This window comes from Bactrocera dorsalis, chromosome 1 (assembly GCF_023373825.1).
Source record: "Bactrocera dorsalis isolate Fly_Bdor chromosome 1, ASM2337382v1, whole genome shotgun sequence".
NCBI lineage: Eukaryota > Metazoa > Arthropoda > Insecta > Diptera > Tephritidae > Bactrocera > Bactrocera dorsalis.
Genome location: NC_064303.1, coordinates 75097438 through 75382815, shown reverse-complemented (window position 1 = coordinate 75382815; position 285378 = coordinate 75097438). Strand labels below are relative to the sequence as shown.

At 37.2% G+C, this 285378-nt stretch overlaps 1 protein-coding gene and 2 long non-coding RNA genes across 5 annotated transcripts; 1 reads left to right on the top strand and 2 right to left on the bottom strand.

Moving 5' to 3' along the window:
• Window positions 1-70977: 70977 nt before the first annotated feature.
• Window positions 70978-92887, bottom strand: LOC125777097 (uncharacterized). Its single transcript, XR_007422102.1, has 2 exons — window positions 91687-92887; window positions 70978-71419 (listed from the first exon to the last, which is right to left on the bottom strand). It is a non-coding gene; the product is annotated as an uncharacterized LOC125777097 (long non-coding RNA).
• Window positions 92888-146201: 53314 nt separating this feature from the next.
• LOC125777089 (uncharacterized) lies at window positions 146202-147760 on the bottom strand. The gene is made up of 2 exons (XR_007422097.1): window positions 146961-147760; window positions 146202-146900 (listed from the first exon to the last, which is right to left on the bottom strand). It is a non-coding gene; the product is annotated as an uncharacterized LOC125777089 (long non-coding RNA).
• Window positions 147761-147879: 119 nt separating this feature from the next.
• On the top strand, window positions 147880-248954 carry LOC105225291 (MTOR-associated protein MEAK7). Of its 3 annotated transcripts, none has more exons than XM_049450500.1 (7): window positions 147880-147900; window positions 231926-232135; window positions 232191-232506; window positions 232557-232811; window positions 232868-232986; window positions 247241-247432; window positions 248694-248954. In XM_049450500.1, the coding sequence occupies exons 1-7, from the start codon at window positions 147895-147897 to the stop codon at window positions 248805-248807; spliced, it is 1212 nt and encodes a 403-aa protein (XP_049306457.1). In that variant the 5' UTR covers window positions 147880-147894; the 3' UTR covers window positions 248808-248954. The 3 variants fall into 3 exon arrangements, with proteins under 3 accessions (XP_049306457.1, XP_049306456.1, XP_049306446.1); XM_049450489.1 differs by lacking the exon at window positions 147880-147900 and adding an exon at window positions 148014-148313; XM_049450499.1 differs by lacking the exons at window positions 147880-147900; window positions 247241-247432 and adding an exon at window positions 148010-148313.
• Window positions 248955-285378: the final 36424 nt, after the last annotated feature.

Here is a 285378-nt window from a genome sequence, read left to right as displayed (position 1 = left end):
GAGACACAAGAAGAGGCTACAGATGTTCATTTTTTAGCTTAATAAGCTCTTCGCTACCATACTTTGAAGTAAAAGCGAAGAGCGGAGAAACACTTAAGTTGTTAATAGATACGGGGTCAAGTAAAAATTACTTGCAACCCAGATTAGCAAAAAAGAGAATACCAATAGCATCTGTAGCAGGAGATATTAAAATCGACGAACACACATATGTAAACCTATTTAACTCTGATACAAATTTTATATTTTATTTATTACCTTCTTTAAAGACATTTGAAGGAATTTTAGGTAATGATGCGCTTCGGAAAATGGGAGCTATAATATATTCGAAGGAAAACTATATTTTATTAGAAAATGGGAGAAAAATAGAACTAAAACAATTACTTTCTCCAACAGTTAATAATATTATCATCCGAGCTGAGCACATGTCTCTTAACCAGAAAAATAATATGAATAAATTAATAAAAACTTTCCCAGGACTTTTTTCGGAGCCTGACAAAAAATTGACATATACAGCTAGAGTCGTAGGAGAAATTAGAACAAACACGGATTCCCTAGTATATACTAAGTTTTACCCATATCCCGTTTTACTTAAGTCTGAGATCGAAACCCAGATAGAAAAATTATTAGAAGATGTTATAATCCGACCATCAAGGTCTCCATATAACTCTCCGGTATGAATAGTCCCGAAAAAGGCGGACTCTGCTGGAAATAAACAATATAGGGTAGTCATAGACTATCGAAAGCTCAATAAGCTAACAATTGCGGATAGATATCCTATTCCCGAAATTAATGATGTCCTATCACAATTAGGGCAGAAAAAATATTTCTCTTTAATCGATTTAAAAAACGGATTTCATCAGATCCCGTTAAAAGAATCTGACATAGAAAAAACGGCGTTTTCCATAAAAAATGGGAAGTATGAATTCACAATATTGCCTTTTGGTCTCAAAAATGCGCCGTCCATTTTTCAAAGGGCCCTTTACGACATATTACGCGATCATATCGGTAAGATATGCTATGTATACATAGATGATATAATCATTTTAGCCAAAGCGAGAGTGAACACATTCACCATATTGAACAAATTTTTGAAACACTTGAAACTGCAAATATGAAAGTACAGCTAGATAAATGTAATTTTTTCCAGGAATCAGTGGAATTCCAAGGTTTTATAATTTCCACAGAGGGAATAAAAACAAATCCGTCGAAAATTGAAGCAATTCAGAAAATGCCATATCCAAAGAATATAAAAGAGTTACGATCTTTTCTGGGTCTAGCAGGATATTACCGCCGATTTGTGCGAGATTATGCATAAATTGCAAAACCCCTGACCACTCTATTAAGAGGGGAGGAAGGCCGAATAAGCAAAAACCAATCTTCAAAAATTAAAATAAATTTAAGTACTGACGCAATGGAGTCTTTTAATAAAATAAAAGCAAGCCTTATCTCAAAAGACTTAATGCTTACGTATCCAAATTTTGAAAAGGAGTTCTCACTCACAACAGACGCTTCTAATTTCGCGATAGGCGCAGTCCTCAGTCAAAATGATAAACCAAATACTTATATATCCAGGACTCTTAACAAGACAGAAGAGAACTATGCAGCAAACGAAAGGGAAATGCTAGCTATTATATGGGCATTAAATTCCCGTAGAAATTATCTACATATATGGCACGGCCAAGGTTAATATATACACGGATCATCTACCCTTACCTTATGCTTTAAGCAACAAAAATTTCAATAGCAAAATGAAACGTTGGAAGGCTATCTTAGAGGAATACAATTATGAATTGAACTACAAGCCCGGAAAATCCAACGTCGTCGCGGATGCTTTATCGCGACCTTCCCAAATTAATTCTCTTAGTGTAACCCAGCACAGCGATGAAAGCTCCTCACACAATTTAATATATAGCGTTGATTGTCCAATAAATACATTTAAAAATCAAATTTTCTTAAGGATAGGTGAAATATCCACCTACCAATTTAAAATTGTATTTCCAACTTATCACCGACATTTGATTACTGAACCAAATTATGATCACGACAATTTAAATCCAACAGTTATAAACTGCGTAAAGGCTAATGAAAATACACAAGGTTTGATACAAGATCTGTATCATCTTCATTTTAGTAACTATAAGATAAGATTTTCTCAAATTCAAGTAGATGACATTACTAGCGTAGAAGAACAGGAAGATATAATAATTAGGACGCATACTAGAGCTCATAGGAACAGCATTGAAAATAAAAATCAGATACTTGAACGTTACTATTTTCCGTCAATGACAAAGAAAATTAAAAAAATAGTTGGAAAATGTGAAATTTGTAAAACAAGCAAATACGACAGACATCCAGCAACGCCACCAGTACAGCCCACACCAATTCCCAAATTTCCAGGACAGATTGTACATGTAGACATATATATAGCAAGAAAGCAATTAGTACTTACTGCTTTAGACAAATTTTCTAAATTTGCTATTGCAAAACCAATTAAATCCAGGTCAACAGAAGACATTAGACAGCCATTACGAGACATTCTTTTTTCTTTTGTCCCAGAAAAAATAATAATAGACAACGAAAAATTTTTTAATTCAGACTCTATAAACTTTATGATAGAAAACGAGTTCGGAATAGAAATTTATAGAACTCCGCCCTACACAAGCTGCTCAAACGGACAAGTAGAGCGCTTTCATTCAACTTTACAAGAAATCATGCGTTGCCTTCAAACCAATAAAACTAATAATTCATTTCAGGAACTTTTGGAAAACTCTGTCAAGGAGTATAATTTTCCAATTCATACCACTACAGGTAGAAAACCAGTAGAAATTTTTTTCGGTAGACGAGTGAGTACCGATCCTAATTTAATTTAGAAGGAAAGAGAAGACATAACGAAAAAAATATTAGACAAACAAAACGCCGACCTGGCTTACCATAATAAAAATAGAACAGATATGAAAACATATTCCGATGGAGGCAATGGAGAAATTAAATAGGAGACTTGGCAATAAGTTGTCCCCAAGGCATAAAAAAGAAACAGTAGCGACTAACTATAACACGACAGTCAAAACTAAAACAGGACGAATAGTGCATAAGAAAAACATTCGACAATAAATTTTTTTTTTATTTTTTAGGATTATCCTTTGGACTACACTTCATCGCATATTATTACTATAAAAGGCAAACAATCAAAGATACAAGACGGTACATTTAAGATAATTCATTTAATAGACATCCGCCAATACGACACCTTTCTATACGACATACGAACATACGTGGACAGAAATATACCGAAAACGAACATTTTTTATCCAATTTTAACCCATGAATTAATTGAAGCTATGGATATCCTTCAAGATATTAAACCATTACAAAATTTCCGGAGTAAAAGGGCTATAAACTTAATCGGGACGGCATGGAAATATATTGCCGGCAATCCGGATCATGAAGATTTTGGAATTATAAGTAAAAATATAAATGAATTAAACAGTAATAACAATAAGTAAATGTTCATAAACGAAGAATTTAATAAACAACTTAATAGTTTAATAAATATTATAAATGAAATATCTAATTATATTAAAAAGGATGATTATATTGAAAACAAGTTAGCATTAAGTGTCGGAAATAGAATAAGAATTGTAAAAGAAAAATTAATCAACATTAAATATGCTATTCAATGGTCTAAAACTAAAATAGTAAACTCTATGTTATAAATAAGTATGAAATAATAATCGCTATGGAGAAGCTCAAGAAGAAAATATGCCATTTGTAACCATAGAAGAGGCATTAGAATATGCTGATATAAATATTTTAAGCAATACAACAACATTATTGTATATAATTAAAATTCCTTTAACTGAAAAAGAAATTTACAGCAATATTATTGTAAGGCCCGTGAAACGGCTCAATCAAGCTGTACATTTAAAATATAACCAAATTTTGATAAAGGAAACAAAAATATATGGCATTAAAAATAAATGCAAAGAATATAATTTTATCAAAATATGTAAAAAAAATCAATTAGTAGATATAAGTAAAGATAATTGTATACTGTTGGAGGACTTACTTTATCGCAGGGAGCCGGAATAAATAAAAGGCTTTCTTTATAGTTCATACGACCGTTGACATCTGTGGTTTATTAAGAACTAACAAAATGGATTACAAGAATCTTAAACGTAACCGAAAAGCGTTGTTGTTGTAAGGGGAAAACTATGACCATTCGTGGTTGCCAGATTTTCAACACACCTCCTCAACAACAATGATTTTCTCTTCAATATCAAAAATTATTGTTTCATACCAAGTAATTTAATTAATTTTACATGTTTTGATTTACAAAGATTTTTAGTCAAAATATCTGCTGGCATATTATCTGTACTTAAATATCTTAAATCAATTACATTATTCTTTACAACTTCTCGTATATAATGAAATCTTATATCAATATGTTTACTTCGATTATGGTAAACTGGATTCTGCGCTAAATGTTGTGAACTCAAATTATCACCATATATTGTGAGCGCCCTCTTGCTATTGTAGCAATCAATTTCACGTAACAAATTTTTCAAATAAACTGCCTCTTTGGCTGCCGCCGATAACGCCATGTATTCAGCTTCGGTACTGCTTAACGCAACTGTCACTTGTTTCTTACTCTCCCAAGAGAATACACAACCTGCCAGAGTGAATGCATAGCCGGTATAGGATCTTCTGTCATCTACGCTGCTACCCCAATCTGCATCTACGAAGCCCTCTGCTTGCTTACTCGTCTTTCTGAAATGAAGCTTTAAATTTTTCGTTGCAGAAAGATACCTTGGTACACGTTTTGCCGCTGTCTCATGTTCAATATGGGGATCGCAATTTCTTTGCGCCAACTTGCTGACTGAATGTAAGATGTCGGGCCTTGTCGTTACTGCTAAATACATCAACGCGCCAATAAGAGATTGGTATTCTGTAGCATTTGCAGTTTCGCATTCAATTGTAGAACATTGAATCTTGAAACCAGGATCAAGTGGAGTAGATGCCCCGCGAATCTGCTCCATACCATACTGCTTCAATAAATTTTGCACGTATTGAGAGTGACCAACAGATATATCGCCTACGCTGCCTACACGTTCAATCTCCATTCCAAGAAAACGTTGAATTCTGCCTTTGTCAACAATATCGAAACTCTCAGCGATTTGTCTCTTTATCGCCAATAGGTCTGTCTCACTCGAACTTGCCACGATAATGTCGTCAACGTAAACAGCAATGAAGTTATAGCTTTTATCAATATTTTTCGTATAAAGGCGTGGCTCATTCTGACACTGCTTAAAACCAATGGATTTTAAAGTGTTATCCAACTTACGGTTCCATTCTCTGCCAGATTGCTTTAAACCATATATTGCTCTCTTTAATTTTAGCACTCGATCGGGATATTTGGAATTGATAAACCCTTCTGGTTGTTCCATATATACCTCATCGTCTATCTCGCTGTTAAGATACGCCGTTGATACATCTAGTTGATGCATATTTAGTTCCTTTTCAGCTGCCAATGCAAACAGCATTCGTATTGTTGCATAACTTACAACAGGGGAAAAAGTTTCGTTGTAGTCAACGCCATACCGCTGGCTACACCCCTTTGCAACTAACCTCGCTTTGTATCGCTCAATGTTCCCATGTTTGTCTCTTTTTTCATTAAAAACCCATTTACAAGGAATTTTTCGTTTTCCAATTGGCAAATTAGTTAATGCCCATGTCTGATTTCTAATAAGCGATTCGTATTCTCTATTCATAGCCTCTTGCCAGCGTTTACAATTTTTGCTTGACATTGCTTCTTTTACAGTATTCGGTATCTTGCTACTGCTGTTAGCTAGATTTACCGTGTAAAACTGTTTGCTCGGACGACCAGGTTTGCCAGTACGAAGAATTTTCGGTCTACCTCTTCTTCGTTTTTCGTTTGCATTGCTCTCACTTGTGCTATCATATATGATCTCGTTATCGTCCTGTACATCAAGTTCTTCACCTGTTTCATTCTCTGCTTCTGAAGCTGTTTCATATTGCTCCTCCTCGAGATGAACACTCGCTTCTCTTTCAACGTTTAAACTTTCTTCACAATGCGACTTTGGTTCTGTTTCTATTTCGACTATAACTCGTTCTGCTTCTTTTTCTCGTACGCTTCCTATCGTAGATTCATCAAAGATGACATCTCGTTTTTCAACTATTCGTCTCTCTCTGCAATCGTACAAACGATATGCTTTTGCTGTCAAAGAGTAACCAACAAATGTGTACTCTTTACCCTTTTCGCGAAACTTATGTTGTTGATTTTTAATTAGACCAACTGCATTTGGCTTATGACCGTCCAAACATCCTATGGTGTTTTATCACCAAGTGGTCTAGTAACCGAACGATTTCGAATATAGACTGCAGTTGCCACAGCTTCAGCCCATAACGATTCACAAAGACCGGCCTGCACAAGCATACTGCGAGCCATCTCTACGATTGTACGATTCGCGCGTTCCGCTACTCCGTTCTGTTGAGGCGTATAGGGAACTGTCAACTGTTTTTGTATTCCACTTGCGTTAAGGAAATTATCGAACTCACGATTGACATACTCAGTGCCATTGTCACTTCTTAACACCTTAATTTGTTTCTCTGTTTGACATTCTACTAGACTTTTAAACAATTTGAATTACTCTAGTACCTCATTTTAATGTTTCAAAAAATAAACAAACATACGTTTTGATTTGTCGTCTATAAAAGTTGTGAAATAGCGCGCACCACCTAGAGACACTTTTGGCATAGGCCCACATACATCAGAATGAATTATGTCTAACAAATTCACCGAACTATGCCCACTGTTTTGTGGAAACGGTTTTGAGCTTTTTTTTGTTTTCATACACACGTCACAGTTTATGGTTTTTGGTACATTTTTTAAATCTAACCCAATCACCATTTTCTTATTAGACAGCTCTTTTAGGCTTGAAAAATTCAAGTATCCATAGCGTTTATGCCAAGTCATAAAATTCTCTTCTGCTACACTGAAACAAGAATGCTCACTCTTACAGTCAAATATATATAAATTATTCCTCTTTGGAGCTTTTAACACAACCTTGGATTTTTGATTTCTATTATCGTACAGTCACTTTCAAAACAAATAGTTACACCATTGGCAATTGCTTTTCCAACCGATATGAAATTCCCCGCCATAGTCGGCACATATAACACGTCTTTTAAATATATTTTGCAGTTTGCCTGTATTTCGACTGTTCCTACACCTACCGCGTTTACGTAATTGTCTCTCTTTACTTTGTCTGAGAGAAACAAACATGCTTCGCTCACTGCATATGTGAGTGGACGCACCACTATCAATGCACCACGATGATCTTTGAAAACCCGACACATCTGTCGCCGCTAGCACTGCAGATGAACACTTCTCATTATAACCGGTATTTTTGTCCTTTTTCGGCACTTTACATTTTAAGGCCATATGCCCACGCTTGCCACAATTGAAACACTTTCCGCTGAACTGTTTCTTCGATGTATTATTTACCCCTTTGGAATTTGCGAGAAAAGCTTGCTGACTGACAACTTCGATGCTTTCCTTCTCCTTTTGACATTGTCTGTCGTACTCTTCCAATAGCTTCACTTTTATTACTTCAAACGTTGGGAATGAATCACGCGTCTCCATCGCAATGACGAAATTCTCCAAATTTCTAGACAAACTGGATAATAGAATGATCACCAGCAGCTCATCGCTTAACTTTATGTCTAGCTCAGCTAACTTGTCTGACACACTGACAAACTCTTGTATGTGTTGAACCATAGACACACCTTCAGATATACCGTTTATATAAGCATACTTTTCGAATTGGACCACTGGGCTTATACACATTTTTTAACTTATTCCACGCTTCTAACGCACAGGTACAGTTCTTTATGTACCCTAATTGTGATGGTATTACACTTAACATAATTGTTGCCAAAGCCTTCTCGTTCTCGACTTTCCACTTGACCAACAATAGCGCATCTTCTGGTTTAGCAAAATCACCACTAACCACAGCCCAAATATCCGCGTGCACCAAAACACATTGCATTTGAATACACCACGTGTCATAGTTGGTATCATCCAACTTCTCTATTTGGTATAACGATTTCATATTGTACTTTTTAAAAAGACGAACACTTTACGCGACACACGCAAAACCAAATTACTTTTATATGGTTTTTATTTAATTCCGACGTAGGTTCTGGGCCCATAACCTGTTGGAGGACTTACTTTATCGCAGGGAGCCGGAATAAATAAAAGACTTTCTTCATAGTTCATACGACCGTTCACATCTGTGGTTTATTAAGAACTAACAAAATGGATTACAAGAATCTTAAACGTAACCGAAAAACGTTGTTGTTGTAAGGGGAAAACTATGACCATTCGTGGTTGCCAGATTTTCAACATATACCTAAATTAATTAGTAGTTTAAACTCATCATGCGTTATAAGCAATGGTCACCACATCCCAATGATTGAAGAGATGCAACCAGGCTTATTACTTTTAAACGATTTTAATGGTACAATTAGTAACGAAAAGGAAAACCACAGAATAGTTGGTACCTTCCTTATTAAGTTTCACAATACATCACTAAAAATAGGTAACCAATATTTTCGGAATATTGAAGCGCCTACATTAGAAGTAGTTCCATCAATAATGCAGCCAGCGCTATCAGAAAGTGAACGTTTAAATATACTCTCTTTGGAGTCTTTAAACGATCTTCATATCAACAATACCAAAACTATCAATTATTTAAAAACAGATGCAATAATAAATAAATTGTCTTTACTTGGGCTCAGCATAATCTTGATACCAATCATCATTTTCTTGGTTTGGAAGAAAAGCACAAAAAATGTTGTTGTACACGAAATACCACATACAACAGAAGCACCCGTCAATATAAAATATTTGATGACAAACATATTGGAAGCAGAAAATTCACCAGTTTCATCCATCAGTCTCAACAACTTACCTTATTTTTAATTGATCGAGGACGATCGAACTTAAGAGGGGAGGAGTTAACACCCTAAACTCTAAAATTTAATATAATTAATTCCGTTCCCAAGCTGACTAAACAAAAACATAACTTTTATTACGAAATCGCCAACTCCACTAAAATTATTTTATCTTGCTTATCAGCAAGAAGTGACAACGCAGCCCAGGTGACAAAACTACAACAACATGTAATATAGAACTAAGTTATAAAATATTGTATAAATAGAAGTAACATATTATTATAAGAAGCTTTTTGTGTATTTCGTTGCATCGAATAAAGAACGGAGCTCGTCTCCAATAAAAACAAAAATTGTTTTTTTTTTTTAAATCCTCCCAGTGCGTAGGGAGAAAACTTATATAAATGAGTATATGTTCGTCTGCTTGGTGTAAGTTAGCACGAACCAAGCATAAAGTGCAACTATGTCAACAACCCCGAAATTACAGCGCAAGCGACAACTGGTAAATTCTGCTGATGCAACCTCAGCACATCCGGCACATGCCAATCGAACATGCAATCGAATTGCTTATACTAATTGCTTATACTAATTCTAGGAAATAGATCACGCCACTTAATAATTCCGTGGCTTAGAATAAGTATAAATTAACCAAATTGTTAAATTTAAGTTTGTGTCGTTTTTGGTCAATAAAGCGGACACGCTGTCCGATTAAAAAATAATTTTTTTGGTATTCCCAATGCGGGAATACATAATTGGCGCCCGAGCAAATTCAGTCGGTCCGGTAGGAAAACTGGCGCCCGGTTGAAAAAGTATTTTCGATAGCGGTCCCTGAGTAACAAAAGTAAAAAGGAGGCATCGACGTGCCAGCCTTATCGAAAGACATAGCAGCAAGTGAAGTGAAAAAGTATTTTCGATAGCGGTCCCTGAGTAACAAAAGTAAAAAGGAGTCATCGACGTGCCAGCCTTATCGAAAGGCATAGCAGCAAGTGAAGTGAAAAAGTTTAGGCCAGCGAAATAATTGCTGTGAAAAACATAAAAGCTTTAGCAGTGATAAAATACAACAAGCAACAATAACAAAGCAATTTATATAGCGTTTATTGGCGACTACTAAATTGTAATTGTAACTAAAAGCGTAGATATGTACGAAAGTAATTATTATAATTAACAAAACTGTAACAGAACAATATTCTAATATTGTGATTTTATATAAAACAGAAAACAAACACAAGCCTCATTATAAAATCCTAGTGTTAAAGATTAATTACGGGCCCGATCACACATGATAGTTAAAATCAAGCGAGTGAATGGCTAAAAATGTTTAGCCGAGCAGCACAAGCAACAACAACTATTGCTCACATAATCAACGCGGCTACTAAAATTTAAAGTTTACCGAGAAATTGAAAACAAAAGCAAAGCAACAACAAACAAAGTTTGATAGTGGGGCTGTACGATTTGTCAACGTTAACAACGAAGTAAACCAGCAGCAGCAGCATCCAGAAACATCAGGATTAGAGTAAGAAAAATTTTTTTAAATTATAAGAATTATTTAAATTAATTTAAATTATATTGTAATTATATTAAATTGTAAAATGGCTAATCCCAACAACTTGGTCAGACCTCCCATTCTTCCTTCTAACCAATCCACTCCTCAAGCGACAAATAACACTCAATTAAGTATAGACGACTTGACATCATTAATAGCGAATATAGCGACAAATATACTACAGCAGCAAGGACCAAAGGTAGTACAGGCCACCCTAAATCCGGATGCCAACTTGGCAACTACAACTGATCAAACTATAGAGGACAGACATAGAGGAAATTTAGACGGTTTAGATAGGATCCCTGATGTAGTGAAGTGTCTAAAAGAATTTTCTGGCCGCCCAGGAGAATTCATATCGTGGAAAAAAAGTGTAGACCGTATATTAAATATATACGAACCATTAAAAGGAACCCCGAAATACTACGGAATCCTTAGTGTAGTTAGAAATAAGATTGTAGGCAATACAGATATGGCATTAGAATCTTATAACACGCCACTTGATTGGTCAGCAATAACAAAATGTCTGGCAATGCATTATGCCGACAAGCGTGATTTATCCACCTTAGAGTATCAAATGACAACTCTAGTACAAGGTAATAAAACGGTTGCTGAATTCTATCAGCAAGTATACAAACACCTCTCATTAATTTTAAATAAATTAGGATGTACCGAAATGAGCAACGAATCTCTACGAATGATAACGCAATCATACAGGGATAAAGCTTTGGACACCTTCATAAGAGGATTAAATGGCGACCTCCCACGATTACTGGGAATAAGAGAACCGGTCGACTTACCTCAGGCCCTTCATTTATGCCTGAAACTAGAAAATCAGAATTTTCGCATGAATCATGCTCACAATGTGAAAACGGCATACCAAACTCCTCAACTCTATCCTAAGCGACGTTCTTCACAGGAACAACTGCAATCCTTTTACCCTAAATTGGCGTACTTGCCACAACCAAATCAAGCAAATTGGCAATCTAGACCACAATTTCCTAACCAAATTCAGCATACAAGTACTCCACCCAGGCCACCTAAACCTCAACCCCGGTCAGAACCCATGGAAGTTGACGAGAGTATGCAATAACGTCGAATTAACTATATGAACAGAACTCCTCAAAATCAATTTCAAGTGAAAAGACCATCAGTTAATAATCAGCAACAAAGGAAAACCCAAAGAACTTTCCACATTGCCACAATGTCGAAAGATGTGGAGAATGATTATTCGGAAGATGAACCATCTGAAGTTCATTTTTTAGCTTGATGAGCTCTTCGCTTCCATATTTTGAAGCAAGAGCTGATAACGGGAAAATTCTTAAGTTTTTGGTAGATACAGGATCTAGTAAAAACTACATTCAACCACACTTGGTTAAAAAACGTATTAAAAATAAAAACCCCTTTTTTGCAAAAACAGTAACAGGTGATGTTAAAATTAATGAACACACAATGCTAAAACTATTTGGTCTAGATAACGAAATCAAGTTTTTCTTAATGCCATCCTTAAAGACATTCGATGGAATTTTGGGAAACGATACATTAAGAGAGCTTCAAGCAATTATCTACACAAATGAAAATTATTTAATAATAAAAAATCGAATAAAAATGAAACTAAAGCAGCTTCCATCAAAGGCAGTAAATGCAATACATATAAAGGACGAGCACTTATCGTCACAGCAGAAGACTAGCATTAAGCAAGCAGTAGACGCATTCCCAAATCTTTTCGCGGAGCCGAACGATTAATTAACATATACAACAAAAGTTGTTGGAGAAATAAGAACCGTAACGGACTCTCCTGTTTACTCGAAATTTACCCATACCCAGCATCTCTCAAATCAGAGGTAGAAAAGCAGGTAAAGAAACTTTTAGATGATAAGATTATAAGACCCTCTAGGTCTCCCTACAATTCACTCTTGTGGATCGTCCCGAAAAAGGCGGACTCAGCGGGGAATAAACAGTACCGAATGGTCATCGATTACCGAAAATTAAACTCAGTCACAACAGCAGACAGATATCCAATTCCTGAAATAACAGAAGTAATTTCGCAGCTCGGCGAAAGCAAATTTTTCTCAGTGTTAGATCTGAAAAGCGGATTTCATCAAATTCATCTAAGAGAATCTGACATCGAAAAAACGGCATTTTCCATCAACAATGGTAAATACGAATTTACACGTTTACCATTTGGTTTGAAAAATGCTCCTTCTATTTTTCAACGCGCTCTTGATGATATCCTGGGCGATCACACAGGAAAATACTGTTATGTCTACATCGATGACATAATTGTATTTACCAAAACGGAAAAAGAGCACTTTTTTCACATTAATACAATTTTCAATACCTTGGACGAAGTCAACATGAAAGTTCAGTTGGATAAGTGTCACTTCTTCCAAAAGGAAGTACAATTTTTAGGGTATGTCATATCTCCAAATGGCATAAAAACGAATCCTGCAAAAGTTGAAGCAATTGCCAACTTTCCAGAACCTATAAATTTAAAAGAGCTTCGCAGTTTTCTTGGTTTGTCAGGATACTACAGAAGATTCATAAAAGACTATGCGAAATTAGCAAAACCACTGACTTCTCTTCTGAGAGGGGAAGAAGGTAGAATATCGAAAAACAAATCCGCAAAAGTAAAAATACTTTTGAATGAAGAAGCAATAGAAGCTGTCAATAATATAAAACGTTCACTCACTTCCAGAGATGTGATACTTGCATATCCTGATTATAAGAAAAATTTCGAACTGGTAACAGACGCCTCCAATTTTGCAATCGGAGCCGTACTATCGCAAGACTCAAAGCCTTTGGCATTTATCTCAAGAACATTGAGCAAGGCGGAGGAACATTACGCCGCCAATGAAAAAGAGATGCTAGCCATAATTTGGGCTCTGAATTCATTTAGGAATTACTTATATGGCTCAGCTAAAGTACAAATCTTTACTGATCACCAGCCGCTCACTTACGCTTTGAGCAATAAGAATAACAATAGCAAGATGAAAAGGTGGAAAGCAGCCTTAGAAGAATATTCATACGACTTACATTATAAACCTGGGAAACAAAACGTCGTAGCAGATGCACTATCCAGGATACCCCCGAAGGAATCACAGGTTAACAGTCTATCAATAGCAACCAATTCGAATGATAGCTCGTCCCATAATTTAATTTATAGCATAGAAACCCCTCTAAACGCTTTCAAAAACCAAATAATTTTAAAACAGATAGCACATCTACGTATCAATTTAAAATCGTGTTTCCTACATATCATAGACACATAATTACGGAACCTGATTATTCCGAACAAACCCTTAAATCAATTCTAAAAAGATATTTGAACCCATCAGTTATAAACTGTATAAAAGCAGAAGAATATGTTATGGGCAAAATACAAGAGGTCTACCCATTACATTTTAGCAAATACCGAGTTAGGTTCACACAGATACAAGTGGAAGATATACCTAATGGAAAAGAACAGGAAGAGATCATTATAAAAACGCACAATAGAGCGCACAGAAATACTAGGGAAAATAAAATGCAAATTCTGGAAAAGTACTATTTTCCTGCAATGGCAAGTAAAATAAAGAAAATTATAAGAAACTGTGCAACATGCAAGGAAAGCAAATATGACCGACGTCCAATAAAACCTCAAATTCAGGCCACACCCATTCCACAGTTCGCAGGCCAAATAGTGCACATTGATGTATTTATAGTTGGCAAGGAATTAGTTCTAACCGCGATGGACAAATTCTCCAAATACGCAATAGCAAAACCCGTTCGATCGAGAGCATCGGAGCACATCAGACAGCCTTTACGCGATATCCTTTTCTCCTTTGTTCCAGAAACAATAGTGATGGATAACAAGAAATCTTTTAATTCTGAAGCAATAAACTTCATGATAGAGAATGAATTCGGAATTAATATTTTTAGAACCGCTCCGTATACAAGTTGTTCAAACGGACAGGTAGAACGTTTCCATTCTACATTACAAGAAATAATGCGATGTCTTCAAAAGGAGAGCACGTACCGTTCATTCCACGAATTGTTGGATAAAACAAGTTTCAAATATAACTCCACTATTCATACGACAACAGGAAGAAAACCTGTAGAAATATCCTTTGGCAGACGTGTTTATAGCGACCCTAAAATAATGGAGAAAGACAGACAAGAAACTATAAACAGACTCCTAGCGAAACAAAACGCAGACCTTACATACCATAACAAGAACAGATCACCTCCAAGCACATACGCGGAAGGAAATATCATATTTGTCACAATAAATAGAAGATTAGGAAATAAGTTATCGGCTAGATTTAGAAAAGAAATTGTTGCGAAAAATTTTAATACAACAATAGTAACTAAATCAGGTAGAGTAGTTCATAAAAGTAACATTAAATAGAAATGCATGAGTAAATATGAATTTAAGCACATAAAATTTCTTCTTTAATAGGAAAAATGAATACGGGGGAAATCATGACAATCATGCTGGTATTAGCATTGACGGTAGACGCACAACAAATCGACATCCAGGATTTAACGAATAATAACGGATATTTACCCATCAAAACTAACGAACTGAAAATAATTAATCATTATGACAAAACACTTCATTTTATCAACTTAACAGCCTACGAGGAAAGAGTAGCCTTAATATCAAATAACATTAACATGCTAAAAACCACAACTTTTGAAGATAAACAAATTTTGGACACAGTTAATAGGAACTTTGCATTACTCCAATTAAAAATAAGCAGCTTACACCCTCATTTTAAATCAAAACGAGGACTTGTAAATATTCTAGGGAAAGGATTAAAATATATAGCAGGATCCATGGACAGTGATGACGAGACGGATATCCATAACGCACTCACAGAAATACACGAAAATGAATTATCCACAACAGCTAGTATGACGAATATAGTACGCGTTAATAACTTCATATCCGAGGAAATAAACAATATAACAAAACATATTAACCAACAGCAAATCTCAATAAGTCATTACATTAATACATTTAAGGACACCATACAAAATAAAATAAAGTCATTAGAGGACAAGGTTCAATTACCAAAATATCAAGACAGCAGTAATATTTCAAAACAACAACATAATCATAATCCTCCTAATACCCCAATATTCACCAAATACCCTTTCACAAATCAGATTTGAACCACTTCCTAATATAGCTAACAAATCAATAGCCTTAGATACTTACGAAGTATTAATAGATTCAGAAAACAATATGTATGAAACATATGTAAAAAACAAGTTGGAGAAAAATTTAATAAAAATTCACAATAAATGTTTAGAAAATATATTGAAATTCGAAGAAGCAAATTGTAATTTAGAAACTATAGATAAAATAAATGTCACTGAAATAGTCCCTGGTATTCTAGTATTTAAGCATTTTGATGTAGAAATAGAACACAATTGCAATAAGCAAAAATAAAACAGAAAGGCAACTTTCTTATCAAATTTGAAAATTGTTATATTAGTACGCTTAATAAGACGTATTTGAACATTAACATTAAAATATATGAAACATTTATTTTGCCAAATCGAATCACAAAAATTAAAGAGAAAAAGAATGTAACTGAACTTGTTCTTAAATTAGAAAATCTTTATGTAAAACATATAAATCACGAAAATAGTATCTAATTACTAATGAATAAAAATAAAAAGAGGAATTTAATCAGCATAGGCACTGATGTTATAATTATAACTATAATTTTAATAACAATTGTATACATCATTATAAAAAGTAAGCAAAAGCTAAATATTTCAATTGAGCCACCGCAAGCAACTTCAGCAAATTTCAACACCACAAATGCATTAATCCCGATTGAGGACAATCGACTTAAGAGGGCACGAACCAAGCATAAAGTGCAACTATGTCAACAACCCCGAAATTACAGCGCAAGCGACAACTGGTAAATTCTGCCGATGCAACCTCAGCACATCCGGCACATGCCAATCTAACATGCAATCGAATTGCTTATACTAATTGCTTATACTAATTTTAGGAAATAGATCACGCCACTTAATAATTCCGTGGCTTAGAATAAGTATAAATTAACCAAATTGTTAAATTTAAGTTTGAGTCGTTTTTGGTCAATAAAGTGGACACGCTGTCCGATTAAAAAATAATTTTTTTGGTATTCCCAACGGGGGAATACATAATTTGTATATATATGTATGTATGCATATTGCAATATGTTTTTGTACAGGCATGTGCACTTTCATAAGTATATGATCTGTTGGCTTTTTTCCGTTTACGCATGCCACGTTGTATATGAATAAGGGTTGATTTCGCACTTGTCAATATGCGATGTCTGTATGTATCTACATATGTATGTAAGTTTAAACAAATCAAAGTCATGGTTTTAGTTTTCTGAATATACTTACATATATGCAAATTTTATTGGTTTATTATTATTTAAAATTAACAATTTAAATTTTTTTTTATAAAATGTATAAGCAAGTTTAAAATGTTAAAAAAATTATAATGCAGAATTACGAAATTGTCCAATTGAAATGGATATTTCTCACACGACTTAATAGATAAAAAAGTCATTGAATTTCACTTGCTTTTTTAAAAACAAATGTTGCACTTAAACAAGATGGAAACAACATTTGTGTTTAAAAAAGCTAAGCCCAGTTGCAAAGCTAAAAAAGGAGAAAAATAAGAAGAAGAAAAAAGTACCTGAAAATACAACAAGATAAACCTGAAAATAGAAGAAAAAGTTGAAAATAAAAAAACCTGTAAATAGAATAAAATACTAAATATTAAAAAAGTAAATATGTATTTTCAATGACTTCATTACTCACCCAAAATAAAGATCTTCTTGAATCAAACGGTCTTGACTTGCAACTTACTTTATAGCGGGATTCTGTAACCAGTCTCTAGTCTCTATTTGAGACATTTTGAGACAAAGTCTCAATTTGAGACTAGTTACTATTCACTAAACAGTCTCTAGCGTTAGTCTCAAAATGTTGAGACCTGGTAGTTAGCAGGTCACAAAACTAAAAAGAGCTCTTGTCTGCCATTTTGAATATACTGAATAGAGATCATCGTAGATATTAATCGATTGTCGTTTCTTTATATTTTGTAAGCAACTCAAACACGAAAATATGAAAAATAAATCAATTTTACATAAATTTCGTAAATATTATGAAACAAAGTCAACATATATTTTTATTTTTATTGATAATTATGTTTTTTTGACTATGCTATAGGAAATTTAATATTTGTTATCGACATATTTATTTTCATTCAAGTGTAAAAACATCTCTGAATAATGAAATGTAATAGATTTTGAGACTGTCACTTACAGAATAGCAAAATCATCTCAAGTCTCAAAAATTGTCTCTAACTCAAAATCTCAAATTTAGAGACTTGAGACTGTCTCACGTTACAGAATCGCACGGTTAGTTTATTTAGTTTAGCATCGCGCTTCCGATGTCGTTCATTGTTAATTTCTTCTTTCGCTAACCATTTCGAGTTTTTGAATAAAAGTACCGTTACCAAGTATTCTAACAACTTTATTTTATGAGTAAAACACTCATCGGTTTGGTCAAACCACTCAGGAAAAACATTTTCCGTTTTTTCTTTAATTGCGGACAACATCAGACTACAAACATTTGAACAGTGAGCATATTTGTTCAAAAGGTTGACGTACCACATCATCTGCAGTCGACACACTTCGAAGACCCTATCACTTACCAGTATTAAATACGCGTCATCCTTATAATTTTTCGCTTTGATTAGGACCTCCGAATAAAGCGATAAATCACTTTGTGTCTTCGTCATTGCTTTAGCGCATTTTTTGCAATGGATTTTACACAAAATTTTTTGCTAAATACCAAAGCCAGTGTAATACCGCTTGATCTGGACGTCAGCTGTGTCGTCCTCTTCAACAAATGGAATACTAAACGCCGCAACCGAATTGCTCAGAACTTGGGTTGCACGTTTTACGGACATTTTTTCAAAAACGCTAGGATATACGTGCGCCTCTGTGAGTTTTGGACATATCTTGAAACCTGTATTGTCCTGATCTATGGAGTAAAGTTTTTTATAACTTTAAAGCTAGTTATTTCATCTGGAGTTGAAATATCATATTGCACAAATGTGTTTCGGACGGACTTAAAAAGATGGCAAGAGTCATTTAAACAATATATAATATCTTAGAACCTTCTTGCAAATAAAAGGGTTTTTCTTCAGAAATATTTAAATAATTCATAACTGAAGTATTAGCGGGCCCTTGATCACAGACTAAAGCTTTTACGTTTAGACCAATTGAATTTAGTGCTGTGATATTCTTATTCAAAATTTCTTCTAATTTGAATGTAGTAAGTCCATTTTTGGAAATATAATATGAAAACACATATTTCCAATTGGAACTCAACCCTTTTATCATGAAAAAACAACACTTACTACCTAATTTCATTTCACGATGGTCTTCCCCATAATCCACAAACCCGTCAATAACATTCCTAACTCTATTGTATGTTAGGTCGGTCTTAATTGATATTTCGTCAAATAATAGAACGCAATTTCGTTCAAAAACGGACATTTTTTTGTAATTTTTTCTAAATTTCCTAAGACATTGGCATCGAACCCAGGGACAACATACTTTATGGGGCGTCATCGCAAAAGAGAGCTTTTGCTTGGTAAAGCGAAACCTAAATCGTCACGCATAAAATTATAGAATTTATTGGACATGTAATTAATGTTTTGTGCCAATGCCCTTTCATCGTAACTGAAAATAGTGCACTTCGTGACGATCATCCTAGCGAATGTCACAGCATCTTTGCTTGAATTTACATCCGCAACTATTGCACATTTACTAAGGTCTCGATACCTTTTTTCCAAATCTTTAATAATACCCTCCAACTCTTTGATCTTCTTATTCAAATTAAGCGCATTACTTTGATAGTAACGTGCCGATCGAGCAAATCTTTCACGACTATCTAATGCATAGCCTACGTCGTTATTTTGGGGTTCTAATTCTAATCTTCTTTTTTCTAAGATTGAATATGTTTCGAATTCCCTCAAAGATATGTCGTCCTTCTCTTCTTCATTTCCTACAGCTACCTCAGGACGAGCATAAGTATTAGAAACGGGCGGGCACACCCAAATTGAGTCAGCACTAGATGAGCTACGACTTAGTGCTGAACCTAATCTGAAACAAGCCTTTGCCCAACTTTCTCGAACATCTTTCTCTTTAGAAATTTGTAGAGAGTTTTCTGCCTGTTAACGCAATTCGAAATGCAGCATCTTCGAACCGGCAATTGAGTCGTCCACAAATGCTTAGGGGGCTCGTCGTATCCTATTTATGTACATTAAAAAATTTTAAGGAAATTCCAATATGTACGTATATATATAAAATTAATTAAAATTTAAATATAATTTTAAATCAATTATTATTATTATTATTGTCAGTTTATTAGAAAGTAAGGTGCTAGCACAGAAAGCGCCATCGACCGGTGGTATGTTAGATGTATGATTTAATTACGTATATTTCAAACATCGTACAGAATGTTACTAAGTCTTAAGATATTCATTAAACTATATACATTTTGTTTAGTAAATATTTTAAGTAGTTCTGGGATTGGGGTAAGTTCAGCTGTTCTTGTATTTGTTTTATTTTGTGGCATTCTTCGGTTATATGTTGTATGGATATTGTTTCCAGATTACACAGCTTGCATAGGGGCGCACTAGTTTTCTGCATTAAGTGTTCGTGTGTAAGCAGAATGTGTTCGAGTCTCAGGCGAGTGAATTTCTGTACGTACATATATCCTTTTGCAGGCGTTGGGGAATAAGGTTGGTTTTCCTATGGTGTTAAATTGTTTGTAATGGTGTGTGTAGTTTTCCCATGCTTCTAAACGTTTGTTCTGTAAATGGTGCTTAAAGAAGCGATTTATATCGGATTTTGTTGTGGTTTGTTGCTCTTGAATTGGTGCACGTATTGCGAAACTCGTTGCTTTGTCGGCTTCTTCGTTGCCTTTGATTCCTATATGTCCAGGAACCCACATTATTTTTATTTTGTTTTGGAATTGGATCAGCAAGTCGCGGATTTCTGCTATTGTATTGTTGCGGTATAGGGTGTTGCATAGTGCTTGAATGGTGGACAGCGAGTCTGTGTAGATGATGTGTTTGCCCTTTTGGGTTTTAAATATTTTTATGGCTGATAATATGGCTTCCGATTCCGCTGTGAATATGGAGCAATATTCCTCGAGTCTTGAGAGTCGTAGCGTTTGGTGGTTATTGTCTATTATTGCATAACTGACTCTTGTTTTTGCTCCGTCGGTGTAGTGAAATTCCCAGTTTTTATATTCATTTTGTATTTCCAGGAATAACTGGATGTAAACTGTTGCACTTATATTGTCTATTTTTTGTTGGTTAGATTTTTAATTATATTTGCTTTACTGAAACTCCACGGGGGGTTTTTGGGTGCGTATAATAGTTTTTGTTGTAGTGTAATTCCTTTGTTTGTCGCGAAGTTTATGATTTTGTGGATGGCAGTTGGAGACTTGTTATTAGTTTGTTTTTGTGATTTTGTAGAAGTGAGGTCGTTCCATCACGTTGATTATTTTGTAGTATAGCTTCGCTGTGACTTCTTCAATTCGTTGCTCTAGGCCGGGTATCCCAGCTTCTGTAAGTATGTTACGGATAGGCGTGGACGTAAATGCAATAGCGAGCTGCCGCATGGTATGTTCCTTTTAGTTTGTTTAGATTTGCTTTAGCAGTACGTCCGTATATAGCTAGGCCGTAATCTAACTTTGGCAAAAAAATGGCTTTAAAGATGTTTATGATTGTATTTATGTGGCAGTTGCTGTAAAAGCTTGCCCGACGTTTTATTAGGTTTAACCTGCTTGTTAGATCTTTTTTCAGGTTTTCAACGTGGTTTGACCAGCTTAACTATTTGTCGAAGGTTAGCCCTAGCATTTTTAATTTTTCGACGTAGCCGAGTGTTGTTTTGTTGAGTGTTATGGTTACGGGGTTGCATGTTGTTTTTCTGCAAATGTGCAAAGCTTTGCACTTCGTGGTTGAAATTTTCGCTCCACTTGTTAGGCACCAATCATTGATATCCCTGTTTAGTTCGTTGAAATTGTTGCGCAAATTTTGGTCTGATTTGTATTTCGCTGTTATGTATAGATCGTCCTCATAAATGCAGTGCTTGAAGTCTTTGTGTTGAAGTTGAAGTTTGTTAAGTTATTCGAAAGCGATTTGAAATAAAACAACTGACAGTGGGGATCCTTGTGGTATCCCGTTTTGCAGCGTGTAAGTTTCGGAAAAATGTCCATTGAGCAGTACTCTAAACTTTCTCTTTGTTAAAAAGGCTGTTATGTATTCTACTATCTTTTTACTCATCTTCCATTCGTGAAGTTGCATTCTAATTGTGTGTATGACTACTCTTTCGAATGCTTTCTCGAAGTCAATGGATATCACTGAAATATGGTTACTAGTTGATAGTGCTTTGTTTGTTACATAGTCTATAAAAAGGAGTGCATCCGTGGTGCTTTTGCCATTTTTATATGCTAATTGATTTTGTGACAATAGTTTCCTTTTATTCATTACCCAGGTGAGCCAGTTTGCTATTATTTTTTCCATCAGTTTACTGACACAAGAAATTAGTGAGATTGGTCAGTAGCCCTCTAGAGAATTTTTTTCTTTTTCCGGTTTTGTGAGTGGAATAATCGTTGCCAATTTCCATTTCTGTGGGGGAGTGTATCATTCAGAAGTGACATTGTGTGACAAGGGTCAAAAGCTTTGTGACATCACATTTCGAAATTTGTGATGTGCAAACGTGAAATTTATAGGTAAACAAAAAATATTAAGCATTTATAAACACAATCTTTGTTTTTAATACTTAAGTTGTAACCAAGCTTTTTACTGCTCCTGCTTCTTACAAGTATAACTTGCTGAGGTATACTCGCCGTGTCCAGGGTTCGTTACATTACATAAATTTGTAAACATTGGGGTTCTTCTGCGAATCGTACTTTATTTTATTTTATATTATAATTTTAATCAAAGTTACAAAATTGTCTCCCGCGTTATAGTTTCAGCTTTGCAACATTTTAAATATTTTCATTTAGATGCAATTTATATAGCTACAAATGCCCTAGGAAGGAGTGCATTTAACAGAGTTGAACAACGCATGACACCTTTCAGTCGCGAACTTACTGGTGTACTATTAAATCATGATGATTTTGGGTCACATCTTGATTCAAGTAATCGAACTACTGACTTAGATCTAGAAAAACGAAACTTCGAAAGTGCGGGCAATGTGTTGGCTGACATTTGGAGCAAGTTAGTCATTGATAATTTTCCAGTCGTTGCTGAATGTGTTGCACCAGCTGTTACTGGACTGGATATTGGACAGGCTATGATGTTGAAAAATAATGCTACTTGGTAAGCTAATCATGTACGTGAGTCACAATATTTTTTACAAATAGTTAAATGTGAAACTTTTGCATGTTGCGGTGTAAGGCGTTGTAGTCTTTGGAAATTATTAAAAGAAGGATATTTACCACCACCTGTGTTAATTAAACAGACATCAGAAGGTTATGGAGTCATAGGGAGTGATGGCAACGACGCTAAGTTTGCTCCAATATTATTACAGATATTATTAAATCTCCAAGCATCATCCCATCTGAAACAAGTTCCATATGATAATTATTGCCCTAGTGTCGAGTCATACTTGTTTAAAAGATCGTGTAGCATATGTGGCCTATATTTTTCTTCATATTAAGCCACCAATCAACACAAACAATCACATAAAAAACACCTGTTACCTATCGCGAAAATTCGTCCTCAAAGAATTGCGGCTGGACGTGTCCGAGAGATTCTCTGTTTAATGGACGATGACGATGCTTTATGGATGGTAGAAGACGATTTTGATACGAAAGATGTTCCTGACATCCAAATTCAGAACGAAAATGAAGTGCCTGATTTACCAGTAGTAAATGATATAAAGGAGTGGGTCAAAAGTCCGTGGACACAAGATGATTAAGTTTTGTATTTTTAATTAGCATATTTAAGTATCTATTATTTCTTGACTAGTCATTCGTGGTGTCTGTACTTTAATATTTAACTAAATGTTGATTTTATTAAAGATTATTCAATAAATATAGATAGGCTGCTATATATATTTCTGGACTAGGCAACACTAAGTGTTGCCATGTGCAATCTGACATTTCCATTGGAAAGTTTGACATTTTTTAGCATAACATCACTCAGAACGTTTTGTCATTTAATCGTGAATTGTTTTATTTACAGGGAATTAAAAAATTCATCTCGGCCAAAAAATGGAATTAACTCGTGAACATTTTCGTGCGATCATTTTTCACAACTTTCGACGTGGATTATCAGGACAAGAGTGCATCGGTGAACTAAAATCTTTGTATGGCTATGAAGCACCATCCTACAGCACTGTGAAAAACTGGTACAACGAATTCAATCGTGGACGCCGCTCGCTCAAAGACGAATTCCGTGAAGGTCGTCCAAAAACAGCCGTTGTGCCAGAAAACATCGATGCCGTCCGTGGACTGATAATGCAAGACCGGCATGTAACATACCTTCAGATAGAGGCATGCCTATGCATTTCTCCCACCAGCATACATTCGATATTGCATGAACACCTGGCCGTAAAAAAGGTTTGTTCTCGTTGGATCCCGCACAATTTGACAATCGCTCAAAAAAATCCAAAATTCCCCAAAATTATACTCTGGATTCGCCCCTGCACACATGCACATAAATTTAGGTATTTAGGATATTATGAAAATACTATTTTTTAAAGCTTTGAAATTTTAAAATAAAATTAGAATGAAATATTTCTCAGCTTAGAAACGGACCAGTGGTTAGAATCTAAAGAATCTGATTTAAGTTTAAAGTTTGATCATACAAATCAAATTTGATATTACAATTCAAACAGATTTTTTTCCATTTGACATTTTATGAATTTTTTTTCTTGATTTGTTCCTTTTTTTGAATTTTGAAAACAATATCATATTCTTTATATATCTAGAAAAATATTTATTCTTGTTTATAAATTGTAGTTGTATCATACCTAATGAATTTAAAACACTTCTATTATTATGTACACTTATCTATGTATGTACATTAGGGTGATTCAAAAAAAAAATTTTTTGTTTTTTTTGATTGGTACTCGGAAAAATGGGTTCCTAGAGACCTCTGAGAAAGCCTCTCCAAATATGAGTTTTTAATTGTACCGGGAAGGTCCTCCGCCTAACGGGTTTCTATTTTTTCTTATTATCAGATAGAAAAATTTATATCTCGCTTCCAACTACTTGAAAAAATATATTGTTAATTAGGTTTTGTAGGAAATTGAATGCTCTAAAATATGGTCTCTCATGATTTTTTCGTAAACCCAACCGTTTAAAAGATATTAACAGTTAAAGTTTGATTATTTTTGGTACAATTTTTTATTTCTTATTAATTTTATAACTCAATGAAAAAAAATTGTTATGAATAGGTTTTTGGAGAGACTTTCTTAGAGGTGTCTAGGAACCTATTTTTAAGAGTACCAACCGAAAAACCGAAACCGAAAAATTTTTTTTTTTTTGATCCACCCTAATATGCATTGATGTTTGACGATGAATATCTCGTAAACGCTTAACTTAATCGAAAAATCATGGTAGACCATTTTTATAGAGCAGTAAATTTCCTACAAAACCATGTGTTTCATCATTCATAATAATTTTTTTTCATTGAGTTATAAAATTAATAAGAAATAAAGAATTTTTCCAAAAATAGTCAAATTTCAACCGTTAATATCTTTTAAACGGTTAGGTTTACGAAAAAATCATAAGAGACCATATTTTAGAGCATTCAATTTCCTTTAAAACCTAATTAACAATATATTTTTTCAAGTAGTTGGAAGCGAGATATAAATTTTTCTATCTGATAATAAGAAAAAATTGAAAACCGTTAGGCGGAGGGCCTTCCCGTTACAATTAAAAACTCATATTTGGAGAGGCTTTCTTAGAGGTGTCTAGGAACCCATTTTTCCGAGTACCAATTAAAAAAAACAAAAAAAATTTTTTTTGAATCACCCTAATGTACATACACATATATACATACATATATCGCTCATTTACATGAACACAGGATTTTTATATCTAACACGAGATACTCGTATTTTACGATAAAAATTACTTTATATATTTCACAAACAACGTTTATGCCAAAGAAAATATTTCACTACACTTCACTACTTTATTCAATAAACTTATGATGGTTTCCATATTCTAAAAATAAGTTATGACACTTTTCATGTAAATGAGCGATATGTATTTATATGCATATACAAAATAAATGTGCATTAGACACAACACGACTCGACAAAAACATCAGTAGCTGAGATAAACTTCGGGTACACACCGGCTACACCGAAACAAATCCGTAAAGAAGGGAATGTGCCAGACGAAGAAGCCACCACCGTGCTGACAATCACCGAGCTTTGACAAGAAATTTCTCGCAACTTGTCTACTGCAGCAAAACGCCAGAAGAAATACTACGATTTGCGCAGACGACCATGGAAGCAACTTATCGGCGAGAAAGTACTCAAAAGAGATCATCCGCTCTCTTCCGCAGAAAACAGCTTTGCACAGAAGCTTGCTCCGAAATATTCTGGCCCATATATCGTCAGAAAATTCAAGTCGACTAACACACTCGAACTCGTGAATCCTAACGCACCAAGCGGGCGTACCATCCATGTGCATCTGCAAGATCTAAAGCAGTTGCCAACCGAATACTAAACTCGAGTAACTGCTCCAGCTCCGAGCCACTTATTACTAATGTAACGCAACAATAGAAGTTGCCAACACTAATCGAAGCGTCCGTTTGCTCATCTGTTTCCAGATAAACGAAATGAAACACGTAGTCAGCGGAATGCCGCACGCATTGGGCCGCCATATCAAGCGCCAACCACAGCCACCAGATGAGCCTACAAAGCCACAGCCTTTCGTCCACCACCGGAAGCACGACCTCGTGTGCACACGCATGCAACCGAAGTGCATCAATTGCACGAAATCAACGTAGACGCCACCGGGTCAGCTGCCCGAACTCGACCGAGGGCATCCAAGCAGCCCAAGGAGCACAGCGTCAGCAACCAGCAACCGCGGCCGGTCATAAAACCAACAAAACTGGAAGCATTGCCCCAACAAACGCCGCTCAGCACGAACGCGCCTAAAATTCCAACCACCAGACGAGTCCCAGATGCTACGACAGGGCTGCGCGCCGCCCAAACCTCGATACACCCCGTAGTCAAAACAAATGCTCAGGTGACGCTCTCAGCAGATTGAAGCGAAATGACGGCTGCAGCTTCAATCCGACTCGTCCAGCGAGGCACTGCAACGAGTACCGTCACGACCGAAGCCAGCATTAATAAGCAACTCGTAAGGAATGCGCACGAGACACTAGCAACAGCAGCGACTGCCGGGGTAAACGCATGCACGAATGACGATGGGGCGTCTGCCCAAACAACTGCCACGGCCCACGTCGAGATGACACCGCCTCACTCAAAGGCGCAAACAACCACGACGACGACACAACCTCCCATTGCCGAGACCAACGCACGACCAGTCCCGCCTATCACATCGCATGAAGAGGTAACACCAGCGAGCGAAATTCCAGGGTTCCTGGAAGGGCTGATAATGGCACGACAGCACTTCATCAGGCGCTCAAGGAGAACACTATTCTTCCGAGGCCGGCGCTTAGCCCTGCAAAACTTGAAAGGCGATCGCGTATTGGTGCGATACGGCAAGGAGAGATTTTGTACGACTAAATACACAAAGCCAGAACTTAAAATTTGTGTTACTAGTTTTAAGTACTCATAATCATAAGACACTTTGTACCATAGGTTAAGAAATTGCTGTTAAATAAAGATCTCCACACCTGCTTCACGTCCACGGCATATGCCAACCAAGACAGCCAGCCAGCCTCCAGCCAAACCATCGTGGGAGGTCGAAACCACTCCTTTCACCTGTACCCAGCGAAGTATCGCTGTCCGAAGTAAGGGGGGGACTGTAACGTGGCTTTTACCACCTTTGTACAGAAAAAACAGTCTTTGCTTAAGTCTGTACTGTGAGAGTTCACTTTTGACTCTGATTTTCTTTATTAAAATTTCTTCCCTCAATACATTTCTTAATTCTAATTTCTTAACTATGTATATATGTATATGTGTGTATGCTTAGTGTGCATACACATGTGTAAATATGTATTATATTTTTATTGCATTTTTCAGATACCAACACATTGATATTTTATAGTTTTTTAGATTAGTGCATCTAACACACTTATACACATACGTACACACGCTTGATACTTTCTTATCTGTTGCTTGTGTGCATTAATATTTGGAGTATGTATATTTTGTATTTTAATATTAGTATTATGTATACTCTAATTTATGAGTTTTCTTTTATGCGCAATGATTTTCACATTTTTATGAGCAAGTCTCATATTATAATTTTGTTGCTTACCATTGCACTTGACATTTAGTGGACTGTATATACTTTTTATTTAATTTATTGTTTACATGTATATTTTTATGTATTAATGTAGTTGTGTCAAAAATATAATTTTGTATATATAATTATATCTTACAAAACTTCATGTTCATATCTTTATGAACATTCTGCCAGGGGCCAAAGTTGTATCTTAACTTTACTTGTATATTATGTTTTATTATTAATATTTTTTAATTATGTCTAACTGGAAGTTCAAATGGAAGTCACAGTTCTTGTTACACATTTGGATCTTATATATAAAATAGTAATGATTAATGCTATTATCAAAACTAATGTTAGCGAAACGTGACCACTTACGTGGTGAAAATTTATACTTTTTAATTTTATATTTTCTGTTTTGAGGAGTTCTATTTGTTGTTTAAGATGTACGATATCTTTGGTATTGTTTATTAATGTTGAATCAAAAGGTTTTATTTGTTGTTCTGGAATATCTTCAATATCTTTAACCCAAGAAGAGGATAGCAATTCTTTTTTAATTTCAGATTGTACGTGATGAGATGCTGTTACAGTTACTCCTTCATGCCGGACTGTGCATCCTTCTCTTATTGTCATAATGCCTTGACTAGGGATTTCCATTTGCATTTGTTGATTATTATCACATTCTAGATATATCATTGCTTTGCTAAATAATTTGTAAAGCCACCGATTTTGAGAAGATAATTTTATCCAAACGTTTTCATTTGTAGAAGGTTTGAAATCACATGTTTCATTTTCTAATTGTTTTAAAGCTGCTACTTCACATGAATTATCCGTCGCTGATTTCCAAGCTAAATTTCCAGGACATTGGTAATGATTCTCTGAGTTAGTAGAACATTTATCTAGATCTACTTGGTTTATAAGTGAATATTGATTCAAATCAAACTTGTATATTAAATATTCTGCCTTTATTTCTGGAATAATCATATTCCCTTTGTAATTTATTGGAAGTGGATTTAATTTATATACGTTTGACGGTTCATACGATATTAAGGGAATTTCTAGGTTTATGACTAGCCGTGAATCAACAATTAAACCTTTAGCAGTCATCGATTCATAAAAATCTTTTAATTCGTTACCCGATTGTCTTCCAGGTAGTATTAATTTGTGTGGTAGTTTGTTTCTAATAAATTCAATTTCTTTATTAAGTTGCGAAGGCTTTAATAGTTTTGGATTTATGCGACCATGATTTATGTCAATTAGAAGACTAATTATTGAAGTTTGGATTTCTTCACATTCGTCCATAACTATTCCTATTGAAATGGTTAATATTTGAAACATCAAGGTCATTCGTTCAGCATTTTGATCTTTTATTAGTTCGTTATAAAAATTTATTAAGTTGTTGATTCATTTTCTCAAAATTACGGTTAACTTCATCTGTTGTCTTTTTTAATATATTTATGGTAGAATCAACTACCGATGTCTGCCTTTTAAACAATTTTGCTATATCTTTTTGTTTGTCGAAAATATTTCTAATATTTGATTCCATATTTTCTCGGTCATCAGCATCCATAATTCCGAATAATATATGGTAAATTGAACCAACGAATTCGAATGGTGCTCGCTTTTTTCTATTTTGTTTTTTTCATAAACAATTCATTATTTGCTTTAAGACTATTATATTTGTCATTTAAAGTTGCAGTAATCATTATGCAGGCATCTTCGTAATAGGTCAATATTTTGCATTGATTTTTTCAAGTCTGTTAATAAATTCTTGTATTTTATGCATCCGATCATAATAAGTACCTAATTCGTAATAGACTATTAAATTCCATTTTGAATTTATTATGTCCATTTAACTAATCGGTTCCAAATATATTGCTGTATTATTTTTTAGTTTAGTCACTGAAGCTCCTGATTTAGATGTATCATTAATGTATAATGACTTAGTTTGTGTTGCTAGCATGAGTATCGTTAAGAACCACATCATCAATTTGCTTGATTTACTCGGTCGTTCTGAGGTTGCAGTATTTTTTGTTATTCTCGAAGTCAGCAAACTTGTCACATGATTTGCTTCCTCTGCTCTACTGCTGTTTGTTACCTCCAGTGGGCATAATTTGTGAACGGGCCGTTTAAGTATGCCATTTTGTAATTTTAGAGTTACAACTCTTATATTTCCATCCTTTCCCGGATGAGTTTCAATAATTTTTCCTAATGGCCATTTTGCTGGATGAGTTTCTTCATCTTTAATAATAACTATTTGTCCTTGTACGAGATTAGCGTGTTTGGGTTTCCACTTCATGCGTTGTTGCAACATTACAACATATCCGCTTTCCCATCGTTTCCAAAAGTCTTTTTTAAGTTTTTGTATTAATTTCCATCTATCTAATGAACCTATTTGGTTATCATTAATTGCTTCAGGACAATCTATTATTGGACATCCTATTAAAAAATGGCCAGGCGTTAAAACGTCTATATCGCTTTCACTATCTATCGCACATAAAGGTCGTGAATTCAGTACTGCTTCAATCTGTGATAGCAAAGTAATCATTTCTTCAAATGTCAATTTAGTTTCGCCTATCACTCTTTTTAAATGATATTTCACCGACTTCACTCCTGCCTCCCAAATTCCTCCGAAGTGAGGGGCCCGAAATGCCATTGAATTTTATCTGCTTCTAATATGGGAGCTACGGCTGAATTATTTTTGATTGCCATTTTAAAATCTCGGTCTAATCTTCTACAAGCTCCGACAAAATTTGTTCCATTGTCCGAATATATATCTTGACTTTTACCTCTTCTAGCAAAAAATCTTTTCAAAGCAGCTAGGAACGCTTCGGTTGTTAAATCACTTACTGCTTCTAAATGAATAGCTTTTGTTGCCATACAAACAAATACTGCTATATATCCTTTAAATGTTTTTTGTCCTCGTCCTTTTGAACATTTCATATGAATCGGTCCTGCATAGTCTATACCAACGTGTGTAAATGGAATTGACATAGATACTCGGAATTCTGGAAGATTTCCCATTAATTGTTTTGCTACTTCTTTGCGGTAACGTACGCATCTACTACAAGTTCAAATTGTCTTTTTTATAGAATTCTTCAATCCAGCAATCCAGTAATTCCTTCTAATCATTGATTCCATTAACTTGTTTCCTCCATGTAAAGTTATTTTATGAATATTTTCAATTATCAATGATGACAAATGTGACTTATTTAATATTATTGAGTGCTTTTGATTAAATTGAAGATTTTAATTACCCAATCTACCTCCTACACGAAGGATTCCCTTATTATCCAAAATTGGATTTAAGCTTGCAATGCTACTTTTATGATTAATTTCTTTTTTTTATTTCTAAACTCTGAATTTCCTCTCTAAATTGTAATTTTTGCTGATATCTTATTAACATTTCTTCAGCTTCCTTCATTTCAGATTTAACTTAATATTCAGGGCATTTTTTCCCTCTTATTCTTTTTACAAATCGCAAAATATAAGCTACTACCCTTATTAATTTGCTTAAACTAGAATATTTAAGTATTACCTTATCCAAGAAATGTAATTCCTCTGAGGTTGTCACATACGTTGCATCGATTTGAATAATCTTCTTTATTGGCCAATGATGTTCCTCTTCTCGCAACCATTTTGGTCCCTTCCACCATAGATCGTGTTCTATTGTCCTTTGTTCCAACGTGTTGCCATTTCGCATTGGAAACAAGTAATTTGATTTCTTCTATTCGTGTTCTAATAAATCTGTCTTTACTTTGGCAATTATTTATCCATGCTAACGTTATAGTTGAATCGCTCCAAGCAAATATTTTCATTTCTCTGTTGATGACTGTTTTTATCCTTTGCAGCAATTTAGCAAGTAGGTGAGTCGCGCATAGTTCCAGTTTTGGTAACGTTTTCTTATTTTTAATTGGATTCACTTTAGTTTTACCAGCAACAATTGTTATAACTGATCCAACTTTAGCATATACAACTGCTGCATAAGCTTTCTCTGAAGCATCTGCGAATCCATGTAGTTCAAATTTAAAGTTGTTTTTAGTTTCAAACCATCTAGGAATTTTTATTCGTTTTATCTCTGGCATAAACTCTTGCCATTCTTATGTTAAATTCTCGTCAAGTAACTCGTCCCAGTTGAGTTTCATCAACCAAAGTTTCTGTATAAATAACTTTGCTATAACGGTTGTTGGTGAAAGCCATCCCATTGGGTCGAAAATTCGCGCTAAATCAGACAAAGCTTGTCTTTTTGTAACCAGCTTTTGCGTTGAAAGATTCGTATTAAATCCAAACATGTCTTTGGTAGGATCCCATTGAATACCCAATGTCTTTATTGTTTCGTCTTCTGCTATTTTTATTACTTCATTCGCATTATTTACCGGAATTGTTGCTATGATTTCACTGTTGTTTGACATCCACTTCCTTAAGTGAAATCCATATTTTTGTAGTTGTTTCGATATTTCATACTGAATGGCCTTGCATTCATCTATTGAATCTGCTCCTGTCATTAAATCGTCCATGTAGAAGTCGTTTTTAATGATGTTTGAAAGCAAATAGTTGTGGGGCTCGCATAGTTTGGCAATTTCTTGTAAAGTTCTCGTTGCCAAAAAAGGAGCTGATGCTGTCCCATATGTAACTGTTTGTAGTTTGTATTCTTCTATCGGCTCTGTATTTGTTTCTCTCCACAATATACGTTGGTAATCTTGATCACTATCTGTTATTTTAATTTGTCGAAACATCTTTTCAATATCACTAGTTAATACATATTGTCAAAGTCTCCATTTGATTATAATGTCAAATATATCTCTTTGAAGTCTCGGTCCTATGAAGAGGATGTCATTTAAACTACTTCCATTTGTAGTTTTTGCAGACGCATCGAAAACTACTCGTAGTTTAGTCGTTCTACTGTCTTCTCGAATCACTGCTTGATGTGGCAAATAGTATTTTTCGCATTTATTTTCACTTGCTTTTTCCATGTGGCCCATTTCTGAATATTCTTTCATAAATTGCACATATTGTTGTTTTAACTCGTTATTTGTAGCGAACCTTTTCTCAAGATGAAGAAACCTCGCCATAGCTTGTTTGCGAGAATCGCCCAATTCTATTTCTTGTTTAAAAGGTAGATTGACGACAAATCGATTATTTCCATCTCTTACTGTTGTTTTTTCAAAAATTCTTAGGCATTCATCATCATCTGCTGTATCTGCTGGAGTTGTAGTGTCTTCTATTTCCCAAAACTTCTCCAATGTTGTAGTAACCGCTGCTAAAATTGTATTGTTTTTTCTCGGTTGTTGTAAAACTCCCGACAATATCCAGCCCAATTTCGTAGCTTGACCTAGTATTCGATCCTTTTTAAATATACCTTCTTCTAGTATGTCGGCATATATGTCACTTCCAATGACAATATCGATTCGATCTGATTTATTGAAAGTGTAGTTTTTCAATTGTTCTACATCCCATTTAAACGTTTTGTCTGGTTGAGCACTCGCTAATTTCGGCAAAATTAGTGCTTCGACATTGTACGCCTCGTTGCTTAGGAATCTCGGCTTGATTTTAATGTTGATTTTAAATTTGGACACTCCCACTGTGGTATTTCCTAAACCTTGTAGTTCAGTTACTTCTCTTCTTCTTGGTAAATGAAGTATTTGAGATGCTTCTTCGGAAATAGTAGTTTTTTGGGATCCTTGATCGATTAGAGCTCGCAATGTCACATACTCTCCATTTGCTGCCTTCACCCTTATCTGTGCTGTTGCTAGGAGTATCGCCATTTCCGAATGTTTCGTCATCATTGTGGAAGATGTTTTTTTGACATTTTCTTCACTTCCTCCTTTTCCTTTTTGGAATTCATTGAAGTGCAATAAATTATGATGATTTCTTTCACACTTATTGCACTTCTTTTTATTATTACATTTTCCTTCATATACGTGATCAAGGCAAATGTAGCATAACTTGTTGTTTGTTATGAATCTTCTTCGATTCATCGTAGTCAATGTCTGAAACTTTCTGCATTCACCAATTTGATGCCCAGGAACCTTGCAGTATACACAATTATTTTGTGCCGCTGTATAAAATGTAGGTGTTCGCTGTGGCTCCTTTGGATTGTTCCATTTAGTTGGTTTTCTGTCGCGTATTGCTTCTAGAGCTTGATATTGCTGTTCCAGAAAACTGAAGACGTCATCTAGGCTTTGTATATCCCTACTTTTTTTACGTTTTGCTTGTATAAACGTAGACTTTCTTTGTCTAGTTTTCGAACCACTATCCGAGCTATGATGGCTTGTTCGTCATTTAAATTTAGATTTAGCCCTTTTAAAGCATAAATGCATTCTATGGTGGTATCTAACAGCTGCTTCATGCTTTGTGCACTTTCTCCATTTGCTGTCGGTTGATCAAGTAGTCTGTCTACTTGTGCTGTAAATTGTAGCCTTCTATTCTCATACCTTTCCTTGAGAATTTGCCAAGCAGCTTCATAATTTGTTGCTGTTACTGGTAGATGTTGAATTAATCTACCAGCTTCTCCACCTAATGATGTCTTCAATCGGAACATCTTTTCCATTTCTGTAAAGTGCTTCGAATCATGCACCAAACTTTTAAAAAGATCGTGGAATGACGACCATTGTTTCATTTCACCGTAAAACATCGGAATTTTAATTTCCTGCAGTTTTATATTGGAATACATTGTTTGTGGTGAATTATAATTATTTAATTTCTCCGTTATCCTTTCGATGATGATTTTGTATTCTTGACGAAATACATCTATTTGTTCCTCAATAGATTCTTCAGTTGTTTCAACTAATTTGATATTTTGAGTTTCAAAATATGATTCTTCAACATTTTCAAATTGTATTTGAAGCTTGGTTTTGAATTCTCTCATTTGCTCGAGAGAATCCTATGCATTTCTTCGTATTTCATCCATCGTGCTTTTGAGCATTTTTGCTCGACGTTGATATTTTCTTTCAACGCCAGACGCGGCTTCAGGTGGTGCGACCTGAATAGTTTGTGGCGTAGATTCTATTTGCCACATGCTGCTCACTGCTGAAACACCTTCGGCAGTACTTTGAATTCTTAAATTCTGAATAGAATTCTCCATTGTTTGCATTACATGCTCGAAGTAGTTCTTCGCAATGTATTCCTCAGCTTCTTGACTCTTCTTAGCCATTATTTTATTATGATTTGCAGTAAACTCTTTCATAACAGTCTGAATATGATCCATATATTCCAGACATGAAGCCTTTCTTATTTTTCCGCTCAGGATTTTCTGCTCCTCCAACGCAGCTAGATCTCCCAACTCCTTCTGTCGTGTTAGCAAATTCTTCATATTTGCTTCTTTATAGATGGTTTTGTATATATATATATTTTTTTTTTGCACTGTTCTTGTTGTTATAGCCACAAGGACGCTTTTAAAAATTTTTTTAACTTTTACTAAAAGTAATTTTTATAAATGCGGGTAGTCTTTGCTATTCCGGCTTACATTTATTTTTACTTGGCTAAGTAATGCTCTTTTTCTTTTAAGAGGCTTCTAGTACTTGCACTTGCTCGATTCTTTTTCAAAAAGAGGATCGAAGGACCAAATGTACAGAAAAAACAGTCTTTGCTTAAGTCTGTACTGTGAGAGTTCACTTTTGACTCTGATTTTCTTTATTAAAATTTCTTCCCTCAATACATTTCTTAATTCTAATTTCTTAACTATGTATATATGTATATGTGTGTATGCTTAGTGTGCATACACATGTGTAAATATGTATTATATTTTTACTGCATTTTTCAGATACCAACGCATTGATATTTTATAGTTTTTTAGATTAGTGCATCTAACGCACTTATACACATACGTACACACGCTTGATACTTTCTTATCTGTTGCTTGTGTGCATTAATATTTCGAGTATGTATATTTTGTATTTTAATATTAGTATTATGTATACTCTAATTTATGAGTTTTCTTTTATGTGCAATGATTTTCACATTTTTATGAGCAAGTCTCATATTACAATTTTGTTGCTTGCTTGACATTTAGTGGACTGTATATACTTTTTATTTAATTTATTGTTTACATGTATATTTTTATGTATTAATGTAGTTGTGTCAAAAATATAATTTTGTATATATAATTCTATCTTAAGGTTACAAAACTTTGATGTTCATATCTTTATGAACAACCTTACAATAATTTACTCCAACACTGTACATCATTTATCCTTACCATATCTCAACATAGTGCTTTCCACCATACTAGAAATATCCTACACTTACTAAACTTCACCCCACTGCATTGACCAAAGCTACGCACACAATTTACCTCACTACGCTGACCAAAGCTGCGCTATGCTTCTATATAAGCAAGCACTTCACACCGAATGCGATCATTTCTTCCAGCTCGCCAGCCAGGACGGCCACACAGCAGCAAGCAGCAATAGGTAGTGGTAAGTGAAGTCGTTAGTTTTTGTAGACATTGTGTTGAAAAGGTAGTACACCAATCGGTGTGTTACCAGTGCACGCAATTAGAGTTGGGTATTTTGTTAGGCTCCGCAGGCATTCCGTTGAAAAGGTATTACACCTCGGTGTGATACCAGTGCTCGCAATGGCTCTGCCTTATATACAGTAGAATTGGGTATTTTGTTAGGTTCCGCAGGCATTGCGTTGAAAAGGTATTACACCTCGGTGTGATACCAGTGCTCGCAATGGCTCTGCCTTATAACCTAGTTGATGTTGTTAGTCTTCGCAGGCATTGCGTTGAAAAGGTATTACACCTCGGTGTGTTATCAGTGCATACAATGGCTCTGCTCCAGACGGGGAAACAATCGAAGTAGTTAGTATTCGCAGGCGCTGCGTCGAAACGATATCACACCAACTCGGTGTGATATCAGTGCGCGCAATGGCTCGACCGTAGTCTCAGTTGCGTTGCGATACAGCGATATCACAGCTGCGCTGCCTCGAACAGCGTCACTACCGCAGCCTGCACACTAGTGCACCGTTATTATATCAGCCACAGCTGCGATGCCTCGAACAGCGTCAGTACCACTGCTTGCACACAATAGTGCACCGTTACCAAACTAACGCGATTAACACTCCAGTAGTCGCGCGTATTACAATAGTAGACCACTTGTGTATATACTTTTACGTTTTACGAATAACTATTCGCAAGAAGTCTGATTTTAAGTTCCTAATATGTTTAATATATTTTTTTTGGTTGATTTGGTTTTATAATAAACTGTTACTTATTATTATTAAAACAAATTTTTTTATTTACAAATATTTCATTTCAAACCCTTATGTCTAAAATGTTCTACACATGTAGTACGCGCGACTACTAACGGCACAAAAAGGGGCGCGACCACTGGAGTGTTAACAGGCGACTCGCATGTAAGTACAGACTAGAGATAGTGCTCGAGAGTTGCTAACCGTAGGGTGTATGTAAATGTGCATGAGATTTTAGATTTTAAAAAAACATCACTTACCAAGGTTTAGAGTGGGCACTGCACGTGCCCTCATACCCACAGCACTTTGTTCGAAGTGCTTAATGCAAACAAATGCATTATGGGTCCTGCGTTGGTGGGATCCGTAAATTTTTCACCCACTTCAGGAACTCCTCCTCTCATTTAGGGAATGAGAAGAATCTTCCGGTCTCACACTCTAGCCATTTTTTAATGAAAATTATTTAAAAATTACTTAAAACACTAAGAAAACGAATTGGCGACCGAGCTAAACTTCTCGAGGAAATTCTATCAGAATTAAAATTCCGTTGACGATTTCTTTTTCAACTTTCATTTTTGGCGCAATTTTTCCACCTAAATATATTAGAATTAGAAGGAATCCAACTACTTGCATATGCATACATACATACATAGAATACAAGAACTTTTCCAACAACCAGAAAACACCTGCATATAATACATATATATGTTTATATTAGCTTTAACGTACATTGGCTCTCTTTTATATATATTAACATATTTTTTCCCATTGGCTCTAACAACTACTCAGTTCTGTTATTGTCGTGCCCCTGATGTTAAGTGGTGAAATGCACTCATCCAAAACAGTAAATATCCCAAAATTGAAATATCCCTAAATTTTTGACATCGTGAACCTTCTCTATAAATATACGTTCTCTGACATTAGTATACTTGCTCGATACTTGGAAATGAAAAAGCACTAATAATAACGAAAACACGCTGTATAAACCTTTTATTGAATTAATACAAAATCACTTTATTTTTGTTGCGGGACACTGCTGTTGAATTTTAGGATTATGTCATCACTCCGTTACTTGAACCTCCTGGTTTATGAAAAGTAAATATAATATAAAAACGGCATTTTGCGATTTTATAAATGGTAAGCGGTAGGTATTCGGTCAAACGTCTTAGTTCACGGATGAAACGATAAGAAGGAGGATCCCGTTCGGATCTATCTCTTTAAATAGTTTTGAGGTGAATATTAGAGACTCGTTGATGATCATGTAGTTGTTGTGTTGTATGATGAGCGGTGTTAGGTGCTGTGTTTGATGCGAGTGTGTATAGTTTTTTTTATTTAGTTTGATTTTGGAGGGGGAATCTTCGAAAGATACCGTAAGTTTTCCAGACGGTATCTACAATTCGTATTGGCCGCTGAAGCGGAGACCAATACGCCTACGTACCATATCCTTAAACCCCACGGAACTGCCGTTAAGCATTACATCGTGAGGCCAAGTTTAGCTATTCGGCTAGTCAGTCACGTCATTCTGGCCTACTCCGCATTCATCCTTCTGATTGCTCTGGGTTGCCACTCTCTTTCCTTCTTAGCTCTTTCAGAACTATAGCACACCACTCTTTCACATTATCTCACACTTGTTTCGATTCAGTCATGAATCGCACTATGTTATCCGGTGTCACTCGTTTCGTTGTCAGTTTCTGTAGATCATCTCTCTCTTTTTTATACCGTCGGCAGAAAAGGAAGATATGCAGCGCGTTTTCTCCGCTGCTGTCGCAGAAAGAACAATTTGTCCCGTCGTCATACTTATTGAGATACTCCCTAAAACACGCGTGCCCGTCAGAAACTGCGTTAGGTTTCTTCATGTTTCCTATCTTTCCATGCTTGAAGCTTCTAATTAGTCTGTGGGTTCATCTCCCCATCGTAATGGCATCTTATCGTTTCTGCCACTCATCGAAGCTTGTTTGCCTCTCATCCTTCCGTTCTTCAGCTGTTAATCGCCTGCCCAGACTTGTAGACCTCTCGTGTACTCTTTTGAGTTCCGTGGCCATTATATCTGGTGGAATGAAACCTTCTAAAATCCCAACCGCTTCGTGGGATACCGTACGAAATGCACATGTGCTCTAATGACACTGAGCGACATTGCAGACTTCGCTTTCCTAGCACACGTCTTTTGCTGTAGTGCTGGTCCCCATATTGGCTTACCTTGGCCAATAGCGTACGCATATTTTGGCTTGATCCACCAATGTTGGCCATTATTCTTGCAAGGGCGGCCGTGGCACGTGCTGTTTTCTCACATGCTTTTTCGATGTGCCTCTTGTAGCTGAATCTATAGTCTATCAGTATTCCTAAATACTTCAGCGACTTCTGTGTCATGAAGGTATGACCGTCGATATTTACTTTGATGTCTTCGGGTTCAGCGCAGCTTCTGTTTTTGGTCGGAGGTTGGTTGGAGGTTTGTTGCCCTGAGCCAGTCTTTGATCGGCATCACTGCATGATTGCAGAAGTTTTCAAGTCGGCCAAGTTCTTTTGCCACAGCGGTTATGACAATATCATCCGCGTACCCGATGATCTGCACCTGCATCGGGAGTGGGAGACGCAGTACCCCGTCATAAAACACATTTTACAACAATGGGCCAAGCACAGAGCCTTGCGGAACTCCATCCGTTACCGGATACCTTTTTTGTCCGTCGTCCGTATCGTACAGTAACAGCCGGTCAGACAGGCAGCTGGATATGATCTTAACCGGGGGGTTTCTTTACGTTCTAGTGCACTTATAATATGGGACCAATATGCCGAGTTAAACGCGTTTTTAACGTCAAACTTTGTACTTATTGATCGCATCAGTGGTTGATCTCTGCTTGCGGAATCCATACTGGTGTCGGACAGACCTTTCTTATCTTATTTTTCTAAATGCAGCTCTAATCGTGCACAGATTATCCGCTCTGGTATCTTGCCCATCGTATCCAGAATACAGAGTGGTCGATATGAGCTGGGCTCTCCGACTGGTTTATTTGGTTTCTGCAACAAGACCAGTCTCTACTTTTTCCAGGTTTTTGGGAATACACCTTTTTGTAAGCACTGCGTACCCAATTCTGTGAATGGGTTTTATCGATTTTTCCGCAAAGTTCTTTACTTTTTTAATTGCTTTTTTAAAATCGCTTCGTTTTCTCTTAAAGCATTCGCGTAATTGCGTTTGCTCTGTGAGTCCCTGACTCTTTTGGCACCTCCTCCTCGCTTTATGGCATTCCTTTCTTATTGTGTCGATCTCCTCACTCCACCAGTAAACAGGCTTTCTATGGGTGCCATTTTTTTCCTACTCCTAGAAGCGTCGCATGCTTTATTAACGTGCCTCACTAAAATCTCCGTCTGTCAATCTATATCTTCCTGACATGTTAGATTATCATCTAACGTGAGCTTGAATAGTTCGATGTCAAGGGTTTCTATTTTCCATCCTTTCCTTTGCCCTGTTTTAAGGTTGGTATCCAGCTCTCAAGTAATTGCTCAAAAAAAAAAATACATTATTTCTTCAAGTAGTTTTGACAGCTGGTTACGCAGTGTGAATGATCCACATTAGAAGAGCAAGATAGAATAAACAAAGAAAATAAACTTTGTGCGTAATATGTATGTATATCTGTGTGTAGTAACATAAATATTTTCCTTGCGATTTCAGGAATGTTGTTGATTATTGGTAAGTTTTATACAACATTTCTAAATGAAATATACTTCATAATAATGATTTTAACTAATTTAAGACGATTTTAACAATTACTTTGAATTTTCTTCAAGAAACCAATCATTAAAATCGCCCGCGACCACGTTCCTCGTAGTTGGTAAAACTTCTGTGACCAGTTCGTCAAGAATTTTATCAAAGCCACTCTGCGATATGCTTGGTGGTATGTAGCAACTGTAGAAGTTGATCACAGAGATTTTCGCACGAGTGTAGAAAGTTGTTGAATCACTTTTCCCTCTACATGCCCATATGGCAGCTTTTTTCGTGTATTCAGAGATCCATGTTGAGTCGCTTATATTTTTATACTGTTCACTGAGTATAGCTACATCGACATTTTTCTCATAAGAAGTTCTTGTGCATCCTCACAGTGATTGAGGTTGAGTTGCATGACTCTCTTTTTTTGCTATTTCTACGTGCTTCTTGGTAGAGCGGATACTTTTTACTACCAATTTGGTGATCAGTCTTTTCTTTGCCCTATTTCTTGCATGCACTACACGACGGGTTCTTATCGCACGACTTCGCAAAGTGTCCAGTTTCTCCACACTTGGCACAGCATTGGCTCCTATCATCTGGATTGTTGTAAGTTTTCGCCAGATGACCGTACTCAAGACATCTGAAACATCTCCTGAGATTTTGCTTCGCCCTTATTCTGCACACTACCCAACCTATTTTGATTTTGTGTGCGTCTTCAAGTGTTCTTTACCCCAACGCGGGTAGGCTTAACACTGCAGTTTGGGTTCCTAAGAACGCTGATTTGATGCTCTTGATCCAGTTTTCATCAAAACTACTCAACCCCTTTTTATTTGTCGTCGTATAGCCTCGGCAATGTCCACTTTAGACGTGATTTCGCCAAGGCCACATATTTCTAGCATGACCTCGTGAGTTACTTTGCTTATTTCGGTCTTGAAGATGCCTGTGTTCTTCATCTGTGCCTCTTTCAGCTCTAGCAGGATTTGTCCTTTGGCCGTCTTTCCGATTTTTGCTACATTTTCCTCTAGTTTCTGCAGGGTATTATTTTTCCTAACAGTCCTTAGGATGTTGCTATATGACATGTAACCTTTTTTTCAATGACTATTGCTTATGTGGTGCCTTCTTTTGTTGCTTACGTTTGACTGTGATCCAACCATCTTGTTTTCCCATTTCTTTATCACTGTCTTTGGAGTTATCACTCTTTGCTTCTATGTTCAAGGGAACTTCAGGTTTGCTTGGCCGTTTCCTATGGGTGATTTTATTCTTCTTCGGCGGTGTTCTTCGCTTTGGTTGAACTTCGTCGCGAGGCTTCTTCGGTGTATTCTCTCCGGTTGTTGGCATGACGAGAAAACTTCGTTGTGCTTCCTTATTTGCAGTGTGCTCTTCCTGAGCGCTTGCATGTAATTTTGCTATCACACCGAGAAGATCTCTCATGGTGTTGTTGATAGACTGCTGGGGTGGGCGCATTGTTTCAATCAGCTTATTGATCGCATTCCCTAGTTCAGCTATACAGTCTCCACGAGGTTATATCGCCTTTGCCAAGGGAGTGGTGTCGCCCAAGGCTGGTGGTGATGACCTCGCTCTCAAAGGTTTTTCTACACCAAGGTTTTTAATCGAAGACCTATCCAGCTTTGGTGCCCTCATTATCGTCGTATTCTGGAACAGTTTTTGTTGTAAATTTAGTTTTATCTGGAAGCCGAACTAAAACACGTCATCTTCAAGTGAACTTAAAACGGAAGTAAAGTATATTTTATTAAAGAATAATATGTCCGCTTATATGAGCAGAGTTGCATTTAATAAGTATAAATGATCGTTCTATTTAATTTTCAACACTTCTCCTGAACGATACTTCATTAAATACGAGATAAAAATTCAAAACATTTCAATATTTAGTAGAAATAAACAGAAATATTAATTCATTCAAAACATTTCAATGTTTAGGAAATATAAACAAAATTATTAATTAATTCAAAGTATTTCAGTACTTAAGTAAAATAAACAATGTTATTAATTCATATCTGATAAACAATATCAACTTATATTTGACAGACCTATCGCTTTAGCTATGTTCAAATGCTTGACTTTAGGTACGCCTTTTGTTAGGATGTCTGCTAACATGTTGTTTGTTGGTGTGTAGCACAATCTTATTTTACCGCTCTCTATCTTCTGCTTAATAAATTTACCCTTTATATCAACGTGTTTTGTTCGAGGCGAGTACGTATTGTTTAAAGCGACATGAATAGCACTTTTGTTGTCACAATGTAAGTCCATTACGGTTGATGCTTCTGGTGTCAATTCATCTTGCAGTCGCTGGAGCCACGTTGCCTCTTGGATGGCTGCTGTCATGGCCATAAATTCGGCTTCAGTTGATGATAACGCTACTGTTCGCTGGCGACGAGTGGACCAAGAAATAGGAGCACCTTGTAGCTTGAAGATATAGCCGGTGGTTGATCGTCTTGCGACTAAGTCGCTACCCCAATCTGCATCGCAGAATCCAACAATGTCGCTTGTAACTGCATTGAATACAAGCCCACTGTTTATTGTACCTTTTAAGTACCTCATGACGCGTTTAACAGCAGTCCAATGGCCTTTACCTGGGTTTGAGGAGAATCGGCTTAATAAATTTACTGCGAAGCTTATGTCAGGACGGGTGATCTGCGAAGCGAATAACAAACAGCCAATAGCCTGCATGTAGGGTACTTTCGCCATTTCCTCTTTTTCAACGTCAGTAGTTGGCGACATTTCGCTGCTCATTTTTTGGTTTATGTCAATAGGTGTTGCCATAGAGTTGCAGTCGAACATTTCAAAGCGCCTTAACATGTCTGCTATATATTGATGCTGGTCAACCACAATTGTACCCCGTACCTTGTTTCTTTGGACCCGCATACCAAGAACTGATGCAGCTTCACCAAGGTCCTTCATTTTAAATCGTGATGACAACTCCTCCTTCAATTTGTTCAAACAATCTGCTCTATTTGAAAACAGAAGCACGTCGTCAACGTATAACGCCAGATAAAGTTTTTCGTCGCCTCTTATGCGATAGTACACGCACTGATCAACCTCACTTCGTGTCAAACCAATGCTTAATAAAGCGTCATTGAACTTGTCGTTCCACAACCGGCTTGACTGTTTCAGACCATAGAGTGATTTTTGTAATTTGCATACACGCCCTGACCCATCGTTGAATCCATCTGGCTGAGTCATATAGATGTCGTCATATAATTCAGTATTTAGAAATGCGGTAATCGCATCCATTTGATGGATAATTAGATTGTATTTAGCTGACAGTGCAAGCAAAAATCTTAACGACGTATATCTGACTACAGGAGCAAATGTTTCCTCATAGTCGACACCATACTTTTGATTGCATCCCTTTACAACCAGTCTAGCCTTTCGACGCACAAACTGACCATTTGCATCCACTTTAGTTTTGAATACCCATCTACATTTAATGGCCTTTTTACCAGGTGGCAATTCAGTCAAACACCACGTTTTATTAATTCGAAGGGAATCCATTTCTGCCTGAGCGGCTGCTTTCCATTCATCTGAATAAGTACTGCCCATCGCTTCTTGTATAGTATTGGGGTCACACGAGACAAAATCAACTGCGGAAAAATTATAATCCTGTCTCTTACCTGCGACTCTCTTAGAACGCCTCAACATATTTTCTTGCGCGTCTTCTGCTGTTTCAGAATCATTTGCGTTTTCATGGACAGGGGAATGGCTGTTGAATTTAATTTGATTAACTTCAACATCTGCACTGTGCTTCTTTTGCTGTTGATCTACATTCGATAATTCCTGATTTTTATTAATTTCATTATCTTCTGCTGAATTATGAATGTTGCGTAATTTATTTTCAGGGGAATCGCTGTTTGACTTGACTTGATTAACCACAATATCATCAGTATGATTACTTTGCTGTTCATCTGAATCATTTTCAGATGGAATTTCGAAAATGTAGTTGTTCCTTTTTCGTCTTTGTTATGCGCTTCGATAAAGCTAACATGACGGCTTATTACAATTTTTTTGGTTTTATTATTGTACAAGCGGTATGCTTTGGTAGCCGCAAAATATCCCAACATAACACACTCGACGGACTTACTATCTAGCTTTTTGCGTTTTTCACGTGGTATGTGACACATAGCTTTACAACCAAACACTCTCATGTGTTTCAAACTTGGTTTTTTTTTATCCATAGTTCCACTGGAGTTTTCGAATTAGATTTAAACACGATTTAATATATAAGCTGCAGTGTTTGCAGCTTCTGCCCAAAATTTATGACTTAAACCCGAGTCTATTAGCATACAACGCACTTTCTCAATTATTGTTCGATTTAATCTTTCGGCTACACCATTTTGTTCAGGTGAATAGGGCGACGTGGTTTGGTGCACTATACCCGCTTGCGCTAATAAGTTTTTAAATTTTTCGTTGGTGTATTCGGTTCCATTATCCGAATGCAACACTTTAATTTTTCGCGACAACTGATTCTCTACGAGATTTTTAAACTTTACGAATTCTGCAAAAACTTCCGATTTACTTTTTATTGACACTAAGAAAATTTTGTGAGAAAAATCGTCAATAAATGTAACTATATAACGAGAGTTAGAAAACGATTTTACCGAAAATGGTCCCATAACATCCGAATGTATTATGTCTAATAAACCTTCAGCACGTGTTTCACTGATTTTAAAAGATGCTCGCGATTGCTTTCCTTTTAAGCATGTAATGCACTTTTCATCGTTCATTTTTCGGAATTCTACGCCGTACGATGCATTTTTTACTTTACGCAAGTGTTCGTCGCATATATGTCCCATTCTTCTGTGCCATAATTCATGTTGTCGCGCAATGAATGTTTTATTTATTTGATTTTTAGACGAGATTTCACAATTTAGCCGGTATAGCCCATTTACTTCACATGCACTGGCAATTAACTTTTGTTCATTGTTGTAGATTTTACAATCATCATTCTCAAAAACAACTTGATTGCCGTATTTGGTCATTTGTCGAACCGACAACAAATTTGCACAAAGCTCCGGCACATATTCCACGTTTTTCACAACACTTTCATTTTTTGAATGTTTTGTTAACAACACCATGTTTATATCACCTTTTGATCTCACTGAAAGAGTTTTGTTATTTGCGATTATAATGTTTTTATTTTGTACCGATTTTTCATTTACCATTATGTTATTATTTCTGGTCATGTGCGAAGTTGCGCCAGAATCAATGAACCAGTCATCTTGATGAATGTCATGTGTAAAGAGAGAAGCGAAAAGAACATTTTTTGTTTGAAATCGGGTGGAGAATATCGTCCTCTTCTAGGGTGATATGAATTTTCAATTTTCCGACTTTCCGGTGGTATTATATGCCGAGCGGGAAACTTTAGCCAGAATTCTTGTGATTCTGTTAGCTATGTGGGACCGTTCCACCAGAGTGTAGTGCTGGTGAGGTGCAGTGGCTTGCAACCTCTTGTCCCAAGATTCGCTGGGTTATCTGCAATTGCAACATGTTGCTATTTTGCTGGGCCAACTAAGTCTAAGATTTGAGATATTCGGTTAGATACATAGGTCTTCCAGATATAAAGTGGTTTTTCTAACCATGTTAGAACTATTTCTGAGTCTTAACAAATATACATTTTATGATCGGTTAATTTGAGATGGGTTGGAACTATTGAAATTAATTTTGCTAACAGAAGAGCACCATTCAGTTCAAGCCGTGCTAGACTGAGTGTCTTCACAGGTGCAACTTTGGCTTTGGCTACCAAGAGGTGTGAAGATATTTTGTTATCGTACTGAGTGCGTACGTAGACTGTTGCACAATAAGCCTTTTCAGAGGCATCATAACCGTGTAATTCTGCGTTAATGTTAGGGGTGAAATTTACCCATCGAGGGATTCGAATTTCTGATATAGTATGTAAGTTGTTAACAAATTGAACCCATTTTGGTAAAAGTACAGGTTTTACCTGTTCATCCCATTCAGTGCCATCTTGCCACAGTTCTTGAATGAAGATTTTATCTTGAATCATTATTGTCGAAATCCATCCTATGGGGTCGAAAAGTTTTGCCACGGAGTAAAGTATTTAGCGCTTTCTTATGACGGACATTGAAGATATTGACTTAATTGTGTATGAAATTGATTGAGCTGTTATCGCATTCCATTGAATCCCTAGAGTTTTGGTTGTACTAGTCTTTTCAAATTTAAGGAAGTCTGTATCTAATAACTCTTCCTTTTTTATATCTTTAACTATTTCAGGATGATTTGACGCAATTTTTTAGGGGGAAACCTGCTAAATTTAATACTTTGATTACTTGCGATAGTGATTCCCACGCTAATGCTACACTGTGGCTACCTGATAGTATGTGTATAGTACATCGTTGAGTGATTTGACTAAGCTCCTTTCTTTGAGGTATTGAAAACCACTCGTGCTTTTGTTGTAATTTTATCAGGTCTCGTTACCCCGTGATGTGGAAGATAAAAAGATAAATTTATACCTTTAGATACATTTTCATATGGTACAGCTTCTTCCATATGATTGAAGTCAAGATATTCGTCCATCACATTACCATATGCTATTTTAGCACACTTTTCTTTATCAGGCTTTTTTCCAGGCTAGAAATTGCTGGACTGCTGATATTATAGAGTGGCCTAGAGCATGGTTTTAGGAAAAGTTGGTTTGAAAGGTAGACGCACAACATAACGACCATGTTCGTTTCTTCTTGTTGTGGACTTGTAATAGACTTTGCATGACTGGTCTTCTGAAAGTTGGGTAATTTAGAGTAATTCTTCTATTTCCCAGAATTTTTTTAAGTTGATTATTCAAATACTCCTTTGATGTATTTTCCACTTGTGTGGTGAAAGAATTGATTTTTTCAGAGTCTTGGCCACTTATAATCCACCCAAAGATTGTATTTTGGGCTAACAATTTATGTATATATATTGTTACAAAAAGTAGTATTAAGTTTTATTTGTATTGCTATATGCATCCCTGATTATGAACAATAGCTGTAGGTATATGGAATAGCATTTGTCTTGTTGTAGACATCTGGCGCCGCACTGTCTGCTTGTCTAGTTAAACAATTGCTGAGTCTGGCGCCGCGACTGTCTGCTTGCGTCTGGCGCCGTATAGCCGTATGTTCTGGTAATTTCCAGACGCGATATTCTAGAAGGACACGTCGGCATCAGCGAGAAGTGCGTGGCTATAGCCGTATGTTCTGGTAATTTCCAGACGCGATATTCTAGAAGGACACGTCGGCATCAGCGAGAAGTGCGTGGCTATAGCCGTATGTTCTGGTAATTTCCAGACGCGATATTCTAGAAGGACACGTCGGCATCAGCGAGAAGTGCGTGGCTATATAAGCCGTGGCAGCGCCAACGTAATCAATCAGTGCTAAGAGTAAACTGCTATAGTGTAGACGAGTTGTGAAATAAAGAGTTGTTGAATTAAATTAAACAGTGTTGATTTTATTTGTCAATCCAGAGATACGAACCTAACAAAGTAAACTAGCAAGAGTAAATTCGTAACAATTGGTGTCAGAAGTGGGATTGTCAAATAATCCAAATTCAAGATGGTTAAATTCGGAGAATTGAGAATTCAGCAATTAAAAAAGAACTGGAGGAGCGTAATTTGCCGATAAGCGGGCAAAAGGCGGATCTGCAGGCACGATTACGTGAAGCAATGGAAGCGGATGGAATTAATGTGGACGAGTTCGAATTTAATGGGCCAGAAACTTCTACAAAGGTAGAAGAAAAAGTAGAAGAACAACGAACATCATCAAGTGCAGACATGAACATGCTGTTAGTGGCTTTTAAGCAAATAATAGCTGAAAATATATCACAAATAACAGAAAATGCAGTGCAAACAGAAAATCGTCTGGCACAGCAAATAGCCGAGAATGTAGTGCAAACAGAAAATCGTCTGGCACAGCAAATAAAGCAAATAGCTGAAAATACATCACAGTTAGAGTCTCGCCTTACACAACAAATGACTGAAAATAATACGCAGTTAGAAAAGCGTTTGGCACAACAGATTACAGAAAATAATACACAAGTGCAAGAGAAATTTTCAAAATTTGAAGACGAATTAAGCACTTTAAAAAATGACGAAGAAAATTTAAAATCAGAAGTTCTTCAGTTAAGTAATTGTGTGCGAGAACTGCAACTACATGGCCCTGCACCATCAACAAATAATCAAAGATTGAAGGCACCCACATTCGATGGAAGTATTCCATTTCAAATTTTCAAACTTCAGTTTGAAAAGACAGCAATGGCCAATAACTGGAATGCAGCGGACAAAGTGGCGTCCTTGTTTGTATCATTGAAAGGGCCTGCGGCAGAAATCCTTCAGACTATTCCAGACTGTGAACGGGACAACTATGAGGCATTGATGAGTGCGATAGAAAGACGATATGGTAGTGAGCACCGGAAACAAATATACCAGATCGAACTGCAAAATAGGGGTCAGAAGATGAACGAGTCATTGCAAGAGTTCGCAACTGAAATCGAACGACTGGCTCATTTGGCAAATGCAGATGCACCTGTGGATTACATTGAGAGGGTAAAAATTCAATGTTTCATAAATGGAATTCGTGATGTGGACACCAAACGCGCCACATATGCATTGCCAAAAAGAACGTTTGCTGAAACGGTTTCGCACGCCCTCACACAGGAAACAGCTTCCCTACTAAGTAAACCAGCACACAAAGTACAGAGGGTTGAAATGGAACAACCGGCGCTGATGGAAGAAATGTTGAAGACTCTGAAGGCAATTGCTGCACCGCGAGTAAATACAACAGGAAGATGTTTCAACTGTGGAAAAGCGGGTCACTTTGCCCGAAATTGCAATATAAAGGTAAACGCATCAAAAGCAAAAGGAAAATCTTCGAAAAGTCTTCAAAAATAAAACTTAATACTACTTTTTGTAACAATATTTATTTATCTCTATACCTTCAAAATTATTAGAGGTATTAAGTCACTGCCTAATAATATGTCGATTTGTGAACCTGCTAATTTGAGATTTGATCATTTTTTCCAGTGTACTTTATCTACTTTACAGCTTGGAAGCGAATTTGTAAGTTGCGATAGAACGATGGCTTGTGCATCTATTCTAATATCCGCATTTGGAGATACTATGCTAATTGGGCATATTTTATTTGAATTTTGGAGAATTCTTCTGCCCATTCTCAAAATTTGGAAATTTGAATGTTTTATTAGCAATTTGAGCCTATTTTGAGCCTTTGATGATATAAAGGATCTTTGAGAGCCTTGATCTATTAGTGCTCTTAGTTTGAATAAATCACCCTTATGTTCTATGGTGATGACCGCAGTGGGTAAAAGAATTTTGCTTTCATTTTCTGAATGAAGTGCTTGAATTTTTGCTGCTTTAGAGCAATATGGTTGTTCTTCCCTTTTTTCGGGATTACTTGATGTAGTTGTAGCGACTAACAACGTGGTTTTTTGAAATTGATTTTTCTTCATATTTTGAAAATTGGTAATATGAAGCAATAAGTGATGTCATCGTTGACAGTACACACAATTAAATTTGCTTTCACAGTCATTTGTCGTATGAACATTTGACAGACAGTTGATGCAAAGTTTATGTTGTCTGACAAGATTGCTCCTGTCAGAAGCGGATAGTTTGTTAAATTTCTCACAAGATCATACTTTATGATTTCCTTTACATATTTCACATAATGATTTCCAATGACTTGTTTGATTTGACACGAATGTGTGACTTTTATTAACGTGTCTATTGTATTCCATATTATTGCCTTGATGATTAAATAAGTTTTTACTTGAGTCATTTTGATGACTTTTTAGATTTATATTTTTGTTGTCAATTCGCTCAGCTATCTCGTATTGAGCAGTAAGGAGTGCTTTCATTTGTTCCCATGTGGCCATTTTTTTTCTTTCCACAAGTGATTGTTCCCATCGTAGTAACGCAGCATCAGGAAGTTTTTCTGCACAAATAATTACTATCGTAGGGTCCCACGATACTGTGGAGATAGTATGTATTTTCTATTTTTAACACTGATGTGCAATTAGTCACTGTGGAGTATAATTTTTGAAATTCCTGGCTGATTTCTTTTTAAATTTTTGGTAAATGCAATAAAGTTTTCATTGGATTTTCTATCATAAATTTTTCCATTTTTGTATCTTTCGACCAAAGCTTCCAAAGCCAGCTTAAAATTTTCGTCATTTAAAGCGAATCGCTTGACGACACTGCCTGTTTCTCCCTTTTTTTGTATCTTAGATGGTATAACTTTTGTGCTTGTGAGAGTTTAGGATGATTTATATAAACGGCAGTGAACATGTCCCGGAAGGACGGCCATTGATCATAACATCCATTAAAAACTTCAGTGTCACAAGCTGGTACTTTTCGATATATGCCTTATCTAGGTCTTCTTTTGGTATTGTAACTACTTTGAGAGTATTGGTTCTACTTGAACTTACTAAACTTGATTAATTCCGCAGTTTATTTGGGTATTCAAATCCCACTTACACCTGCGAAGAAAATGAAAATACGCATGTTATTGGTTGTACCATTCACTTTAATTTGTTTTATATTTAAAATACACTACAATTGTAAATATATTTTAATGTTATTGGTACGGCCGAGTTTAATCAATCGCACAGCGAAATTGTTGCTAAAACGAGCTGATCGCTCACAGGAAACGGGTTGAGACGAAATCTGGCGAAGATCCAATTATATGGTGCGTTGACGCGGCTTAGTATAGAGCGTAGTTGAAGATCGAATTGTGAGAGTCGAATTGTTTCTGCTTTCCCGTCGTCCATCCTTTTTGATGAGTGGGTGCATATCTATGGTGAGTTGTGTTGGTGTCATCAGCTGTGGTGAATTAAACTGTTTTATTAAGGTGCGCCAGTTTTCCCGGTTAAAGTGGGGGGATGCTTAACTCATTTAAACATCCTGGCCCCCTAGGCGAATATTTTGCCTAGTATTTTGTGTAAGGTGATACATGTAATTTGCTTACTGTTGGCGAAGTATCCGAGGTTGTAGAATGTATGCTATGAGAAGCGATTTTGGTTTTTATATAAATTGTATTTTGTTTAAATATTGGTTCTTGAGGTAGTCATTGTTTTTGCGTGTTTTGACGACTTTTTGCATTATTATTATTATAGCAAAAAATTGGTTTGCTTTTATTCGTTTCATTGGCGGTTATTTAAAATTTCTTATTCATCGGTATGGTATACCGGTTGCCTTTTCTGTATGATTGGCAATTGTTTGCATTTAATTTATTCTTGGCTTATGAAGGATAGTAACTCCACGCCTGGCTCAGATATGACCAGAATGGGTACTCCTTAGCCCTAGAGTTAGGACTTTGACAATAGAGGGCTCTTGCGAGGGAGTGGCCGTGAATAGGGCTTCGATTCTTAGAGTAGATAATTCTTTATACTTAATTTGAAGCTTTGTATAGCTGATTTCCCCAACTCACCGATATGAGGAGCGCTTGGGCAGATGCGATAAGAGCGACCTTGGTTTTGTAAGAGTAGGTGCGTCCATGTATCGCATTGGGAATATGGTGATCCCTTAACTTTCTTTCTTATTTTATTTATTTTTGAAAATTTAAGCCTCTATGGGGCAATATTGTATAAAATGTGTCGGTTTTTCGACTTTTGGAGAAAATTTTCTTATATTTTATATTTAAGTTTAGTAGCGCGCCACATAACTTGAGATTTTTTAAGCAGGATTTTTGTTGCGAAAGCCATCCTGCGGGGCCGAAAGTTTTATGGGCTTTTAATATATCGACTGTTAGAGGTAACTCTGACTTTGTTTTTTATACCAATTTGTGGAGTTTTAGAAAATTGTGGCTCTAGTGGTTGTCGTACGACGTACCGGCCATTATTTGATCGAGTAGTTGGGGAGGATGGAGTCATGTGTAGAAGTTCACGCAAGTGAGGAAAGTTTTCTGATTGCCATTCACTTGGGAGTGGCCAGAAGCGATTCTTTTACATGTGACTCAAGCAGCGCACGACTTCCGGTCTTTGACCAAGTATCTTCTGGGTAGCCTCAGAACATCCGTTTGAAGGCGAGCTAAAGTGAGAAGGCGAAACATCCCCTGCATAGGGTTGTGCGCTGGGTTTGGGACCCGCCACGTAAAAAAAAAACACCCCCAGTGAATAGTTATAACCAGCCTCGGATGAGAGACCCCCCTTTTGATGACGACCATGGCAAACGAAATAAGGACTACGAATTGAGGGCATGCACCTGGAATGTTCGGTCCCTTAACTGGGAAGGTGCCACTGCCCAGCTGGTCTATGTCCTCGTGAAAACAAAGGCTGACACTACCGCCGTCCAAGACGGGACAAGGACAGAGACGAGTAGGTCCTTGTGACATTTACTACAGTGGCCATATAAAGGAGCGCAGGTTTGGTGTGGGATTCGTGGTGGGAGAGAGACTCCGTCGCCGAGTACTATCACTCACTGCGGTGAATGAACGTCTAGCCACAATCCGCATCAAAGCGATGTTCTTCAACATATCGCTGATTTGCGGCAACGCCCCGACGGATTAGAAGGACGATGTGACCAAAGATGCCTTTTATGAGTGCTTGGAGCGCACTTATGTGAAATGCCCCCGCCACGATGTAAAAATCGTGCTTGGCGACTTCAACGCCAGGATGGGCAAAGAAGGTACCTATGGCTCTACGGTCGGTAAATTCAGCTTCCACGAGGAAACATCCCCAAATGGGTTGAGGCTGATCGACTTCGCCGGGGCCCGAAATATGGTTATCTGTAGTACTAGATTCCAGCATAAGAAGATTCATCAAGCTACCTGGCTGTCTCCAGATCGAAAAACTACCAACCAGATCGATCATGTTGTGATAGGCGGAAGACACGTCTCCAGTGTTTTAGATGTGCGTGCGCTCCGAGGTCCCAACATCGACTCAGACCACTTTCTTGTTGCAGCTAAGATTCGCACCCGCCTCTGTGCAGCAAAAAACGCACGCCAACAAACACAAGGAAGGTTCGACGTCGAGAAGCTGCAATCACAACAGACAGCCGAACGATTCTCTACTCGGCTTGCACTCCTGCTCCTCCTGAGAGAAAACAGGCTGCCTACCTCGCAACGTTACGATCGACCACAACACGTGCGGGATGGGATAGATACCGAGAGTTGAAGAGGGAAGCGAGACGCATTTGCAGACAGAAGAAGAAAGAGACCGAAATGCGTGAGTACGAAGAGCTTGATAAGCTGGCCGACAGGGGTAACGCGGTTTACAGAAGGTTTCAAGACCGGAGCATACTTCTATAGAACCCCCAAAGGTGATCTAGCCACCGATGCCCAGAGCATACTTAGATTATGGAGGGAACACTTCTCCAGCCTGCTGAATGGCAGTGAACGCATAAAACCAGAAGAAGGCGAACCCGATTCCCCAATCGATGACGATGGAGCATGCGTTCCATTACCCGGCCATGAAGAAGTTCGAATAGCAATTGCCCGCCTGAAGAACAACAAAGCGGCAGGTGCCGACGGATTGCCGGCCGAGCTATTCAAACACGGCGGCGAAGAACTGATAAGGAGCATGCATCAGCTTCTTTGTAAAATATGGTCGAACGAAAGCATGCCCAACGATTGGAATCTAAGTGTGCTCTGCCCAATCCATAAAAAAGGAGACCCCACAATCTGCGCCAACTACCGTGGGATAAGCCTCCTCAACATCGCGTACAAGGTTCTGTCGAGTGTATTGTGTGAAAGATTAAAGCTCACCGTCAACAAACTGATTGGACCTTATCAGTGTGGCTTCAGACCTGGTAAATCAACAACCAACCAGATATTCACCATGCGTCAAATCTTGGAAAAGACCCGTGAAAGGAGAATCGACACTCACCACTTATTCGTCGATTTCAAAGCTGCTTTCGACAGCACGAAAAGGAGCTCCCTTTATGCCGCGATGTCTGAATTTGGTATCCCCGCAAAACTAATACGGCTGTGTAAACTGACGTTGAGCAACACGAAAAGCTTCGTCAGGATCGGGAAGGACCTCTCCGAGCCGTTCGATAGCAAACGAGGTTTCAGACAAGGCGATTCCCTATTGTGCGACTTTTTCAACCTGCTTCTGGAGAAAATAGTTCGAGCTGCAGAACTCAACAGAGAAAGTACCATCTTCTACAAGAGTGTACAGCTACTGCCGTATGCCGATGATATTGATATCATCGGTCTCAACACCCGCGCCGTTAGTTCTGCTTTCTCCAGACTGGGCAAAGAAGCAAAAGAAATGGGTCTGGCAGTGAACGAGGGCAAAACGAAATATCTCCTATCATCAAACAAACAGTCATCGCACTCGCGACTTGGCACTCACGTCACTGTTGACAGTCATAACTTCGAAGTTGTAGATAATTTCGTCTATTTAGGAACCAGCGTAAACACCACCAACAATGTCAGCCTGGAAATCCAACGCAGGATAACTCTTGCCAACAGGTGCTACTTCGGACTAAGTAGGCAATTGAGAAGCAAAGTCCTCTCTCGACAAACAAAAACCAAAATCTATAAGTCACTCATAATTCCCGTCCTGCTATATGGTGCAGAGGCTTGGACGATGTCAATAACGGATGAGTCGACGTTGCGAGTTTTTGAGAGAATAGTTCTGCGAAAGATTTATGGTCCTTTGCGTGTTGGCCACGGCGAATATCGCATTCGATGGAACGATAAGCTGTACGAGATATACGACGACATTGACATAGTTCAGCGAATTGAAAGACAGCGGCTACGCTGGCTAGGTCATGTTGTCCGGATGGATGAAAACACTCCAGCTCTGAAAGTATTCGACGCAGTACCCGCCGCGGGAAGCAGAGGAAGAGGAAGACCTCCACTCCGTTGGAAGGATCAAGTGGAGAAGGACCTGGCTTCGCTTGGAATATCCAATTGGCGCCACGTAGCGAAAAGAAGAAACGACTGGCGCGCGGTTGTTAACTCGGCTATAATCGCGTAAGCTGTGTCTACGCCATTTAAGAAGAAGAAGAAGTTGTGACTTTAGAGAAGTGCTCACAACACCGATCTTTTATAATTTTGTTTATTATTGGAAGTTTCCTTAATCTTTGCAATTTCCTTAATTGTGAATGAAGGTATTTGTCCTCAACTTGAGTTGGTATTGTGGTAACTGGCTCTGTAACTAGTCCACCTTGTGCTTCGCTGTGTAGCGTTTGAACTTTTTGTGCCTTTGAGCAACATGGTGTCTCTTGGCTATTTTTAGAATTTTGGTTTCCGGGATTTGCTTTTGCAATTAAATCCGTGGTTCTTGACTTATAAGCGCTTTTATAGGGTGAGATGGGATATATGCTGTAATGAAGCATTGTATGATGACTTTTATGACAATATAAGCAGTTAAATTTGCTTTTGCAATTTTTAAAATTATGTGTATTGGACAAGTAGTTTGTACAGAGTCTTTTTGATCTGACAAAGTTGTTCCTTTCGTTAATGTTTAATTTTTTAAACTTCTCGCAAGTTTTAAGTTTATGCCCTCTTTTACATAGTTCGCATGACGTTTGCTTTTTCTGTTCGGATATGAAAGATTGCATTATGTGAAAGCGTTTGTTTAAATTGTTTCTGCTTCTAGCTTGAGGTCTATTTAAGCTTATATTTTGGTCGTGTTTAATGGGCTTAGTTTTGATTATTTTTTCTTTTAACCTTTCCGCAATTTCATATTGGGTGGTGAGAAAATCTTTCATTTGTTGCCACGTTGGGCTCTTTTTTCGTGATGAGAGTGATTGCTCTCATAGAAGTAACGACTTTTCTGGTAATGCGGCGGTGCAAATGTTTACCAGAATTGGGTCCCAGCTATCTGTGGGAATATTAAGTGTCGATAGAACCGACAAACAATTAGAAACAGTGGATTCTAGTTTAATGAATTCTACACTTGTTTCTTTCTTAATTTTAGGCAAGTTTAATAGTGTCGTTACTTGCTTATCGACCAGTATTCTTTTGTTTTCAAATCTAGCTTTTAGAGCTTCCCAAGCCAAATTGAAAGTGTCGTCATTTAATGCGAACTGTTTCACTATTTCGCCTGCTTGACCTTTTGTTTTGTATCGGAGGTGATACAGTTTTTGTGCCTTTGATAGTTGTGGATGGTTGATGTAAACGGCTGTGAACATGTCCCGGAAGGACGGCCATTCTTCATAACCTCCGTAAAACGTTTCTGTATCACATGCAGGTACCTCGAGTTGGATGCCTGAACTTGCCTCTTGATTGTCTACTTGCTGGTGTATTTTGATTAGTGTCGTTATTAACCATTTTTGCGAAATAATATTATTTATTTATTTTATTTTAGCTTTAAGTTTGAAAATATCCGCACTTTTACTTTATTACCACCTTTTACGTCCTTATGTTAGTATTTAGGTACACCCTAATACTTGGACTTGTGTGTATATAAGTATGGATGTGCTTATGAAGGTATTTATGTTTTGTGCAATTGAGAGCTCGCTGAGGAGATCAATGCGCTATGTACATAAGTATGCACGAATTGTTAGTGTGCTTATGATTATGCTTTTTCTTATATTCTTAAGCAATTGAGAGCTTGTTAGAGAGATCAATTCGCTTTTTTTGATTAATATGCACAAATTGTTTGTGCTAATTTATGAGCAAACAATATGCTGTAATGCTTGAGTAATTTTGCTTTTTTTGTTTGCACGACGAAAAGATGGCGCTATAATGCTGGAGTAATTTTGCTTTTTTTGTTTGCACGAGGAAAAGAGAGCGGGGAAAATGGATTCGGTTAAACAGATGTTTTCCGTATGCACTATTATATATAAGTACGTGTAATATACCTGCACTCGGGAAATATGCATAGGTATGTTGGTTTTGTTGTTTTATATTTTTTTTGTGTTGATTTTTATATTATAATTTTAATGTTTGCTTATTTTGTTATATGCAATCTGACTTGTTGCTTTATTAAGTAGAAGGGATATTGCCGAAAATTTTTCATAAATATTTAAATTTTTGATATGTTGGTGTTGGACCAAAGTAAGTATATATATATATATATATATATATTTTTTTTTTTTTTATTGAAACGTAATAAATGAGGGGTTTACATTTCATTGAAATTGCAACTAGTATGAACAAAACAATAAAAGCTGTAATAGCAAGCTTTCTTTTTTTAAACTAAATTTTATAACTAAATATAATGATATTTGCTACTTTCTCAGATTCGTAATAGATCATGAAACGTTGTTCTTTTCAGTCTGCGCCTGCTATTTCTAGCCTCTCCTAGTTTTCGGGCTTCACTGTTTATGTGATTTTGTAACCTTTCTGCATGTTTCGATGCTGTTTCGCGAATGACTTCCCGAACCATTTTTAAATGAAGATCACGGTGCAGATCCGAATTTCGTATGTACCACGGCGCATTTACCATTTTTCGCAGAACTTTGTTTTGGAATCTTTGAACCGCTTCGATGTATAACGGGGCAGCGCATCCCCATAGTTGAATTCCATATGTCCAAATAGGTTTCAAAGTTTGGTTGTAGACTAGGAGTTTATTTGATGTTGTTAAGGGTGATTTCTTGCCGAATAACCAGTTTATTTTGTGGTATTTTAGTTTTAGTTTTGAAACTTTTTTTTGTATATGCTCCATCCAATTCAACTTTGCATCCAACGTCATACCAAGATATTTCACCGAGGTGGAATACGGGATTACTTCGTTTCCAATATGTAATGGGATGTATGTAGCACTTTTGTTAGTGAAGTTTACATGGATGGACTTCAACTCGTTTAAAGTAATGTACCATTTCTGTGTCCATTCTACGATTTGATTTAGTGAAGATTGCATTCTGTGCGATGACTCAACTACATTTTTGCCGGTCGTAATGATGCAGGTATCATCTGCAAATGTGGCGAAAGTGAAGTCTTAATTTATGAAGTAAGCCATGGTGCCATACTCTATCGAACGCCTGCGATACGTCAAGAAAAACAGCTGTGCAATTGTGCTTTTTTTCCATCGCATCTTCAATTATGCTCGTTATTCGATGAACTTGATCGATTGTGGAATGTTGAGATCTAAATCCAAATTGATGAAAGGGTATAAGTTCCTTTTCTAGTTTGGATAAAATAGGCAACAGTGAAATTGGACGATATGACGAGGCTTCATGTGCACTTTTGCCAGGTTTTTGTACCATAATAATTTTAGATACTTTCCATGACAGTGGGACGTATATGAGATTTAAGCAAGCGTTTATTATCACCGTAAACTTTGCTATTGCTTTTCGCGTTAGGTTTTTTAGTATATCAGCAGTAATCAAGTCGAAGCCGGGAGCCTTTTTTGGTTTAAATCTACTTTTAATAATATTTTCAACTTATTTATTTGTTGTTGGTTGGATTTCACCCACGTATTGCGATTCTTCCAGCTGTGGTAGAGTACCATTGAACGCAAAAGGACTAAATGTTTTAGTTAGCTTCTCTGAGAAAACTTTCGCTATTTCTTCGTCGCTTCTGGCCCAGGATCCGTTTGGCTTTCTGACGGGTGCATTCGACAATATTGGTTTCCTATCATTTTTTATAGCTTTCCAAAGGAAATAATCCGTATGTTTGTTTGGCGTTAATTTTTCAATATAATTATAAATATTTTGATTTGTAAATAACTTTATTTTGGTGCTGAGAATCTTAGTTAAATTGTTTAGTTCTGTTTTATACTGAGGAAATCGCGTGATTTGCCATTTTTTACGTAGTTTTCTCTTTAATTATTTATTTAAATTTTTGATTTGTTCGTGTTGGACCAAAGTAAGTATATATATTTGAGAATATATACATGTATATGTATATGTAATGATGTAGAATATATACATGTATACTAGATTAAAGTGCGGTAATTTGAGTTTTACAGTATAGTACAGCCGTAAATTTAACCAGTTTGGGTACCGATTTTTTCTAAGTTTTAATTAGGAAAACCGTACTATACATACATATGTGCATATATGAAATATGAGGTGAAGTTAATACGCTTACTTTGTTTTGGGGTTAACGTATATATGTAAGCATATGCCCCTTTTCTTGCCAATTCCTTTTGTCTTCTTCCACGGTCTTCCAGCTGCCTGACTTCTTGTGCGTATTGTTGTTTGTATGTAAGTTTATGTTTTTAAGTTCGCGCCCGAATATTTGTTGTACTTATATATTTTTATTTTCGGGTTTCGCACCCGGTTTATGTGTTTTTTGTGTTTGTAAAATTTTGCATGTTTTGGCTTTGTAAGTTTATGTTCTTGTTACCCCAGCTTTGTTTTTTTTCGTACCACTGCACTTCTGTTATTTTTTTTGTCTTTTTCTTGTATTTAACTATAAAAACTTCTATTTTCTCTTCACTTTTTTCCTTTTTTTTGTTTGGCCCACTGCACTTTTTGTTTTTTAATTTTAGCACACTGCGCTCTTTTGTCTCGATAGCCTTTTTTTGTTTGTTATATATAAGTATATATGTACATATATGTTTTTTTTGTTTTGTTCACCACTGCACTTTGTTTTGTTTTATTTTATAATGACACTTTGTTTTTATTTCTGTCACTTCTGTTCACTGCACTTTGTTGTGAATACAATCAAATATTATTTTTGTTAATAATTTTAGCTCGTTCTTGGTCCTTCAAAAAGAGTGAAGGTCTTCCTCTTCCTCTGCTTCCCCCGGCGGGTACTGCGTCGAATACTTTCAGAGCCGGAGTGTTTTCATGCTTTCATCCGACCATATTTTGCAAAGAAGCTGATGTATACTCCTTATCAGTTCTTCGCCGCCGTGTTTGAATAGCTCGGCCGGCAATCCGTCGGCCCCTGCCGCTTTGTTGTTCTTCAGGCGGGCAACTGCTATTCGAACTTCTTCATGGCCGGGTAATGGATCGTCTGCTCCATCGTCATCGATTGGGGAATCGGGTTCGTCTTCTCCTGGTGTTATGTGTTCACTGCCATTCAGCAGGCTGCAGAAGTGTTCCCTCCGTAATCTAAGTATGCTCTGGGCATCGGTGGCTAGATCACCTTTGGGGGTTCTACAGGAGTATGCTCCGGTCTTGAAACCTTCTGTAAGCCGCCGCAGTTTTTCGTAGAATTTTCGAGCATTACCCCTGTCGGCCAGCTTATCAAGCTGTTCGTATTCACGCATTTCGGCCTCTTTCTTCTTCTGTCTGCAAATGCGTCTCGCTTCCCTCTTCAACTCTCGGTATCTATCCCATCCCGCACATGTTGTGGTCGACCGTAACGTTGCGAGGTAGGCAGCCTGTTTTCTCTCCGCTGCGACACGGCACTCCTCGTCGTACCACCTGTTCTTTTGCACCTTCCGAAAACCAATGGTTTCGGTTGCAGCTGTACGTAATTACTTTGAAATGCCGTCCCACATTTCCCTTATACCGAGTTGTTGACAAGTGCTCTCAGAGAGCATGAGTGCAAGCCCAGTGGAAAACCTTTCGGCTGTCTGTTGTGATTGCAGCTTCTCGACGTCGAACCTTCCTTGTGTTTGTTGGCGTGCGTTTTTTGCTGCACAGAGGCGGGTGCGAATTTTGGCAGCAACAATATAGTGGTCCGAGTCGATGTTAGGACCTCGGAGCGCACGCACATCTAAAACACTGGAGACGTGTCTTCCGTCTATCACAACATGATCGATCTGGTTGGTGGTTTTTCGATCCGGAGACAGCCAGATAGCTTGATGTATCTACTTATACTGGAATCTAGTACTACAGATAACCATATTTTTATATATTTTAATGTTATTCGTACGGCCGAGTTTAATCAATCGCACAGCAAAATTGTTGCTAAAACGAGTTGATCGCTCACAGAAACCGAGTTGAGACGAAATCTGGCGAAGATCCAATTATATGGTGCGTTGACGCGGCTTAGTATAGAGCGTAGTTGAAGATCGAATTGTGAGAGTCGAATTGTATCTGCTTTCCCGTCGTCCATCCTTTTTGATGAGTGGGTGCATATCTATGGTGAGTTGTGTTGGTGTCATCAGCTGTGGTGAATTAAGCTGTTTTATTAAGGTGCGCCAGTTTTCCCGGTTAAAGTGGGGGGATGTTTAACTCATTTAAACAAAACTTATTTGTACAGTTATCATTCCCTTTGTTAATTCTTACTGATCACGGCAGGTATGACATTGGCCTGTCGCCGAAGCTTGTGTGTTTTCTGGGAGTTCAGCGTCGTCAGTATTTAGTGCTGTATTTTACGCTGCCAACAGGCGTGGTCATAGATTATTAACACTTTCTAGTTGTATATTTTTGAAGTGTATCAATGTATCTTCAGTTCACTCGCGCTTCTTTTGTATACTTGTATCTGTAAACGAATCAAGAACGCGAGAAAAATGCAATAAGTAAAATTGTTTGTGGTATGTAATTATTTTCATATGTATGCATATGCTTTATATGTACCATATGATGTTTTCCTTTTGTATTGTTTTGATCGTATCCCTTGTAGTTAAGCCTTCTTCTTCTTTACTGGCGTAGACACCGCTTACGCGATTATAGCCGAGTCAACAATAGCGCGCCAGTCGTTTCTTTTCTTCGCTACGTGGCGCCAATTGGATATTCCAAGCGAAGCCAGGTCCTTCTCCACTTGGTCCTTCCAACGGAGTGGAGGTCTTCCTCTTCATCTGCTTCCCGCGGCGGGTACTGCGTCGAATACTTTCAGAGCCGGAGTGTTTTCATCCATCCGGACAACATGACCTAGCCAGCGTAGCCGCTGTCTTTTAATTCGCTGAACTATGTCAATGTCGATGTATATCTCGTACAGCTCATCGTTCCATCGAATGCGATATTCGCCGTGGCCAACGCGCAAAGGACCATAAATCTTTCGCAGAACTTTTCTCTCGAAAACTTGCAACGTCGACTCATCGGTTGTTGTCATCGTCCAAGCCTCTGCACCATATAGCAGGACGAGAATTATGAGCGACTTATAGAGTTTGGCTTTTGTTCGTCGAGAGAGGACTTTACTTTTCAATTGCCTACTCCAGGCTGACATTGTTGGTGGTGTTAATACTGGTTCCTAAATAGACGAAATTATCTACAACTTCAAAGTTATGACTGTCAACAGTGACGTGGGAGCCAAGTCGCGAGTGCGACGACTGTTTGTTTGATGACAGGAGATATTTCGTCTTGCCCTCGTTCACTGCCAGACCCATTTGCGTTGCTTCCTTGTTCAGTCTGGAGAAAGCAGAACTAACGGCGCGGGTGTTGAGACCGATGATATCAATATCATCGGAAAACGCCAGCAGCTGTACACTCTTATAAAAGATTGTACCTGCTCGATCAAGTTCTGCAGCTCGAATAATTTTCTCCAGCAGCAGATTTAAGAAGTCGCACGATAGCCTTGTCTGAAACCTCGTTTGGTATCGAACGGCTCGGAGAGGTCCTTCCCGATCCTGACGAAGCTTTTCGTGTTGCTCAACGTCAGTTTACACAGCCGTATTAATTTTGCGGGGATACCAAATTCAGACATCGCGGCATAAAGGCAGCTCCTTTTCGTGCTGTCGAAAGCAGCTTTGAAATCGACGAATAGGTGGTGAGTGTCGATTCTCCTTTCACGGGTCTTTTCCAAGATTTGACGCATGGTGAATATCTGGTCGGTTGTTGATTTACCAGGTCTGAAGCCACACTGATAAGGTCCAATCAGTTTGTTGACGGTGGGCTTTAATCTTTCACACAATACGCTCGACAGAACCTTGTACGCGATGTTGAGGAGGCTTATCCCACGGTAGTTGGCGCAGATTGTGGGGTCTCCTTTTTTATGGATTGGGCAGAGCACACTTAGATTCCAATCGTTGGGCATGCTTTCGTCCGACCATATTTTACAAAGAAGCTGATGCATGCTCCTTATCAGTTCTTCGCCGCCGTGTTTGAATAGCTCGGCCGGCAATCCGTCGGGCCCTGCCGCTTTGTTGTTCTTCAGGCGGGCAACTGCTATTCGAACTTCTTCATGGCCGGGTAATGGATCGTCTGCTCCATCGTCATCGATTGGGGAATCGGGTTCGCCTTCTCCTGGTGTTATGTGTTCACTGCCATTCAACAGGCTGGAGAAGTGTTCCCTCCATAATCTAAGTATGCTCTGGGCATCGGTGGCTAGATCACCTTGGGGGGTTCTACAAGAGTATGCTCCGGTCTTGAAACCTTCTGTAAGTCGCCGCATCTTTTCGTAGAATTTTCGAGCATTGCCCCTGTCGGCCAGCTTATCGAGCTCTTCGTACTCACGCATTTCGGCCTCTTTCTTCTTCTGTCTGCAAATGCGTCTCGCTTCCCTCTTCAACTCTCGGTATCTATCCCATCCCGCACATGTTGTGGTCGATCGTAACGTTGCGAGGTAGGCAGCCTGTTTTCTCTCCGCTGCGACACGGCACTCCTCGTCGTACCACCTGTTTTTTTGCACTTTCCGAAAACCAATGGTTTCGGTTGCAGCTGTACGTAAGGAGTTTGAAATGCCGTTCCACAGTTCCCTTATACCGAGTTGTTGACAAGTGCTCTCAGAGAGCAGGAGTGCAAGCCGAGTAGAAAATCGTTCGGCTGTCTGTTGTGATTGCAGCTTCTCGACGTCGAACCTTCCTTGTGTTTGTTGGCGTGCGTTTTTTCTGCACAGAGGCGAGTGCGAATTTTGGCTGCAACAATATAGTGGTCCGAGTCGATGTTAGGACCTCGGAGCGCACGCACATCTAAAACACTGGAGACGTGTCTTCCGTCTATCACTACATGATCGATCTGGTTGGCACCTTCCCAATTAAGGGACCGGACATTCCAGGTGCATGCCCTTAGTTCGTAGTCCTTATTTCGTTTGCCATGGTCGTCATCAAAAGGGGGGTCTCTCATCCGAGGCTTATAGTTGATTTTCTTTGGGGGTGTTTTTTTTACGTGGCGGGTCCCAAACCCAGCGCACAACCCTAAGTAGGGGATATTTCGCCTTCTCACTTTAGCTCGCCTTCAAACGGATGTTCTTAGGCTACCCAGAGGATACTTGGTCAAAGACCGGAAGTCGTGAGCTGCTTGAGTCATATGTAAAAGAATAGTTTCTGGCCACTCGCAAGTGAATGGCGATCAGAGAACTTTCCTCACTTGCGTGAACTTCTACACATAACTTCATCCTCCAACTTCTCCACATGACTCCATCCTCCTTGTAGTTAAGTATAATAGTTATATATGTATGTATATATTTTATAAAAATGTAACATATAACTATTTGTTAATAAGTAGCTCATAAATGTATTGTATTAAAGCACGGAAAAATGGTAATAAATAATATACACGAGGGCTGTCCGATAAATAACCGACCTATCCCATCCGATAGAACGATGAGCTGTACGAGATATACGATGACATTGACATAGTTCAGCGAATTAAAAGACAGCGGCTACGCTGGCTAGGTCGTGTTGTCCGGATGGACGAAAACACTCCGGCTCTGAAAGTATTTGACGCAGTACCCGCCGCGGGAAGCAGAGGAAGAGGAAGACCTCCACTCCGTTGGAAGAACCAAGTGGAGAAGGACCTGGCTTCGCTTGGAATATCCAATTGGCGCCACGTAGCGAAAAGAAGAAACGACTGGCGCGCGGTTGTTAACTCGGCTATAGTCGCGTAAGCGGTGTCTACGCCAATTAAGAAGAAGAAGTTTGATAAGTTCTTAGATCTGGTTTACGTTTATAACGCGTTAATATTCTCTGTTGTCCGATGTGATCCTTTGATACTGCCAGAGGACTCGTATCATCCTGCTTTGGAAATTAATATCGAAATCATAGCCAACTTTGTTCATAATAATACGCAAGACCTTTGTTCTCGGTTCAAATTTGGAACGCTTATTTTAAGAATATTAATAAATAGTAGCAAAAAATAATATTATAGGTCTTCCAAAATTGTTCTATGGTTTCGTCAACTCCAAACGCAAGTTTTCTAATTTTCTGTTCGGGAAGAAATATAAGTCCAACTATATCTAAAATATCCAAAAAATGTACCACATCAGCACAAGTTATGTTCGATTTCATGCACCCACCATTTCCGAGGCAGACGTCTTATATCAGTTTAATATGTTAGAACAATCATTTATTTATGACCCAGATATGATTCCTTCATGCTTCCTTTTCTTTAATTTTTGTTATTACGAGGGCTGTCCGATAAATAACCGACCTAAGCATGATGCACGCGACTTTTTCAAAATTTTTTTTTTTTATTTTTCTACATAGTCTCCTTGTAACTCCACACACTTCTCCCAGCGATGCTCCCATATCTGCGACCCTTCCAAATAGTACTTGGCATCTTTGTCTGCAAAATACGAGTTCACGAAAGAGATTGCCTCCTCATTTGACGAAAATCTCTGGCCGCCGAGCGCAGTTTTAAGTTGAGGAAACAAAAAAAGGTCGCCTGGTGCTAGATCCGGTGAATAAGGTGGATGGTCAAGCAGTTCGAACCGCAATTCGTGGATTTTCGCCATGGCGACTGTTGAGGTGTGAGATGGTGCGTTGTCTTGGTGGAACAAGACTTTATTTTTTTGCAAATGTGGCCGATTTTTCGAAATTTCTTCCTTTAGCTTGTCCAATAATGATGCGTAGTATGCTCCTGTTATAGTTTTTCCTTTTTCAAGATAGTCGATAAAATTAATTCCATGGCTGTCCCAAAAAACACTCGCCATCACTTTCCCAGCCGAATACACAGCTTTAGGTTTTTTTTGGGGCTGGTTCCCCCTTTTCAATCCACTGTTTAGATTGGTTTTTTGTTTCGGGCGTATAATGATGAATCCAAGTTTCGTCTACAGTTATCAATCGGCGTCTTATTGCCTCTAACCTGAGCCAACAGAGCGCTGGAAATGTTCATGCGCGCATGTTTGTGGTCTAGCGTAAGCAAACGCGGCACCCAACGCGCGGACAGCTTTCTCATGCCCAAATCTTGGTTTAATATGTGACAAACAGTTTCTTTTGACATCTTCATAATCTCAGCTATTTCCCTAACTTTAATCCGGCGGTCGTCTAGTACCAATTGATGTACTTTAGCGATGTTATCGTTAGTGGTTACAGTTTTTGGACGCCCAGGACGTTCATCATCTTCCAAGCTCCTGCGACCACGTTTAAATTCAGCTGCCCAAAATTTTACGGTGGTAAACGATGGTGCAGAGTCACCATACACAGAGTCCAACTCATCTTTGATTTGTGAAGGCGTATTGCCTTTCAAAAATAAAAATTTAATTACAGCTCGATATTCAATTTTTTCCATTTTGGGGAAATCACCGAAATAGATTCACAAAAACGACTGTCAACAGATAATTGCGCAAGATAAATTTCTGAAATTTTGGCGAGTAGCTATTATAATATGCACAATATTATTTATCGGACAGCCCTCGTACGTATGCTTATATAGTTATGTAAGTACATATGTATGTTTAAATGAGTTAAGCCTCCCCACTCACGCAACCTGGGAAAAACTGGCACACCCTTATACGACTGCGCAATTTACCACAATTGAGAACATCACCCAGCAAGAGGTCACCACGCGAAGACATCGCATGCCGCTAAACCAACAAAAAGGATTTGAATATTCGCGTTCGATCGTTTGACCGAGGATGGTCAATTTTACCGAAAAATCATCTTTTCGGACGAGGCTCATTTCCACCTCGATGGTTACGTTAACAAGCAGAATTGTCGCATTTGGGGCACAGAAAACCCGCACGTAATCGTCGAGAAGCCAATGCACCCAGCACGAATCACTGTATGGTGCGGATTTTGGTCTGGTGGAATCATCGGCCCATTTTTCTTCGAAAATGTAGAAGGGACCGTAACCATCAATGGTGAGCGATATCGCGCAATGTTAACCGAATTTTTGTTCAAGCAAATTGAAGAGAAAGATTTGGACAACATTTGGTTCCAGCAGGACGGCGCTACGTGCCATACAGCAAACGCTACAGTCAATCTTTTACGACCTATCTTCGAAATTTAAAATTTTATATGGCCCACCCGTTACAATTCGATCTATACAAGCCGCGCATCAACAATCGCTTCATACTTTCGCTTCAACACTGCGCCGCGGATTTCCCACTTTTTGCATCGATCATCGTTCCGCCTGCGCCGACTTACAGCGATCCAACGCTTCTACCTATATATGTACATATATTTTCGCAAAACATTGTACTGTAAACAAACGACAACTTTAAATAAATTGTACCTTTTAAATAAACAACTTTTTTTTTCATTTTGAGCACTCGCCCGAGTGTGTTGTATTCCCCAATAAATTGGGTCAGTAATTAACGAATGTATATGTGTTAAATTATGTACATAAAATGTATGTAATAAAACAAATATTGTTATTTTTTTAGAAAAGAATAAGGGAAATGAAATGAGCAAAAAAGTATATATGTATGTCGTGGAAAAAGATCTTTCTTCTGAACAGTTCGTAGCCGGAATACTCAAAAAAATACGTAGAGCAATGTCTACATTGGATAAACATCTTGAAGATTTTGAGAATGCAAAAAATTGTATATTCCTTGCGCGGAACGAATATCTTTTGTGTTCATTAGAGAATCTTTGAGTGCAAATGAACACATTCATTCGGGAAAGTATCTTCCAAATCATCAGAATACTTAGTAACTAATTCATCTGCAAGAATTTTTAATTCATCGGTATCTATTTCATATAAATTGTCAAAAAAATTAAATTTTTCGTAAAGATTATGATAAGCACTATTACTGTCAATTGTACACTTAAAGTACCTAAAATTAGATAGTAAACGTTGGTTCGAAAATTTTCTTCTCCAGATAAAGCTGTTCTTTCATTTTCCCGTGACTCGTCAGCCTGAAGTTTTCGAGTTTTTTCACTACGGGTGTCATAGTGGTAATAATTTTGAACTCCAGATAGTGCTTTGGCTTTTTTCATTATCAGAAAATTGCTTATCTCTCATATCATGGAGAAATAATGCCAAAGAATTATATATTCTTATCACAGATGATAAATCAGCTTGAGAATCCTGAAGCTTCTTACTCGCAGCATTAAAGCGATCCAAAATTTCATTCCAAACAACGATTAGAATTGCTGTTTCTAGATGTTGTAATTTTTGCTGCAGTCCTTTAGCTTCAGCTCGCGTAGTAGGTTTTTCATCTTTGTTTTCACCAATAAAGTTTAGTGCAACAATTATTCCAGGCCACTCTTTTTCTAATGTGTAGCATGCATGCATGTCGAGCCGACCAACGACTTTGAGAGAGGATTTTAACAAAGCATCTTCAATATCTTTAGCCTTATGGCCAGTATTTGAAATGAATTCCAGAAATCTTTCGACAATTTTACCATTGTTACGTACATATATAAAATACTTAGCAGATTGCACTTCTTTAGAAATATGTTGCAATACTTTATTTTGAATTAATAATATAATTTCTTCGTAGATTGTTTTAGATAAATACGAAGTATTTCCACGGCCAGGGTACGCATATAATTTTAAATGTTCTGATAAAAATGGATCAAATTTAGCAAGAAGCTCGACTGAACCTAAAAAATTTCCATTATGGGGATCTCCAATTCATTCTGAATGTCCTCTAAATGACAGTCCTCTTATTGCGAGAGATTTATCACAATTACTCGATGCAAAACTTTTTTCCAGCATAAAATTTCTTCATCGAGCTGCTCCATTAAACGTTGATCAACACGGTCTTGAATGACAGCTCGAGCTTTGAAGTGACTAATGTTAGTTTTGTGAAAATCAGAATTTTCATGAGCTTCAATGCGCGCTTTTGAGTTTTTCCGATCTCTAAACCCTTCACCAGTAAAAGCGTTTACTTCGCCACTCCTACCAAATAGTAAACATAGAGCACAAAATACTAATCCTTTACTTTCTGAATAAATTAACCACTCACGATGTTGAATTTCTCCGTTCTTTAAATTACTTTGGAATAAGCTTTTAGAACAAAACCTCGTTTTATCATTATAAAGATTTCGTGAATTTTTAAAATCCGTTACATTACTTTGTGGTAAACCGTTTATAGTTATAAAATCTCGCGTTTCATCATTTATATTCCATAGAAAAGGATCACCACTCAATTGAAACATATCAGTTGTTGATTGACTTTCTTCCGCAACTTCTGATGAAAGAAGTATGTTGAAATAAAGGAGGATTCGATTGTATTTCTTTGGTATCTTGTGCTGAAGTGTCATCTAATCAAGGCTAAAAACCAAAAATTCTTTTAGCCACGGGCATTAATTCATTCATTAAATTAATAAACAAATAATGATATTTTTAGCCCTTTTTAGCCTTTTAAAGAACTTTGTCAATTGTATAAGCTCTTATTGCTTCTTATGACTATGTGTGCTATTTGTGTGAACTCGGCTGTATATCGACATAAATATATACTTGAATTTTAATAATATTTTACAATAATTACGAATTATTGCTTTAAGCTATAAAAGATCGTTAATATGCGTCAATATAATTCACAATATTGCGAAAATGAAACATCAATGTTATTAAATTTTTATTTTCTTCAAATTGTTTCTATTTTTCAAAAAATTGGCTATAAAATGAAATCATTTTTAAGAATAAAAATACTTTTATATACAAACAAAAAGATGAATTTTAAATGAATACTTATATAAATTCATATATGAAACACCGGAATCATTGAAAATAAAATAAGAAAACATTGTGCAATTTTAGAAGCGGCTCACTTGTAAGATTAACTTTACTAAAGATACAACAAGTCAACAGAGCTTTGAAAATTCGTCAGAAAAAGCTTATCAATATTCAATTATTTCTGTTATAAAACATTTTTTATCAGTATTGCACTCACGAATAAAAAAGTTAATCAGAAAATGAATTACATTCTATTCCATAGAATTTGTAAATTTATATAAAAAAAATCAAAATAAATTCTTAAAATGTATTGGCGTTACATTATATCAGATTTAAAATTTTGACATTCTGAAAAATTTGCCGCCCCCCAAATTGTGCCGCCCTAGGCCCGGGCCTCGCGGGCCTAGGCGGTAATCCATCACTGGGTAGTGTAATATTAGTATACTAGGTGGACCCGTGTGTGTCTTGCGCAACAAAAAAAAAAAAAAACAAAAATGGCTTGAAACCTTTTATTAGTCCAGGTCCAGGATTTTTCAAACCTTTTTCTAAAATTTTGAAGTTTCCTTCATACAAACTTATATATGTCGAATATCTGAAAATTTGAGAAAACAATATTTAACTTTTTTTAATAAATATTGTTACAAAAGTAGTATTAAGTTATATTTGTATTACTATATGCATCCCTGATTATGAACAATAGCTGTAGGTATATGGAATAGCATTTGTCTTGTTGTAGACATCTGGCGCCACGGCTGTCTGCTCGTCGAAACAATAGACATCTGGCGCCGCACTGTCTGCTTGTCTAGGTAAACAATTGCTGAGTCTGGCGCCGCGACTGTCTGCTTGCGTCTGGCGCCGTATAGCCGTATGTTCTGGTAATTTCCAGACGCGATATTCTAGAAGGACACGTCGGCATCAGCGAGAAGTGCGTGGCTATATAAGCCGTGGCAGCGCCAACGTAATCAATCAGTGCTAAGAGTAAACTGCTATAGTGTAGACGAGTTGTGAAATAAAGAGTTGTTGAATTAAATTAAACAGTGTTGATTTTATTTGTCAATCCAGAGATACGAACCTAACAAAGTAAACTAGCAAGAGTAAATTCGTAACAATATGATCCAATGACCACAAAACCATCAGTCAGAAGTAATAGATATATGTATACGTTTTTAGCTATGTTCGATATGTACATGTATTTATTAACTTAACATTATTTTACAAAACTTCCTTAAATACAATATTCGACGTAAAAATAAATTAATTTTCAATTTTTTGCTTGAATGTCGCTTGGGCTGAAAAAGTGATATCTTCGAATCGCCTGACTCTAGAAAACGTCACATATCACCGTCCATGTAAAATACTGGGCTAGGTAAATATAAACCGGCTTTATCGAATGTTTGACCTGGGGCTTTGTTTATAGTTATAGCGAAAGCGACTTTTAAAGGAAAATGTTTTCTAGTCATCTGGCAGTGTACAGTTGGATCTGAAGGAGTTAGTTTAACTCGCAGTATGATAGCTATTTTTCCCGAATCGATTAATTTGACAGTTATTGCGTTCTCGCCTAAATGGCTGACGACCATCCTGACACCATTTATAAGTCCTTCTTTGGCTTTAAGATTACGAATCAACATAACGATTGCATTTTTCTTCAAAATTAATTTATGTGGAGGTAAGCCGGAAGGATTTAGAGAATTAAGAAACTCAGTTGGATAACACTGAGCATCATAACTTTCATTTTTTTCGACTGTATCGCAACTTAGATAAATTTTAATATCCCCGGGCAATAACTTTGATACTATATACTCATTAAAAGTCCAGCATTTGTCATTTTTGGACATAAAATAGCTGTTGAGTAAAACTTAGATATGTTACTGTCATTTATTCCATTTGTGCCGTAAACCTTAGCAATTAGGTTATCATAATCAGCGTAGTATTGTCGTGGAATTTTAATAGTATCTTCGGATATTTCATGTTGGATTTCTAAGTCACTATTTCTCAGTTTGAGTAGCCAGTTTTTAATCTCAGGGTCATTATTGGCTCGCATATTTTGAACTAATCTACGAATTTTCACCTTTGACCACAACGGTGAGCGTTTAATGCAATTTTCAATAATTGAAGTTCTGGTAGCATGTCTAACAACTGGAAGAACTTGTCTAAAATCACCTCCAAATACAAATATTTTTCCTTCAAATGACAAATTCACATTTGTTATATCTTTGTAAAGCTTATCAACAATAATTATTGCATCCTTAGGTACCATAGATACTTCATCCCAAATAAATAAATCTGTTTTCCGTAAAAGCTGTGCTTCTTTTGAGTTGGGCCGCATAGATGACACTGAAGTATCTAAAATAGGCACAGGTAGCTTAAAAAGAGCAAGTGAAGTTTGGAGGATGGAGTCATGTGTAGAAGTTCACGCAAGTGAGGAAAGTTCTCTGATCGCCATTCACTTGGGAGTGGCCAGAAACGATTCTTTTACATATGACTCAAGCAGCTCACGACTTCCGGTCTTTGACCAAGTATCCTCTGGGTAGCCTAAGAACATCCGTTTGAAGGCGAGCTAAAGTGAAAGGCGAAATATCCCCTACTTAGTGCTGTGCGCTGGGTTTGGGACCCGCCACGTAAAAAAAACACCCCCAATGAACATCAACTGTAAGCCTCGGATGAGAGACCCCCCTTTTGATGACGACCATGGCAAACGAAATAAGGACTACGAACTAAGGGCATGCACCTGGAATGTCCGGTCCCTTAATTGGGAAGGCGCCAACCAGATCGATCATGTTGTGATAGACGGAAGACACGTCTCCAGTGTTTTCGATGTACGTGCGCTCCGAGGTCCTAACATCGACTCGGACCACTATATTGTTGCAGCCAAAATTCGCACCCGCCTCTGTGCAGCAAAAAACGCACGCCAACAAACACAAGGAAGGTTCGACGTCGAGAAGCTGCAATCACAAAGATTTTCCACTCGGCTTGCACTCCTGCTCTCTGAGAGCACTCGTCAACAACTCGGTATAAGGTAACTGTGGGACGGCATTTCAAACTCCTTACGTACAGCTGCAACCGAAACCATTGGTTTTCGGAAAGTGCAAAAGAACAGCTGGTACGACGAGGAGTGCCGTGTCGCAGCGGAGAGAAAACAGGCTGCCTACCTCGCAACGTTACGATCGACCACAACATGTGCGGGATGGGATAGATACCGAGAGTTGAAGAGGGAAGCGAGACGCATTTGCAGACAGAAGAAGAAAGAGGCCGAAATGCGTGAGTACGAAGAGCTCGATAAGCTGGCCGACAGGGGCAATGCTCGAAAATTCTACGAAAAGATGCGGCGACTTACAGAAGGTTTCAAGACCGGAGCATACTCTTGTAGAACCCCCCAAGGTGATCTAGCCACCGATGCCCAGAGCATACTTAGATTATGGAGGGAACACTTCTCCAGCCTGTTGAATGGCAGTGAACACATAACACCAGGAGAAGGCGAACCCGATTCCCCAATCGATGACGATGGAGCAGACGATCCATTACCCGGCCATGAAGAAGTTCGAATAGCAGTTGCCCGCCTGAAGAACAACAAAGCGGCAGGGGCCGACGGATTGCCGGCCGAGCTATTCAAACACGGCGGCGAAGAACTGATAAGGAGCATGCATCAGCTTCTTTGTAAAATATGGTCGGACGAAAGCATGCCCAACGATTGGAATCTAAGTGTGCTCTGCCCAATCCATAAAAAAGGAGACCCCACAATCTGCGCCAACTACCGTGGGATAAGCCTCCTCAACATCGCGTACAAGGTTCTGTCGAGCGTATTGTGTGAAAGATTAAAGCCCACCGTCAACAAACTGATTGGACCTTATCAGTGTGGCTTCAGACCTGGTAAATCAACAACCGACCAGATATTCACCATGCGCCAAATTTTGGAAAATACCCGTGAAAGGAGAATCGACACTCACCACCTATTCGTCGATTTCAAAGCTGCTTTCGACAGCACGAAAAGGAGCTGCCTTTATGCCGCGATGTCTGAATTTGGTATCCCCGCAAAATTAATAAGGCTGTGTAAACTGACGTTGAGCAACACGAAAAGCTCCGTCAGGATCGGGAAGGACCTCTCCGAGCCGTTCGATACCAAACGAGGTTTCAGACAAGGCGACTCCCTATCGTGCGACTTCTTCAATCTGCTGCTGGAGAAAATTATTCGAGCTGCAGAACTTGATCGAGCAGGTACAATCTTTTATAAGAGTGTACAGCTGCTGGCGTATTCCGATGATATTGATATCATCGGTCTCAACACCCGCGCCGTTAGTTCTGCTTTCTCCAGACTGAACAAGGAAGCAACGCAAATGGGTCTGACAGTGAACGACGGCAAGACGAAATATCTCCTGTCATCAAACAAACAGTCGTCGCACTCGCGACTTGGCCCCCACGTCACTGTTGACAGTCATAACTTTGAAGTTGTAGATAATTTCGTCTATTTAGGAACCAGTATTAACACCACCAACAATGTCAGCCTGGAAATCCAACGCAGGATTACTCTTGCCAACAGGTGCTACTTCGGACTGAGTAGGCAATTGAAAAGTAAAGTCCTCTCTCGACGAACAAAAGCCAAACTCTATAAGTCGCTCATAATTCCCGTCCTGCTATATGGTGCAGAGGCTTGGACGATGACAACAACCGATGAGTCGACGTTGCGAGTTTTCGAGAGAAAAGTTCTGCGAAAGATTTATGGTCCTTTGCGCGTTGGCCACGGCGAATATCGCATTCGATGGAACGATGAGCTGTACGAGATATACAACGACATTGACATAGTTCAGCGAATTAAAAGACAGCGGCTACGCTGGCTAGGTCATGTTGTCCGGATGGATGAAAACACTCCGGCTCTGAAAGTATTCGACGCAGTACCCGCCGCGGGAAGCAGAGGAAGAGGAAGACCTCCACTCCGTTGGAAGGACCAAGTGGAGAAGGACCTGGCTTCGCTTGGAATATCCAATTGGCGCCACGTAGCGAAGAGAAGAAACGACTGGCGCGCTATTATTGACTCGGCTATAATCGCGTAAGCGGTGTCTACGCCAGTAAAGAAGAAGAAGAAGTTCGTCCCCCAGGTAACAGATTCGCAGCAATGCCTGTCCATGCAACTGGTAAAACCACCTTATTTTCCCCTCGTAGGATGCGACATAGCGTAGTGTAAATAAATGTTTTTCCTGAACCACCTGGTCCGTCAATGAAATAGCAGTTTGGAGATTCATTTCTAACCGAACTCAAGACTTCTTTCACTATTAACGTTTGCTCTTGATTCAGTTTGCTAAAAGCTTCTTGTCCATGTTGACGTTCTTGTTCAAAGTTGTAGAGTATGTTAGGCTGGTCAACTATCGTTGGTTGAGGTAAGCAAAAGTGTTGACAAGTTCTGCCATGCATTTTAAAAATGTTTTCTAAATCTAGTAAAGCACGATTGTAGGACTCGTCGCGCTGGTGTTGTTTTTGGTACGAGTAATCCTCTGATAATGCATCACGAAATATATGCCAAAGCTCCAAAATGTTGGTTGGTGAACAGAAAACGCAAATAATTGCAAAAAGCCATATCAACTGAGTTGGCATTTGGTAAGTTACAGCTTCCTGCAAACATTCTTTCCACTCAGCATTGTTACCTACTAAATGCAATTCTTCCGCAGCTGCTTGAAAGCTATTATAGACTACATCATTTACCGTACGTATTTCCGTGTATGACTTTGATCCTTTGGTATGGAGAAGTAAAAGACGAAGGAAATACCTTTCATAATCGGGAATTTCGTGGTATAAATACTGACGGGCGTCCTCTTCTTCGTTGAAAAGCTTGAAAAACGCCCTGAGTTTGGAGTCCTTGCTAATTTTGGTTTCAGCTTCGCGACCAGCTCGGAAGTAAATCATTTGTTCTTCTTGTAAGTGGACAGGTAGCCGCTCAATAGTATGTGGACGATGAAAGAGTTGGCGCTCATGAAGTCGCCACATTGCCTCTGGAGAACTAACATAACGACAGTCTAAGAATCTATTAACTTCGTCTGCATTTGCTCGTCAGAGTTAATGCTCAATTTCAATGAAGCACAGTCATGACCCTATAAACGTATTTGTACAAATACTTAACAGATTTAATTGAGGAACAATGCTCGACATTGATGTGATCCAGCGATTGTCGATTTCCTGATTTTCAGTAGTTGCTGTAACATAATTCTCACGACGCCTATAAAGAGGGTAACCATTTACGTTTATGTTTGTTTCACTTCGAAATTCTTTGGGGAACCCTTTTCTACACTGACCGTCTTTCATACAGGGGCGATTTAAAATACCGCACGAGCCGTGCGTCATAGTTTGCTTTATAATTGTAAAAAGTTGCGGGTCTTCCTCATTGTTTGGAAGCTCGGCAGAAATTAAGGAATCCACATCTTCAATTGAACGGAGCTTGTCGACTTCTCGAAGCATAAGAAGAATATGCGCGTGCGGTAGGCCTCTTTTTTGGAATTCGATTACACTAACATACGCAAGAACTACACCTAATACGTGCTTTTTTAATAAATCATCTAAAAGTGATTTGAGTTTTAAGTGAAATACTCTTGAGATTAAATCAGGCCTGTTTTCTGTCCTCTCATACGGCTTAAGTTCTGATGTTATTTCAATCCATTTAGGGTTGCAAGTAAATGTAAGGAAAATGTCTGGTTTGCCAAAGCGGGATACTATTAGTGATGAGCGATATTTCACTACCGGTGATTTTTTCACTGTGATTGAAAAATCGCAAATCGCAACTGCGATCACTTTTTATAAATAGCAGTTCGCTTCTATGAACTGCGATTGCGATCGCAGTTCGAAACTCTGATCGCAGTTCAAACCTGTGAATTGCGATCACAATAGCGAATAGCAGAAAAGTAACAACTTTCTTCAGGGTATTGAAGTTTTGAGTGTAACGTTCTTATAATTTTTAATAATGGCAGGAAATGTATCAAGGAAAAGAAGTGAAGTGTGATGTTTGAAGTGGTAGATGAAATATAATCAAAATGGAATATTTTAATTTGTTTTAATAAAATTTTTGATTTTACTTATTGTTAAAACCAAATTTGAAAGCTTTTTGTGATGAAAACAAGAATTGTAACTAATTAATTTCAGAAAAAATGATGGAATAAAAAAATTACGGGTTTTTAGTATTTTCCCAAAGATCAGGAAACTCGAGTTAATTATTTGGTCTTGAAAATATTAAAAGCGGGTATTCTAAACAAACAAATTATCAACCACACTAATGGTAATTCCTTCTAAGAAATGTGTGAAACCATCATACCAACATACAAATGAACTATGCAATACGCTCTAAGTGTCAGGTAGCCGAACCCCTCCAACATTTGCGAAAATGTAGTGAAAAGAAAGGCGGAAAAACTTGACTCGAGTTACAGGAGCCAAAAGAGAATTTGCCGCCAATAACGACAAAATGTTTCCGTCGTTCTCACGACAGTCGGGTCTACGTAAATGGAACAGACCCGGACTTTTATTCGGCCAAACAGTGTCAAATTGGCAGAATCTGCCGCTACAACAACAACAACGACGTTTGAACGGCGACTTAGTTGCGATCGCAATAGCAATATAAAATCACAGTGATTTAAAAATAGCAATCACTGAAATCACAGATATCGAAAAATCACAATATCGCTCATCTCTAGATACTATAGTCATAGCATCTTGATAATTTTGAAGCATGTTTCGCGGGCTACCAATAAACGAAGACGGAAGAATAACAGGAAGTCCTGTAGCTGAACCTCTTTTTTGAGCATCTGCATGAAGGAAATCCATTAACCCTTTATAGCTTTCAACTCTTAAATCTTTTTGATGTGATCTAATGTATGCAACTCTGGAGCTCTCCACTTCGCTAACGCTTCGTATTGTAGTTGCGTGGATGTCGACATGTTGCATACCATTTTCCGTACTAAATTGTATTTGCATATCAGCAATATTATTAGACATATATTTGACACAATTGAATAAACTCGCATACGGATTGTAGGCTATAAGCATTGTTTGTAGTTGGTTCATAAGAAATTGGCAACAACTGTTATTATACGTAACCTCTCGGTTTGTACGATAGTGCAAAGCATCATCATTGTCTAAAATAAATAGGCCAGCATATGAGGCTGTTTCGCCCTCAGGTGGTTGTAAACCTCCAATTCTATGATATACTTGACCGTTTAGCTTCAAACAAAAGGGGCCTCTTCCAGGGATGTTAACAAAGTTTACTTGAACTGATGCAAATGCTAGAGCGTTGTTAAATTTTCTTATGTTTTCCAAATATTTTTTTGTAACAGAATCATTGCTTGGATTATAGTTTTAAGTTCTACTTCTTCTTCTTAATTGACGTAGACACCGCTTACGCGATTATAGCTTAGTTAACAACCGCACGCCAGTCGTTTCTTCTTTTCGCAACGTGGCGCCAATTGGATATTCCAAGCGAAGCCAGGTCCTTTTCCACTTGGTCCTTCCAACGGAGTGAAGGTCTTCCTCTTCCTCTGCTTCCCGCGGCGGGTACTGCGTCGAATACTTTCGGTGCTGGAGTGTTTTCGTCCATCCGGACAACATGACCTAGCCAGCGTAGCCGCTATCAATATCATCGGCATACGCCAGCAGTTGTACACTCCTATAGAAGATGGTACCTTCTCTGTTGAGTTCTGCAGCTGGAACTATTTTCTCCAGAAGCAGGTTGAAAAAGTCGCACGATAGGGAATCGCCTTGTCTGAAAACTCGTTTGGTATCGAACGGCTCGGAGAGGCGGGCAATTGCTATTCGAACTTCTTCATGGCCGGGTAATGGAACGTCTGCTCCACCGTCATCGATTGGGGAATCGGGTTCGCCTTCTCCTGGTGTTATGCGTTCACTGCCATTCAGCAGGCTGGAGAAGTGTTCCCTCCATAATCTAAGTATGCTCTGGGCATCGGTGGCTAGATCACCTTTGGGGGTTCTACAGGAGTATGCCCCCGTCTTGAAACCTTCTGTAAGCCGCCGCATTGTTTCGTAGAATTTTCGAGCATTACCCCTGTCGGCCAGCTTATCAAGCTGTTCGTACTCACGCATTTCGGCCTCTTTCTTCTTCCGTCTGCAAATGCGTCTCGCTTCCCTCTTCAACTCACGGTATCTATCCCATCCCGCACGTGTTGTGGTCGATCGTAACGTTGCGAGGTAGGCAGCCTGTTTTCTCTCCGCTGCGACACGGCAATCCTCGTCGTACCAGCTTTTGCACTTTCCGAAAACCAATGGTTTCAGTTGCAGTTGTACGTAAGGAGTTTGAAATGCCGTCCCACAGTTCCCTTATACCGAGTTGTTGACGAGTGCTCTCAGAGAGCAGGAGTGCAAGCCGAGTAAAGAATCGTTCGGCTGTCTGTTGTGATTGCAGCTTCTCGACGTCGAACCTTCCTTGTGTTTGTTGACGTGCGTTTTTTGCTGCACAGAAGCGGGTGCGACTCTCAGCTGCAACAAGATAGTGGTCCGAGTCGGTGTTAGGACCTCGGAGCGCACGCGCATATACAACACAGGAGTCGTGTCTTCCGTCTATCACAACATGATCGATCTGGTTTGTAGTTTTTCGATCCGGAGACAGCCAGGTAGCTTTATTGATCTTCTTATGCTGGAATCTAGTACTACAGATAACCATATTTCGGGCCCCGGCGAAGTCGATCAGCCTCAACCTATTTGGGGATGTTTCCTCGTGGAAGCTGAATTTACCGACCGTAGTGCCAAAGGTACCTTCTGTGCCCATCCTGGCGTTGAAGTCGCCAAGCACGATTTTTACATCGTGGCGGGGGCTTTTCACATAAGTGCGCTCCAAGCACTCATAAAAGGCATCTTTGGTTACATCGTCCATCGTCCTTCTCTTCCGTCGGGGCGTGGGCGCAAATCAGCGATATGTTGAAGAACCTCGCTTTGTGGCTAGATGTTCATTCACCGCAGTGAGTGATAGTACTCGGCGACGGAGTCTCTCTCCCACCACGAATCTCACACCAAACCTGCGCTCCTTTATATGGCCACTGTAGTAAATGTCACAAGGACCTACTCGTCTCTGTCCTTGTCCCGTCTTGGACTTGGCAGCCTTTGTTTTCACGAGGACATAGACCAGCTGGGCAGTGGCACCTTCCCAGTTAAGAGACCGAACATTCCAGGTGCATGCCCTCAATTCGTAGTCCTTATTTCGTTTGCCATGGTCGTCATCAAAAGGGGGGTCTCTCATCCGAGGCTGGTTATAACTATTCACTGGGGTGTTTTTTTTTACGTGGCGGGTCCCAAACCCAGCGCACAACCCTATGCAGGGGATGTTTCGCCTTCTCACTTTAGCTCGCCTTCAAACGGATGTTCTTAGGCTACCCAGAGGATACTTGGTCAAAGACCGGAAGTCGTGAGCTGCTTGAGTCACATGTAGAAGAATCGTTTCCTCACTTGCGTGAACTTCTACACATGACTCCATCCACCAAGTCTTAAGTTCTTCACATACAGAAATTTCTGGCAAACCCACCTACTTTGTGACAACAAATTGAAGAACTTCTATCGCTAACTTCCCTTGCAAATAGTTTTGCCATACAAAATATACATTGTTGATCCATACGCCCAACGCTATGTGGTTCTTGGATGATTCCGAGGCTCGCGGAACAATAAGTTTTTGGAAGCTTTTCCTGTATTCTCCTAGAATTTGTGTCACTGCTTAACTTTAAAATATATGATGGTACTAAGTCACTCCTACGCTGGACTACAATTTGATGACTATGTTCCTGTCGGCGGTTGTGCATTGTTTGCCTTACATGGGCTAGATGAATATTTCTTTGCTGGCTTGGTCGACTTCTTCTAGCTTCTTGACGTCTTCTTCACTCAGTTGAAGGATTTAGGGTGCCCTAGGCATTATAATCTAACAATATGAACAAAATGTGAACACATGTAATTCATGTAAAAATGCACATCTTAGAACTTACCAATTATGTATTTTATCACAGGTTTATAAAAAGGATTTTCAATTAGCTACACTATACATAGGTACAAATAATAATAACTTCTATTTTCAACTTTTTTTTTTACTTTGCGTAGTAAGAGTTTTTCACTTTATAACTAAAAAAATGTCCCTTTAAGTCGAGTTTATGACCCAACGTGAACGCAGTCTTATTCACTAATTTTAGCACTATTCAAGTATAGATGGCGCGCTCGCAGCAGTCTTAGCGACATCTACGCGACAATAGCGTTGCAGGACGAATTCACAATAGCGTTACAGTACAAATTGATTTTTTTGTACATTCATAATCGTTTTTTTTTTAAATAATTAATTTTTATAAAATACGATTAAACAAAAGCACCCCGCTAATTAAAACATGGTTTTGCATGTAGAGCTAACCGCCACCTTTAAAACGATACCTTATTTAATAATATTGGTTCCAAATGAGAGCAGAAAATTAGAAACTAACACAAAAAGACCTTACAGAAATAATATATGTATTAGTATATGTATGCATATAAATATAACGGGTGATTTTTTTGAGGTTAGGATTTTCATGCATTAGTATTTGACAGATCACGTGGGATTTCAGACATGGTGTCAAAGAGAAAGATGCTCAGTATGCTTTGACATTTCATCATGAATAGACTTACTAACGAGCAACGCTTGCAAATCATTGAATTTTATTACCAAAATCAGTGTTCGGTTCTTTTCTTTTTTATCGACAAATTTTGTTCAGCGATGAGGCTCATTTCTGGTTGAATGGCTACGTAAATAAGCAAAATTGCCGCATTTGGGGTGAAGAGCAACCAGAAGCCGTTCAAGAACTGCCCATGCATCCCGAAAAATGCACTGTTTGGTGTGGTTTGTACGCTGGTGGAATCATTGGACCGTATTTTTTCAAAGATGCTGTTGGACGCAACGTTACGGTGAATGGCGATCGCTATCGTTCGATGCTAACAAGCTTTTTGTTGCCAAAAATGGAAGAACTGAACTTGGTTGACATGTGGTTTCAACAAGATGGCGCTACATGCCACACAGCTCGCGATTCTATGGCCATTTTGAGGGAAAACTTCGGACAACAATTCATCTCAAGAAATGGACCCGTAAGTTGGCCACCAAGATCATGCGATTTAACGCCTTTAGACTATTTTTTGTGGGGCTACGTCAAGTCTAAAGTCTACAGAAATAAGCCAGCAACTATTCCAGCTTTGGAAGACAACATTTCCGAAGAAATTCGGGCTATTCCGGCCGAAATGCTCGAAAAAGTTGCCCAAAATTGGACTTTCCGAATGGACCACCTAAGACGCAGCCGCGGTCAACATTTAAATGAAATTATCTTCAAAAAGTAAATGTCATGAACCAATCTAACGTTTCAAATAAAGAACCGATGAGATTTTGCAAATTTTATGCGTTTTTTTTTTTTAAAAAGTTATCAAGCTCTTAAAAAATCACCCTTTATTTGTACCAGAGACCTGCATTGAGTATGATCGATCCGGTTTGATCAGCCATGCTCAAAACGGTCACAACTCAGCACAGCGGTTCACAACAAAATTGTTCGATCGAGTTTCGTGCCCAAAACGAAGGAGTTCGATCAATTGTTTTGATTGCTCTGCTTACTGATTGAAACTGATTGTTCGGTTCCGGTATGATGATTGGAAATGATTGTACAGAAAAACACGATCAAGTCTAATGATGCACGAAAACTCATACATCGATCAAGTGTGCGTTTGAATTGATTGTGATTGAACCAGTGAGATCGAGAATTGCCTTGCAAATATGTATGTGCATAGTTTGTATGTACATACATATTTGTGTGTTTTAACGGAAACAAGTTGCGATGCATAAAATCCAAAACATTACTGCATATATTTCTTCATTTTTAACGCTTAAAACTAAAATTCAATTAATGCTTAAAATTAATAAACAAAGGTAATGCTTAAAATATTAGGGAACACAAATTTAAAATTTTTATCACTTCTTCATTGAGATCAACAAAAACTTAAAATTAAAAGAAGGTAATAAACTTGGTTTCTTAATCGCTAAAACTTAAAAAAAATGTATTTAAAAACAATAAATTATCAACTGAACATGGTCCGAGCCTATTTCTTTTTTCAGTTATAATATTTCGAGCTAAAGAAAAAGAACGCTCAGCGACTGCGCTGCTGGCAGGAACCACCCGGTATGACCAAACGGTATGATTGTGATCGATCGGAATGCAAGCAGCATTCTCGAACATTCTTTGCTGCTCACACAAGGCTTTCGATCGAGAAAAATCATTACGAAACAAGCAACAGTGATTGAAACTGATTGTTCGCTTTGAGCACGCTCGCTTACGATCATTCATTTTTGTTGAAGCAAAGTTTTCCGTCACAAAAAATCTGAGTCAATGATCGGGTATGATTGAAAAAATTGTGATCGTTGCAGCTCTCTGGTATGTACGTATATTAAATTGGGTGTAAAAGAATTTGCAAATTTGGAAGAATATGCTCATAGTATATATGTTTTAATTATTTATGTATGTATATATTTGGTTTTCTTTTTGTTTTTGTCTAAAGACACAAGCTAAGCAAATCGGCAGTACTTTTTGCAGTTATTTTTTTTTTGTACATATGCATACATACTTATATCGAACTGTTTATTAAGAACAGTTAACGGTGTCCCGAAATACCGTCGAAACTGTAAACTTAACATATATACATACATATATATGTGCATAAAAAAAAATTTGTATATTTGTATACTAATATCAAATTGTATATGGAACGGACTCACATTATTTTCCGCCAAGGGTTTTGGATCATTCTGCTTATACTCTTTTTCGTCTCTGTTTGTCCCTATGTTAATATAAATATTTATGTACAAATATATGCAGCGCTATCCCTGTTAAATTGCTATTTTTCTTCTTTGTTGGTGTAGTCTCCCTTCACAATGTATAATTTTTGTATTTGTTACCTTTTATGTAATCATACCGCGCTCGTTTTGATTTTAGTTTTTATGTTTGTTAAACTTTATTGTAATTATACCACGCTCGTTTTTGATTTTTAGAAGATTTTTGTATTCTTTTGTGTTTTAGTTTTTTTCGCGCACGTTTTTGATTTTAGTAGGTTTTTCTTTTGTTCCTCACTGTTTCTAAAATTTCAGTTTCTTTTCTCTTTTTTTTTGTGTGTTTAACTTTTTGTGTGAACTTTCTGTGTTTTTTGTTTCTTTTTTCACTGTACCTTTGTGCTTTTAAATTGTTCACTTTAGTTTTTCGTGGTTTTATACATACATATTTTGTAATTTTTTTTATTTTATTGAATTAATACAAGATAACTTTATTTTTGTTGCGAAACACACTGCTGTCGAATTTTGGCATTATGTCACTCCGTCACTTGAACCAGAGAACTTAAAACATATAATAGAAGGTGCAAATTGAATTCTGTATGATGTTCGATTGGACGGCTAACAGAGCTTATAAGATTTTGGAAGGGAATTCACCATTCTCGCTGCTATTTAGCAGAAATGAGCACGTTCAATGGCAGAAATATATGTAAAACGTCTAAATTCATGCGAGAATGAGTAAAGAGAAAGCTTTGAAGAAAACTATGCAAAGTCACACAAAGAATGTAAAGAAGCATTTTCTGAGTCACATACATATGTATGCGTGCTTATCTTGTATCATATGAACCATTTTTTTTCAGAAAAATGATAAAAATTTTAGTTTTTTTACAAAATCGTTATAAATTAGGTAAAAAATAATTTAATAAATTTTTTAATTTTTAAATTATTTCAAAAAAGTGATATTAATTTCCACTATTACAAAGTGAAGATGTGTCAAATGAACTTCATTCCTTCAAAGAAAATTGATGACCTTCATGAAATATGCATATTCGCATTATTTCGTTAACATGCGAGCCACATACATATGTCGCACGCATCTTTCGCATCTCCGTTGTCACGGTCAACCAATAGCCGAAACTTACGTTTTTTCAAAGAGTCAATCTGTCGAAGCACTGACGCGACGACAAAGTGCCACAACATTGTGTTGTTGGTAGAAAATCCGAGTTGTGTCGAAAAAAAATAAACTAATGGCCGCCGATTGTTACCGCTTTCCTTGCTGCTGGAACAGCATCGCCTACAAGGTAGCGTAAATATGTATGCATATGTATGAACTTGCATACATATCGACGCAGATTTTTGCGAGCCACGGAAAAATACTAGGGGTATTCTCTTGCTCTTGCAAAACCCGGTGCACGGTGCAAGCATTGCACATTTACAACGGCACAACAACAAACACACGCAGAAAAATATTTGCAAGGGCTGTGAAATATGTCAGACCAAAACCCATGTGTATTAGCGTGCAATGTCACGCAAAAATAAAATTGCAACCCTGTTGTAGTTGCCATTTTACAAAAAGACATATTACGTCGTTAAACTGTTGAGAAAGGTAAATTTTAATTAGATTTTATAATTTCTATTTAAATTATAAAGTTTTGTTACAGTTTTTTTGTTAAAAATGCAAGCAGAAGGTGCGCCAATTCACAATAGCCATGCACAATAGTCATTTACAATAAATTGACTGAATCAGTCACTCATATATCACTAAATTCTGCAATGGGTGCTCTCGTGCCCTTGTATATTTCGGTGTAGTATTTTTGCAATCTGCAATCTTGCAAGAGCAAGAGAATACCCCTACTTATTTTAGAATTGACAAATATTGCAAATCGACAAGAGCTATATTGCCACTTTTCTCGCTTCGTTCTGTGATTTTTAGCTTTTGCCATCGTCGCGAAAAGACGCTTGTTGGCAAAGGCCTGCTCGGGGAGATGTAATGGTGTCTACTTTTATGAATGAAGCGAGGTCGCTTGTGGAATTTGCGCCTGCGTTTATGAATGAAATCGTTTTTGTTGTAAAATTTACTACATTTGGGCTTCGCCAATTCGGCTATTTGAGCAGTTGTTGTTTTTGTAGAACAATGCTTAAATTTTTTGTTGGTGACATATTCACATGTGTACGCATATGTTTGTATGCTTGTGCATTATTTGTTCGGAAGTATATACAAATATATGTACATAAAAGTGTATATGAATGTATGAACGTGCAGATCAACGCGCGCACATAAAATACATTGATAAGTGATAAAATCATTGTTTGAATTTCGGAATGTATGTACATATATATTGTTTTGATAAATTTAATTTCTATTAGCAAGAAATATGATACAAAAGTATTTATTACTATACTATGTTATGTAAAAATCAAATTAAATTATTAAATATGCAAGTCCAAATTGACTATAAATATTATTATGCATGCATTCATACAAAATATCATCTCATATCATAATTTTTTTTACATGCCAATATGGAAATGCCGACGGCAAAACGCAAAAGCATACATACATATTTGCATACATTGCGATTCCTAAGTTGAAAGCAAAAATTGAAGCATGAAAATATCACAATGCTGTTGTTGGGAGTATCATAAGGAGCATGCATACATATGTATGTATGTATTTATATTATGTCTCTTCATATTCTTGAGTATGAGAGAGAGCTGTATTTGTACACATTTTCCGCTGTTAAAAATGGAACTTATTTTTCTTCAATATTCCCTGATTCCGCATACATGCTAGGGCATCATATGCCGTACTCGTACATATATTATTTCTCTTCATATTCTCTGTTTGAGTATGTGAGAGAACTGTTAAAAATGTTAACATTTCACATCGTGAATTCTGAGGTTGTGAGGTGAATTCCCTTCCAAAATCCTACAAAATGTTCGCTGTCGAACCTGCACCTTCTCTATGCTTTATGTTCTCTGCTTGAACCTCCTGGTTCATGAAAAGCAAATATAATATAAAAACGGCATTTTGCGATGTAATAAACTTAAAGGTGGTTCATGCGGTCGAACGTCTTAGTTCACGGATGAAACGATAAGAAAGAGGCTCCCGTTCGGATCTATCCCTTCAGATAGTTTTGTGGCGAATATTAGAGACGACTCGTTGATGATCGTGTGATTGTTGCAGAGAACGTTTATCATAGAGAAGGTTTACGGCGCGAAGAACGTAAAAATATTTTTGGCTAACTCGGTCGAGATGGAAGAGTTTCACCACTTCCAGCTCGGCAGGAGAAATTTTAACCTTTTCGCTTGAACAGAGCAGAGCGTGAAATAAACATTATGCTCAAAACCATACATTGCTCTAACAGACGTATGTTCGCTGTTGTGCTTATATTTTTATACGTTTATATGCTAACATGTTTATTCGTATGAATTCTTTTTGTGCATATTAATAAATACATGTGCAATTAAATACATTTGAATTAAATTAATTTTTCAAAGCAATATTTGTAGTTAATGTGAAAATAAAGCCTATTTTTTTAATTAGTTCTTGTATTTAATATATTCATACTTATGTGTATAATTCATTACATATGTATATAACAAAGTATCATAATATTATTAAAAAAATGAAATATATTACAATAGTGATAAATGTACATACATACATTAATCGTACATTTTATCATTCAAAACTTATATTCACATGTATCATGACCATACATACTTATGTGTTCATGTTCGTTTTCGCGAATTCAAATCATATTATCACTTATCAATAATGACATGTGCACGCTGCTCATATGTACATACATAAACATGTGCGTATGACATTGCACACAAATAACGCATACACAACATAATTTTTTTTTTTTTTTTTTTGATTTTGGAGGGGGAATCTTCAAAAGATACCGTCATTTTTCCGGACGGTATGCACGATTCGTATTGGCCGCTGAAACCATTACGCCTACGTACTAAACCCTTAACTCCATTGTCTTTGCTTGTTTATTTGCCCCACGGAACTACCGTTAAACATTACATCGTGGGGCCTAGCTTAGCCATTCGGTTCGTCAGTCACGTCATTCAGACCTACTCCTCATTCATCCTTCTGATTTCACTGCGTTGCTACTCTTTCCTTCTTAGTTCTTTCAGAACTATAGCACACCACGCTCTCTCACTATCCCCACTATATTATCCGGTGTGACTTGTTCCGTTGTCAGTTTCTGTAGATCGACTCTCTCCTTTTCATAGCGTCGGCAGAAAAAGAAGATGTGCAGTGCGTTTTCTCCGCTGCTGCCGCAGAAGAAACAATTCGTCCCGTCGTCGTGTCCATATTTATAGAGATACTCTCTAAAACACCCGTGTCCCGTCAAAAATTGAGTCAGGTAAAAATCTGTTTCCCCGTGTTTCCTTTCTACCCATGCTTGTACATTTCTAATTAGCATGTGGGTCCATCTCCCCGTCGTAGCTGCATCCCACCGTCCTTGCCATTCATTGAGGCTTGTTTGCCTCGCTTCCTTCCGCTCTTCAGCTGTTAGTCGCCTACCCAGTCTTGTAGACCTGTCATATACTCTTTTGAGCTCCATGGCCATTATCTCTGGCGGCATGATGCCTGCTAAAACCCCAACCGCTTCGTGGGATACGGTACGAAATGCACACGTGACCCTTATGGCACTGAGTCGCATTAAAATTTCGCTTTCTTAGCATACGTCTTTTGCTGTAGTGTTGGTCCCCATATGGGCGCCACGTACATCAGAATTGATTGGCTCACCTTGGCCAATAGTGCTCGTCTATTTTGGCTTGGTCCACCAATGTTGGCCATTATTCTTGATAGGGCGGCCGTTACACGTGCTGCTTTCTCACATACCTTTTCGATGTGCGTCTTGTAGCTAAGTCTATTGTCGATAAGCACTCCTAGGTACTTTAATGCCTTCTGGGCCATTATACTGTGGCCGTCAATATTTAATTTTATGTCTTCGAGCTTTTTCCTGCTTGTGATCAGGACAGCTTCAATTCAGAGAGTGTTCAAAGAGTACGGACGTGTTATTTAACTCGCTCCGTGAATTCAATCTTTACAAAAAAAAATTAATCATAAAACCAATCAAACAGTAAAAAAAAAAAAAAAAAAAAAAGAAAAAAAAAACAATTTATAAATTGTAAACAAACATTTAAAACATTGCACACAAATTAATAATAATAAACATAAACAATTAGTGCACGAATCAACAAGTGAAAACAAAAAAACAAAAAAAATCAAACAAATAATAATGAGTGCTTGGCAGCCTCATCAGCAAGGCCGTAGGCATTCCTTAAATGCCTACTTCAGCTTTGTCGACCCAACAACAACCACAAATACTGGAAATAAAAAGTGTAACGGCGATGATGAGTCATCGCGGCGATCAGCTGAAAAGGAATCTAAGCAAAGAACGCAGTCAGCAGTAGCAGCCGAAAACAACAATCGGGCAATAACAAATGCCCTGACACCAACCAGCCTGCAGGTACCAACAAAGGAGCAGGCAACGAAGAAAATCACAAAGCAAGGTGAGAGTGTACCAACAAAAAAAGGCCCATCTGTACAAACAGGCATTGACCGCTACGTCAATATAAAGAGGATATTAAGTCCTTCTAAATCAGCGGTCAATCCTAAAAAATTTCAAGGCAGCACACCAAATAAAAATAAAACGGAAGTTTTAAATGGCAACAGATTTGCCATACTAAGCAATGGTTCAGACGACGATGCGAAGGGTACCACCACAGTCGTTAATGCCAAACCACCTCCAATATATTTGCGTGAACGTAGCAGTAATGCTCTCGTTGCTGAAATAAGGAAAATTGTAGGTACTAACAATTTCCATATAGTGCCTTTGAAAAAAAGCAATATAGACGAAACAAAAATTCAGTCCTACACTTCATGGAAATCGTTAAATTTTTGTCGAGTAAAAACAAAAATTATTATTCATATCAACTGAAGAGCTCTAAGGGCCTAGTTGTTGTAATCAAGGGTATAGAGTCCGCCGTAGACTCTAGTGAAGTGAAAGAAGCATTGGAGGAATGTGGTTTAAAACAGAACCACATAAAAGAAACGGTCCGGTACAATGTACTAACTGCAAAGAATATGGGAATACTAAATCATATTGCACTCTACGCAGTGTTTGTGTGGTATGTGGTGATTTACATCCCACTTCGAAATACACCCTTAAGAAAGAAGAATTAAATAAAAATACAGCAATTACGGAGGGAATCCCCCTGCAAAATACAGGGGTTATCCTGTATATAAAGATTTGAAATCGAAGTTGTCACAGGGCATTCAAGCACGTCGTAACCAAATGTTACAAACACCCCGTAATGAAATTATAGCAACCACAGAGAAAAGTTCAAATCCTATTACTTCTATCAATAATAATATGCAAGGAAGCTATGCAAATGTGGTGAAAGGCAACACTGTGCAAATGCAACTGCCGCAAAATACTCCAAATGGAAGTATTGAAACAATGATTATAAATCTTACACAGTGTATGACACAATTTATGTCTACCATGCAAAACATGATCCAAGATTTAAATAAAATCACAAAATCAAATGCTGCAAAATTTATTAAGTAAAAAATGAGCTTACCAAATATCTGTATATGGAATGCCAACGGTGCTAACCAACATAAATTAGAGATTATCAGATTTCTGTCTGAAAAGAATATTAATGTAATGCTTATATCAGAAACTCATTTAACAAATAAAAATAATTTCAATATTCCGGGATTTAGAGTCTATGTCACAAATCATCCAGATGGAAAAGCGCATGGTGGCACGGCAGTGTTGATTAGAAATCGTTTAAACCACTATGCCCTAGAATCGCATGCTACTCTACAGTTACAAGCTACAACAATTTCACTCAAAAATCGGGGTTGTGACTTAAACCTTACTGCTATATACTGTCCACCTCGTTTTAAAATTACAGAAATCGAATTTAAAGACTTTTTTGGAACACTAGGTCAAAAATTTCTAGCGATGGAGATTATAACGCAAAACACACGTACTGGGGCTCACATCTTATTAATCCAAAAGGACGACGGTTGTACTACACTATTATGAATAAGCATAATAAGCTGGATATAATATCTCCTGGTAAGCCGACATACTGGCCCAGTGATAGAAGAAAAATACCAGACTTAATAGATTTTGCTGTAGTCAAAAATATTGTTACAAAAGTAGTATTAAGTTGTATTTGTATTGCTATATGCATCCCTTATTATGAACAATAGTTGTAGGTATATGGAATAGCATTTGTCTTGTTGTAGACATCTGGCGCCGCACTGTCTGCTTGTCTAAGCAATAGCTGCATTTGGCGCCGTATGTTCTGGTAATTTCCAGACGCAATATTCTAGAAGGACACGTCGGCATCAGCGAGAAGTGCGTGGCTATATAAGCCGTGGCAGCGCCAACGTAATCATTCAGTGCTAAGAGTAAACTGCTATAGTGTAGACGAGTTGTGAAATAAAGAGTTGTTGAATTAAATTAAACAGTGTTTGTTTTATTTGTCAATCCAGAGATACGAACCTAACAAAGTAAACTAGCAAGCAGTAAATTCGTAACAATTGGTGTCAGAAGTGGGATTGTTAAATAATCCAAATTCAAGATGGTTAAATTCGGAGAATTGAGAATTCAGCAATTAAAAAAGGAACTGGAGGAGTGTAATTTGCCGATAAGCGGGCAAAAGGCGGATCTGCAGGCACGACTACGTGAAGCAATGGAAGCGGATGGAATTAATGTAGACGAGTTCGAATTTGATGGGCCAGGAACTTCTACAAAGGTAGAAGAAAAATTAGAAGAACAACGAACATCATCAAGCGTAGACACTAACATGTTATTAGTGGCTATTAGGCAAATAGCAGAAAACGCAGTGCAAACAGAAAATCGTCTGGCACAGCAAATAGCAGAAAATGCAGTGCAAACAGAAAATCGTCTGGCACAGCAAATAGCTGAAAATATATCACGAATAACAGAAAATGTAGTGCAAACAGAAAATCGTCTGGCACAGCAAATGACGCAAATAGCTGAAAATACATCACAGTTAGAGTCTCGCCTTACACAACAGATTACAGAGAATAATACACAAGTGCAAGAGAAATTTTCAAAATTTGAAGACGAATTAAGCACTTTAAAAAATGACGAAGAAAATTTAATATCAGAAGTTCTTCAATTAAGTAATCGTGTGCGAGAACTGCAACTGCATGGCCCTGCACCATCAACAAATATCCAAAGATTGAAGGCACCCACATTCGATGGAAGTATTCCATTTCAAATTTTCAAACTTCAGTTTGAAAAGACAGCAATGGCCAATAATTGGAATGCAGCGGACAAAGTGGCGTCCTTGTTTGTATCATTGAAAGGACCTGCGGCAGAAATCCTTCAGACTATTCCAGACTGTGAACGGGACAACTATGAGGCATTGATGAGTGCGATAGAAAGACGATATGGTAGTGAACACCGGAAACAAATATACCAGATCGAACTGCAAAATAGGGGTCAGAAAATGAACGAGTCATTGCAAGAGTTCGCAACTGAAATAGATCGACTGGCTCATTTGGCAAATGCAGATGCACCTGTGGATTACATTGAGAGGGTAAAAATTCAATGTTTCATAAATGGAATTCGTGATGTGGACACCAAACGCGCCACGTATGCATTGCCAAAAAGAACGTTTGCTGAAACGGTTTCGCACGCCCTCACACAGGAAACAGCTTCCCTACTAAGTAAACCAGCACACAAGGTACAAAGGGTTGAAATGGAACAACCGGCGCTGATGGAAGAAATGTTGAAGACTCTGAAGGCAATTGCTGCACCACGAGTAAATACAACAGGAAGATGTTTCAACTGTGGAAAAGCGGGTCACTTTGCCCGAAATTGCAATATAAAAGTAAACCCATCAAAACGGAAACAGCCAACAGATGACGAGGTCGAAGCATCCACATCTCACAAGTCGTTAAACTAAAACGGAACAGTTCAAAGGGGCGTGAGCTGGTTCCCACGACTATTTGCCCCGCCATCTCAATATCACAAATAGGTCGCCATGACAACAATCTTACTATCAACGGCATCGTAAATGGACGAGTGTCAACGCTTACTTTGGATACTGGTGCCACACATTCAATTATCCGACCGGATGTGGTAAGAGGAACGGTTGAACCATTAGTCGGTTGCAAGCTTCGAACGGCCACCGGGGAGGAGGCAGCTGTCGCGGGAAAAGTGTTTTGCGAAGTGATGATTGGTACCCTGGAAGTTAATCACACCTTCATCGTAGCAGAAATCACGGATGAAATTATAATGGGAGTAGATTTCATGATTGATCACGGGGTTACTTTGGATTTAAACAAGCAAATGCTGTTTTGCCAGAACATGGAGATGCCTATAAACACCGGATATGTGACCAACGTTGAAAGTAAGAGGGTGATTGTTGATGATAATCAGAGTATTCCACCAAAATCTGAGGCGATTGTATGGGCTAAAGTGAATGGAGGAGGTGGGATTGAAGAGTTGTGGATTGTGGAACCGACAAAAATAGATACACCCATATTGGTAGGAAGAACGCTTGTGAAAACTAGAGAAGACGCCACCATTCCGGTCAGAGTAGTGAATGAATTCAACACGCCTATAAGACTGAAGAAAGGAGCAGTAATTGGACAGTGCCAGAATATAAGTGCAATAGCACGATGCGAACGGTCACAACAGAAGCCTACTATTGAGCCACAACAGATAAGTCCTACACTCCTAAATAATTTGCTGAACGAACTGCATGGAAATGAAAAATTGAAAGCCGAAAAACTATTAGAAAAATACGCATCTATATTTGCAAACGAAGGAAACACAGGAAGAACCGGTATTGTCAAACATCGCATAAATACCGGAGACGCTAAACCAATCCGACAAGCTCCGCGTAGGGTTCCACTAGCAAAACGTGAGGATGCTAACAAAATTATCGAAGACATGCACAAAAACGGTGTAATCGAACCTTCAATAAGTCCATGGAGCTCACCTATCGTCTTAGTTAAAAAGAAAGATGGTAGCACCCGTTTCTGCGTAGATTACAGGAAGTTGAATGATGTCACAAGGAAAGATAGTTATCCTCTACCGAGAATCGACGATACATTAGACACCTTGTCTGGAGCGAAATGGTTTTCTACATTAGATCTACAAAGTGGATATTGGCAAGTCGAGATTGATGAATGTGACCGTAAAAAGACCGCTTTCAGTATGGGCGACGGGTTATGGGAATTCTCTGTGATGCCATTTGGGTTATGTAATGCGCCTGCAACGTTCGAGCGACTGATGGAACATGTGTTAAAAGGGCTCAACTGGAAGACATGTTTGGTGTATCTTGATGACATTATCATCATGGGAAACAATTTTGATGATCATCTGAAAAATCTAGAGGAAGTCTTTCAGCGAATAGCATCAGCCGGATTACGCTTGAATCCCAAAAAGTGTTCATTATGGAAGAAGCAGGTCACATATCTCGGACATAAAGTGTCAACTGAGGGGATTCACACCGAGGAGGGAAAAATAAAAGCAGTTAAAGATTGGCCTCAACCCACCAACATACATGAACTCCGCAGCTTCCTCGGCTTATGCACGTATTACCGCCGTTTTGTACCTGGATTTGCGAACGTGGCTAGAAGTTTACATGATTTAACAAAGAAGAATCGCCCGTTTGTATGGCAGTTTTAACAAGAAAAAGCGCTTGAGCAGCTGAAAGAACTACTTTGTACAGCACCGATGTTAGCTTATCCAATACCTGGAAAGAAATTCATCCTGGATACAGATGCGAGCGCTTATGGAATTGGAGGTGTCCTGTCTCAGCTCATCGACGGGCAAGAAAGAGTAATTGGGTATTACAGCAGAGTGCTCGGGAAACCAGAGAAAAACTACTGTGTGACGCGAAAAGAACTACTAGCTGTGGTGGAATGTGTAAAACATTTCCACAAGTATTTGTATGGACAACGATTCTTGCTGAGGACTGATCATGCAGCATTAAAATGGTTATTACAGTTTAAGAATCCGGAAGGCCAAATTGCACGATGGATCGAAAGATTACAGAATTACGACTTCGAAACAGAACACCGAAAGGGGATTCACCACAAAAATGCGGATGCATTATCACGTCGCCCTTGTCCACTGGAATGTAAACATTGCTCCAAATCAGAAGGAAAAGAAGGTATGATCGACGTGCGATTACTGAATATAGAACCTGAAGATGATTGGACTCCTCACCGCATCAGAATCAATCAGCTGGAGGACCCTGATCTTGCAAAGCTGGTAATGGCCAAAGAAAATGGGGTACGGCCACCAAAGGAACAAATAAGTAGCGAGAGTCCAACTGCAAAAGCATATTAAGCCCAATGGAACAGCATAAACCTCGTTAATGGATACCTTCATCGTACCTGGGAAAGCGAAGATGGCAAACAGTCTCGTCTGCTGATCATAGTACCGAAGTCCATGATCCCGAAAGTGTTGAAGGAATATCACAATGGACCTAGTGGAGGGCACCTTGGAATTACAAAAACTATAGAGAAGATTAAACAACGGTTCTACTGGATCGGTTGTCGAGATTCCATAGCAGAATGGATAAGTAATTGCGTAGAGTGCATGGCAGCTAAAGGTCCTAAAGCCAAAAGTCGCGGTAGGCTACAACAGTACAACGTGGGATCACCATTTGAACGAGTCGCAACGGATGTTGCAGGTCCGTTCCCAACCAGTACGGCCGGAAACAAATATCTACTGGTTGTCATGGACTATTTCAGTAAATGGCCAGAAGTATATGCCTTACCAAACCAAGAAGCAAAGACAGTAGCCGAAGCGTTTGTAGAAAATTGGATAACAAGGTTCGGAGTGCCCGTCGAATTACACTCAGATCAAGGCAAGAATTTCGAATCTTCCATTTTCCATGAAGTCTGTACATTATTGGGCATCCACAAGACACGGACAACAGCGTTACACCCACAATCAGATGGGATGGTAGAGAGATTCAATCGAACGCTCGAAGAACATCTGCGGAAAATCGTCGATAAAGATCAACGGAATTGGGACAAGTGCATCCAGATGTTCCTGCTGGCGTATCGTTCAGCGAAGCACGAGACAACTGGTTACACGCCAGCGAAGATTATTTTCGGATCTGATCTGCGACTCCCTGCTGATCTTAAGTTTGGAACGAATCCTACAGCTGTAAGAAATGATGGAGATTATTGTTCTGCCTTAAAGGAAGAAATGAATGAATTGCATCTAATGGTAAGACAGAATACGCATCTGATGAGCAATAAGATGAAGGACCGGTTCGATCAAGCGGCAAATTCAAAAGGTTTTGAAGAAGGTGATCTGGTCTTGTTGTACAATCCTCTTCGAAAGAAAGGCTTGTCCCCGAAACTGCAGACAGCCTGGGAAGGACCCTATATGGTGATGAAACGACTTAATGACGTGGTATACCGCATACAAAGAAATGGGAAAGCAAGATGTAAAATGAAAGTAGTACATTTGGAGAGACTCGCCCCATTTGGTTCAAGAGGATTTGTGCCTAATCGGGACGATTAGGCTTTAGTGGAGGGCAGTGTTACAAAAGTAGTATTAAGTTGTATTTGTATTGCTATATGCATCCCTTATTATGAACAATAGTTGTAGGTATATGGAATAGCATTTGTCTTGTTGTAGACATCTGGCGCCGCGGCTGTCTGCTTGTCGAAACAATAGACATCTGGCACCGCACTGTCTGCTTGTCTAAGCAATAGCTGCATTTGGCGCCGTATGTTCTGGTAATTTCCAGACGCAATATTCTAGAAGGACACGTCGGCATCAGCGAGAAGTGCGTGGCTATATAAGCCGTGGCAGCGCCAACGTAATCATTCAGTGCTAAGAGTAAACTGCTATAGTGTAGACGAGTTGTGAAATAAAGAGTTGTTGAATTAAATTAAACAGTGTTTGTTTTATTTGTCAATCCAGAGATACGAACCTAACAAAGTAAACTAGCAGCAGTAAATTCGTAACAATATAGATAGATCGCTTATGACAGCTGATACATGTACAGACTTATCATCTGATCATTCTCCTGTACTAATAAAGTTATACGAACAGCCCATGATATTTGAGCCAAAAGTTTCTCTAACATCACATAAAACTAACTGGTTGAAATATAGAAAGTATATCAGCACCCACATTAATATTGATTACAAAATAAATACAGGAAGAGACATTGATGAAAATATAAGAGAAATTAATGACGTAATAACTAATGCAGCTGTATTGGCAACACCAAAAAGAAATAACAAACCAAACAGTTGGTTTTAGAAAGATCACCAATAATGAAATAGAGAAACTTGTAAATGAGAAAAGGCGAGCTAGGCGGGAATGGCAGTTAAATCGCTCCCCTTTAACTCTGTGTCAACTGATATGTATCTGCTCTACGAAAGTTAAAAAAAGCGCTTAAATGCGAAGAGGAACACAACACTGAAAATTATATAAAGAAACTGCGTCCAAATTCTCGCAAGCAAAACTCTCTTTGGAAAGCACAAAAGTCTTTCAAGCCACCAGTAGATTCCAACATGCCTCTAAGACAGTTGAATGGTAATTGGGCACGTAGTGATGAGAATAAGGCAAATTGCTTTGCAAATCACCTAGGAAAGGTATTTCAACCCAATTGCCCAAAGAACAACTTTGAGTTGCCAACCTTGCCCAATACCGCAAAAGAGTCGCTTGTGTCTATTAGGACTTCTACTTCCGAAGTTACTAGAATAATAAAAGAGCAAAAAATCACCTGGACATGATAATATTACCCCAAAAATGCTAATTGAGTTACCAAATATTGCCGTAAAGGTGCTCTCTTTGCTCTTCAATGCAATTTTTAATCTCGGACACTATCCAAATTCGTGGAAAAAGTCGCAGATCATCTTGATAGACAAACCTGGGAAAGACTTAACGCAGCCGTCTTCATACAGACAAATCAGTCTTCTACCCTGTCTTTCTAAGATATTTGAAAAATTGTTACCATCAAAGATGACTCCTTTCCTCCACGAAAATAATATAATACCAACGCACCAATTTGGGTTTCGTGAAAAACATAGCACGATTGAGCAAGTAAATAGAATTACTAACGAAATAAGAAAAGCATTTGAGCACAGAGAGTACTGTTCAGCTATATTTCTAGACGTGGCTCAGGCGTTTGATAAAGTATGGCATGAGGGCCTTTTATACAAGATTAAAAATATTCTACCTTCAAAATTATATAAAACATTGGAATCGTATTTAAAAAATAGAAAATTTATGGTAAAAGTGGGAGATTTCATATCTGATGAAAGACAGATAAGGGCTGGTGTACCCCAGGGCAGTGTTCTAGGCCCAACACTATACATATACATATACAGCAGATCTTCCAACAGCTAACAATGTATTAACTTCTACTTTTGCGGACGACACAGCTATAGTGAGCCGTAACAAATGCCACATAATAGCATCAAGAATATTAGCCGAGCACTTAAAGTTTGTCGAAGAATGGCTAGCTAACTGGCGTATAAAGGTAAATGAACAAAAGTGTAAGCATGTTACATTTTCGCTTAGACCAAAAATGTGTCCGGCAATAAAAATTAACAATATTTTAGTACCCCAAGCGAATGAAGTAACCTATCTTGGTATTCACCTAGATAGAAGACTTACGTGGAAAAAACATATATCTAGTAAAATAACTTGCATGAAGATAAGAGCTGCAAATTTAAATTGGCTATTAAATAAAAACTTCAAACTTAGCCTAGACAACATAATGCGGTCATAAAGCCGATTTGGATGTATGGCATTCAACTGTTGGGTACGACCTGTGCAACTAATATAGACATAATACAAAGGTTCCAACCAAAAATGCTTAGATCAATCACCTGTTCACCATGGTACATGCGTAATGAGAATATCCATAAAGACCTTGGTATTTCTATGGTAAGGAAAGAAGTAGAAGACAGCAGAATTAAATATATATCTAAACTCCGTGATCACCCAAACACTTTGGCTAATGCTTTGGTACATTCCTGCAATCAAACACGCCTTAAAAGAAGAGATATGCCCGCGTACTGAGGAGCAATGTATCACCAAAACAGCTCAATCATTTGCTTGAGCGTGTCTAGTTCTTAAATAGGTTTAAGATTTTATTACTTATTGTAAGGCTTACAAAACAAAAAGCAGATTCAATAAATAAAAAGAGATTGAAACAAAAAAAAAAAAAAAAGGTTTTTACACAGCGAGTTGAAGTTTTGTTGCCGTGAGCCACTCTTTGATCGTTAACGCCGCTTGATTGCAGAGGTACTCAAGTTGTCCGAGTTCTTTTGCTACTACTGTTATGGCATATCATCCGCGTACCCGATTATCTGTACCTGCTTCGGGAGAGGGAGACGCAGCACCCCGTCGTACAAAACGTTCCACAACAATGGGCGAAGCACGGAACCTTGTGGAACTCCGCCCTTTACCCTATATGTTTTTTGTCCGTCTTCCGTATCGTACAGTAACAACCGGTCAGACAAGTAGCTGAATATGATCCTAACCAGGTAAGCCGGAGTTTTGTTACGTTCTAGTGCTCTTATAATATGTAACCAGTACGCCGAGTTGAACGCGTTTTTAACGTCAAACGTGACTACTGCGCAGTATTCCTTAGTGCTATACAGCCATCTTTTACCCTCTATTGCCTTGTTAGCTATGTCATTAAGCTTTTTAATCGCATCAGTGGTGGATCTCTGTTTGCGGAATCCATATTGGTTGTCAGACAGACCTTTTTCTTCTTCCTTTTCTAGATGCAGCTCTAATCGTGCACAGATTATCCGCTCTAGTATCTTGCCGGCCGTATCCAGCACGCAGAGTGGTCGATATGAATTGGGCTCTCCTGCTGGTTTATTTGGCTTCTGCAACAAGACCAGTTTTTGCTTTTTCCAGATTTTCGGGAAGACACCTTTTTGAAAGCACCGCGTAAACAATTCAGCAAAGGGTTTCGCATTGTGCTTAATAGCAATCTTTCATGCCTTATTAGGAATACCATCCACGGCTGGCGCTTTGGCATTGCCAAATCTCTCTGCTGTTTCTATAGCCTCCACATCAGTGACTATTGTATCTTCTGTTTCAGCAGGTTCTTACACGCTAAGCGTTCGGTTCTCCGGGGGCTGTGCGGGAATAAAGTCTACACAACGGTTTTCAGTAGTGCTGGGCACGTTGGTGCTTGTCCTTTGCTACCTCTTATTTTCTTCATTACCAACTTGTAAGCATCGCCACATGGGTTTTCATCGATTTTTCCGCAAACTTCTTTAAAGCAGCAAGATTTACTTTTTTTGATTGCTTTTTTAAGATCGCTTCGTTTCCTTTTAAAGCATACGCGTAATTGTGTTTGCTCCGTGAGTCCCCGACTCCGTTGACACCTCCTTCTCGCTTTATGGCATTCCTTTCTTAATGTGTCGATCTTCTCACTCTTACAGGCTTTCTATGTGTGTAATTTTTCTTTCTACTCATAGAAGCGTCACATGCTTTACAAACGTGCCTCACTAACATCTCCGTCTGTCGATCTATGTCTTCCTGGAATGTTAGATTATCATCTAACGTGAGCTTGAATAGTTCGATGTCAAGAGTTTCAATTTTCCATCTTTTGCTTTGTCCTATCTTAGTGGGCATACTCCTTTGATTGTTCACTGAGTCTTGGATTTTGGTCACTGTGTGTATAAAAGTCGCACACTTGCCAATTTGTTCTCCGCGCCAAAGAGCTGCTAGCGAAGGTTATGTCGATAACGGAGCCTCGGCCGTTCTTCTCGAAGGTGTTCTGATTTCCGGTGTTCAGTAACACCATGTCTACTGACGAGAATGCCTTTAGTAGGGCATCTCCACGCCTATTTGTACAGATACTACCCCACTCCATCGCCCAAGCATTAAAATCGCCCGCGACCACGTTCCTCGTAGTTGACAAAACTTCTGTGACCAGTTCGTCAAGAATTTTCTCAAAGTCACTCTGCGATATGCTTGGTGGTATGTAGCAACTGTAGAAGTTGATCCCAGAGACCTCCGGTCGAGTGTAGAAAGATTTCCCAGCGGTTTATCTTGAATCACTTTCTCTCCACATGCCCATATGGCAGCTTTTTTCGTGTCTTCAGAGATCCATGTTGAGTTGGTTATTTTTTATACTGTTCACTGAGTATAGCTACATCGACGTTTTCCTCATAAACAGTCTGTTTCAGAAGTTCTTGTGCAGCCTCACAGTGATTGAGGTTGAGTTGCATGACTCTCATTTTTTGCTATTTCTACGTGCTTCTTGGTAGAGCGGACTTTTTACTACCAATTTGGTGGTCGGTGTTTTCCTTGCCCTTTTTCTTGCATGCACTACACGACGGGTTCTTATCGCACGACTTCGCAAAGTGTCCAGTTTCGCCACACTTGGCACAGCATTGGCTCCTATCATCAGGATTGTTGCAAGTTTTTGCCAGATGACCGTACTCCAGACATCTGAAACACCTCTTGAGATTTTGTTTCGCCTTAATTCTGCACACTACCCATTCTATTTTGATTTTGTGTGCTTACTACTGCAGTTTGGGTTCCTAAATACGCTGATCTGATACTCTTAATCGAGCTTTCATCAAATTTACTCAGCCCATTTATTTGTCGTCGTATAGCCTCGGCAATGTCCTCTTTAGTCGTGATTTCGTCGAGATCACGTATTTCTAGCATGATCTCGCGAGTTAAAGCTTTTATCTGCGCATTTTCTCCCAGTACTTTGCTTATTTCGGTCTTGAAGATGCCTGTGCTCCTCATCTGTGCCTCTTTCAACTCTAGCAAGATTTGTCCTTTGGCCGTCTTTCTTATTTTTGTCACATTTTCCTCTATCTTCTGCAGTGTGTCATTTTTCCTAACAGTCCTATGACTATTGCATCAGGTCGAGGTGGCGGCTTATATGGTGTTTTCTTTTGTTGCTTTCGTTTGACTGCGATCCAACCATCTCGTTTTCCCATATCTTTATTATTGTCTTTGATGGGGTTATCACTCTTTGTTTCTTTGTTCAAGGGAACTTCAGGTTTGCTCGGCCATTCTCTATGGGTGATTTATTCTTCTTCGGCGGTGTTCTTCGCTTTGGTTGAACTTCGTCGCGAGGCCTCTTAGGTTTATTCTCGCCGGTTGTTGGCATGACGAGAAAACTTCGTCGTGCCTCCTTAATTGCAATGTGTTCTTCCTGAGTTTCGCTATCACACCGAGAAGATCTCCCATGGTGTTGTTAATAGACCGCTGGGGTGGGTGCATTGTTGCAATCAGCTTCTTGATCGCATTCCCTAGTTCAGCCATACAGTCTCCAGGAGGTTTTATCGCCTTTGCCAAGGGAGTGGTGTCGCCCCACGCTGGTGGTGATGACCTCGCTCTCAGAGGTTTTTCAACACCAAGGTTTTTTACCGGGGCCTACCCAGTTTTGGTGCCCTCTTAAAGAGGTCTGTACCCATTATCGTCGTATTCGTATTCTGGGAAGAATTTTGCACGTTATTATTATTTTCGCTCAAGTCTCCTATTATTCCACAGATGTTGCTGCTGTTGTTGTTACGTTTGTTTTTGTTTCTCGTATTAAGCTCCACACGTTTATTTTACCAGCGCATCGTGTGCAGGGGGCGGGCCGAAATAGACAGGAACGGGTGTGCCCTCGGGGATACTGCCCCTACCCCAGTTCCCTGAGGTCTGTCCTTCGCTTTACCAGTCCCGGAAAACACGGACGGACCTGCGCTCGCCCGGGGAAACGCAGGCTACTACTCCTACGCCCAATGCACACTTCTTGACCAGAGCCCGAAGGGGCTGGTTACAGGCAGACGGCGTGGCTAACACCTCGGTAGAGCAAGCTCACATCACCCTTTTCACACTAACAACAAAGAAGTCGTTGTTAAGGTTTCAAGGGACTCCCAGTGCGCCACGTTGTGTACCGGTCAACTTAAGATTTTTTAACAGCCGCACCTAACCTGGTGAACAGACGCTGACCAGGGAGCCGTCCACTATGATTCCGTCGCACCTGGATTTTTGTATTACTCATCACGCCTATGCGTGTTGAGGGGGGACACATCTTTCTAAGAGGCGGTATCGGTTCGCCACAGTCACAGGAGCTTCAACGGATCTGCTAGCTTTTATACCGCATCCTCCACTCCTGTCGCTCATCGTCGGGGATTGCTTATTCGTATAAATTTATTTCGCAACTAACCTGCTACTACAGGCCGTCCGGCTATCCGCGGCCTGCCGACCCCCCCGGTAGCTCAGAGCCCAGCTATAAGTGTTAATACACGATGTACTGCAGCTGTACAAAGTACGTGGAACGCAAGTACATCCTACTTATATGCGTACACATGCAAATATGTGCGTATGACATTCCCACACAAATAATCCATACACAACATACAAGTTAACACTAAACATATTTGCGTTTCTCACCAAACATATTTATGTACATTTTTTAATAATTATTACGAAACGTATAAGCATATTTTTGCTATACTTTCGCTGACTATCATTTCCTGTTTACGTCCCAAATTTTGTTTAGCCAATTTCCGATCGTTGCACGCGCGACCCAAAAGTGCTGACGTAGCGTCTGCATTGAATGCACGGTCACGTTGCACTGCATGTGATGATCGCTGCTCACACACTTTACTAATTTTTAATATAAGTTTCAATAGTTAAGAAAAAGAGGTTGGACTAAGAAGACCATTTACATTGGGAAATTTAAATGAAGCAACAACAATAACATCAGAAATAGCAACCCCGAAACTAATCACCGATAACAACAACATCAGAAATAGCAACAACGAAACTCATCATCGAAAACAACAACATCAGAAACAGCAACAACAAAACTCATCACCAATAACAGCAACAGCATCAGAAACAGCAGCAAGTAATAAAACAATGCAGCAGGTCTACCTAATATTGTAAGTCATTAATTATTTTAATATTTTAGATGCTATAGTAATAAAAAAAACGTTTCAATAGTAAATAGAGATACCATACCTTTATACTAATTAAATAAGAAATAAAAAAATAATAATAATAAAAAATTAAATAAAAATAATAAAAACAAAGATTAAATTATAGTTAACCTTGCGAATTAATATGGCTAACCCTAACAATTTAGTAAGACCACCCCTTCTTAACGTTCCAAATCCCCATTTCCCCCCCCAAACCATATGTCCGCAGAAGACCTAGAGAACAGATAGCGTCTATTTGTGCACAACAGTGTAGAAGTATAGTACAATCAATAATAAACCCTAACGCAGATATTAAAGCTTAGTACGCAGCTCTCAAGAAACGCAAAAACTTCATATAAAAAAACGCTTAAGAAACGGTCCAGAAACGTTCCTGCGATAAGCTTACTTGTGCTAGTACGCAGCTCTCAAGAAATCTAGTACTAATTTTTAATACTTTTTTTCAATAAAATGTGAATATGGCAAACCTGGTTTTGCGAAGAAACATCAAATCAACAATTGTTTCTTGAAGGAAATTCGAAGTAATCGTCAAATTTATCCTAAATTAGTTGAAATCATTATTATAAAGTATATTCCATTTTGAAATGTTGTATAAAACCAACCAATCATCAACAACATTCCTTAAATCTCAATGAAAATATTTGTGTTACCATACACATACATACATACATGCATACGCACAAAGTTTGTTTACTTTGTTTATTCTCTCTTGCTCTTCTAATGTGGATCATTCACAATGCGTAACCAGCTGTCAACATTACTTGAGAAATAATGTATTTTTGTTCTTGAGCAATTACTTGAGAGCTGCGTACCAACCTTAACTATGGAAACGACCATACCATAGAAGAAAGGTACAGAGGAAACCTAAACGTGTTAGATAAAATACCCGACATTGTAAGAAGTTTAAGAGATTTTTCCGGAAACCCCGCAGAATTTATTTCATGGAAAAAAAGTGTCGACAGAGTACTACAAATTTATAGCTCTATGGCAGTAACACCCAACTATTATGGCATCCTTAGCGTCATGAGGAACAAAATAGTAGGAAATGCAGATATAGCATTAGAATCGTATAACAAACCACTCAATTGGAATAGTATACATAGCAAAATGCCTAACATTACATTACGCAGACAAACGTGACTTAGGAACGTTAGAATACCAAATTGGAAGTGAATCCATTAGACTTCTGACTCAAACTTATCGAGACAAAGCTCTTGATACTTTTGTCCGAGGTTTAAATGGAGATACTTGGTATTCGTGAACCTTCAGACCTCCCACAAGCACTACACCTATGCTTGAAATTAGAAAATCAACATTATATGTCAGAATACGCGAACAATCGCCAAAACCATAAACATCGTCAACAACCACCACTCCCTCCAATGCGTAATATACGAAATAATAGTACATTATTTTACCCAGACCTAACATTCCAACATTTAACCAATTATAACAACCCTATAAATAATACGCAACGAAATACATTCGAAAATCAACACCCTTTCCCTAACCGTAACTCCCAACCTATGTTTCAACCACGTTACCAAATGCGCCAACAATTCCAATTCCAACCCCCAAGGCCAACAGCACCCAAACCTCAAAGACCTGAACCGATGGACGTTGATAAGTCGGTACAAACGAGGAATATTAACTACCAAAATACACCCCGTCAAATGACACAACTCCAAGGCAAAAGACCTCCATCCCTGAATCATGTTCCACCACCATTTAAACAACAACGAAATTTTCACATACAAACCGAAGAACAACATTGCAATAATTAATGGAATCTGGAGAATTTCAACCTGAGAATTACGAAGAAAATTACTACCAGCAACTGCAGAATGAAGACCTCGAAGGATACGCTGAGTCCTTTGATGAACAGAATCAACAATATGAAATCCCTACCCAAGATTTAACATATATCCATTTTTTAGGTTAACACATTCTTCGCTTCCATACTTCGAATGAAAAGCGAAGAAAGACAAATTATATCCAACCAAACCTTGTTACCAATCCCAAGCAAAACGAAAAGTCTTTCTTTGCCAATTCAGTTTCAGGTGATATAAAGATAACCCACCATACGTTTGCAAATCTTTTCAATTTACCAAACCACCCCATAAAATTTTACATTTACCTTCTCAAACCATGGTATCTTAGGTCACGATAGCTTGGAAGAATTTAATGCAGTTATTCACATAAAAGATAGATATATGATGATAAATCATAAAACAAAGATAAAAATTCACCAACATATATCCCAGTCTGTAAATAAAATGGAATTTAGAACCAACCATATGGATGACAACCAAAAATCTCAATTAGAACAAGTCATAAGAAACCATCCCAATCTATTCACAGATCCCAACAACAAACTTACATTCACTTCTCGAGTTCGAGGTGAAATTCGCACCAAGTCAGACTCACCAATTTATTCAAAATCATATCCGTACCCCATGGCACTAAAAAATGTAGTTGAAAAACAGATAAAAGAACTCCTAAACGACGGAATTATAAGACCTTCTAGATCTCCGTATAATGCACCAGTTTGGGTTGTTCCAAAAAAGATGGACGCATCTGGAGAGAAAAAGTACAGAATGGTCATTGATTACAGAAAACTAAACGCTGTTACTGTAGCTGATAGATACCCGATTCCGGAAATAAATGAAGTTCTGGCGAATGTAGGAAAAAACAAATACTTTTCAATTGTTGACTTCAAGAGTGGTTTCCACCAGATTCCTTTAAAGGAATGTGACTTTGAGAAAACCGCCTTTTCGGTAAACAATGGAAAATTTGAATTTGTCAGACTCCCATTTGGATTAAACTCCCCTTCAATTTTCCAACGTACCTTAGACGTTGTCCTGAGAAACCTTATAGGGAAAATATGTTACGTATATATAGATTACATAGTTATCTTTTCAAAAAACGAAGAAGAACACTTCGAAAATCTAAGTAAAGTATTTCAAACATTAGAAGCTGCGAACTTCAAAGTACAGCTTGATAAATGTGAATTTTTCAGAACTGAAATCGAATTCCTATGATTTATCGTAGGAACCGTTGGAATAATCAACAAAAAGGAGAAGCAATAGCTCAATTAGCACCACCAAAAACACTAAAAGATTTAAGAAGCTTTCTAGGCATGTCAGGTTATTACCGACGCTTCATTAAGGATTATGCGAAGCTCGCCAAACCCCTGACAGCCCTTTTAAGAGGGAAAGAAGAACGCATCTCGAAAAATGATGCACTCCAAAAATCAAAAAATTCCCTAGTGTCAGACGATGTCACCCTATCTCACCCAGATTTTGAAAAAGGTTTTGATTTAACGACAGACGCTTCCGACTACGCAATCGGCGCAGTCCTCTCGCAAGATAAAAGGCCCGCAACATTTCTCTCAAGAACTCTTAGTAAAACTGAAGAAAATTATGTCACATACGAAAAAGAGATGTTGGCTATAATTTGGGCTTTAAATTCATTAAAGAACTATCTATACGGATCGTGAAAAGTAACCATATTTACAGACCACCAACCTTTGACATAGGCACTTAGCAACAAAAATACCAACAGCAAGATGAAAAGATGGAAAGCGATCCTACAGGGATACAACTACGAGTTGAAGTATCAACCAGGAAAAACAAATGTTGTTGCGGATGCACTATCTAGGCCATCTCAAATAAATTCCATGACGCCAACCCAACACAGTGACGAAAGTTCTTCGGATAGCAAAATACCAGCAGTAGAATGCCCCATGAACGTTTTCAAAAATCAACTCCATATTATAATAGGTAATAAAGACAACTACAAATTTGAGAATCCATTTACAACCTATCATTGACACATAGTACAAAAACCCCACTACACCACGGACCTTCTAATTTCAACACTAAAAAAATATCTTAATCCTAGCGTTATCAATGACTTATTTACCACTGAACCAATCATGGGAATAATTCAGGATTTATATCCCGACCATTTCAGAAACTATAATATAAAATTCACACAGTCACAGGTTAAAGAAATAACTAACGCCGTAGAACAAGAAGAAATCTTATTCAATCAGCACAGAAGAGCCCACCGAAACTCTAAAGAAAATATAGAGCAAATAAAACAAAATTACTACTTTCCTAAAATGAATGAAAAATCTAATAGAATCGATAAAAATTGTCAAGTGCAGAGAGCAAAAGTACGATCGTCGTCCCAACAAACCACAATTTCAGCCCCCACCAATACCAAAAAATCCTGGAGAAATTGTTCATATCGACATTTACTCCGCCGAAGGATATCTTTTACACACCGCAATAGATAAATTTTCAAAGTATGCTTTAGCGAAAATTTTAAAATCAAAAGCAGTTGAAGATGTCAAGGAACCGTTAAAAGAAATAATTTTGGCATTCGGTATCCCTAAATCCATGGTCATAGATAACGAAAAATCCCTAAATTCCGCAACAATAAATTTCCTCCTCAAAGATCAATTTGGCATACAAATCTTTACTACACCCCCATACTCCAGCTCTGTTAATGGTCAAGTAGAAAGACTTCATTCTACCCTTTCAGAAATTATGAGATGCGTTAAACCACATAAACTTCATACAACTTTTCATGATTTACTTACAAGAACAATACACGAGAATAACAGATCAATTCACTCCACCACCGGTAGAAAGCCTATAGACATATTTTTCCACAGAAATTTAAATAATGATCTAAAAAAAGCTATCTTGGATAAACAAGACATCATTAATCGTTTGACAGAAAAACAAAAACAGGACTTAAACTGCCATAACCAAATTAGGTTTGAAATCAAAGGTTATTCACCACGAGAAGAGATTTTCGTCAGAATTAACAGGAGATTAGGATCGAAACTTACGCCAAGGTTTAAAAAAGAAATAGTTAAAGAAGATAGGAATACAACCGTCCCAGGCACGTAGCCAGGGGGGGGGCTAGAGGGCTGAAGCCCCCCCCCGAAATAAGGAAATTTTTTAAATAAATCGCAAATAAAAAAGATTTATCACTGACTGAATCTTTTGAAACTCTTATACACAACTCAGCTCAAACCTATAACAGTCGTACGCAACTACACTAGACGGTGACTGAAAACTTATCAAAAGTCATACTTAAGCGTTGTACAGATCTCCATCTTGATATGGCGAATTGGTTGGCCAGGGATATGACGGAGCAGCAAACATATCAGGGCATTTAAGTGGAGTGCAAACCAGGATAAGACAACTGTATCCAGAAGAACGATATGTTCATTGCGCTAGTCACCGATTGAACCTTGCGCTTTCTAATACTATGTCATTACCTTCAATACGGAACTGCCTTGGTATTGTCAGTGAAATAGCAAATTTATTTAGAAACCATTCAAATGCAAACACAACTTTCCAGGACGTTATACAGAAGCACGCACCAGAAAGCAAAAAAATACGACTTGTTCGCCTTTGTGAAACAAGGTTTATAGAATTTATAGAAAGGCATGAAAGCATTATAAGCTTTGTGGAGCTTTTCAAATTCATTGTACTAAGTTTGGAAATAATTTCGAGTAAGACATGGTCCATTTCGTCTAAAGCATCAGCCTTCTTAGCAGCGGTAGAGAAAAGCGATTTTTTGCTTAGTCTATTGTCTGTGAGTCTGTGAGCAATTGTTCAGCTTAACGCTGCCACTGTCTGTGCAACTCCAAGAAAAATCTATGGATTTTGTATCAGCAATGAACCGAGCCAAAGAATTAATAAGAACTCTGCACCAGATAAGAGAAACAGCGGATGGTTTTTTCAACGATATTTTCCAAACAGCATCACAAATGTCTAAAGATTTTTATGACATAGATCTTGTAGTGCCTAGAGTGACTTCGCGTCAAACTACTCGTGCTAATCCACCTTGCACAACCCCTGAAAGCCACCCCTGAAAGCCACTTCAGAGTTAATATTTATTCCATGCGTTGATGCTCTGATTCAAAACATGACAGAACGTTTATTAGTGAATGAGGATATACTCTCGTCATTTCAAATTCTACTCCCAGGTTTTGCTGCAATTGATAATGCCGAAGAATTAAAAAATGTAACTATTTACTTCGAGGAGCAAATATCAATGACAGCATTAAAATCAGAGTATCGATTGTGGTGTGCCAGCTTATCAACAATAGATCCAACCATAGAAGTGTTGAAATTACTGCAACATTGCGATGCAACGTATTTTAAAAATATTCACTACCTGCTTACAATTTTACCAACTCTTCCAGTGAGGACCGCTTCCTTCGAAAGAACTTCTTCAACCTTAAAAAGAATAAAAACTTTACCACGCAGTGTGATGGGCAATGAGCGGCTGAGTGCACTTGCTGTTATTGCAGTGCACTGGGATATTAAAATAGATCCAGATGAAGTAGTTAATGATATGGCAAACAAGAAGAAAAGAAAAATATTACTTATTTAAGTTACAACTACCAAATAATTTAAGTAATATGTATATGAATTTATATTGTTTTTTTTTTAATAAACAGAAAATTCAAAGCTTATATATGTTTTTACTTCAGCCCCCCCCGAAATGAAAAGCTGGCTACGGGCCTGAACCGTCCTCACGATGGAAGGCAGGACTGTTCACAAAAACAATATTAAAAGACAATAAAATATTTTTTCAGTTCTTCCTAACTTGTGTTGCGACGGAGGTCCAAATCTTGGATTATACGTCTTCATACGTTATCACGATCAGTAGAGGTACAGCAAAAATTCAGCAAGGAACTTTTACTATTTTACATCCAATAGACCTGGCACAGTACGCAATATCCATATCCACCACCCATACATTTATCCAACAAAACATCCCAAATCACCACAACCTGTATCCTATCCTGACCCACGAATTAAGACTTACCGAAAATATTTTATTTATATTATATCATTTATTTTTCACCAGATCACGAGTACTTTGAAATAATAGCTGATAATATAAATGATCTAAATAAAAATAATAATAAACAAGTTTATGTAAACGAAGCTTTTAATAAAAGATTAAATAACCTGACAAATATGGTAAATAAAATTTCAAATGCCATACGAAAAGATGTATTATTAGAATCAGAGTAAGATTAATCAAAAAAGAATTGATAAATATTCAAAATGAAATAGAATGGGCAAGGCTTGGAATTGTTAACCCATCAATATTAGACAAAAAAGAAATTGACATTGCTTTAAGTAAAATTAGAGAAGAAAATGTTATGTTCATGAGTCCCGAAGATGCACTCCAATTTGCTAAAGTATCTGTCCTATACAGTACAAATAAAAAAATATTCTATTTGATTAAGGTTCCGTTAACAAAAAAGGAAACCTATGAAAACATAATTTTAAGACCGATAAAAAACAGGAAAGGAAAACTCTATAATTAATTTAGAATTTAAACGGATTTTAAAAAACGGAAAAACTATCTATGGTATAGTAAATGATTGTGAAAATTTAAATAATATAAGAATTTGTAAAGAAGATCAAATAAAGAATATTTCAGATACAAAATGTATTCCTAATCTTATAAGTAGTCAAAATTCTACATGTGTAACGAGCAATAATCACCACATCCTATTAATCGAAGAAATCGAATCTGGCGTTATCCTACTAAATAATTACAACGCATCTATTTATATCGATGAATCTTTCTGGCACGTTCCTTATTAAATTTCATAATAGCACTATTAAAGTTAACAATTGAATTTTTAGTAATATATAATGATTCCTGCTTTAATGCAGCCTACTCCTTTTGAAAGTGACCGCATTAACTTACTGTCACTCGAAGCTCTCAATGAATTGCAGATTAATAATACGGAGGTTATTTCAACCATTCAAAAACATCTAAAAATCGGAGAATGGTCAATTTCTGTTATTTATAATTAATTATCGTTTCCATTGCAAGTTTGAAATGTTTCTTCAGAAATACTAAAGAAATTATTGTTTGGGAATCTCAATTTCCACGCACTAGTCTAGAGCCCCATACGGGAATAAAATTACCATCTTATATTGATATTCCCAAGCCAATAGAATTAGAAGCTCCTAGCAAACCACCAAGATTGAATAATATCCCCTTTTTCTAAAATGATTGAGGACAATCAAATTAAGAAGGGAGGAGTTAACATTAAACATATTTACGTTTCTCACCAAACATATTTACATTTCTTAATAATTATAACGAAACGTATAAGCATATTTTTGCTATACTTTCGCTGACTATCATTTCCTGTTTACGTCCCACATTTTGTTTAGCCCATTTCCGATCGTTGCACGCGCGACCCAAATGTGCTGACGTAGCGTCTGCATTGAATGCACGGTCACGTTGCACTGCATGTGATGATCGCCGTTCACACACTTTACTAATTTTTAACATGCATACATAAGTTTCAATTCAGTAGTTAAGTGGTAGTCAATAAGAAAAGTTAAGAAAAAGAGGGTGGACTAAGAAGACATAGTCTTCCCAACAAATAATAATAAATAAACGAAAAAAAAATATTATAAAATAAAATTCTTTTTAAAATAAAAAAAATAAAAAGTATTTTATTAACTTACATACTTATATGCGTTCACTTGTAGATATGTCACCCGCAAAAATTACAAACATTGTTCTATCGTTTGAAATAGCATCAGCTGCGTCACAAGTCCATGCCCAAATTTGTAGAAAAACTCCTAACAACAATATTTTTATTCATGAACGCAAGCGCCCTTTCAACAGTCAAACTTGCTTCATTCATAAAAACAAACACCAATACATCTCCCCGAGCAAGCCTTTGCCTATGAGCGTCTTTTCGCGACGGTGGCAAAAGCTAAAAATCATAAATTGAACAATTTCTGATATTTGTATGAGAAGGAAAAAGCGACAACCCCGCAAATATAAGTATAGAATAAAATTGACAACATAGTTTATTTGTAGATTTTCAAGTCAAGAAATGTATCAAAGAAAATATTCATTATTCCTCTAAGTTATGTGTACAGTGAGTCCCGGTTAAGTAGTACTCCGCTTAAATGAAAATCATCCCTCTTAACTCCCTACATCTTGCTGCTTCTCACGGTTTATTTTTATGAAATAAATAGAAATTATTGTTTTAAGTACCACTCGCTTAAGTATTCGCACACGCTTATGTGTCATATTATAGCCCTGACAGACGAGCAAAATTAATGCGCCTTTAGCAACCCTAATGCGCATTGAAATTTTATGGTGACAGACGGTAGGCTTGTGCATTAGGTAGCTGATAGTGAAATTTGTTTATTTATTAGAAAAAAAAGTGAAATAAGAATCAATAAGAAAAATTATTAATAAAAATTTTGGTAATTTTGGAAAACCAATATAATTTAACAAAAAAATTCGTTTATTATTATCTACGTTAAAAGATAATAGAGTAAAATTAATAGCAATAATTAATTGTAATGCGGAAAAAGTGTGCAAAAAGTTAAGAATATTGGAAAAATGGATAGCAACAGTGCGACATCTGTCAAAAAATAGCAAAAATCGACCATTTTTGAGCAGTGTTGCCTACTCAAATTCAACCAAATGCACGAAAATTTTGTGCATTACAAACTTGCATTAACATGGTTCAAATGTGCAAATAAATGTAAATTAAGCCCGCTAATGCATATTAGCGCTGCCGTCTGTCAGGGCTATTACATATTTAGTTTTACAAACCACAAGCATCTGTATCTTTGATTATGGCACATAACCGGGATTGACTGTATTTGTCAAGGAATGTACAAATTATTTTTAAGCGGCTTGCAAAAGTCTGCGTTGATATGTATGCACGCTCATACAAATACATACATATCTACGCTGGTTTGTATGTGAAGCTGTTTCAGCGGCAAGGAAAGCAGTGGCAATTGGCAATCATTCGTTTGTGTTTTCGGCACAGCTCGAATTTTCTACCAGCAGCACAATGTTGTGACGCTTTGTCGCCCCTTCGGTCCGTCGACATATTGACTCTTTGACATGAAAGCAAAAAATGTGGGCTTCGCCATTGGTTGTCCGTGTCAACGGAAATTTCGCATGAAGCATTGAGTGTACATATTTACATACATATGTTGCATGTAGACAAATTTACAAACATTATGCGTATGATTCTTTTATATTTGTTTACATGCAAACATAATTACATACATATACATATATGGGCAAATGTGCGATCGCTTGGTCTTTTAACATGATATCGAAACGATTAATGACCAAAGCAAATATATACATATTTATGTATATAAATATATGTCGTATCAAACCTAAGTATAGTATAGTATAGTAAAATGCATATTTAGGTAGTAATACAAATCTTATTGAGTTATATACATACATATTTGCAAAGTTTTTATGGAATTCATTATAAAATAGGTAAATTTTAACATAACTATGTACATACTTATGTACTTAGTATATGCTTTGATACCAAATATGTATATACGGATCTTATGTATATAAATTATATGCCGAGTTGGTTGCGCATAGGAAATAAACGAATCTGTAGGCATAAATTTCTTTACATTGGAATTAGCATTATTTTTCTCATTTAACACTGAAAATGCTCAATTGTGCTATTTTCGTGGTGAAACACGCTTATAATTTGTCTGTGGTGAGACTCGTCCATTTCTGCCGAGTTAGCCAAAAATATTTTTATCTCCGCGCCGTGAACCTTCTCTATGATAAACGTTCTCTGGTTGTTGTGTTGTATGAGGAGCGGTGTTAGGTGCTGTGTTTGGTGCGTGTATGTGTAGTGGTGTTTGTGATGCGATGTGGTGTGGTGTGGATGTTGCCGAACGCTCATAAGTCATGTGAATACACCTTATTAAGTATTGAAAGATCAGAAGTCAGTTGTTTTAATATACCCTAAAATCATAATAGGATTTATATAGTTTCGCCATATATTAAAAGTCCAATGTATATTAATTTGCAATCGTTATACTTACATATATCTAAATATAAAATATACTTGTATCTAAAAGAATTTTATTTAATTTGAAAACTTCATAATACCATATTGTTGTTCCAAGTTTGTTCACACCAATGTATATATGATAAAACTGTTAATGGTGATGATTCCAATTGTAAAAGTTCATTTTAGTTACATTTGGGAAATCTTGTCGGCTTTCTATAAAATCTATAATCTACATATGTATATAAAAAAGAAAAGATACTTGTGACCACAATATATATTTTCTTTAAACATATTGCAATAATGAAAATGCTTATATAAATATATGATATGTGATATTTTTCAGTTTGGCTATTTTACCAAAATATTCAAAAAATTGTGGTTTTTTTCTAGAATTGTTTAATTAAATTTGAGAAAGGGAACACATATTTTCAAAAAAAAAAAAAAAAATATAAGGTAAAAATATATTTGCGCGGTATGGCATTATTACTTGAGAGTGGATAAGCACACAAATAGAATACAAGCGCTAATACATACATATGTAGATGTGTGTTGAGCACTCTTTTGTACTTACAATCTGTGTTTAGAGTAACAGTTGTTCATAAACTGAAGTTATTATAATTTAAATGTGCAGAAATGTTATCAGCGCGTGAAAACAGTGTCCAAAATTTAAAAAGAAAATTAAATTAATGTGGAATAGGAAGAAAATTATTTATATCGGGAAAGCTCTGTCAGCATACAATGTCTGCTATGTCAAAAAACATGTTCAGATGAAGAAATATAATATACAAAGGCAGTATGAAGCGCACACACATATGATCGGTATACATATGTTAGCTATGCGATTGCACTTAAAATGGTTTTAGGTAACCATTAATTTTCCATTTTCATCAAAGAATTTCATTAAAGAATGCATTTTGTAAGCAGCTGGAACTTTAACCAAAGAACATCTTCCGAAATATTTATTATATTTTTTATTATTTGTCTTACATTTGATAAATTTATGGTAGTTATAAAGAAACTAAAAATTGTTAGGCAATTTTACAATTGTTACCCACAGTGTAACTACCCATATACAAGTATACGCGCGCTCTCATTTGTAAACAAGGAGTGTTAAAATGCGTTGCTCTCAATTCCCTGTTCATGTTTGTCCGCGACGATCTCCTCATCTAGCCCTCAAAATGTGCACGCGTCGTGGATAATATGATGCGAGACTTTAGCATTGGCTCTCTTTTTCTCTCAAACGCGTTCCCTGATTATTTGACAGCGATGGAGATCAGGGAATTTCTATCAGCTGATTTCAGAAAAGGCGGCATGCCAGAAATAAACCGCTATAATTAACAGACAAAAGCAGTGTGAAACGAAATTTCATGGAAGTGGGTGCATATTTGGTAAGGAAAATTTTTGTGTGTTATATGTATTAATGATTTTGCATTTTTATATTTATATGTACATGCATTTTCAAAGTTATTAAATTAGTATTTTTGTATAATTTAGTGTAAATGCCAAAAGTGAGGATGTGTGTAGTTTGATGCGAGGGCGGAGAGCATATTTTCAACTTTCCTTGTAAGGTGTTTAAATGAGTTAACCATCCACCCCTCTACCCGATAAAACTGGCGCATCCTAATGCGCCTGTGCAATTCACCACAGATGATGATTACAACACAACTAAACACATTTGTCAACAAAAAGGATGGGCAACGGGAAGGCAGGCGCAATTCGTTAAAAACAATTGGAACAAAACATTCGTCCACGCACTGCGCCGCGAAAGCACTCTCTTCGTTACACACCCCCGTGCTGAGACTTTCGATTCGTCTGCGGACCTAAGCGCATAAGTTATCCCCTTTTTGCGAGGTGGAGCTAAAACGCTTCTCCGTAACTTTGGATACGCCGTGATCCTGAACTACATATTTCGACATCGCTTCGTACTACATCGATCCCGCATTTGTTTCACTATTAGTATAAGTTTCCATTTGTTGTAGCCGGAGTTTATATTAAAAATAAATTAACACTTATTTCCTATCCGCTAAAAAATGCCTTTTAATTAGAAATATTAATCGCGAGTGTTAGTGACTCCTAAAACTTAAATACAGTGGTGTGATTCTCACTTAGCTGGGCACCCATTTATTCATAAGGAAAAGGATAAAAACAGGTTAGTCGAAAAGTTAAAAACTACGAGTATTTGTATATAGTATTTTTTAAATTTGAACTTTGTGCATGATATTTTATAGAGTTAATATAGTAGTTCTTAAAAATATGCAATTTACTAATCTAAGTACATATTGTAATAATATATTTGTAATCAAATTCTACTACGTATGTTAAATAAAAATAAATATTTTTTTGTATCACAATATTGATTGTAGTACTTAGTGTAGAAATAATTTAAAAAATTACAGTATTTTGGTAGGAAATTTATAATTAGAATAGTATATATACATATTACGTGTAGTATTTAAAAATAAATAATTGTTTGATAAGTAGAAAAGTATAATAGTACTTGCTTCAATTAAAAGAAATATAAATAAGATTTTGGTTGTAAGGTGTAGGGTTTCTTTATTTGTATTTTTATTAGATATTTAATTTGGCTCGGTTGGGTGTAGGACACACCAAAATTAAGCATCTGCTTGCCTGTGATCGGCACTTTTCCTTAAGTATGAAGTTGAAAAATAAGCTAAGACTTAATGCTGTTCCGGACACGCATTTGCCAAATGCACCGGAACCTAGTTTTAATTATAAAAATGTTTTTAGTCCCAATTCAATCATTGAAATGGGAACGAAAGATTTTTCTTTTCAAAATAATGATACCGAATCAGGATTGCTTGATAACGGTAATAATTTGATGCTGTTAGCATCCGTGGCAAAAGAACCCCAGGAAAAAGTAGGGTTTTAAGGAATAGCTAATTCCAGGGAAATATGAAGTCAAACAAATTTAAGTTTAGTATCAGGGGCTCTTAGGGAACAAAAATTGGTGGAGGAAAATTTATATTTGAAAAATAAATTAGAAGAAAAGGAAAGGAAATTATTTAAAATATCAGATAGAAGATTTAGCAAAAAAATATAAAAGAATAAAGAAGGAATTAATGGAAAAAGAGGAAGGTTTTGATATAATAGGCCACTTTAATAGTAATTTTCCTCTACACATAAGCGCCATAGTGCGCAATAGTATAAAAAATTTCAACCGAAATCCCAATGGTCGTAGATACGACAGCTATTTTAAAACACTGGCTTTAGGTGTATACTTCTTATCACCTTTAGCTTACAGACATCTTGAGCCAATCCTTAGGTTTCCGGTTGAGAGAACTCTGGACGAGTTTGTTTCGGAATGGCCCCGCGATCCAGGATGTAATAGCAGTAGTATTAGAAGTTTAGAGTTTAGAAGTCGGGGATTTAGTCAGGAACAAAAATTCGAATCTGTTTTGTGTGACGAAACGGCACTTAAGAGTCATATGCAATATTTACCTATTTACCTTATTAGATAAAATTGTAGGAGTTGAGGATTACGGCGATAAAAACAGCACTTGAAGAATAGGTAATAGTGCGATGACTCTGATGGTCCAAGGTATTGGTGGAACACCTTGGTCTCACACCCTATCGTATTTTATTGTCCATGGTTCCTGTAAAGGTGATGTAGCCAAAAAATATATTTTTGAGTCCATTACCCAGCTACAAAACATAGGTCTTAATCCATGCCATTTTGTTTGTGATCAGGGTTCTAACTTTCTAAATTTAGCTAGGGTCTTAGGGGTTTGCGAAGAGCGCCCATACTGCAATGTAAATGGCAAAGAGGTGTTCTTTTTTAATGATTGTCCCCACCTTTTAAAAAATACCCGAAATTGTTCGAAAATTGTAAATAAAGTAAATTTTAAATCCCTTCCGATAAGTTGGTCCGATATAGTGCACTTTTAAAATAAAGACTTGCAAAATCACATTCACTGTGCACCGAAACTGTCAGTTGCTCACATTGCGCCAAATAATTTTCAAAAAATGAGTGTCAAACTTGCTAGTCAAGTGTTCAGCGACACAGTCGCTTCTGGAATGTTATCAATTTATAGTTCCGGTCATTTGACTTGTCCTTCGAATAGTTATTGTAATACGGCGGAATATATTTTATTCATTAATAGATTATTTGATATATTTAATAGTAGTAATTTTGAAGCTATTTTGCCCAAAAAAAGTTTTTTCCGCAACACCCGAACACTTGAAATTTTTAGACGAAGCTATTAAACTTTTAAAGACGATTAGGGTTGACGATGACACCGGGGCTGACATCACTTCATCTTTCAACTACCTTAAGGGTTGGATTCTTAATACAAATAGTTTAAAACGATTGTGGCGATTCTTGTCACGCTCAGGTTTTCAACATGTACAGACGAGACGATTATGTCAGGACAACCTTGAAACTTATTTTGGACAAATCAGAAGGGGCGGTGGTAGATGTGTAAGGATAACACCTTACATGTTCTGCATTTTGTTTAAAAAATCTTGGGGGTTGCGTTACGCCAACTTGGTAACCAGCGGAAACTGCGAACCGACAGCTCCCAACAAAAGTTTTTCTCCTAACATTTCGAATGAAATAATATAAAGTGTGTGTAATGACCGTTTAATGCAGGACTTATTTTGGCAAGACTTCCAAGGATTTTCACAACATGAACATTCTTTCAATAGGCTAGGATTAGACTGCAACTTCAAGGTAGATGATGTTGAGGTAGATTTTTTTAGAGACAATGCATTTGCATATTTTAGTGGCAATTTTTATTTAAAAATATTTAGAACACACACTTGCTCTCAACCCTTACCTTATTTAGGAGATGAGTTTTCAGTCGAATATCTCTTTACACAAGAAAGGCAAATTGACAGGTGCAATTTAATTAAGCCGCCTCAGGGATTTTTAGATTACTCAAAAGAAATTGAAATAATTTTTGTTAGGGAATTTGATTACACTTGTGACAGGATAGATGTAGGGCAGTTATTATTCGATAAGATGAAGCATGTCAGCTCTTATAAATGTTCTATTAAAAGCGACAGTAATGCTAATCTAGCATTATATATTAGGATTCGTATATTTTTCGCCCTTAAAATTTTCAATAGGAACTTAAGCACACCTCACTTTAAAACAAAAATATTATGTGTTTAGCAATGTAGGATTTTTAGAAAAAAAAATTGGCACACAAATAATATATTTTCTAGACAATTTTAATTCCTAATTTTTCTTCGGCTTCTTATTTCGTCTTTTTAATGATCTTTTGTTATTTAAAACTGAGTTCTGGGAAACTTTGGCATTTTGTATATGTATATGTATGTAAATATTATTTTAAGTTATATCAATTAAGTATGTATATGTATTTAATACATATATCTTAAATTTGTGTTAATTTTATATGAATTGTTTTGTTCTTTGTGTTCATTTATTATTTTAAATTGTTACATTAGTTATAAGAAATGTATTTATTTATCTACGTACATATTAGTACTAACAATATGTATGTGATATTTTTATGAATTGTTTTGGTTTCTGATGTTTATATATATTCCTTTAATTTGTTAACTATGTACAATTTTTAATATGTACATATTTATATATATTTTTTTATGTTGTATATATATATATGATATAAGCCTACTGGGGAACTGAGAACCCAAAAATAATATCGGTAACGCGCTATTTGCATAACTCAGTGGTAGTATGGAAATTGCAAAATTCCCAAAAGTTATGTATAAAATTACCTATTTAATATTTTTCAGCAGTGGCATCTTTGGCAAATGTTATAAAAAATGCGGGTTTTGACAGCTCTCTCTCGAATCAAAGAGTCTCGTATCATATTATCCATGCACGCGTACCCGACCGGTGCAAAATGCCACTGAGGGCTAATATGTACGTAAGCAGTCCAACCTCATTCGACTACTTAAAAATCGTTGACGAACTTTTTAGAGAGACCTCTCAGGCAGCTTGCCGTGACAGAGGTTTACTAGATCATTGGAAAAATACTCTGAGGGAAGCATTAATTTCGCAGTGTCCGGTACAACTGAGAGAGTTGTTTGTCGTCATATTTTCATCTTGCCAATCTTCAGAACCATTAAAATTATGGGAAAATTTATGTCAAGATGTTAAACATAGTAGAATCAAGATTTTACCTAACCATACAGTGAGGACATTTTTAACGAAGGTTTGAAACAAATAGAAAATAAATTATTGAAACTAAATGATAGGAGGATGGAGTCATGTGTAGAAGTTCACGCAAGTGAGGAAAGTTCTCTGATCGCCATTCACTTGGGATTGGCCGGAAACGATACTTTTACATATGACTCAAGCAGCTCACGACTACCGGTCTTTGACCAAGTATCCTCTGGGTAGCCTAAGAACATCCGTTTGAAGGCGAGCTAAAGTGAGAAGAGAAACATTCCCTGCATAGGGTTGTGCGCTGGGTTTGGGACCCGCCACGTAAAAAACACCCCCGATGAAAAAGCAACAACAGCCTCGGATGAGAGATCCCCCTTTTGATGACGACCATGGTAAACGAAATAAGGACTACGAATTGAATCTGGAATGTCCGGTTCCTTAATTGGGAAGGTGCTGCTGCCCAGATGCTAGATGTCTTCGTAAAAATAAAAAATGACATGACCGCCGTCCAAGAAATGCGATGGACGGGACAAGGACTAAGACGAGTAGGTCCTTGTGGCATTTACTGCAGTGGCCATATAAAGGAGCGTAAGTTTGGTGTGGGATTGGTGGTGGGAGAGAGACTCCGTCGCCGAGTAATATCATTCACTGCGGTGAATGCACGTCTAGCCACAATCCGCATCAAAGCGAAGTTCTTCAACATATTGGTGATTTGCGCCCACGCCCCGACGTAAGAGAAGGACGATGTGTCCAAAGATGCCTTTTATGAGTACTTGGAGCACACTTATGAGAGCTGCCCCAGCCACGATGTCAAAATCGTGCTAGGCGAATTTAACGCCAGGGTGGGCAGAGAAAGTATCTTCGGCACTACGGTCGGTAAATTCAGCTTCACGAGGAAACATCCCCAAATGGGTTGAGGCTGATTGACTTCGCCGGCGCCCGAAATATGCTTATCTGTAGTACTACATTCCAGCATAAGCAGATTCATCAAGCTACCTGGCTGTCTCCGGATCGAAAAACTACCAAACAGACCGATCATGTTGTGATAGACGGAAGACACGTCTCCAGTCTTTTATATGTGCGTGCACTCCGAGGTGAAAAGTAGCTGCCTTTATGCCGCAATGTCTGTCTTCTATAAGAGTGTACAACTGCTGGCGTATGCCGATAATATTGATATCATCGCCCTCAACACCCGCGCCATTAGTTCTGCTTTCTCTAGATTGGACAAGGAAGCAAAACAAATGGGTCTGGCAGTGAACAACGGTAAGACGAAATATCTCCTGTCATCAAACAAACAGTCGTCGACCTCGCGACTTGGCTCACACGTCACTGTTGACAGTCATAACTTTGAAGTTGTAGATAGTTTCGTATATTTGGGAACCAGCACCATCAACAATGTCAGCCTAGAAATCCAACGCAGGATAACTTTCGCCAACAGGTGCTACTTCGGGCTCAGTAGGCAATAGAGAACTAAAGCCCTCTCTCGACAAACAAAAACCAAACTCTATTAGTCACTCATAAATCCCGTCCTGCTATATGGTGCAGAGGCTTGAACGATGTCTACAACGGATGAGTCGACGTTGCGAGTTTTCGAGAGAAAAGTTCTGCGAAAAATTTATGGTCTTTTACGCGTTGACTACGGCGAATATCGCATTCGATGGAACTATGAGCTGTACGAGATATACGACGACATTGACATAGTTCAGCGAATTAAAAGACAGCGGCTACGTTGGCTTGGTCATGTTGTCCGGATGGACGAAAACATTCCAGCTCTGAAAGTATTCGGCGCAGTACCCGCCGGGGGAATCAGATGAAGAGGAAGACCTCCACCCTGTTGGAAGGACGAAGTAGAGAAGGACCTGGCTTGGCTTGGAATATCCAATTGGCGCCACGTAGCGAAAAGAAGAAACGACTGGCGCACGGTTGTTAACTCGTTTATAATCGGCGGTGTCTACGCCGATTAAAAAAAAAGAAAAAGAAAAAATGATAAAAACCAAGCGAGTTTGGTCTACCTTCTTCAGTTCATATATAAAACAGGGCTACAAATACAATGACAAATTACTAAAATACAAATAATTTGACCGCTTTTGTGAATGCAAATCTGCCAAAATTAGTGCCAGAGAGAGATATGCTTTTAAAATTATAGTCGATAGCGTGAATAACAAAAACAAAAGTTTTTTGGATGCGCCGGGTGACACTGGCAAGTCGTTTCTTGCAAATTTAATGCTTGCTAAAAGAAGACAATCCGGGAATATAGCGAAAGCAGTTCTTCGTCAGGAATTGCTGCAACTCTTCTAAAGGATGGAAAAGCTGCATCCATTCAACTTTTAAACTTCCGCTATTCGTAAATCTTGAATAACAATCAATATGTTTTATCCGCAAAAATGGACCTCTTGAATGCACAATGAGCCATAAAGCACATATAAAGGCCGTGAACAGATTATATAATAATATAATATCAGAGCTTATCTTCATGGAATCAGGATGGTGATTTTCCACAGCGACTGCTTAAACTTGGGTAATATTCTTCTGGATGAGTCTCCAGACCTAATAGTTCATAGTTTAGAAATTTTAATAGATGCAGTATACCGACATCGAGAATTTCCTCGAACAGGAATTTCATTGGTTGGAATGATAGTGTCAACGAAATAAAGATCTAAATATTAAAAAAGTTTCCAAACACATAAAAAAATAAAAAAAATACAAAATAAAAATTTTAATAACTATTTATTTGATTTTAATAGCAGCAGTGAGGCCGAAAACCATTATAAATGGAAGGGTTTTAAAAAAGAAATGAATGAGAAAGTATTTGTATTTTGAATGAAGTTACGTGATTCTTTTAATAGCAAGGGGCCAACATCGAAATCAATTTCAGAATGAAAAAGGTAACCATCGATTTTTAAGTTACTACCCAATGTGAATAAATTAAATTTTTGTTTATACATTATTCCTTAAAATATACCAATACAAAATTGTACATTTTATGTAGATAATACCAACTCGATCAAAAAAATATGTATGTACGATATATGATTAAAAATAAAAACACGCTTTAGGCTAAAACAGTCGCGTAATTGGCATTCGCGATATGAATTTGGATATGAAAAAAACGTTCAGTGATTCATCGCTCGTTCTCGCCCAGTATTACAGCGTTTGTCCGGAAAGTAATAGAACTGAGTCGATTTGAAAAAATTTATTGAACTAATCGTTACAATTCTTTAAAAACTTTCCAAATAGGACCCTTCTGCGTTAATGCAGCATTGCCAGCGCGAGTTTCAAGCATTGAAGGCGGTACGGAAGGCATTCTCTGGAATAGCCTTGCATGCATGTTCAAATTTTCATGGCACACTTCTACTAGCCGCAACTTCTGGTTCGAGACCATCTTCGTGCACACTTTGCGCATGTTCAAGTGCTCCGTCACAATGTCATGAACCACAGATTTTGAGAAATTTAACATCTGGGCAGTTAAAGGAATGCTTAGTGGACGGTCTGTTCAAAACTTTACGCACCAAGTCACAGTCGGTTTCTCCAAAAAGCAGACTCTACTTCTTACCAAAGCAACATCTGGGTAAGCCTGCTTGATCATATCAAACGTCTCTGTCGCAGATTTACCGAGTTTCACACAGAATTTAATCGTGTAAGTTATATCGTCACATCAACCCCCACCAAAACACAGAAGACACCAATAAAATAATAACAACAAATCATTAAATTTATTTTCTTATTTAAAACATTGCAACAATTGTAATTAATACTTACTTCCTGTTTACCAACTTTTGTACAATTATTATTGTTTTCATTTTTACTGTATTTTTCTTGACTCATCAAATTTAAAATATTGCAACAATTGTAATTGATACTTACTTCTGTTTACCAACTTTTGTACAATTATTATTGTTTTAATTTTTACTGTATTTTTCTTGACTCATCAAATTTCCTTTACTTGTTTGACTTCAGGTAAAATTGGTTTAGAAATAAAAATCATTATTGGTGTAACCTTCAAAGAGATAAGGTGTTTTTATTTAACGGAAGAACGTTGAGTAACATAACTGGCGCAGTCGAAAAGCCAACGGATCGGGTCGAAACTAAAAGTGCTAACAAAATAAAACTTTGTTAATCCTTGGACCACATAAGGGGCCGCCTGTTTAAAAATCCGAAGGAATATCGGACGGAAAAAAAATACCAAGAGCATATTGGTATAAGGCTACAAGGAGATAAGTGAACCGTTGGAAAAAGGACCTAAACCCCTCATGCATACAATTCTCATACAGGCTCTGTAAGTAAATGAGCGGTTATTGAATTACATATATGTATATAAAAAAAAAAAAAAATTTGAAGAAAAGTTAACATATGTATGTACATAAATATATTGTGAAAGTAGATGAAATTAGAAAAATTTGAAATAAAAATGTATTAATTCAAAAGAAAGATAGGAAAGATCATTAAAAAAAAAATATAATCTTTACAATTTAAAATAAAATATAACATACATTGCCAAAATCAATAAAATTAAAAAGGAAAAGGAAGAAGTGGAAAAGTTAAATAAAAATTAATTACATATTATTTTTGTGTAGGCATTATTTGATTCCAAATTCCTATCAATCGGAACCAAATTATCCTACGTAAATAAAACAAGTTATTATTTTTGATGAGTAGTAAATCTAGATATTTTCCATATCCTAAAAGTTTTAAGATTTTTAAGTCAAGAAGCCTACCCGTTATATACGAGGACAGTACATTAAATTTTAATATGCTTTCAAATACAGAAGTTCCAAGTATATCAGGGACTCAAACGGCAACTAATAATAACAACATGAATAATATCGACATTTTTAACTGACTTAGAATTCCAGATGCAATCATGGACCTACCCAAATTTGATGGTAATCCAAGATTGCTCCACGAATTCATTAGTAATGTGGAATAAATACTCCTTCACATTAGTGGAGGAGATAAAACTCCTCATGGACTAATCCTCTTGAGGGCCATAAGAAATAAAATAGATGATCAAGCCAACGAAGTCTTAAACATTGGGATGAGATCAGAGGAAACTTGATATCGCATTATTCAGATAAAAGGACAGAAACATCCCTAATTAGAGATCTTCATTGTTTAAAACAATACGGCAAACCGATTGAAAAATATTACAGCGAAATAATGGAAATCCAATCAGCCTTGTCTAATAATTTATCTATCCATGAGTCCGACACTAATGTAATTAATGCAAATAGAAATCTATTTTCTGAAATGTGCCTAAACTCATTTTTGTCGGGTTTACGGGAACCTATGGGATCTACGATTAGAACAATGAGACCAGAATCATTGCCGGTTGCCCTTGACTACTGCATCAGAGAACAGAATATTCATTATATTAGGTCCAATTTGAATAAACCCAAATATCCTCAATTTAGAACAAATTACCAATATAATCCATATCCTAAATATCTACAAACTTTTGTAAATAATGCACCAAGACAAGAAAATTATTACCAACCTAAAAGATATTCTAATTTTTCAACCAGACCTTACTATGTTAATAACAATAATTTTGAGCCAAATTCAAACAATCAGAACCGTAATTTGTTAACCCAAAATTCCCAAGTACAGCGCGAGAATTTTTCAAATTTTAAACCCAGCCAACGCTTCGATAATTTTTCGAGACAAACAAATTGGAGGCAATCACAGCCCCCACCAAAACCTATGGATACCGGTAGTGGATTTTCAAAATTTGAAAAGGGCACAAACAAATTTAAAACTAGCCCAAGCACTCAATTTAGTAGGATAATAAATAGGAATGAAATGAATAATATTAACGATATTTAGAAGTCTTCGAAATGAAAGCTCTGTCCCATGTCTTGACCACGCTAACAAGATAAACCTGGACCAATATGAAAATTACAATATATCTACCATCTTACATAAATATATAATTGACAAGAAAGTGACATTACCTATTTTCAAAGAAATTAGGAAAACAGCAACTCTTACATTCTTAGTTTTTAAATTCCAAGATTATTTTGACGGACTGTTAGGCTTAGATTTTCTGACAAAAATTAAAGCTAAAATTGATCTTGAAAATAAAATACTAATTACAAATAATATTACAATACCTCTTAAAATGAAACCAAATTTTTCCTCTGATAAATTCACAATAGAGGCAAATTCGAAACAAATCGTAAAACTGCCAGTTGATTCTAAGGAAGGAGATATTATGATAAATACAATAACTTTGGACAACGGCTTAATTATTTCTTTGCGAAAGATTGGTTTAGTACAATAGAAGTAGTTAATCCCACGGGGAATGACCAAACAATTTTCCTAGAGCAACCCCTGAAAACAAGTCCGTATGCCCTTATGCAATCTATAATAAATAAAACTTTAAATAAGAAACACCAAACGAACCTCTTCACATTTTGCTCATTGACATATATACTATAAATAGTAAATGTATTTTGACCATCATCGACAAATTTCCTAAATATGCGACAGGCTATACAGGCTATACATTACCATCAAGAAAATTGTTTGTGATCAGGGTACCGAATTTACATCTAACATTTTTTAAGATTTTTGTAAACTATATGAAATTATACTTCACTTCACATCATTTCAGCAATCCAGTAGCAACTCTCCAGTAGAAAGACTTCATTCAACCCTAACTGAAATATACAGAATTATAATGACAACCAGAAAATCCAAGAAAATGAAATTAGATCACGAAGAGATATTAGATGAGACGTTTATAACTTACAATAATACAATCCATGCATCTACAAAATTTACACCATATGAGTTATTCTTTGGAAGACCGTATAACTTCTCAAGAGACATAAAATACGACAACAAACACGAATTTTTAGTTAAGTTAAATGAATTTGAAGAAAAACTATACCCCATTGTTAAAGAAAAAGTTATGAAAGCTAAATTAAAAAATATTAGTCGTCTTAATAAACCTAGGAAACCTCCAAAGCTTAGGAACAAAGAAGAGGATATATATAGAAAAGAATGTAGGAGAAACAAAATAACTGCACGATTCTCAAAACATAAAGTATTAAAAGATAATGACGTTACTTTACAAACTACTAAGGACAAAAAATTACACAAATCAAAAATTAAACTGAGACCACGAAAATAATAAACAATTATTTACCTTTAGAATAGTCTTTGCTTATGGACAAGTTTTGGAAATACAAAATTTTGACGAAGACCAGAATATGAGAGCCCTGAAGACTGGACACGCGAGAACGATTGAAAGTTATTTCAATTTCATTCATATAATAGACTTGGACAATTATAATTCGCAAACTTCAAAATAAATTACTATCGTTGACAAATTTGAAAAAAATAGCCTTCTAAAAGATGCTGCTGAAATTTGTAAACTGAAACTTAGGGGACTCGAAAACAAACTACAGACATTAAATCTATATAAACGTACAAAACGAGGACTATTCAACGGCTTAGGCTCTGTAATAAAATATGTAACTGGGAACATGGACGCAAATGACGCTATGACTATAAATAAACAAATACAAGAACGCCAGGACACAACATTAAATTCAAAAATAATAGAGGAAAATCAAAAAAGTTTGAATATACAAATGATACAGAGATTTAAAAATTTGACAGAGCATAAGAATAACAATCAGGAAAGCATTACAAAATTTTTAGAAAAACTCTCAGCAAAAACAACTAATCATATTCTAAAAGAAGACAGTGCGAGAAAATCCAATACATGAACCAGCTTGATTATAATATAGAAAGCTGTAATGCTCGCAAAACTTGGTATAGTATCAAAGCTTATTGTTCACCCAGATGAATTGGATGAAATAAGACACCATTTTAAGTCCCAGAATATTGACTTAGTTTCGGACGGACACATTTACGAATTTCTGGAACTCCAAGCATATTATAATAATAGCAACCTAATTTTTAATATAAAACTTCCAAATTTGGCTAAAAGTACGAATTCGCTTTTCCATCTCATTCCTCTTCCTATGAATAATTCGAAAGTAATTAAAACAAAACCATACGTAAGTTACAATAACCACGAGCTCCAGTACTTAACAGAGATTTGCCCAAAAATTGAGAACGTGTATTACTGCAAGAGGTCAAATGACTTCGAAAACACCAATAATTCAACTTGTATCGGTAGAATCTTGAATAATAAAACACCAATATGTCCTGTGAACGATGTGGGGCCCACATCGAATATATTCCAACCGGAAGATAATTATATAATGGTTATCAACGTAAAGGGAGTACCGATAACCTCTGATTGTGGGCAAAACTTTACAATTGAAGGAACCTCCCTTCTCCACTACACGAATTGTTCCGTCACGATAGCGGGAACAACATATAAAGACAACCCTTCAGTCCATTGGCACACAATCTTCGTAGCACCACCAAATCTAGAGAAAGTGCAAATAACAACAATAACAGAGACTTTAAACTTAGAGAAGATCAGTTTCATCAACAAAAATGATATTACGCTCTACTCTAAGGGGGGAGGAGTTATATCGTCACATCAACCCCCACCAAAACTCAGAAGACACCAATAAAATAATAACAACAAATCATTAAATTTATTTTCTTATTTAAAACATTGCAACAATTGTAATTAATACTTACTTCCTGTTTACCAACTTTTGTACAATTATTATTGTTTTAATTTTTACTGTATTTTCCTTGACTCATCAAATTTAAAACATTGCAACGATTATAATTAATACTTACTTCCTGTTTACCAACTTTAATTTTTACTGTATTTTTCTTGACTCATCAAATTTCTTTTACTTGTTTGACTTCATGTAAAATTGGTTTAGAAATAAAAATCATTATTCGTATAACCTTCAAAGAGATAAGGTGTTTTCATTTAACGGAAGAACGTTGAATAACATAACTGGTACCTCTGCTCTAACGAGCGCTGCATTTTCCGCTTATAACTGACTAGCCGCTCGTTTGTTAGCTAGGAATGCCCTCTACCGAATCCAGTCGTTATGCCCAATTAGTCCTATTACTTTCGGGACATGCCGTTTATCGCTTCGCTTCTCGCGCGGATTCTAACATCCACTTTTCAGTGAGTGATTGTAATTGAATATGAACTGTATTTAATACGAAGAAAGTTCAAATTTACTCTACATTTTATTTAAAAAACTTTGTTTACGGTAGAAAGAAAAGAACTGTTTTTAGGGTAATTTCTCGGTAATTATTCGAATTTTTCTAACCTTTAAAACCTTCCCTAGACCTCTTCGAACATTTCAAGACCACGATAAATCCGTTCAGCTGCTCTCGAGTTTTAAAGTCCGTATCCAGCTCTTAAGTAATTGCTCAAGAAAAAAATACATTGTTTCTTCAAGTAATTTTGACAGCTAGTTACGCATTGTAAATGATCCACATTAGAAGAGCAAGAGAGAATAAACAAAGAAAATAAACTTTATGTGTGATATGTATGTATGTTGTATGTACTTATAGTAACATAAATATTTTCATTGCAATTTAAGGAATGTTGTTGATAATTGATAAGTTTTATACAACATTTCAAAATGAACTATACTTCATAATAATGATTTTAACTAATTTAGGATGAATTTAAGAATTACTTTGAATTTCTTTCAAGAAACAATTGTTCATTAATTGTTTGTTCACAAAACCAGGATTGCCAAATAAGCATTTTATTGAAAAAATGTTTTAAAAATTAGCACTAGATTACTTTAGAGCTGCATACTAGCACAATAAAATTTAACGCAGGAAATTTTCTTGACCTTAAGCGATTTTTTATATGAAGTTTTTACATTTCTTGAGAGCTGGATCCTAAGCTTTAGCGAGACTAACGAACGGCAATTCATTTTTATATATATAGATAACCTTCAGCAATGGCAACTCTCCTGTCATTGGAAATGAGAGAGCAGCTCACCTACCCGACTTTGACAGTTGCCGAATCGGGTTTGATTTGCAATTAAAAATTAACCTTCATAATCTTTATATCAAATTATTTTCCCTACCCTTTTACCTTAAACATTACTTTATATCCCACTTTACCGGCCTTTGAATTGTGTTAGATTATAAGCTTTTCATTGCAACGACAAAACTTCAGTTCAAATTCGGTAGAATTCCAATAAAGATCGTTGATTATAACATAACTGGCGTAGTCGGCATTTTCGTACCACGCGAAATAAAATCGCGTCGGGCAATGTTAGTGCAGAAAAAAAAAATTAACAGTGAAAAAGTTTAAATAGAAAAATAAAATTAATTAAAACAAGTAAAAGTATATAGAATTTGATTAAAACAGTGAAAAAATAATAAGATAAAACGTTAAATTGAAACAGTGGAAAATTATTAAAACGGTTAAAAATTAAATGTTAATTAATACAGTGGAAAAGGGCTAAATTAAATCAGTACAACAACCTTCTCCACCTAGTCCTTCCAACGGAGTGGATGTCTTCCTCTTCCCCTGATTCCCCCGGCGGGCTGGAGTGTTTTCGTCCATTCGGACAACATGGCCTAGCCAGCGAAGCCGTGGTCTTTTAATTCGCTGAACTTTGTCAATGTCGTCATATATCTCATACAGATCATCGTTCCATCGAATGCGATATTCGCCATGGCCAACGCGCAAAGGACCATAAATCTTACGCAGAACTTTTCTCTCGAAAGCTCGCATGTCACTTTACTTCTCAATTGCCTACTCAGTCCGAGGTAGCACCTGTTGGCAAGAGTTGGCTGACAGGCTGACATTGTTGGTGGTGCTGGTTCCCAAATATACGAAACTATCTACAACTTCAAAGTTATGACTGTCAACAGTGACGTGTGAGCCAAGTCGCGAGGTCGACGACTGTTTGTTTGATGACAGGAGATATTTCGTCTTACCCTCGTTCACTGCCAGACCCATTTGCTTTGCTTTCTTGTCAAGTTTGGAGAAAGCAGAACTAACGGCGCGGTTGTTAAAGTCAACGATATCAATATGGCATACGCCAGCAGCTGGACACTCTTATTAAAGATTGTACTGCTCGATTAAGTTCTGAAGCTCGAACTATTTTCTCCAGCAGCAGATTGAAGAAGTCCCCTTGCCTGAAACCTAGTTTGGTATCGAGTGGCTCGGAGAGGTCCTTTCTAATCCTGACGGAGCTTTTGGTGTTGCTCAACGTAAGTTTACATAGCCGTATTAGTTTTACGTGGATACCTAATTCAGACAACGCGGCATAAAGCAGCTGCGCTATTGAAAGCAGCTTTGAAATCGATGAAGAGGTGGTGTGTGTCGATTCTCCTTATAAGCGATGTTGAGGAGGCTTATCCCACGATAGTTGGCGCAGATTGTAGGGTCTCCCTTTTTGTGGATTTGGCAGAGCACACTTAAATTCCAATCGATGGGCATGCTTTCATTCGACCATATTTTGCAAAGAAGCTGATGCATGCTCCTTATCAGTTCTTCACCGCCGTGTTTGAATAGCTCGGCTGGCAATCCATCGTCTCCCGTTGCTTTGTTGCTCTTCGGACGGGTAATTGCTATTCGAACTTATTCATGGTCGAGCAATGGAACGTCTGCTCCATCGTCATCGATTGGGGAATCGGGTTCGCCTTCTCCTGGCGTTGCACGTCGGTGTATATGTAAAAGAACTGTGTTGCCTCTTCGAAATTGTCATAGAAATGAAAACTGATCTGTCACTATGTTTAAAACATGTATGTATGTCATATATTATATTCCATAAGCAATATGGAGTCTCCAGAGGCAATACGTGCAACAATACAGTTAGTATACCTTAAACTTTTGCCCGTAGAGTACCCCGTAAAATAGGAGAGACGAATGCACAATTGCAATTAAAGCAGAAAGAAACGAATAATGGCAAATTCTTAGGAAAATTTTGATGTTGAAGAGGTAAGTTCTTTCTTCAATAATTTTATATTTTATAAATAATTTTGGGTACATCCTCTGATTTCGGGGTTAAAATGGGTATGTACGTTTAGTGGATATTTGCATTTAAAGGTCAAAAATTTTATTATTTGAAATGCGTGTTTCTCCGATTTGTAATGAATTTTACACTTATATATTTTACTTTTATATCCACTAACACTTCACTAAATTGCTTCTATCCATTTATTTTACATTATATATGGCAAAACTAAATTTTATTAATTTTTTTCTATTCACATCTTGCATCCTGACTAATAATCAGTGTTACCTTGCATAGATATTTTACAAAAGAACGAAAAAAAATAAAGAAAGCTAATACCACGATTACAGCGTATACGAGTAAATGTCACATTATTAGTTTTTTGTATGGAATTCCTTTCTGCATTAGCGGCCTTCGGCCGCGCTCCAAAAAATTACCGTGATCGGACCAACGCCTGGGTGTCTTCAGTTCTTTTGTGTTGGCGGCTTTCGACCGCACTTCAAAAAATCCTGGTCGAATAACACCTGGGCGTCTTCAGTTCTTTCGCGTTGGCGGCCTTCGGGCCCACTTCAAAAAAATATCCCGGCCCGATCCAACACCGGGATTTATCAAGATAATGAAAATTCTGAAAGATTTGATATTACTCATCACACGAATATTAATTTTTTATTGCGGAATAATCTTTCTCTTTTACATATTTTTATTCGATTTCAAAATATGATAACACAAAGTTTTTGATTGTTTGCAACCATTTTATTATTTTATGATCCGTTTAGGATTTCAACTAAATGGAATTAAAGTTATAAGGAGCATTTCTCGTTGAGGATTACAAACCAATTCACGAGTGAAATTTATAAATTAATAAATTTATCATATAAAAAATTCAGTTAGATGATGTAGAAGGTGCTTTCCAAAGTAAGCAGGACTTAAAAATAACAGAACAAATGGTTTTTTCAGCAAAATCAATACATTTTATTCAAAATAGTCTCATTCTGCTTCAATACAGCTTTTTTGCACGGTCCAAAAGCATGTCGAACGAGTGTTTTAGCTCATTGGCCGGTATGTCCGCCAGTATGTCGGTGCACGTTTACGTCGGCATAGCGCTTTACTTTCATGGGCAAATACCTTTTTCCGAAAAGGAAGAAGTCGCACGGTGCAATATCACGTTAATACGGGGAGTGGATAATGGTTAAAATGCGATTTGTGCGGATCAAACCGTGCACACCTTTCGTAAGCCCAAATGTTCCGTCAAAATGCGATAAATCAATGTTTTGGAGATGTTCAATTCCATTTCCATGAATTTTAATGATGATTTCGGCTGATTTTTGATGAATTCACGCACAGTTTCGATGGAATTTCCGGTGATCACGGATTTTGATTGGCCCACATGTTGATCATCATTTATGTCCTCACGATCACTTTGAAAACGTTGCAACTACTCGTGCACTCTGCTACGGAATAGGCAATCATCGCCATAAACTTGTTTCATAAATTGAAACACCACAACAAGTTTTACCAATTTTGAAACAAAATTTAATGTTGGCTCTTTGTTCGAAGCTCATTTTCGCATCGATAACACAAAAATACTGACACACTAAACACTAATGCAGGAAGGAATTCTATGTAAAAAACTAATAATGTGACATTTATACGCTGTAATCGTGGTATTATTTGTTTTCTTTATTTTTCTCGTTCTTTTGTAAAATATCTACGCAAGGTAACACTGATTATTAGTCAATAACTTTATTTCCAATCAATGAAATGTCATGAAAATGTCACCGGACAATCGATAAAGACATATAGATGGTGCCACCAGAGGGCGTTAGATTCAAAAATTCCTGTTTACTTCGGAATTCACCTAGTATATATAATTCAAATATACCTTATATCTATATGGTATCTATATCTATACGCAAAAAATGCAAAATATTTAAACTGAAACATATTGTAGAGTTACAAATATAATTAGGTATGTTCATTTGTACGTCCTTCGTTTGCCGGATGTCCAAAATTGTTTAAAATAAAAATCATATAGTGTTCCATAATGTATAAAAGAGAACATAGTTCTAATATCCATATGTGTTTAAACCCATATAGAAACAACTTAAGTGCAAACTAATTGTGCATTAGGGGGGGTCGATTCTGGACTTTTTTCGATTCGGGATTTCTAATAGTGCGGAAAAGTTGCCTTAGTACTTCCTGATTCCAATGCAACTTTTTGTTTTGAGATCGGATTGCATCTTCAACCCCAACTCCGGCCTTGAAATTTCGGAAATTCGCCTAAAATCGTGAAATTGTCTACCTAGCGCCTGAAATACGCATCTCATGCCAAAATGGATAAAGCAAAAGTTATTTGTCGCGTCATTTGCTACCGAAATGGTATACGTGATCATTGCCGTAGGACGAATCGTTCCCGAGATACGAGCGAAAAGGCGGCGCGCCACAGCGCAAGGTGAAAATTGTTGCAGCTCTCAGCTAACCTGTATTGGTCACCCAAAACCCACCGCGTGGAGGTGGTTGCTCTTCGGGTTCCTCCCAAGCACAACCCAACCAACCAACCATATGTCAGGCTTATTTTGTACTAAACTTTGGCACTTGTTGCCTAGATTTCAGTGTAAAGCGTATAAAACGATCACGAGATTGGGGGCCAATAACTTTAGAAGATGCCTCTGTCACCAGTTTGACCGTTCTCTCGACTGCCACGGTGTGAGAGGGAAATTCACTAAATTTCCATACCTCTGCAGTTTCTTCCGACAGCCCTCTTATGAGTTCTTCGTTAGAAACTGAGCAAAGAACTGGTGGAACAGTCAAGGTAATAGTCTTCCAGTTAATCATATCGTAATAATTATTATCTTTGAAATTCAGCTTTGGCACTTTATTACATCTAATCCTTCCATTTACAGTGCCAGACTCTGCTTCTCTGGCTGCCAGAAGACGGTCAAGGGCCAACTTTCTGACTTCTATCCATACTAAGGAGAATGTTTTCTGGTAGAGCAAAGAAAGCATTCTGTTGAATGGATGAATCGACAACCTTGCGCAGTTTAGCAGGTAAGTATCTCGACCTTTGAATTGCAGCATAGAGAATGTATTTGGACTCTTTGAGACACCATCTATGTGTTCGAAAAGAGCACGAAATGGAAGTTCGTTGAAATGTAGAAGACAAACAACCTACTGTAATGGCCTACCTATTCTTTCTTCTAGTTTCCGAAGGATCCCACATTTCCAACCTGTGTTCGTGTTGGTGCCATCAGCACTGACAACTTCTAGATGTTCCACATCAACTGAATTGTCTTCTAAATGTTGCCATATAGCTTGCGTCTCATCCTCAGCTGACCCCGAAGGAGAGGTGACGTGGTCAAAGTAATGACAACCAGGTTCCGCTATAAGAGAAATAAGTTCCTCTTTGACAGTGTCGCGGTAGTACTTTTCACCTTCGCTGACTTGTGTAAGTGTATTGTCTTTGCGGCCGTCAAAATACAGCCCATATACAGAGTCAATACTTTTGGTGTTTTGGAGCTTAACTCCAACACTTTTTTTTGCCCGACTTGCATTTGTCAGTGACAAAGCTAGCCTGATCCTCTGTTATCAAACCTGCTTTTTTGGCATCCAGAAAAGCAGATGAAACAATGAAGGCCGCTGCTCTATCACTTACTCCAAATCTTTGGGCAGCTAAAGCAGTGTGTTCTAATACTAGTGTGTTTTGTTTGGTTTTAGAAGATGGAAGAGAAAATTCATCATCAGCATCGTTTTTGGAAGAATCCATGTGCGTCGCACCTACATTGTTGTCGTCTGTATGAGAGTCTGGCTGATCTGAATGGTCACGTGTTCTAGCTGATACTTTTCTGGTAAGTGCTGATGTTGAAAGACGTTTTGAAAGCTTTTTTTTACGTTCATTTTTCTTTGTAACCTTTTTTGTTTCAGGTAGATCAACACTTCCAATGCGACCAATTCTTCTGGTTCTCTGGTCCAAGAGAAATGGTTGTTCATTGGTAGGAACTTTCCTTTCCTTTCCTTTGGACAAGTGCAAGAAGAACAAGTAAGGAAGGGCTAAGTTCGGGTGTCACCGAACATTTTATACTCTCGCACAATAAAGTGATAATCGAGATTTCATTATCCGTCATTTACATATTTTTTTATTTTGCTGTAAAATTATTTAGAATTAAATTCTGAGAGATTTACCGATATTTTCGGTGAAAAATTAGGTTAGGTTAGGTTAGGCACTGAGTTTTTCGTGTTCGATATAAGGGACCTTGAAAAGTTATAGTCCGATCACGACAATTTTTCCACAAGGGATACCTCAGCTCAAATACCGTATTTGTGTAAAGTTTTATTCCGCTATCATCATTGGTTCCTAATGTATGTATATATTATACAGAGAAGGCATCAGATGGAATTCAAAATAGCGTTATATGGGAAGAAGGCGTGGTTGTGAACCGATTTCACCCATATTTCGTACATGTCATCAGGGTGTTAAGAAAATATTATATACCGAATTTCATTGAAATCGGTCGAGCGGTTCCTGAGATATACTTTTTGGTCCATAAGTGGGCGACGCCACGCCCATTTTCAATTTTTAAAAAAAGTCTGGGTGCAGCTTCCTTCTGCCATTTTTTCCGTAAAATTTTGTGTTTCTGACGTTTTTTGTTAGTCGGTTAACGCACTTTTAGTGATTTTCAACATAACCTTTGTATGGGAGGTGGGCGTGGTTATTATCCGATTTCTTCCATTTTTAAACTGTATATGGAAATGCCTAAAGGAAACGACCCTTTAGAGTTTGGTTGACATAGCTGTAGTAGTTTCCGAGATATGTACAAAAAACTTAGTAGGGGGCGGGGCCACGCCCACTTTTCCAAAAAAACTACGTCCAAATATGCCCCTCCCTAATGCGATCCTATGTGCCAAATTTCACTTTAATATCTTTATCTATGGCTTAGTTATGACACTTTATAGGTTTTCGGTTTCCGCCATTTTGTGGGCGTGGCAGTGGGCCGATTTTGTCCATCTTCGAACTTAACCTTCTTATGGAGTCAAGGAATACGTGTACCAAGTTTCATCATGATATCTCAATTTTTACTCAAGTTACAGCTTGCACGGACGGACGGACAGACGGACGGACGGACGGACGGACAGACAGACATCCGGATTTCAACTCTACTCGTCACCCTGATCACTTTGGTATATATAACCCTATATCTGACTCTTTTAGTTTTAGGACTTACAAACAACCGTTATGTGAACAAAACTATAATACTCTCTTTAGCAACTTTGTTGCGAGAGTATAAAAATAAATGCATTTACAAGCAGCGATGTCAAATAATTTTCCGGCAGAAGAGACACAGTCATCTCTTTTAGAGCTCAAACCTATTGGGTTCCTTAAAAACATTTGTTTAAGAGTCAGAAATTCCGTATGGTATGAGCATTTGTACAACTCTGGTGTGTGAAACTATCGGAATAGATGACTTTTTGAAAGTATTTTCAACCTTTTTTGCAACTATTTCTGTAACCTCTTTACTCCTAGGTTCATAGTTGTCGCCTCGGAGTCGCCCTATAAGAAATCTTTCAAACTGATAACACAAAAGAACATCCTGGTAAGTAGGTAACTGGGACTCAGAGAGATTGTACGGATATACGCCAAACACAGGACATTTCTGTCTAAATTTAAATTTAGATACAGACATATTGAGTTCTGTGTTCTGTTGAGAGAATATAAATGATAGCACTCGGCGAAATCACCGACAAGAGTGAGGGAACTCGATGAAAAATATTTATGTGGAGACTAGTCCGAACGCGTCGTATGGCGCAGGGAAATGAATGTAAGTGATAGAATTCGGCGAAATCACCGAGAAGAGTGAAGGAACTCGATGAAAAAATATTTATGTGGAGAACAGTCCGAACGTGTCGTATGGCGCAGGGAAATGAATGTAAGTGATAGAACTCAGCGAAATCACCGACAAGAGTGAAGGAAATCGATGAAAAAATATTTATGTGGAGACCAGTCCGAACGTGTCCTTTGGCGTAGGTGAATGAATGTGAGTGATAGCACTCGGCGAAATCAACGTCAAGAAGTGTGGCCGCAAGCCGATTTTCACCTTGAGCTGTGGCGCGCCGCATTTTCGCTCGTAATAACTTTTGTTTTATACATTTTGCTATGAGATGCGTATTTCAGGCGCTAGGTAGACAATTTCACGATTTTAGGCGAATTTCCGAAATTTCAAGGCCGGAGTTGGGGTTGAAGATGCAATCCGATCTCAAAACAAAAAGTTACATTGCAATCAGGAAGTACTAAGGCAACTTTTCCGCACTATTAGAAATCCCGAATCGAAAAAAATCCGGAATCGACCCACCCTAATGCGCATTATTATGCACCCATGAGCACTATAACCTGTCCCTGCATGGTCAACTTTACAAGCTCCTCATTATCACGTGCATAAGTAATTATTTGTCAAGTTGCATAATTAACTCATTCTTTTCAACAGTATAATATTATTTTTCGCAATTCAACTATCCTTATACCCATTTTTGTGCACAAGACAAAACGTATCCTATAATAACAGAATTTTCGCGAGGGAGCTGCTATATTAAAAATACGTTGAGTAATAAAACTTCCGCCACTGCTAATATATAACGAAGACCACTTTCTAATTAGTCGCAACTAACTTGCACCTCACTCCTCAGTTATATCCATTTACTTATGGTTCACGCTGAGCATCGCCTAATGCAGCGTATAGTCCGCTAGAGTTCTATATTCCCCGCCTTAAGCCCCAAATAAATAAATGTCTTCATTGGAGCCCAAAAAGCCACTGAAACGAGTTTGTGAATTTTATAAAAGAATACACACCTGAGGTTGTACAAAGGTACGCTTCCCAAGGCAATTGGCAGTTTACCCTCCCAAACGCTCCTCATATGGGTGGTTTATGAATCAGCTGTAGAAAGCTTTAAATCGCACTTAAAAAAAGTAGCTGGAACTATAAATTTAAATATGAACAGTTCACAACACTCCCACTCATAACTATCTCGCAAGATTTCTCTGACTTCACAGCCCTGACTCCAGGGCATTTTCTCAAAGGAGCACTAATTCTGCCCATACCTGAGCCCGGCGTGCAGTCGCTACCCTTATTAAATCGATGGGAAAGAATCAAAATTTTCCATTACGATTTCAGCCAATGGAATGGAATAATAATAATATAATCTTCATACAAAGTACAGATAGAAGAGTCCAGAAAAGGCGACAAAGCTTACAGAATGTGTCATCTCCCTCAAAAGAGACCAGCTGATTGAATTAAAAAAACAGGCAGATAAGAGAGGCAACACGTTCGAAAGCGCCCTAGTAGGAGTGATTGGTGAGATGGCCGTAATGCAGCCAAAAACTCATAATATTACCATTATGTGCAAGAACCTGGATGAGATAACCACCCCCGAAGAGATCTGGGACGCATTGCAAAAAGAGTGTGTGCGGAAAACTGTAAGCGGCACTCAAGTAGCCCTTATATGCTTACAAGCGGAGGATGCCAAAACCTTACTTAAGTGCGGTTAAGTATAGATTGGGTGATCTTTTTTTTTTGATTTTTTACATTTTATTCATTGTTTTAGGTGTTTCCAACTAGGATAGCACACAAATGTTGCAGCTCCATTGATAAGTCTTCCCTTTGTGCTCGTTACGGAACGCCAGGTTAAGACATGCACGAATTCTTCGAGCTGTATGCTCTGCAAAGGGGAACACTCTGTTCTGAGAACGGTCTGCCCAAAATACGCAGATATGATGAAGTCAACGAAAAACCGAAGATATTGCAACTAAATCTTAAGCATTGGGCTGCAGCACAAGACCTTCTAAAACAGAAGGTGCTAAAAGAAAACATAGTTTTCGAACAATATTCTCAACGTTCGAAAAGTACTTGGAGTAAAGATATAAGAGGCAAGGCAAAGGGCAAGCCTTCATATCAAGCTCCAAAGAAGGCCATAACGGCTTTACATGGACGATTACACAAGGAATATGTTTTGTAATCTGCTACTTATACTCGTCCCAACGCAATAATTGAGGAATTTGAAGATTTTCTTCTGGAATTGTCTCTAGAGATCAGAAGCAAACGCATGGTCTACTGCTCGGGATAGCAGAATTACAAATCGCTGCGGACGCCACATTCTAGAATTGTTGACTCAAACAAACCTTACGATTGTAAAACAGCGGCACACAAAATACCTTTCAAAAGCGCTTAGCAGACATACTAGTGGAAGATGTCAAATATGTACACAAATAGTGACCATATGGCTATAATTGCTGAAATTTCGTCTTCCCAAGAAAAGGAACTATGTCGGAGATATACCTCTCGAAAAAAAAGTTTGTGGCAAAAGGAAAGGCACTAGTTGCAGCATGCGCAGAACGAGGGAGGTGAAAACGAAATCCGCCTCAGAGAAGCATTTAAATGCCAAAAAAGCTGCTGAAGTCAACCTTTATGAGTAATAAAAGATCCTGTTTAGAAAATCTCTGTGAAGAAGCAAACATAGATCCATGGGGAGCGGAATACAAAATTTGTATGTCAAAGTTCAAAAATAAATCACAGCAACCTAAGAACCCATCATTTATGAGAAATTATGTCAAAGCATGCCCCTATTTCCCATTTTAAGCGAAACGAAGCTACAGAGCCACCACTATTAGTCACGGAAGAAGAACTAATGGATATTGCGAAAAAAATCAAAAACTCCAAACCGCCAGGAAAATATAATATACTAAATAGATCCCTTAAAGAAGCCATGACTCTAAGACCCAGTATGTTTGTTAATACGTGCTATCCGTGTATATTAGAAGAGGTGTTCATCGATCCGTGGAAAATACAGCGACTACTCCCAAACCAAAAAAACACCAGTAGAACCTTCATCGTTCTCTGTGCATGCTCGACACGATTGGTAAAGTGAACGAACGCATTGCAAGAAACCGCTGGAGTTAACAATCAGCAAAGCCGACAATCACTAAGAGACGTACTTGAAATTGCGAAGTGCGCAGTAAGTGGAAAAAAATAATGTGCTTATAACCCTGAATGTGGTCAAATATAATATAAGCTCTTCACGAAATACGTGCTTATCATTATCTAATAAATGATGTGTCACTTTCAAAATAAAAAATTGTTATTCGACACGGACGAAGACACTCAGAGCTACACTATCTCCAGTGGAATAAAGCAAGGCTCGGATTAGGCCCTGTTCAAAATTGAACACGTTCGCAAACCCTTTTATATATTTCACAAATGTTAAGTACGATAAGAAAAATCTTACTTCTTCTTTACTGGCGTAGACACCGCTTACGCGATTATAGCCGAGTCAACAACAGCGCGCCAGTCGTTTCTACTCTTCGCTACGTGGCGCCAATTGGATATTCCAAGCGAAGCCAGGTCCTTCTCCACTTGGTCCTTCCAACAGAATGGAGGTCTTCCTCTTCCTCTGCTTCCCGCGGCGGGTACTGCGTCGAATACTTTCAGAGCTGGAGTGTTTTCAACCATCCGGACAACATGACCTAGCCAGCGTAGCCGCTGTCTTTTAATTCGCTGAACTATGTCAATGTCGTCGTATATCTCGTACAGCTCATCGTTCCATCGAATGCGCTATTCGCCGTGGCCAACGCGCAAAGGACCATAAATCTTTCGCAGAACTTTTCTCTCGAAAACTCGCAACGTCGACTCATGGGTTGTTGTCATCGTCCAAGCCTCTGCACCATATAGCAGGACGGGAATTATGAGCGACTTATAGAGTTTGGCTTTTGTTCGTCAAGAGAAGACTTTACTTTTCAATTGCCTACTCAGTCCGAAGTAGCACCTGTTGGCAAGAGTAATGCTGTGTTGGATTTCCAGGCTGACATTGTTGGTGGGGTTAATGCTGGTTCCTAAATAGACGAAATTATCTACAACTTCAAAGTTATGACTGTCAACAGTGACGTGGGAGCCAAGTCGCGAGTGCGATGACTGTTTGTTTGATGACAGGAGATATTTCGTCTTGCCCTCGTTCTTCCCGAACCTGACGGAGCTTTTGGTGCCGCTCAACGTCAGTTTACACAGCTTTATTAGTTTTGCGGGGATACGAAATTCAGACATCGCGGCATAAAGGCAACTCCTTTTCGTGCTGTCGAAAGCAGCTTTGAAATCGACGAAGAGGTGGTGTGTGTCGATTCTCCTTTCACGGGTCTTTTCCAAGATTTGGCGCATGGTGAATATCTGGTCGGTTATTGATTTACCAGGCCTAAAGCCACACTGATAAGGTCCAATCAGTTTGTTGACGGTGGGCTTTAATTTTTCACACAATACGCTCGACAGAACCTTATATGCGATGTTGAGGAGGCTAATCTCACGGTAGTTGGCGCTTTGTGGGGTCTCCTTTTTTATGGATTGGGCATAGCACACTTAAATTCCAATCGTTGGGCATACGTCTGCTCCATTGTCATCGATTGGGGTATCGGGTTCGCCTTCTCCTGCTGTTGTGCGTTCACTGCCATTCAGCAGGCTGGAGAAGTGTTCCCTCCATAATTTAAGTATGCTCTGGGCATCGGTGGCTAGATCACCTTGGGGGGTTCTACAAGAGTATGCTCCGGTCTTGAAACCTTCTGTAAGCCGCCGCATCTTTTCGTAGAGTTTTCGAGCATTACCCCTGTCGGCCAGCTTATCAAGCTCTTCGTACTCACGCATTTCGGTCTCTTTCTTTTTCTGTCTACAAATGCGTCTCGCTTCCCTCTTCAACTCTCGGTATCTATCCCATCCCGCACGTGTTGTGGTCGATCGTAACGTTGCGGGGTAGGCAGCCTCATCTTTGGAAATATTTAATAAAGTCATGCATGCATTATTACCTAAATATTTAATTAATGTAGGTTTAATAAGTTATATGTTTACATACATATTTATTTGCTGGGCATTACATGTTTGATGACATATTAAAAGAACAAGAGTTCGCGCACATTCACGTACATATGTATGTAATTATGTGTGCATGTTAGCAAATATGACAGACCACAAGTATAATATTTGTAAATTTGTCTACACACAACTTTGTATGTAAATGTGTACACTTATTGCTCCATGCGAAGTTTCCGTTGTCACGGGCAACCAATGGCTGAAGCTCACGTTTTGCCAGAGAGTCAATAAGTCTAAGAACTGACGCGACGAAAAAGCGTCACAACATTGTGTTGTTGGTAGCAAATACGAGCTGTACCGAAAACACAAACGAACGATCGCCAATTGGCACTGCTTCCCTTGCCGCTGTAACAGCTTCTCCAACAAACCAGCTTAAATATTTTCTGTTTGTGTATAGATTTTTGCAATCGATCTTCAGTAGTCGAAGTCGATTAAGAATCGGTTTTTGACATTCGAAAAATCGATTATTTTACGAGAAAACTCGATTCTCGAGTAGAATCGGAATCGAGTTTACCATCCCTACTGGCAGCCATCGGGACACATATAAAACCTCCGCACAATAACCACCACAAAAAAAATGATTTTTTTTCCATGTTATTTATATGGAAAACAGAAAATTTGAAATAGGCACCTCTTAATATTAATATTAAGAGCTCATCTTTTGAGTGACTTTTTTTACACATTTTCGAAAGTTTTGAGCCTGTTTTTCAGTTGAAAAAAAGAGGTTGCCTCAGAATAACGCACCCTAATACATATATATGTATGTATGTACATCTTCTATATAACGACACGCTTAGCAGACATATTAAGTGGAAGGTATCAGATATTTACACAAATAGCGACCATATGACTACAATCGCTGAAGTGTCGTTCGCCCAAGAAAGGAAACTGTCTCGCAGAAATCCCTCTCGAAAACGTAGGTGGCGTGAAAAGGAATTTTATACCGTCATCTTTGAGAGCGTCTGGAGTGCGGCAAAGGCACCAGGCGAAGACGCCATCCACTTAGTATCTGCTGTGCAGAAGGAACTAGTTGCAGCATGCGACGCAACTATGCGCAGGACGAGATACAATAACAATCGAAATCCGGTATACTGGTGGAGCGACGAAATTGCCAAGCTGAGGAAGCTCTTTCACTCAGCTCCAATATGAATTAATCGGCATCCCAAGGTCGGCACGATTCCGATTACTTTGGCGGAGGGGTAAAAAAACCGAATTTCCGTATAAATTAGGTATGTGCGAATAGGGGAGCTTCTCCAGAGGAGGATTATCCAAAAATAATATTGAAATAACTTATATTTTTCAAAATATTCACGATTAAAGATTCAAAAATTTGTACTAAAAACACATGGTATTTCTCTTAAGTTTACATTTTTCACTTGGAATATTTAAATATACACTTTAAACATTGAAATAAGTTCACATTTCACTTTTATTTTGTAATATTTTACCTAAATTTATTAATTTAAAAATCACTTATAACACTCATCGTTGCAAAGGTTAGATTGTTTACAATTATGAGGAAAACAAGCGTTTCCACATCTTAAACACCAAATTTGTAGGATTCTTAACGATATTTCTTTGTTTGTTTCTTTGCGTGATTATTTTTTCTATATTAATTATAATAAAAAATACTTTCCAACATTTTTCAAGTTATAATATTGAATTGTGAAAACTTTTTCCATATACATATGTATGCATATGTATAATATGCGATTTATGTTCGATAAAGACAAATAAGTAAAAATCTATGATAACATTGTAATATTTATATCATATCCTGGTGACTGAAGTACTTTTGCGTAGTACTCCTTTCCGCGTTGGCGGCCTTTGTCCGCGCTCTAAAAAAATGACCCTGGTCGAGCGAATATCCGAGGTGACCGAAGTACTTTCGTGCAGTACTCTTTTCTGCGTTGGCGGCCTTCGGCCGGGCTTTAAAGAAATAACCCTGGTCGAGCGAATACCCGGGGTGACCGAAGTACTTTCGTGCAGTACTCCTTTCTGCGTTGGCGGCCTTCGTCCGCGCTCTAAAAAAAAATGACCCTGGTCGAGCGAATATCCGAGGTGACCGAAGTACTTTCGTGCAGTACTCCTTTTTGCGTTGGCGGCCTTCGGCCGCGCTCTAAAAAAATAACCCTGGTCGAGCGAATACCCGGGGTGACCGAAGTACTTTCGCGTAGTACTCCTTTAAAAAGATAATCCTGATCGAGCCAATACCCGGGGTAACCTAAGCATTTTATTATTTTAATACGTAATATTATTATATTAACTAGTTGTTTATTAAATTTAAATAAGAAAAAATCCATATGCATGGAAAGATTATTTATACTCATTTTAATTTGAAATATAATTTATAGACACACTTGTTTTTATTAGAACTAAGATTACTAAATAAAGAAAGAGGAATTATATCAAAATAGAGAAATTCAGCGAATTGCTCATATTAGCTTATTATCATGTGGCAGCGCTCCATTTCCTTATAATTATTAGCACATAAATGATGCTCAATACAAGTGTAAAAAGTAACTTTTAAAATAATGATTTCTTAGGTAAAAATCTACAAAAATTGAAAAATGTGGTTGTATTTAAATGTTTATAGTTTAATTTAATTAATTTGAAGTAAAAAATGTCCGAAAAGTGTGTTTAATGCGGGGAAATAGCTTGTTGAAATGTTCGAATTTTGGGAATTTTTGAACTTTGAAGTCGAATATCTCGAAAACTAAGCGTTTGCTATAATCTATATATTTTTTAATCAGGTGGACTTCCTCTTTCCAACGGTACTTTCAGATCGCGGCGCCAAAGAAACCGGAATTGTGCCCCAAGGTCCTTTATTAAATCTAATCCGGTTAGATGTTGTTTCTTTAACTCGGCTATCTTTTTTGCCACAGCATGGTGCTGAGTAGTAAGACATTCCAATAGTTCTCTTGAAGAATTGTCGATGAGCAGGATATTTATTTGGCTTCTCAAAGCCAATGCTTTCGCAATTAACATCTTTTTCTCAGAATTCTAAAAAAACACGATCTTTAGTAATAATTATAAGCACATATTAAGGATTTCAAAACTTACACCATTCTCATTGCTCAAATGTAAACAAACAAATAAATTTGTGAGCTGTCAGTGAAAACTCAGCGAAAACACAAATTGTCGGTCCGAACGACTTACGTTCCACAACATACAAATGTGTTTTCAAAATGTTTTCAATGTCGGTCCGAACATAGTATTTTTACAAAAGTAGTATTAAGTTTGGTATTTGTATTGCTGTATGCATCCCTTCTTATAAACATTGTGCGCCGCGTTTGTCTACTTAAACAATAGCTGCATTTGGCGCCTCATAGCATTATGTTCTTATAGTTGCCAGACGCAATATTCTAGAAGGACACTTCGGCATCAGCGAGAAGTGCGTGGCTATATAAGCCGTGGGAGCGCTAACGTAACCAAGCAGTGCCAGGAGTAAACTGCTATAGTGTAGACGAATTGCGGAATAACGAGATTTTGTTAAAATGATTCAAACGGCTTTTGGTTTTATTTGTCAATCCAGAGATACGAACCTAGTAAAGTAAACTAGTAAGGAGTAAATTCGCAACAGTATTATGCCTGTATAGAAGGCAATGTTAGAGAAAAACATGCAACTCTGAAAGCCCGGGCATAGAGCAGTATTCAATCGACATTTTTTAGAGAAAAGAAAGGTCAACTCGGCAGAATTCTTTTTTCTTTTTTCTACAACAACAACAACAGAGAAAAGAAAACGCTATAATTCTCAACTTTTTCATACGGCAACGTATTCAATTATCATTTGACGTTGGAGGTTATGAAGAACAGTTGATTTTACAATCAATTATGACTGACTCACTTTTACACATATTGTAGGGTGATTTTTCTATAAATGTGTTAGAATTGGTGAACTTTGTTTAACAATTCAGTAATCAAACCCAAAGATTTTTTGTAGTAATTTTGGTTTCAGTATGAATAACATTATTAATCATTTGTAGTTAATTTTTGAATGAAGGTATTAAATATGTTATTATTTCGTTAAAGTATAATTCTTTCCTGATGAATACTTTTTTTTGTGTGTAATCAGTAGTGGATGCTATTTTGAATTTAAGGAGTAATCGATAACTAACTGTCTTGACTATTTTTACGTGCTTAAATGTTATGGTCTTTTATTATCAATATGTTTTATCGCATATTATAGTCTCGAGTTTGCTGGAGGTTCACGTGAGAATTGGTTTTAATTTTGTTGTTCAATTTGAAACAAGGCGTTTTGATATAAATATAAAACAATTTTACATCATAATGGGTAATCAGCATGGAAAGAAAGAACAAAAGTTGCCCTTTACAGCAGATCAGATAAAAGTACTGGAAGCCTCTTTTCGAGCTTGTGGAATACATTCGGAAAAATTACAAAAAGAGAAGTTATTGGTAAAGAGTAACATAAGATGATAAAAATAAAACAAAATTATCAGATTATATATAAGCATAATTAATAAAAGGGCTAAAGCTACTAAAAACTGGATTGCTTTCTTAAAAAGCCTAAACTTGAAGTAATAAACCTCAAGCCACAAGCCCTTGAGTTTCAAACTTAAATTTAACATTGGAGGCGAAGTTTAATAAAATGTTGACGGAAAGGGGTCGGCTTTAGTATACGATCCCACGATTTCAGGGTTAAAAGTGGTATGGTTGGATAGAGCTGATGCTCCAGATTAAGAAAATATATAATTGTTGCCGCCGCAAACTTATAGTTTCCGAGATATTTCCATTTAAAGTTGAAAATTTTGCAAATTTTATCTTGCAATTTCTCGATTGCTAGTAGTTATTTAATTCATATTATGCCTTTTTTATGCACTTATACTTCATTACATTGTTTCTACATATTTATTTTTTAGTAATTATTTAGTTATTTGCTTAAAATAAGCATTTTATATTTTACACAATTTTCATTCCATGCACAATACCAAAAGTATTCCGTGTTGACAGATAACAAGTGCTGCCATAATTACACATTTATCAAACGAATAAAAATGAATAAAAAATAGGACTATACCCCAAATACATAAATCATTGCCCTTTTTCTTGTTATATCAAGATTTTTGATACACCCCGGTGTTGGATCGACCATGGTTATTTTTTTTAAGCGCGGCCGAAGGCCGCCAACGCGAAAAGGAGTTTTACTTAAAAAAAACTTGATACACCCCGGTGTTGGATCGGCCAGGGTTATTTTTTTGAAGCGCGACCGAAGGCCGCCAACGCGAAAAGGAGTTTTAATTTAAAAAAAAACTTGATCCACGCCGGTGTTGGATTGGCCAGGGTTATTTTTTTTGAAGCGCGGCCGAAGGCCGCCTATAAAGCCTTAAAAATTTCCTTATTACAATGGAAAATTTATTTCAGATAGTATTTGTTTTCTGCGTTTGAGTTTTTATATCCATTCTTATTCGTTTGATATATGTGTAATTATGGCAACACTTAATATCTGTAAACACGGAATACTTTTGTTATTGTGCATGGAATGAGAATTGTGTAAAATATAAAATGCTTATTTTAAGCAAATAACTAAATAATTACTAAAAAATAAATATGTAGAAACAATGTAATGAAGTATAAGTGCATAAAAAAGGCATAATATGAATTAAATAACTACTAGCAATCGAGAAATTGCAAGATAAAATTTGCAAAATTTTCAACTTTAAATGGAAATATCTCGGAAACTATAAGTTTGCAGCGGCAACAATTATATATTTTCTTAATCTGGAGCATCAGCCCTATCCAACCATACCACTTTTAACCCTGAAATCGTGGGATCGTATACTAAAGTTTCCCCACGGAAAGTTATAATGAAGATGGCTGCGATTTAGAATAGCATCCCCGGGGTATAATGGGTATGTACGGATAGAGGAGATCCTCCAGATCAAGAACATGTACACATATAGTTGCTGCTGACTTATGGTTTTTGAGATATTTGCATTTACAGTTCAAAAAATCAACTATTTAAATGCATGTTTCTCCGATTTTTAAGGCATTTCACACATAGTTTATACTTTTATACAGCGTTTGAAAAACTACGCTACTCCCATAGCATTTCATTTTACTCTTGCTACCGCTCTCACTTTGTCGGGAGCCACAGCATAGCCTTAGCATAACAATGTAAAAGAAGTGCTCTACTCTGCTCCGAGTTTTGTTAGGTAAAAAACTATAGCTGGAGCGGGAGCAAAAAATTAAATTCTGCGCTATGCTCTGGCGTAGCGGTAGCAAAAAATTGGGAGCGGTAGCACAGCAGAGCTAATGAAAATTTTCATGTGCTACAACTCCCGCATGTGTTTGTTGTTTTTTTTTCTTTTTTTTTTTTGCTATTTTCTGTCATAATATTTGAATTAATTGAATAATTCAAACAAAAAAATGTTATGCAAATCATTTTGGCACTTGTTGCGTCAAGTGACTTTATAAATCTAAAATCAAATATTTTAAGAAATATATTAATAAAGTCAATTAGATAATAATTGAATAAATTATACATATATATTTTTTTATTATGTAAAATATTTACCATTTATTTACCTTGGAAATACCATACAAAAACTTCCTTGAAATATTTAGCCCTAAATATTAACATTAAAAACTGGACCAAGGAATGTAAAAATTGTCCATAGAAAATACACGACAATCCTGATTTTTTATCTTTAAAGGTATTTTAAGGCATCGCTTGACTTTAGACGCATGTTTCTCAGAATTGATCACTCTTCTTCTTCACATTTCGTGCGAATGCGAATTTCTTGGAAAAATCAAGTTTAGAGCCCCGTAATACCTCGCCGGTGTGAGTTTCGACTTTGTTGCTGTGGGCACTTTTGTAGAGTGAACAATTCTGAGAAACATGTGTCTAAAGTCAAGCGATGCCTTAAAATACCTCTGATCTGTAGGAATTTAAAGATAAGAAATCAGGATTGTCGTGTATTTTCTATGGACAATTTTTACATGCCTTGGTCCAGTTTTTAATGTTAATATTTAGGGCTAAACATTTCAAGGAAACTGAAAAAAAATAATAGTTAAAAAAAAACACCCTAATGTATATAAAAAAGGGGAAAGTAATGTAGTTAAAATTAATTTCGAAAATTAATAGAATTGAGTATTGTAATACATTAGGAATAGATGATGTTTTTGGTAATATAAAAATGGTAAATATTTTACATAATAAAAAAATATATATGTATAATTTATTCAATTATTATCTAATTAACTTTATTAATATATTTCTTAAAATATTTGATTTTAGGTTTATAAAGTCACTTGACGCAACAAGTGCCAAAATGATTTGCATAACATTTTTTTGTTTGAATTATTCAATTAATTCAAATATTATGACAGAAAATAGCAAAAAAAAGAAAAAAAAACAACAAACACATGCGGGAGTTGTAGCACATGAAAATTTTCATTAGCTCTGCTGTGCTACCGCTCCCAATTTTTTGCTACCGCTACGCCAGAGCATAGCGCAGAATTTAATTTTTTGCTCCCGCTCCAGCTATAGTTTTTTACCTAACAAAACTCGGAGCAGAGTAGAGCACTTCTTTTACATTGTTATGCTACGACTATGCTGTGGCTCCCGGAAAAGTGATAGCGGTAGCGATAGCATAGCAATAATTCTAGAAATTTTGCTGCTACGGAGTAGTAAATGAGAACCCTGCTTTTACTGTGAGCGTCAAAAATAAGTAAACAGCAGTTCTATCAATATTAAAGTGTTTATAACAACGCAGTCTTTAATGCAACAATAAAAAGTTGTATTACAGAATTCAAGGCTTATATTATAAGAGTTTAACTTAGTATAAATAATAAACAAAAATTAAACACAGCCAAAAATAATTCACTTAAAGTAAAAATACTCTCGTTTTTTCGCGTCAAAAAAAAGTAAACAGTAGCAACAACCGTTGTTTGTTTTTAATACTTATTTCGGGGAAGCGCCAAATATCCTTTGGAAACCGTTATTATTCAAGAGATTAAGTGCAGTAAAACATATTTTTTATATCATTATGTTTTTTTTGAGGTTAAGTCGCTAAAATATCAATATTTGTAATGGGCAAGCGAACGACCACTGAAACGGTTAAAAACTCATATTAGATTTGCACAAAAAAGATAAATCTTTGCGCGAAATGGGAGAAATAGTTGGAAGACACTATTGCACAATAAAAAAAATATTAATAAACATGGTACACATCAGACTGTTGAAAATTTGTCACGGCCGAGCCGACCAAAGCGCCTTACTGACACTGAAGCGCGATAAATAGTACGGGAAGTAAAAACAAATCCAGCTTCAAACGCTGCTCAAATATCAAAAGATATAGCGGAGACATCGGGTAAACCAGTAAGTGCCAGTACAATCAGGAGAACTTTGCACAAAAGCGGTTTGCATGGACGAGTACCACGCTAAATGGCCTATACATCAAAAGCGAATAACAGATGAACTTGAAATTTGCAAAAAAGTATACAAATCAGGCTGAAAATTTCTGGGAAAACATTTTTTATACAGACAAAAGCAAATTCGAAATATTTGAATCGAAAAAGTTTCCCAAAATTTGGAGATCCAAAAATAAAGCCTTTACTGATAAGTGTGTTACCCACACCGTAAAGCACGGTGGAGGATCGCCTATGGTCTGGGGGTGTATGACAGCATCTACTGTTGGGAATTTGGTTTTTATTGAGTCCACGATTAACACATTGGATTATTTCAACATTAAAAAAAAAAATGTTGCTCAAAGCATTGAAAAATTAGGCCTATCAGGAAACTGGATCTTTCAACAGGACAACGATCCAAAACACAAGTCCAAATTTGTAAGTGAGTGGCTGTTATATCAAACACCAAAACTCTGGATAACCCTCTTCAGACCCCAGACATTAATCATATCGAGCATCTGTAGGAGCACCTTGACCAAAAAATCAGACAGAAGGACATTTCAAGCAAGGACGACCTAAATAAGGCTTTGATTGAAGAATGGAGCAAAATCTCTCCAGAATTTACAAAAAAAATTTTGCAGAATACATGCCCAGAAAAATAAGTGATGTCCAGAAGTCCAAAGGAAAGTAAACAAAATACTAGAATGAATATTAATTTAGTTTACGTACATAGATTTTAACTTTACAGAACTCTGTTTACTTTTTTTTGACGCGAAAAAACGAGAGTATTTTTAGTTTATGTGAATTATTTTTGGCTGTGTTTAGTTTTTGTTTATTATTTATACTAAGTTAAGCTCTTATAATATAAGCCTTGAATTCTGTAATACAACTTTTTATTGTTGCATTAAAGACTGCGTTGTTATAAACACTTTAATATTGATAGAACTGCTGTTTACTTATTTTTGACGCTCACAGTATATCCACTTACACTACACTAATTAGTTTCTAATCATTTATTTTATATTAAATAGTGCAAAAATAACTTTAATTCCATATCAAGTTTTAGTTTAAATCCATTTATTTATAAAATAAAAAATTGGTTGTAAACAAGCAAAAAATTGGTGTTACCATATTTTGTAATGGAATAAAAATAAGAAAAAAGAAAGATTATGACGTAAAAAACTGAGCACGCCCAGATGTTGGTTCGACTGAGGGTTATTTTTTTGAAGCGCCGATGAAAGCCGCCAACGCAAAAGGACAGCACGTCCAGTGCTGAGTTATTTTTGCACTATTTAATATAAAATAAATGGTTAGAAACGATTTAGTGAAGTGTTAGTAGATAAAAAGGATAAAAATATAACCATAAAATTCATTACAAATGGGAAAAACACGCATTTTAAATAGATGAATTTTTGAAATTTAAATGCAAATATCTCCAAAACCATAAGTCAGTGGCAACTACATATATGTATACATATTCTTGATCTGGAGGACCTCCTCTATCCGTACATACCCATTTTAACCCCGAAATCCGGGGATGCTATTCTAAAATTTACCCATAAAGATTTTTAGTAGGTCATGGACTTAAAGACATGGGCTCATCTTCATCTTTTCCCTTCGCGTGTTTCCACGGTGGTGTATATACTTATGAATTTGAATATTTGTGAATAATCCTCCAAATAAAGAATATAACATACTAATGTCATGAATATACATTATATATTAGCACGCCATAGGACAACATATAGTATATTGATGGCCAATGTAGGGATTTACGAATATATGTACATATGTATATGCATGTATGCGCATACATATTTCATTGAACTCTTGGTAGACCCGGGCAACGAAATAATATTTAATTTCCCGAAATTAAAAATTCACTTTTACACTTAACACGTTTTTAGATGTTAAAAATATATTTTCTATTAATTATATACACGTAATTATTGATGTTGTTTAGTTAATCAATAAGAGAAATTGCTTTTTATGTTTTTGTAAAAATAAGAAAAACCTCGCAACAAAACAATTACGGCAAGATTATGTTCGAAATTATGGCATCACTGTTGTAAATTCGAATGGGCACCATTGATTCATGCACTCATCGTTTTCGAATTATCAATATTCTCGATATTCGAGACTGATCGAGAATTGATAAAAATGAGAAATACATGATAGAAAAATTTATTATTCATTATTCCCGGTTAAAAATTCAAAAATTTGTATTAATAACTCAAGGTATTTCTCAACATTTCACTAAAATTTTTCACTTTGTACATATATATAAATATACACTTTAAACATTGAAATAAGTCCACATTTTTTAGTTTATCATTTTTTATCTAAATTTATTAATTTAAAAATCACTTAGCATATTCACCGTTGAAAAGGTTAGATTGTTTACCATTATGAGGAAAACGTGTGTGACCACTAAAACTATGATAATATTATAAAATTTATATTATTGTGATAACATCATGTCGCTCTAAAAAAATTACTCCTCTCGAGCCAATACCAGGAGTGACTGAAGCACTTTCGCGTTGTACTCCTTTCGACGTTGGTAAAGATAACCCTGGTCGAGCTAATACCCAGGGTGCCTGAAATAATTTCACATAGTACTCCTTTTTGCATTGGCGGCTTTTGTCCGCGCTTTGAAAAAATAACACTGGTTGAGCCAATACCGTGGGTGACTGAAATCTTTTCGCACAGTACTCCTTTCTCTGCTCTTTCCCTCTAAAAACATAACCCTAATACTCGAGGGAACAGAAGTACTTTTGCGTAGTACTCCTTTACAAAAATAATCCGGACGTACCGGTACCCAAGTATTTTATTCAGAGGTTTTGTGGAATCTGATAGTTGTCGGAATCAGAATTGAAACCGATCAAAAAAAGTAGTAGGTGCCATGAATTCAGATATTATTGGGTTTGATATTCGACACAGAATTTGTATCGATTTTGGGTGTTACGGAAACAAGTTTTATCGGGTTTGCTATCAGAGACAAAACAAGACGACTATCTCGCTTACAGATTTGAAATGTAAATTAAGAAATCAAGCTATTTTCTTATTTCGAATTAATCTATCTCTATTTATATTATAAAACACGAAATGTCTTAATTATTGAGTTTTTGGGAAAAAAATCCGGATATTTAAAATATTAGATTTTCTAAACGTAATTTAATACCCAAATGCGTCTTTATTCATTCAATAAATGTTATCTCTTAAAATCTTTCTTTAATTCGGAACTCATTAAAAATTTTAATAGCATTGCTTCCAAACGTATTCATTAGCTAGTGTTGCCACATTAGTAAATAGCTGATTCAAATATTGGTTTTGCGTATGTTCGAAAAGACGAAAATCCAAACAGATTCTGTGACACTGTTGAAAATCGGATTTGGTTTGCAATTTTGACAGCGGGGAAACTAGCTAGTACACCATCACACGATTTCAGGGTTAAAAGTGGTATGGTTGGATAGGGCTAATGTTCCAGATTAAGAAAAGTTATAGTTTTCGATAAATGCAAATATCTCAAAAACCATAAATCAGCGGCAACTATATACATGTTTTTTCCTTGATCTGGAGGACCTCCTGTATCTGTACATACCGATTTTAACCCCGAAATCCTGGGATATACAGGACGTGTTAGGAACTCTGAAATACTGAAATAATTTTTTATTGTTCCTAACTACTACATAATTGCTGGGCCTTAAGTTAGAGAGATCCCCTTATTCGACGTAGAAAAAGTTTCGCACCATTTCTCAGATATTTCTACGATCAGTGATGTTGAATTTTTTCTATTCATCCGCACTTCCAATGCGCATGTACCGTCGAACATGGCATGCTTCTTATCATTCAATCGTTTTTTTAGTAATTCTTCGTATATCTGGGAGTATTATCATATTTTTCTCTTTAAACCTTATTAGAAATTTAAATGGATTTCTGTTTCCCTTCTGTGTTTTTCAGGAGTGTACGCTGAATTGCATCAATCATTATTATCAATGCACTTTTTGTTTTTTATATAATGATGAGTGTTTCACTTCGATTTTTCCAATTTTCATCAGGACTGGATCTGTGATTCACAAACCAACCATTTTTTAAAACAGCCGAAAATTACGTCCTTCCACTTACTGAACGATCAAAGCACAAATCTGTCTAAATGAAATCAGTTATGTGTTATATTCAGCTTTCAAAAATTTGCATTTGCAATTTGAACAGGTCGCAAGGTTTCAGGTGCTCTAGAGCGCGAACTGGTTGTAGATTGTACAGTCTTAGAAGCTAGTGTCGAATAGTGTTGCAGCTGAGTAGGTCGTAGTGATAATAGTAGCCTAGGTTTTTTTGTTTTTTAACTAACGACACAACCTTATATAATTGAATCAGGGTTTCACTATACAAATGAATAATTCAAAGTATTTAAGGCCACCTACATAGCTTTTTTAAAATAGGTAAAGAAAGGCTGGGGTGAATGTAATATAACATTAAATATTCTCGCAATTTAAGAAGCTCTAAAGGTGATGCTACATAGTTTAAGTTTTGTCCACCTAACGGGTGTTTGTATCATCTAAAGCTAATCGCCATAGGTATGAAGTTACCTATCCTAAACTTCTCTTAACCGGACAAAAATTCAGGAACCAAGTTTCTGAACAAATTTCCTCTAACAATTGGACCCTCTAATGACCGGACGCGGACACTTTTCTTTACTACTTTTTATTTTCATTACCTCTCTTAAGCGGAGGCGGACCTATCGATAACGGACAAGAAACTTGTAAAGAAAACAGTAAAAACCCTTGATAAGCGCTTGTGAAATGAAATAAATGTAGAGCAACTACATACTCGGGCACACATCATATCTACAACTGTGAGGACAAGCATTAAAATGTTAAGATGCCACGGGATCTATATGTAACAATTTGTAGCTACATATTAAAATGAAAAAATCAAAAATTATGATTCCTTCCATTTGTCGCAAAACGTTTAGTCGTGTTAATTAATGAACCGAGAAAGGTTGCCATAAAAATTCTGTTTGTGCAAATTACAATATGTTGTTTCCTCTGTCGATTATGTTATTGCCCTTTCGCGGTCAATAAGAATGCAATGTTGTAACGGAATTATGTTGTGTCCTCTGACGATTATTGTTATTTAGAGTCAAATAAGAGGACAATGTTGTAACGCCGAGGCCGGAGCAAGTACGTTTATCATAGATCAAATACAAAATGAACTTAATATTGAACTCTAAAAATATTACTGAACCTAAAATCATAAGTGTGCGTTACAATACCCGGCAAGCCGAATCAGCATACGCCAATACATAGGCAAGTGTCGGGTTACCGCTGCTGGCCGTAGTGATTGGGCAACGAACTAATGCGTCAGCAGAATTTTGCAATGTAAACAAAGTGGATTGCATCATTCTTGCATTTTACAATAAAAAGGTGCAATTCTTACGTGTTAACTACTCCCTCCTCAAGCTCATGACCGTCCCCGGTTATTTTGTAGCTGTTGATGGCCTTCCGTTCTTCCTTCGACGTTTGTCCTACTTTTATGATTTGACAAACGATGATAAAGCCAATGCCAACAACTCAGAGCAAGATGCCTGCTGCAAACTAAACGTTATGTGATCTGGCCTCCAACTAGTCCTTGACGCGCAAATTGTGGTTATTCATCCTCTGCAGTTGGGGCATGCTTAGCACTGGATCGTGGCTGATGATGTTGATTAGAGGTGACCCTGCTGCGCCTGGCTTTCTGTTCTTCGCGTCGATTTACATATCTTGTGCCGTTAATTGTGGCTGAAGAGAGAAAAGTGAGGAGATGTGTCCAGTTTGTTCTAATCTCCGGACCATCGTCTGTGCTAACTTTCGCAGTGCTCTCGTTGATAATAATAATGCCGTCATCAACTTGTAATATGGGCTTTAGGTGGCTTGGCTTAGTGTGTCTCCGGCGTGCAATGCTCGTGCGCATGTGTCTTGCGCTGCCAGTTTACAGACGGCGGCATAGGTCGTCGTAACGCATTCATTTACCGCTGTTATGTCATCGTTGCATTCGGCTATGGTATCATCTTCCAGCTGTAGTGTGACGTGTTGGTGTGCCACCGGGAAGATGGTGATTTTCTTACAGATAAGCTTGACCCTAGGATACGCTATAAATGTAGGGACAATATTTTCGGACTGGAGGACCTTAACTTTAGATGCTTCGTTCAGGCTAACTATGGGAATTCCGACAGGGTGTTCATTCATAATTGACCTTAAATCATCATGGTCAAAAATAGTGGAATTTATTATATCCGCCTTAGCTAGCGTAATGGTGAGTATCATGTTCGATATTTGATCTATTAATATTCTATTTTCTGCTAATAGTGTTTCATACAAATGCGGTGTGTCAACCAATTCGTTTTTTAGCGTTTATTCTTTCGTTCACCGTATCAGTAAGTTTAATAATAATAAGTTTGTCTATTGTTGGCGTCAATTAAATTGGATTCGGACCACCATACTTTTTTCAAAATCAGAGGCATCAGGCGTGCCTGTTATTACCTTTAGTGCTGAGCTCAAGAAGTCTAGGCTTCTTGCTATTCTGTGGTGCACTTTTAGTACGGACAATAAATTTCTAATGTGTTCTGTATCCACGTCTAGCACCTTTCGCAGGGGCGACTGAAGGAATAATAATAATTACAGTTTCCTATGCTATGTTAGCAAGGTCAATTAAATTGTTTGAGTGTCTTAAATAGTTAATTACGCTGTTCCCATACCAGTACCTTTCCGTCGATTACCGGAATATAGTTGGAGTGAGAGTAGTCGATAATCCGACTATGTACTACCGCTAATACTAATAAGATTGCAAGTCCAATCCTGTAAAAATAAGTGTTTAAATGAGTTAAGCATCCACCCCCTCTACTCGGTAAAACTGGCGCATCCTAATGCTACATCACAATTCACCACAGCTGATGACACTACAGCACAACTCAACACATCTGTACGCCAACCCACTCAACAAAAAGGATGGGCAACGGGAAAGCAGGCTCAATTCGTCTCATACAGTTCGCACATCAACATACAATATTGTTAAATACAAATTGTCAAAATTAATCTTTTCAATTAAATTAAATTGTATTGAAAAATATAACATTATTTTTCTTACCCTCGCTTATGTATCCGGGTCCTTCGAATGGCACTATTTGTTTCATCCAAGAAAAAAAATTTTTAATCGGGATAATTAAAAGGCGAAACCACAAACTAAAATAAAACAAAAACCAGTGCAGAGCAGTCAAGTGCAGTGGCGAACAAAAAAAAATGTAAATATGTACATACATATATAACAAACAAAAAAAAAAAAAAGTGTAGTGACCCAAACAGAAAAAAATACTTACCCACATACCTATATATGTATATTATGTACTTATGTACTTCTATATATGTATGAGGTGACAAACAATGCAGTAGGAAATATTTAAGAATATTTAAATAAATTAAAAATCAAATTTAAACAAAAAAAAAAACAAATTGTGTGGTGAACAAAACTCAAAGTGCAGTCCCAAACAAAACAAAGTGCAGTGACACAAAAAAACAACAAAAAAAAAAAAACAATAAACTAAAACGCAAATAAGGCGCAAGATTCTAAAGCAAATCTAAAACAACAAAAAATACATAATTCCAATAACAAAACGGGCGCGTATTTAGAAAGTAAAACCACAAGCAACAACACTTTCAAGAGGTGGAACAAGAGAGGAGAATTTGCCATAAAAAGGGGCATATACATACGAGGGCTGCTATATATATTTCTGGCATAATAATGAAAATGGGAATATTTATCAACGAAAATGGTTTTATTGTTTTTCAATCTAGATTTATACACTTTTGCATGCGCTCAAACCAATTTTCGAAGCACTTTTTCCACTCCCATTGAGACACCTCCAAAACATGGTTTTTGAATGCTTCAACAGCATCTTCTGGCGACGAAAGTCGTTGACCACGCATTATTTTCTTGATGTGTGGGAATAAAAAGAAGTCATTGGGTGCCAAATCAGGGCTGTACGGCGGATGACCCATCAATTCGACGTTTTGGCCGGTCAAAAAGGCGCTGGTTTGAGCCGATGTGTGAGAGCTCGCATTGTCATGGTGCACAATGGTTCGTCTTCTCTTGTTCGTTTTTCGAATTTCTCCGAAGACTTCAGGCAAACAAATGGTGGTGTACCACTCAGAATGAACCGTCCTACGTTGCTCAAGCGGAACAGTCGCCACATGACCAGTTTTGCCGAAAAAACAGGGGACCATTTGCTTCGAAGTGCTTCTTCCACGAACAACTTTCGTTGGATTTCTCTCGTCTTGGAAGACCCACACGGTCGATTGCTGTTTTGTTTCGGGCTCATACGCATAGATCCATGATTCGTCACCTGTGACGATCTTATAAACGTCTTTAGAAGCACCGCGATCGTATTTTTTCAGCATTTCTTTACACCAATCCACACGAGCCTTTTTTTGAGCGATTGTGAAATTGTGCGGGATCCAACGAGAACAAACCTTTTTTACGGCCAGGTGTTCATGCAATATCGAATGTATGCTGGTGGGAGAAATGCATAGGCATACCTCTATCTATGTTACGTGATCCCTGCTGATATAGATAGAATCCAGGGCTTTAAGCCTTTTTCCACAGATTGCTGTGCAATCTAGCATTAGGTGTGCTGGTGTTTCCTGTTCCAGGTCGCAGAACCGGCAGTTAGCACCGGAGACCATGCCCATGTTGGACAGGTGCTTCCTGAGCTTACAGTGCCCTGTGTATATTGCGACGAGGAGACGGAATTTCTCACGGGGTAGGTTAATTAATTCTTTAAACCTGGAGAGATTATACCGTCCCAGAAGCAGCTTAGCGTGGCGCATACTTGCTGCCTGCCGCCAGTGCCGCTCTCTTTCCTCTCTCTTCTCCGTGCGGAGCAGCTCCTTAAGAGTGTGGGGTCCTACCGCTATGTATGGCTTTGGTCCCAACATCTTGGACGCTGCTGCCGTGCGGGTCAGTTCGTCGGCCTTCTCATTTCCTTTTAATCCCTTGTGCCCTGGTACCCAGATTAGGTGTACCCGATTGCACATGGACAGGCGGTTTAGCCTTCCTATGCATTCTTCGACTAAAAGCGATTTTGTCTCGTATTATAGGATCGCTTTTAGTGCCGCTTGACTATCACGGAGAATAGCTATGCGCTGGTAGCGATAGTTGCGGCTGAGGTTGACTACCGCGCACTGACTGATGGCATAAACTTCAGCCTGGAAGATGCTTGGGAAGCAGCCCATAGGTATGGACAGCTTAGTACGCGGTGCCGCAATACCTGCCCCAATAACTTCCGGTATTTTAAGTTACCTATTTAAAAACATAAAAAAAATCAGTACCCAAACTGTAATAATTCATGTCTTTAATTCAAATTGCCGCATTATTAAAAACAGTTAAATCAAGTACATAAATTCAGCTTGATATTCCAAAACGAAATTTTCCCAGCAATACCTCTTTTGTTTAACAATAACAATAAGCAGGATTGCATAAATTCAAATATCAAATCAAATGCGAAAAGAGGAAAACAAATAAAAATAAATGCAAACATACATACATATGTATTCCATATAAAATACTATATAAAAAGTAAACGTATATACATATATATTTCACTTACTTACCTAACAAGTGTAATTGCTATATTTATATGTATACTAAATTACATACTTCAGGGGACATCGGAAAATACAATTTTTTTTCTATATCGTTTTCGCGTCCTCTCTCTTGAAAGAACATAAACATACGGCATACAAACTGCCTATGCTTAAATAAATGACGCGGGAAAATTAACAATATTACAAATTCGTAAGACATATACATACATAATTTATTCAAATCTAACAAAATAAAAACTCAGCTCAACAAACAAATTATTGAACATATATATGCATACATATTCGCATATATGTACATATACATTTACATGTTCAATGTTCACATTGGCAATTATCCGGCAATACCTCTTGTTGTTTGGCAGACAAAAACAAGCAGGATTGCGTACAAAAAGCGAATTCATCTCTCTAACGAGCACTCAATTGCTTAAGATAACCATACTTATAAATACACAAACAATTCGTGCATACTTAGGTAAATATCACATTGATCTCATTAGCGAACTCTCAATTGCACAAAACATAAGTACCTTCATAAGCACATACATACATACATACAAGTCCAAGTATTAGGGTGTACCCCAATACTAACATACAGACGTAAAAGGTGTTTATAAATTAAAAGTGCGGATATTTGCAAACTTAAAACTAAAATAAAATAAATAAATAATATTATTTTGCAAAAATGGTTAATAACGACACTAATCAAAATTCACCTGCAGGAGCTACACGCCCAAAATAGGCTGCTAAATTCATTTCACGAAGTGACAGTTTAATAAGATACTGCACTAGATTTGCCTTTTCATCGATTCATGAAAATTCTGAATCGTTATTAGAAATCAAAAATCAAAATATTAAAAATTTTTGGACTCGCCTTCAAACGGCTCATGACGTCACTGCAGATTCTGACGATTCAGATCTACTAAAAAATTTTAAATTATCTGCTACCGCAACATACGAAAACTGCTTGAACCAGTACGAAGAAACAGAAACTATGATCTCCGATCAACTAAAGCGCTAATAAAGGCAATTGCACCTACTCCCCACAGTAGAGTAGAGCTGCCACAAACAGACAGTCAAAAGGCAAGTTCAGGCATCCACCTCGAGGTGCCCGCATGTGACACAGAAAAATTTTTTGGAGGTTATGAAGAATGGCCGTCCTTCCGGGACATGTTTACAGCGGTTTACATGAACCATCCAAAATTATCACAAGCGCAAAAATTGTATCACCTCCGATACAAAACAAAAGGTCAAGCAGGCGTCATAGTAAAACAGTTTGCATAAAATTACGATAATTTCAATTTGGCTTGGGAAGCTCTGAAAGCATGATATGAAAACGAAAGAATACTGGTCGATAAACAAGTAACGACACTAATGAACTTGCCAAAAATTAAGAAAGAAACAAGTGTAGAATTCATCAAACTAGAATCCACTGTTTCTAATTGTCTGTCGGTTCTATCGACACTGAATATCCCCACAGACAGCTGGGACCCTATTCTGGTAAACATATGCACTGCAGCATTACCAGAAAACTCGTTACTTCTATGGGAGCAATCGTTCTCATCACGAAAAAAGTGTTAGAAGAAAAAATAATCAAAACTAAGAACAAAAACAATTTAAACAAAAACTTTCACAAAACGCAATCGTTCACAGCTGAACAACGAAAACATTCCTCATGCGGACTATGTAAAAGAGGGCATAAACTTAAATCTTGCGAGAAGTTTAAATACTTAAAATTAAACGAACGAAATAATTTTGTCAGGTCAAAGAGACTTTGCACAAATTGTCTGTCACATGCGCATACATATAAAGGGTGATTTTTTAAGAGCTTGATAACTTTTTTTAAAAAAAAAAACGCATAAAATTTGCAAAATCTCATCGGTTCTTTATTTGAAACGTTAGATTGGTTCATGACATTTACTTTTTGAAGATAATTTCATTTAAATGTTGACCGCGGCTGCGTCTTAGGTGGTCCATTCGGAAAGTCCAATTTTGGGCAACTTTTTCGAGCATTTCGGCCGGAATAGCCCGAATTTCTTCGGAAATGTTGTCTTCCAAAGCTGGAATAGTTGCTGGCTTATTTCTGTAGACTTTAGACTTGACGTAGCCCCACAAAAAATAGTCTAAAGGCGTTAAATCGCATGATCTTGGTGGCCAACTTACGGGTCCATTTCTTGAGATGAATTGTTGTCCGAAGTTTTCCCTCAAAATGGCCATAGAATCGCGAGCTGTGTGGCATGTAGCGCCATCTTGTTGAAACCACATGTCAACCAAGTTCAGTTCTTCCATTTTTGGCAACAAAAAGTTTGTTAGCATCGAACGATAGCGATCGCCATTCACCGTAACGTTGCGTCCAACAGCATCTTTGAAAAAATACGGTCCAATGATTCCACCAGCGTACAAACCACACCAAACAGTGCATTTTTCGGGATGCATGGGCAGTTCTTGAACGGCTTCTGGTTGCTCTTCACCCCAAATGCGGCAATTTTGCTTATTTACGTAGCCATTCAACCAGAAATGAGCCTCATCGCTGAACAAAATTTGTCGATAAAAAAGCGGATTTTCACATTTCGAACCGAACACTGATTTTGGTAATAAAATTCAATGATTTGCAAGCGTTGCTCGTTAGTAAGTCTATTCATGATGAAATGTCAAAGCATTCTGAGCATCTTTCTCTTTGACACCATGTCTGAAATCCCACGTGATCTGTCAAATACTAATGCATGAAAATCCTAACCTCAAAAAAATCACCCGTTACAAATTGCAAAAGCAAATTTAATTGTTTATATTGTTAAAAAAGACACCATTCAGTGCTTCACTACAGCACATATCTCATCTCACCCCAAAGAAGCGCTTATACAAAAAGAACCGCAGGTTTAATTACAAAAGCAAATGCCGAAAACCAAAATACTAAAAATTGCCAAGAGAAATCATGCTGCTCAAAGGCACAAAAATCTCGAACGCTGCACAGCGAAACACAAAATGGACAAGTCACAAAACTAGTCACCTCCATACCAACTCAAGTTGAGTATAATAAAAACAAATACATTAATTCACAATTAAGGAAATGTCAAAAGTTAAGGAAACTTCCCCCCATAACTATTCAATCAAATAATGGCCGGTACGTCGTACGACTACCACTAGAGCCACAATTTCCTAATACTCCACAAATTGGTATAAAAAAAAAAAGTCAGAGTTACCTCTAACATTCCAAATTATTAAAAGTATCTACAACTTTTTCATAGGATGGCTTTCGCCAAGAATGGTGAAAAAAAAACAATTCTGAACAAATCCTAGAGCGGTGGCGGGCTACTAAACGCCAAATTAGTGCACATGCACTAAAACATTAAATATAGGGTGGGCGGTTAACATTGCGCAATATCGCTCACCATTGATGGTTACGGTTCCTTCTTCTTTTTCGAAGAAAAATGGGCCGATGATTCCACCAGACCAAAATACGCGCCATACAGTGATTCGTGCTGGGTGCATTGGCTTCTCGACGATTACGTGCGGGTTTTTTGTGCCCCAAATGCGACAATTCTGCTTGTTAACATAATCATCAAGGTTGAAATGAGCCTCGTCCGAAAAGATGATTTTTCGGTAAAATTGAACATCCACGGTCAAAAGATCTTCTGCCCAATCTGCGAACTGTAAAATAGTGAATAGCAACCCATTTCGTAGATTTTAGACTTTCACGTTTCCAATGTCGAAATATAGATAATTAAAATTAAAACGCTAGATGGCCCACCCATATAACATAGTTGTATCAAAAAGTCGAAAAATCGACACCTTTCATAAATTTTCAAAAATAAATAAAATCTCCAGAGAAAGTTAAGGGATCACCATACTCCCAATGCGATACAGTGATGCACCTACACTTACAAAAGGCAAAAGTCGCTCTTATCACATCTATCCAAGCGCTCCTCATATTGGTGGGTTATGGGAATTAGCTACACAAAGCATCAACTTAATTATGAAGATTCCATTCTCTGGCAAGATCCCTCTATTGTCACAGTCCTAACTCCAGGGCTAAGGAGTACCCATTCTGGCCATATCTGGCCAGGCGTGGAGTTACTATCCTTCATAAGCCGAGAATAAATAAAGTCCAAACATTGTCGATAATAATGAAGAGGCACATAATAAACTACCGGTATGCCAAACCGATAAATAATAAATTGTAAATAACAGCTAATAAAATTAATATAAGCAAACAACTTTTTTGGTATAATAATACAATAAGTCGTCAAAGCACGCAGAATCAATTATTACCTCAAGCAGCAATATTTACACAAAATACAATTGGCAATTAAAACCAAAATCGCTTCTTACAGCTAATATTCTGCGGCCTCGGCTACTCCACCAACAGTAAGCCGAATTACATACATCAGATTATATATATAAAACTAGCAAAATATTCGCATAGGGGGCCCAGGATTTTTAAATGAGTTAAGCATCCACCCCCTTTACTCGGTAAAATTGGCGCATCCTAATGCTACATCGCAATTCACCACAGCTGATGACACTACAGCATATACCCGATAACTCTCCTCTCCCCAGTAGTGAAGACACTTGAGGCCTTGGATTTCGAAAAGTGCACAGCATCACCACAGCACTTAGCGTCATAAACGCCCGGATAGTCCGTGGCCTCAACCAGAAGCCACCCTGTAAGAGAACGATCCTCGTAGCGTTGGACTTGTCAAAAGCCTTTGACACAGTCAACCACACAACGCTACTGCAGGATATAGAAAAAACAACGCTTCCTCCAGGGTTGAAGAGGTGGACCATGAACTATCTGAGCGGTCGTCAGTCATCCGTACTATTACGAGGTGAAACATCCAAACTGAGAAGAATTGAACAGGGGGTTCCGCAGGGTGGTGTCCTCTCCCCGTTTCTGTTTAACTTCTACATCTCGAAACTCCTGCTACCACCAGAGGGGGTTTCCATAACCTCGTACGCAGATGACTGCACGATATTGACGTCGGGCAATGGAATCGATGGCATGTGTTCGAAAGTAAACAGGTGCCTCTCCGACCTTTCTCGTTTCCTCACTGCACGAAATCTCCAACTTTCCCCCACCAAATCCACAGCGACCATATTTACAAACTGGACGAAGGAGTATAGACTTGAACTTAATATTGCAGTCGATGGCGTCAAAATTCCGACTGTCAATAACCCTAAGATTTTAGGCGTAACCCTCGATAGTCTATGCTCCTTCTCTCCCCATACGGCCGCGATTATCGCCAAGGTACAGAGCCGCAACAAAATCCTCAAGTCGCTAGCCGGCAGCACATGGGGAAAAGACAAAGAAACGTTGTTGGCAATTTACAAGGCAATCGGCCGGCCGGTCCTCAACTACGCAGCACCAATATGGTCGCCTGGATGCAGTGGTACGCAGATGAGGAAACTTCAGACCTGCCAGAATACAGCACTCCGGACCATGACGGGATGCCTCTAGATGTCTCCCATTGAACACCTCCACAGTGAGACGCGTATGCTACCTGTAAAGGAGCATAATGAACTCCTCTCCAGGCAGTTCCTGCTGGGATGTTTCCATAGGAATCACCCTTGCAGCCATCTGCTTGGAGCGGAACCGCCTCCTAGGAGCATTAAGAGGTCATTCCTCGACTACGTCGACGACATCGAACAGTACGCCGACCGGACTTCGGACGCAACAGACTTTCGACAGACACTGACCGCCATTCACAGTGAAGCCATCAACACCTTCACCGACTCCCTTCCCGTGAATGGCGTTCTTGGAGTCAAACCACCACCTATTGCAGACGAAGAGCTCCAGTTGCCGCGAGCAACGCGAGTGACCCTAGCGCTATTTCGTTCTGGATACTGTAGCAGGTTAAACTCCTACATATCCAGAATCGACCCCGACATACCAAATGTATGTCCTGCATGCAACGAGTCTCCGCATGACACTGGCCACCTCTTTGCATGCCCTACAAACCCTACCCATCTAACACCTTCCTCCCTTTGGTCCGACCCCGTCGAAACAGCACGTCTCTTGGGCCTACCGTTAGATAACCTCGACAACAACACAAACAACCCTTACCATCCTAACGGGGATTAGCAAACCGTTAAAAGAACAACAACAACGCTACAGCACAACTCAACACATCTGTACGCCAACCCACTCAACAAAAAGAATGGACAACGGGAAAGCAGGCTCAATTCGTCTCATACAGTTCGCACATCAGCATACGATTTTTCGTCACCGATCTCGCGTTGCAATTAACTCTCGCTTATACAAATAAAATCGGAACAATCCTGCATGCGGCGTTCAACCATTAATTCGACCGGGATTCTGTGCATCGTCTAATTTTCATCTGAATACGATTCATTTATTCGATCGTATCTTGGCATGTAGCGAATGCCTTTACATACCTACCATACATATTGTCTTTATGTACCACCCTCCCTCTAATGAGAACAGAAGTTCCAAGGTATAGGCAGGAAGGAAGGAAGGAAGGTAGGAATTGTTTCTTCTGTTATTATTATTTCCTAATCTTCTGTTATTTTTTACGAAAACTTTTTCGCCTACCTCAAATACCTTGTTTTGTCTATTCGGGTTGGATCTGTCAATGTTATCGTGCTGAGCTTTTGCAATTTTATTTTTGATGACCTGCCTATGTTCGTTGGACGCTGCGTGTATTATGTCGATGGGTTTTTGATATGTGACCGAAAGTACATATCGATTGTATGTACAATTCCCACGACAGCGGGTTCTACGCACCGGAATTGACTCGGATTTCATCCGACCAAGGGCTGTGTTTTCAGTGATCTAACCCCGTTTGGATCGGTAAGTGTTAATCTGTGTTTGTCGCAATACCTTGCAGCAGGGTTGCTCCGTATCCTCGTGACTCGTGCTGGCATTGAGTCCAACCCGGCCCGGAAGAATTTTTCTGCTGCGTTTGCGCAAAAAGGCTCCATCCAAACTCCACTTCGGTCAGGTGGATGGATGGCTGGAGCCATCTTAAGACCACAGGGAGTGGACCACGAGTTACGTGGCCCTATTTGCCTACGCAATATAACTACGCCAATGTCATCTATGCAGGCGTCAGTAGTTAGATCAAAGGTTGAAATCTGGGTACATGAGTATAACATCTTCTGATGCCAGCATGAGTCTTAACCGTTTCGTTAAACTCAATTTTGACCTTTTTGGACATATGTTTGCTCACCGAACCACTTTCTCCCTTGAGAATGTTGGTTAAAGGCTTTACTATTGCTGCGAAGTCCTTAATAAAACCCCTATAGTAACTAGCTAAACCAAGAAACGACCGCAGGCTGAACAGCTTTTTCGGCTCAGCATACTGTTGTATCGCCTTGACCTTTTCAGGGTCAGTTTTAGCCCCGTTTTGGGTCACTAGAAAGCCCAAGAATTCGATGCTCACTTCAAAGAACTTAGTTTTTTCTTGCGCTACTCTCATGTTTGCATCGGCCAAGCATTTTAAGACTGTATCAATATGTTGCACATGGTCAATTTCGTTTTTTGAAAATATTATTACGTCATCTACATAAACATAACATATCTTTCCTATGTGCTCCCTCAGGATGTCATCGATTTTAAATCTAGACCGGATTTTAAATCTAGAGTCGTAAAAAATTTCGCCTTTCCTAGGTTTGCTAGGATCATTAGGGTCCTTGACATTGGGCATCGGTTGGCTATAGTTCGTTCATTTAGCTTCCTAAAGTCGATTGCCAACCGTTTATTTTGGTTTCTATTGTTGTCAAGGTCTTTTTTTTGTCAACAACCCAGACTGGACTGTTGTATGGGGACTTTGATGGTCTAATGATACCATCTTTAAGTGACTGTTTGATTTCATTGTTTACAAAATCTGACTCACCCATAGGGTAAGGGTATAGATTGGAGTATATGGGCTCGCTGTCTATAGTGCCGATTGTAGCAGTAACTGAGGTATTGAATGGCAACGCCTCCTTAGAGGTCGAAAACACTTTTATTCTTTTCAGTATCATGCTTTCGGATTCCTTTTTGATGGATGTAGGCACTATTATGACATCCACATCTGTGAAGTTTACACTGTCACAGTTATGATACTCCAATTGCTCGGATTTATTATTGTAATTAATTGTGTTGTTACGTAAGTTCAACGCTATTTCTGTTTGCGTTAACAAGTCGAATCCTATTATTGCTTCAAATGAGTTAAGTCTGTCTAGCATGAAGAATGGGGAGATTTGGCCAAAAATTTTCATAAGGCACTTACTAGTTACTTTACTCGAACCATGTATCGATCATGCGGTGAAAGGGCTTTCGACAGGAATTACTTTTGGCCGCTCCTGTGTCAATTAATATTTTTATATTTTTCCCACCCACCGGGGAGCGTTCTCTAAAAAATGCAATGAGTCATTGTCGCATGATTCGCTATCGTCTTCGATATCGATTACAGTGGCTTCTGTGGCCGATTGCCTCCATGCCTCGTACTCTTCAGACTCCCCGCTAAACTCGGGAATTGACTTAATTATATCGAGAGGAATATCGCACCTGATTTCTGGAGTTACTGAAATTCTTTGATATTGCAAAGACCTAGGCTGCCTATTGTAAAAACGGAAGCCATTAAAAGGATATGGATGAGTGATAACATAAATAAAAAGTTATTAAATATTGATGGCTCAAGAAAAAGACAATTTGCGTTTTGAGTGGTTTGTCAAAGCCAGAAATTAAAATATGCTAGTGTCGTACCCTATTATAAAGGAAAAAGGTCAAACTTTTTCGGCATCAATCGGATGATTAGATAAATGGCGGAAACGCAATAATGTGGCGTTCAAAAGCGTATGTGAGGAATCTGCTGAATCGCGAGGATGTGTATCAATTTAAACAAAAGCTGCCAGCATGTTATTGGGCTACAGAGCAGAAGATATATTAAACGCAGTTGAAACTGAACTTTTATTCCGTGCTTTGCCAAATAAGACTCTTGCTTGAACGAAAAATGCGTTCAAGGTAAATTATCGAAAGAAAGATTAACTGTGCTATTGTGTGCCAATATGGCTGGAGATAAAGAAAACCCGTTAGTGATTATAGACAGACGGCAGACTTGTGCATTTAGACAGCTGATAGTGACATTTGTTTATTTATTAAAAAAAAGTTAAATAAAAATATTAAGATAAATAATTAATAGAAATTTTAGTATTTTTGGAAAACCAATATAAATTTAACGAAAAAATTCGTTTATTATTAACTACGTTAAAAAATAATAGAGTGAAATTAAAAGCAATAATTGATTGTAATGCGGAAAAGTGTGCGAAAAAGTTAAGAAATTGGAAAAATGGATAGCAAACTTTGCGTTGTTTATTTTTTGTCACCTAATTTATATTATATATCTGTCGTCTGTCAGGGCTATTAAGGGGTCAGTAGGGTAATCTTTTTTAATTTTTTTTTTTTTTTTTTTGGATTTACTGTTCCCTTAAACTTCTATTGTGGAATAAAAATTTTAATAAATGGTGGAAATATTAAAAAATTATAATTTTGTGAAGTTAAATAAAAATCTAGAGTAATACCGGCCAACAAAAAAAAATATTTTTTTTTTTTGGGGTTTCTGTTCTCAATCTTGAATTCTGATTCTAGACATTGAAAAACACTTAAATATTAACCTTTAGTTCTTAAAGTTTGCTTTGGGCTGATCTACATCGATAAGTTTATTTAAATTTATTTCATAAATCAAAGATGGCAGCACTTTGATTTACCCGAAAGTAAACATTATTATTATTTGTAAGAGGCACAGTAGTGAATGTTAACCTGTTTATTATAGCTATAACAACAATATTAGTGTATTACTCAGTTAAAAAGTGGCATCAAGTCAGTGTAAAAATTATGTTGATTTATTCTGTTTTATTTGCGGTGAATTTATTAAAGTTAGAAGTAAAAAATTTGCTTTATCAACAAATTTGAAACTTTGCGAAGCCTATGAAGCCTATTTTAACCTAAAAGTCAATAATAAAAATGAAAATTGGGTACCTTTTTTTTCCTTATTTTTGTCATAGGAGAAACTAAAATTTAACATGTAGATGTCAGACCCAAAAATCGTGTTGACCGGTGTAATTGAACAAACAATTAATGATGGAAAAAAAATAATAATTTAATAGATATATGTATATGTGAAAATAAAACTAAGTATGTAATGGATTTATGTAAATATTTGATTTATTTAATTATTAAAAAATTTAATTGTATTATTTCTATAACTGATTACTTATAATATCACAATTCATGCAAACTTTAATTTTAACGGGGGGAATGTTACATAGCCTAACATAACAGTTTGCCAACTATCCCTCCACTAACCTCATTACGATACATAATACATATGTACGATATTAAGGTCGCGCATAAGCTTAATAAAAATATTATATGTTGATATTAAGATTCACAAATAAATGAAGAAATATTATACTAACATAACTCGTGCCTTTAAAAAATGAGGTGTAAGAAGCCTACCAGTTGAATGGAAGTCAAATCCGAATGCTTGGATTTCCCATGAAATTATGCGTGAGTGCCTACTAACGTTTAATGAAAAAATGGGCTCTCAGAAGAGAAAACTTTTACAATTTTTGAACTATGCCACAACGCATCCTCGAGATATTAAACTTAATAACATAAAGTTTATCTTTTTACCTGCTAATAAAACATCCGTTTGTCAGGCCTTTGATCAGTGTATTATATAGAATTTCAAATGTCACTACAGATATAACATTGTAAAACATATATTGACTGGAGTAGATGACGGGGTATCTCAACAGGCAAAAATTTATTGTGTACTAACTGTCAAATCTATTGCTATTACCATTGCCAAATCTGTATGTGGGCATTTGTTATCATAACATAATCATTTGCGAAAAGAGTCGGGTAGGTAGGTTCGAGCTGATGTTTTGAGCTCCTGAAAAATTTATTTTATCATTTGCGAAATGCCGTCGGGTAGGTAGGTTCGAGCTGATGTACCGCCTGTTTTGAGCTCTTGAACTGTTTAAAGTTTTATATGGATGAAAATAATTTATATGGGAAATAAAAAAAGGAGAAACATACTTTTTTCTACAAATTTATTTCTTGTAAAAAAAGATTTTATATTTTCTGCCTATGATAATTATAGCATAAATTTAATATAATGATATTTTGAATTACGCTTTTTAATGAACTTATAAATTTAAGGCTTCGCACAAAACACAATCGTCTTAATACTCGTTCTTCTAAGTTTAATATTACTGAAATGAAAATACCGTCGGCATATGTGTAAATGGGATATGTTTTGCCTCTTCGAAATTTTCATAGAAATGAAAACTGCGCTGGCAAACTGCTGAAGTGACAGCTTATTGCTTTCAATATATGTATGTATAGCATACTCCACAGGCAATAGGCACGGCAATACACTTTGTATAACATAAATTTTATACTGTCGAGATGCTCCGTGACATTTCAATGAACAAAGTTTTAAAAATATTTGACATTTTGGAGAGTGTTTATTTTGTTAATATTGCATAGGACAACGTAACATTGGAAACAAAAGAACTGTTTTTCAGAAAAGTTTGAACAAATTTCTGATTTCAAACCAGTGTACGATATTTCCATATCGACGTTATCGGCTTTGATAAAGCTTTTAAATGAAAACTGTGAAGGGCAGCGTTCCGACGACTTTTTGTTAATCGACGAAATTGTGACTACAGAAGACAATAATACGAAATAAAAATTATCTGATAAAGAAACCGAAGACCTAAATGAAGTATGCCCCCATGATGCGAGTCAAATTAATGCTGGTATTGTCACTGGCGAAGCGAATGCATTGGCGAGTCGAATGTTTTAGGCGAAAATTCGCCATGTTCATATTGTGACTGGCGAATGAACACATTCGCTCAATTTTTTGTTGCCATACTAAAATAATTGAGAAATGTCACACGAGTTCATCCGAAATTGACATATTTGACGTATTATTGTTATTGTTTTGAAATTTTATTATTCGCTTATTCGTTATTGTGTGTTTTGAAATTTTACCGTGATTTTAAAAAAGTGAATAAAAATGTTTAACAACGTAGATTTATATTTTGAAGACAGTTATGTTGAAAGGACAACAACGAAATTATTTAGGCAGCGACGGTTCATCAGAGATCACTCTAATCCCATCGAACTTTCTTCAGTGTTGTAAGTATCTATTGCTATAAAAGTGCATAAACAAATATCACGTCACATAAGTTTTTATTAACAGATTTAAAGAAAACTTTCGGTTAAGTAAGGATACATTTATGTATGTGCTAGACCGCATAAAGGAAAAAATGTCCGACTAACCTATCGTCGTCAATATCGCCGATGTTAAAATTGTGCTGTGTTCTCAGATTTTTGGCTCATGGGAGCTATCAGCAAGCAGTGGGAAATGATTTCCAACTAGGTATTGCGCAGCCCACTGTTTCGTTGATTTTTAAGGAAATACTTCCAATATTGGAATCCACTCTGTGCAGTGTCTGGATCAAAACAGACATAACTCAAGGGCAGAAACGAACAACAAGAAGGAAATTTTTTACCAGATCAGGAATTCCAAATGTGGCTGCGTTGATGGAACCCATGTTGCAATTATTGCTCCATGTGAGAACAAGCACTTATATATGAATAGAAAAGGATTTTACAGCATAAATGCGATGATTGTAAGTAGCAACTTAATAAATAAATTATTACTTATTGTTACTTCGTCTTAAAAAAATAATTTTTATCAGGCGTGCGATCAGGATATGGTTATACGGTGTGTTGATGCAAGATATGGAAGATCTAGCCACGACTCATTGGTGTGGAACAATAGCGCATTAAAAACAGATCTGGATCAAACATACCAAAGAGGAGATCATAATTCGGTTTACTTAGGTAACTACAATTTATATGTGTATGTACATTAGAGTGGGTCAATTTGTATGGAGCAAAAAAAATGCACCAAGCGGTTATCAAAATCGTAAACTACGATGAATTCTAAGAAAATTTGCCCAAGAAACCATGGCTCTAAAATCAAAACGGAGCCTCCGGTTTTTAACGAGAAACTTTTCATTTTGTTTTTTTTTTTTCAATAAATGAAATGGAAAATAGTAACAACTACTGGAGCCGAAAACATCAAGCTGTGACCGTACAGGTGCTGCTACACCTTCTCAGCAGCGTTCTTTTTGTGATGCATATCAAGTTGATCTTAAGATCTCTATATAAATACTTGCAATTTTGAGAAAGTGCTCTACACAAATTTAAAACATTCAAAAATGTTATTGAATCTTTTAAGAAAACTAACAGTAGTGGTTATGTCTGGATTTGTTCGAAATGAAATTCCAACAGCTTTAGAAGCTGTATAGATAACGGTCTAATTTTGATGTTTAGCTTAATGTTAAAAAAGTTTTTTATGAAATTGGCCATTAAATCATCAATACACAAGAAATGTAAAAGCTCATGGGTTTTGTAATTTTAAGAAATAAAACGTTGTGACCCTTAAAAATAAAATATATATTTATAAAATAATAGTATTTAGATCGGGTTTTAAAAAGCTTCGGTGATCGGACGAGAACCGATGTATTCAGCGTGGTATGGTCGTTGGCCGCTGTGGTCGGTGTGTGTATATGTTACCTATCCACCCATAAAAATTAAAATAATAATAAATAAAATTCAAACTTTAATAGCTTTCATCTTCCGCGAAATCGTATTGCAGTTAACAATATCATTTTATATCTATATATAAAGCAAAAACTTAACTGTTAAGGGCCAAACAAAATATAATATACTTCTAAAGTTCAGAATTAATTAGTTTTAAGGTCTTGTTTGCTGTCAATCTTAGATGTTGCGTTTCGACTTGCAACCGTGACTGCCATAACACCATCGCGATTTTTTTCTATAGTTCGACGTGAAACGCTAATCAGCAGTTGCACAAAGCGCTCGGTTCCTTGAATATGTGGAGGAATTTGTGGATCCGGAAGTGGAGGATTGTCAAATTCTATGTATTCGAGCAAATGGTCATAGGGTATGTTTGCAGTGAAGGGCGGCTCCGACAAAATGCTATTGTTATCTAAGTTTATCATCTCAACATAATCAGTGCAGTCAAAATTTATAGTTGGTTTTTTGTAAGCTCTTAATTTTGTTGGGTCGTAAAGTTTTTCACGATAGTACAAAATTTTTTTTAAAGCCCTCTGGCGCACTTCCTTTCTGGCATCAAAAAGCATTGTTAGTAGAACATTTTCTGAATGTGCAAAATATGAGTTATTTTGAACAACATTATTTACAATTTCGCGCAGATTTTGTGGTAAATATTGCGTTGAATAAATATATTTACATAAGAGTGAACTGCCATATATTACCGAGTTGTAATACTTATTGTCGAATTTCTGGCTGCAATACAACACCGAATACCAAACTCAAGATGTTTCCCTTCAACAGTTATTAAAATTTCCGATCTTTAGTGTTTTCAAAAATTACCGTTATATGGTAGGTGGGCGTGGTTATTATCCGATTTCGATCATTTTCCAGATATCTCTTAAGTAGACATTGTGTAATATGTATACCAAATTTGAACGAAATCGGTGGGGTGGTTCCAGAGATATGCATATGAACTCATAAGTGGGCAGTGCCACGCCCCCTATAAAAAATTTCTGTACTGTCGAATTTTCTGCTTAAATACAACATCACATACCAAATTTGAGCAAATTAGCTTCGATAGCTACAAAACAAGCAAACAATCGACAGTGGAATAGGAATTGGATTTTTTTTTTTACAAAATACAATATACGAAATTTTCTCGCTAAAAACCGGAGGCTCGATTTTCATTTTAGACCCATGGTTTCTTGGGCAAATTTTCTTAGAATTCATCGTAGTTTCCGATTTTGATAACCGCTTTGTCAAGAAAAAAATTGACCCACTCTAATGTACATACATACATACATACATAAATACTAAAATTAAATATATTGTAGGTGATTCTGGTTATCCACTACGGACGCCTTTCCGAAACGCTTTACCAGGAACAGTGGAATCAGCTTTTAATAACAAACATGCAAAGTCAAGGAACGTAGTTGAACAGACAATTGGAGTGCTGAAATGCCGTTTTCCTCGTATACTAGGTGAACGTAAACTACGATATCCTCCTAGTAAAGCAACTGTTATTGTAAATGTTTGTTGTGCTTTACACAATATTTGCAAACAATATAATGTGAATGATCCTGAAGAAGAAACTTTTGTTGATGTGGTAGTAGCACTGGAACCAGTTGAAGGAAACTTCAGCGGAACAGCAGCAGATCATCGCCGAAGACAAATTGCGAATGCATTGTCGTAGTATAGTTGCACCCCTAAAATATATGTTCATATATATAACATAACTACAATAAAATAACTGAAATTAATTTTTGAATATGCAGAAAATACGTTTTTTTATTTTGAGTATTTAAGTTTTTTTAATTCCAATTCTTTTAGTTTTATTTCAATTTTTCTTTATGTCGCCTATTTTTTCCCTTATTTTCTTCCTTCTTTCTTTCTTCTTTCATTTTATAAAGCGCCAATTTTTCTTTTTTAATTCGTAAATTTTTCGGTTGCATCTAGAAATTTCATTACACACCGAATTAATATTTTGCATAATACCGACAAGGCTTTCTTGCGTTTCTGCTTGCTTCTCCAAAGCCTTCATACGCAAATTTTCGCGCTCCTCCACTCTGCTTGTAGGTGCCTGCCTAGACGTAATGCTTACATTTGCAGCCTGTTCAGGCTGAACCTCGACATCTTCCAGATGTTCTTCTTCTAAATATGCAGGTGCAGTGCTTCCAAATGCGGCTCCGCTTGGATTCACTGTCTGCTGCAAGCTGAGCAACTCGTCCCCGGCCTGCTCCAAAGGTGTTAAACTGCGTTGGGTGTATGGTCCTCCACCTGTGGCTGCAATCTCTTTTCGATTTTCTGCAATTTTCCTTTTTAATTTTAACTTGTAGTCCAACCAAACCTAAGAAATACACAAATCAATATTGTTTATCAAAATTGTTTATTCTTACCTTATTCCATTCGCTGCCACTACGTATTGGATGGCCGATATTGTTTAACTCTGAAACAATACCTTCCCACAACTCCACTCGTTTGTTGAGCCAAACGGCGCCATTCCTCTGGCTAACTCAGGATTTCCTTCCATCAACTTCACCAGTACCTCAAATTGCTTTTGAGTAGTTCGTTTTATTCTAAAAATAATTAAATTTGTAATGAATTAAACACAATAAATAAATTTTTAAAATTTTAGTAACGTTTTTTCCATTTTTAATTAGATTCTCGAATCAAATAAACGTTCGCCAAATTTTGACAGTTGAGGCGAAGCCAATTTTATAAATTCGCAAGTGGCAATACCAAATATTCATTTTCACTAGTTCTTTCGACACTTCGTGGCGAATTTACTGTGCGCTCGCTACTCGCAATTCGAAATAGCGAAATTCGCCTAAAATTTCATTCGCTTCGCTAGTGACAATACCAGCATAAAAGATTCGTTAGTGACAATGTCACTGGATTTCAGTACGCCAAAAATTTAGAAAGTCATTTTGAAAACTGTTTTACGAAATAGAAACAAGAGAGAGAAGTAGAGTTATAAAAGATCGCACTTTGTTTTGTAGCATGCGCGAGTCCCTTAAGAATGAATTGGTTGTTCTAATATGAACCTGTCTAAGTATAACTAAGTATAACACCTGCGGTTCAACACTTAATGTTATACATTTTTTCCCCATATTATTGACTTTTAAAACTAGGTGAACGTACATTGAATTCAATAAATAATAGAAAAACATAAAAATTAACACATTTTAGAATATACATATTAGAGCTCTTGGTATTCGACTAACCGGAATAACCGGATAATAATAATATTCGGTTTGCAATATCCCGATAGTCGTAAGTCGTACACTGTTCCATTAACCGCTCATTTTCGACTATCTGGTTAACCGTTATGTGTTGATTATTCGAATAGTAAGCGTTCAATTTCTGCAAACATATATGTATGTATATGGGCAAATCCTGCGTTACGCACGCCACATTCGTACGCGTTTTCGGATTGAAATATAACAATTTTTTGGTCTTTCAAAAGACATACCTTCAAGTTATACACAGTGTTTAGTGGGATTTGAGTGTACTTTCGAATGTCATCAAAATATTTTTTGTAACAGGTTTAAGCTGCGAAAAATTTGATCTCAAAGTATTGTTACGCACGCTACAAAAAATGGAAGTAGCTTTGAAGGTTGAGGTATGTTTTCGTAATTTTTAGCAAATTTTGTATAATAAAGCACACCAAATGAAATACCTTAAAGAAAGATGAAAATAAGAGAATTCTAAAATAACTTACTTGCAGCCAAAAAATTTTGTAGTTTTTTTATCAGTGGCCGTGAACCCAACGTTACGCACGCTACGTTACGCACGCTACATTTTTTCCAGTAGTATATAAATAAAAACAATTGTATTTATTTTAACAAAACAATTTATACTCTGTTTTTAATAAGGTTATTTAATTCATATTTTATGTTTATAAATTTATTTATTAATATATATATGTTTATAAATAAATTTTATGTTTTGCTGAATCTGCCGTTAGTGCTATTTCGAGCTCATTTTCATTAAGAAATGAAAAATAATGGTTGCTTTTTATTCCGGGAATGCTCTTAACGTTAGCCCATCTCTCCGAAAGAAATGCAGTTGTATTTTTTATATATGTACTGCTTACATATAAAATAGAAATACCATTTATATTAATTTTTGCCAATTTAAAAAAAATCATGGGCGTTATTAAGAACAATATTCTGAGCTTTCACCATTTGCCAAATTTTTCTCTTTATGACAGCTCCAATTCCGTCTACTGCACCCTTTCCGTGAGCAGTTGCAAAAAAATTCCACTCAAAGTTGGTCAAATCTAATTTTTCTTTACTTTTTTTGCTAATGAATCATCATTTTTAAGTTTTTCTTTAAGATTTTTTCTATAAATTTTCATTCTTTTCACATTTTTTAAACGTTCCATTTGTTAAGTTTTCACTGTATTGTATTTTTTTGCGATATTTTCGAATACGCTCTGCACCCATTTTCATTTTTTCAACTGTTATTATTAAATATTATACTGTAAACAAACAATTTTCTGTGGTACGAATATGCCGATAATCTAAAGTGACACTGAAAGATAATTGCAAATGATTCAAACGAAACCAAAGGCGAGACAACGTGAAATTTACCGTTTAAAAAAAAAACGCTAATCGGTACGATTATAGTAGGCTAAGAATAGTAGGCGAAGAATAGATTTAAGAAGCAAAGTGATAAGAAAACACAGTAAAAATTGCAAAGGTTTCTATTGTAATTTTTGTGAGAACTCAAATCGTTACGCACGCTACAGAAATGAATATGCTGTAATATTTTGGTTTTTAATTGTAGAATGAAAAAATTCTTTTTTCTTAAAAGCAGGATATTTATTCAAATTAAAATTATGGATGATTTGTAAAAAAAAAAAATTTTCTACTCACAATATAAAAAAAACCTAATTTTCCGTTACGCACGCTACATCGAATTTACCTGGCATTTCATACCAAGTTTTAATGTTTCCAGAAAAGTAAACGAAATTTTTTTTTACAAATTTTAAGGAGAATTGAGTGAATAACAATATGGCTTTCGATTGGACCATCTATGTTAATACTAAAGCAATGATGAACACGTAAAAAATTTCACTTTTTTGTATAACACCTGAAAAGACCTGAGGTAGGGTAGGATTTGGTAATAATTTTTGTATTAATCATCATCGAAATAATTTTTTTTTTATAAATTTATAAAATTGGATATCTATTCTAATGCTCCATTAAAAAAAAAATTAGGTTGGATTAAGTTCAAATATTTTTGGTTGGTAGACAGTTTCTGGGATATGCCCATATGTAAGTTTATAGAAACTTTGCAGTATATAGATGCACATTGACTTTTCACCCATTTTAAACAAGGAAAAATCAAATTCTGGTTGGATTTCAAACATTTTTCATTAATTTTAATAATCGCTGTGGACCAACTACCTGGAAAATCAACAACTGACCAGATATTCGCCATGCGCCAATACGCCGGAATAGACCGTGAAAGTAAGATAAACATACCACCTCTTCGCCGAATTTTCTAAAAACACCCTTGCGGGTAGTGTCGGATTCGCTTGATGCGCCTACCGACTAAAACCCCCCATGTTTTCAAATCAATGATATTTTATACATGACCAAATATTCACCCCTATCACGCATTTCGACTTGGATTGAAATTTTCTCCGTTTGGCGACTTTGGTATCATGCGTTCCGTTCCCGTTCAGTTCAACTTCGAAATTTACAATTCTGCCTATCATGCATTTCGATCGTAGCTCCGTTTTTGTTTTTTTGTTTTGTTTTGCTGCGAAAATTTTATTATTTGCGTGATGTTTTTTTAATTTTCTAAAAATGTAAGTAAAACTTGTATTTAAAAGTTGTAAAACACACGATATTTCCAGTTTTAGTGATGTTTTTTGATATGCTTTCAGGTCAAAAACAACAACACCAGAGCAATATGGAAAATTGGCAGATATGATGGAGAGTAAGCTAGATATAGCCAACGGTTTCCACCAGCGTCCTAAGGAAGATGTGCAGGCTTTTTGGAAAGAGGTAGCATCAAATTTTCTTGCCGTCGTTTCTTCCGCAACCGTATCTAGGACATACTTGAATGCGTCCTTATTCAGACGAAAGTTTGTTTGAATCTAAATAAGTAAACAAATTGTAAGAAAAATGTCTACTTTCACGTGCAATTACTTACAGCCCGTCATTCATCTGAAAGGGATCGCACATATCTCGTAATCTTCTCCTTTCAATTCTCACCCCAGCATTCTGAGATGCGCTGCTCTCCTCCTCAACCAGTAATATCGCCGCGGATAAAGATTCCATAGTTACGTTTAATAAAAATAATAACAATATAAAAATTTTACTTTTATTTATTTTCTTTGAACAGCAGTAATTTGTGTATTTTTGCTTTGTTATGTTCCAGTTTCACATATTTCAAAGCAAACAGCTGATTTCGAAAGAGTTATTGCTCTTCCTCTTCTTCTTTCAATCCAATTGCAACGCATGATATCTAATTTCGACTCCGGCGTAGCGTAGAGCGGGAACGTAATCGAAATGCATGATAGGGGTGATTGTTATTACAAAAAATGAGCATTAACTGTTTGTCTTCACTTTGCCATGATAACTGCTTCCAACCTCCATGGCATTGATTCCGCTAAGTTGGACACTACATCCGTGGAGGTTATGGACCACGCTTCTAGTAAAATATCTTTCAGATAATACTGGTTCCCTTTCCTTATTTGCCAGTCCAAACACAGGTGCTCAATGGGGTTCAGATCCGGTGATTGGGGGGGGGGGGGGTATTCTTGTTGGGAGATTCAGGATTGATCTAAATGTTTAGATGATCTGTTTCGTTAATTGTGCTATCGATAAACACCAGAGAGCTGCATTGGGTATGTTCGAACCTGTTCGATCACCCTCATTAAAAATCGAGCACGAGCGAGCACCACACTCGGCAGCAATGGGTTCGATCGAGTGGCACATACGGCAGCTGCTTTCTGAGTGTTCGAGTCTGTTTGATCATACTCTCTTCAAAACGATCACAAGCGAGTGTCCACACTCGACACCCGCAGCTAACCCGAAATGTGTTCAACTATTGCCACGGATACTCGGACAGAACACGGGTGTAGAAGAAATGTATCAAATTTTTCTGAGCAAAAATATGAGAAATTATTAATGTTGTATACACTTTAACAGTCAATATTATTGAAATACAGCATTTAAACTATATGTATGCATGTATCAAAGGAATGACGCATTTTAAAATTAAAAATATATTTGCATAACCATAACATAAGACCAGACAAGCTGTAACTGCCATTCGCAATTTTGCAGCCAATAAAATCTTCTTTTTTCGGCCATTATTTTCAATAAATATCATGTAATACGTATCATATAACATTCTTAACACTCACAAAGCAAATTAATCAACTGTTCTGACGATTACACATAAACAAAAAATGCTTTGCACACTCGAGCCTAAACTCGGACACTCGAATATATTGATCCGCAAAACACCCGAACCCAAACAAACACGTATGAACGACACTCGAGTGTTGTGATCAACACGTTCGTCTGCGCACAGTCGCTAACAAGCAATCCTTCTGCTCGTTCAAAGAAAGCAATACATGCCGGTTTCGGGTAAGTGTTCGAGTGTGCACGGAAATTGTGTATCCGTTGCAGATCTCTGATAAACACCAGCCATCTTTTAAGTGTATTTTAAGACTTAGAATTAGTAATTAGTGTCTCCTCCCAAGAGTTGTGTGTTACTTGGCGACTTCAACGCCAAAGTGGGCCAAAGAAATGTATCTTTGGCACAACGGTCGGTAAATTCAGCCTTCATGAGGAAACATCCCCAAATGGGTGCTGGCTGATCGACTTCGCCATAGCCCGAAATATAACGCACGTCACCAAACACCAGGAAGGTTCGCCGTAGAGAAGCTGCAATCACAACAGACAGTGAAGCGATTTTCGAATCGCCTTGCACTCCTGCTCTCTGAGAGGACTCGTCAACAACTTGGCATAAGGGAACTGTGAGACGGTTTTTCAAGCCCCTTACGTACAGCTGCAACTGTAACCATTGGTTTTTGGAAAATGCAAAAGAACAGCTGGTACGATGAGGAGTGCCGTGTTGGAACGGAAAAAAACTTACCGACTACTTATTACGCAACGTTACAATCGACCACTACAAGTGTGGGATGGAATAGATACCGAGAGCTGAAAAGGAAAGAGAGACGCATCTGCAGACAAATAAAGAGATAGGCCGAAATTTGTGAGTATGAACAGTTTGACAACTTGGCCGACTGGGGTAATGTTCGAAAATTCTAAGAAAAGATGCGGCGATGAACAGAAGGTTTCAAGACCGGAGCATACTCTTGTAGAACGCCCAAAGGTGATCTAGTGACTGGTGCCCAGAGCATACTGGAATTCTGGAGGGTATACCTCTCTTGTTGAAGGGTAGTGAAAGCCTAAACCCAGGTGATGGCGAACCAGATTCCCAAATCGATGAAGATGAGGCAGACGTTCCATTGCCTGACCCGTCTGAAGAACAACAAAGCGGCGGGGGCCGATGGATTTCCGGCCGAGCTATTCAAACACATGCCCAACGATTGGAATTTAAGTGTGCTCTGCCCAATCCACAAAAAGGACACCCCACAATCTGCGCCAACTACCGTGGGATAAGTCTCCTCAACATCGGTAGTCATAACTTCGAAGTCGTAGATAATTTCGTCTATGTCGGAACCTGTATTAACAGCATCGCTTGCGAACAGGTGCTACTTCCAACTAAGTCGGCAATTGAGTATTAAAGTTCTCGTTCGACGAACAAAAACCAAACTGGATAAGTCACTCATTATTCCCGTCCGGCTACATATTGTGCAGAGGCACACGACACTAGATATTTCGTCTTGCTCTCATTCACTGCCAGATCCATTTTCTTTGCTTCCTTGTCCAGTCTGGAGAAAGCAGAACTAACGGCGCGGGTGTTGATGCTGATATCAATATCATTACTGTATATGATTGTTTTTTTATTATCTGGTATTAAGGAAAATAGATAAAATCGGGTCACTACTACCAAAATCCGATATATTATATATATTTAATATAATGATGTTCATTTTTCTAATGCCGAATATGTCTGTTAGTATATTAATTATATTTAATATATGTATATTAGAGTGTTTTTTTAAGCAAAAATAATAAAAAATCTATGAAAATTGCTTACAGCCTTACTTAAAAAGCTGAATAACTTCAGAAGTATCAATTCTAGCGATTTCGACCTCGGATCTTTTTTATAGCAAATAAAATTTCCTACAAATTTGTCATGTAAATTTTTTCTATAGCTCCTGCAATTTACGAGATATATACAAAAAAAATTCGAAATTCTTGGAAACTACCTCGCCGGTGTGAGTTACGACTTTGTTGCACTGGGCACTTTTGTAGAGTGATCAATTCTGAGAAATATGCGTCTAAAGTCAAAGCGATGCCATAAAATACCTCTGATATCTAGGAATTTAAAGATAAAAACTTACAATTGTAGTGTATTTTCTATAGAAAATTTTTACAGGTCTTGATCCAGTTCTTAATGTTAATAATAAGAGCTAAATTTTCAGGGATTTTTTTTTAGGATATTTCCAAGGAAATTTCATGACAGGACTGAAAAAAATTAATAGCTAAAAAAACACCCCAATGTATACATGTATAAAATTGCTTGGATTTCGATCTTCTGGTTGGCGTTTTACGCCTTAAGTATTTCCCTAGCTTTGATTTTTGCAATGTGCAAGGGTATAAAATATTCGGTTACACCCGAATTTAGCCCTTTCTTACTTGTTATTTATGAGGCTTTATAATTACAAAATACAAAGATTCAATTATCACCCCTATCATGCATTTCGATTACGTTCCCGCTCTACGCTCCGCCGGAGTCGAAATTAGGTATCATGCGTTGCAATTGGATTGAAAGAAGAAGAGGAAGAGCTATAACTCTTTCGAAATCAGCTGTTTGCCTTGAAATATGTGAAACTGGAACATAACAAAGCAAAAATACACAAATTACTGCTGTTCAAAGAAAATAAATAAAAGTAAAATTTTTATATTGTTATTATTTTTATTAAACGTAACTATGGAATCTTTATCCGCGGCGATATTACTGGTTGAGGAGGAGAGCAGCGCATCTCAGAATGCTGGGGTGAGAATTGAAAGGAGAAGATTACGAGATATGTATGTGCGATGCCTTCCAGATGAATGACGGGCTGTAAGTAATTGCACGTGAAAGTATACATTTTTCTTATAATTTCTTTACGTATTTAGATTCAAAAAAAACTTTCGTCTGAATAAGGACGCATTCAAGTATCTCCTAGATACGTTTGCGGAAGAGACGACGGCAAGAAAATTTGATGCTACCTCTTTCCAAAAAGCCTGCACATCTTCTTTAGGACGCTGGTGTAAACCGTTGGCTATATCTAGCTTACTCTCCATCATATCTGTCAATTTTCCATATTGCTCTGGTGTTGTTGTTTTTGACCTGAGAGCATATCAAAAAACATCACTAAAACTGGAAATATCGTGTGTTTTACAACTTTTAAATACAAGTTTTACTTACATTTTTAGAAAATTCAAAAAAAAATCACGCAAATAATAAAATTTTCGCAGCAAAATAAAAACACAAAAAGTTCTCCGCCAACAAAATTGCAACTTAGCAAAACGGAGCTACGATCGAAATGCATGATAGGCAGAATTGTAAATTTCGAAGTTGAACTGAACGGGAACGGAACGCATGATACCAAAGTCGCCAAACGGAGAAAATTTCAATCCTAGTCGAAATGCGTGATAGGGGTGTATATTTCCAGCTACTTTAAAGTTGCTATGAAGAGGCTGTTGTTAACTCCCCCGTTCCTAAGATTTATCGTCCTCGATTCATTATTATTTTGTGTTAATTTAGATATTTGGTCAAAAAGAGCATTATATGTGACTTTTTGCAAATGCACATTCTCGATTGATTAGGGAATCGTCCTCGATTCATTATTATTTTGAGTTAATTTAGATATTTGGTCAAAAAGAGCATTATATGTGACTTTTTGCAAATGCACATTCTCGATTGATTGGGGAATTCCGGGAATTTTAATATCATGTAAGTTCTGAAAAGTATTCCTAAGATGAAAATTATGTACCAAAAAAATGAATGAACTGTGATGTCCTTGTTACATTCTGCTAAAATATTTATATTATCTAATTTTAACAGTTTATTAGTTGTTTCAATATATTCAAAAATTTAAAAGTTATTGATATGGTATTTTTAAAATAATTTCGAAATTTTTGTTTCGATATTTTCATAAGTTTGATTATTTATTACTGTATTATTTTCAAATGTTATTAAATATGTTTCAATTAATGTTTGATTGCCTACAATGTTTTTTCCCGAAACTAATATTGCTCCTGGTTTTATTTCTTCTATTTGCAAGTTTTTTCTTTTAATTTTTTTTTACATTTTCCTTGTTTTTTATTAAAATTTCTGACAAAGAAGTATCTTTTTTTAAATTAGTAATGTTGATGTTTTTGTAATTTGTGTATTACAATTTTTTATATTAAACATTTTATTGTTACAATAGTTTTGTTCTGGTCAATTATAAGCTTACCATCTAATTGAGCTATGACTCGTATGTCATAGTACTTACAGTGAGGAACAAATCATTTGCAACTAGAGCGAAGTATTAGATATTTTTGTCTTGCAATGCCATTTTTTTATGGTATCATTTAGTTGCATTGTTTATCGCGATCTTTTTTTATTTTGCCGGTTATATTTGAAAACAATTTAAAATGTATGGCAATCCGCCGCGACAAAACAATTGCAACTCTGTTTTGTTCGTTTCTTTTCCTAACGGTATTGAGTTTGAATTGATTAGAAAATTTACTGAGAATAATTCCTCCGCTGAATTTTTCGAGAAAACATTTTTTATTTTATATTTTTTACAAAACAAGTAATGGCAGAAAATAAATTCGGAAATTGTAATACCCGAACTTCTCAAAAAAAAAAAAAACTATAAAGTACAGAATTCACAAGTCATCAATCTCATGAATAATTTCAAACTTTATTAGGAAAAAACTGTCGTAATAGTGCATCGCGAAGCCCGACCAAGAAAAACTGATGAAAAAACTGACAGCTCAATGGTAAGAGGGGTAAAAAAATATCAATTTAAAAGCTCTCAGCTATTGGTAAAGGAACTTTGGTTACCACTCTGCCCATTAACGATCGCTCATCGCCTGAATGACACCGATTTACGTATTTACGGACCAGTGAAGAAATCGCTTTTAGCAAACGTAACCAAATAAATTAGGGATGGGCAAATTTTTAGTCCGCAAAGTGCTAAACGAGGGCTAGATGAGGGGAATATCAGTTTAAAGAAGGAAGGACATAAAAAGTTGCGAAAAAATCAATACATTCCTACTACTGCAATTGTACACAAATTAAAGAGCGGAAATTTACTTCATATATGAATTGTACAGTTGTGTGTTCTTTAAACATATCGCAGTTCCATTTAATGAAAATGCTTATACGAGTATAAATATATGATTTGTGATATTTTTCAGTTTGGTTATTTTACCAAAATGTTTTTTCTATAATTGTTTTATTAAATTTTAAAGATCTAAGTTGCCTCTGGAAATATATTAAAATAATAATACGCACTTTAGAAAGGAAACATATATTTTCAAAAAATAAAAAATCACGAAGTAAAAATATATTTGCTCGGTATCGCATTATTAATTGAGAGTGGATAAGCACAAAAAAAGAATACAAACGCTAATAGGTGTGTGCTGTGTGCATATGTGTTTGAAGAAAGAGTTTATTATTATATTATACTTTTCATTATTTGTCTTACATTTTATAAATTAATGGGTTTGGGAATACTTTTCTGTTTCTGGTTTGGGGCCGCTTCATAGTATTAATGGTACCATGGATCGGCACGTTCACAGATACATTATGGAATCCGTAATGTTGCTATATGCTGGATGGGAAATGCCACTTAAGTGGGTCTTCTAACAGGACAACGACCCGAAGCATATGGCAAAGGTCCTAAAATCATGGTTGCAGAGGAATAAAGTGGATGTAATGGTGTGGCATCCACAGTCTTCAGACCTTAATCCCATATAAAATAAGAATTGATCTCAATAATGTGGCAAATACTGATTCGTTTTTTCAAAGGGCCCTGGAGGCATGGAGAAATATACCCCAAACCATAGTGTATAATTTTATAGCTTCAATGCCACGGCGATGCAAAGCAGTTATTGAAAGTAATGGGTTTGCTACAAAATACTAAGTTCTTTTATTTTATTAAAAATAATGAACCGTTCTTTGAGTCTTGTTTTATTGAATATTGCTGGCCCCGCAGCCGTTGTCCTGAGTGAAATTATGTGTTTTGAAATGAAAAGAAAGTTGAATTTATCATTTTATTATTTTTTTTTTTTGCAATGTAACGCAGCTTTATAAATAACTTTTTTTGGTGTACAGAAAATATGGTTTTCCAACTCGTCAGCACGCCACGTATATCTGGCCGTGTGAAAAACATAACATTTCCAAATATATGTATGCCACACACTATCCTTGTGCCCTGTTGATTGCCATCTCAAATGCAATTTTCACTGGAAACGGAATACTTTTGAACTGAAATGGCAAATTCCTTGTATTCGATAGCTGTGACGCTGCTATCTATCAGTCGGGTTCCATTACACAGTTTCGGCGCATGAAGATTGCGAAACATAATAACGGCAGATCCTACTTTGAGACGCCAATGTCCAAGTCTCTCCAAAGAATTTAGAAATTCCACTGGATAATTCAAGACGATCGATCGATTTGTATGAGCGCAAGTCTCCCGGAATTTGACTTTGAATCTTGCAGTTTAAGTCAACAACATCGATATTTTTGGCAGCTAACATTGCGCGTGCACTAAGGAATCATAGTTATGATAATTTGGCCAATGTCCGAACATTCGTGATGAGTTCATCGTTTGTGAATTGATAAAAGGCAGATGGAATTGATATCAAACCACCGGAAGTATCAACGGAATTGACCCGTTTCCAATTCTTAGCGAATACGATGTAAAATGTCTTCGGCAATGTCATTTTTGTTCATATCCCAAAATTAGCGCGGATATGAAGGCTGAAATATCGAAACGATTAATTCCAGTGATTATCATGTTCCAGCAATTGTAATTGCTGGCCTGCTTCTCAAAAAGTTGCACACACCGTACCATTCACACTACGCAATGACTCAAATGAAATCAAGGTAAAAGCAATCGTCGTTTTTCAGGTGGATTGTGTAAATTTGTCCTAATACATTAGTTGAGAACACACCTGGATGTCCATCTAATGGTTGGCCTTGCTTTCTGCGTAACCATTTCTTCGACGATGCATTTTATGTATAACATCAAGGCATTCCCGAATAGAACAATGTTCTCGCAAACGGATCACTGACGCAAGTTGAGAAAAACTCGTAAATGTTAATTTTGTTGCTGTCGGTGTTTCCACTGGCTGTACTGTATTCTCACAACGTCGGAAAACGTCCATGATTTGCAAAACTAAATATCCTACAAAGCGCTTTATTGCAGTTCACGTACCGACCGTATCGTTCAAGACCAATAACCGCCATGTTGCTTCCTTTGGTGACGTACTTACAAACGCATTTTATAGATTTCACCAAACTGCAAAACTCAACACTGATATGAGTTTTGAATTTGAATTAGACAACAGTGGCGAATATAGTACGATCCATCTGTTGTCAGCTTCGATATTCATTCTTCTAAATTGAGTGCTGATAGTTCTGCCATTGTCATCTGGTGAGCGACGCCGATAGAGTGGATATCCATGATTTCTAGTTTGTTTTTCCGAAAGAAAAGCACGCGGATAGTGTTTCGTGCATTTAGTGTTAGACGTACAACCGAAGTGGGATTGTGGTGTCCATGAACCATATTGGTTTCCACCACTTCGTATAATACTGGATCTTTCTCTGGAATTTTCGCAGAAATGGTTTCATCAATTTGATCTGGTGTAACCACCATCCACCATCCAAAGAAGAATGTGTGCGTGCTGCAAACCTCTCTTTTGCCACTCAAAAGAGCACATCTAGCATCTAACAGCACCACATATACGTTGCTTCAAAATAAAGTCCATCAGACATCATAGCTGTTGTGGTGTGACATCGTGACGATCCATAATTCCGCACGTATGTCACTGAATAACTTTCAATAATTTTTTTTTGAATAGTCGGAATAAAAAAGCAAATGCCAAATTTGAACGATTAAAGTAATTGAAAAACAAAACAAAAAAATGGGGAAGAAAATGTTGTATGAAAAAAAGTAATTTTTTAGAATTGTCCAATTTTCAGACTTTTCCTCAAGAAAAGCATACGGTTTTTTATTTCTAAACCTTCCCCGATTCCACAACGAACAACCTGTGAAAATTTCATGAAGATTCGTTCAGCCGTTCTCCAGCATTAGCGTTACTAACAACAAACATTCATTCGTTTATATGGGGAAAAAGAAAGGGCTGTTTTTAGGGGTTCTCCGGCAATTATTCGATTTTTTCTCGTCGTAAAAACCATCTTTGAACCTCAGCGAACACTTTAAAAAAAGAATTGGCCAAATTGGCCCAGGCGTTGTTGAGCTATGCGCTTAGCAACACATTTTGCGATTCATTTTATATATGAGAAGATATGTACATACATAGATGCTTGTACAATTGAGGCATTTGAATACTTACGTACGTGCGCAAAATATAAATCGAATGTGAGAGCGCAAACACACGAGATTAGTTAAACCTTATACAAATTTATTATTCAATATAATGACAATTATTGAAATTTTCTTGTATGAAAACAATTTGGATGTGATAGGACGAATTATTCTTTAAAAAATAGTTTATTTCTAGTGAGTCACAGCACGCGAAAATACTTATCCGTATCCTTATGGTTATGGACGCACGGACTGCGATTCCTTGTTGGCGACACGATATTCTCGGGTATAACGATTGAACCTCCTGGTTCACGGTAAGAAGCGGAAGAGATATCAAACCTTCTGTTTCAAGGATGGAACCGAATGAGGAAGATCCCGTTCGGATCATCTCTTTTAATAGTTTGGGTGGTGAATACTAGAGTCGACTCGTTGATGATCGTATGGTTGTTGGGTTGTATGATGAGCGGTTTTAGGTGCTGTGTATAATGCGTGTGTGTGTGTAGTGGCGTGTATTGTGTGATGTTATGTCGGATGTGAGATGTTGTATGTCATGTGAACATCCCATCCCGCGAATTAATCGGCTAGGAGCGTCTGCAGCTGTTGCAGTGTATTGACTCCAGCGGTGGCGATGAACGTGGCGTGGCAGAGATGGCCGTGAACGTGCTGTGGTTGGTCTGTTACGGGTGTTGGTGCGATTTTAGGGAATATTGACATGCACCGTCGGCCCAGCACTCTATGTTGGTGTGGTGTGGTCATCTGCCAGGCAGGTCATGCAATGGGGCTATTGCAACCTGTTGTCTTTGAATATGGTGCATCGTTTCAGGGCGTGTGGGCGATGACACAGGCTGCAACGTGGAGGCCCCTGTGGCTCCACTAGCTGCTCTTCTCTTATTTCCCTGACTGCTGCGGCGGAAGGCGGTGGGCGCATAACATTGGCCCTTGGAGCGGCAACGGGTGCAGCCAACGCTTTGGGTGCAGCGATTTCGGATTTGGGAATATAAGATTGATTTTATATATAATGTTTTGATGTAGTTGTTGTTCCTACATATCTATACATATGTATATGTATAATAGGTTGATCTTCAACGCGCTTGTTTGAATTTATTTTTATGTACGGATTATAAAACGGGTTAATTTCGAATTAGCGGAATTGATTTATTATTTTTCGATTAATTTTGCGAGTTATTTTGCGGTTTTGGTTGAAATTGTTCTTCTCTGTTTGGAAGAAAACACAGTTTGGTGACTGGTCGAGTTAATATGCCGGTTTGTGTTCGAACATACACTACTCTTATGTGACCATCTGATCCTCGGTGAACCTTTTCAATCCGGCCTAGTCGCCATTTTGTTGGAGGAAGGCATTCGTCCTGTATGATGACGCATTCTCCTGCATTGGCTTCCTTATGGGCCATTTTCCATCGATATATCTTATGGAGATCTTTGAGATAGTCTTCCTTCCATCTGTGGCTGAATTCGTGATGGAGAATCTTGATTCCTTCCCATCGATTTATTAAAATGAGTGAGTCTCCTTCTGTCTCAGGTATGGCGAGGAAATGGCCTGGTGTAAGAGCTGTGAAATCGGAGGGAACTTGCGAGAGGGGTGATATGGGTCCTGAATTTAATACGGCTTCGATACGAGTGAGTATTGTAGTAAACTCCTCATAATTGAATTTATGATTACCAGCCGTTTTCTTTAAATGAGACTTAAAGCTTTTTACTGCTGATGATCGATCCCTTGGGGTGCATGTTTGTTAACTATTTCAGGGGAGACTTCTTTCATGAAGTTTATAAACTCCTTCTCTGTTGCTCTTTGGGCTCCGACAAAGTTTTTCCCATTATCGCTCATTATTTTTGAAGGAAATCCGCGTCGTCCGACAAAGCGTGCAAATGCTGCGAGAAAAGCCGCAGTAGTCAGATCTGAACTAAGCTCGAGGTGTACTGCCTTTGTCGTAAAACATACAAAGACAGCCACATACCCTTTTCTAAATGAAGAAGACCTTAACATGGAGGCCTTTATCTGGAAAGGTCCAGCAAAATCAACCCCAGTGATGGTAAAGGGTAGAGCATAGTTGCAGCGTTCAAGTGGCAAAGCTGCCATGATCTGCGTACGCATATTGTGTTTGTACATGGTACATGGTTTAGACATGAAAATCGTCCTTTTGATTTGTGGCTTTAGTCGCGGTATGTAAAATTCTTGACGAACCATTTGTTGCATTAAGCGATGCTCACCATGCAGTGTAAGATAGTGCAGATATGCTAGAAATAGGTAAGTAAAACGGGATTTCTCTGGAATAATGATGGGATGTCGTTCGTTATAACTAAGGCTGGAGTTCGCCAATCCTCCATTTGCCCTTATTAATCCCTTAGAATCCAAGAATGGATTTAAGACGAGAAGTGAGCTTCCCTTTTCGAGAGGTCGCTTTTAGAGCAACTTTGATTTCTCTTTGCTGAAATAGCGAGTTTGTGTATATAATATTAGACTGACCTTGGCATGTTGCAAGTCAGAATGCGTTAGTTGTACGCAAGGATTATTTGGTGCTCTTTTCATTTTTAGTTTAAGTCTTTGAATGAATTTGTGCATGTAAACGACTACTCTTAGTGCTCTAGCAAATGACGAAAGTCGGTGGAGAATATCATCCTCTTCTGGAGTGATATGAAAAATTTCAATTTTCCGACTTTCCGGCGGTATTATATTACGAGCGGGAGACTTTGGCCAGAATTCTTGTGATTCTGTTAGCCATGTTGGACCATTCCACCAGAGTGTAGTGCTGGTGAGGTGCAGTGGCTTGCAACCTCTTGTCCCAAGATCCGCTGGGTTATCTGCACTTGCAACATGTTGCCATTTTGCTGGGCCAACTAAGTCTAAAATTTGGGATATTCGGTTAAATACATAGGTCTTCCAGCAATAGGGTGGTTTTTCTAACTGCTAAAACTATCTCTGAGTCTGACTAAAGATACATTTTATGATCGTTTAATTTGAGATGGGTTTGGACTATGGAAATTAATTTTGCTAACAGAAGAGCACCATTCAGTTCAAGCCGTGGTAAACCGAGTGTCTTCAAAGGTGAAACTTTGGCTTTGGCTACCAAGAGGTTTAAAGATATTTTGTTATCGTGCTGAGTGCGTACGTAAACTGTTGCGCAATAAGCCTTTTCAGAGGCATCACAGAAGCCGTGTAATTCTGCGTTAATGTTAGGGGTGAAATTTACCCATCGAGGGATTCGAATTTCAGATATAGTATGTAAGTTGTTAGCAAATTGAACCCATTTCGCTAAACGTAAAGGTTTTACCTGTTCATTCCATTCAGTGCCATCTTGCCACAATTCTTGAATGGGGATTTTGGCTTGAATCATTATTGGCGAAAGCCATCCTGTAGGGTCGAAAATTTTTGCCACCGAGGAAAATATTTGGCGTTTTGAATTAATTGTATATGAGAATTGATTTGTTACCGCATTCTATTGAATCTCTAGAGTTTTGGTTGTACCCGACTGTTCAAATTTAAGGAAGTCTGTATCTAATAAGTCTTCCTTTTTTAGGAGGAAACCTGCTGAATTTAATGCTTTCATCACTTGCGATAGTGATTCGCACGCTAATGCGATACTGTGGCTACCTGATTGGTTTCGTTTGTTTTTACCGGTTCATGTAATGTTCTAATGGCCAAATAAGGTGCGCAATTGGTGCCAAAAGTTACTATTTAAGTTTGTAATCGCCAATTGGATTATTGTTTGATTTGCGGAAGACTATGCGTTGGAAATCTGGGTCATCTTCGTGTACTAGAATTTGCCTGTAAATTTTTTCTACATCCCCTTTGAAAACCTATTTAAACATGCGCCACTTTAGAATTAGCAAGATGAGATCAGATTGTATATAATAAATACATATACCTTTAGATAATTTTTCATATGGTACAGCTTTTTCCACAGGATTGAGGTTTCAGGAAAAGTTGATTTGAATGGTAGTCGCACAACATAATGAACATGTTCATTTCTTGTTGTTGTGGATTTCTAATAGGCTTCGCGTGCCTGGTCCTCTTCTGAAAGTTGGGTAATTTAGAGTAATTCTTCTATTTCCAAGAATGTTTTAAGTTGATTATTTATACTCGTTTGAGAAATTTTCCACTTGTGTGGTGAAATAATTGATTTTTTCAGTGTCTTGGCCACTAATAATCCACCCAAAGATTGTATTTTGGGCTAACAATTTATTGGAGATTTTCCCTATACCTTCGAGAATTATTTGAGGTATTAAGCCACTGCCTAATAATATGTCGATTTGTTATGAGGTGTGACAGTTGGGATCTGCTAATTTGAGATGTGATCATTTTTCTCAGTGTATTTTTATTTTATAGCTTGGAAGCAAATTTTTAAGTTGCGGTAGAACGATGGCTTGTGCATCTATAAAAGAATTTTGGTTTCATTTTCAGAATGAAGCGCTTGAATTTCTGATGCTTTAGAGCAACATGTTTGTTCTTCCCTTTTTTCGGGATTAGAGGTTTCGGGATTACTCGATGTAGTTGTAGCGACTAACTCTGTAGTTTTTTGAATTTGATTTTGCTTCATATTTTGAAAATTGGAAATATGAAGCAATGAGAGTTGTCTTCGTTGACAGTAACACAATTAAATTCGCTTTCACAGTCTTTTGTCATATGAGCATTCGACAAATAGTTGCTGCAAAGTTTATGTTGTCTGACAAAATTGTTCTTGTCCGAAACGGATACTTTTTTAAATTTTTCGCATGATCTTATTTTATGACGTCCCATATAAATTTCGCATAATGGTTGTCAATTTATAGTTTGGTTTGTCTACTGTATTGCATATTATTGCTGGCTTGATGTTTAAACAAGTTTTTACTTGAGTCCTTGTGATGACTTTTTAGAGTTAAATTTTTGTTGTCTATTCGGCAAGCTATCTCGTATTGAGCAGTGAGGAAATGCTTTCATTTGTTCCCACGTAGGCATAATTTTTCCTTTCTACTACTCTCTCAATATTCTCATGCGCCCAAGTGAGTTGCTTTGTCACAAGTTTTTCAGTCAACAGAGGCTTCTTCATTGTGTTGTGCCATTTCAGATCATGAGTATGAAGAAGGGTTCGGATAGTTTCGTAGGATATATCTAAACCTTTTGCCATTAATTATGCTTGGCCTTGCCGCAGTGTTAAAGCAGGATTCCGCGAAAACAGATTCACTATCCTTTTTTCATATTTTTTGTTCACTTTTCCTATCGAAGCACGTTCTGGTAAATCATCGACATTTTTAGCCACTTTATATCACTATATCCACTTCTGTACAAATGCCTTCGACTTTCTCCCATATTTATATTGCGACATTTTGGGACCTTTCGGGTGGATAAAAATGAACACAGTCTCGTAGCGCGACACGTACTTAGCACTCATGGCGTTTAACGTGATTCTCTTTCAAAAGCACAACAACAACTGAACCTTTGTTAACAATGCATCAAAGCTTCCCTCCACCGGCTCGCGAATTGAACGAAATCTTTAATTAACTGTCCGTGAAATCGACCACGCTCTTACTTGACAGACTGTATGCCTTTATCTAGGTCTTCTTTTGGTATTATAACTACTTTGGGAGGGAAAGTAGTTTAGATTTAGTAGATTAACTTACGCGATGGAATTTCCGGTGATCACGGATTTTGATTAGCCCACATGTTGGGAGGGAAATTAGTTGCTCTACTTGACCTTGCTAAACTTATTTGTTTAGTTATCATTCAATTTGTTAATTCGTCCCTTTTGTTTAAACTCTGCTTTGAGCATGAAGCTTCTGCAGGTGTGCCTTTTGGTTTATCTTCATCAGCCATTTTCGGAATTTTTAATAATGTGTATTTAAAACTTTGATTTATTGTGATAAAATTTTCGACTCGCTGCCGCATAAAAAGATTAAAGTTTTTATTTATATAAAGGCTAGATACTAAAATTTTTTTTCTTAAAGGGTGACTGAAAATTTTTTGAAGTGTACCAATGTACACTAGGCATCAAATGAAAGTATAAATTGCACAGACGTTATTTCAAAGCAGTTTTAGTAAAATAAACAATTAATAATTCATACATTAATGTGACATTTACATAGGTATTTAAGTAACAAATTATAAATTAGTATATCTTTTTTCCGGAATAGAAAGAAAAAAATTTTGTTCCACTTTGAAAAAAAGACTCTTAAATAAAAGTGGTCAAATGAAAGTATAAATTTTGAAAAAATACAAAGCGTTTGGTTTAAAAGTAAATTTAGTAATTATTATTGCCTTCCTTATTTTGTATTACTGCAAGAAGACGGTTTGGCATGCCTCGAACCAAATTTGTAATATTTTAATAGGAATAATGTCAAGTTGACGCTTCGTCTCTAAGAAAAATTATTCCAAGTTTGTACAGCTGCTTTTTGGTATTTTGGAATCAAAAATTAATCACAAATGCTTAATTGGGTTTAAATCCGGTGACTGAGCTGGCCAGGCCAGTTTTTCTTTAAGCCTTCCTCATAAAAACGGATTGTCAGGCGCAATGTGCGTTGGGGGTCGTTATCTTATTGGGAGATAAACGACCCCAAGTTCACTTTTTCCGCATTTATTTAAAAATTTTCGCTAAGAATGTCAACATATGAAGCAACCGTCATTCGGCCATCGATTTTAAATACACTACCTATACCAAATTTTGAAAAACGGCCCCAAACCATGAGAGAACATCCTCCATGCTTCACTGATGATTATATGCACTGTGTTTTTAAGTAATCAGAAGGTTTACACCCCACTCCCTTACATATTTCTTAACTTCTTAGCTCGAATTTGAATTAATCGGACCAAAATACTTTATCTCAAAATGTGGTTGGCACATTTGGATATTGTTTTGCAAACTCTAGTCCTTTTTCCCTACTCGAAATGGAAAACATAGGTCATTTTTTTGCGATATAGTTTTTATACCTTTCTGTTTGTAGTTTTCTTTTCATTGTACTAATGGAAACATCCAAACCTTTCAATCAACTCCCATGATAAAATTTCAGGGTTTTCAGGAGCTTTTCTCGTACAAGCCGCTCAGCGTGTATAGAAATTTTGGACTTTGGACCTCCACCGTATTGAGTTTTGCATGTCTTTCTTCTCTTGGAGTATTCAAAAATCTTTCTACTTTCCTCTCTGATCGAAGTGTAATATTTTTTATACATTTTTTGATACCTTTCACCCTTATTCCCATCTTTTACAATTAAGATCCGATTCTCTACAATTTTTTTATATTTTTTACTAAGAACAGAAAAAAAAATTTCACCATAACAGAAATTCCCTTAGTAAATACAAATTTATTAAATCTGTAGTAAAATTCAGTTTTATCTTGAAAAAAATGAACCAAAACTAAAATTATACTTTCATTTGACGCGCACTCATAGGCTCACCAGCGAAGACTCATCACTCTCGATGGAGTAAACATTTTTTGTGTCTAAATAATAAGTGCAAATACTACTACAACTGTTTATTTACATAACGGTGCATCTACATAAAATGTTTTATGAATTTATTCTAAAGCGAAAATGTACGAAGTTAATGAATGATCTGATGTTGCCAATATATATATCACATTTATACTTTCATTTGATGCCTAGTGTATATCATATCATATGTTTGTATATGCATATGCTTTATATGCACCATGTGATGTTTTTCTTTTTGTATTATTTTGATCGTATCCCTTGTGGTTAAGTTGTTATATATGTACATATGTACTCGTATGTATATAAGTAATTAGTAAATATGTAATGAGCGAAATGCACATAAATAAATGTGTGTATACCCGTATTCGTAATTGATTGATGAGAGCGCGAAAAAATTGTAATAAATATTTATTATCTGCATTTTTAATACGCTTTTATTAGCTTCTCTTGTACGTATGTATGTATGTATCTTTGTTTGTAACTTTCTTAAGTGGTACTGAAACCTAGAATATTTGAGCGACACTGTAGGAAGGCGATAGTAAGTTTAAACAGCTCACCAGAAAGATGCGCTTAAAAGTATGCAATATCTATATAAAACTAGTTTTGGTGATATTTAAATAGCATACTGAGTTGGGCGTCGACCCTTCATAAGATGCAAGGTTGTACAGTAGAACATGCATGTTATCAGCGCATGAAAACAGTGTCCAAAATTTAAAAAGTAAAATGAATTCATTAATTTGGAAGCAGCTGGAACTTTAACCAAAGAACATCTTTCGAAATATTTATTATACTTTTTATTATTTGTCTTACATTTAATAAACTTATAAAGAAACTTAAAATTGTTAACTACCCATATACATATACGCGCGCTCTCATTGGTAAACAAGGAGTGAGAAAATATGTTGCTCTCAATTCCCTATTCATGTTTGCCCGCAATGATCCCCCCATCTAGCCCTTAAAATGTGCGCGCGAGTTACATTCCATGCTAACCCAAGAACAACAGCAAACACAGATGGTGTGAAGATGGTCTGGTAGATAAGAAGATACATTTATTTAAGAAAACCAGAAGATAAGTAAAATTTAGATATGAGAAGAAACACTGATCCTAAATAAAGGTTGGTACGCAGCTCTCAAGTAATTGCTCAAGAACAAAAATACATTATTTCTCAAGTAATTTTGACAGCTGGTTACGCATTGTGAATGATCCACATTAGAAGAGCAAGAGAGAATAAACAAAGTAAACAAACTTTGTGCGTATGTATGTATGTATGTGTATGGTAACACAAATATTTTCATTGAGATTTAAGGAATGTTGTTGATGATTGGTTGGTTTTATACAACATTTCAAAATGGAATATACTTTATAATAATGATTTCAACTAATTTAGGATGAATTTGACGATTACTTCGAATTAGTACTAGATTTCTTGAGAGCTGCGTACTAGTACAAGTAAGTTTATCGCAGGAACGTTTCTGGACCGTTTCTTAAGCGTTTTTTTATATGAAGTTTTTACGTTTCTTGAGAGCTGCGTACTAAGCTTAAATATTAAATGCAAATGCAGCCACATGATAGTAATAAAGGATAAGCAGCACTGGAATTTTCCCACAGATAAGAATTTTTGTAAATTAGAAGATAAGTATTTTTGTAAAACTATAAAAGCAAGAAAATCTTTGAAATAAAGCACACATTTATTCTGACACTCTAAAGAGCCTTGTGATGACTTTTTAGAGTTAAATTTTTGTTGTCTATTCGGCAAGCTATCTCGTATTGAGCAGTGAGGAAATGCTTTCATTTGTTCCCACGTAGGCATAATTTTTCCTTTCTACTACTCTCTCAATATTCTCATGCGCCCAAGTGAGTTGCTTTGTCACAAGTTTTTCAGTCAACAGAGGCTTCTTCATTGTGTTGTGCCATTTCAGATCATGAGTATGAAGAAGGGTTCGGATAGTTTCGTAGGATATATCTAAACCTTTTGCCATTAATTATGCTTGGCCTTGCCGCAGTGTTAAAGCAGGATTCCGCGAAAACAGATTCACTATCCTTTTTTCATCTTTTTTGTTCACTTTTCCTATCGAAGCACGTTCTGGTAAATCATCGACATTTTTAGCCACTTTATATCACTATATCCACTTCTGTACAAATGCCTTCGACTTTCTCCCATATTTATATTGCGACATTTTGGGACCTTTCGGGTGGATAAAAATGAACACAGTCTCGTAGCGCGACACGTACTTAGCACTCATGGCGTTTAACGTGATTCTCTTTCAAAAGCACAACAACAACTGAACCTTTGTTAACAATGCATCAAAGCTTCCCTCCACCGGCTCGCGAATTGAACGAAATCTTTAATTAACTGTCCGTGAAATCGACCACGCTCTTACTTGACAGACTGTATGCCTTTATCTAGGTCTTCTTTTGGTATTATAACTACTTTGGGAGGGAAAGTAGTTTAGATTTAGTAGATTAACTTACGCGATGGAATTTCCGGTGATCACGGATTTTGATTAGCCCACATGTTGGGAGGGAAATTAGTTGCTCTACTTGACCTTGCTAAACTTATTTGTTTAGTTATCATTCAATTTGTTAATTCGTCCCTTTTGTTTAAACTCTGCTTTGAGCATGAAGCTTCTGCAGGTGTGCCTTTTGGTTTATCTTCATCAGCCATTTTCGGAATTTTTAATAATGTGTATTTAAAACTTTGATTTATTGTGATAAAATTTTCGACTCGCTGCCGCATAAAAAGATTAAAGTTTTTATTTATATAAAGGCTAGATACTAAAATTTTTTTTCTTAAAGGGTGACTGAAAATTTTTTGAAGTGTACCAATGTACACTAGGCATCAAATGAAAGTATAAATTTCTCAGACGTTACTTCAAAGCAGTTTTATTAAAATAAACAATTAATAATTCATACATTAATATGACATTTACATAGGTATTTAAGTAACAAATTATAAATTAATATATATTTTTTCCGGAATAGAAAGAAAAAAATTTCGTTCCACGTTAAAAAAAAAGAATTCTTAAATAAAAGTGGTCAAATGAAAGTATAAATTTTGAAAAAATTCAAAACGTTTGGTTTAAAAGTAAATTTAGTAATTAATATTGCCTTCTTTATTTTGTATTACTGCAGGAAGACGTTTTGGCATGCCTCGAACCAAATTTCTAATATTTTAATTGGAATAATGTCAAGTTGACGCTTCGTCTCTAAGAAAAATTATTCCAAGTTTGTATGGCTGCTTTTTGGTATTTTGGAATCAAAAATTAATCACAAATGCTTAATTGGGTTTAAATCCGGTGACTGAGCTGGCCAGGCCAGTTTTTCTTTAAGCCTTCTTCAAAAAATCGAGTAATCAGGCGGAATGTGCGTTGGGGGTCGTTGTCTTATTGGGAGATAAACGACCCAAGTTCACTTTTTCCGCATTTATTTTCAAATTTTCGCTAAGAATGTCAACATATGAAGCAACCGTCATTCGGCCATCGATTTTAAATACACTACCTATACCAAATTTTGAAAAACGGCCCCAAACCATGAGAGAACATCCTCCATGCTTCACTGATGATTATATGCACTGTGTTTTTAAGTAATCAGAAGGTTTACACCCCACTCCCTTACATATTTCTTAACTTCTTAGCTCGAATTTGAAATAATCGGACCAAAATACTTTATCTCAAAATGTGGTTGGCACATTTGGTTATTGTTTTGCAAACTCTAGTCCTTTTTCCCTACTCGAAATGGAAAACATAGGTCATTTTTTTGCGATATAGTTTTTATACCTTTCTGTTTGTAGTTTTCTTTTCATTGTACTAATGGAAACATCCAAACCTTTCAATCAACTCCCATGATAAAATTTCAGGGTTTTCAGGAGCTTTTCTCGTACAAGCCGCTCAGCGTGTATAGAAATTTTGGACTTTGGACCTCCACCGTATTGAGTTTTGCATGTCTTTCTTCTCTTGGAGTATTCAAAAATCTTTCTACTTTCCTCTCTGATCGAAGTGTAATATTTTTTATACATTTTTTGATACCTTTCACCCTTATTCCCATCTTTTACAATTAAGATCCGATTCTCTACAATTTTTTTATATTTTTTACTAAGAACAGAAAAAAAAATTTCACCATAACAGAAATTCCTTTAGTAAATACCAATTTATTAAATCTGTAGTAAAATTCAGTTTTATCTTGAAAAAAATGAACCAAAACTAAAATTATACTTTCATTTGACGCGCACTCATAGGCTCACCAGCGAAGACTCATCACTCTCGATGGAGTAAACATTTTTTGTGTCTAAATAATAAGTGCAAATACTACTACAACTGCTTATTTACATAACGGTGCATCTACATAAAATGTTTTATGAATTTATTCTAAAGCGAAAATGTACAAAGTTAATGAATGATCTGATGTGACCAATATATATATCACATTTATATTTTCATTTGATACCTAGTGTATATCATATCATATGTTTGTATATGCATATGCTTTATATGCACCATGTGATGTTTTTCTTTTTGTATTATTTTGATCGTATCCCTTGTGGTTAAGTTGTTATATATGTACATATGTACTCGTATGTATATAAGTAATTAGTAAATATGTAATGAGCGAAATGCACATAAATGTATGTGTGTATACCCGTATTCGTAATTGATTGATGAGAGCGCGAAAAAATTGTAATAAATATTTATTATCTGCATTTTTAATACGCTTTTATTAGCTTCTCTTGTACGTATGTATGTATGTATCTTTGTTTGTAACTTTCTTAAGTGGTACTGAAACCTAGAATATTTGAGCGACACTGTAGGAAGGCGATAGTAAGTTTAAACAGCTCACCAGAAAGATGCGCTTAAAAGTATGCAATATCTATATAAAACTAGTTTTGGTGATATTTAAATAGCATACTGAGTTGGGCGTCGACCCTTCATAAGATGCAAGGTTGTACAGTAGAACATGCATGTTATCAGCGCATGAAAACAGTGTCCAAAATTTAAAAAGTAAAATGAATTCATTAATTTGGAAGCAGCTGGAACTTTAACCAAAGAACATCTTTCGAAATATTTATTATACTTTTTATTATTTGTCTTACATTTAATAAACTTATAAAGAAACTTAAAATTGTTAACTACCCATATACATATACGCGCGCTCTCATTGGTAAACAAGGAGTGAGAAAATATGTTGCTCTCAATTCCCTATTCATGTTTGCCCGCAATGATCCCCCCATCTAGCCCTTAAAATGTGCGCGCGAGTTACATTCCATGCTAACCCAAGAACAACAGCAAACACAGATGGTGTGAAGATGGTCTGGTAGATAAGAAGATACATTTATTTAAGAAAACCAGAAGATAAGTAAAATTTAGATATGAGAAGAAACACTGATCCTAAATAAAGGTTGGTACGCAGCTCTCAAGTAATTGCTCAAGAACAAAAATACATTATTTCTCAAGTAATTTTGACAGCTGGTTACGCATTGTGAATGATCCACATTAGAAGAGCAAGAGAGAATAAACAAAGTAAACAAACTTTGTGCGTATGTATGTATGTATGTGTATGGTAACACAAATATTTTCATTGAGATTTAAGGAATGTTGTTGATGATTGGTTGGTTTTATACAACATTTCAAAATGGAATATACTTTATAATAATGATTTCAACTAATTTAGGATGAATTTGACGATTACTTCGAATTTCCTTCAAGAAACAATTGTTGATTTGATGTTTCTTCGCAAAACCAGGTTTGCCATATTCACATTTTATTGAAAAAAAGTATTAAAAATTAGTACTAGATTTCTTGAGAGCTGCGTACTAGCACAAGTAAGTTTATCGCAGGAACGTTTCTGGACCGTTTCTTAAGCGTTTTTTTATATGAAGTTTTTACGTTTCTTGAGAGCTGCGTACTAAGCTTAAATATTAAATGCAAATGCAGCCACATGATAGTAATAAAGGATAAGCAGCACTGGAATTTTCCCACAGATAAGAATTTTTGTAAATTAGAAGATAAGTATTTTTGTAAAACTATAAAAGCAAGAAAATCTTTGAAATAAAGCACACATTTATTCTGACACTCTAAAGAGCCGGTCGTCTCAAATTGTTTCGGAATTGGCGCAGTCGGTAAACGTGTGACATAATCTTAAGATTGGTCAAACGGGTCGCTCGGATTTTCCGAAGAAAATCCACACATAAAAAAAAGAAAAAAATAAATAAATTTTAAAAATAAAAATGGGGCGTTTCCGAGGCCTTAAAACAGTTTTTATAAAAAAAAAGAAGAAAATTGGAAAATCACCATGGCTACTATTAACAGCTCCGAGCTCCTGAAGGAAGCTTCGAGAATAAGGCCATTCAACGGAAGTGATGGTTACGACCTATCCTTATTTATAAGAGAAGTGGATGCCATACTCCGCCTCTTTAACGATAACCTATCGTTAAAGGAATTTGTTATTCAACGCTACGTACTAACGAAAATAAATGGAGACGCCCTGAAGGTAGTCCGACCTTTAGGAAGCACACCGATGTGGGACGACGTAAAGGAGGAACTCATCCGGAACTTCGGGGTAAAGGAGAGCTACAGGAGTCTATACCACCAGGCAATCAACGTTAAGCACTACAATGTAAGTGAATATTTTGTAAAATTAAGGGATATTTTAGATAAAACTAATATTAAGTACGAATTTGATAGTGAGAAACCGATAGCCTTTGCACCGGAAGCCAACGAGGCATTCTTTCTAAAAACCTTCTTAAACCGAATTAGTCCTCATTTGTCCTCCATAATTTTGAGTAGGGATATTAGAAAACTAAGGGAAGCTTTTTATTGCTTAGAGGATACTGGATTAATCCAGCAAAATAAAAGTAAATATAGTAACTATGGGCAGCGTTATTACCCCTCACAAAATAATTACGATTCAAACAATAGGGTACATGCTAGTAATCCTCAGCCTTCTTTTCCAACCCAACAACGTTTTTGGGGAAATAATAGTAGAATGAATAATAATAATAACCCACAACAAGCATCACGAAATAGCTATTCACAACAGAGTAGAAATAGCAATAGAAGTCAAAGGCCTGTGCCCATGGAAGTAGACCATATGGATTACAATCAGGGCGAAGATTTTCGGTCACCAGCTCGGGGGAGGAGCTACCAATAGTAGAACTAACTATAAGTAGAAATATATTGAAGTGTTTAATCGACGCCGGTTCAACAACTTCAGTTTTAAATAGTAAAGTAGATTTAGGATTTAAGAAAAATAAATTAGAAAATCCCATTAAATTAAAAACAATGAGTGGTGAATTTTTCATTACTGAAGAAGTGAAAACTCCCTTGCCTACGGAATTCAATAGTGAAAACTTCGTGCATTGGCATTTAACACCATTATTTAATAGAAAATTCGACTGCTTAATAGGGCAGAATATTTTGAAACCATTAAATCAATAATTAATTTTGAAAAAAATTACATTTATATTAATGGCAATAAAATTCAATCTTTAAATCCATGCCCGTTTGTTAAGGAAGAAATTCATTCAATTGAACCCATTGAGAAAGACTTTTCAATCCTAGAAAGGCCCGATATGAATACTGTAGAAAGGAAAATGTTAAAGCAAATACTGCGGAAAAATAATGACCTTATATTTAGAGAAAATGAACAGCTAACCCATGCTCATGAAGTACAACATGAAATCGTTACAACAACTGAAAAGCCTGTATATTCAAAAATTTATAAATACCCTCAAATACACAAGGAGGAGATAACCAAACAAATTAAAGAAATGCTGGACCAGGGAATAATTAAAGAAAGCTGCTCCCCATACAATTCACCACTTTGGATTGTCCCAAAGAAAATGGATAATTCTGGTAAAAAGAAATGGAGAATAGTAATAGATTACAGGGTTCTAAATGAAATAACTATATCTGATAAATTCCAAATACAGATAGCATATCTGGAAAATTAGGTCAAGCAACATATTTTACGACAATTGATCTAGCCAAAGGTTTCCATCAAATTCTTATAAAAGAATGTGATAGGAAAAAAAACTGCATTTTCTACACCGTTAGGTCATTATGAATTCATAAGAATGCCATTTGGTCTAAAGAACGGCCCAGCCACTTTCCAAAGATTAATGAACTCTGTCTTAAGAGAATACATTAATAAAATATGCGTTGTTTATTTAGATGACATTCTCATATTTAGTTTCTCTCTTCAAGAATACAAGGAAAGTATAGAAAAAGTTTTTAAAAAATTAAGAGAACACTGTTTAAAAATTCAAATCGATAAATGCAATTTTTTTTGCTAAGACTACTGAATATTTTGGTCACATTTTAACTACAGAAGGATTTAAACCGAATCCTAATAAAATAGAAGCAATTCAAAAATTAAAGCTTCCTGAAACAGTGAAGCAAATTAAATCTTTCTTAGGAGCAATAGGATATTATAGGAAATTCATTAAAGATTACGCTAAAATTGCTATTGGCATGACAAAATTTCTTAAAAAGGGAGTTCGTATTAATATTAAAGATCAACAATTTATAGCCGCTTTTTATACACTACAAAGACTTTTAGTTAACGATTCAATATTAAAATATCCAGATTTCGAAAAGAAATTTAAAGTTACAACTGATGCTAGCAATTTTGCAATTGGTGCCGTATTAATGCAAGATGGCCATCCCACTGGCCACTTAATGAACACGAGAAAAAATATAGCACAACAGAAAAGGAACTCTTAGCCATCGTTTGGGCAGTTAATTGTTTTAGACCCTACATTTATGGTAGGCAATTCGATCTTTTAACAGATCATTTACCACTTAAGTGGTTACAAACAAAATATAAAGGAAAAGACATAAATCCTCGATTACAAAGGTGACTTCTGAAACTTTGAGAATGCGATATATGTATTCAATATATAAAAGGCAAAGAAAATACATTGGCCGACTTTCTTAGCAGATTAGATGTAGATTCTGGAGAAATCTGCCTCATAAATCAAACTTCTGAAAAAGATGATAACATGAGTACAGCAGCTACAATTCACTCTCAAGTAGAAGAATTAAATGACCATATCCCTAAACTTAAATCTGTCATCAATCGTTTTCAGACTCAAATTATTTTATGTGAACATAAAGTAAGAGACACTGAAAAAATATGTAAAAATCTTAAGATTTACATAAGCCAAGATGACATTAATAGCGAATACATGGTAGACATCTTAAGGACACATGTTAAAACTAAAAAAGCAGGAACTTTTTCAGAAATAGCTGACTCCGAATACAACAAAGTTCAACTAAAATTAATCGAAATATTTGGCCATAGTATCAAATTCTTTAAATGTTTATTTCATGCCAAAGACTTGTCAGATGAAACAGAGGCATATCGGTACATTTCAAAGTACCACAAATATGAAACTGGGCATGCTGGCATAAATGAAAATTATAATGGTTTAACAGGTTCCCTGTCCAATGTATCACATGTGATACAAAACTATTTTCTTATACCATGTGTACAGCGTCCATGTATCATATATGATACATATGATATATGATACCCCTGTCCCCATACAAAAATTATTTTTTAACGGTACACGTGCAACACTTATTTTTGAAATTATATTGCTGTAGGCATTTAGAGGTTATCGATGTATTTTTGAACTATCCCACACATCTTGACAGCGATATAACGGTAAAAAAAAATTGTATCAGCTATGATACACGAACGTGTCACTACGAAGTTGAATTGCATACGCTCTATGTATCATATATGATATGTATCACTGATTCCTAAAGCAAGCTTTCATGACAACTATAGATAAATTCTCAAAATTTGCAATGGCATTGCCTTTGGAAAACAGAAATAGTTTGACTCTTGTTGAAAAACTTAGACAATATGTTTCTATTAAAGGAAAGGCAAGAAAAATTATAGCTGATAATGAATTTAATAACGTTAATGTTAAGGATTTTTTTAACATAGAAAATATAGAGGTTCATTTTACCAAGCCAAATAGTCATATAAGGAATTCGGATATAGAACGTTTTCATAATACTATTAGCGAAAAACTTAGAGTTGCTGAATTAGAATATAGGACTCTCTCAGTTCAAGAAAAAATATTTAGATGTATCGAATTTTATAACAAATCGATTCATTCGGTAACTAAGGAAAGACCAATTTACATAGAAAATGGGAAAGTAAATAAAGAAATAATATTCAAAAAATTAAAAGAAACAAAAGAAAACAATATTAAAAAACTTAATGAAAAAAGAGAAAATGTTGTAATAAATAAAGAAGAAGCATTTGTTAAGAATTATGTGGCAGTACGTCATAAGAACGCACCACGATATAGGAACCTTAAACTAGATAATGTACATATAACCAATATTAAAAGAGAAAATAAATTTTGCAGATCAACTGGACACTAATATTTTTGATACTAATGACAATGGCTCCAACAGCAATGTCCATTTTAACCATCCAACCGATTCATGAAAACAGCGGATATGTGGAAATTAGTACATCCAAAACGGAAATTGTAGTTTCATCAGAATTTATAAAACACGCCATAGACCCTTATGAAATTTTATATTTAATTAACAACATGACTATTAAAACAAATCTCTTGAGGTCATTACATCGCGATTTATTTAGGAATGAACTCTTAAGGGGTTACATACGTCCAGAATTTAAAAAAAAATCCATTTTTTTTTAATAGTTTATTATTCTTTATAGTTTTAGGCGTATTTCTGTGAAAGTCGATTGTAAAAATTCCCCATAGACACAAAGTTATGGTAGAAAATCAGACCGCCCGACGAGGGTTTTATACACACAGGTGAAAGTTTAAACGCGTTTTTCTCGAAACTACTTTTCCCGGCACGGCCTGCATGATAACTCAAATAGTTTTTAACATTTTTTGAAGCGGTTTTTTTTAAGTATTCGAAAATGTTTTCTCTATAGTCTTTTTATTAAAAAATTTTATAAACATAATTAAAGTGTGACATTTATGTCGTAAAACGCATTTTTTTTCTAAATTCCGTAAATTGGAAAATTTTTCGAAATTAAAAAATTCGGCTCGATAGACTATAGAGAAAACATTTTCGAATATGTAAAAAAAAACTGCATCAAAAAATCTTAAAAACTGTATGAGTTATCATGCAGACCGTGGAGCAGCTTTTTTTTTATTGTACTTTGTGGCACGTGATATTTTATGTACTAATTTTCGTAAAGAAAAATTAAAAAATATTTTTTTTTTAAACTTTAAGTACCAATAAACATTGTATAAAATTTTTTATATTCATTTCTATTGTTATCCCTTCTTAAAACAGTTTTTCTTTTAGCGCATTTTTGGTGCTGCTGGACGTATGTAACCCCTTAATCACTCTTAATCTTAATCAAAGTCAAAACCTTAATACCTAAATCTAGTGGGAATATGCATAAAAGAGGATTATTTAATTTGGTTGGGACAATGAATAAATATTTATTTTGAAGAATGGATGACATAGATAGAAAGGATATTGAGGATCACTTAAAGGTGATTGGTCAAAATATGCAAAATTCTATTACAACCTTAAACCAACAAGTTAAAATAAATAAATATTTTGAAAAAACATTTAAATATTTAAAAACAACAATAGAACAAGACAGGGAAAAAATACTAGATTATGAAAGAGGAAACGATAAAATTCTAAAGGATGCTGCATTAAACAACATGTTTAACGAGCAAATCTTAAGAATATATGTCCTTAAAGAAAAAATTGATCATATTCAAGATAGCATTGCGGCCGTCAAACATGGATTATTACATCCAGGAATTTTGACAAGTGAAGAAGTTGATATATACGAAATAGACATATTTAATTTGCAACATTTAAAAATGTGTGCAATTCAGTATGCAGGAAAACCGCTCCTTTTAATAGTAAAAGTACCCCGAAATTTGAGCACAGTTCAATTAAAAGTTATTCAGCCCATTTCAAATGAACAAATGAAAGAAATTACTCCGTTTCAGAAACAGTTTTTAATTACAATAATAAAACTTATACATACGAAAAAGACAAAAAACTTCAAAACATTATTTTTTTACAAACACATGTCTATTAATTAAGAACGAAATAACAGAAATAATTGAAATTGACGATGAAACATTAATATTAAAAAATTTAAAAAATACTAAGCTAGTACAAGATTGTGATCACAGGAAAGTAATACTGGAAGGAAATTATTTAATACACTACCAAAATTGTACACTAGAAATTAAAATCATATGTATTTTCTCTAATAAGGTAAAAATATTCCAACAAAGATTTTACTTTCCTGTAAATGAAGAAACTAATTTTACAAATAAAATTTCATTTGAAGAAATGAGACTGGAACATTTAAAGAACATAGAAAAAATAGAAGAACTTAAGTACCATAAGAAAATTAATTATTCAATTTCTTTTGTAATTTTTATTATTATTTTACATTTAATAAGCCTTTTCTTGTATATGTTAAGAAAACAAATGCGAATAGAAATTGTAAACAAACCTCAGGAGAGCTTTGTATCTAAGGGGGGAGGAGTTACATCCCCTGCTAACCCAAGAACAACAGCAAACACAGATGGTGTGAAGATAGTCTGGTAGATAACAAGATACATTTATTTAAGAAAACCAGAAGATAAGTAAAATTAAGATATGAGAAGAAACACTGATCCTAAATAAATATTAAATGCAAATGCAGCCATATGACAGTAATAAAGGATAAGCAGCACTGTGGAATTTTCCCACAGATAAGAATTTTTGTAAATTAGAAGATAAGTATTTTTGTAAAACTATAAAAGCAAGAAAATCTTTGAAATAAAGCACACATTTATTCTGACACTCTAAAGAGCCGGTCGTCTAAAATTGTTTCGTAATGCCCGAACGGTGCAAAATGCCAATGGTTAAAATGCCCTCCTTTGCTTTAGTTAGTTTTGGCTTCGTTATTTTGTATTATATCGAGCCCATTTAATATTTTGTAGAGTTGAGGTTATTGACCTTTGTTTTGTGTTATATCGCGCCGGTTTATTACATTATTATTATTTGTTTATATTTGCTCGCACTTTTCTTCACTTTTTGCACTTTTTAACTTTTCGTTTTTTCTTTCTTTTACATGTACTACTGTGCCCAAAAAATAAGGTGACATTGTATTTATTTTGAAAATGCTTTATTTATTCTTCCAAAAAATAATAAATAATAATAATAATAATAATCCCCTCCCGATGCAATGCACTTATGCCAACGGATTTTCCAATCTTCGAAACACTGGTTGTAGTCACTTTCCGGGATGGCCTTCAGTTCCGTCTTCGCCGCGGCTTGAATCTCCTCTATCGTATAAAAGCGCTCCCCGCTCCGGGGACGATCTTTTGAACAGCCGGAAGTCGCACGGCGCAAGATCAGGTGAATACGGTGGTTGCGGAACGATATGGGTTGAGTTTTTGGCGAAATGATCACGAATTTTTTTCCAAAAAATTCAATGTTTTCGGTACCAGTCGAGATTTGACGCGCTTGAAGCCCAAAACATCCTTCAAAATGGTACTGGCTGAGCCTTTCGATATGCCAACTTCATCAGCAAGGTCTCTAATTGTTAATTGACGGTTTTCAACACCAAATCTTTGATTTGTTGCACGTGAGCTTCGTCGGTTGAGGTTGATGGTCGCCCTGGACGCTTTTCGTCTTCGACACGTTCACGGCCGGCTTGGAACTCACTATACCACTTGTAAACATTTTTTTTAGACATAGCAGCTCACAAAACGACACGTATCTCAAACACTAATGAATATTTTGACATGAAATTTGACATACATGTGACTCACAGTACGACCAACCTAAAAAAAAAAATTCTCCAAATCCTGCGACGCGCGCAGTTTAAATTCAAATGTCACCTTATTTTTTGAACACAGTAGTATGTATTTAATTTTTATTTTTCGTTTTCTATTTTACTTTTCTGGTGTTTTACCTTAGGTGCCTTTTTGAAAGGCTCGAAGGACCATTGTACAATTGAGGTATTTGTATACTTATGTACGTGCGGAAAATGTAAATCGAATGTGAGAGCGCAAACACACGAGATTCGTTAAACGTTATACAAAATTATTATTCAATATAAAAACAATTATTGAAATTTTCTTGCATGAAAACAATTTGGATGTGATAGGACGAATTATTCTTTAAAAAATAGTTTATTTCTAGTGAGTCACAGCGCGCGAAAATACTTATCCGTATCCTTATGGTTATGGACGGACGGACTGCGACTCCTTGTTGGCGACACGATATTCTCGGGTATAACGATTGAACCTCCTGGTTCACGGTAAGAAGCGAAAGAGATATCAAACCTGTTTCAAGGATGGAACCGAAGGAAGATCCCTACTATGCATTTGCAAAGTGTCCTAAATTCATTTATTCCTCGTTCTTATTTAACATGGTTTTCTTTAATTGTCCTAATAAAGTTTTAATTATTAAATTTTTGATTCAGTTACTTGAGTGGTAATTTCTAGATTATCATAGTTACCCAGCGAGCAAGGTAAACGATGCAGCATGATTGTATCGCTTACTCCGACCGATTAAAATTAATACGGCGATGTCCTACGAAAAGTAACAGATCACCTCTTTCGCTTACCATAGGGACGAAGAATTCTTCGATGCCAAATATATTTCTTTATGAAAATAAGTATTTATGTATAAAAAGGAATGGTTTTCTTTTAAGCTACGATATTTAAAGAAACGGCGAGTCCGATGCTTTTTTGAATTTGGTGAGCATACTCCGATTCGGTGAAGCCTTCTGCTTTTACACATTCTACAAAAAAATTTAGAACTGTATGTAATTATAAATTTCCATCAATGATAAAAACACGAAAAACTTACCAAATAGTAACACATTAAAGTGCTTCAATTTCTTCATTTTTAATTAGTCTTCTTATAGCCTTTTCGAGAATATTCTTTCATTTCCTTATTCAAAGTTTAAACACAAAATTAAACAAAATTTTTAATTAAAATAGCAGCTCACCTAAACACAACCAACTTTATGCAAATTTTTTAAAAATGCTTGACGATTTGACGAAATAATGGAAATATTTACTTATAAATTTTATTTCATCAACTTGTATTTGTTGTTTACATATTGCATTGTAACGTTGTTCGTGTACTTACTTGATTGTAAATATGAACAGTGTAGTATTTAGCTACATACTTTTATGCATTACCAAGTATCGAAGAATTCTACATAGGATTTTCTTCGAAGCATTCTTCAAAGAAAAATGTAAGCGGTGAACCATTATCCCGTTGGGTATTTATCTCATATTTGATACTGTTATTGAAAACTTCCTTTCCTTTTCTGCTGTTATATTTTCAAAAATTGTCAAATTAGTAATGTGAAATATATCTCCATATTCTTCATAAATGGAAACCATTTCCATTTTCGTTAAGTACATAGTCTTGCCGCTTATAATCAATGGCATCGGCTTCCGTCAAGCCAATTAGTAATGAAAAAATTGCAGGGATCATATTGAAAACCTATAAGTAATTATGATTTTATGTTATCTTTATGTATAATTATATTTCATTATTAATTATTATCTTATTTGCTTTATAAGTTTTCATTAACTTGCTGTTTCTTATACTTGGGTTGTAATTTTTGGGTTTTTATTTCTCTCTCCTATTATTTTTTCATAAACAATTTGACCAGGATGATATTGTTTATCTGTTCTAGGTTTATTATGAAACATTAGAATTATCTTCTGTGCTTGCTTTAAAATTGCTGGCAAATTTTAACGGTTTACTTTATTATAAAGTACTTCATTTGGTTAAAGTTCGTTACTGAAAGTATTGCTATATTGCATTTTGCGCTGCTCTAAGCATTGTTTCTAAATTATTGACAATATTGGTTTCTTCTTTTATACATTTGGCTATTTCAATTATTGTTGAATGGACTCTTTGAACTTGTCCCTTATTGCTGTGCCGTGGATTACAAAAGTAAATTTCATTAATTAACCTATGCATTAAGTACTTAAATGTTGGTCTGGTAAAGCTTGGTTCCTCATATGCTACAATATTGGCTTCACCGGGTTGGTATACGAATTTTAGAGAGTTCCTTTTCATTAGTTGCATAATTTATTTATCTTTTATTAAGAGTGTTTGAAATGAAGGTAATTGGTTTAGTCCCTTGCGATAGTACCGCAACGTTAGATTTATCGGTAGTTAATACAAATCTTTTTGAATAATCAGGCTGTGTCAATTCCATTTCTGAAACCAAGTGTTCTTAAATTTATTCAATGCAGATATTCTTCATCCAGGGTTATTTCAAACATTTATACCCTGAACAGGGTATATTAAGTTTGCCACGAAGCTGGCAACACCCAGATGGAAGCGTCGGAGACCCTATGAAGTATATATTTAAACTATCAGTACGTTGAGCTGAGTCGATTTAGCCATGTCCGTTTGTCTGTCTGTCTATATATATACCAACCAGTCCCTCAGTTTTTAAGATATCGTTTTAAAATCATTTTCTTTTCAAGAAGCTGCTCATTTGTCGGAGCTGCCGATATCGGGCCACAGTGACATATAGCTGCCATATAAACTGAACGATCGGAATCAAGTTCTTGAATAAAAAGCTTCACATTTGACAATGTATCTTCACCAAAATTGGCACAGGTTATTTTCTGAGATAATAATGTAATATACGAAGAAATTGTTCAGATCGGTTAACTATAACATATAGCTGCCATACAAACTGAAGCATCGGAATCAAATGTTTGCATGGGAAACTACCTCATTTGACAATATATCTGCATGAAATTTGGTATGAGTTTTTGTTCATAGAAATAATGTAATATCGGAGGAAATTGTTCAAATCGGCTTACTATAGCTTATAGCCGCCATATAAACCGAACGATCGGAATAAAGGGCTTGTATCGAAACGCATTTGACGTGGTATCTTCACGAAATTTGACATGGATTATTGCTTACGGTAATAATGTAATCTCCGAAAAAATTGGAGATCGGATTACTATAGCATATAGATTCCATACAAACTGAACCCATAGTTACTAAAATATACCTGGGAAGGGTATATTAGCTTCGGTGCAGCCGAAGCTAACGTTTTTCTTTCATTTTAAGTGGTCTGCCAATCCTAGCCCTATCCTGGATATTTATATATTGGGTTGTCGAAAAAGGATGGAGTCATGTGTAGAAGTTCACGCAAGTGAGGAAAGTTCTCTGATCGCCATTCACTTGGGAGTGGCCAGAAACGATTCTTTTACATATGACTCAAGCAGCTCACGACTTCCGGTCTTTGACCAAGTATCCTCTGGGTAGCCTAAGAACATCCGTTTGAAGGCGAGCTAAAGTGAGATGGCGAAATATCCCCTACTTAGGGTTGTGCGCTGGGTTTGGGACCCGCCACGTAAAAAAAACACCCCCAATGAAAAAACATAAACAGCCTCAGATGAGAGACCCCCCTTTTGATGACGACCATGGCAAACGAAATAAGGACTACGAATTGAGGGCATGCACCTGGAATGTCCGGTCCCTTAATTGGGAAAGTGCCGCTGCCCAGCTGGTTGATGTCCTCGTGAAAATAAAGGCTGACATCACCGCCGTCCAAGAAATGCGATGGACGGGACAAGGACAGAGACGAGTAGATCCTTGTGACATTTACTACAGTGGCCATATAAAGGAGCGCAAGTTTGGTGTTGGATTCGTGGTGGGAGAGAGACTCCGTCGCCGAGTACTATCATTCACTCCGGAGAATGAACGTCCAGCCACAATCCGCATCAAAGCGAGGTTCTTCAACATATCGCTGATTTGCGCCCACGCCCCGACGGAAGAGAAGGACGATGTGACAAAAGATGCCTTTTATGAGTGCTTGGGGAGCACTTATGAGAGATGCCCCCGCCACAATGTCAAAATCGTGCTTGGCGACTTTAATGCCAGGGTGGGCAAAGAAGGTATCTTTGGCACTACGGTCGGTAAATTCAGCCTCCACGACGAAACATCCCCAAAGGGGTTGAGGCTGATCGACTTCGCCGGGGCCTGAAATATGGTTATCTGTAGTACTAGATTCCATCATAAGAAGATTCATCAAGCTACTTGGCTGTCTCCGGATCAAAAACCACCAACCGGATCGATCATTTCGTGATAGACGGAAGACACGTCTCCAATGTTTTAGATGTGCGTGCGCTCAGAGGTTCTAACATCGACTCGGACCACTATCTTGTTGCAGCCAAGATTCGCACCCGCTTCTGTGCAGCAAAAAACGCATGCCAACAAACATAAGGAATGTTCGACGTCGAGAAGCTGCAATCAAAACAGACAGCTGAACGATTTTCAACTCGGCTTGCACTCCTGCTCTCTTAGAGCACTCGTCAACAACTCGGTATAAGGGAACTGTGGGACGGCATTTCAGACTCCTTACGTACAGCTGCAACCGAAACCATTAGTTTTCGGAAAGTGCAACAGAACAGCTGGTACGACGAGGAGTGCCGTGTCGCAGCGGAGAGAAAACAGGCTGCCTACCTCGCAACGTTACGATCAACCACAACACGTGCGGGATGGGATAGACACCGGGAGTTGAAGAGGGAAGCGAGACGCATTTGCAGACAAAAAAAGAAAAAGGCCGAAATGCGTGAGTACGAAGAACCTAACAAGCTGGCCAAAAGGGGTAATGCTCGAAAATTCTACGAAAAGATGCGGCGGCTTACGGAAAGTTTCATGACCAGAGCATACTCTTGTAGAACCCCCAAAGGTGATCTAGTCACCAATGCCCAGAGCATACTTAAATTATGAAGGGAACACTTCTCCAGCCTGCTGAATGGCAGTGAACGCACAACACCAGGAGAAGGCGGACCCGACTCCCCAATCGTTGACGATGGAGCAGACGTTCCATTGCCCGACCTTGAAGAAGTTCGAATAGCAATTACCCGCCTGAAATACAACAAAGCGGCAGGGGCCGATGGATTGCCGGCCGAGCGAGGAACTGATAAGGTGCATGCATCAGCTTTGCAAAATATGGTCGGACGAAAGTATGCCCAACGATTGGAATTTAAGTGTGCTATGCCCAATCCATAAAAAAGGAGTCCACACAATCTGCGCCAACTACCGTGGGATTAGCCTCCTTAATATCGCATATAAGGTTCTATCGAGCGTATTGTGAGAAAGATCAAAGCTCACCGTCAACAAACTGATTGGACCTTATCAGTGTGGCTTTAGACCTGGTAAATCAACAGCCGACCAGATATTCACCATGCGCCAAATCTTGGAAAAGACCCGTGAAAGGAGAATCGACACACACCACCTCTTCGTCGATTTCAAAGCTGCTTTCGACAGCACGAAAAGGAGCTGCCTTTATGCCGCGATGTCTGAATTTGGTATCCCCGCAAAACTAATACGGCTGTGTAAGCTGACGTTGAGCAGCACAAAAAGCTCCGTCAGGATCGGGAAGGACCTCTCCGAGCCGTTCGATACCGAACGAGGTTTCAGACAAGGCGACTCCCTATCGTGCGACTTCTTCAATCTGCTGCTGGAGAAAATTATTCGCGCTGCAGAACTTAATCGAGCAGGTACAATCTTTTATAAGAGTGTACAGCTGCTGGCGTATGCCGATGATATTGATATCATCGGCCTCAACACCCGCGCCGTTAGTTCTGCTTTCTCCAGACTGAACAAGGAAGCAACGCAAATGGGACTGGCAGTGAACGAGGGCAAGACGAAATATCTCCTGTCATCAAACAAACAGTCGTCGCACTCGCGACTCGGCTCTCACGGCACTGTTGACAGTTAGATAATTTCGTCTTTTTAGGAACCAGCGTAAACTCCACCAACAATGTCAGCCTGGATATCCAACGCAGGATTACTCTTGCCAACAGGTGCTACTTCGGACTGAGTAAGCAATTGAAAAGTAAAGTCCTCTCTGGACGAAGAAAAGCCAAACTCTATAAGTCGCTCATAATTCCCGCCCTGCTATATGGTGCAGAGGCTTGGACGATGTCAACAACGGATGAGTCGACGTTGAGAGTTTTCGAGAGAAAAGTTCTGCGAAAGATTTATGGTCCTTTGCACGTTGGCCACGGCGAATATCGCATTCGATGGAACGATGAGCTGTACGAGATATACGACGACATTGACATAGTTCAGCGAATTAAAAGACAGTGGCTACGCTGGCTAGGTCATGTTGTCCGGATGGATGAAAACACTCCAGCTCTGAAAGTATTCGACGCAGTACCCGCCGCGGGAACCAGAGGAAGAGGAAGATCTCCACTCTGTTGTAAGGACCAAGTGGAGAAGGACCTGGCCTTGCTTGGAATATCCAATTGGCGCCACGTAGCGAAGAGAAGAAACGGCCGGCGCGCTGCTGTGGACTCGGCTATAATCGCGTAAGCGGTGTCTACGCCAGTAAAGAAGAAGAAGAATCACACGATTACAATAAAATCATTTATTTTAAATAAAAGACACATAATGTTATTAAGATGTTAAGCGAATTTTTATTAGTATTTTACAACACAAGTTTTCTAAATCGAAAATTCAAATATGCACAGATAAAAAGAGAACCACCACAATGAAATAAATACTAAATAAAAAAACAGTCATAAAGAAGAGCATATATAGCATATATTAGACTAGAGTTTTACAGTGGCTGACACATATATAATATTACATGATAGTACCATCTTTATGATTTCTATCAGTTAGATTATAACTATTAGTTAATGAGATATAGGATTTTTGTGAAGCAACTTGTGCTAGTTTACAAAAAAATGGATCATAAAGCATTTCGTGTGTTAAAAAGAACTGCTTTTGGGGGGAAAATACTGTTGAATTTATGCTCTGCACCAGGGAAATCAACCGTTGAGAAGAGGTTTGCTAAATTTGAAAGAAGCAGAAATGAGCACCGAAGAAGTGACACTCTAAAGGTTATTTTCTAAGGCAACAATGTAATCCCCGAAAAATTTTTCAGATCGGATTAAAATGTTTTCATAGAAAACTTCCTCATTTGACGATATACCTTCACATAATGTAATATTGGAAGAAATTGTTCAGATCGGCTCACTATAGCATATAGCCGCCATACAATCTGAACGATCGAAATCAAGGGCTTGTATAGAAAAATTTCACATTTGCCGTGGTATCTTCACGAAAATTGACATGAGAATTAATGTAATATAAGAAGATATTCAGCCCTATCACGCAATCCATCGTAGCAAAGCTACGAATACGAATGTCCGCTACGAATACGAACAATTTGCTATCATTGAATTCATGTGAATTCGAAACTTTTGTTGCCAGACTTAATTTTGAATTTTGGCATTTCGAAATCAGCTGTGTAGACGAAAAAATAAAAATTAGGATTAATAAAAGTGGAAACGTTTATATTCAAATTGATTTTACGAACAAAAAATATGTATTCGCTAACGTTTTCATTTATGTTGCTTGAGGAAGAACGTGAGAGAAGTCGGCGTGATATAAAAATTCACCGAAAATCACTGAGGGACAGGAGTAACCCTTTCGATGTGGACGAAACAACGTACAGTTCATAAATCCATAAAAATTCATTGTTAAATGTTATTAAAATTATTTTTCTAAAACAGGTTTATTAAAAACTATCGCTTAAATAAGGCGGCCTTTACGTATGTCCTCGATGTTCTAGAGAGGATTGCAAGTTCTTCAAGATCGTCGTCTATATCTTTACTTCATCGATTGTCTTCAGTTTTACGGTTTTTAGCTGAACGAGGCTATCAGCATGGAGTGGCTAAGGACTTCGATATTCCAATGGCTCAGTCAACATTTTGTTGCATCTTAAAAGAAGTATTGGGATTGCTTCAGTCTCATTTGTGCCCTCAGTGGATAAACCTCGATTTAAGTGATGTTGAAAAATGGGAAGCAAAAAAGCATTTTTTTCAGAAATACGGATTTTCAGGCGCGATTTTATGTGTAGACACATATTAAAATCGTTGCCCCAACTAAAGATAAGTTTCTCTATTATAACCGCAAAGGATACTTTAGTATCAATGCCATGATTGTAAGTTTGGTGACAAATTCACATTTCAAACATCTTAATCAATGTTTTGCAGATATGTGACAATAAAATGAAAATACGTTATGTGAATGTTCAGTTTCCTGGCAGCAATCATGACTCTCACATATGGCAATTTATTTCTCCGTTAGCACAAACCTGTCGTACAAAATTTCCGCCAAACTTAAAAATTTTCCGTTCCGAGTGAATTCAGTGAAGGCAACTCTGCGAATTTCGAACTTACTTTCGGAACTGTTCGAATTGCATGATAGCAGTTTCGTAACTTTTCCGAAAAAACACTCTACGATGGATTGCGTAATAGGGCTGATTGTTCAGATCGGATTACTATAGCATATAGCTGCTATACAAACTGAACTATCGGAATCAAGTTTTTGTATGGAAAACTGCGTTTGACAAGATGTATTCACGAAATTTGGTACAGATTATTTTCTAAGGCAACAATGTAATCTCCGAAGAAATTGTTCAGATCGGTTAACTATAGCATATAACTGCCATACAAACTGAATGATCGGAATCAAATGCTTTCATGGGAAACTTCCTCACTTCACGATATATCTTTACAAAATTTGGTATAAGTTATTGCTCATAGAAATAATGTAATATTGGAAGAAATTGTTCAGATCGGCTCACTATAGCAAATAGCTGTCATACAAACCGAACGATCGAAATCAAGGGCTTCTATGGAAAACTTTCGCATTTGACGAGGTGTCGAAATTTGACACAGATTACTGCTTAAGGTAATAATATAATCTCCGAAAAAATTATTCAGATCGGATTACTATAGCATATAGCTGCTATACAAACTGAACTATCGGAATCAAGTTTTTGTATGGAAAACTGCGTTTGACAAGATGTATTCACGAAATTTGGTACAGATTATTTTCTAAGGCAACAATGTTGTCGGGGTTGTCGACGATATATTTGCCGGTGTGCCAAATAAAATAAAAACTATTAGAATTTGGATAACAATTCGGATGTGTGTATATATTTGAGGGTGTGTAATATATGTATATAATATGAGTGGGTTAGTATGTACAATTGTATATTGTGTACGGGTTTATACAATAATAAGGGGTTTACGGGTTATTTATAAATATAAATATAAATATAAACTTTATATAAAACCTGATGTGGTTATTGTTTCCCGCGTTGATATGCTGGTGCTGCTGTTGTTGTTGTTGTTACCGCTGATGCTGCTGTTTTTGGCGCTTATGTGTCCGTCCGCTATGGTGATTCGTTTTATTGTGTTTTTTCGTTTTGTTGGGTACTTCGCTGTTATGTTGGCGCTGTTGGGTGTTTTTTGCATTGTCCTCTAATTCGTATTTAGACGAGTTAGGAGGACAATGCAGGGATGTGTTCATTTGGTATGAACATCCCGGCCGCCTTGCAGTGTCTGCGAATAAAAAGATTTTTAGATCTATTTTAAATTGGGTAAATGTGTATTGTTATAAACGGGTTGGAGGTATACTTTGGGTTTAAATCGCACAAGCATCGGTTAAAGTCCAACCGAGTGCGGTGTTTTGTGCGATCACGGTGCTGTTATTGGGGTTGAATAGTCCGGGTTTCATCAATCTTGGGTAGATGTCAGCTCCCAGTTCCAACATGATTTTCTCGTCTTTCCAGAATGTAGGGTCGGCTAGGACTAAGTGGTCGAACTTCTTAATGATTTCGCCACTTAAGTCACGATTATAGGGTCGGGTCGGTAAATCGTACGTCAATAGGCAGTTAACTTCGACATGCCAGTCGGAATCAGTTAACGATCCTATGACGACTTTACATATACGATGTGAGTCGAGGTACGTTTTTGGTAACCGCAATCTCTGCACCAGTTCTGATGCAATTACAGTCACTTTTCGGGTCGGGTTGACTATGGCTCGTATTTTGTTCCATTTGCCATCGTGTTTAATTTTGACCATGACTGTTGGTGTGAGGGTCGGCTTGGCCAGTAACGTGGGTAGATCCTCTTGTCTATGTAATCGTTCTTCGCCTTTTGCTGTTTTCTTTTGCTCTTTGCAGAACAGCCTGGGGTGTCCATGTAGGGTTGAATGGTGTTCCCCATTACACGTGGCACATCGTTTTTTACTTGTGCACTTTTGGGTGGAATGCGATCTGGCCAAGCAATTGACGCAGTACTTGTGTTTATTAACTGCGTCAAACTTTTCATTGATGTTCATTTTGGTGAATTTTGAACAAGTTACCAGTCTATGGTCTTTTTTACACAATCCACAGGCGACGTGTTTGTGTGTTCGCTTTGATGAACGGCTGATAGCACGCCGAGCCGTGCGATGAGTACTTCCCTGTTCTTCACTATTTTGGTTATTGGGCGGGTAATTGTTCCCTGAGAGGTACGTATATCAACTACTCTTGCTTTATTGTCGGCACCGAGATATGCTTTTTCGATGCGACCAAGTCTCCACTCATTTGGGGGTAGAGTTTCTTTACGTATAACTACCATATCGTTAACGTCTATGTTGCGTTGAGGGTATTTCCACTTATATCTTTTGTGGAGTTCTTTCAAATATTCTTCTTTCCATCGTTTGCAGAAGTGTTGATGGAGTATCTTCAGTTTTTGCCATCTCTGTGCGGTGCTTAGATGTGCATCTTCTAAGTTGGGTTCTGCTGGGATTAATAAAGGGGTTCCTATTAAGAAATGGCCTGGAGTTAAAGGTTCTAAATTTGTTGGGTCTTCACTTAATGGGCTTAAAGGGCGAGAATTCAAGCAACTTTCGATTCGGGTTAAAAGGGTAGCTAGTTCTTCGAAAGTGAATTTCTGGTTCTGAGACACCTTTTTCAAGTGGCTCTTTAAACTTTTCACTCCTGCTTCCCAGAGTCCACCCATGTGTGGAGCTCCTGGAGGGTTAAAGTGCCAGTTGATGTTTTGGTGCGCTTCACTTGTTGTTAATTGAGTTTTCAATGACTTCATGAATTCTCGCCGATCTTTAACTAAAAGCTTAGACGCTCCAACAAAATTAGTACCATTGTCCGAATAGAGATCGGCGGGACATCCGCGCCTGGAAAAGAAACGTGCGAATGCGGCCATGAATGCGTTGGTGGTGAGATCACTTACTGGCTCTTACTGGCTGTGGTTGCAAAACAAACAAATACGCATACATCGACTTTTGTGATCAGACATGCTCTGCCGGTGTAATTTTTTATGTCATAGGAACCGGCGAAATCGATTCCTGTTGCTGCGAATGGACGGGTTAAGGTGGTACATTCTGCGGGTAGTGCTGCCATAATCTGGGTAGTGTTGCGCTTTTTATGCAAAACGCTAGTTTTGCACTGATGAATGGTAAACTTGATGAGGGTTTTCAGCTTCGGTATCCAAAATTCCGAACGCAAAAGTCGTAATACTAGCTGGTTGCCGCCATGAAGGGTTATTAAATGGGTAAATTGGGTGAGTAGTTTGGCTAATCGACTGCTATAGGGTAGTATAATCGGATAACGCTCGTTGTATGATAATGCCGCTGAATTGCTCAACCGACCATTAACTCGCATTATTCCTTTGGGATCGATTAAAGGGTTTAGTGTCAAAATTGTACTTTTTTTGGGTATGCTGATTTTTTGGGTTAAGGCTTCATACTCTTCCTGGAAATACTTCTTTTGGGATAAAATAATTAGCTTCGTGCGGGTAGTGTTGAACTCTTCTGGTGTTATTTCCAAAGTTGTATATGACTGCTGTGATCTGAACAAATATGCTACAACTCGAATGGCTTTGGGTAAGGAAGAGAATCTATCCAGGATATCCTCTTGTGTTGTGTTCACGAAGGTCCTGATTGGCCGGAGTTCCAGTGTTGTATCGCTTGATATTTTGGTAACTGGCCAGTGTTTCGGGTCGAGTGTTAGCCATTGGGGTCCGTGCCACCAGAGGTCATTGTTAACCATTTCCAGAGGTGTGCGTCCGCGAGTAGCTAGATCTGCCGGATTGTCTTGACTTTCGACGTGAGTCCAATTTTCGGTTCCAACCTTTTCTGCGATTGTGGCAATTCGGTGGGATACAAAGGTTGTCCATGTGCATGGGGGTTTGCTAAGCCATGAAAGAACAGTTGTGGAATCCGTCCAAAGGTGAGTACGGTATTGGGTTATACTTAGTTGGGGTAGGGTCGCATCCACTAGATTCGCCAGAAGAACAGCTCCGCAAAGTTCTAGCCTTGGTAATGATATAGTTTTTATTGGGGCCACACGAGTCTTGGATACTAAAAGGGTTGTCCAGGTATTTGCGTTTGTAGAAACACTGATATATAGGGCTGCTGCGTAGGCTTTTTCAGATGCGTCAGAGAATCCATGAAAATTGATGATCGCGGATGTCGAAAAGTGGGTTCATCGAGGAATTTCAATAAGATTTAAGGAATCATAGTCCTTTATGAATATTTTCCATCGATGGAGAGTTAAGGGTTTCAAACATTCATCCCAATCGGATTTATCCAGCCAGATCTGTTGCATTATTATTTTTGCTGTGACTACGACGGGGCTGAGCCAACCAGCTGGGTCGAACAATTTTGCTATGATCGATAGTACTTCTCTTTTAGTATACGAGGTTTTATCCTGAATGGGGTTGATGAGAAAAAAGAACGCATCTTTTTTTGCATTCCATCTGAGTCCTAGTGTTTCTGTGTTATTGGATTCTGGTAAACTGAGTGAGTTGGTATCCAATAGATGTTCTTGTAGGATTACGGATAAAACTGTCGGGTCATTTGAGGTCCATTTGCGTAGAGCGAATCCTGCGGACCTCAAAGATGAAGTGAGTTCATCTCGTGCCTATATCGCTGTTGGTGCGTCATGTGCTCCTGCAAGTACATCATCAACATACATTCCGTTTCGAAGTATCTCTGCTGCCAGTGGGTGGGTTCCTTGTACATCATCCGCTAATTTGAGGAGGGTACGGATAGCTAGAAATGGAGCACACTTAATACCGAACGTAACAGTTTGTAATTCAAAATCTTCTATAGGGTCGTTAGGGAATTTCCTAAATAAGATTCTTTGAAACGGAGTGTGTCTGCTTTCAACGAGTATTTGACGATACATTTTTTGGATATCTGCGTTGAATACGATTCGAAACATTCGCCATTTTACTACTAGGATGACGAGGTCTGCTTGTAGAATGGGTCCAGTATGTAGTACATCATTGAGGCTGTTCCTGTTCGAGGTGGGGCATGATGCGTTGAATACCACTCGCAGTTGAGTCGTTATGCGATCCGGTTTAATGACTGCGTAATGTGGCAGATAATACGTTTTCGTATTATCTGCAGGGTCGTATTCAACTTTGGTCATATGACCGAGTTCCAAATACTCGTTGATGGCCTTGTCGTATTCCGCTTTTATTTCGGGTTTTCTCGACAATGACTTTTCATTTCTAAGAAATTGAGCTAGAGCTATGTGTCTTGAGTTGCCCAATTCTATGTTTTCTGGAGTTTTAAAGGGTAATGTTACCACATAGCGCCCATCTGAGTTTCTGTGGGTCGTATTTTTATAAATTTACTCACAAACTATATCTGAAGTTGATGGTAGAGGCTTCCTTGGAACTTCTTCAACTTCCCAAAATTGTGTGAGCAACTTGTCTGGGGTCATCTTATTGAAAAATGACATTATCGAGGGTGATAAGGGTTTTTCTGGTATGGGTCCGGATAAAATCCATCCGAATTCCGTTTCTTGGGCTAGAAGGGTCCCGAGTACATTTTTCCGTACACCACTGAGAATTATTTGTGGGTACAGGTCACTTCCGATCAATATGTCCACTGGTCTGGGTTTATAAAAGTGAGGGTCAGCTAAACTAAAACCGAAGTCTATATTAGTGATGATCCTACTAAGTGAGTGAGTGGGTAAATTATCGGTTAAAGATTTTAAGATAAACGCGTGTGTTGTTATCTTAAACTCCTTTCTTGTCGGTGAACTAAGGGTAAGTTCACAAATTTTGGAGGGTGTTGCCGAAACGGTGTTGTTCAATCCAGTCACTTGTGCATTTCTCCTGAACGTGGGTATGTCCAATTTTCTCTGGAATTTCTCTGAAACAAAAGTGGCTTCTGATCCGGAGTCGACTAGTGCGCGAGCTGTGAATATTTGCCCTTTGTATAAAACTTGGACTACAGCAGTACCTAACAAAATCTGCTTCCCACTAAAGTTTTGAGAGTCTTGAGTTTTAGTGGACTGTAAGAGGGTTGTGTAGGCTTGCGGATTTATATTGCTATTAAGGGTTTGGGAGGTACTACTGGTGTTTGGGTCAAGAGGCGGGTTTGAGGCTCTTGATCCTTGCGTGGGGGATTGGGAACGGGTTGGTGTATCCCTATGCAGAAGTGTGTTATGTTTCTTTCTGCATATTCTACATGAATATTTGCTCTTGCAATCTCTGAAACTGTGAGATAATGCAAGGCAATTGAAGCAATAACCATTATTTTTAATTGTGGTTATTCGGGTCTCAACATTCATTTGTAAGAACTTTGGACATTCTCGAATTGAATGTTGTGTTCTACAAAGCTTACAACTTTCAATGTCTTGAGGCTTTTTTGAAAGGTTGTTGCCTCTAACTGGGTGTGCGCTAGCGTGTGAAAAATCCAGGGTCGAAGTTCCGGAAACATTAGCGTGAAATGTGCTGAACTTCCTGTCTTTTCCTTTCCTATAGGATCCACTGTCGGATTGGGTCACTGGAACGGGGTCAGTTAGATTTCCGACTGCTTCCAAAGATTTATATCGATGAGTGAGAAACGCGTCGAAAGTTTTCCAGGATGGTATTTCCGAGTTATCTTCTAGGGTGTCCTCGAATTGATGAAGTAGGGTTTTGGGTAATTTCAATCCGCATAAGAAGATTAAGATGGGGTCCCAGCTACTAGTGTCTATGTACACGTTGTGTAGATTTGTGAGGCAATTTTTGATGGTCCTCTGAAGGTGTTTGATCGCGCTTCCACTTTCTTGGGTTGCTTGGGGTAAGTTGAATAAAATCTTCAATTGAGCGTTGACCTGAACTCGTTTGTTCTCGTATTGGGATACCAGGTCTCTCCATGCCATGTTAAGGGTGTATTTTTAACAATTGCTCTTGCTTCTCCTCGGGTTTTTTGAATCAAATGGAACAGTTTTTCCACGTTGCTGATTTTGTGATTGTTTACGTATATAGCCGTAAACATATCTCGGAATGAAGGCCAGGTTGCGAAATCTCCATAAAATATGTCCGTATCACAAGGGGGTATGTGAATTGAGGGTCCTATATCCCGCGATGTATATTCCTCTGAAACTCGTTCCTTTATTACTGGGGTTGGGGTCTTGAGATCATCAATAGCTTGATTGATGGATCCTAAACATTTTAAATATAATTGATGACCCTTTTTAAATTTTTCTTTGATTTTTGCAAAATCAATAGTTTCACCGAGTTTTTGTGGGGTTCTACGAACGGCATCGTACGACTTGTTTGCCTTGTCGTATATCGCGTTGAGTTCAACCCTTTTTATTTCTAGGGTATAAATAGACTCATCTTCGGGTTGGGTGTCGTAATGTTCCTCAATGTATTCGAACAAATCGGAAATACAAAATTTAAATTCTTCCATTGCTATTAAAAATTCACTTAACCGGGTTTATGACGACGAATTAAATTTAAATAAAACAAATAATAAATTTGATAAATTAATTCTTTATTTAGTTTTGAATTTTAATTGAATAATAAGCAACGACTTTATTATTATTATTTTTTTTTTTGTTCTATGTGTTTATTTTGAACCGCAAATATAATGGGTGAAATTCCGACGAACGAAAAATTTCCTAATGGGTCTTTTGAAATTTTTCCTACCGGGTCTGTTTTTCACTTGCTCACACTGCACTTTCAGTCAACGTTAGTTCGTTGTTAGTTGAGCGGGTAAAGCAATAAAACATATGTACGCGTAGGTACGGGTGGGTGCCAAAGCAACGCTACTTGGCTCTCAAAAATTATATGCGTATGTATGTATGTCAACGGGTAAGGTGCAAAGCGGAATATGGCAATAACAAAGTTAGCAAATACTTTGTGCTTAATACCGGTTAAGCAAAAGATTTACTTTAGAATAGAATATGAATTTTGTTTTTGTTTCACTTTGCCGTTTTATTCCGATTTGCACTAATTTATGTATATCACAATATTTTAAATAAATTCGAGTTTGGGTACTTACAAGTTTTCCACGTATGGGTTTGATGATAAAGTGGATGATTGGTTGGGTGAATATCCTGAAGATGGTGGTTGTTGGGTAGGTGAATATTATTCCGGAGGATCCAAAATATAGTTGATTGGGTTGGTGAAAATATATGGACAAATCTTGATGTTCCGAAATCCTTTTATTCCAAATGATGTTGAATTGGGTGGGTTTATTTTATGAGGCGCTAATCCGGCTCGAAGGACCAAAATGTCGGGGTTGTCGACGATATATTTGCCGGTGTGCCAAATAAAATAAAAACTATTAGAATTTGGATAACAATTCGGATGTGTGTATATATTTGAGGGTGTGTAATATATGTATATAATATGAGTGGGTTAGTATGTACAATTGTATATTGTGTACGGGTTTATACAATAATAAGGGGTTTACGGGTTATTTATAAATATAAATATAAATATAAACTTTATATAAAACCTGATGTGGTTATTGTTTCCCGCGTTGATATGCTGGTGCTGCTGTTGTTGTTGTTGTTACCGCTGATGCTGCTGTTTTTGGCGCTTATGTGTCCGTCCGCTATGGTGATTCGTTTTATTGTGTTTTTTCGTTTTGTTGGGTACTTCGCTGTTATGTTGGCGCTGTTGGGTGTTTTTTGCATTGTCCTCTAATTCGTATTTAGACGAGTTAGGAGGACAATGCAGGGATGTGTTCATTTGGTATGAACAAATGTAATCTCCGAAGAAATTGTTCAGATCGGTTAACTATAGCATATAACTGCCATACAAACTGAATGATCGAAATCAAATGCTTTCATGGGAAACTTCCTCATTTGACGATATATCTTCACAAAATTTGGTATAAGTTATTGCCCATAGAAATAATGTAATATTGGAAGGAACTGTTCAGATCGGCTCACTATAGCATATAGCTGCCATACAAACCGAACGATCGAAATCAAGGGCTTCTATGGAAAACTTTCGCTTTTGACGAGGTGTCAAAATTTGACACAGATTACTGCTTAAGGTAATATAATCTCCGAAAAAATTATTCAGATCGGATAACTATAGCATATAGCTTCCATACAAACTGAACACACAGTGTGAAAGTATATTAGCTTCGGTGCAGGCAAAGTTAACGTTTTTTCTTGTTAAATCTGTAATATTTTCGAAAATATTCATTATATTATATGCAGTAAAGGGCCATACAGATCTACTATATTAAATCAACAATATATTTAAGGTATTTAATTGCGCTTCGAAAATTAGCCATTATTTGTGGTAAAAGTAAATGACAAAAAAAATATTATTGTGGGATATCCATAAGAGATAGACACACACCATATACCATATAAACGGACATAGGGACAGAAAAAGCGACTTTGTTTTATACTATGTATTGATAGTACGCTAAAAATAATTAAGCGAAGTCTAAAATATATGGTTTAGTAGACAACTGCATTAAGCGCGAAAAATTAGTTTTTTGTTTACATAAAAACAAATTTGTGAAGAGATTAAATATTGAAGGAATATTAATTAATAGGATTAATATTGGTTAAAATAAATTAAGGCATAACTATATACAACTTTTAATTATATAATTCTTTTTATTATTATTATATTAAACATTACTAACTAATACTAATACAATAAAAACAACCTTAAATTTAATTTACGCCTTATTTGATTATATCTATTGTGGCTTAAACTAACATAACGTCTTGTAGCTTAAATTTTATTAATGTGCATGCTTGCAAATGCAGGTATTATATATATAAAGCAATATTTAAAAAGGTGAACGTATCTAAATATTTTAATATTTACCGAGAGTGAGATCCCTTGGTTTTAATTTTGTTAATGTCTTTTTGCCCACTTTCCCATAGCAGTTGTATGGTCACACAGACTCGTCACTAAATAGTCACTGCAACACCTTTTCAATCGAGCCCTTGGTAGATTTTAGGTTGAGGAAGACGGCCGCATTTTCATCTCAGCACGTTCGGGCATCTGAAAGTTAAAATAAGTATTAAATAATTGTAAAATATAATAATTTTATTTTAATAAATACTTCCACAGCTTTCAAGAATACTCTCTACAGCTGAAAGCCGTTTTATTATTTCCTCTTGCCGTGGTTCCATCCTACCAAGGCTGTCCAAAATGCTTTGCAGTATCTGCATTTTTATTGGGTTGAAGTTGGGTGCCAATACACTGCGAATGGGGTTAGGCGATATAAAAACTGCTCATTTCTCATTTCGCTTCATATATTGCATATAATTTTCAAATTTATATGCCGAAAATTTTTTGAACGCAATCAGTTAAATGCAAAAGACCATGAATATTGAAACTAACTAAATGCTCTCCATAAAAAGTACTAAATAATTTTAACAATTCAAAAGTGGATTATACTCTACTTAAAATTTGCACCGCGCAGGGCGTTTTAAACATATAAAACACACATTTGTCTTTACATTAAATATGCACTGAGCACGCCGCTTTAAACATATAAAACATACATTTGTTTTTACATTAAATTTGCCCTGCGTATGCTGCTTTAAACACATATAAAACAAACATTTGCTTTCACATAATTTTAGCACTGCCCAGGCCGCTTTAAACATATAAAAAATACATTTGTTTTTACATTTGCGCTGCGCAGACCACTTTAAACATATAAAACACACATATAAAATAAACTTTTGTCAACCGCTGGCACTGGTTAAACATAATAGTTTCTTTTTATAAACCGACAATAATTTGGACCAACCGTACTGACCATTTATTTAATTAACTATTATATATAGAATAATAACATATATAATTTGACAAAACTCACCAAACAAAATTGTGCTCCTGCTTCTGCTGCTGGTGTTGATGTTGATGTAATTGAAGATTTCTAAAGTGAGAGATATACATAGAAATTAATTAAATGTATTTACAAATATTTAAAAAAATTTCCTTGCCTTTTTCGCATTAGATATTAAATGCTGTAATGGAATTAAGTTATTAATTTAAAATATATTTATAATAAACAAATTTGTGGAATTTCGCGCTAGAAACGCAAATGGCTCGCATTCCGAACTTAGCTCTTCCTTATTTTTTGAAAATATTTGATAATTACCTTATTTCATTATAAATATCTGTTGAATAAAACTATTGCGATTTGATTTTGTTCATAGATTTTACACTATTTCTCAAATCTCTAGGGGTATTGGTCAAACATTATAGATCCTCATTTGGCTCAATGCACTGCAAATTTTATTTTCAAAACGATACACTTTCCAATTACTCTTGGCCGGTATGCCGAACCATATAATATAGTCGAAAGTGGAACAATCGATGCTAAAGTAAATTTTTTAGCATTGTCTCTGGAGCAAACTGATACAAATCAATACACAATAAAGGAATTGGAACATGTAAGATCCTAAAGATTTTCTATTGTACAAGTAAATTTCAATATTTCTTTACCAGTATATTTCAGCTGTTCTAAAAAGTTATTTAAAAATCGAGTCCCATCATTGCACCGAAGCGTTTGAAAGTTGGAAGCAACATGGGTACCAGTCGGCAGATCGAACAATATTTGCGTTTTCAAAAGGACTTATTCGCAGTATGTGTCAAGGTCATGATCATTATCTTAATTTAAGTCAGTTGGAGGAATGGCTGCAGATAAATCCCACATTTCTCATTATATGGAGAGAAGTATTTAATGGCTTATATAGCAGAAATTCTACAAAGTCTCTAAAATCAAGCTGTTTTCCCTCCCCTAACATCTTACCAGTATTAGAAGGTAAATACTAAATTGTAAATTAAAAATTTATTAATTACTGCTTTCCTTAGGACTAGCCGTTGGCACAAATTATACCCCAATCTTAGACATTCCACATGTGATTTTTGTGAATAGTAATTTGCCAAATGAACATCGAAACAAATGGCGCTTTTTATTCTCATCACAAATAATGGGCGAAAGTTTTTCGACAATGTTAGGAAAGATTTTGAACCAAGGACCTACTCTTTTGGTTATCGAAGACGAAGATCGGTATATGTTTGCTGGTTACAGTCCAGAGTCTTGGGCGTTAAAATCACATTTTTTTGGTATGATTTGTGTAGATAATTTTCATGAATTTCTAATAATTTACACTTTTTTTTAGGTAATGAAAGTTCACTTCTTTATACCTTGAGTCCAGCAATGCGATGTTTTAACAGCACGGGATATAATAACCATTACCAATATTTGAATTTAAATCAACAAACTATGCCGAACGGATTAGTAAGTAACAATGTAACAAGCAATCTCTTTTTAGCTATTGGGTTGAAAATAGTAGAAGTTGTATAGGTGCTGCAAACCTAGAAACTAATGATTTGAACTGGAGTGTTTTCGTACTTTACATTGACCATAAATCTTCCGAAGAATCTTCCTCTCAAAAACTCGTAACGTCGACTCATCAGATGTTGTCATCGTCTATGCCTCTGCACCATATAGCAGGACGGGAATAAGGAGTGACTTAGAGTTTTGTTTTTGTTCGTCGGATGAGGATTTTACTTCTCAATTGCCTACTTAGTCCGAAGTAGTTCTGTTGGCAAGAGATATTCTGTGTTATATTTCGAGGCTGACGTTGTTGTTACTATTAATACTAATATAAGATAGACGAAATTATATACGACTTCAAAGTTATTACTGTCAACAGCGATGTGAGAGCCAAGTCGCGAGTGCGACTAATGTTTGCGATAACAGGAGATATTTCGTCTTGCCTTCGTTCACCATCAGAGCCATTTACTGTGCTTTCTTACGAAAGGGAGTCGCCTTGTCAAACGGCTCGGAGAGGTCCATTTCGATCCTGACAAAGCTTTTGATATTACTCAACGTCAGTTTACACAGGTGTATTAGCCTTGCAGGGGTTCCAAATTCAGACATCTCTCCACAAAGTCAGTTCTTTTTCTTGTTGTCATAAGCAGCTTAGAAATCGAGGAAAAGGTAGTGCGTGTCGATTCTCTTTTCAAGGGTATTTTTCAAGATTTGGCACATGGTGAATATCTGGTCAATTGTTGATTTGCTAGTCCGAAAGCCAAACTGATAAGGTCCAATCAGTTTGTTGACGGTGGACTTTAATCTTTCACACAAAACGCTCGATAGAGCCTTATACGCGATGTTGAGGAGGCTTATCCCACGGTAAGGAGGCTTATCCTACCCCTCCCTTTTTGTGGATCGGGCAGGGCACACTTAAATTCCAATCGTTGGGCATACTTTCGTCCGACTATATTCAACAAAGAATCTGATGCATACTCCTTAGGAGTTCTTCGCCGCTGTGTACAGATAACCATATTTCGTGCCTCGGCGAAGTCGATCAGCCTCAACCCATTTGGGGCTGTTTCATCGTAGAGGCTGAATTTACCGATCGTTGTGCCAAAGATACTTTTTTGGCCCACCCTGGCGTCGAAGTCGCCAATCACGATTGTGACATCGTGGCGGGGCATCTCCCATAGGGGCGCTCCAAGCGCTCATAGAAGGCATCTTTGGTCACATCGTTCTTCTCTTCCATTGGGGCGTGGGCGCAAATCAGCGATATGTTGAAGAACTTCGCTTTAATGCGGAGTAAATGACAGTATTCGGCGACGGAGTCTCTCTGCCACACAAAACTTGCGCTCCTTTATATGGCCACTGTAGTAAATGCATGGCCTACTTGCCTCAGTCCTTGTCTCGTCCATCTCATTTCATGGACGGCGGTGATATCAGCCTTTATTTTCACGAGGTCATCAACGAGTGGCAGAGGCACCTTCCGAATTAAGGGACCATACATTTCAGGTGCATGCTCTCAAATCATAATCTTTAACACGTTTCCAAGAGTCGTCATCAAAAAGGGTGTCGCTTATCCGAGGCTGTTGTTACCTTTTCATTGGTGGGGTCTTCTACGTGGCGTGTCTCAGACCCAGCGCACAACCCTTGGAAGAGATGTTTCGCTGTCTCACTTTATCTTGCCTGCAAACAGATGTGTGTTGGCTACCCAGAGGATACTAGGTCTAAAACTTGAAGTCGTGAGCTGCTTAAGCCACTCCCAAGTGAATGGCGTTCAAGGAAATTTCCTCATTTGCGTGAATTTCTACACGCTCCAAAGATGTAATTGGAAGTTATAAAAATGAAAACTTAAACACAAAAAAAAAAACTGGACATCAGAAAGGAAGTACGGCTGCCTTCGAAGACGTACTACTCCAAAATATAGTATAGATACGGTATGACTGCAGTATTTGTACATTGACAATATTACAAAACGATGCGTTGTATAATTTGACATAATAGGGCTTATTGAAAGTTTACTTTCGCAGTAATCAAATACATAATTTCATAACAAATAATTTCGATTTTAATATTCTTGCCATCATTATGTCATGTCAAAGAGCATTAACTTTATTTGTGATGCGTGATTTTCTTCTTCGCTGCGCAACGACTACCAGGTTTATTCGTTGGGTCAAACCACGTCAAGTGGTTTCAAAATCGGAGATTAATTAATAGTTCATTAGGAAGGAAACCAGACGCATATCCCGTGATGTAATTATATTTCGTCAAAATTCTTTTTTTTGTTAAAGTTATTGGAGGTTGAAATTTAGAGCATGATAAAACTGTAAAATTTATTCTCATAAACTACTAGAGATAAATCGATGAAATATTGTGAAGTCAAAGAAAATGGTCGTGCCATATTATAGATCTTTTTTCACGATCCATTTGTTTAAATAATAAAATTTTACCTAATTTTTTGTTAAACAATTGAAATTTTTAAAGTGTTCTTCACGCTAAAAAAATTAAAAAGTATGTGACACAATGCAGAAAATATTCACCTTTAATAATCTGCCAAAAAATTTTTTTTCATTCATACCATTCCAAAGATATTGAATTTTTTGTCTCCCTATCGCTCTTAAACCGTATGGCACATCGATAGTTGCATTACAATTGAAGTTTTCGAAGTCAGCCACCAAACATAATTAAAAACCACGGGGCTATTGACACAATGCATCCATAAATAAATACAAACATACATACATTTTAATTCATCTTGTTCAAAACTTAAATTTATAATTAACATATAGGACGTAAACTATATAGAAAAACAAGAAGACGAAAACCAAAAGCATATTCTTACAAGCAGATTTCGTGACAAAATTAAAGGTTCTGCAATACAATATTGTGCACATTCAAGACAATATAGCCGCCTCTAGAATGAAGAGTGTTACAGCGATATTCTAACAAGTGGCCAAATTAAATATTTTAATGTTACAGAATTCAAAAGTTGCCGGCTTACCATAGTAAAACTCATTTATTTTGGAAAAATTATTATTATTTTATTCAACATAGATTGCCTCAAGGGTGATACATTGATTATAGCGGCTCTCAAACTTTTCCATACCATTTTTGTGGCACGATTTATCCTTTGCTTCAAAATAGGCCCCAGTTTCGGCGATCACCTCTTCATTCGACGAAAATCTCTTCCCAGCGAGCATTTTTTAAGTTCTAAGAACACGAAATATTCGTTTCGGGACAGATCTGGAGAATACGGTGAATGCGGAAGCAATTCGAAGCCAAATTCATGGATTTGTATATTATTATTATATATTGATCTCAAAAAGTTATATCCAATGAATAACTAATTAACAAAAAAAAATTGTTTAAAAGCTTTTAACAAGAACTCAGAAGTTATGGAAATAAAAAAGGAACTTAAATACTTAAATATTTAAAAGATATGAAACTAAAAAATGTAAAGAAAATCATTTTAAACGGAGATGGTAAACAATATGGAAATAAACTGAAAAAATATTTAAACAAAATAAATCAGACACTAGTTATATTATTAATATTAGAACCCAAATTCAAAATTTGTATTCGACGATATTTTATCCGATCAAAATCCGTGAATACCGGAAATTCCATCGAAACTGTGTGTGAATTGATCAAAAATCAGCCGAAACCAATTGTTCTGTTTTTTAAAGTCCTTTTTACTTCGGAAAGCTCCTTGTATATATAAATGATCAGGATGAACAGAAATGTTGAAATACGGGTGATTTTCTGTCTGCCCGTCCATCCGTGCAAGCTGTAACTTGAGTAAAAATTAAGATATTTTGATGAATTCATACTGAGTGAGTATTCATTAGCACAAAAATTACGACTTCGTAGATGGGTGTAATCGGACCACATTCACGCCATTACCCGAAAACATAAAGTGTCATAACTAAGCACTAACTTAAGATATAAAACAGTAATTTCGCACCTGTGGGCGAAACATTTTAAAAAAGTTGGCGTGGCCCAGCCCTCTAATAAGTTTAATGTACATATCATAAACCTCTAAAGCCACAATAACTAAATTTACCCAATTTAATGGATGAAATAAAATGCCAATTCTGCTCACTCTTCGTAAAACGGTATGGTTAGAAACTACTAAAACCGCAATAAATCAATAAGTAAATACGCCAGAGACATTAAAATTTACCTCCGAGATGGTATGAGAAGGTTTTATGAGAGCCGCGGTGAAAATTTGTCAACGAACGTGACACCGCCCAATTTTACTCCATGTGATTGGTGTTTGTATGTAAAGTACCCTATGATAGATAGGTGCGGATTGCACTGCAACCTTGGGTCTATTGTGCCTTAAAGAAAAATTTGTTTTTCTAACAAATCTTATGCCGAATATGTCGGTCATTGTATGAGTTATAAATACTATATGTATATGCATATTAGATTACTTAGGGCATCATTTAGCTCCTTTGTAATTTCTCTAGCTGGTTTGTGCGCGTTTCTAGAGCCTCACTACTTTACGCCGAATGCGTCAGACATTTTACTAATTTGGGCAGCATTTTGCCGCTTACTTGTGCGAGCAACGGCACCGTTTTTGAACGTGTGAACAATTTTCGCTACTCGAGTAACAGTAGCTGCACTCACTCGAATTTGTTTTTTTTTTTTTATTTCTCTATTGGGTGCACTTTTTTCGCTAGAAATGACCGATTTGTTGCCCATTTAAAAAAAGTATATTTTTCATTGCTTATATCATTAACCTTCAGAAAACTTAAAAAAATATATATATTTACCTAATAAATAAAACTCTGGAATCTCTAGAATAATAGTTAAATACTTATACAAAATTCGGTTTCTTCCACTACGCCACTCAATTTATCTTTGATGAGTCAGAAGTCACGAATGCTAACTCCAAGTGAAGTAAACATTTCTATATGATTTCGTATTTAAGTCCCGCTAATTGCCACGGTACATTTTTTAATATTTGACACGTAGTAACATGTGGTGCACAGCCTACTTAATGCTTAGGCAGTGGAAAAAAATCAAATTATTCGTCTAGCAAACTTTAACAAAACGTTATTCGGAAATTTTTACACATAGTTGCCATGTTTCTAATGGGTTGTCGGGGTACTGTACATCTTAAGGTATTTCCCTGGCTTTGATTGCTGCATGATGCAAGAGTATAAAATGTTCGGCTGCACCCGAATTTAGCCTTCCTTACTTGTTTTAATTACTAATTCTCAACTATAAAAGATAATAAATAGAATTGCAAAAATAACGACTCCGAAGAATCGTAAATGAGGGAGAAGTTACTTCAAGAGCTCCTCAAAGCCTTACATTCTTCCAATGTAATGCATAATATTGCCAAGCCGCTATGAAAATTAACATAAACAACGAAGTATTTTATACAAACAATACATTGTCGTAACCCATGAATAAAAGGGTCAATGGATTCTATGATTGAATAAACATATTCAACTACAAGCTACATATGGGTGCATATGTACGGAAGTTGCTTTTTAAATTTTGTGATGAGAGGACATAAACAAATATTAATTATCGATTATTGTTTTTCAAAATATTCTTTATTTACGTCCTATATACTTTTGCAAACATTTGAACCATTTTTCGAAGCGCTTTTGCTACTCTGATTGAAGTGTCCCCAAAACATTCTGATCGCATTATCCCCATCTTCCGGTGTCAAAAAACCTTGACCTCTTAATTTATTTTCTACGTATGGGCATACAAGGAGTCATTCGGTCCAAGTCAGAACTATACGGAGGATGATTCATCAAATCGATGAATCAGTGCTTAAAAATACAGTTTTTTCACTCGATGTGTGAGAGCTCGCATTGTTGTGGTATAGTTGCGATATGTCCAGGTTTTCCGAAAAACCAGGGAAGCATTAGCTTGGAAGTGAAAAACCCATTTAATTGATTGTTTTTTACTTTCGGACTCATATGCGTAAATCTACGATTCATCGTCTTTCACGATGCTATACACGTGTGTGTGCCGTAAAAAAAAATATATTTCAAGCGATTTGAGTGTTTGTCAGAGCGGAAAAAAATAAATATTAATTAAAATTAGTTTGGAAAATAAAATTATTTCTTTTCCCAAAAATTTTTCAGGAAGCAATCATAAAAAATTAAATAAAGTCCATGTGTTGTTTGGTGTTGTTTGCTGGCAGTTACCAACAAAATGGCTGACAGCACCCTCTAAGCGCAAAGGGATATCTCCGAAGGCAGCAGTTAAAAAGTGTGGCTCATTTGAACTCAGATATAGAAAATTCTGCACTGATTCATCAGAAAACAGAGGAAAATGGGTCAAAAAGCAAAAATTATTTTGGAAAATTCCACTTCTCAAGCGGCTAATAGCTTGAACCGCTACGCATTGCTGGCTGAAAGTTCTCCACCACACAATGTTAATAATATGGAAACGATTGAGGAAGCTGCAGAGATGGCAAAGTAAGGCTTATGTCAATGATAGTGATAGCTATAGAAAAGTAGTAAGAGCTCTCACTGACGCTAATGTAGACTTCCACACATATCAAATGAAAGAGGAGCGTGAGTATAAAACAGTACTGAAGGGTCTTCATTATTCAACTCCTCTACAATACATCAAGAGTGAGCGTGCCAAGCAAGGACACTTAGTTTGTCACCTCACTAATGCCAAAAATTATATACAGTTCCTCAAATAATTGATCGAATACTTGCGGTGTGTTAACTTATTCAATGATATAAAAAAAAAATAAAGCCAAAATCAAATCGAAATACTTTTTATTAACAAAAGGGAAGGTTAACATTTCCAAAAACCAAAGCATATTTCATTCAAAAAGTGAAGCAAAATAAAGATAAAGTCTTTCGATCATTAATTTGAGGTTCTTATTCTGGTAGACATGCTGCTTATTAGTTTCTATCAGGTTTCTATTGTGATTTTGTTCCAGTGCGCTGTAACTTGTTGCCAAAGTTCGTCAAGGTGTTGAGGAACTGAATCACTACTTGCCAAGGACCTTTTGAGTTCTCCCCAAAGGTGTTCTATTGGGTTGAAGTCCGGTGACTGCGGTGGCCAATCGAGAACTTTAATTTGTTTATCTTGGAACCAACTTTTCGTAACTCTTGCGGTCATTATGCTGTTGAAAAGTTGAATTTTCAACAGTGAAATCCCATTGACTCAAGCTTCCTAAGAGGTTTTGATCCTAAATATGAATATAATCGGATGCAGTCATTTGTCCTAGAATCCTGTTACATTTTCCGGCTCCATTCCAATTCATACAACCCCAAATTTAGGGGTTGGCCTAACGTGCCTATATGATAGTGGTTCACCTTTCCGGCGCCACACCCACTGCCTCCCATCTGATCCAAAGCGATTTATTTTGGTCTCGTCAAACCAGATCACTTTCTTCCAATCTTCGATTGTGAAATTTTTATACTTTTTTGCGAAACATAGCCACATTTTTTATGCTGGATGTAGAGCAATAAATCTTGCGTGCTATCTCACGGTGGGAATGTCCTTCGTGTAGAAGATTCTGTGTCAAGCTTTTTGCTTTCTTTGATATCGGTTTCATCTACGAATTTTCAATTTTATGTTAAAAATGGAACTTTATGAAAAAAATTTTATAATAATGTTTTAATGTAAAACAAAAATGAAATGTAATATATATCTTTTGTTTCTATCGACAAAATATGTGCACATCCAACATTTCCTTCTATACTCAAATAATTGATCGAATGAGTTTACGCGTACAGCTATCCCCAATGGAGTAAGTGAGTTCAATGACACACTAGTTACAAAGAATGGAAATATTAGCGGTACTATTAACAGTATTCTTAGTACAGTACAACATTTTATTTAACATCAGTAAGGAAATATTTAAAAAGTTGTGCACACTCGATCAATAAATTGAGGAACTGCATGTAAATAAAACACTAATGTCATTTTCTGCAATAAACCGTTTAGGTGTGTTAAATTTGCACAAAATCATCCAAGGATTTTAAATTAAAATTATTCCTGATACTACCTTTGCAAGTTTGCTTCGGAACGGCCCTAAAGCCCAGTCATGTAACCCTTCTCATCCCATGTCCTCGTTAGTAGTGAATAAGAAATCAATATTGAAACAAGTAAGGGGAGCAACCGATTTCATCCATTTTCACACTGTCAGTAGAAGTTCTTATAAGATTTGTACTCACATATAAAGTTTCATCGAAATATCTCAATTTATACTCAAGTTACAGCTTGCACAGGCGGACAGACAGACAGTCACGCGGATTTGAACTTTTCTCGTCATCCTGATTATTTATATATTATTATATATGGCTTATTGTTTTGTCTAGCCGCATTCCAAAGATTGTATGCTATATCAGCAACCCGAAACTCCTCTAGGGATTTGTTGTGCACTTTCCAAGAACATTCTTCAGCTCCTTTGTGCCCAAATGTGCACGATTGAGAAGTGTTTTGTCATTAGGATTCTACTGACTTGCTATGCATGCCGAAGACGTCTCTTCTCTCTGAGGTTCGTCATTACCTCATTGAACCAGAAATGTCTGTCCCGATTGTGGACGCTCTCTGTGTTTCTAGCTTCTGGCGTACTTATATGGGCAATATTGCGTATGCTTCTGGTCAAGACTTCCGCAGCATAATCGATATCTACCTTAGAGGAACTAGCGATGTTGGAGTCCTCATTTTCCTCTAGCCGTTTACGATAATTTAAAATTTTGCCAATTTGTTTATTCATTGCGAGTACCGGCGTATTTACTTCGAGCAGAATTGCGCTGTCATCAGATAGGAGATTCGAACTGGAATTTTCGTTCACCAGTTGAATGACACATCAAAGTTCTCGGTATATGTGAGTGATGAACGCCACCACCTGTTTTTTGCATTGTAGTGACCACCAGCAATGAATTACTTAATTGGTTCATAATTTGCTTATACATGCCCTGAATATATATAGCAGCTATCGTTAAATTTTCAACAGGGCTGGGAAACATTACCATTGCTACCTGAACCCAAGGACATTATAGAGGTTGAAGTTCCGTGTAAGAAATACGAGATATTATTGGATGATTTGGTGATTTGACTTTATAAGATCGTACCCACCGACTTTAAAAATGACCGTTTACAGAAATAAATTTCTGCTGCAAGGAGAACATCGAAACCAGTTATGATAAAATCATGCCTTTTTTCCTTTATATTTCTTCAGTTATTTGACATCAATACCGAAAGAAAGCTTAAGGCATCATCATGAAATGTGTATGCTATAATTTACCGAATACAAATATCTTTATTCTTTGGGTTTATAAAGGGTGATTTTTTAAGAGCTTGATAACTTTTTTTAAAAAAAAAACGCATAAAATTTGCAAAATCTCATCGGTTCTTTATTTGAAACGTTAGATTGGTTCATGACATTTACTTTTTGAAGATAATTTCATTTAAATGTTGACCGCGGCTGCGTCTTAGGTGGTCCATTCGGAAAGTCCAATTTTGGGCAACTTTTTCGAGCATTTCGGCCGGAATAGCCCGAATTTCTTCGGAAATGTTGTCTTCCAAAGCTGGAATAGTTGCTGGCTTATTTCTGTAGACTTTAGACTTGACGTAGCCCCACAAAAAATAGTCTAAAGGCGTTAAATCGCATGATCTTGGTGGCCAACTTACGGGTCCATTTCTTGAGATGAATTGTTGTCCGAAGTTTTCCCTCAAAATGGCCATAGAATCGCGAGCTGTGTGGCATGTAGCGCCATCTTGTTGAAACCACATGTCAACCAAGTTCAGTTCTTCCATTTTTGGCAACAAAAAGTTTGTTAGCATCGAACGATAGCGATCGCCATTCACCGTAACGTTGCGTCCAACAGCATCTTTGAAAAAATACGGTCCAACGATTCCACCAGCGTACAAACCACACCAAACAGTGCATTTTTCGGGATGCATGGGCAGTTCTTGAACGGCTTCTGGTTGCTCTTCACCCCAAATGCGGCAATTTTGCTTATTTACGTAGCCATTCAACCAGAAATGAGCCTCATCGCTGAACAAAATTTGTCGATAAACACATTTCGAACCGAACACTGATTTTGGTAATAAAATTCAATGATTTGCAAGCGTTGCTCGTTAGTAAGTCTATTCATGATGAAATGTCAAAGCATACTGAGCATCTTTCTCTTTGACACCATGTCTGAAATCCCACGTGATCTGTCAAATACTAATGCATGAAAATCCTAACCTCAAAAAAATCACCCGTTACCTTATGTTTAATAAGTGAAATATATTAAAATTCGTATTCATTAAAATAGTGTAAACATTCGTCATGAGCACAGAAATTTGAGGAATATTTCAAAAGATGTGTTGGAAATGTTTGGCTATAAGTGAGTTGAACTATTTAAGCCAAAAAAGCAAAATTTTATTTACATATGTATGTTAAAAATTGTCGGATCAACAAAAGGGCATTTATATACATTTTGGGGGAATGCGAAAATAACTCGGGAAATGACAAAAGACAACGTTCTCTTTTTCCGAAAATAAAACTTGCTGCATGTCTACGTTTCTTAGCCACAGGTAGTTATCAACATTGCATTGGAAAGAACTTCAATAAAAATATAGCCCAATCGACATTTTGTGCTGTATTAGATGAAGATGTACTGGCGGGATATTTAGCACAAATATATGTATATGTATGTATTTATATATAGAATACTGAGTGAAAAGTTAATTTTGAACAACAACAACATTCTTGAGTACAGGCTATGTTCCAGGGGGATTTCCATTGACATGACCGCCAGCGAGGAACTGGAAGCAAAAACATATTTTTTTGGAAAATCAAAAATTCGTGGGGTGGCAACGGTAGTTGATGGAACTCACGTAAAGATAATGGCGTCGTATTTTAACCGCAAACGAATCTCAAATCTGAATGTTATGGTGTAGGCTTTCAAAATTAACTTTTCACTCAGTATTCTATATATAAATACATACATATACATATATTTGTGCTAAATATCCCGCCAGTAGTCATGATTATCACATATGGGATATGAAGGTTCATTAGCGCATCAAATTTCGGAGAGGAATATTGCATGCATATTTAATACTAGGTTAGAATAATTTGCTAAATATACTATCAATTTATACGAATGTACTAAGCGAATATATATTTTATAAAGGTGACAAAGGCTACCCTCTTCAACCTTGGCTCATAACTACGTTTAGGGAACCAATAACATGCGTCTGAAAAAGACAATAGGTTTATTAAAATCGGTATTTCGTTGTCTTTGTAGTGAACGAGGACTACATTACGCACCACGTAAAGCAGGGCGCATTGTTAATTTATGCTACGCATTGCATACTCGTAATATTCGTTTGTATTTTAATTAAAATGAACACAAATGATTTTAAATAAAAGTTCATATTACAAATATTTAAATAAACATAAAAATTCATTAAACGAATTGTTAGAAATTAAAAATAAAAACTTATGGCTTATTTATATGTTGTAGTTCAAGTTCTAATTTTTTTTGGTTTCTAATTTATCAATGAATATCTTCATCTATCATCACAGCATTATGTCGCTTCATTTTCTTAAATTTATCTCAATTTCATAGAGTTTTCTAATCCATCTGTTTGTTTTAGACAGTTCTTGTGCAACCAACAGAGCTAGCTTCATAAGCATTGCCCTCCATCTTTTTTTGGATATTTATTTGCTCCTCAAGTAGACCCATTTTGTTTATTTTCTGTTTCTTGTGCGGTGTACAGTGGGTCAGGTGGTCAGTATCTCCATTTGGTGGTCAGACGATAAAAATGATATTTCATTTTGCATTTTTCATTTGCGGCTGGGAAGAAATGTCGTCAATTAGTCTTTTCTTACTTGTTTGTTGATGTTCCAAAACTTTGTATACCTTTCAATTCCTTTACTGATGTATTAACGGAAAGTGATTTTTTATACTTTTTCCATCCAGCCTTGACTGGATATCTCATAGCGTTTACTTTTTCTGAAGTGCCTTCCCAAAAAGCATTTATTTCCGCGGGTGCTCTTTGAGAAAATCCTTTAGCTATGTCTTATATCCATTCATTATATCCACTAGTACTTCAAATTGGTTTTTGTTGGTGTGTTCTTGTTTCTTGTCTCTAAATCACACATTTAAAACATAATTCAATGCGTCCTCCGTTAGTTTTTTACATAAATACTTACAAATGCTCCATTTTAGTCAATTTACGCAGTTCACTCATCAGCGGATAGATTTTGCGGTTTCAATGATTTCGAAATTAGCGCCATCTATTAGCCACGGAATGTATTTCATCAAGTCGGCAATTAAGTTCAACTGCATCGAAAAATTTATTTTCGATACGGTTTTAATGATTTCAACGTAATAATTTTTGATCGAATTGTCAAATATTCTGATCGTAACGGATTCAATAATTAGACCCAATTGTTTTAAATTTATATAACTGGCCTACAAGTCACACCATAGCGAATACCTGAACTACGCCCAGGAGGATTCTGTTCTCGAGTGATTTTCGATCTCTATGTATTTATTCTACAGTGCCATGTTTTGCATGAAACCCGAATTTGTGTGTTATTATATTTTGGAAAGGAGTCATGTTTAGCAATTTAGTAATACTTTTTTAAATATTCTGCTTTGGATCTTGGTGGTTCCTTACTTAAAGAACCGGAGGAACGAGGCTTTCGGGTGAATATCTACGATAGTTCTTATGGTTAAATGCAAATTTCTAAATTCCGTCTACGATTAAATCAAAGGATATAGATATTTAGCCGTCAACCAAAGTAAAGTGATATTGTTTTATTTATTAGGAGATCACAAACGTGCATCTCTTCTCTTTCGGAGGCTTAACTTCAACATGTTGATATATTGAAATACCTATTGCTTATACTTAATAGAAAGCTTTCATGGATGCAAAATATAGTAAGGAACAGATGCCACCTCATATTACTAAAGAGGAGCTATAAGGAAAAAGTGGGGACTCATTAATGGTGGCGTAATGACTCTACGCAACCATAGTCAAGCCAATAATGTTCTTTGGTGTATTCGTCTGGTGAAGGGTGCTCGAAAATGCTATACTTGCGAAGAAGCCTTAATGTGTCTAAAGAGCGTCTCTCATCGGCACCTCTGGTGCCCCGTTAATGATACCAGCAATAGCTTCAGGGAGGTGAGCATTCGCTTCGACAACAGAGCAGAGCATTTATCCAACGCAATATTAGCGTTGAGGTCGTTAGTAACTAGGTACCTGGTCATAGCGAAATTGCTGACAACTGCAAAGCCGATAAGCTAGCCAGAGAGGACAACCCTTCCCATGGACCAATGGACCTCAAGTGCGTTTAGCAGGCGCATGTCGCCGTTAAGTTCCTGCGAGTTCCTTTTGGTTTAGAGTAAAAAGAGATCTACTGAACTACTTGTCCTTAGAAAAGTTAATTTTGCCGAATTTGTAGAGGTTCTTATAGAACATTGTCGAATCGGCACTCATGTGGTAAGGTTAAAAATCTTTCGAACACTAGTTGTCAAATGTACTTTCTCCTCGATTTTCCCGCCTTTACAAGACTAATGTTGAAACATCTCGGTAATCTTAGTTTCAACGAACCAATAGACATAGCAGAAACTGGCATTAGTCGTTTCAACAATTTATTATATCTATTATATAAGAGTCTATCTGACCTATTATATAAGAGTTTTAGGTACCACAACAGACTAGCGTTCTAAGTTGTCTAAGTGAGATCCCTGATATCTTAACCTAACCTAAATTCTTCCGGGGTTTATCTATCATAAAGAACTGCGAATTTTTTTATGAATTAGGATAATATCCGAAAATGTGCATTAAAAATCAAGGAGAGCACTACAACCGCAATGTTTGATAACGCCATTAAAATTTTTTCAGTACTATTATCTTGTCTTTTATAATTTTTTCAATTTCAAAAGTTAATTCAGTTAGGCGCAAATACTATTTCAAGGTGGTTTGCAAAGCAAATTGCAAATTCATTTCGAGCGTAATTACCACTCAACTTTCAGTATGGGCATGTTGATATCTACTGGTGGTTACGTCTTTTTGAACTTTCCTAGGGAGTTTTGGTTGTTTGTTGAATTTTGCCTCAGTTTCTTATTGTGATTTACAGTTTTCTATTCTTCCGCACACTTAAGCGCTTTTTTAATTTACGTACAGCAACCTTCAATTGGATTTAAGTACAAAGAGAACCGATTGCTAATTGAGGAATATGGTTAGATGAAAATTATTTAAATTTTTTATTTGAATCCTGCAGGGAATCGGCGGTCAGTTTAATTATTGGGGATTATGGATTGATAGTGACTATGGAATAGGGCAAAGTAGCGAATCTTGTACAACCTATCGTGACTACGTTCAGCTTAGCAAGCGTAAAGATTATAAAATACGCAATATAGAAGTTTGGGGAATTGGTGACGAACCTAAAGATGAAGACTCTGAAGAAGGCGATGTAAGTATATAGGAATTTACTAATTTCCTTATATTTCTTCTACAGTGGACCAATAAAGTTTACATACACCCAGTTCTATTAAATTACGGTACGTTTATTTGTTATAAAATTAAAAAATTTTGTGGTTTTATTCTATCCATTTCAAAAGATGTATATTTAACATTAAATTTAACAAATCAAAATATTTTTTTTTTACACAAATAAAAAAAATGTATGCTAAAGCTTAAAATGCGCCTAATTCATGTCAAAAAAGTTTACGTACACTAATGATTTTTCTATAAATCAAAAGAAATAACAATACTTTCAGCGGTAGCAATTAAGTCGGCGGTTGCTAAACAATATTTTAACAAACCGTATTGGTTTTGGGAAAACATTGTGTTCACCGACGAATCAAAATTTAATATATTTGGTTCAACAAGATCACGAAAAATGTGGAGAAAAATCAATGAAGGTCGCAAGGAAAAAATGTATTGCCACGGTAGGAGTAATGTTATGGTTTGGGGGTATGTGGCTGCATCTGGAGTTGAACATTTGAATTTTTTTAGTAAAAAAATGGAAAAGCATATGTATTTGAACATTTTTAGAAAAAATATTTAAATTTTAATTATGCTTAAATCGGCTGTTAATAGTGGCCACTTCTATTTATAAAAAGATAACCAAAACACCCATCCCATCTTCTATGTGCAAGGTTGTTATGGAATGAAAAATAACTCCATAGGTCCCGCAATCACCATACATTTATTCTATTCAAAATATCTGGAACTTTTTGGAAAATTGTATTCGAAAACATCGAATTTCATCAAAATAAGGCCAAAAAGCTGGATCATGGACTTAGTGGGTCGAAATATCCGAAAATAATACTAGAAATTGAGTGGGGAGCATATGTCTAGGGATAATAATAGCAACAAATTGTAGGCCAAAACCCGCTAAAAGTATTGGTTTTGCTTTTGATTTATATAAATAATCATTAGTGTACGAAACCTTTTTGGATATGAATTATGCGCATTTTAAGCTTTACCATTAATTTTTGATATGCTATATTTAATGTTAAATATACATATCTTGATATGGATAGAAAAAAAAAACACAAAATGGATTCATTTTAAAACAAATAAACGCGTCGTAATTTAATAAAACTAGGTGTATGTAAACTTTATTGGTCCACTGTATATATGCGTATATTTATATTTAGAAATAGAATACAAAATTTAGTACAAATGTGCTATAACGCTGTTTCTAATAAATAAATTAATTATTCCAGGGCGGTGTAAAAAATTCGATTTTGGATAAAAATTTAGAGGACAAAGTTATGCTTCAGTTGGCTGGAAAGGAAATGCATTCGGAGGGCCTGCGTGAACCGGACATGGATTTGTGAATATACATATATTGACTTAGGATTAAGCTGAAGCAAAAATTAATTTATTTACAATTCTTTGTAAGGATTTTACATCAATTAAAAATACTTTAATAAAATCTGTCATATTAATGAACCCAACGTGGCAAACCACGAATGAAATAATAATATGAGTAATTGATATAGAAAAATTGGTTGCGAAGCTTAAAATCTAGGGCTGTTTGGAAATATTTTCATTCATTTTGTTGCATATTCATAAGTTGTATAAAAGTACATACATATATATGAAAGTTTCATTAGCAGATTTTTATAATTTAATTTTGTTCAACTACCTTAAAATTTTTAAGGTTCAATTTCAATGTAATAGTTATAAAAACTTTTTTAGTGGTCAAACAGTATATGCTCCTTGTGGGGATCTTCTATATTTCCGTCCAAATTTCGGGCATATTTTAGACGAAGGAAAGTAAAAACAGTTATACATTACATTAATTTTTTTTTAATCTTAAGGGGTTACATGGGCTTAGAAATTTCAAAAAATCGAAGTTTTTTTATTGTCTTGTTAAATTCTACAACACCTCTACAATAATGCCCTAAATTTTGGAAATTCGACAAATTGGTGGCGGTTTAAAATAAAAAGGATTCTTCGACCATGTTTTCAAACTAAACAAGTGTATGAGAAATTGAAAAAAATGTATAAAAAGCTCAGGTGTAATCATAGCGAGATAATTGTGAATCGGTAACAATTTACAGATTTGAATAACTTATAATTTTGTCAGAATCTGGTCAAAGTCAGCGCCGTCTACTTATATCTACATTAGAAAACTGTTTCTTACGTTATTATAGCTTTCGCTAGCCTCTCACTAACAGTATATAAAAATTACTAGTATTATTTGCTTTATATTGTATTAAATTACAACGGCAATGACTTTATCTTTAAATACTATAGAATTTTTTGTTTTATTAATTCACGCTTACGGCGTTAAAAAACTTATTCGGAGTCAGAAATATCGGATGGGCAGTTGCGCTAATGTCAATTTCAGTTAAAATTTTCAGTTTTATTTCTTCGTCCAAATTAATATTCGTGTTTGCAAGTTTAGATTATTTTGTGGTTTCAAACTGATTCGACCCACTAAAAAAACCAACAACGAACACATTGAAGTCAATATAGAAAATTGTCGGGTGTGCTGTTGCCGGAGGTAATGAAGATACTTTGATTAAACTGATTGGAACTAATGGATTTTCTATTCTTTTGCTCCATAAATTAAATTTTTATGGACAGATGGAGGCATGCAGATCTTTCTTGATCTAGCAAACAACCCGGCAGAGGCTCCGAATACGCTGCGATCGATCGTTGATTGTGTGCGCAATTCATTTCGTGCACTTGCCGTTATGGACATTCCAGTGCACCACTGGGATGCGATAGCAGTTCCTGTGCTTTTGCGGAAGTTACAAACGCACACTCCACCAACGTTGGCTGCCCTCAGTGCTCAGGTAATCATCGTCTAATATGGTGTCTTCAGTTTCGAAACATGCAAGTCCCTGAACGATGGGAACATGTAAGGCGTTTAGCAGTACGTTTCAGTTGTCTACGATCAGGACATACTGGCCGCCAGTGTACTTTTGGTGCATTTCCGTTTTGCCAGCAAGGGCATAACACGCTACTCTGCCGACGTACAGGTACAAAACCTGTGGATGTGATTACCATCAGCAGCAGCTTCGGTAACAACGCCTAACTCTACAACAAAAATTAACTCAGGTGCTGCGGTGAACCACAGTTGTACCGGAAAGAAACGCCGTGAGCTCAAGAAAGCTATTAAAAGAAGCAAACTCTCCTGCTTCAAAGAGCTCTGCGAAAATGCCGATGAGAATCCATGGGGCGATGCGTACAAAGTAGTGATGACAAAAATCAAAGGTAGCAAAGGGAGAACACCAACCTGTCCCACCTTACTGAAAAGCATCGTGGAAACACTTTTCCCTACGCAGAGGAACGAAGGAGCTATGCCATCAATTATATCTACGGTACTAGACGCACCATTGGTCACCGACGATGAAGTTATAGATGCAGCCAAAAGGTTTGGAAACACCAAAACACCGGGTCTGGATGGAATCCCCAACAAGGCCCTGAAAACAGCTATAACTCACAAAGCGAGCCCCTTTTCAGAGCTCTTTACGCGCTGTTTGCGAGAAGGTGTCTTCCCAAAAATATGGAAGAAGCAGCGATTAGTACTTTTGCAGAAACCTGATAAACCGGCTGGAGAACCAAGCTCGTACCGTCCGCTCTGCATGCTGGACACGCTTGGAAAAATCTTAGAGAGAATTATATGCGTACGACTTGAGAAACATCTGGAGCAAGAATATCCAGGACTCGCCGAAAACCAATTTGGTTTCCGTAAGCACAGGTCAACCATCGATGCGATCACAAAAGTGACAAATGTGGCAAGCAAGGCCCTCGAATCCAAAAGAACACCAAAGTATTTGTTGAAAATTATCTCCAAATACCTTTCGAATAGGTTGTTACTCTATGATACCGATGATGGACCAAAAAAGTACAGGGTGACGGGAGGGGTACCACAAGGCTCAGTTCTGGGTCCACTACTGTGGAACATTTTATACGACGGAGTGCTTCGACTTCCATTAAAAAGAGGGGTCCAGATTATCGGGTACGCCGATGACATTGCGGTAACGGTGGTAGGAAAAGAAATTAACCAGGTAGAAAGCTTATGCGAGGACACCGCTTTAAAAATAAAGAGCTGGCTCACGGCGAAAAAGCTCCAACTAGCAGCCCAAAAAACGGAAGCAGTGCTAATTACCAGTAGAAAAAAAGTGGAAAACGCTACTTTTAATATTGATGGCTATAGTATAACGACTCAGCAGTCATTAAAATACCTAGGCGTTGTAATAGACACGCGACTTAACTATTACACGCATATTGACAATGTGCAAAAGCGACGCGCATAACGGTGGCCCTGTCGAGGATGATGGCCAATATTGGAGGACCAAGCCAGGGCAGACGAGAACTCTTGGCTAAGGTGAGTCAGTCGGTGCTAATGTACGCGGCGCCCATATGGGGACAAGCAATGCATAATAAGACATACGTGAAGAAAGCAAGATCTCTGACTCGACTCAATGCAATAAAAGTTATTTGTGGATTCCGCACGGTGTCGCACGAGGCGGCTGGAGTTATAGCGGGCATCATACCACCGGACATAATAGCACTAGAGATCAAAAGGATCTACGAGAAATCAAGAAGCGTTGGGAGGCGTCTTACAACAGCAGAACGAAATAAAGAAAGGGAGGAAAGTTTATGTGAGTGGCAGAGGCGCTGGGACATGGCAGAAAATGGAAGATGGACATATACGCTAATCAGAAAGGTGAAAACATGGGTTGAGAGGAGGAACGGCGATTCTGATTACTACCTGACGCAATTCCTGACCGGACACGGATGCTTCCGAGAGTACCTCTATAAATACGGGCACGATAGCGGGACGGAATGTTCATTCTGCGGAAATGACAGCGAAAACGCGCAGCATATTTTCTTTTACTGTCCGAAATTTGAAGCAGAAAGAAACGACTTGGAAGCTATTATCAACGAACGTATCACTCCAGAGAATATCGTGCACCACATGATAAAAAGCAAAACCGTGTGGAATAGAGTGAAGAATTGGTCCGCAATTGCCCCACAGGAACTGAGAAACAAAGAAAGGCAACGAAGTAGCGAGAGCAGAAGAAATAGGGAAGAGTAGTCCAGAAAGGAGCCCCTGAAGAGCCAAATTTTGGCTGACCCTGGTCCTGCGAAGAAATGCTTAACGGTAGTACCGTAGGACTAGTGAACTGCAGTCGGAGTTAGGGTTTAGTACGTAGGTGTACTGTTACGCAAGTTCAGCATGGTAAGATCAACCATACTGTGCGTGGTCCCGAAAGAGGTGTACCCTTAGCGTACAGTATAAATCGTGCATGCCGTCTACTGACGGTATCTATGAAAGATTCCCCCTTCGAAACAAAAAAAAAAAAAAAAAAACTGTGCGATTATCCCTCATTGACGAGACTTTATCGATGCAATTTGAAGTCTACATCCTACCAACGATTACGACTATGACACCAGTATGCAAGGTTGAATCCTCCGCCTGGGATCACCTTTCTGGACTCCAGCTTGCCGACTCAGGATTTGGTACTCCTGCCAAAATTTATCTATTTATTGGCGCAGATATTTGGCCCGCTTTAATTGCCGATGATGGATTGCTGCGGGACCCCATTTCGAACCGTGCGCGCTCTGTAACCTTCTCGGTTGGGTTGTGTTTGGCCTCGCGATGGTCAACACTCCAAATCATTTGACGCATACTCTAACAGTCAGTAAATGTATAGGCGATCAGCAACTGCATAAATTACTGCAAAGTTTCTGGCAGGTTGAGGATAATGGTCCCGTCGACGAACTCTCGGTAGACTCTTGTGAACGAATTTTCATTGACACTGTATGTCGCACAGCGAGTGGACGCTTTAGTGTACAAATCCCGTTTGTTCTGAATACTCCAGTGTTAGGAGATTCATATCAAGCAGCGCGCCGTCAGTTTTTTCATCTTGAGCGAAAATTAGCTAGCGACCCGAGCTTTGCAACAAATACATCACGTTTATGCAAGAGTATATAGCACTCGGTCACATGAATTCCGTGAAGGACGATTGCTTCGACCCAACGTGTCCTGCAAAACCACAAGTGGAGTGTCATTGAACGACACTCAGTTTTTGGAACCATAGCTCCGAAAAAATTTTATTGATATTCCTCATCGGTTTCGATGTTATCAAATAGCTATAACAGCCTATGTCAAGAAGAAGTCTCGGCAGGTTGAGTTCAATCCCTTACATCGTAATTGGCAACGCATCTTGCGGCGGAAATCTCCAGTCGAACCACTACCTAGCTTCGAGTTGGCTACAGTAAGGTATGGAATGACAAGCAGTCCATACAATGCGCCAATGTGCTGTAGATAACTACAACATTGTGAAGGGCGAAAGGCGGGCTTCTACGGCAAGGAACAGTATCCTTGATGGATTTTACATCGACGACTATATTTAAAGTTTTGACTCTCTTTTGGAAGCTGTTAGTTGTGCTCATAATGTTGATGCGATCCTTCATCAAGATCAGCTCATTCTTGGCAAATGGAATTCGAACTGCGCCAAAGTACTCCATCGATCCAGAGAAATCTGAAGCAGAAATTGAATTATGCGATTCCAAGATTCCAACGCCACTGTGTTAGGCTTACATTGGAATTCGTTGAGCGATGAGCTCTTTTTTAAGGTGATAATTGAAGACTCACAAACACTTCCAACAAAGCGTAGTATCTTAAGTGACGTCACAAGACTGTATGACCCGATTGGTATACTAGCGCCAGCTGTAGGTCTGGCCAAATGTTCATTCAAACCCTGTGGAGGAGGCACAGATTCTAGGATGTCAACCTTTTCGTACTCTTGTAACCACTCGCCAGGATCATCACCAAAGTCTTATGACTTTTGCTAATGGTCACCGAATTCCTCTGGTTGAGAAATTTAGCATACTTAGTCGTGTCCTCAATACAATAGCGCGATTAAGACGTTTTCTGCCACGTTACAATTGTCGGAGCTCGAATATTGTGACAGCAGAAAAATACGAATGGGCTCTGCTTCTAACTGTTGAACAAGCTCAAGGTAAGGTATATAGACGAGAAATTAATGCTCCCAAATTAAATTCCAGGTTAGACAGTCGAAATCACCTGTTAGTCCTAAATCCATATATAGATCCTGAAGGCAATTTGCGAGTCGACAGGTGTCTCCGAAATGCAGAAATATCTAATGAACAACGTCATCCAATGATTATTCACAAAGGATCATTTGCTAACTTATTAATTTCTGATTCCCATAGAAGATGTCTTCATGGTGGCATCCAGCAAATGTTACAGTACCTGCGTCGATAGTTTTGGATAATTCACGCGCGCTCGCAAGTGAAGGCGTACATATGGAAATGTACCGTGTGTCGGAGACATCAACGAATTCTCCAATCAACAAATGGCTTCGTTAACTCGTGAACGGGCATTGGTATGTAGTAGAAGATCAACTACAACATCTAAGACATATGCAGCTATATTCGTCTGTATGGCCTCACGAGTAGTCCATATAGAACTTGCTGAGGATTAGAGTACTAGATCCTTCATAGACGTTTACGACCCATTTATTATCGCCGGGGTGTTTGTGCCAAGCTCTTCAGCGACAACGGCTCTCAGTTTGTATGCGCTGATAAAAAAATGCTTGAAGATGTGAAGGAATGGGTATCCTCATACGCGCAATAGCACATTGCTCATGTTGGTACTCAATGGAAGTTCATTATCCCCGCTGCGACACATCATGGTGGTATCTAAGAAGCAGCATGAGCTTTTAACTCTATTGACAAGGATTGAAGCTTGTCTTAATTCACGACCAATTGCAGCCTTACATGATGACCCCGAAGGAGGACTAGTCTTAACGCCAGGTGATTTTATAATTGGCCGACCAATTAATTGCCGTCCTGAGCCACCGCTACCAGATATACCGCACAACCACCTCCATTATTGGCAGCGCTTGCAAGGAATGTTCGAATATTTTTGGAAACGTTGGCAAAATGAGTACTTAAATTCGCTTCAGGACCGTAGCAAGTGGATGAGACTTGAACCAAACCTCCAAATAGGAGATGTCTTACTTATTCGAAATGAGAAGTTGCGACCCACCTGTTGGCGCATGAGTCGTATCACGGACACCCATCGTGGCAGCGATGGTCTTGCCCGCGTCATTACGATAGAGTACAATAGAGATCGGTTGACGGACGAAGGCATGTACGTCAACGTCGCTGTTAACGTCTTGTACAAAAGGTGGTAAGATAACCGGAATACAAAAAGAAATTCTAAACTGCGAGGGTTCAAGATTGAGATATTTTATAGCTATTAACTTATAGGCATAGGTATGTATGTATGTATGTATGTATGTATATACCTATGTTAGCGACGCTGACTGCTGCTTATGACACATGCACACCGTTAGCATATGCTTTTTTCCCGATATCATAATTAGTTTACATACATACAACTATGGACAGAGATTTACATAATAAAAAAATATATATGTATAATTTATTCAATTATTATCTAATTGACTTTATTAATATATTTCTTAAAATATTTGATTTTAGATTTATAAAGTCACTTGACGCAACAAGTGCCAAAATGATTTGTATAACATTTTTTTGTTTGAATTATTCAATTAATTCAAATATTATGACAGAAAATAGCAAAAAAAGAAAAAAACAACAAACACATGCGGGAGTTGTAGCACATGAAAATTTTCATTAGCTCTGCTGTGCTACCGCTCCCAATTTTTGCTACCGCTACGCCAGAGCATAGCGCAGAATTTAATTTTTTGCTCCCGCTCCAGCTATAGTTTTTTACCTAACAAAACTCGGAGCAGAGTAGAGCACTTCTTTTACATTGTTATGCTAAGGCTATGCTGTGGCTCCCGACAAAGTGAGAGCGGTAGCAAGAGTAAAATGAAATGCTATGGGAGTAGCGTAGTTTTTCAAACGCTGGTAAATACCCTCTGCGGTAAATACAAAAAATTAATCTATATCTTTATAAATAAAAATGAATCGCCAAAATGTATGTACGCTCATAACTTTCATACGACTTAACCAAATTTGATGATTCTTTTTTTTATAATGTTCGTTGAGGTTCAGGGATGGTTTCTGCGGAGAAAAAAATTCAAATAATTGCCGGAAAACCCCTCAAAACAGCCGTTTTATTTTTCTCATACAAACGAATGAATGTTTGTTCGTTAGTAACGCTAAGAGAACGGCTGAACCAATATCGATGAAATTTAAGGGTTGTTCGTCGTGGATCGGGAAAGGTTTAGAAATATTTCATGAGGAAAAATTGAACAATTCCAAAAAGTTAATTTTTTCCATACAAAAGTTTTTATTCAATTTTTTTGTTTTGTTTTTCAATTATTTAAATCTTTCAAATTTGGCGTTTGCTTCAAAAATTTTTGAAAATTATTCCGTGAAAATGTTATGTGTTTTTCACACAAAGTGATCAATTACAGCTTGAAATTTGTCACGATGCCATGAAAAGGTCGCGCTAATATCGGTCGGCGATCTTTTTGGCAGCAACATACATTAGCAGTCCAAGCCACATGAACGAGTACTCCCTGGATGCTATGATATACGTGCGGTATTATGGGTCGCGATCAATCAGAAAGCGATCGTCACGATGTCATAGCAAGACTTTTCAACAGCTTCGGTGGACATTATCTTGAAGCAACGCATATCTGGTGCTGTTAGATGCTAGATGTACTCTGTTGAGTAGCAAAAGAGAGGTTTGCCGCACGCACACATTCTTCTTTGGATGGTGGAAGGCGGTTACACCAGATCAAATTGAAGAAATCATTCAATAATGCGGCAATTCCTGATGCAAAGAAAGATCCAGTATTATAGGAAGTGATGAAAACCAATAAGGTTTATGGACCTTGCGGACACCACAACCCCACTTCGGTTTGAATGTCTGTCAATAAACGCACGAAACAGTATCCACGTACTTTTCTTTCGGAAATACAAACTAGAAATGATGGATATCCACTCTATCGGCGTTGCTCACCAGACGACAATGGCAAAACATTTAGCATTCAATTTAGAGCCGTGAGTATCGAAGTTGACAACACATGGATCGCACCATATTCGCCACTGTTGTCTAATTCACATTCAAAATTCATGTCAATGTTGAGTATTGCAGTTTGGTGTAATCGATAAAATACGTTTGTAAGTACGTCACCAAAGGAAGCAACATGGCGATTATTGGTCTTGAACGATACGGTCGATACGTGAACTGCAATAAAGCGCTTTGTAGGATATTTACTTTTGCAATTCATGAACGTTTTCCGACTGTTGTGCGTCTCGCAGTTAATTTGGAGAATGGGCAAAAGGTGCGTCGCATTTTCGCTCGTATCTCGGGAACGGTTCGTCCTACGGCCATGATCACTCATACCATTTCGGTAGCAAATGACGCGACACATAACTTTTGTTTTATACATTTTGCCATGAGATGCGTATTTCAGGCGCTAGGTAGACAATTTCACGATTTTAGGCGAATTTCCGAAATTTCAAGGCCGGAGTTGGGGTTGAAGATGCAATCCGATCTCAAAACAAAAAGTTGCATTGGAATCAGAAAGTACTAAGGCAACTTTTCCGTACTATTAGAAATCCCGAATCGAAAAAAGTCCGAAATCGACCCACCCTAGTGTGTAATATATGTATATGTATGTTAGTATATACAAGTGTGTGGGTATGTATGGATATATACTTATAATTTGGGTTATATGAAATAAGTATAAATATAATTCTTATATAACTTAAGGGGTAATTTATAAGTATAGTACAATATAAATTTTAAATAAAACCTGATGTGGTTACTAATTCCCGCGTTGATTTTCAAAGGTTCTGCTGCTGTTGTTGCTGCTAATACTGCTGCTGCTGGTTATTGTTGTGGCTGCTGATATTGCTGCTGCCATTTTTGGCGTCTATGTGTCCGTCCGCTATGGTGATTCGTTTTAAAGGTGTCTTTTTGTTTTGTTGGGTACTTCGCTATTATGTTGGCGCTGTTGGGTGTTTTTTGCATTGTCCTCTGATTCGTATTTATATGAGTTAGGAGGACAATGCAGGGATGTGTTCATTTGGTATGAACATCCCGGCCGCCTTGCAGTGTCTGCGAATAAAAAGATTTTTAGATCTATTTTGATTTGGGTAAATGAGTAATGTTATGAACGGGTTGGAGGTATACTTGGGGTTTAAATCGCACAAGCACCGGTTAAAGTCCAACCGAGTGCGGTGTTTTGTGCGATCACGGTGCTGTTATCGGGGTTGAATAAGCCGGGTTTCATCAGTCTTGGGTAGATGTCAGCTCCCAGTTCCAACATGATTTTGTCGTCTTTCCAAAATGTAGGGTCGGCTACTACTAAGTGGTCGAACTTTCGCCACTTAAGTCACGATTATAGGGTCGGGTCGGTAAATCATGCGTCAATAGGCAGTTAACTTCGACATTCCAGTCGGAATCAGTTAATGATCCTATGACGACATTGCATATACGATGCGAGTCGAGGTATGTTTTCGGTAACCTCAATCTCTGAACCAGCTCTGACGCAATTATAGTCACCTTTCGGGACGGGTTGATTATGGCTCGTATTTTGTTCCATTTGCCATCGTGTTTAACTTTGACCATGACTGTTGGTATGAAGGTCGGCTTGGCCAGTAACGTGGGTAGATCCTCTTGTCTACGTAATCGTTCTTCGCTTTTTGCTTTTTTCTTTTGCTCTTCGTCGGAGAGTGGGCTGATGCTTCGGGTCACGCTGAGCGATCGCACAGTGAATGTGGGGTTGCTTTGGCGGCTGCAAATTGACTTCGTACTGCTTTGAGGGGCCATGCCACTATAAGGAAATAAGATTAATTATTTGGTAAAGTGACTATTTTGGTTATTGCGCGGGTAATTGTTCCCTGAGAGGTACGTATGTCAACTACTCTTGCTTTATTGTCTGCACCGAGATATGTTTTTTCGATGCGACCAAGTCTCCACTCATTTGGGGGTAGAGTTTCTTGACGTATAACTACCATATCGTTAACGTCTATGTTGCGTTGAGGGTATTTCTACTTGTATCTTTTGTGGAGTTTTTTCAAATATTCTTCTTTTCATCGTTTGCAGAAGTGTTGATGGAGTATCTTCAGTTTCTGCCATCTTTGTGCGATGCTTAGATGTGCATCTTCTAAGTTGGGTTCTGCTGGGATTAATAAAGGGGTACCTATTAAGAAATGACCTGGAGTTAAAGGTTCTAAATTTGTTGGGTCTTCACTTAATGGGCTTAAAGGGCGAGAATTCAAGCAACTTTCGATTCGGGCTAAAAGGGTTGCTAGTTCTTCGAAAGTAAATTTCTGGTTCTGAGACACCTTTTTCAAGTGGCTCTTTAAACTTTTCACTCCTGCTTCCCAGAGTCCACCCATGTGTGGAGCTCCTGGAGGATTAAAGTGCCAGTTGATGTTTTGATGTGCTTCACTAGTCGTTAGTTGCGTTTTCAATGACTTCATGAATTCTCGCCGATCTTTAATTAAAAGTTTAGACGCTCCAACGAAATTAGTACCATTGTCCGAATAGAGATCGGCGGGATATCCGCGCCTGAAAAAAAAAACGTGCGAATGCGGCCATGAATGCGTTGGTGGTGAGATCACTTACTGGCTCTTACTGGCTGTGGTTGCAAAACAAACAAATACGCATACATAGACTTTTGTGATCAGACATGCTCTGCCGGTGTAATTTTTTATGTCATAGGAACCGGCGAAATCGATTCCTGTTGCTGCGAATGGACGGGTTAAGGTGGTACATTCTGCGGGTAGTGCTGCCATAATCTGGGTAGTGTTGCGCTTTTTATGCAAAACGCTAGTTTTGCACTGATGAATGGTAAACTTGATGAGGGTTTTCAGCTTCGGTATCCAAAATTCCGAACGCAAAAGTCGTAAGACTAGCTGGTTGCCGCCATGAAGGGTTATTAGACGGGTAAATTGGGTGAGTAGTTTGGCTAATCGACTGCTATAGGGTAATATAATCGGATAACGCTCGTTGTATGATAATGCCGCTGAATTGCTCAACCGACCATTAACTCGCATTATTCTTTTGGGATCGATTAAAGGGTTTAGTGTCAAAATGGTACTTTTTGGGATATGCTGGTTTTCTGGGTTAAGGCTTCATACTCTTCTTTAACATACTTCTTTTGGGATAAAATAATTAGCTTCGTGCGGGTAGTGTTGAACTCCTCTGGAGTTATTTCCAACGTCGTGTATGGCTGTTGTGTTTTATTGGGTGACGCATTCGAACAGAATCGGAACAAATATGCTACAACTCGAATGGCTTTGGGTAAGGACGAGAATCTATCCAGGATATCCTCTTGTGTTGTGTTCACGAAGGTTCTGATTGGCCGGAGTTCCAGTGTTGTCTCGCTTGATTTTTTGGTAACTGGCCAGTGTATTGGGTCGAGTGTTAGCCATTGGGATCCGTGCCACCAGAGGTTATTATTAATCATTTCCAGAGGTGTGCTTCCGAGAGTAGCTAGATCTGCCGGGTTGTCTTGACTTTCGACGTGAGTCCAATTTTTGGCTCCAACCTTTTCTGCGATTGTGGCAATTCGGTGGGATACAAAGGTTGTACATGTACATGGTGGTTTGCTAAGCCATGAAAGAACAATTGTGGAATCCGTACAAAGGTGAGTACGGTATTGGGTAATAGTCCCGCAAAGTTCTAGCCTTGGTAACGATATAGTTTCTATTGGGGCCACGCGAGTCTTGGATACCAGGAGGGTTGTCCAGGTATTTGTGTTTGTAGAAACACTGATATATAGGGCTGCTGCGTGGGCCTTTTCAGATGCGTCAGAGAATCCATGAAAATTGATGATCGCCGATGTCGAAAAGTGGGTCCATCGAGGAATTTCAATGAGATTTAAGGAATCATAGTCCTTTATGAATATTTTCCATCGATGGAGGGTTAAGGGTTTCAGACATTCATCCCAATCGGATTTATCCAGCCATATCTGTTGCATTATTATTTTAGCTGTGACTACAACGGGGCTGAGCCAACCAGCTGGGCCGAACAATTTTGCTATAATCGATAGTACTTCTCTTTTGATATACGACGTTTTATCCTGAATAGGGTTGATGAGAAAAAAGAACGCATATTTTTTTGCATTCCATCTGATTCCTAGTGTTTTTGTGTTATTGGATTCTGGTAAACTGAGTGAGTTGGTATCCAATAGATGTTCTTGTGGGATTCCACATACAACTTTTGGGTCATTTGAGGTCCATTTGCGTAGAGCGAATCCTGAGGACCTTAAAGATGAAGTGAGTTCATCTCGTGCCTATATCGCTGTTGATACGTCGTGTGCTCTTGTAAGTACATCATCAACATACATTCCATTTCGAAGTATCTCTGCTGCCAGTGGGTGGGTTTCTTGTACATCATCCGCTAATTTGAGGAGGGTACGGATAGCTAAAAATGGAATACAGTTAATACCAAACGTAACAGTTTGTAATTCAAAATCTTCTATAGGGTCGTTAGGGGATTTGCTAAATAAGATTCTTTGAAATGGAGTGTGTCTGCTTTCAACGAGTATTTGACGATACATTTTTTGGATATCTGCGTTGAATACGATTTGAAACATTCGCCATTTTACTACTAGGATTACGAGGTCTGCTTGTAGAATGGGTCCAGTATGTAGTACAACATTGAGGCTGTTCCTGTTCGAGGTGGAGCATGAAGCGTTGAATACCAGTCGCAGTTGAGTCGTTATGCGATCCGGTTTGATGACTGCGTGATGTGGCAGATAATACGTTTTCGTATTATCCGCAGGGTCGTATTCAACTTTGGTCATATGACCGAGTTCCAAATACTCGTTGATGGCCTTGCCGTATTCCGCTTTTATTTCGGGTTTTCTCGACAATGATTTTTCATTTCTAAGAAATTGAGCTAGAGCTATGAGTCTTGAGTTGCCCAATTCTATGTTTTCTGGGGTTTTAAAGGGTAATGTTACCACATAGCGCCCATCTAAGTTTCTGTGAGTTGTATTTTTATAAATTCACAAACTGTATCTGAAGAGGCTTCCTTGGAACTTCTTCAACTTCCCAAAATTGTGTGAGCAACTTGTCTGGGGTCATGTTATTGAAAAACAAGTAAGGAAGGGCTAAGTTCGGGTGTCACCGAACATTTTATACTCTCGCATGATAAAGTGATAATCGAGATTTCATTATCCGTCATTTACATATTTTTTTAATTTTGCTGTAAAATTAATTAGAATTAAATTCTAAGAGATTTGCCGATATTTTCGGTGAAAAATTAGGTTAGGTTAGGTTAGGCACTGAGTTCTTCGTGTTCGATATCAGGGACCTTGAAAAGTTATAGTTCGATCACGACAATTTTTCCACAAGGGATAGCTCAGCTCAAATACCGTATTTGTGTAAAGTTTTATTCCGCTATCATCATTGGTTCCTAATGTATATATTATACGGAGAAGGCATCAGATGGAATTCAAAATAGCGTTATATTGGAAGAAGGCGTGGTTGTAAACCGATTTCACCCATATTTCGTTCATGTCATCAGGGTGTAAAGAAAATATTATATACCGAATTTCATTGAAATCAGTCGAGTAGTTCCTGAGATATGGGTTTTGGTCCATAAGTTGGCGACGCCATGCCCATTTTCAATTTTAAAAAAAGGCGTGGGTGCAACTTCCTTCTGTCATTTCTCCCGTAAAATTTAGTGTTTCTGACGTTTTTTGTTAGTCGGTTAACGCACTTTTAGTGATTTTCAACATAACCTTTGTATGGGAGGTGGGCGTGGTTATTATCCGATTTCTTCCATTTTTGAACTGTATATGGAAATATCTGAAGGAAACGACTCTATAGAGTTTGGTTGACATCGCTATAGTAGTTTCCGAGATATGTACAAAAAACTTAGTAGGGGCCGGGGTCACGCCCACTTTTCCAAAAAAATGACGTCCAAATATGCCCCTCCCTAATGCGATGCTTTGTGCCAAATTTTACTTTAATATCTTTATTTATGGCTTAGTTATGACACTTTATAGGTTTTCGGTTTCCGCCATTTTGTGGGCGTGGCAGTAGGCCGATTTTGCCCATCTTCGAACTTAACCTTCTTATAGAGCCAAGAAATACGTGTACCAAGTTTCATCATGATATCTCATTTTTTACTCAAGTTACAGCTTGCACGGACGGACGGACGGACAGGCGGACGGACGGACAGACAGTCATCCGGATTTCAACTCTACTCGACACCCTGATCACTTTGGTATATATAACCCTATATTTGACTCTTTTAGTTTTAGGACTTACAAACAACCGTTATGTGAACAAAACTATAATACTCTCCTTAGCAACTTTGTTGCGAGAGTATAATGACATTATCGAGGGTGATAAGGGTTTTTCTGGTGTTTGTCCGGATAAAATCCATCGGAATTCCGTTTCTTGGGCTAGAAGGGTCCCGAGTACATTTTTCCGTACACCACTGAGAATTATTTGTGGGTACAGGTCACTTCCGATCAATATGTCCACTGGTCTGGGTTTATAAAAGTGAGGGTCAGCTAAACTAAAACCGAAATCCGTATTAGTGATGATCGTATTAAGTGAGTGAGTGGGTAAATTATCGGTTAAAGATTTTAAGATAAACGCGTGTGTTGTTATCTTAAACTCCTTTCTTGTCGGGGAACGAAGGGTGAGTTCACAAGTTTTGGAGGGTGTTGCCGAAACGGTGTTGTTCAATCCAGTCACTTGTGCATTTCTCCTGAACGTGGGTATGTCCAATTTTCTCTGGAATTTCTCTGAAATAAAAGTGGCTTCTGACCCGGAGTCGACTAACGCGCGAGCTGTGAATATTTGCCCTTTGTATAAAACTTGGACTAAAGCAGTACCTAACAAAATCTGCTTCCCACTGAAGTTTTGGGGGTCTTGGGTTTTATTTTTAGTGGACTGTAAGAGGGTTGTGTAGGCTTGCGGATTGGTATTGGTATTAAGGCTCTGGGAGGTACTACTGGTGTTTGGGTCAAGAGGTGGGTTTGAGGTTCTTGATCCTTTCGGTGGGGATTGGGAACGGGTTGGTGCATCCCTATGCAGAAGTGTGTTATGTTTCTTTCTGCATATTCTACAAGAATATTTGCTCTTGCAATCTCTGATACTGTGAGATAATGCAAGGCAATTGAAACAATAACCATTACTTTTTACTGTGGTTATTCGGGTCTCAACATTCATTTGTAAAAACTTTGGGCATTCTCGAATTGAATGTTGTGTTCTACAAAGCTTACGACTTTCAACGTCTTGGGGCTTTTTTGAAAGGTTGTTGCCTCTAACTGAGTGTGCACTAGAATGTGAAAAATCCAGGGTCGAGGTTCCGGAAACATTAGCGTGAAATGTGCTGAACTTCCTGTCTTTTCCTTTTCTATAGGATCCACTGTCGGATTGGGTCACTGGAACGGGTTCAGTTAAATTCCCTACGGCTTCCAAAGATTTATATCGATGAGTGAGAAACGCGTCGAAAGTTTTACAAGATGGTATTTCCGAGTTGTCTTCTAGGGTGTCCTCGAATTGATGAAGTAGGGCTTTGGGTAGTTTCAATCCGCATAAGAAGATTAAGATGGGGTCCCAGCTACTGGTGTCTATGTACACGTTGTGCAGATTTGTGAGACAATTATTGACGGTCCTCTGAAGGTGTTTAATCGCGCTTCCACTTTCTTGGGTTGCTTGGAGTAAGTTGAATAAAATTTTGAATTGCGCGTTGACCTGAACTCGTTTGTTCTCGTATTGGGATACCAGGTCTCTCCATGCCATCAGGAAACCATCATTTGTTAAGGGTGCATTTTTAACAATTGCTCTTGCTTCTCCTCGGGTTTTTTGAATCAAATGGTTTGCTGATTTTGTGATTGTTTACGTATATAGCCGTAAACATATCTCGGAATGAAGGCCAGGTAGCGAAATCTCCATAAAATATGTCCGTATCACAAGGGGGTATGTGAATTGAGGGTCCTATATCCCGCGATGTATATTCCTCTGAAACTCGTTCCTTTATTATTGGGGTTGGGGTCTTGAGATCATCAATAGCTTGATTGATGGATCTTAAACATTTTAAAAATAATTTATGACCATTTTTAAATTTTTTTTTGATTTTTGCAAAATCAATAGTTTCACCGGGTTTTTGTGGGGTTCTACGAAAGGCATCGTACGACTTGTTTGCCTTGTCATATATTGCGTTGAGTTCAACCCTTTTTATTTCTAGGGTATAAATTGACTAATCTTCGGGTTGCGTGTCGTAATGTTCCTCAATGTATTCGAACAAATCGGAAATACAAAATTTAAACTCTTCCATTGTTATTAAAAATTCACTTAACCGGGACGTAATAATTAATTAAATTGAAATAAAACAAATAATATATTTGAAAAATTATTTCTTTATTTAAGTTTGAATTGGAATAAGTTAACAAGCAACGGCTTTATTTTTTTGTTTGCTGTGTATTTTATGAGCCGCAAAATATAATGAGTGAAATTCCGACGAACAAAAAATTTCCTAATGGGTCTTTTGAAATTTTTCCTACCGGGTCTGTTTTTTGCTTGCTCACACTGCACTAGCAGTCAACGTTAGTTTGTTGTTAGTTGAGCGGGTAATGCAATAAAACATATGTACGCGTAGGTACGGGTGGATGCCAAGGCGACGCTACTTGGCTCTCAAAATTATATGCGTATGTATGTATGTGAAAGGGTAAGGTGCAAAGCGGAATATGGCAATAACAAAGTTAGCAAATACTTTGTGCTTAACCCTTAAATGCATGAGGTCAGTACCCAGCATCTAGACCAAGTGCCCCTTATGTCTTGTTGGGGACGAGAAACTTGCGTGAGTGCTCCAGATCGGTTTGTGTTCGCTTTCTTGCTTGCTGCCATATTTGTCAATACATGAGATAGTTCCAGACGGAACGCTTTTTGAGTCATTGGAATATTGGAGTTTGCTCTTTTAAAAAGCAGCCACCCATTGACCATGCAAATATCCAATAGGTGATAAAATATCCTTATATACCATTTTTTGCTTTTTAATGTAATTTTAAGGCGACCGAGGTGAGAATCCATGAGATCTACACCTCCCATATGCAAATTGTAGTCTTTAATGATTTGGGGCAAGATATAGTTACTACTTTCTTTTCCTTTTTATCTCAACGTTGTGTAGTCGGAACTTCGTTGTCATCAGCTTGTGAATTGCGCACTGGTTTCGTTCCAAAAAAAGTTGAAACCAGATTAACCACCCGATTATCTTTGCAGGATAAAGACGTTATTGGTACGCTATGTATTGTAGGTATGAACTCTGCTGAGACACCTCGATTCATCTTCATCATCACCTTTGTATCCGGAAGCTTACAATTTTTTATTCGATTTCGATTGATGGTCCCAATGCTGTGAATACCTTGGGTCCGTAGATAAATCAATAAGGGTATGGATGTGTAATAATTATTCATGTATAGCATATAATTTTGGAAACGGGGAACTCCGCGAGTCATACGGACTACAATATTAGCGGAGACCTTCAAATCTGGTTCGCCAGGCAGTAAAGAATGTGCTTCTCCAGTATAAATTTCAAACTTGTACATAAAACCGGATACGTCACAAAGTGCAAATAATTTAAATCCCCATTTCTTGGGTTTGCTTGGGAGGTATTGCTTCATGATGTGACCAACTTTAGTAGAACACATCTGTTCGTCTATCGATAGACGAGATTCCATAGGAATTGTTTGAAAACGATCCTTCAGACAATTCAGTACAGGTCTCAATTTGAATAAACGGTCAGGATTTTCGGGGTTATATTCATCATTGTTATTTATGTGAATATATTCCTTTATCTTCTCAAACCTGTCCACTGTCACGTTCCGTACAGCATCAACTCCATTTTGCCTATTCCAATAATCTCGAACGCAAGGTAGTTTGTGATAGGACATATAATATGTAATGCCAATAAATTTTCTAAAATCGAAAATATCAAACAAGAAATTTTGGTCGTTTTTTTCCACTTTAGCGTAGTGAATCGTCTCATTTACTATTTTTCGTCGGAAAAAAAAAATTAAAGCAACCATATGCAGTGGCGAACTCATCTAATGGATCTGGCCTTAAAACTGAACTTCCAAGGAAAGAGATTTGCTCTTCATTCAACTGTAAATTACCTTTTTTCCACCGAATTCTTTCAAAATCTGATGACGCTATATCAACAACAATATTTTTTATTTACAGCATTCTTTGCGTATAGCCTCTTCGGAACAAGAGCTTTCCAGTGGTACCGGTGTTGATAAACTTCTTTTTTTTCGGAGGGGATGGGAGTTCTTGGCGCACTATAGATAAATCTACAGAGACGTACTCGTCCGGAGCAGTTATACTAGAAGTTTGAAGCACTAACACATTCACATCATCATCGTTCATCTCTTTTAAAAATGAATCACTAATCGAATCTTCATCTAATAACTCATAGTCGATCTCATTTTTCCATTTTTGGGTACATCTACCTCATCCTCAAAATCATCACATAGCATATTTGCTACTTCACCCGCGTTATACCTCTTTCCATCAATTATACATCCATCCATATCTGTACATATACATCTATATCAAACAGCAAGTACTGAAAAGGATATTTGGCTCGCATGCATGAAGTACCATATATGGTACATACGTAAAAAAGTAAAAAAGTTACAAAACTTGATCGTATTTTATCACATTTGATTTTATTTAGCTAAAATAAACTGTACTGTACTTACTTCTAATATATATTTCACAAACAATGTAATAAATTATATTTTAATAACGAATGAAAATCACACTTCAAATTTTTCGCAATATTTATACCATAATAATATAATATTTATTTACTGCATATAAACCTTAGCAAGCTGCGACGACATTTAAATAACTGTTAGTTTTTATCGCTTTCACTAAGAGTAAGCAAAATTCAATTCAGATTAATTTTCATTGTATCACGGCGGATTTAAGGCGTGTACCGTACATATATGGTACGCCATGCATTTAAGGGTTAATACCGGTTAAGCAAAAGATTTACTTTGGAAAAGAATATTAATTTTGTTCTTGTTTCACTTTGCCGTTTTATTCCGATTTGCACTAATTTATATTATTATATTTTAAATAAATTTGAGTTTGGGTACTTACAATTTTTTCCACGTATTTGTTTGCTGATTAAGTAGTTGCTTGGGTGGGTGAATATATGCGTATATTATTGATGAGTGTGGGTGGTTGGGTTGGTGAATATAATCCTGTTGATCCGAAATCCTGATTTTCAAAATGATGTTGAATTGTGTATTTGAGGGTGTGTAATATATGTATATGTATGTTAGTATATACAAGTGTGTGGGCATGTATGCATATATACTTATAATTTGGGTTATATGAAATAAGTATAAATATAATTCTTATATAACTTAAGGGGTAATTTATAAGTATAGTACAATATAAATTTTAAATAAAACCTGATGTGGTTACTAATTCCCGCGTTGATTTTCAAAGGTTCTGCTGCTGTTGTTGCTGCTAATACTGCTGCTGCTGGTTATTGTTGTGGCTGCTGATATTGCTGCTGCCATTTTTGGCGCCTATGTGTCCGTCCGCTATGGCGATTCGTTTTATTGTGTCTTTTTGTTTTGTTGGGTACTTCGCTGTTATGTTGGCGCTGTTGGGTGTTTTTTACATTGTCCTCTGATTCGTATTTATATGAGTTAGGAGGACAATGCAGGGATGTGTTCATTTGGTATGAACAATATGTATATTTAAACATACACAAATATTCAAAGACCACATTTGAAATTATCCAGCAATACCTCTTGTTCTTTGGCAAACAAAAACAAGGAGGATTCCATGCAAAAAAGCGAATTGATCTCTCTAACGAGCTCTCAATTGCTTAAGAATACAAGAATATAAGAATAATCATAAACACACAAACAATTCGTGCATACTTAGGTAAATAGCGCATTGATCTCCTCAGCGAGCTCTCAATTGCACAAAACTTAAATACCTTCATAGCACATACATACATACAAGTCCAATTATTAGGGTGTACCCAAATACTAACATACGGACGTAAAAGGTGTTTATAAATTAAAAGTGCGGATATTTGCAAACGTAAAGCTAAAATAAAATAAATAAATAATATTATTTTGCGAAAATGGTTAATAACGACACCAATCAAAATTCACCTGCAGGAGCTACACGCCCGAAACAGTTTGCTAAATTCATTTCACAAAGTGACAGGTTAATAAGATACTGCGCTAGATTTGCCTCTTCACCGATTCAAGAAAACTCTGAATCATTACTAGAAATCTCAACAATTTCTGGACACGACTCCAAGCAGCTCATGACACCATTGTAGATTCTGACGATTCAGATCTACCACAAAATTTTAAGTTATCTGCTTACGCCATATACGAAAACTGCTTAGACCAGTACGAAGAAACAAAAGCTATGATCTCCGATCAACTTAAACTCATTAAAGCAATTGAACCTACTCCCCACAGTAGAGTAGAGCTGTCACAAATCGACTGTCAAAAAGCTGGCATCCACCTCGCGGTGCCCGCATGTGACACAGAAAAATTCTATGGAGGTTATGAAGAATGGCCGTCCTTCCGGGACATGTTCACGGCCGTGTACATAAACCATCATCAATTATCACAAACGCAAAAACTTGTATCACCTCAGATACAAAACTAAAGGTCAAGCAGGTATAATAGTAAAACAGTTCGCTCTTAATGACGATAATTTCAATTTGGCTTGGGAAGCTCTAACAGCTAGATATGAAAACGAAAGAATACTGGTCGATAAGTAAGTAACGACACTATTAAACTTGCTAATGTAAGTGCTTTATCCCAAAAATTTAAGTGCTAGTTGGGCATCCAAATGTTCATGGTCCTTCGAGCCTGAAAGACAGGCACTATATACTAACAGCCACATAATATATATATGCAAAAAAAATGCACATTATACTGGCAAATAAAACATACATAAATTCGAAAGAAAAATAAGAACAGTGGAAAGAGTGGACTAAATACAAAAAGCAAAAAACGGAACAGTGCAGTGTCATAAAAAACCTAAAGAAACGAGAAAGTTTAAAACACAAAAAAACAAAAAGTGCAGTGAACCTATCAAAACAATATCAAAAATCCAAAAAAATATATTTATATATACATATATACAGAAACAAAAAGCAATAAAATACTTAAAATATAAACCGGGCGCGAAAATCAACAACACCTAAACAATAAAACAAACACAAAACGAAACGAACGGGCGCGAACATGAAAAGAAATATACATACTATCTAACAACACAACAACACAAGGAGGTGCCCAGGCGGAGAACAGGAATTGGAACAAGGCGAACAGGCAAACCGACTGGAAACGATTCGGAGAGGAGCAAAAGCATTTTACCTATTACACACACATATATACAGCCACATTATCCCAAAAAACTCTTATTGAAAACACAGTGAGCATATTATGTCCTTTATTTATTTGATATATGTACATATGCCTAAAGATAATATAATTTTATCAAACACGGTAAAAGCCGAAATACCGTTTCGAGTAATATATGTAGATATTTCAAAATATACATACATATGTATATAAAAATATAGAAGCTTACTTTTTCGTACTTGAAACATACAAAATTACCAAAAATTAGAAAAAATTAAAATATTTACTGGTTACAAAATTCCGGCGGTACCCCTTATGCTTAATAAAGCAATAAGCAGGACAGCAGTACATATTTACTTACGTGCGAACATATGTACATACATACATAAAAGCACAAAGGAAAATAACTTTTTTCAATTCCATTTCGTGCTCTCTTTTTATTGCAAAATATAGAAGCGTACCTTATGCTTACATACGGCATAGAATCTGCATATCTTTACATACCCTACACTAGGTACCAAATTATTAAAAACTAGCTGACCCCGCAGCCGTTGTCCTGAGTGAAATTATGTATTTTGAAATGAAAAGAAAGTTAAATTTATCATTTCATTTTTTTTTTTTGTCAATGTAACGCAGCTTTATAAACAACGTTTTCCGCTGTTCCGGTGTACAGAAAATATGGTTTTCCAACTCGTGAGCACGCCACGGCCGTGTGAAAAATATAGCATTTCCTTATTTATGCCGGAATACGTTTGAACTGAAATGGAAAATCGTTAGAACTCAAAGGAATTCGTAGAATCAAGCATTATCCCCCTTGTATTCGGTGCATGAAGATTGCAAAACATAATAACGACGGATCCTACTTTGAGACGCAAATGATGCGGTGGCATACCAAGCCTGTCCAAAGAATTTAGAAATACCACTGGATAATTCACGGCGTCGTCTTCATTGTCAAGACGATCGATCGATTTGTATGAGCGCAAGTCTCCCGGAATTTGACTTTGAATATTCCAGTTTAAGTCAACAACATCGGTATTTTTGGCAGCTAACATTGCGCGTGCACTTAAGGAATCGTAGTTACGATAATTTAGCCAATGTCCGAACATTTGTGATGAGTTCATCTTTCATGAATTGATATCGAGCCACCGGAAGTATCAACCGAAATTGTACCATTTCCAATTTTTAGCGAAGACGATGTAAAATGTCTTTGGCAATGTCGATGTTTACATCGAAAAGAATGCGAACTTCATTTTCATTCCAGTGAATAACGTGTTCCAGCAAATGTAATTGCTGGCTTACTTCTCCAAAACTTGCACACATCGAACCATTCACAGAAAGCAATGACTCAAATATAGTTGAACCGCGTACATTAATCAATAGCAACCGAAGGTAGAGACAATCGTCGTTTTTCGGGTGGATTATGTAAATTCGTCCTAATGCATTAGACACCTGGATGTCAATCTACTGGTTGGCCTTGCTTTCTGCGTAACTATTTCTTCGACGATGCATTCCATGTATAATATCAAGGTATTTCCGAATAGAACAACGGATCACTGACGAAAGTTGAGAAAAAACTCGACAATGTTAATTTTGTTGCTGGCGATGTTTCCACTGGCTATACTGTATTCTCTGGGTTGAAATACACCTTTTGCCCATTCTCCAAATTAACTGCGAGACGCACAACAGTCGGAAAACGTTCATGAATTGCAAAAGTAAATATCCTACAAAGCGCTTTATTGCAGTTCATGTATCGACCGTATCGTTCAAGATCAATAATCGCCATGTTGCTTCCTTTAATGACGTACTTACAAACGTTTTTTATCGATTTCACCAAACTGCAATACTAAACACTGATATGAGTTTTGAATATGAATTACGCAATAATGGTGAATATAGTACGATCCATGTGTTGTCAACTTCGATATTCACTCTTCTAAGTTGAATGCTGAATGTTCTGTTATCTGGTGAGCGACGCCGATAGAGTTCATATCCATCATTTCCAGTTTGTGTTGCCGAAAGAAAAGCACGTGGATACTGTTTCGTGCATTTATTGTCAGACATACAAACCGAAAAGGGATTGTAGTGTCCGCAAGGTCCATGAACCATATTGGTTTCCACCACTTCATATAATACTGGATCCTTCTCTACATCACACGGTGGTTCCTCCCATACGACAAAAATAAAAAAGTCTGTGTTTATATATTGGGCTTGTAGCTAAATAATAGTTGCATTTATGTATTTTGAGTTTGTTTTGATTATTTCTAACGGAACTTCTTGAGTGAAAGCAACATATGCCTTGCACAGAAGTAAATAGTTGACAAAAATAAAAGCGAAAGCAACGTGTACATTCAACTGTAAAAGTTTAATTTAAGAAAGTGTCTTAATAAAACTACTGAAAATGGAAATTAAAGTAGATGGTAATAGTATTATTTTTCAGTAATAACAAGTTTTTAAATTGTGCTGTTGTTTTTAGAATAACAAATTTTAATGAAGTGTCTTTTTGATTCAGTTTTGTTGTTCTTTGTTAAATGTATTTGGAGATTTAGTAACTTTGTCAACCGAATGTAGTGACCGGATTAGTGTGTAAATGTTGATAAAAGTATATAGTTTAAAATAATATTAAGTTCATGTGCAGGGATTTGCAGGTTTCTAAATAAAGTTCATTAAACTAACCTAACTTTTTAGTTTCAAAGTGTATTTTGTACATCAAATGTGCGTGTTATAGCATTGGTTTTTGCAAGTAATGTCAATAAACAAATGTAGAATTAGTTGTTGTTGTCTCACTCTCTCTCTCTCTGAGATTAAAATAAACGCGGACAAATTTAAGCAATTCGCTGCTAAAGGGCTTGTAGAGAAGTACCCTTGGTTCTATCTTCCACCTTCAGTTCACAAGATCCTAGTGCATGGTTCCGAAGTCATCGAAAGTGCAATAATATCCATTGGAGAACTATCAGAGGAAGCTGTGGAAGCCAAAAACAAGGATATTAAGAGGTATAGGCTTTAACATACGAGGAAAACTTCTCGAATTGCAACAAGTACGGATTTACTTAATATGTTATTGTTGAGCTCAGATCCATTTATTACAGGTCAACGAAAATTGCCATGCAAAAAGAAAAGCGCATTATTAAATTCTACAATAGAATTGTTGGAAGACTAATTACGTAAAGGAATTTTTTATTGAGGTTTACAACGTCCTTATTTTTCTTCCAAATTAATACAAATTTTATTTGAACTGTAAAAAATAAATTGTTTAATTTTATAAAATTAAATGCCACATCTGTTTCTATTTATTAATAATAAATCCGGGAATTGGAACAAAATTTATCACATGCTCAGGTATTTTAACGTGAGAATTATATATGTATGTAGAATATGAAAAGTGGGCGTTATACAATTGCGATTTTTTCAGAATATCGTACTTGCATGAACAGAAATATGCTGTGTATATTGCAGGTCAGTATCTCTATTCTAACTATTTTTGTCGCTATCCTCCATACAAATGGAACCACTGTGCATCAGGAATTTCCGGAGAAATGATTTCAATCTGCAATTGACCTCTTTGTGTGAAACACACGTAAAGTTTTCTCTGAATAATTTTCAATAATTTTTCTTTTGAATAGCCGGAATAAAAAAGCAAGCGACCGAAATTAAACTATTCAAATAATTTACAAATCAAAGTATTGAAAAACAAAACAAACAAAAATTTAAAAAAAATTTGTATGGAAAAAAGTTACTATTTGGAACTATCCAATTTTATCGAGTTTTCATTGTTTTTAATATGTATTCTGCTATTCGGGGTGGAGACAAATCCAACGAATCAATAACCATGAAAATTGGTTCAGCAGATCTCGAGTTATAAGTGTTCGAACAAACCCGTCTTTGTTTTATATATATAGATATTAATTATAATTAATTTTCAAAAAAAAAGGTAATCGTAACTTTCCGTAAAGAACTAAACATACGTACATACATATGTATATGTGTCGGGGTGATCGACGTGAGTTTGTCGGTGTGCCAAATAAAATAAAAACTATTAGAATTCGGGTAATTAACAATTCAATTTGTGTATTTGAGGGTGTGTAATGGGGTGGGTCGATTCCGGACTTTTTTCGATTCGGGATTTCTAATAGCGCGGAAAAGTTGCCTTAATACTTCCTGATCCCAATGCAACTTTTTGTTTTGAGATCGGATTGCATCTTCAACCCCAACTCCGGCCTTGAAATTTCAGAAATTCGCCTAAAATCGTGAAATTGTCTACCTAGCGCCTGAAATGCGCATCTCATGGCAAAATGTATAAAACAAAAGTTATTTGTCACGTCATTTGCTACCGAAATGGTATGAGTGATCATGGCCGTAGGACGAACCGTTCCCGAGATTCGAGCGAAAATGCGACGCGCCACAGCGCAAGGTGAAAATCGGCTTGCGGCCATACTTCTTGACGTTGATTTCGCCAAGTGCTATCACTCACATTCATTCACCTACGCCAAAGGACACGTTCGGATGGGTCTCCACATAAATATTTTTTCATCGAGTTCCTTCACTCTTGTCGTTGATTTCACCGAGTGCTATCACTTATATTCTCTCAACAGAACACAGAACTCAAAATGTCTGTATCTAAATTTAAATTTAGACAGAAATGTCCTGTGTTTGGTATATATGCGTACATCTCTCTGAGTCCCAGTTACCTATTTACCAGGATGTTTTTTTGTGTTATCAGTTTGAAAGATTTGGTATAGGGCGACCCCGAAGCGACAACTATGAACCTAGGAGTAAAGAGGTTACAGAAATAGTTGCAAAAAAGATTGAAAATACTTTCAAAAAGTCATCTAGTCCGATAGTTTCACACACCAGAGTTGTACAAATGCTCACCACATACCATAAGAAATTTCTGACTCTTAAGCAAATGTTTTTAAGGAACCCAATAGGTTTGAGCTCTAAAAGAGATGACTGTGTCTCTTCTGCCGGAAAATTATTTGACATTGCTGCTTGTTAATGCATTTATTTTTCTTCTTGCACTTGTCCAAAGGAAAGGAAAGTTCCTATCAATGAACAACCATTTCTCTTGGACCAGAGAACCAGAAGAATTGGAAGTATTGATCTACGTGAAACAAAAAAGATTACAAAGAAAAATGAACGTAAGGAAAGCTTTCAAAACGTCATTCAACATCAGCACTTACCAGAAAAGTATCAGCTAGAACACGTGACCATTCAGATCAGCCAGACTCTCATACAGGCGACAACAATGTAGGTGCGACGCACATGGATTCTTCCAAAAACGATGCTGATGATGAATTTTCTCTTCCATCTTCTAAAACCAAACAAAACACACTAGTATTAGAACACACTGCTTTAGCTGCCCAAAGATTTGGAGTAAGTGATAGAGCAGCGGCCTTCATTGTTTCATCTGCTTTTCTGGATGCCAAAAAAGCAGGTTTGATAACAGAGGATCAGGCTAGCTTTGTCACTGACAAATGCAAGTCGGGCAAAAAAAAGTTTTGGAGTTAAGCTCCAAAACACCAAAAGTATTGACTCTGTATATGGGCTGTATTTTGACGGCCGCAAAGACAATACACTTACACAAGTCAGCGAAGGTGAAAAGTACTACCGCGACACTGTCAAAGAGGAACTTATTTCTCTTATAGCGGAACCTGGTTGTCATTACTTTGGCCACGTCACCTCTCCTTCCGGGTCAGCTGAGGATGAGACGCAAGCTATATGGCAACATTTAGAAGACAATTCAGTTGATGTGGAACATCTAGAAGTTGTCAGTGCTGATGGCACCAACACGAACACAGGTTGGAAATGTGGGATCATTCGGAAACTAGAAGAAAGAATAGGTAGGCCATTACAGTAGGTTGTTTGTCTTCTACATTTCAACGAACTTCCATTTCGTGCTCTTTTCGAACACATAGATGGTGTCTCAAAGAGTCCAAATACATTCTCTGGCGACATAGGTAAACTGCTCCCTGATTGTGAGAAGTTGCCTGTTGTCAAATTTGAAAGTTTTCCATCCTGCCAATTACCTTCTGAGGTTATTAATCCGACCCAACTTAGCACAGACCAAGCTTATCTCTATAAAATATCAGAAGCTGTTATTTCCGGTCAATGTTCCGCAAATCTCGCAGGCTCACCTGTGCAAATAAAATTCTGAGATTATACATTTCTACTTACAAACCAGCAAAGGAAATAAAGATTTTGTCAAGTACATACTTTCAGTTTACTCACATTTGTGGTTCTCAATAAGATTCAACAGTTCAATCAAATATGGCTCGCGCCATTTCTATGCTGCAATTCAAAGGTCGAGATACTTACCTGCTAAACTGCGCAAGGTTGTCGATTCATCCATTCAACAGAATGCTTTCTTTGCTCTTCCAGAAAACATTTTCCTTAGTACGATGACTGACGAACGGATAGAAGTCAAAATGTTGGACCTTGACCGTCTTCTGGCAGCCAGAGAAGCAGAGCCTGACACTGTAAATGGAAGGGTTAGATGTAATAAAGTGCCAAAGCTGAATTTCAAAGCTAATAATTATTACGATATGATTAACTGGAAGACTATTACCTTGACTGTTCCACCAGTTCTTTGTTCAGTTTCTAACGAAGAACTCATAAAAGGGCTGTCGGGAGACACTGCAGAGGTATAGAAATTTAATGAAGTCCCCTCTCACACCGTGGCAATCGAGAGAACCGTCAAACAGGTGACAGAGGCATCTTCTAAAGCTATTGGCCCCCAATCTCGTGATCGTTTTATACGTTCTACACTAAAATCTAGGCAACAAGTGCTAAAGTTTAGTACAAAATCTGATTTTATCAATAAATTTGACACAGATTCAGACTAAAACAATCCTGATATATGGTTGGTTGGTTGGGTTGGGTTTGGGAGGAACTCGAAGAGCAGCCACCTCCACGCGGTGGGTTCTGGGTGACCAATACAGGTTAGCTGAGAGCTGCAACAATTTTCGCTTTGCGCTGTGGTGCGTCGCATTTTCGCTCGTATCTCGGGAACGGTTCGTCCTACGGCCATGATCACTCATACCATTTCGGTAGCAAATGACGCGACACATAACTTTTGTTTTATACATTTTGCCATGAGATGCGTATTTCAGGCGCTAGGTAGACAATTTCACGATTTTAGGCGAATTTCCGAAATTTCAAGGCCGGAGTTGGGGTTGAAGATGCAATCCGATCTCAAAACAAAAAGTTGCATTGGAATCAGAAAGTACTAAGGCAACTTTTCCGTACTATTAGAAATCCCGAATCGAAAAAAGTCCGAAATCGACCCACCCTAGTGTGTAATATATGTATATGTATGTTAGTATATACAAGTGTGTGGGTATGTATGGATATATACTTATAATTTGGGTTATATGAAATAAGTATAAATATAATTCTTATATAACTTAAGGGGTAATTTATAAGTATAGTACAATATAAATTTTAAATAAAACCTGATGTGGTTACTAATTCCCGCGTTGATTTTCAAAGGTTCTGCTGCTGTTGCTGCTGCTAATACTGCTGCTGCTGGTTATTGTTGTGGCTGCTGATATTGCTGCTGCCATTTTTGGCGTCTATGTGTCCGTCCGCTATGGTGATTCGTTTTAAAGGTGTCTTTTTGTTTTGTTGGGTACTTCGCTATTATGTTGGCGCTGTTGGGTGTTTTTTGCATTGTCCTCTGATTCGTATTTATATGAGTTAGGAGGACAATGCAGGGATGTGTTCATTTGGTATGAACATCCCGGCCGCCTTGCAGTGTCTGCGAATAAAAAGATTTTTAGATCTATTTTGATTTGGGTAAATGAGTAATGTTATGAACGGGTTGGAGGTATACTTGGGGTTTAAATCGCACAAGCACCGGTTAAAGTCCAACCGAGTGCGGTGTTTTGTGCGATCACGGTGCTGTTATCGGGGTTGAATAAGCCGGGTTTCATCAATCTTGGGTAGATGTCAGCTCCCAGTTCCAACATGATTTTGTCGTCTTTCCAAAATGTAGGGTCGGCTACTACTAAGTGGTCGAACTTTCGCCACTTAAGTCACGATTATAGGGTCGGGTCGGTAAATCATGCGTCAATAGGCAGTTAACTTCGACATTCCAGTCGGAATCAGTTAATGATCCTATGACGACATTGCATATACGATGCGAGTCGAGGTATGTTTTCGGTAACCTCAATCTCTGAACCAGCTCTGACGCAATTATAGTCACCTTTCGGGACGGGTTGATTATGGCTCGTATTTTGTTCCATTTGCCATCGTGTTTAACTTTGACCATGACTGTTGGTATGAAGGTCGGCTTGGCCAGTAACGTGGGTAGATCCTCTTGTCTACGTAATCGTTCTTCGCTTTTTGCTTTTTTCTTTTGCTCTTCGTCGGAGAGTGGGCTGATGCTTCGGGTCACGCTGAGCGATCGCACAGTGAATGTGGGGTTGCTTTGGCGGCTGCAAATTGACTTCGTACTGCTTTGAGGGGCCATGCCACTATAAGGAAATAAGATTAATTATTTGGTAAAGTGACTATTTTGGTTATTGCGCGGGTAATTGTTCCCTGAGAGGTACGTATGTCAACTACTCTTGCTTTATTGTCTGCACCGAGATATGTTTTTTCGATGCGACCAAGTCTCCACTCATTTGGGGGTAGAGTTTCTTGACGTATAACTACCATATCGTTAACGTCTATGTTGCGTTGAGGGTATTTCCACTTGTATCTTTTGTGGAGTTTTTTCAAATATTCTTCTTTTCATCGTTTGCAGAAGTGTTGATGGAGTATCTTCAGTTTCTGCCATCTTTGTGCGATGCTTAGATGTGCATCTTCTAAGTTGGGTTCTGCTGGGATTAATAAAGGGGTACCTATTAAGAAATGACCTGGAGTTAAAGGTTCTAAATTTGTTGGGTCTTCACTTAATGGGCTTAAAGGGCGAGAATTCAAGCAACTTTCGATTCGGGCTAAAAGGGTTGCTAGTTCTTCGAAAGTAAATTTCTGGTTCTGAGACACCTTTTTCAAGTGGCTCTTTAAACTTTTCACTCCTGCTTCCCAGAGTCCACCCATGTGTGGAGCTCCTGGAGGATTAAAGTGCCAGTTGATGTTTTGATGTGCTTCACTAGTCGTTAGTTGAGTTTTCAATGACTTCATGAATTCTCGCCGATCTTTAATTAAAAGTTTAGACGCTCCAACGAAATTAGTACCATTGTCCGAATAGAGATCGGCGGGATATCCGCGCCTGAAAAAAAAAACGTGCGAATGCGGCCATGAATGCGTTGGTGGTGAGATCACTTACTGGCTCTTACTGGCTGTGGTTGCAAAACAAACAAATACGCATACATAGACTTTTGTGATCAGACATGCTCTGCCGGTGTAATTTTTTATGTCATAGGAACCGGCGAACTGATTCCTGTTGCTGCGAATGGACGGGTTAAGGTGGTACATTCTGCGGGTAGTGCTGCCATAATCTGGGTAGTGTTGCGCTTTTTATGCAAAACGCTAGTTTTGCACTGATGAATGGTAAACTTGATGAGGGTTTTCAGCTTCGGTATCCAAAATTCCGAACGCAAAAGTCGTAAGACTAGCTGGTTGCCGCCATGAAGGGTTATTAGACGGGTAAATTGGGTGAGTAGTTTGGCTAATCGACTGCTATAGGGTAATATAATCGGATAACGCTCGTTGTATGATAATGCCGCTGAATTGCTCAACCGACCATTAACTCGCATTATTCTTTTGGGATCGATTAAAGGGTTTAGTGTCAAAATGGTACTTTTTGGGATATGCTGGTTTTCTGGGTTAAGGCTTCATACTCTTCTTTAACATACTTCTTTTGGGATAAAATAATTAGCTTCGTGCGGGTAGTGTTGAACTCCTCTGGAGTTATTTCCAACGTCGTGTATGGCTGTTGTGTTTTATTGGGTGACGCATTCGAACAGAATCGGAACAAATATGCTACAACTCGAATGGCTTTGGGTAAGGACGAGAATCTATCCAGGATATCCTCTTGTGTTGTGTTCACGAAGGTTCTGATTGGCCGGAGTTCCAGTGTTGTCTCGCTTGATTTTTTGGTAACTGGCCAGTGTATTGGGTCGAGTGTTAGCCATTGGGATCCGTGCCACCAGAGGTTATTATTAATCATTTCCAGAGGTGTGCTTCCGAGAGTAGCTAGATCTGCCGGGTTGTCTTGACTTTCGACGTGAGTCCAATTTTTGGCTCCAACCTTTTCTGCGATTGTGGCAATTCGGTGGGATACAAAGGTTGTACATGTACATGGTGGTTTGCTAAGCCATGAAAGAACAATTGTGGAATGCGTACAAAGGTGAGTACGGTATTGGGTAATAGTCCCGCAAAGTTCTAGCCTTGGTAATGATATAGTTTTTATTGGGGCCACATGAGTCTTGGATACCAAAAGGGTTGTCCAGGTATATGCGTTTGTAGAAACAGTGATATATAGGGCTGCTGCGTAGGCCTTTTCAGATGCGTCAGAGAATCCATGAAAATTGATGATCGCCGATGTCGAAAAGTGGGTCCATCGAGGAATTTCAATGAGATTTAAGGAATCATAGTCCTTTATGAATATTTCCCATCGACGAAGAGTTAAGGGTTTCAAACATTCATCCCAATCGGATTTATCCAGCCATATCTGTTGCATTATTATTTTAGCTGTGACTACAACGGGGCTGAGCCAACCAGCTGGGCCGAACAATTTTGCTATAATCGATAGTACTTCTCTTTTGATATACGACGTTTTATCCTGAATAGGGTTGATGAGAAAAAAGAACGCATATTTTTTTGCATTCCATCTGATTCCTAGTGTTTTTGTGTTATTGGATTCTGGTAAACTGAGTGAGTTGGTATCCAATAGATGTTCTTGTGGGATTCCACATACAACTTTTGGGTCATTTGAGGTCCATTTGCGTAGAGCGAATCCTGAGGACCTTAAAGATGAAGTGAGTTCATCTCGTGCCTATATCGCTGTTGATACGTCGTGTGCTCTTGTAAGTACATCATCAACATACATTCCATTTCGAAGTATCTCTGCTGCCAGTGGGTGGGTTTCTTGTACATCATCCGCTAATTTGAGGAGGGTACGGATAGCTAAAAATGGAATACAGTTAATACCAAACGTAACAGTTTGTAATTCAAAATCTTCTATAGGGTCGTTAGGGGATTTGCTAAATAAGATTCTTTGAAATGGAGTGTGTCTGCTTTCAACGAGTATTTGACGATACATTTTTTGGATATCTGCGTTGAATACGATTTGAAACATTCGCCATTTTACTACTAGGATTACGAGGTCTGCTTGTAGAATGGGTCCAGTATGTAGTACAACATTGAGGCTGTTCCTGTTCGAGGTGGAGCATGAAGCGTTGAATACCAGTCGCAGTTGAGTCGTTATGCGATCCGGTTTGATGACTGCGTGATGTGGCAGATAATACGTTTTCGTATTATCCGCAGGGTCGTATTCAACTTTGGTCATATGACCGAGTTCCAAATACTCGTTGATGGCCTTGCCGTATTCCGCTTTTATTTCGGGTTTTCTCGACAATGATTTTTCATTTCTAAGAAATTGAGCTAGAGCTATGAGTCTTGAGTTGCCCAATTCTATGTTTTCTGGGGTTTTAAAGGGTAATGTTACCACATAGCGCCCATCTAAGTTTCTGTGAGTTGTATTTTTATAAATTCACAAACTGTATCTGAAGAGGCTTCCTTGGAACTTCTTCAACTTCCCAAAATTGTGTGAGCAACTTGTCTGGGGTCATGTTATTGAAAAACAAGTAAGGAAGGGCTAAGTTCGGGTGTCACCGAACATTTTATACTCTCGCATGATAAAGTGATAATCGAGATTTCATTATCCGTCATTTACATATTTTTTTAATTTTGCTGTAAAATTAATTAGAATTAAATTCTAAGAGATTTGCCGATATTTTCGGTGAAAAATTAGGTTAGGTTAGGTTAGGCACTGAGTTCTTCGTGTTCGATATCAGGGACCTTGAAAAGTTATAGTTCGATCACGACAATTTTTCCACAAGGGATAGCTCAGCTCAAATACCGTATTTGTGTAAAGTTTTATTCCGCTATCATCATTGGTTCCTAATGTATATATTATACGGAGAAGGCATCAGATGGAATTCAAAATAGCGTTATATTGGAAGAAGGCGTGGTTGTAAACCGATTTCACCCATATTTCGTTCATGTCATCAGGGTGTAAAGAAAATATTATATACCGAATTTCATTGAAATCAGTCGAGTAGTTCCTGAGATATGGGTTTTGGTCCATAAGTTGGCGACGCCATGCCCATTTTCAATTTTAAAAAAAGGCGTGGGTGCAACTTCCTTCTGTCATTTCTCCCGTAAAATTTAGTGTTTCTGACGTTTTTTGTTAGTCGGTTAACGCACTTTTAGTGATTTTCAACATAACCTTTGTATGGGAGGTGGGCGTGGTTATTATCCGATTTCTTCCATTTTTGAACTGTATATGGAAATATCTGAAGGAAACGACTCTATAGAGTTTGGTTGACATCGCTATAGTAGTTTCCGAGATATGTACAAAAAACTTAGTAGGGGCCGGGGTCACGCCCACTTTTCCAAAAAAATGACGTCCAAATATGCCCCTCCCTAATGCGATGCTTTGTGCCAAATTTTACTTTAATATCTTTATTTATGGCTTAGTTATGACACTTTATAGGTTTTCGGTTTCCGCCATTTTGTGGGCGTGGCAGTAGGCCGATTTTGCCCATCTTCGAACTTAACCTTCTTATAGAGCCAAGAAATACGTGTACCAAGTTTCATCATGATATCTCATTTTTTACTCAAGTTACAGCTTGCACGGACGGACGGACGGACAGGCGGACGGACGGACAGACAGTCATCCGGATTTCAACTCTACTCGACACCCTGATCACTTTGGTATATATAACCCTATATTTGACTCTTTTAGTTTTAGGACTTACAAACAACCGTTATGAGAACAAAACTATAATACTCTCCTTAGCAACTTTGTTGCGAGAGTATAATGACATTATCGAGGGTGATAAGGGTTTTTCTGGTGTTTGTCCGGATAAAATCCATCGGAATTCCGTTTCTTGGGCTAGAAGGGTCCCGAGTACATTTTTCCGTACACCACTGAGAATTATTTGTGGGTACAGGTCACTTCCGATCAATATGTCCACTGGTCTGGGTTTATAAAAGTGAGGGTCAGCTAAACTAAAACCGAAATCCGTATTAGTGATGATCGTATTAAGTGAGTGAGTGGGTAAATTATCGGTTAAAGATTTTAAGATAAACGCGTGTGTTGTTATCTTAAACTCCTTTCTTGTCGGGGAACGAAGGGTGAGTTCACAAGTTTTGGAGGGTGTTGCCGAAACGGTGTTGTTCAATCCAGTCACTTGTGCATTTCTCCTGAACGTGGGTATGACCAATTTTCTCTGGAATTTCTCTGAAATAAAAGTGGCTTCTGACCCGGAGTCGACTAACGCGCGAGCTGTGAATATTTGCCCTTTGTATAAAACTTGGACTAAAGCAGTACCTAACAAAATCTGCTTCCCACTGAAGTTTTGGGGGTCTTGGGTTTTATTTTTAGTGGACTGTAAGAGGGTTGTGTAGGCTTGCGGATTGGTATTGGTATTAAGGCTCTGGGAGGTACTACTGGTGTTTGGGTCAAGAGGTGGGTTTGAGGTTCTTGATCCTTTCGGTGGGGATTGGGAACGGGTTGGTGTATCCCTATGCAGAAGTGTGTTATGTTTCTTTCTGCATATTCTACAAGAATATTTGCTCTTGCAATCTCTGATACTGTGAGATAATGCAAGGCAATTGAAACAATAACCATTACTTTTTACTGTGGTTATTCGGGTCTCAACATTCATTTGTAAAAACTTTGGGCATTCTCGAATTGAATGTTGTGTTCTACAAAGCTTACGACTTTCAACGTCTTGGGGCTTTTTTGAAAGGTTGTTGCCTCTAACTGAGTGTGCACTAGAATGTGAAAAATCCAGGGTCGAGGTTCCGGAAACATTAGCGTGAAATGTGCTGAACTTCCTGTCTTTTCCTTTTCTATAGGATCCACTGTCGGATTGGGTCACTGGAACGGGTTCAGTTAAATTCCCTACGGCTTCCAAAGATTTATATCGATGAGTGAGAAACGCGTCGAAAGTTTTACAAGATGGTATTTCCGAGTTGTCTTCTAGGGTGTCCTCGAATTGATGAAGTAGGGCTTTGGGTAGTTTCAATCCGCATAAGAAGATTAAGATGGGGTCCCAGCTACTGGTGTCTATGTACACGTTGTGCAGATTTGTGAGACAATTATTGACGGTCCTCTGAAGGTGTTTAATCGCGCTTCCACTTTCTTGGGTTGCTTGGAGTAAGTTGAATAAAATTTTGAATTGCGCGTTGACCTGAACTCGTTTGTTCTCGTATTGGGATACCAGGTCTCTCCATGCCATCAGGAAACCATCATTTGTTAAGGGTGCATTTTTAACAATTGCTCTTGCTTCTCCTCGGGTTTTTTGAATCAAATGGTTTGCTGATTTTGTGATTGTTTACGTATATAGCCGTAAACATATCTCGGAATGAAGGCCAGGTAGCGAAATCTCCATAAAAT

Excerpts from the sequence above, each read along its gene's own strand:
- LOC105225291 (XM_049450489.1), top strand. The coding sequence starts at position 148,047 with ATGGTCTTTTATTATCAATATGTTTTATCGCATATTATAGTCTCGAGT. Across the intron at positions 148,314-231,925 it reads TACAAAAAGAGAAGTTATTG|GGGTATTGGTCAAACATTAT; the intron begins GTAAAGAGTAAC and ends TCAAATCTCTAG. Across the intron at positions 232,987-247,240 it reads AAACTATGCCGAACGGATTA|GGAATCGGCGGTCAGTTTAA; the intron begins GTAAGTAACAAT and ends TGAATCCTGCAG.